Source organism: Pseudophryne corroboree, chromosome 6, assembly GCF_028390025.1.
Source record: "Pseudophryne corroboree isolate aPseCor3 chromosome 6, aPseCor3.hap2, whole genome shotgun sequence".
NCBI lineage: Eukaryota > Metazoa > Chordata > Amphibia > Anura > Myobatrachidae > Pseudophryne > Pseudophryne corroboree.
This window is the reverse complement of record NC_086449.1, coordinates 632,761,604-633,049,961: the sequence shown is the minus strand read 5'-3', so window position 1 is coordinate 633,049,961 and position 288,358 is coordinate 632,761,604. Positions and strand designations below refer to the sequence as shown.

The following is a 288,358-nucleotide window of genomic DNA, read 5'->3' as shown; positions in this document are numbered from 1 at the left end:
TGTGTCTTGGTGTGAATCCAAGAAGTTTCCTACGGTGGAGTTTCAACTTGGACGGTTTCTCCTCTTCCTGCAAGCAGGTGTAGATATAGGCCTGCGTTTGGGATCTATAAAGGTCCAGATTTCGGCTTTATCCATTTTCTTCCAGAAACAATTGGCTGCCCTCCCTGAGGTTCAGATTTTCTTGAAAGGGGTTCTGCACATCCAGCCTCCCTTTGTGTCACCGATGGTGCCCTGGATCTTAACGTGGTGTTGCATTTCCTGCAATCAGATTGGTTTGAGCCTTTACAGGAGGCTGAGGTCAAGTTTCTCACTTGGAAGGCAGTCACTTTGTTGGCCTTAGCTTCTGCTCGACGTTTGTCAGAATTGGGGGCTTTGTCCTGTAAGAGCCCCTACTTAATCTTCCATGAAGATAGAGCTGAGCTCCGGACGCGGCAGCAATTCCTTCCAAAGGTTGTGTTGGCTTTTCATATCAACCAACCTGTTGTGGTGCCAGTAGCTACTGACTCCTCAATTACATCAAAGTCCTTGGATGTTGTGAGGGCTTTGAAGATCTATGTGAAGAGGACTGCTCGTCACAGAAAATCGGACTCTGTTTGTCCTGTATGATCCCAAGCAAATTGGGTGTCCTGCAGACGATTTCTCGCTGGATCAGGTTCACTATTCAGCATGCATATTCTACGGCCAAAATCTGTTAAGGCCCACTCTACTCGTAAGGTGGGTTCTTCCTGGGCAGCTGCCCGGGGTGTATCGGCTTTACAGCTTTGCTGAGTGGCTACTTGGTCTGGATCGAACACGTTTGCTAAGTTCTACAAGTTCGATACTTTGGCCTCTGAGGACCTAAAGTTTGGTCAATCAGTTGTGCAGAGCCTCCGCGCTCTCCCTCCCGTTCTGGGAGCTTTGGTAAATCCCCATGGTACTAATGTGGACCCCAGCATCCTTTAGGACGTAAGCGAAAATAGGATTTTAATATACCTACCTGTAAATCCTTTTCTCGTAGTCCGTAGAGGATGCTGGGCGCCCAGCGCTTCGTAATCCTGCAGTGGTTACTTAGTTCAGTACTGCTGTGTTCTTGGTTAAGTACTGTTTTGTTACTTGTTCAGCCGTTGCTGAGTTTTCAAGCTAGTTAGCTTGGTTTGCCTTGTTTGTGTGAGCTGGTGCTAATCTCGCCACCATCTGTGTAAAATCCTTCTCTCGACATATGTCCGTCTCCTCGGGCACAGTTTCTAGACTGAGTCTGGTAGGAGGGACATAGAGGGAGGAGCCAGCCCACACTATTAAACTCTAATACTGCCAATGGCTCCTGGTGGAACCGTCTATACCCCATAGTACTAATGTGGACCCCAGCATCCTCTACGGACTACGAGAAAAGCATTTACCGGTAGGTATATTAAAATCCTATTTATCCATGTACAATGCCAAATTGTTTTCAATTAAATCAGGATAATTCAGATTTGATATTAAACTATTTTGCATTGTACATGAATAATACTGATATCCTGTTTGTAGTGTGTTCTACAGTGTATACGTAGGGAATGGGTTGGATTGTAAATGGGTTGGGCTTACATTCTAAAGGGTCTTTACTTACCTGGGCCCACACCAGAACTGCAGGAATTGGAGGGCAGCGCTTCCTGTCATCCCTGTGTTTTTGCGCCAGGGCTTGTCATGAGATTGTGATGTCAGATCCCCGGTTTTGGTTGCAAGAGCGGGACTGCTTCAGAGAGGAAGGGCCGGGGACTTGGATAAATGAGGGGAGGGCACCATATACGATAGCCAGCATTAGTGATGCCATATATTACATCCAGCATTAGTGATGCTATAAACTACAAACAACATTAATGACCGATAAATACTACAGACAGCATTAGTGACCAATATGTGTATACTACAGTCAGTATTAGTGATGCCACATACTACAGACAGCATTCGTGAACAGCATAGAAAACACACAGCATTAAATTTCTAATTACTTCCCTTAGTCTCATAACAAAATTAAAGCAGAGTATATGTTTGTGTATATATATGTGTGTGTGTGTGTGTGTGTATATATTACATATATATATATATATATATATAAACATAATCTGGCACTCCAAACACTTTAAAACAGCATGAATGCTAGTGCCCCTCTTAAAATGACAAACCCAACCTGTACGGAAGATGAAGAAGGCAGCACATCGCAAATAAACAAAGGGCCTGATAACTGCTATGCATTTTCACACAGCGGGTGATCAGGCATTTACTTTGCATGTGTATGCACCGCTATGCGCACACGTGTCGGCCAACAACAACGGGCATCCTCGGTCGGTAATTCACACGGGCGTTCACAAGGTGATTGACAGGAAGCGGACGTTCGTGGATGGTAACTGACCATTTACTGGGAGTGTCCGAAAAAACGCAGGCATTCCCAAGCATTTTCAGTGAGGGTGTCTGACGTCAGCACCGACCCTGACCAGCCTGTTCTGATTGCACTGAAGGAGTAAATCCTGGGCCTGCGCAGACTGCACGCACTGGATTTTCGCAGCTCGGCGTACACATGGGATCGCACACTTGCACAGAGAATTTACACTCCCCCTGGGGCAGCGACTATCTAAGTGCAGGACAGCAAAGTTAGCAGCCCAGTGATCAGGTCTGAATCACCCCCAAAGATTGTTACTCCAAGATAAATCCGGCGTATTAAAATGTCCTGAAACAATTACATTTATCTTGGAGTCTTTGCATGTTTAATAGTGCCATGAGTACCACCCCACTGCTATATATATTTGTATTTCAGTGACTGCAGGTAAAGGGAGGGAACCGGGCCAAGCAGCCAGATGTGTTCCCTGTGAGCTCCTTCAAACCCTCTTCATATTAGGGTTTTTTAGCCCTATCCCCAACTTTTCTGTACTCTCCCCCCTTCCTGCTTACCTCTGGGGACCCTTCCCTACAGCATTGATTACCCCCTGCTACTCCTGCAGCAGACCGAAGAGGCGCATACATTGCGGCCCTGTCCGCCTTCTGAGCCGGGGAGTGGAGTATTTACTGTGGCAGGCCCGGACCTTCGGAACTGCCACTTTGTCTACACGTCCCGCGGGAGAACTCTCGGGCTGCCGCAGCTCCCCCCAACCCCGCGGTACCTGTACCTCTGTGAAGGGAGACGGGCGTCCCACTCCTGCGGCTGAAGGGAGCATCTGATAGCTCCCGGTGGCAGTCATCGTGACTCCCGGCCCCCACGTCTCCACAACCAGATGGCCTCTTCTCACCTGTGAGCTCCATCCGCCTGGGACCCGGCTGACAGATCAGCGCCTCCTGACCTCCGTTCTGCACATTGACTGTGTCTGGGAGGGCAAGGTGGCGGCGCAGGAGTACCTGAGTTCAGGAGAGCCTGCCACAGATTGAGACTGACAGCAGCGGCCATCTTGTGAGGGGAGGTGAGAATCGCAGCACTGCTGCAAGCCTCCTTCTAAGCTATAGCTCGGCACCTCTCCCCCCTGCCTCAGCTCTCACCCTCCAGCATCACAACACCCTTTCCCCCACCCCTTCACAGCGGACCGCTTGCCTCCAAATCTGGGGCCCTTGCAAGGGGATATAGCTGCCTATTGTTTCCCCACATGCCAACACTGCCACCTGGCTGTTATGTTAAGTAGCTGAGGGGAATATCACCACCATTCTATCATTATCTACATTGTTCATTGTCCACAGCAGAGGAGGTAGATACTTCCTAGGCGGATATTTATACCATCACGGTTACCAGGTGTGCAGTCTGATGTATGTGTAATACGGTCCTGGGGGGTACCCTGAAGACGTCTGAGATATAATACCGCTGCATCCCTCGCCGTCGTTGTGGCCCAACGCTCCTGTCTTTCTCTAACTGTTGTTGATGCCAGTGTTTGAGGGTGCCAACATGCTCTTGGCACGTCTACTTCACATGTGAATGCTCATCCCCTCCACTCCAAGATTATGTATGCAGTAACACCCTGATGTGACGCCTCCTGGCTCTCTATATAATTGTTCTCACTTGCTGTATTATAACATACTTCAGTGCTTTTTGATATAATAACACACTGTATGCAACAATGCCGCCCAAACGGCAGGAGGAAATGGCAGGGGTCCCCCCTGTTAATTTATTTAAGACTCATTCTCATCCTCATCCTACCAAAAGTGCTTCCTCTGCTGAAAAAATCCACAAACAACTATCTGCTCTAAGCACCCCTTTTGAGCCTTCTGCTGCGGCTCCGATTACACAAGCCAACCTGGGATACGATGCTCCACTTGAACGATTGGTTCAATGAAGCAGTTGTTAGCCTCCTTTAAAGCGGATATCTCAGATCTGCTCTACAGGTTTGCCAGCTATCGATGAAGTGGGCCAATGCACTGACCGGTTGGAAACCAAATTGGAGGAAGTGGTTACCTCCCACAATGGGCTTATTACCCTTCATGACGATATGCAATCGGAAATTACTGAACTTCGCACCAAGCTTGTAGACCTTGAAGATAGGTCACGTAGGAACAATGTTAAAATACGGGGAATCCATGAATCTGTCTCAGCTGTAGACCTGCCTGGGTTCGTCACAGATCTATTTACTAAACTGATTCCAAAGGTTACGCTAACAGATTTTTTTACTGGATCGTATACACCGACTGCCTAAATCCAGAAAACGCCCCTAAGGATGCCCCAAGATAATGCGGTTTCATTACTTCCATGTTAAGGAAATGGTACTCCATGCAGCTCGTCCATCTGATTCCTCCAAGAATGTTCTTGGTGACTTACAAATATTTGGTGATCTCCCTGCTGCTGCGTTGGCGATCTGTCGCTCTTTTTACCCGGTAAACTCTGAGCAAGGCTGATATCCCCTATCGCTGGGGATTTCCCACCAAGTTGATCATGGTGATCAAAATGATCAAAATGGAGCTACGAGTGTAGTCTCCACACCTTCGGCCGGCTCCCAGCTTCTGTTGTCATGAAACTTGGCGGACGATTCTTCCATAATACCTGCAGGCCCCAGAGTCTCCCTTGATTGGGCTATTATGCACCATTCCCCCTGAATGTAATGTGTATTGCTTGTCGCTCTTCCTTAACATACCTTGCGGTCATATGTTATTTTCTCTTCATATGTTATATATTAATGTGTTTTTTTATGTATTTGATTTGGTGTGATGATCAGCTACATGACGTTATTTTATCTTTTGCGGCTGACCTCGTCATCTCAACCTGATAACTTTGTATACACTGGTGTTACCTATTTCTTATATTTTTTCCCTTTGCTGATTGTTCTCTGTTACTGACAAAACCACAATTGTTTCTGTTTGAGGCAGTAGTCTAATTGTACCTTGCTCAAGCGATATATCATTTTGCCCGACAGGAGCAGTGCACTACTGTTATAGCCCAATTTAGACTATAGCATTTATGTTTTGGAGTGTAGGGGTGGCCTATATGGCCGCTGACTTCTATGTGCCGACACGTTTGGCGGCCTCTTGTTGCGCCCTTGTGGTGCTCCACTTGTTTCTCCCTCTTTCCTTTTTTCACCATTTTTTCTCTCCCTGCCTATTCCTCTTATTGCAATGTATATGGTGTCTACTTAGCTACATGCGTGTTTTCTGGTTCGCAAACCCAATACAGTCTGACATCTCAGCCCTCTTTTCTTTTGCTTATGCTATGGTCAACGTAGTCTCCCATAACGTCAAAGGCCTTAACTCCCCGAATAAACGGAGGCTTGCTTTATGTCATTTTTCCAAAATTAAAGCTCATGTGATAGCCTTACAGGAAACCCACTGTTTGGCATCCTCTCCCCCACAGTTTTTGAATCATAATTTTCCATGTTGTTATGTCCGACGGTCCCAAGAAGAAGGCAGGAGTGGCTTTGTTATTTTCCCGTTCATGTAACTTTGTATTAGACAAACAATTCACTGATACAGAAGGTCGATATTTAATTCTTAATGGGAAATTGAATAACAATCCGGTCACGCTAGCGGTGGTTCATGTCCCTGATGTCAAGCAAATCTCCTTTATTAGAAAATGTTGTACTACCCCCCAGTCCTGTCTCAGTGGATCACTGTTACTCCTCTGGGATTTTAATCTGGTTTTAGTCCCCCGTTTAGATAAGTCAGCCGCCCAACGTCCTTTAAAAACTCTCCCAATCCGGGATCACTCCCAATCATTTAGATGCATTTTGTATGAATATGGCCTGTATGATGTATGGAGGGCGAGAATCCTAAAAGATTACACCTTTTATTCCCCAGTCCATGGATCATTTTCTAGGATAGACTTAGCACTGTTAGATAAATGAACATTACAACAAATACAGCGGGCCACCATACTGCCAGTCTCATGGTCGGACCATTCGGCCCTGAAAATACGATGGGACTTGACTTCTTTTCTGCCTTCCCCACGACCCTGGCGCCTTGGTGAGTACCTCCTGACAGATAAAGAGGTGAAAGCCTCTATCCCCAATCTTTATCCACCTATTTAGAATCTAATGATCCTACTGACACGTTCGTATTTAATAACTGGTGTGCCTTAAAGGCTGTGGTTAGGGGCTCCATCATCCAAGCTGCTGCCCGACATCGCACGTTATTGCGTAAACAGCAGGACGACATCGAGCCTCGCCTGACAGACTTGGAACGCAGACTTAAATCCTCCCCCTCTAATAAGTCTCTCTATAGGGAACTGCTTCGCACTAGGGAAGAATGGAACATCCCGACTCTGAAAGAGGTTCATATGAACCTTTTTAGGCTAAAGCACAAATTCTATACTCAAGGTGATATGGCGGGGAGAATGTTATCCAGGAAACTGAGAGGGAAAGTGAAGACTGAAAGAGTTAAAGAAGTCACTACTGCCAAAGGCCAGAGGGTGTCTGATCCCTTGGACATAGCCAATGCCTTCGCAGAGTATTATTCCGCTCTATATAACCTCCATATGGATCCCTCTACCCCTCAGTCATCTACTATTGAAATTGATGCTATTTTTGAGCAAACTAAACTTACCCAGCTTAGACCACCATTCCCTCCAATTATTGGAGCATCCCTGGACTTCCGATGAGATCAGACGGATTATTGATGGCCTTCCATCAGATAAGGTCACAGGCCCAGATGGCTTCACGAACGTGTTTTTAAAATGCTTTAGAGATGTCCTGGTCCCAGTTTTAAAACCTGTTTTTGACGAGGCTTCGTCATCTGGTTCGTTCCCGTCAGAAATGTTGGAAGCCAGAATAGTAGCTTTTCCTGGAATAAACCCAGCCATGTTATCTAATTATCGTCCTATAGCACTACTAAATTTTGATGTAAAGATATACGCAAAATTGATAGCTAATATACTAAGGGGGTCATTCCGAGTTGATCGCTCGCTAGCTATTTTTTGCAGTGCTGCGAACAGATCGCCGCCTATAGGGGAGTGTATTTTTGCTTTGCAAGTGTGCGATCACATGTGCAGCCGAGCGCTACAAAAAAGTTTTGTGCAGATTCTGAGTAGCTCAGAACTTACTCAGCCGCTACGATAACTTCAGCCTGTCAGGTCCCGGAACGGACGTCAGACACCCACCCTGCAAACGCTTGGACACGCCTGTGTTTTTCCAAACACTCCCAGAAAATGGTCAGTTGACACCCACAAACGCCCTCTTCCTGTCAATCTCCTTGAGATCGGCTGTGCGAACGGATTCTTCGTTAAATCCATCGCTCAGCAACAATCCGCTTTGTACCGATACGATGCGCCTGCGCATTGCGGTGCATACGCATGCGCAGTTCTGACCTGATCGCTGCGCAGTGAAAAATCCTAGCGTGCAATCAGGTTGGAATGACCCTCTAAATCCGCTGTTCCCTACCCTTATTAACCAGGACCAAGTTGGAATCGTTCGGAATCGACAGGCTCCTGACAACACTAGCAGGATTATTGATATTTTGGATGCCTTCTCTGCATCGGCGGAACCTCTCTTGCTGCTTTCGCTAGATGCAGAGAAGGCATTCGATAGATTACATTGGGGATATATGAAAGCTGTTCTGCTTAAATTCGGTATTTCGGGTAGGGCCCTATCCTCTGTTACTGCACTGTACTCTGTTCCATCGGCTAGAGTGTTCATAAATGGTATGCTCTCTTCCATAGTTACGATTTCCAATGGTACTCACCAAGGCTGCCCCTTATCTCCTCTGGTCTTTCTACTAGCTATAGAACCCCTGGCGGAATCTATTTGTGTCAATCCCAGAGTGAAAGGTCCGGCTCTGTTTGGCAATATGTTTATATGGTAATGGTGAGAAGAATGTCATCCGCCAAAAGACATACCTTATGGTATGTCTTTTTGCGGATGATGTTCTTCTCACCATTACTGAACCTCATACTTCCCTCCAGGCCCTTCTCGACATTTTGCAAACATATTCCTCTGTCTCGTATTACAAGCTTAATACCTCCAAAACAGAAGCTCTCCCGATCAATTTCCTTACTATCCTACTTAATGCTTTGAAATCTCAATATGATTATGCCTGGCAAGTAAACTGCCTGAAATACTTGGGCATCCATATCCCTCCCAAGGTCTCCGACCTTATTTGGTGTAACTATCCCCCCTTTTGACTAAAATAACGATGTTGACAAATAATTGGATATTATACAGTATATCGTGGATAGGCCGTACAGCATCCCTGAAGATAGTTTTGCTCCCTAAGTTGCTATATCTGTTTAGGACTATTCCTATTTTATTACCTAACTCCTTACTGACCAAATTCAACTCTTGTGTTAATCCAATATGTGTGGAAAGGCAAAAAACCTAAACTTGCCCGTAAAATATTATCCTTATCGAAATCAAAAGGGAGTTTGGCTTTTCCCGATTTACATCTATACCAGGCGGCATGTATACTGGCCCCGCTGGAAGCGTGGTATGAAGTGGATACCCCTAAATCGTGGGTACCCTTGGAGAAAGTCCTGCTCTTTCCTCTCCCTATAGCTAGTGTTTTAGGATGCCAATTTCAGAAGGTTCGATACTATTCTCAAAATAAGTTGTGGTTCAATCTGCTCATAAGTCCTGGCTGGCTCTGGTGGTTTTGTTACCGGAACCCTCATTCCGGATCTATAATTTCACTTGTGGATTTCCCAATGGGCTAGGACCCTTCAAAAGGTAACGGAAGAGGGCATTTTAATGTCATACAACCAACTACAATCTCGGTTCTCCCTCCCCAACGGAGACTTTTATAAATATCTCCAGCTCCGACACTGGCTTTGGAGTGTAATCCTGCCCCATAGCAGAGTGCTACCGATCCCTAAATACATTCATACTTTGATTATGAGAACAGACCGTAGAAGTACAATGTCCAGGTGGTATGCCCTCCTCAATTGGTCCCCACACCCAGTAAAACTCAGATCTCAAGTAAAATGTGAATCTGACCTGAATTGTACTCTGACGGATGAGGAATGGCACTCGGTATTTAACTCTTGCTTCCATGTGTCTAAATGTGTATCACACACAGAGCAGTTCTATAAACTAATACATCGCCAATACCTAACCCTAGCCCTTCTTCACTTTATCTGGCCAACTACCCCCAATGACTGCTGGCGATTGTGTGGTAAAGTAGGTACACTCATTCATGTGTTCTGGGTGTGTCCTATAATCTCTGCTCTCTGATGACAAGTTTTTAATCTCATTTCTAGGATTGTTGGTTTCCCAGTATTCCTTCAACCTACACTGGCCCTGTTACACTTGTTCCCCCTGAACATACCCATCAAGCTAGATATGTATTGGGCCACATCTTGGCTGCCACGAAGTTACTCCTGGCACGTAACTGGTGCTCCCCTGTGATTCCTACGATCTTTGCCATTGAAGCTGCTGTCCAATCTCATTTCGATTTCAAGATTGCAGGTGTGACTTTTGCCCCAGGGAATTCTAGGCAAGCCACGAAATGGGCGGTATGGAGTGAGTATAGGAAAGTGCACTTCCCTTGATAGCACCTCCTCTATGACTATAGTCTGCTTTCGGTCTGGATGTCTACAAGTTTCTGGTCCTATCCCTCTCTTTTTGTTATAAGGTTTCACTGTTTGCAGTTAAGTCTATTATCGAGTAAGGCTCGACATGGTTTAGGGAAGCGCCCGCATAGATCGTACCGCTCCCTTTATTGTCCGATACTCCGCCTCTTTCAGGAGTTAATTTCAAATTTCTGCTTCTACAAATTGACCTGCATAATGTGGACTGATATGATGTATTTGATTATTTCAGAGAACACTGTATGTACTATTATGCAATTTCTCCTCCCCCCTCCCTTTTTTACATTTCTGTAACTCCCCCCCCCCCCCCCCCCTTCCATTTTAATTTGAAAAATGAATCCTGATAAACATGACCCATCTTCATGATAAGAGTAATGGGAAATGTTCGGCTACACTAGAAAGTTGCATTATTTAAAGCAAGGACATACAGGGCCTGACTACTAATACGAGTGTGTCGAACCAGCTACTCTCTACACACACACATATGTATACATATATATCTATACATACGCAATGCATACACACATATACATACAAGGTGCATACACACATATATAGATCTACACACGTATACATATGCATACACATATATATAGGTCTACACACACGCATCTCCCCCACTTCTCCCTCATCATACTTTTCATGGCGACTGTCATGGCTGGCTCCCACGGTAAGGATATATTATAAGGCTCTTTGCAGGCTATTCTACTGCTCCAGTGCGTCCTGACTCCACAGCTCACATCCCTCCTCCCTCTTCTCCCAGCATTCAGTGCGTACCAGCAAGGAGAGAGGCAGCTGCTGTAGAGAGGGAAGGGCGGCCCCCTCCTCTCCCACTGGCTGGGACACTGACTGGAGGCGGGTGCAGCGCTGACGGTGACAATACAATGAGTCAGTGAGATTAATTGTAATGCTGGCGGCTATGGGCCCCTTCACAGCGGCGGGCCTCGGGTACAATGCACCATTGCTAGTTCCGCCGCTGGACAGCTGTCAAATCACAGCCTGCCAGTGAGGAAGTGTTAAGCCCAGAGCAATCACACATGCTGCTGTTGCTCCATTGTACAGCCCTGTTGTGGGGCCCCCTGCTACCCTCCGTGCCCTAAGCAGACGCCTGTTTTGCCTTGTGGCAAATCCATTGGGTGTGGGCAGCTAGCAAATGAGTGGACATGATCAACCCATGGAGAACATGGCTACCAGAGCCAGCTTAGTATATAAATAAATTATATACTATCCATCCTTGTTCAACAGTAATAATGGAACATTTTGTTCTTTGATAAATCTGCTTCTGTTACGTGGTGCTGGTCAACGTTGCATCTCCATCAGTGCCCTTATTGAAGGGGAAGTAAGGCAGCAATACCTCTAACTCACACAAAAAGAGATACTTTTGGCTTTAGACAGTCCTCTTTAAGCATGTTGACTGCATCTAACTCCCCTTACAGAATAGAGGGGCTCTTCCTGCTATACATAGATAGAGGCACTCATGCAATGCCGTCTTGGTATGGTACAGAATATGGAGACCCTCTCTTCTCTCTGTAAGATAACTGCAGCCTTTTGTTGCAGAGAGCAGCACTTTCCTTCTGATTCTTGGCATGTGGCCTGGATCGTATGCAGGGCTCTCCCTCCTGTCTGCAGTTTCATTGACTGCAGTCTTGCAGCACATGATTATGGAGTGGCTCCCCTTTGTCAGGAATCGGCGGTCAGCTGCGTCTCACCTACCAGCGCGCTGGTGTGCAGGCCTCTGGAGGTCATGGCCCCAGTCGCGGCTGCATGGATGCGCTGACCGCGAGCGTCATCTCCCGTGTCGCTGAGTACCCCTGAGTTTGGTCCTGCGTTTGTGTTCCGCTGTGTGCCGGCATCCGGTCTGTATGGATGCTGCTATGACACCTGCACTCAGCTAATCTCGGCATCTAATCCAGCCCTGTGTTTCCAGCCAGAACACTGCGACCAATCACTGCAGAGCAAGGGGCATAAATTCCTGTCCGGGGCTCACTCTCATCGCCTCGGACAACGAGTCACATACCCTGTGTCTAGTTCTCCCAGTTCCTGCGTTCCTGTTTCCAGCGTTCCCCTGTGGTTACCTCATTTGTTCCAGCTTCCATTTCTACAGCTCTCCTGTTACACCGGACTTCAGCTACATCCAGCTTCAAACCCATCAGCAGTAAGAGACTCTCCTCGGGTGTTCTTTCTCATTACTTACCTGTGCACTAATTGTCAGCATACCATCTGTGCAACTCAGCAGTATAACATCTACTTGCTTAGAGACTGTCTCCTGCTTTAGCCTAAGTGTGGCTATATGGACTTGTGCTTTACAGAGACTGTGAGTTACTTATATATTCCGGAGTTCTGCTTTCATAACCATTATCAGTTTGCCCTGTGTTATTCAGAGACTGTGTATTTCCAAATACTACTGGAGTTCTGTTATTTCACCTGCATTCATTATTAAGTTATTTTACATTCTGCTGCAAGAGACTTTTAAGTTGTTTGGATTCAGTAACCTGTCATAGTTTTCCACATTACCGGTTTCCATTGTATTCAGTATTATACCATCTGCTTTGCATTAATAAATATCAGCGCTTATGCGCAGGACTTTTATATTGCCTCCCCGCTTTGTACATCGCACCAACACTGACCCACTAGCGCCCCCGCCGGGGACAGACAAAACCAGAGACCTGACACCCTTATCTTTAAACAGATGTGGTTTCCATGACCCATTTCTTAGATGGCCTTTCATCTCTCTCATTCATCTCATTACATTTTTTTTATTTTCAAATATCCTCTTTAAATCTACATAGAAAAAGATCATGGTAGATCTTCAACTCTGCCACTTTTTGTTGTACTCAAGTTAAAGAAATAGCACTGGGATTAAATCTATAATCTATGGATTTCCTCTTGTCTACCACAAACATTGACTGGTGGGCAGAAGGACCAGCCTTATCCTATTTAATTAGTTAGCTTCTCAGGCTATGTTTCCTCTTGTGCATGAAACATATCTTCTATACCAATGTTAGGTTACAGTGGACAGAAGAACCCCATAACAGGCTGGTAAATTGATATCTGGTCCATCTGTTGATGGATCACTCTTTCTATGAAGTGTGCAGTTATGGGAGGCAAATGGGCAAAGACCATGCATCCTCACAGAACCAGTCCATCTTGTGTGAGTGTCGTGAGCATCTAGGCCAGCTTCTGTGGACGCAAATGTGATGCCTGATCTTCTGTGCCCTGCTTGTAGTGGATATAAGTGCCAAAACTAATGATGGTAGCTGTAGATGGAGAACCAGTGGCAGGTCAGTCATGCGCATGTAGACAAACTAATAATAAGCAAATATGTGCACAGCCCAACTACGTGGGATGTTGAGCGGCACATCTTCCCTAAGCCAATTGACCCCAATGAGTTTCATTTATTTATGTAGGAAAGATACTTGCCCAGAACACAGATGTATCGGATAACTCCCCTGGAACTAACAGTCATGTGATCGCTGGTACCCAGAAGAGGATGCAGGAGATGGCGCTAGCTGGCCGGGACACAGTAATACCAATTTCAGACAGCATTGCAGGTTCGCACCCAGGAGCCATATACGGGTGCTTCCCGGGTGCAACCCTGCAAGAGACCCCTTTGGTGGAGGATCTGAATTTATTTTATTGCAGATTTGAGGAGAGTAACAACTTATCCCAGTCACCGCTATGTCCTAGTATGGGTGATACCCACCTAGTACTTGACGAGGCCACTGTGGCTAAATGTCTGCGTCAAATAAATCCTGGTAAGGCAGCAGGGCCTGACGGCATTCAAGGGAAGGTTCTCCATGGTTGTGCGGAGCAATTGTGTGGAATATTGACAATTTTGTTTAATCTATCACTCACGCACTGTGTAGTACCGAGGTGCTTTAAGATGACTAGTATTGTCCCCGTCCCGAAGAAAGGGTTAGTAAAAGGCTTAAATGACTATCGGCCTATAGCATTAACACCTCTCATAACGAAATGTTTTGAGAGACTGGTACTGAATCATATTAAATCTTTTTTCTCTGCCGATTTTGACCCATTTCAGTTTGCCTACAGACAAAACCGATGCACTGATGATGCGATTATTTCACTGTTGCACTTTACTCTGTCCCATTTGGAAGTGAGTAATGCCTATGTTAGGATTTTATTTGTTGATTTTAGTTCGGCTTTTAACACAGTGATTCCAATCTCCCTAATTAATAAATTATCCGCATTAGGCCTTGATTGTTTCACTTGTAATTGGATTTTAGCATTTTTGACTAATCGTCCTCAAGTGGTTAAAATGGGCAGTATTAGGTCTGACGAGGCACAAATTAATACAGGTGTACCCCAGGGTTGTGTTCTTAGTCCTTTTTTATATTCATTGTTTACTTATGATTGTGTATCAGCAGACGCATCAGTTAAATTGATTAAATTTGCGGATGATATTGCCGTAGTTGGGTTAATTAGTGGTAATGATGAGCTGGCATACAGGACGGAAGTTGCAAAGTTAGTTAATTGGAGTAATGAAAATCATTTATTTTTAAATAGTGGGAAGACAAAAGAACTGATTATTGATTTTAGGAGAAGGCAGCTACCGAAGTTACCAGTGTTTGTTGGCGATCAGGAAGTGGAAATGGTTAACTCATTCCGGTTTTTAGGTATTCAGATCTCGTCATGCTTGACTTGGTCTGAGCACTTGCTATCGATAGGAAAAAAGGCTCAACAACGACTTTTCTTCCTGCGGCGTTTAAGGGCCGCAGGTGTTGGTGCTCAGACCATGTTAAATTTTTATAGGTGCTCGATAGAGAGCATTCTTAGTTATGGGATCGTGGCATGGTATGGCGGTTGTACTCTAAAAGATCGATGGGCATTAGAGAGGATAAGGAAATCGGCTAGTAAAATTATTGGTTCACCACTGCCTAGCTTTGATGATTTGTATAGGAGTAGGGTTTTAAGCAAAGCCAGGTGTATTTTACTAGATAGTGCTCATCCTTTTAATATGCTTTTTGTAAAACTTCCGTCACTAAAGAGATTTCGTTCTCTGATGGCTCGTACCAACCGGTTTAGGGTTAGTTTTATCCCATCTGCTGTACGTATGTTAAACGAATGATTTATTTTTATGTTTGTTTTATGTTCTCGCTTGCTACTATTTGATGCCTTGTACAATGTAATTTCGTCTGTCAATTTGTTTTGGCTGATGACAATAAACTTGAACTTGTTTAGACTGCATCCCCAACCCGGCAATATGCCAGGTTGGTGATTCATCCCGGAGGCGGCGCTTGGAGGCGTTGCCTGTTCCCATACAGTGAATAGGTAACGGGTCGCATCAACCTGGCTTACACAGTCACACCGCACAGCGATCCGAGATGAACACAAGTTCAACCCTGGTTGCTCACAGAATTGGAATCGCTTGACCTGGATTATTCCAACTGGGCCCTTTCAGACCGCACAGCAACCCAGGTTATACGCGCTCATGTGCAATAACCCGGGTTACAAGCTGGCAGTCTGAAAGGGGTATCAGTGATCGCTGGGCCACCAGGGACATTAGGTTGACTTTCTATCATGTTGACATAACATCCGTGTAGACATGAATGTCAACATGGTCACTGTCTATATGCTGCATGTCGACCTAACATATATCACACCCATGTGGAAGTGGGCAGTGCTAAGATTTATCTGTTTTTACTCCTGTAATTTGCTGGGGTAATGGTGAGACAATGCATACAGTATATTTGGGACACATGGGTAAATGTTTTACGGCCTTAATGTTATTGTCAGATATTTTGTTGCGCAGTATGATATTCTTATGGACTGCGTCAGTAAGGAAAAGTGTGTGCACATGATTTCCCTCCAACCGTTCTGTATGGGCTTTATCAGAAGACAATATTATATATGTTTCTTTGTCCTCACCATTCTTCTAACCTAGCCTTGCCTGCAGTGAGTAGTTGTCCATGCTGCATTATTGTCCCCGGAAAAGGCTTTAACCACTTGCCTGGTGTGGTTGCATCCTATGCGACAAGGCAGTACGCAAGCACAAACATTGCAACCGGTCAGAAACACAGAGCGGCCGACTGCTGATAGATACACTTCCAGCAGCTGCCAATCACAGAGGGATTATCCCCTCTGCATTCTTGCACTCTCCCCCAGTGTTTGCCGTGCTGCAGATGATTAGTCAGCAAAGCAGGACCCCCCACCCGGTGGCCGCACAGAAGAGCAGCCATCTGGGAAATGTAAATTAAACACACACACCCCACCCAGTGTGTACATGGGAAATCCGAGTTGCCATGGTGCCGATGTTTGGAACCCAATATTTTATTAAAAAGCGTACTTTTTTATAAAATAGTTTTTGGATACATTTTAAATATATGTTGCCTTCATTTAATCCCCTCTTCCCCTTCGATCACCGACAATTTACATTTATGAACAGTTTTAGGAAAATAATCCCCAGTTAAATGGTTAAAAATTCGGCAGACCATAAAATAGTCTCAGGGGAGAATATTTGAGGCAGTTTAATGTACTGTATCTTCAATGAGATATTCTGAAATTTTAAGAATTTTAAAATAGTTTAAATTCTCATATACTGTACTGTCACTATGGACCTTTCCCAGAGAACATGTAAGAATTAGAGGTGTATGGTCTGAAACACCTCTGGGCACTTACTGTACAGAGTGCAGAAACATTTCACTAAATTTGATTTAAACGCCATGTTTAATCTAGAGCCATAACTGACAGAGAGTGCAAGGGAATATATTTTGAACAAGCTTTCCAAGCTTCTATCATGTTCATGTTGTCTTCACATAGATTTTCAGATTCAATAAAATACAATCTAATTTTTTTTGTTCAGAATAGACCTAAAATAACAAATGCCCAAGTTTTTGATTGCTGAATCTTGTAGCGAAACCCCATTCACAATACAAAAAAGCATTACTCCGTCATATCCTAAGTGCTGCTAAAGCAATTATACCAGTCCACTGGAGATCGAGCTCTATTACCACTATGACTGAATGGTGTGCTCGCATACAGTAGAGGTATACGATGATGGATGATCTCACCACGTCATTGTCCTTAAACAGACATATCTTTACAGAGACCTGGTTTCCTTGGTTTCTATACAAGGAATCTGATCACTATACTGTAAGTCATTATTGGGACGCCTGGATCTTGGGTAGGTTGATCTGCAGGGCCAGCTGGGCTTCTATTTAAATATATATATCATGGTTCTCATTACGGGTAGTTTGAATGATGTACCTTAAGCTTGGTTGATCCTTTGGCTGTGAGGCTTCTTTCCTTTCTTTCTTCCCTCCTCTTTTCCGTCCTTCGCCTGTCGGCTCACCTCTGATCTCTTTATACGCTTTCTTAAATATATGCTGAGTTTTTCTAGAGTGTTCATTTTTTATATACTAAGGTCAATGCCAGATAGTGTCTGTTTTAGGTATAACGCTAGAGACATATTGTCATAGTCTTGACTTTTGAAACTACTGCTTTTTTGTTTCACAGGTGACTTTATGTAGTCCTATGCTGTAATCATTGTCTCCTGATTTGATATGTCCACTGTAACTTGTGTTAATGATTTATACTTAAAACATTATTTGCAAAAAAGAAAAAAAAATGAAATAAGAGGTATCGCCTGTATTTTTAAATCCATAATAATCTTTCCCCATGATCTAAATATACATGGGAAAAAAAACCTTATGTTCTAACCATCACAGAGAATTGGGGATTATGAAGTGAAACATCTGTAGTATATATTTTAATAATATCTTTGTATCAGCTCCAAAATATTTGCCTTGGTGACAGAGACTGCAATAATCATTCTTTCTTAAACTGGGAGTTACTCAGCTGAATATATTTTCCAGCTATTGGCGATTATTCAGTTAGCTGCCGATTTTCTATAGAACCTCACATCATCAGGTAATTATGGAATGAAATCCTCACTCATTCTTTACAGGGGTTGGAGGGGGTGCAGGGGATTTTGTGGGTGTTCATTAGTCGTGGTAATTCATTTTGAAATTGTTATTATGAGGTTCCGACAGAACACTGCAGTGAATTGAATCGCCCCCAGTATCTGCATTGTATAAACGATGGAATATATCCAGAAAAATGAGGTATAATATAGTCTACTGTAACATACGTTTCTGCTGAGAAGACAACATACAGTATGTATTTATTGATGTGTGTAATTAGTAATGGGTTATATAGTTTAACAGAAATGGCATGGTGTAGTAATAATCTCCAGAATGTTCTAAAATTGTACAATTTCAATACAGTATACAATTCTATTCAACACATAAAACATTATTTAATCCTATGTCCATCACTCACATACACATCTTGCTTTTTTTTTTTACATAGTCCACAGTCCGTACTTTGCTCTCGAGCTATAGCGTACAGCCTTGAACCATGCTATCTAGAGCAGTTGTTACAAGAACATCCACCTGTTTATGTATCTTTTAGAAATTATGCATTATTTGACTTTTACAGAAGCTTCATGAAGCCTGTTGCGTGTACAGGACTAGAGGTGCATACACACTGTGCAATGTATATAGTCAAAATCGTAAGGAAAGTTAGTGCAAATCGTACCATGTGTACACAGCTTGCAATACCGATGCGCACTCCTGCGGGGTCGGTATCGCAAGAAAATATAGACTGTGTAGGCAGGTCAATCTTGGCTAGAAACTGTACAATCTAGTGTATAGTATAGTCAATATTGGCATTTAAGAGCCCTACACACTGCCAGATTGGCCGACGGCTGACCCGGCAGTGCTTGGGTGATGGGGACGGTGAAGAGACTTCACTCCCCCCGTTACCCGGCCCCATAGCCCTGCATGCTAATATGGACAATATTGTCCATATTGGCTTGCAGGCATAAACGAGCCGGCAACAACGATGAACGAACGTGGGGCCGCGCATCGTACATCGTTGGTGCATACACACTGAAAGATATGAACGATATCTTGTTCATTAATGAACGAGATCGTTCATAGCTTTCAGTGTAATTGGCCACTGTGCAGTGCCCTTTATCAAAGTTTGAAGAGAGATAAAAAAACTTGTGAGATATAAACTACCAACCAATCAGCTCCTGTCATATTTCAAACACAACCTGTAAAATGTAAGGCAGAAGCTGATTGGCTGGTACTTTATCTCTCACAATTTTATCTCTCACCAAGCTTTGATAAAATCCTCCCTAAAAGTTGTCACAACAATTATATATGTACAGCCAGGGCCAGTTCTAGCCCTTTTGGCGCCTTGGGTGGAAAATAGGGGCGTGGCTTCATACAGGGGGCGTGGTCAGTTATGCCCCCTGTAGAGTTGTGCCCCCATTTGTGCCCCCTGTAGAATAGCGCCGGTTACACCAAAAAAATAATAATACTTACTATCCCCGCTCCTGATTCCCGACTGCTGCTGACCTCCGCCGGCGCCGCTCCTCTCCTCGGATCTATGGGAGAGACATCATGACGTCTCTCCCATAGCACAGCATAGATAGATACTAGAGGTCAATTATGACCCCTAGCGTCTGTGTCAGTCCCACAATGCTGTGCGGTGCGCGATGATGTCATCCCGCACCGCACAGCAAAGGCCCCCTCCACGAAGGGAAACTAGACTGGTAGCGTCTAGTTCCCTTCACAGCGGGGGGCACAGTAGCGGATCTTGCAATGGTGCGGAGGGTGGCGCCCCGGGCAAAAGTCCTGCTTGCCCGTGGCAAGATTTGCTACTGTGTACAGCATTGCTTCTTTGCATGCTTCATTTGCAAATATTAACAGGACTCTTCAAGGATTTAAAAATAAATATTGCAAATTATCATCTATTATTTAGATGGTGCCACCAAAGTTCCATTGTGCTATACAAGGAAAATGACAGTGATATAAACAATCCGAACAATATAAAAAAGGTTCAATCTAACAGTACAGTGGGGGGGAAATGAATTCTACAACTGAGTCAGTAGTACTCAATGACTGCAGGAGGCTAATTAGCTCTGGGGGACTACAGTCAGACCCCTATGTACTAAACTCCAAAAAGCATAGCTCTTAGGAGTTTGGCCCTGATGGCACCTAGGGGTGCTGCAAAAAAAGTTTGAGACACTAAAGGTGCCTTGAACGGAGAAAATTTGGGAATCATGCTCTATGTAATTGATGAATAAATAAATTGTCATTCTTGCACCTGCAGAAATGTTGGGATGTCCATGTGCCAAGGTGACGTGTACTTGCTTAGTTGCAGGTTTTAGCTTAACATTTCTTTATATTTTGTTAACTGTGTGGGCAATTTGTTTTACATGTGAAAGGCACCAAAGCACTGGTAACTATAGAACTTAAATAACATTGAGATGGAATCAGTATATGTACAGGTACTTGCTCTCTATTAGGATACATCCTATCTATATACTTATCACCATTGTAGGAAGAAGTAGTTTTCTACATTTACTTATTGACATTAATGACACCTGAAAATCTGTAGCAGAGTAAATCTGACCATTAAGCATACCTAAATGACTCTATTGGTGTTGTAAATGATCCATAGATCCCACTATGACATTAGATGTTCTTGTCTGGACAGTTTGGAAATATTATGCTGCCCAATTAACTGGAAAAGCTCTATTTTCACAGCTGCATGCAAGATGTTAACGGAGTGCAGATATGTAGCAGCGTGCTGCCACTCTACCCTGGTATGTCATGCATTCCCATGGAAAACATTAACATAGGATAAACAGTTAGCAGCTGTCATAGTCTGGGAAGAATCTATCAATGGTGGTAAAGATTATATGGCCATTCAAGTGCAAGGTTACCCAAGGCTACATTTCTTCATAGCTATGCTTTTCTTATTTCTCTATAAGAGGAGAGAATGCAATCTGCCAGTGTATAGAATTGGCTAAACCTCTATATAGTGCTTTACTAGGTTGTTTTCACACATGAAGAATTAATGTCTTCTATACAGTACTTGCCAATATTTCACTTTTGTAAGAAATTAGGGAATTGGTGGAGTACCTTTAAGAATAGCAGATGTAAAATAGTATGGGTGCAGTTATGGTCAGCCCTCTCTCTCTCTCCCATCATGTACACAGACATTCTCTCCCTCTATCTTTCTCACCCTGTACACTCTCTCTCTCCATCCCTTTATATATGTAATATACACTACCTGTCAAATGTTTTAGCACATGGCCATTTTTCCAGTTTTTATGGACATTTACTCAGTTTAGTGTCTCAGTGTACTCTGAAATTAGTGAGTAACATAAATAAACAATTGGAGATAATAAAATGCATCCTGTAATCATTTAACAATATAAAGTCTGACAGTAATATTTTTTCTAAAATGTAAATGAGATACACATGCAGAAGTTCCCACACATGTGTTTCGCCATACCTCCCAACGGTCCTGATTTTCACGGAACAGTCCTATTTTTTTGGGACTGTTCCACCCATGGCTGCAGTGTCCTGCAGTGGGGGGGTTGTTCGGAGGCTCCTATCAGTCGCTGCTCTGACTAGCAGGGCAGCGGTGAATAGATGCTGTGCGAAGTCAATAGGACTGGGGGTATGCCAGCAGCTCACAGAGCGTTGGGCATGCCCCCTCAATGACACAATCAGGAGGCATGGCTTGAGATCGCGGCATCCCCACGAAGCCATGCCTCCTTTCCCTGAAGCCATGCATCTTTCCGGGAGTGGGCGTGGCTATGCCGCGCAGAAGTCCCATCTCTCAAAGCAGCGATGTTGGGAGGTATGGTTACACTAGTATGCTGCTTTATTGTCACCCTCCTGTATAGGTCCCAAACCAGCTCAATGGGGTGAAAGTCTGGAGACAGTTCTGGTCATTCCATGATCTGAACCTACATTTTTTTGTTTTCCTCTAAAGCAATTCTGCCATAGCTGGAGGTATGTTTTGGGTCATTATCCTGTTGTATGATAAACCCATGACCATCTAGGCGTAGATCAGAGAGTATTGCATTGTGATGCAAAACTCTGTGGTAGCCCTTTTGTTTCAGGCTGCCAGTCACTTTGTGCAAGTCAGCTCCGGATCAGCAAAGGTGCCCCAGATCACACCACCTCCTCCATGTTTGGCAGTATCACACAGGGGTGTATTTGCTTCATGGCATAGTTTATTTTATTTTAAAACCAATGTTTATAATAACAAAACATGGAACTTTGCACTTGCACTGTACATAGTGAAGGTGTGTGCAAAAAAGGTTCTTTTCTGGTATTGCTGATAAAACTGCTATTTGTTATAGAAATATAAGAATGTGGCATGGGTAAAAAAAAAAGCAAAACAAAAAAAACTATCAAAAACAAACCAACCATACTGGGTGATACAGATAATCTACAGACATTGGGTCAGTTGTATTAAGCCTGGAGAAGTGATAAAGCAGTGATAAGTGCAAGGTGATAACGCACCAGCCAGTCAGCTCCTGTCAATTTACATACTGGAGCTGATTGGCTGGTGTGTTATCACCTTGCACTTATCGCTGCTTTATCACTTCTCCAGGCTTAATACATCTGCCCCCTTAACACAAAACTCCGACAAACTGATTAGCTGACATTATTAAATCCTATGCATTTGGGTTATTTTCCAAGCAGGAAATCATCATAAAGAGAACGCGTGACAAGATGGGCTACTTTATTTAGGCTCTCTTCAATTAATGGGATGTAAGAGGTAAAATTACATTACTAGCCAGAGCATACTTCCTAACTGTCCCAATTTTCACGGTCGCCTTTTTTTGGGGTGGTGTCCCGCCAGGGCTGTTTCTAGCCAATTTGGCTCCCAGTGCGAGATTTAAAAATGTGCCCCTCCATGACAAAATGTGCCTCCCCCCACACACCTAGATGAAAAAAAAAGAAAACTTGCGAGCGCACCCGACAAGGGGCGTGGCCTCATCTAAAGGGTGTGGCCTCATTTAAATGGGCATGGCCTCGTCTGAAAAGACTACCTCACAATCCAGTTTTTGATCCTGCTCCAACAGATCACGACCACCACAGGAAAAAAAAATTCTACCATATTAAGCCCCACACAGTAATGTCCCCTGCACCATAATATGCCACACACCGCAATGCCCTTGATACATTAAAACCCCACACTACGGCAGGCAAGAGTCCCCATTTCACACATTACGGCAGGTGTCCCCATTTTACACATTGAGAGAGAGAGAGCGAATACTTACAGAGGCGATTACCGCTCTTCGGCCCGCCTCACCAGTCGCTCCTCGCGCCGGCCTTTCCCTCTTCCTAACTTGGATCCCCCTCTGTACTCTGCTCGGGAGAGGGGAGTTTCGCGGAGTGACGGGGTTGCGTCGTGACGTAACGACGCAACTGCGTCATTCTGTGAAACTCCGCCCCCCGAGCGGGTTATTCGGGGAGAAATAGGAGGGGGAAGCAGGGAGCCACAGTTAGTGCCGCGGCGGGCGCCCAGTGCGGTTGCACTGCTCGCTTGCCCCAAGAAACGGCCCTGTGTCCCGCTGTCCCACCCACTGGCCACAGTGTCCCACAGTTGGGAGGCCCCCTGTCACTTGCTGCCCTGCTTAGAAGACCAGCGTGACTAGATGCTGTGCGCATGTTCTCTCTTGCTCCCCTCTTTCTCCCTCCCTCTCCCTGACACACTCTATCTCTCTCACTCCCTCTCGTTCCCCTCCCTCCCTTGCGCCTCTCCTTCTCTCTCTCTCTGACACAGTCTCTCTCCCTGATGCTCTCTCTTTTTCCCCTTTCTCCCTGACACCCTCTTTCTCTCATTCCCTCTTTTTCTATAAAAAGAACTCTCTCTCCCCGACCTGCCCCTCTCTCCTTGGTTCTCCTTTTTGTCTCTCACCTCACTCTCTCTCCCCTGCTACCCTAAGGGGCATCGTAACGACATCGGCATTCGCAGCACTAATCAATATCACATTTAGTTGCATTCAAGCCTTTGTTTGAACTGTGATGGAAAGCAAAGCATTGTCTATAGGTAACAAAATCCCCATGCTTTATTTGCTAGCTACACAGAGATTTGCAGTACTAGTGATTAGCGCCAACATCAGCTGTACTTCTGTTTCAGATCTCTGAGCACCCGCAACTAAGCCAGTAATGCAGCTACACGCTTTTGTCATATGGTCGGAACAGACTATGCGCAAATGCCCAGTTACCGCCCGGCTACACCCCTGAGCCACATGAGGGAATGCAGCTGAGGTGTGCGACTCTGAATTGCCCGGGACTACAGTACAAAAAGAACTTGCATGTAACTCTGATCAGTCCCATAGTGCTCAAGCAATAGTATAAGATAACGTGTCAGCTCACCAACACCTACATCGCTAATTTGGGTATATGATAGCTAACTAGTGTCCTGATATGAAAGGTGACATCTCTTATATAATAAACATAGGCATTTCTCTAACGTCCTAGAGGATGCTGGGGACTCCGTAAGGACCATGCTGGGGACTCCGTAAGGACCATGGGGAGAGACGGGCTCCGCAGGAGACATGGGCACTTTAAGAAAGAATTTAGTTCCTGGTGTGCACTGGCTCCTCCTTCTCTGCCCCTCCTCCAGACCTCAGTTTGATTCTGTGCCCAGAGGAGCTGGGTGCTTTTCAGTGAGCTCTCCTGAGTTTGCTGATAGAAAGTTTTTTGTTAGGTTTTTTATTTTCAGGGAGCTCTGCTGGCAACAGACTCCCTGCATCGTGGGACTGAGGGGAGAGAAGCAGCCCTACTCTCTGAAGCTAGGTCCTGCTTCTTAGGCTACTGGACACCATTAGCTCCAGAGGGATCGGTACGTAGGATCTCACCCTCGCCGTCCGTCCCAGAGCCGCGCCGCCGTCCCCCTCGCAGAGCCGGCAGACTGAAGCCGGGTGAGTATGAGAAGCAAGAAGACTTCACAGGCGGCAGAAGACTTCGTGATCTTCACTGGAGGTAACGCACAGCACTGCAGCTGTGTGCCATTGCTCCACACACCTACACATACTCCGGTCACTGTTAGGGTGCAGGGCGCAGGGGGGGCGCCCTGGGCAGCATTTGGGACCTCATTCTGGCAAATAAACACATATATACAGCTGGGCACTGTAAATATGTAGGAGCCCCCGCCAAAGAAATAAAATTTAAGCGGGACAGAAGCCCGCCGCCGAGGGGGCGGGGCTTCTCCCTCAGCACTCACCAGCGCCATTTTTTCTCCACAGCACGCTGAGAGGAAGCTCCCCAGGCTCTCCCCTGCTGATACACGGTAGAAGAGGGTTGAAAAGAGAGGGGGGGCACATAATTAGGCGCAAAAAAGTATATTAACAGCAGCTACTGGGTTAACATTAAGTTACTGTGTTATTCCTGGGTTATATAGCGCTGGGGTGTGTGCTGGCATACTCTCTCTCTGTCTCTCCAAAGGGCCTCGTGGGGGAACTGTCTTCAGAAAGGACATTCCCTGGGTGTGTGGTGTGTCGGTACGCTTGTGTCGACATGTCTGATGTGGAAGGCTATGTGGGAGAGGAGCGGGAGCAAATGAATGTGGTGTCTCCGCCGACGGCGCCGACACCTGATTGGATGGATATGTGGAAGGTTTTAAATGATAATGTTAATTCTTTGCATAAAAGATTAGGCAAGGCTGATGCATTGGGACAGTCAGGGTCTCAACCCGTGCCTGATCCTATGTCGCAGGGACCGTCGGGGTCTCATAAGCGCCCACTATCCCAAATTGTTGACACAGATACCGACATGGATTCTGACTCCAGTGTCGATTACGATGATGCAAAGTTACAGCCAAAGTTGGCTAAATCACTCCGATATATGATTATAGCAATTAAGGAGGTTTTGCACATCACAGAGGAAACCCCTGTCCCTGACACAAGGGTTTATATGTATAAGGGAAAGAAACCTGAGGTAACTTTTCCCCCCTCACACGAACTGAATGAGTTATGTGAAAAAGCTTGGGAATCTCCAGATAAAAAACTGCAGATTTCCAAACGGATTCTTATGGCGTATCCTTTCCCGCCAACGGACAGGTTACGATGGGAATCCTCCCCTAGGGTGGACAAAGCTTTAACTCGCTTATCCAAAAAGGTAGCCCTGCCGTCCCAGGATACGGCTACCCTCAAGGATGCTGCTGATCGCAAACAGGAGGGTACCCTGAAGTCCATTTATACACATTCAGGTACCTTGCTCAGACCGGCAATCGCGTCGGCCTGGGTCTGTAGTGCAGTAGCGGCATGGACTGATACGTTATCAGAGGAGTTTGATACCCTAGATAGGGATACTGTTTTATTGACCCTGGGGCATATTAAAGACGCTGTCCTTTATATGAGAGATGCTCAAAGAGACATTAGTCTGCTGGGTTCTAGAATAAACGCTATGTCGATTTCTGCCAGAAGGGTCCTGTGGACTCGGCAATGGACAGGTGATGCCGACTCAAAAAGGCATATGGAGGTTTTACCTTACAGGGGTGAGGAATTGTTCGGTGAAGGTCTATCGGACCTGGTCTCCACAGCTACGGCTGGAAAGTCAATTTTTTTGCCTTATGTTCCCTCACAGCCTAAGAGAGCACCGCATTATCATATACAGTCCTTTCGTTCACAAAGAAACAAGAAAGTCCGAGGTGCGTCCTTTCTTGCCAGAGGGAGGGGCAGAGGAAAAAAGCTGCACAATACAGCTAGTTCCCAGGAACAGAAGTCCTCCCCGGCCTCTGCAAAATCCACCGCATGACGCTGGGGCTCCACTGGCGGAGTCGGAGCCAGTGGGGGCGCATCTTCGGAATTTCAGCCACATGTGGGTTCACTCCCAGGTAGATCCCTGGGCAATAGAAATTGTGTCTCAGGGTTACAAGCTGGAATTCGAAGAGGTGCCTCCTCACCGGTTTTTCAAATCGGCCCTACCGTCTTCCCCCCTAGAGAGGGAGATAGTGTTAAATGCAATACAAAAATTGTATCTTCAGCAGGTGGTGGTCGAGGTTCCCCTCCTTCAACAGGGAAGGGGGTATTATTCGACCATGTTTGTGGTTCCGAAACCGGACGGTTCGGTAAGACCCATATTGAATTTAAAATCTCTGAACCTATACTTGAAGAGGTTCAAGATGGAATCGCTAAGAGCGGTCATCGCCAGCCTGGAAGGGGGGGGATTTTATGGTGTCACTGGACATAAAGGATGCGTACCTTCATGTCCCCATTTATCCACCTCATCAGGCGTACCTAAGATTTGCGGTACAGGACTGTCATTACCAATTTCAGACGTTGCCATTTGGTCTTTCAACGGCTCCGAGGATTTTCACCAAGGTAATGGCGGAAATGATGGTGCTCCTGCGCAAGCAGGGTGTCACAATTATCCCGTACTTGGACGATCTCCTCATAAAAGCGAGATCAAGAGAGCAGTTGCTGAACAGCGTATCGCTTTCACTGAAAGTGTTACAACAACACGGCTGGATTCTCAATATCCCAAAGTCGCAGTTGGTCCCTACGTCTCGTCTGCCCTTTTTGGGCATGATTCTGGACACGACCCAGAAAAGGGTTTATCTTCCGATAGAAAAAGCCCAGGAACTTATGACTCTGGTCAGGAACCTTTTGAAAACAAGACAGGTGTCCGTGCATCATTGCACTCGAGTCCTGGGAAAGATGGTGGCCTCATACGAGGTCATTCCCTTTGGCAGGTTACATGCGAGGACTTTCCAATGGGATCTGTTGGACAAGTGGTCTGGATCACATCTACAGATGCATCGGTTGATCACCCTGTCCCCCAGGGCCAGGGTGTCACTCCTGTGGTGGCTGCAGAGTGCTCACCTTCTTGAGGGCAGCAGATTCGCCATTCAGGATTGGATCCTGGTGACCACGGACGCAAGCCTCCACGGTTGGGGAGCAGTCACACAGGGAAGAAATTTCCAAGGTCTTTGGTCAAGTCAAGAGACTTGTCTGCACATCAACATCCTGGAACTAAGGGCCATATACAATGCCCTACGTCAAGCGGAGACCTTACTTCGCGACCAACCAGTTCTGATCCAGTCAGACAACATCACCGCAGTGGCTCATGTAAACCGCCATGGCGGCACAAGGAGCAGAGCAGCAATGGCGGAAGCCACCAGGATTCTTCGCTGGGCGGAGAATCATGTAAGTGCACTGTCAGCAGTGTTCATTCCGGGAGTGGACAACTGGGAAGCAGACTTCCTCAGCAGACACGACCTACACCCGGGAGAGTGGAGACTTCATCCAGAAGTCTTCGCACAGATTGTGAGTCGGTGGGAACTGCCACAGATTGACATGATGGTGTCCCGCCTCAACAAAAAGCTGCAGAGGTATTGCGCCAGGTCAAGAGACCCTCAGGCAGTAGCAGTAGACGCCCTCGTGACACAGTGGGTGTTCCGGTCCGTCTATGTATTTCCTCCTCTTCCTCTCATACCAAATGTGTTGAGAATAGTAAGAAGAAAAGGAGTGAGAACAATCCTCGTCGTTCCAGATTGGCCACGACGGACCTGGTATCCAGATCTACAGGAAATGCTCACGGACGATCTGTGGCCTCTTCCTCTAAGGCAGGACCTGTTGCAACAGGGTCCCTGTCTGTTCCAAGACTTACCGCGGCTTATTTTGACAGCATGGCGGTTGAACGCCGGATCCTAGCGGAAAAAGGTATTCTTGTAGGTTATCCCTACGCTGATAAAGGCTAGGAAGGAAGTAACAGCAAAACATTATCACCGTATATGGCTAAGATATGTTTCTTGGTGTGAGGCCAGGAATGCTCCTATGGAAGAATTCCATCTGGGCCGTTTCCTTCACTTCCTACAAACTGGAGTGGATTTGGGCCTTAAATTAGGCTCCATTAAGGTCCAGATTTCGGCCCTATCCATTTTCTTTCAAAAAGAATTGGCTTCTCTCCCAGAAGTTCAGACTTTTGTTAAGGGAGTACTGCATATTCAGCCTCCGTTTGTGCCTCCGGTGGCGCCTTGGGACCTTAATGTGGTCTTGGGCTTCCTAAAGTCACACTGGTTTGAACCACTGAAAATGGTGAAGTTGAAATATCTCACTTGGAAGGTGGTCATGTTATTAGCCCTGGGTTCGGCTAGGCGAGTGTCGGAATTAGCGGCTTTATCACATAAAAGCCCCTATCTGGTTTTCCATATGGATAGAGCGGAATTGCGGACACGTCCTCAGTTCCTGCCAAAAGTGGTTTAATCCTTTCATATGAACCAACCTATTGTGGTGCCTGTGGCTACACGGGACTTAGAGGATTCAGAGTCCATTGATGTGGTCAGGGCTTTTAAAATTTATGTAGCCAGGACGGCTAGAGTCCGAAAAACAGAAGCACTGTTTGTTCTGTATGCAGCCAACAAGCTTGGCGGCCCTGCTTCAAAGCAGACTCTTGCTCGCTGGATCTGTAACACGATTCAGCAGGCGCATTCTACGGCAGGATTGCCATTACCTAAATCGATCAAGGCCCATTCCACTAGGAAAGTGGGCTCTTCTTGGGCAGCTGCCCGAGGGGTCTCGGCACTACAGCTGTGTCGAGCTGCTACTTGGTCGGGTACAAACACCTTTGCAAAATTCTATAAGTTTGATACCCTGGCTGAGGAGGACCTCATGTTTGCTCAATCGGTGCTGCAGAGTCATCCGCACTCTCCCGCCCGTTTGGGAGCTTTGGTATAATCCCCATGGTCCTTACGGAGTCCCCAGCATCCTCTAGGATGTTAGAGAAAATAAGATTTTACTTACCGGTAAATCTATTTCTCGTAGTCCGTAGAGGATGCTGGGCGCCCGTCCCAAGTGCGGACTTCTTCTGCAATACTTGTGTATAGTTATTGCTTCAATAAGGGTTACATTATTGTTGCATCGGGCGTGAACTGATGCTATGTTATTGTCATACTGTTTACTGGATTGTTATCACAAGTTATACGGTGTGATTGGTGTGGCTGGTATGAATCTTGCCCTTGGATTAACAAAAATCCTTTCCTCGTACTGTCCATCTCCTCTGGGCACAGTTCTCTAACTGAGGTCTGGAGGAGGGGCAAAGAGGGAGGAGCCAGTGCACACCAGGAACTAAATTCTTTCTTAAAGTGCCCATGTCTCCTGCGGAGCCCGTCTCTCCCCATGGTCCTTACGGAGTCCCCAGCATGGTCCTTACGGAGTCCCCAGCATCCTCTACGGACTACGAGAAATAGATTTACCGGTAAGTAAAATCTTATTATTTCATTTCATGCATATTTATTTTTTCATGGGATGTTTGACTACAGAAATATAACTGTCGACCAACCATTTATTATTAATCTAACAAGTATTAAGTGTGTGTATGTCACCATCTATCCTGTAGGGTGCTAATTGTACCCATGAAGGAACTAAATTCAGATTTATTATTATTATTATTATTATTATTATTAATTTGCAACTGTGCATTAGCAAATTGCAGAGAACCTGTATGACGTGTTACTGGAGTGTACGCACACAGGCACTATTGCACACATCACATCTGGTATCCGAGTGCGCAAGGCAATGGGTGACACTGGGAGGTAGCCTGAAGGGAGCACAAAAGTTCCATCTGGTAGTCATTATGGGAGTGTGGTGGGCGTGTCACTGCGAGTGGGCTGCGTTCCCGTTGCACATAGCTGCTTTAAAGAAGCCATTTTCATGTAGAGTCATGGCCCCTGCCATATTAAAGGTGTGAGCATCGATGATGGACGTGAATGGTACCCCAGTGGTGGACTGTCTGGAACCACCAGTGCGGCTACTGAAGGGGGCATAAAATCGGCATCTTAGGGCTTGCACAATCAGGATCAGGAGGAAAGCTGAAGCTTGCATTTGCATATTATCACACCCACAATTCCAGCAATGGATGCTAGAGTAGATGCAGCAGCGGCTACTTCTGAATTAGGTCCATGAATTGATATGTTAAAAGCATTGTCCTACAATATGGTCATTTTTGGTAAGGGGAAATGTTTGGCCCTGTACTCGACATGGCCTAGAACTGGCCTTGGTTGTGGCCATCTGTGTATACCAGGGGGAGCCTGTATTAAAGTGCCCAGGCCAGGGCCGAAACTAGGATTTACGTCACCCGGGGCAAGGCAGTAATTTGCACCCCCCCCCCTTCCCCGCTCCCCCCACAAAACAAACAAACCCTATCAGACTAAAATAATCATATTATCAAACATTTTGAAAAAAGGGGATACTACTGGACAATATTCCCCTTTGTACCTCAAAGGCCCTATGCGTCACATGCCCCGCCAGCGTGTTAAATTACATGCTCCTCTGTGTGTCCCCATACAGTGCACTATATCATAACACTTCATCACTGCGCTACTCCCCTATCCACTGCACTACATCAGTATACTACATCCCCTACACACTGAACTACATCACTACACTACATGCCCCTATGCACTCCACTACATACCCTATATGCTGCACTACATCACTACACTACATCCCCTTATATGCTACACCACATCGGTGCACTACATGCCCCTATACACTGCAATACATGACCACACTACATAACCTATATGGTACACTACACCACTGCACTACACTCCCCTATAAGCTACACCAAATCCCCCCATCTGGGAGGCAAAGCGTAGGTTGATACTGCTAACTGGGTGCACAGTGCGCTTCTATAGTAGCTTGTATGGTGCACCGCATGCTAGTCGCAGCACTGCATGGCAAAGAAGAGAGTTTAAGACAGTGGCCAACATGGGAGAGATCCCAGGTACTGGAGCTCACCTGCACAGCATTGGAGCCAGCTGCGGGCAGACAGGTGAGTCAGATACATTGCCCTGGGAGCTGTCTGCTGGCTCACTGGAGCAGCACAGCACTGCCGGTAAAAAAATCTAAACAAAAAACCTTGCTCCTCTGTAACTCCTTGGCACCCCCTCAAATCCTGCACCCGGGGCGCATGCCCCCTTAGCCCCCCCTAGTTACGGCCCTGCCCAGGCTCCCCCTTTCCTGTTGTTGAGTAGGATGGCCAGGTCACCTATACTGTATGCCTCACTTGACTAGTCTCTTACGTACAGCGACCAACAGAAACATATCTCACAAGCTCTCAACTATAGCGTATGTAGAACTGTGTAACTGATTCCTCAATGAACCTATAGCTGCCATATTGTACACCCTTCAGTGTACATTTACTAAGGTGGGAGGTTTTTAGGACTGGAGATGTTGCCCATAGCAACCAGTCAGATTCTATCTATTATCTTCTAGAAGCAGCTAGATAAATGGTAAGTAGAATCTGATTGGTTGCTATAACAGTTCTAAAAAACTCCCACCTTAGTAAATTTACCCCTTCGTGTCCACCTTGATCCATAATTGTGCAGCAATAACCATCAAGCTGAAAGATTTCAACCTCTCTAAGGGAAATGTTATTTATTCGCTGCACATATCCTCATAAACGTGTGTAAATGTAAAATCTAAACTTGTTTGACACTCTAGTTTACATAAAATGAAAATGGAATGTAGCAGTAGCAGCTACACCATAAACAGCTGAATTTATAGTTTGTTTATGGAATAGTTTCCCCTAATTAAATGTGCATTTAGTGATTCAGCTCAACAATCAGATATGCATTCAATAAAAAGCACTTTAAATAAAAGCACATATTAAATAAAAGCACATTATTAGATTTACCAAAGATGTAGATACAATTTTGTTGCAAAAGTATTTTTACATTTTTGTAACCCCATTTGCTTCTCCCAAATTCTGTGCCTCAGATTGCCTTATATCCCAGAGTGTGGTGTCAACAGGCTGATTGATAATATACTTTTATATTGTTATACGGTGACAGTTTTGAAATGTTTATTATTCTGTTATTTATAATGAGGTTGACAGTTAAGGTATATACATAATTCTGACATGTTTATTAAATACTACAGCATTCAGAATAGGGGTCTGCCGATGGTACACTGTACAGTGCTTTAGTTAGACAATTTTTACTGCAGTTTTTATTGACTAGCTTCGGAGCTCTTAATCTGTTAAACTTGACTAGATGAGTTCTGCTCACCCCCCGGGGTACAGTATGAAAAGAAATCCGAGTAAACGAGTGCCACATTTTCTTTTTCTGCCTTGGTGTATGAGCAAACAGCATCGATGGCAGCACTTAAGTCGGAGAATGATTAAAGAGCCGGCTTTAGGCGCAGCAACCAGCATTTCCCAACCAAGTGCAGGGAGTGATTTGGAAAATTGAATAGCTCTGGGATCTCCTTCCTGGCACTGTTTATATCCTGCTGAATTGAATCGCCCCCTGTGTTTGCTGGACAACTTAATTAGGGATTTTAGCTCATTTTGATTAATAATATAATTATTAATTGAAGGCTTTATATTTGCTTGTGTACATTTGACTCTGTCAGATATATTGCATGTTGTTTAACGCTGGTGAAAAAGAATACATTTTTTGTTTTGTGCATACAGCAACACTTGGTAATTAGAGGGAACACCCCCCAGCCATCCATGGGGTTCAGGTTGTGAGTGCGTGACTGGCAGCATAACTTGGTGCAGGAGGAGGGCCCCATAGCAGCTGCACCCACTGCACTTACGATAGCTGCACCTATACTGTACTGGTATACTGGTAATCTGTAAGGCAATACAACTTCTGTAGTAATGTAATCGAATTGTATCCTATTGAATTGCAGTGGGTATCTTTTTAGTCACTATTCATTTTATCCTTTATTTGTCTTATTTACATTGTATTACACATTGTAACTGATGTAGTGCGTCCAAGATGGCCCAACATGGCTGTCTCGTCTCATACTCTGTTGTGTAGAATGAAGAAAGCATAAGTCTGATGATTTTGCAAGGATCTCGCCTGTTATTTTGATTGCTCCATTTATGTGAACCCTTCCAGGCATTGCCTATTCTGCCTAGTGTAATCCTAAGTAGTGTGTCTAAAATGGCTGCCTTATTTTGTTTGTAGGATGAATAGTACTTGGATTTAATACAAAGGCGCAGCAGCCATTTTGAGTCATCTTCATGGTTTCTGTATTTTATGAAAATGTAAAGCGTCCTAATAGAGTCCTATTGGAAAAAAGCACAACATAAATAAATTTATTTTTATAATTTGTTTCTACAGTATCCACCTGTTTACTCATTGAAATGTGCAATAGTGCTATGTTATACTAACAGAACGGGATGGTTCTGCGTGGCTAGTGGATGAAACAGTGCACCAAAGATGTGTGTTCATGAAGACTCCAGTGATTAAGCCAATTATCATATCCTGAAGTGATCTATGTCATTAATTTATATATTGTCATAAAAATTATAGCATTTTTCCTTACAATAGAAAGAATCCCGGGATTATTCCTGGACACACATGCTTTCCGTCTAGGCAACTACCTGTTCTGGCTAAAAATGCAGATGTACACTCTATAGTACCACGCACTGCTAATCAGAATAATTATAATGAACTCTGCAATCTATACAGCAAAATCGAGGTGCTTGGCATACACCCGTCCGAAGCAAGCATCTCCATGGAAATGGTGTGCCGCGAGTCCACGCCCACAGGGCCGGATTAACAATGGGGCGGATGGAGCTGCAGCTCCAGGCCCCCCATTGAAAATAGGCTCATAGAGTTCCCTGCAGCACAGCCAGTGTTGACAGGAAACAAAAATTCCTGTCACCACCAGCCCAGCTCACTCGAGCCCGACCACCCGAAATAACAACTCTGACCCCAGCCAGCCCACAGAAACACCTTTTATGCCAGAAGTACCGCCCCTTGTCCCGACCAAAGAATAACCTCAATAACATGATGCTTTGTCCCCGTGCTGTCAGGCATCTCCAGCTCCATGACCCATCTGAAGCTCTGCCTCCCAGACACATCTGAAGCCCTGCTTCACAGACCCATCTGAAGCCCCACCTCCTGGACCTGGCCGAAGCTGAACCCGCATGCTGTTTATATTTTTGCAGTGCACTTCTTCTCTCTTAGCAGCTGTTTCAGCAGGGCTTAGAGCTAGTGGCCAGTGGGGACTCCGGGGTGGGTTGAGGGGTGAGTAATAGAACGTTATGCAGCAGTTAGCACGGGGGCCACAGCTTTAGCCATGTGCCCCTGACCCCATTTCTGCTGCTTCCCTATCCCCTGCTGCTCTTCTCCCTGCCTGATGCTACCTTCCTGGGTACCTATCAGAGAAGCACTGTGACTGTACAAGGTGGTGGGGATTATGTAGTATCAAGTTAAGTTTTCCACTAAACGGCCATGGACATCAGCTATGGCTGCAGCTGCCTCTGTCAGACTGCATCATTTATGTCACTGCCCCTTAGAATATGTCCCACTACACCTTTTTATTACCTGTGTCTTTTACCCTTCCCCACCTATGTTTCTGCCTCTTCACAGCTGTGCAATTGCTTCTTTTACCACCTGTGTCTCCGCCTCCCTCCTCACTTGTGCCTCTGCCCCCTCCCCACCTGTATCTCTGCCCCCTCCCCATCTGTATCTCTGCCCCCTCCCTACCCATGTCTCTGCCCCCTCCCCACCCGTGTCTCTGCCCCCTCCCCACCTGTGTCTCTGCCCCCTCCCTACCCGTGTCTCTGCCCCCTCCCTACCCATGTCTCTGCCCCCACCCGTATCTCTGCCCCCTCCCTACCCATGTCTCTGCCCCCTCCCCACCAGTATCTCTGCACCCTCCCCACCCGTGTCTCTGCCCCCTTTCCATCCATATCTCTGCCTCCTCCCCACCCGTGTCTCTGCTCCCACCCGTATCTCTGCCCCCTCTTCACCTGTATCTCTGCCTTCACCCTACCCATGTCTCTGCCCCCTCCCCACCAGTATCTCTGCACCCTCCCCACCCGTGTCTCTGCCCCCTTTCCATCCATATCTCTGCCTCCTCCCCACCCGTGTCTCTGCTCCCACCCGTATCTCTGCCCCCTCTTCACCTGTATCTCTGCCTTCTCCCTACCCATGTCTCTGCCCCCTCCCCACCAGTATCTCTGCACCCTCCCCACCCGTGTCTCTGCCCCCTTTCCATCCATATCTCTGCCTCCTCCCCACCCGTGTCTCTGCTCCTTCCCCACCCATGTCTCTGCCTCCTCCCATCCATGTCTCTGCCTCCTCCGCACTCGTGTCTCTGCCCCCTCTCCACCTGTATCTCTTTCCCCTTCACCACATGTGCTTCTGCCAGCCTTTCCACCTGTGTCTCGGCCCCCCAGTGGCGGATTTTCCACTAGGCACGTACCTATGGGCGCCACATGCTGGGGGCGGCACCGAAGACTGCTCTCCACAGATAAATCCATCATTAACTGATCAGTATATGCCACAATGATTAAATCATTCCACAATTGCCTGCCTCCTACCTGCCCACCCATAAAGCCTGACACAGCGCTATATGGAGCATCCAGAATATGAAGTAGCGGCTTAAGGAGATTGCTGGCTATAATGAAAGAAGTGGTTCCCACCTCAAGATTCAGGAGAGAATGTGCAGAAATGTCGCCAAACCATCCACCAATACCAACTGACGCAGCGCTATATGGAGCATCAATTAGCGGCTAAAGGAGATCTCCGGCTTCAGTAAAGGAAGTCTTCCCACAGTGTTCCGCTGCTGGAGTGACTGTGCAGCATTGTCAGCAGGGAGAGGTAAGGAAAGGGCATACTATACTGGCAGTGTTAGTGAAGGAGATATAAGCATGTATCTGTGTCCCTGCACTTTTTCAGCTGGCTGTGTTTCCTGAGGGCCATGCTTTGTTTAATATACAGTATACTGTATCATTCATATTTATGTTTTTCCTTCTCATTTACACTGACGCACGTGTTTTGTCCACATAGAGGGCCTAATTCAATTTATTTTGCAAATCGTGATCCAACCAGAATTATTGCATTTGCCCATCCTGCGTATGCGCCCGCATTTTCTGTGGGTGCCCTGCAGAAAATGCAAACGCCTCTGGCCGTCAGTCAGGTGGAAGCATTCACGGGGCGGCAACACTTAATTTTCAAGGTAAAGACAGAGCGCTGCGGGAGCGTTGCGTGGACGTGATCGCGTGGTTGCGTGATGTCATACACAGCCGCCACGATCAAAAAGATGGCAGCGGCCTCCTGTGGGAGCGGCAGTTAGCATGCTGGCCAGCCTTGCCCTGTGATGGGTGCCCCCCCCCCAAGCATGTGATCAAAAGGATTGCAAATTCCTCTACTTTGCAGAATTTGCAATCCTTACTGAATCAAGTCCACAGTCTTAATCGCTGGTGGCAGGGCATGCACTGTACAATCTCAGGGGATTTTTTGTGAGAATTGTGGCAACTGGATTCGCAGGGACAGAGCTTTCTCGCAAGCTCTGTCCCTGTATGCGATAATTGATATATCATTGTGATGTATTCAATTATCGCAATGCGATTTAGGTCAAATGTATCACATACGCATCTCGGATGCGGATTCTGATAAATATGCCCCATAGTGTGGAGGTGTAGTGTAGTAATCATATAGTGAAGGGGAGGAAGTGCAGTGATGCAGTATGCGTCCTCACAGGGAAAAATTCTCTGTTACACTAATCACAACCACTGCGCGCTAACAATAGGCCATTCATAAATTTCAGCTCCAGGCCAATGTGAACCTTAATCTGGCACTGCACGCCCACCTGACACAGGGCACGCCCCCATGCATCGTGTCCATGCGCTCCCAGTGACGTGTGCGGTCACGCCTTCTCAAATGCTCGGCCCTGGACCCCACCAAGGCAACAAAGGCCAGCCACCCCAAGGCACCACACTAGTGAGAGGCTAAGGCGTTAGTGTTAATAAGCTATGTCTTATGTTACGTAGATGAAAAGTAGTAATTAGAATACTAAAAAGTTATATTTTCGTAAAAAAATTAAGGTGCAAAAAAGGGCTGAATTAAATGTTACAATGTCATGCCCCAAATTAGACAGGCATCGTTAGGGTGTATAGTCCAAGGTCGTGTCCCCCCTTCATATATTGAATATTGTACACTTGAGGGCAGAGAGTTTGGGGCACGGGCCCCTGAGTTGTTGTGGTCGGACTGCTTTGGGGCATCACATTGTAACATTTAATTCAGCACTTTTTTAACACTTTTTTTTTTAACCAATAAAACACTTTTTAGCCTCCTAATTAATACCTCTCATCTACAGATGGAGCCGCTCTCATCTATAGCCGCTCCATCGCACACGTGCACTCCCGGCGTGACTAGGTGATCCAGCATCTAGCCGCGCTACGGGAGTGCACTGAGATGCTACCATTACAGGTCCAGACGCTGCAATAGGCGAGCCTTGGCGGGCGCGCTGGCACAGACGGAGCCACAATTAGTGTGGCTCCATCTGTATGTAACACTCCTTAACACACAGCTTTTGTTTCTTTCTTATTAACACTTACTAACACCTTAGCCTCTCACTGGTATGGTGCCTTAGGGTGGCTGGCCTTTATTGACTTCGTGGGGTTCCACGCCCTGAACTTGAACCTTACTATTAGTATATGAAAACCAGCATATGAAGTCACATGGACACTGGTTGGTGGGCCCATGTTTTTTTTTGGGACAGAAAGTATGCCAAGCACCTTGTTTACATTGCAGAGTTCATTATAACTACTCTGATTACCAGTGCTTGGTACTATAGAGTGCATCTGCATTATTTTCTCTGTCTTTGTGGAACTACAAATATCAGTAGCACTTCTCATTATGTTTAGAATTAGGATGTACAGTCCAAGGTCTGTAGTACACACACACACACACACACACACACACACACAATACTTGCCTACCTGACCCTCTCCATGAGGGAGAAAATGCTCTGTTCCTGGACTTTCCTGGTAATGTATGATTGCCATCACTTGTGGTGAAACACCTTTCCTATCAATTAACTAGCTTACCACAGGTGATGGCAATCATACATTACCAGGAAAGTCCAGGAACAGAGCATTTTCTCCCTCATGGAGAGGGTCAGGTAGGCAAGTATGACACACACACACACACACACACACACACACACACACACACACACACACACACACACACACACACACACACACACACACACACACACACACACCACCACCACCACCACCACCACCACCACCACCCCCACACACACACACACCACCCCCCTTCCCCCTTCCTTATACTACCTGATCTATCTAGGCCCACTCCAAAGCAGCTAGAACTTCACCCTAAAATCCATAAGCTGCACTCCTTTCCATTGGTGTCTAATTATATCCTTGACACTTACTTGGCTGCTATCAATTATACAAATACGAATTGTAAACAAACTCACAAATGTAGAGAAAAGTGTTATGTAACAATTTTCAGAAAATTTGATTTTTAATGGGTGAAGGATTTTTGACATAAGGGTCATAGTAATAATGTTATTTTGAATGTTGGTAGTCTATTTACTGATATATTTTGTGGAAAGTGAAAATTAGTATACAGTAAGTAAAAAGTGTTAATAATTTTTCTTTTAACTGTAATTATCTGTTTCTTCTAAACCAGGGGTTCTCAAACTCGGTCCTCAGGACCCCACACAGTGCATGTTTTGCAGGTAACCCAGCAGGTGCACAGGTGTATTAATTACTCACTGACACATTTTTAAAGGTCCACAGGTGGAGCAAATTATTTCACTTGTGATTCTGTGAGGAGACCTGCAAAACATGCACTGTGTGGGGTAATGAGGACCGAGTTTGAGAACCTGTGTTCTAAACATAATGTAACACCTTCATCCACTTGCCTCTTCAATTGTTATATTTTCCCTTCATTGCATTAGAACTGCAGAAATAAAATAAAAAAATAAAGGGTTAACCAAATAAAATAAAAATGAAGTGGGGAAGTGGAAGTGGTGCTAGTAAGTGATAAAGCCTTACTAAATTCTTGTAGTGCTACCCAGCTAGGAACCTTTCATTACACTCAATTGTTCATTGACGATAATTGAACATAATACAAAGTTCATACCGTATATTACGATGAACAGCATTGCTGCCGTCCTAACGCATTAACGATTAATTAGTACAGATTGAAATACCAAATCAGCAGCAATCTGTTTTAATCAACTGATTATAATTATGAGAGGTTCCTACAATTTGCTGTTTTAATGCAAGTTGTAATTATAACAGCATTTTAACTTTAAAAGCCGTCACTTCAGGCTGATTTCTTACAAATGTATCTTTCTGCAGTTTTTAGAACCTTACTCATAAAGGGGAATATGGTTGTCCTACTCTATACGGTTTGTGCACTCATTACAGATGGCTGTATTCTTGCATTAATTTGACCTTAGATGTGGACTTATTTGCATGTGTTCTAATACAGAGGTTTTTCACCTTTTTATTTTCCCTCTCCTTTTCATCTTGAATACAAATGATGTTTCTGGACGAGACAAGTAAACATGGTTCGCATCAAACAATAAACAGGTATTTATTTAGTAAGTGGTGGTTATACAAATACATGGCATATACTAAGTATAGCCTTAAATGGCAAAAACTTAGTAAATAACCCCACCTTTTAGATTTTGTACAGGTTGAGTCTCCCATATCCAAAAATCCATTTACAAAAATATTCAGAAATCCCAAATATTTTTAGCGAGACTGAGATAATGGCACCTTTGCTTTCTGATAGTTTAATGTACTCAAACTTTGTTTCATGCATAAAATTATTAATGTATTGCATACAATTACATTCAGGGTATGTGTATAAGGTGTATGTGGAACATTAATGCATTTTGGGGGTCATTCTGACCCGATCGCACGCTGCAGTTTATCGCAGCGGTGCAATCGGGTCAGAACTGCGCATGCGCTGGTGCCGCAGTGCGCTGGCGCATGCCAGACGGCCGAGGGCCGTTGAGCTGCTATGATTGCCTCTGCCTGATTGACAGGCAGAGGCGGTCGCTGGGCGGGGGGGGGGGGTGGAACGGCGGCATTTGGCCGCCGTTTCGTGGGCGCTGTCCGGCCAGCGCAGGTGTGGCCGGACCAAACGGGGAGGCAGGCCACAGCGGCTGCGTGACGTCACACGCAGCCGCTTTGGGCCGGGAGCGGTGAATAGCTCCCAGCCAGCACGCTAAAGCTGCGCTGGTCGGGAGCTACTCTTGAAGTGGAAAGGCATCGCTGCTGTGCGATGCCTTTGCACTTCTGCAGGGGGGGGTGCGGCACTGACATGCGGGGCGGGATAGCCCTGTGCTGGGCGTCCCCCCGCATGTCAGTGTGAATGATCGGAGCTGTGCTAAATTTAGCACAGCTACGATTATCTCGGAATGATCCCCTTTGTGTTTACACTTAGGTCCTCTCCATTAGATATCTCATTAAGGTATGCCATTAAAAAATACTTCTGGTCCTAAACATTTTGGGTATGGAAGACTCAACCTATATTGGACATAGCCTCCTTCAGTAACTATGACTTGACCCAATGTTCTCCGTACCTGTTCATTTATCTTGTACTATACCCATTTCTCTTTATGGGGTCTATTCATGAAGCAGTGAAAAGAGTGGGGAAGTTGCCCATGGTAACCAATCCACATTGATGTAACATTTATCAAGTGCATTCTATAAAATTAGAAGTAACAGCTGATTGGTTACCATGCGCAACTTATCCACGAAAAAAAAGAGAATATACAAAAGTTTTATTTATTTGAACATCAAAACTTGATAAATATATTAGACCAGTGTGAATAAATACTGTAACCGATCTAAACCTCACTATACTGTGCCTACTCTCATGACCTGATTTGATAAGAAAGGCAGACAGACAGTTTATTAAGAAAAGCGGACTGCTAAAGTCATCACAATATATGGAAGACACAGAAGCTGTTACGATATGCAAAGCAGAACCATAGGCGTGCGCAGCACATTTTATTAGGGGGTGCACTGTTGGAGGGGTGTGTCTAGCACCGCCTTTTGGGCGTGTCTAGCACCATCTATTGACGGTCGACGCAATATAAAATATCCACCCTTGTACCAATCCTAATAAAGCAGATACATTGTCAGATGTTGCGGTGTGCACCAAATAAACACCCCTGATGGCACTCACTGCAATTACACTGCTCCTCCTCAGCCTGGTCTGGCTCCCCGTCTCTTTCCCCTGCAAGCTGCAGCAGCTTACTTACAAGTCAGTCACTCACTGGCACTGACAGTAGCAGACTAGTACTGCTGCTGCTGGAAAAACGAGTGACGTGTCAATGCTGCTGCCAACCGCCTGCCAGTATTGAATTTGTCTTCCTAAGAGGAACGCTGGCTGCATGCTGATCCTCATCAGTGGCTGGCGTTGGCATAGCTTAGAAGGAGAGAGGTGGCCATGTGACGGGTGGGCGTGTGAGCAGCATGACGTCATCACGTCACATCACGCTGTTTTTGTACATGTAGGTGGAGCCGGGAGTTTGAAAGCCGGTGGCAGTGGTACCCTTGATGAACCCAGGCGTCCGGTCAGTAATGCAGTCCTGCAGGGTGCAGCGCAGAGGGGACAGTAATCAGCCTGCTCGGCAATCGCTGCATCAGGCATGTGAGATCGGGGTGCCAGACATTAGGGGGTGCCTGTGCGCACCAGGCACCCCCCCCTGCGCACACCTATGAGCTGAACCCACACATTACAGACAGGAGTTGCAGAAACATTTAGCTGACACCGGATGTGTGGTCCGTAGGCCAACAGTGCTGCATCACTAACATGCTGCAAAGATGATGTGTTAGTAGGAAACCTGTCCTAACACCTCATCAGACAAGTCAACCTCTGAGCTATACTGTATATCAGTGCTTACATAAGCCAGAAGATTTTTGAATAAAGTGTTTTTTACTGGTAAAGTTCAATTTCACTTTTTGGTCACAACCACAAAAGAATATTTGTAGAAAATAACCCTTTGCCAGCCATACTTTCTGTGTGGATGCAAGAATAGCACCAAATTCTAAGACTAATGTACCAGGGTCAGTGATGGACTCTAAAACTGGATTGTTTCATAAATGCAATGGCCCGAGGCATAGAGCAAAATCTATAATGAAGTTGCTGTATTGCCTGTGGCAGGAACCTGTGGACGGAACCATGAGACAATAACATTATTATTTTATGAAGGTTATCAAGCTACTGTAATTCTAAAACTATTAAATCTGTTTCCGTTATAAATGAATGAAATGAATACTCCCTATTCTGTCTCAGATTTCAGTGTTAGAAACTAGATCTGGTAGGGCTGACATGGAGAATGGTGGGACTTTTTCTCAATGTGACACTTTATGTTTCAAATCATTCTTTAGTATTTTACACTCCCCAGATACTGCATGAATTACCTGGCAAAATAGGTTCCTGCACAAAGGACTTTGCTACCAGCTTACTCTGCATGTCCACTAGCTGGGCTGGCTAGTCACGCTATAAATATACTAATGATGTACTGGTTCTTGCAGCAGCTATTAGCATTTGAAGTGGTTTGTGATGTGGAAAAGTGTAGGAACCCGTTGCATGGAGATTCTGTAATGAGGAATAAACATAGTTCCCCCGGGTTTTTTTCCCCCCCTCCCAATTGCAACAAGTAAAAAAGTGAAATGAGTCTTCCTCAGTTCAACAAAAGCTGCTTTATATTTCCACGTGATCTCAGACCGTAGCATCTGTTTAGGTCCAATAAAATATGTGCAACGTCATTGGGCATAGCTTTCCCAGGATGCCACTAACTAGCTCAACTATTGACATACATCTCTTGCTTCTAATTGTAGGACATAAGTTGCCCTGTATAAACTGCAGCTTCCTAAACGTCCTAAGCCCTTTTGGATATTTTCAATGAAAGAAATGTCTAGGAACAAAAACTCAACATCTGTATTGTAATCACACAGTGACCACTGCAGTGCTGCTTCATCCTCTAATCCGAAACCCTTCTCCTGCTATAATGTAACCCTGTGTTTCCTCAGGGACTTCCGCCACACTGTATTTTCCATACTGGTGAATGCTACATTTATTGATACAATCCAGCTGCACCATTCTTCCTATCTGGCTGATCTTACCAGCAGTAATGCCCCCCTTATAAGGCACACACACTGCGCTGTGCAACAAAGTCTGCACTCTTCAGCACACAGTAAAATGAATGTCTCCAACAATGGCTGTCATTCAGGATTGATTACAGGACACAGCGTATGTATCAATCAAACATACAGCACACATGCGTGGTGTGGTGATAAGACACATACTTGTGGCCTTTAATTCTTAGCAGTCGTGTTATGCTTAACAAATGACTACTTGTGTATTGCTCTTTTACTGCTGTAAAGTGATGTGCGGCATATAGAACCCCCATCCCCACCCCACTCCCCCATCAACCAATAGCTATGTCAGCCCATAATGCATCAGATGCCACGACTGCTGCTCATAATGGAATCCTCCACCTCTGCCAATCAGAGAGCATTTCCTGGGTCCCAGCAACCTCCCAGGGAGGCCACGCACCACCTACAGTAACCTGTGACCTACTGGCAGTGGGACTCTCAGTGCTCATAGAAATGAATGATCCTGGTAGTAAGAGTCAGTAGCAGCAGAGGTGATGCCCAGTGTTTGCCGTCACCTGTTTGGCAATGGCATGGATTTAATGGACCACGCTTTCTGACACCAGTGGCCTCTCTGAGGACAGACGTTTGGGGGATGAAACGTCCAAAAAGGGGGTGTCTGAGTTAATGTTACAACATGTCCCCCTGTAAGTAGTAGTATGTCACCTGGCTGCACTGTAGTATGTAGTATGTCACTAGCTGCACCCCATGCTCTCTCTTCCTGTATGCATAACAATAAATGGGAACACATCTCACAATGTCGACATTTTTGAAATGCCGACAGCTAACATGTCAACCTCTGCAAAATGTCAGTATGTTCACAATGTAGACATCGTACATGCTGGCATGTCACTTGTCAACTGTAGGAGTAGGGATAGGGACATATGAACCATTGCGACTGCTTTTTTTCAACATTAGACTCAACCTGTGACTAAAGCCGCAGCCGATGGGTCAAGAATAAGATTGTGCCTATGATACTTCCAGCCATAAGTCATATCACGCACCACTGATTGCTGGCAATGGTAGCATGTTGACATTTCATCAGAGTCGACACGATGAATGTTGACATTCTAACCATTGACAAAATATACCGATCCCATCTGTAGGAAATTCTGGGCACAGTATGAATGGGGTGGGGGTGGGGGGGGGATTTATTAATGCTTGGTGAGAGTAAAAATAGATATAAAGTGCCAACCAATCAGCTCCCAACTGTCATCTTACAGGCTGTGTTTGAATAAAATGACTTGCTGATTTGCTGGTTCTTTGTCTCCAAGTTTTGATACATCTCCCCCACAGTCCGTATGCTGCACAGTGTGTGTAGTAGTCACTGCTGGTCACAACGTTGTGGTCACTGCTGAGTGAAATAGGCAGTCACTGCCGGGAGCATGGTGTGCACTCTATCAGCACATCAAATATACTGTAGTAAAATGTGATTATTTTTGGAGGAATATAGTATTTTTATGGTCAAAATGTTATTGTAATATTGATAATGTCGGTGTATAACAGTTACCCAAAGCGCAACATTGCAGTTTTTAAAGATATCCAAGCTTGAGTCCAGATGGTTAAATCAAACTGACTGAGGCACTAATTAAGGGCCTAATTCAGATCTGATTGCAGCAGCAAATTTGTTAGCTAATGGGAAAAACCATGTACCCTGCAGGGGGCAGATGTAACATGTGCAGAGAGTTAGATTTGGGTGGGGTGTGTTCAAACTGAAATCTAAGTTGCAGTGTAAAAATAAAGCAGCCAGTATTTACCCTGCACAGAAACGAAATAACCCACCCAAATCTAACTCTCTCTGCACATGTTATATCTGTCTCATCTGTTAGTGCAGATGGTTTTGCCCATCTGCTGACAAACTTGCTGCTGCGATCAGGTCTGAATTAGGCCCTTAGGCAGCTGAGTGCTCATTTCTGTGGCTAGAACATCACTGGAAATCCTGATGTCATAATTAAGTAACAATGTTGGACTGTAGCTACCACTAACCATGGAGTTGCTTTCTTCTTAAGATATCATTGACATGTTGGCCTCTAATAGAACCCATGAACACACCTCACAGCTCATGAAGGAGTTAAACAGTTTGGTTAGACAAGGCAAAAGGTTCTGTTATTTTTGTACAGTATGCTGGAAAGACCCTCAGGTCCTGGCGTTTTCACACCAGTATACCTCCACTTTGGTTCAATGGGGTCCCCTAGGTGCAGTGAGCTGCATCTGAGGTTTGGGTAATGGTTTCTAACAATCTACATTGCAGGTGGAAGACCAGGCCTGGAATCTAGGCTGTATAAATTGTCACTACAAAAATATGCTGCAAATCCATACCTCCCAGCATGACCCTCTCCATGAGGAACAACCTGCTCTGTTCCTGGACTTCCTTCTTAATTTAAGATTGCCATCACCTGTGTTGAAACATCTTTGTCAATTAACCTGTTCAACACAGGTGACGGAAATCCTAAATTATGAGGGAAGTCCAGGAACAAAGCAATTTGTCCCTCCTAGAATGGGTCATTTTGGGTGGTATGCACAATCTTCTATTCTGCATATAACCATCCCCCTTCATCCCACCAAACAGAGACAACTGACTATTCAGTGTATTAAGCTTGTAGGCACAGGGAGTCAGCTTGCTTTTCTCTTCGGGTAATAAGACTTCTGTTTTGTCCATCTTATTTGAGGTTCTAGTTTGTAACTTTAACTTCATCTCCAATGATGGAGTCCAGAAAATGTTTATGTTCAACATTAATTTAAGATTGAATTGTTATAATTTAGAATTTGCTCTGTTGACAGGTGGCTAATGCTGATCAATGTACCCCTGATTGCTTCGCCTTCCAAAAGTAAAAGGTAAGCATAAAGGCAATTACAGACCAGATTTATTAAAATGGCCATATAAAGGGTGTAAGGGGCTACAATGTGACATACTTCTATTGTTAATAGGTGATGACAATATATTCTCCTCCTGACTACAAAAGACACTTTAGTCTAATACCATATTATCAATGTGTATACGCAAATTACAGAGGCTTCAGTAAAAGGAAAAAGGTTACAATTCAGAAGATGCTAGACTGTTATTGCAATAGAAATGTTTGCAAGCTCTGGCATGAGCTGATTCCCTACGTGTAAGGGTGTTTGGGGTGTTATTCCATCTCTCTAGTACAGGTTATGAAAATCTTATTAACAACCACAAGGTGACATTTTTTTCAGTGATGTGACTCCTTCAGGTCCCTAGGTTAGTTAGTGGATGCTTGTAATATATGGAGGTGTTGTGTGTACTGAAAGATATGGATGTTCCAAAGAGTTAAGTGGGTTTCTGGTTAAAACAAAGAAATTAAAGAAAAAAAAAATCCATTTGCAGGTGACACACCCGCAAGAAACCGTGGCAGCAGTTGTGCTCTATGGCATCTCGGACTCACACAATTTTGATTTCAGCTCCACAGAGCTGCATACAAAATTGTGTGAATTCAGGGTGAGAGCGGGCCACGAGGAGTGCGAGATGCGGTGCTGATGTTTCAACAACGCTGTAACAGTAACATGCACCATGCGCCTGAAATTCTATTACCCCTAGTGTGCATTTCCTCCCATAAAAACATTAAAAGCTAAGGGGGAGATATACCAAAGCTTGGATAGAGATAAAGTTGACAGAGAAATAGTTTACAGGCTGTGTTTGAAAATTGATAGAGAAGCACCAACCAATCAGTTCCTATCTCTCTCTAATTTCTATCTCGCCAAGCTTTTATCTCCCCTAAGTAACATATAGAAAAATAACCTGGGAACAAGTGGTAATACAAGTTATTTGCTGTAACATATAACTAGGCTGACCATACTATCCCTTTAAACCTGGAAACTCAAGAATTACACAGGTTATGTGGCTGGCTGACTTCAAGCCTGCAATTCACCTGTGTAATTCATGAATGTCCCGGTTTAATGGAATAGTATGGCAAGCCTACATATAACCCAACTTTGGGTGAACCAATAAGAAACAGTGAGGTTTTGATTTGTAAAAAGTCACAAACCTGGACCGTGCTACCCAGCTCTGGGCTGACTCTGATTTGAAGGGAGAGCAGATCCAGGATCACAATGCTCAGTTACGACTAGCTTACAGGAGTGAAAGGAGTGCGTTATCATACCTCCCAACATGACCCTCTCCAGGAGGGACACAATGCTCTCATTCTGGAATTTTCGATTAATTTATGATTGCCAGCACTTGTGTTGAACAGGTTAATGAATAAGAAAGGTGTTTCAGCACAGGTGATGGCAATCATACGTTAAGAAGGAAGTCCAGGAGCAGAGCATTCTGTCCCTCCTGGAGAGGGTCATGTTGGGAGGTATGCGTTATAAAGCAACCAACTTGTTAAGTGTGTGAAACGAGTACAGTGCCTCTGGTCCTGCATCTCCTACTGTGGAGGTCTACAGTAGCTTTCATCAGAGGGTTTTGTCCATTCCCACATCGCAGATGAGCTGCTTGTATCTATGCAAGACGATAAGCCCTTACTTGTATTTGCTGCCAATGTTTCTGAGGCATTATATTTTCTACCCAAGGTCAAGTTGTTTAGCTAAAGTGGCAGACACCAGATCCTCATAGATCTGTACAGTGTTGTCCCTTTTGTAGGAGTGTGTAGCCTTCCTGCTGCCAGTACACTTTCTTTAGCAACATAGAAGGCATCTCTGGCTGCAATGGAATCAGATAAGCTGGGTGTTAGCAATCCGTGTGTATAGTCTAATAGAAGTTGTGCCTCTAGTATATCAGGTTCCATGTGGTGAAAGTAGCATAGTAGGTGGTGCAACAAAGGGACCTGTCTGCCTATCTTTGGACTGTCTTGGAGGTGGAAGATTCTGCCACTCCATATTCTCCAGCATTTGTAGCTCCTGATGCATTAAATTGAGCTCCTGGTTTGCATGGGTTTGGTACCATGGGAAATAGAAGAAATCTGTTTGAATTCCGGAACTGTGGTCTAATTTGGGTGTGCAAAAATAAGAATGGGATTTGGTAATCAATAGACTGATGGTTTGTAACTCATGGTCAATGGCTGTTCCTTAGATGGTGAGATAGTGATTTTACTCGTCACCAATGATTTGGCTCCAATTTTTTGTTACTGTATTTTGATTGGCTCCATCCAGTCCATCCAAGTCAGGTTTGGCAGGCACCAATGTATGTGTGTGTTTGTGTGTGAGACACGACTCGCTGCATTGTACGGTAACTCTAATGAGTCATAGGATGGTGAGTGTGATTGGTCAGGTGACAAGTCACGGCTCAAGCAAGAGGTATAGTTGAGTTGCGTCAGTCTCTGTGAGCTGAGCTTGATCTCATGAAATGGTGTGGTATTGGCTGCACTGACATGGGATTGATGTTTCACCTGTAGGAATAACTAGAGACCCCCTAATCAATCAGGGTATAAACTGTTTTAGTGGTGGTGTATTCCAGCGGAAAAATTCCTTGCAATAGTAAAAGAAAAATTTGACACCGTATTACATGTTTATTTGGAAGTTTGGCTATACAGTGTATAAAAATGTAAGGCAAAACAACATAGACACGAGGGGTACAAGGGGGGAAGGGAAGGAATGGGTAGTGGGAAGAGGGTGGTGTAAAATAAAAAATAAACATAAAAATAAATATAAATATAAAAATACCAGTCTTGGCAGATAATCCAATTAATCAGCTAAATGCTGTTCTGGTGTGACATTGATGGCGTTCAAAGTCAGTCTGTGGCAATTTTTATCCCATATTTCAATCTTGTATCCTTTTAGATATTTATATATGGTTGCAGATATGCAGAAAGTAGTTTTCAGGTAAAGGACTTGCCCTTTTGGTGGTGTGCAATTTTTTATTGTACGCTCCACAGATAGTTGGTCGAGAGGGTTGTTTTGCTGGCAAAACTGGGTGTCCAGGGATCCTGCAGGTGTCCTGGGTGCCCAAGCTCCTCTTAACTATGCGTTTTGCCTATGGCTTCTTATTTATTATTTATTACCAGTTATTTATATAGCGCACACACATATTCCGCAGCACTTTACAGAGAATATTTGGCTACATCAGTCCCTGCCCCAGTGGAGCTTACACTCTATATTCCATAGCACATTTATATGCACACACAGTCATGCTTGGGTTAAATTTATCAGAAGCCAATGAACCTACCAGTATATTTTTGGATTGTGGGAGGAAACCGGAGTGCCCGGAGGAAACCACGCAAGTGCGAGGAGAATATACAAACTCCATAATAGTTAGGGCCATGGTGGGAATTGAACCCACGACCTTAGTGCTGTGAGGCAGTAATGGTAATGCTAACCATTACACCATCCGTACGGCTTCTTCAGGGACTTTAGAGGTACTGCTTGCCCTCTCCTGGGCCAGCTATTTATGGTGCTGTGTGATTGTTGCACCAGTAGCGACTTTCTATGTGGTTCACTTCCGACCGGTGAACACCATGCGTCACTTCCGGTTAATGCGGTTTAGCCACATGGTGTCACTTCCCGCATCAGCATTACTCTGTTACTCTGATGTAATTCAAAGTATGCAGCTCTTTTTGGCTGGACTCCCATAGGTGAATGGACATTGTAAGTGGTAGTCTGCTACTGTTTTTGTATATCAAGGGGCGTATCACGTCTCATACTCACCGTCATCGGCCTTGATGTATCACTACGGCCTAGTGAGACGCAAAGCGTCTTTCTTCGGATTTCTATCTGCTTTGTCTCTACCAAGCATTAGTGTAGTAGTTCGTTTACTCCACTCGCGAGTTTGTGTTGTTTTAATAAAAAATTTTATAAAAAGACTCCATATGTGGAAAACCTCAGTGGTCATGTTGATACCTTATCCACGTAATTTTCGGTCATGTGGGATAGTGGATACATTAAGTATTGGGGTAGAGAATGTGCATCTTTCAGTACAAAGGTTAGTACTCATAAAAATAAGAAAATAAATAAAATCTAAATGTGACTTCTAGTCCTAAAAAGAAAAATGGGAAAGCAGAAAAGGGGGTACATGACTGTATGGGAAAATAGGATGGGAAACATAAATTTTAAGTATATATAAATATATCTCTATGTTAGTCATTGATTGTAACAGAAATTAATCAAGGATAAAAATTCAATGAAGATCTATGCTAATCTCTGTTACTAATTAATTGTAATAAAATTGGTCAAAGATAAAATTCTATAATAAGTACTAGATTAATTTCCCCACTAAAGAGTAAATATCTCCCACTAGATGTTATCTGGATACATTTATAAGGTAAAGAATTACAGTAGATTAGGGACATTTAAATGCTGGATATTTTGGTAAGTACGATTGAGTTTCTAAAAGACCAAAGGGATGTGTTCGAGATCTATGTCTGCTCGCATATTTGGGAAAGATCTGCAAAAAGGCTCTAAACTCAAAATCTACATTCAGACCCTTTGGGTTCAAAGTCTCTAAGGTATATATCATTTGTTTCTTCTCTTGAAAGGTGTTCTTCATGGTAACATAGTAACATAGTATCTGAGGTTGAAAAAAGACAATTGTCCATCGAGTTCAACCTATTTGTGGTCTCCTATGCATGATGATTTGACTAAAATTTCTGACTGATGCTGCTGTCAGCCGTTGCATTTTATCCCTATTTATAGTAACTATAATGCATGACTATGCACCATACCCCTGGATATCCTTATCCATTAGGAATTTATCTAACCCATTCTTAAAGGTGTTGACAGATTCCGCCATTACAACTCCCTCGGGCAGGGAATTCCAAACACGTATTGTCCTTACCATGAAAAAGCCTTTACGACGTATTGTGCGGAATCTCCTCTCCTCTAACCTGAGCGAGTGTCCACGAGTCCTCTGTGTTGATCTAACCAAAAACAGGTCCCGCGCAAGCTCTGTGTATTGTCCCCTTATATATTTGTAGATGTTGATTATATCCCCTCTTAGTCTCCGCTTTTCCAATGTAAACATGCCTAGTCTTTCAAGCATTTCCTTGTATTCCATCGTCTCCATGCCCTTAATTAGTTTGGTCGCCCTCCTCTGTACCTTTTCTAGCTCCAGGATATCCTTTTTGTAGTACGGTGCCCAGAATTGTACACAGTATTCAAGGTGTGGCCTCACTAGTGATTTATATAACGGGAGTATAATACTCTCGTCCCTAGCATCAATACCCCGTTTTATGCATGCTAATATCTTATTAGCCTTCTTTGCTGCAGTCCTACTTTGGGTACTACTGCTTAGCTTGCTATCTATGAGGACACCCAAGTCCTTTTCCAGTACAGAATCCCCTAATTTTACCCCATTTAGAAGGTAGGTGTAATATTTGTTCTTGTTACCACAGTGCATTACCTTACACTTGTCTGTGTTGAAGCGCATTCTCCATTTGGCTGCCCATGCTTCTAATTTAACTAAATCGTTCTGAAGAGACTCTGCATCCTCCTCTGTATTTATAGCCTTACACAATTTGGTATCATCTGCAAAAATTCACACCATGCTCTCTAGACCTTCTGTTAGGTCGTTAATGAAAATATTGAACAATAGCGGTCCTAATACTGAGCCTTGCGGCACACCACTTAGCACTTCAGTCCAAGTTGAAAAAGATCCATTAACCACAACGCGCTGCTCCCTATTATCTAACCAGTTTTTGACCCAAGTGCATATTGTGCTTCCTAGCCCTGATTCTTGTAGCTTGTAGATAAGTCTCATGTGTGGTACAGTATCGAACGCTTTGGCAAAGTCTAAAAAGATTACATCCACGTCTTTACCCTGATCTAGGTTTGCGCTTACTGTTTCATAAAAGCCAAGTAAGTTGGTTTGACAGGATCTGTCCTTCATAAACCCATGTTGATTCCTTTTAATGACCTTATTGACTTCAAGGAACTTCTGAATACTATCTCTTAGAATACCTTCCAATACTTTCCCCACTATAGATGTAAGACTAACTGGTCTATAATTACCTGGTTCAGCTTTACTTCCCTTTTTGAATATAGGCACTACTTCCGCTATACGCCAGTCTTTGGGAACCATCCCTGATATAACTGAATCCTTAAAGATCAAAGATAGCGGTTTTGCCAGTTCAGAGTGAAGCTCCATTAGAACCCTTGGGTGAATACCATCGGGCCCTGGTGATTTATTAATCTTTAAATGTTTTAATCGGTCACAGACTACTTCCTCGCTTAAATAAGTACCTATCAGTGGGATATTCTCATTATTGAGATTGTGTGTCAGTCCCTGAATTGGGTCCTTTCTAGTGAATACTGTTGAAAAAAACTAATTTAGTGTGTCCGCTATGTCATTATCATTTTTGCTTAAGACTCCCAACTCTCCTTCTTTAATCTCTTGCTATTAATGTATTTAAAGAATTTTTTGGGATTCGCTTTGCTTTCCTTTGCTACTAGTTTTTCAGTTTCTACTTTAGCCGCTCTTATTTCCTTCTGGCAAATTTTGTTACATTCCTTATAGTGCTGAAATGACTCTGCTTCCCCGTCAGATTTGTATTTTTTAAATGCTCGCCTTTTCTTGCCCATAAGTTCCTTAATCTTTTTGTTAAGCCACATCGGTTTATGATTTTTATTCCTTTTTTTGCTGCTCATAGGAATAAATTTGAGTGTATTTTTAGCTAGCAGGAATTTTAGTACTTCCCATTTCTCCGTAGTATTTTTTCCTAAAAACAAACCTTCCCATTCCCTGAAAAATACCCTCATCTTTTCAAAATTTGCTTTGCTAAAGTTTAGAGTCCTAGTTGAGCCAGTATAGGGCTGTTTATGGAAACTGATATTGAATGTGACCATATTGTGGTCGCTGTTTCCTATGGGTTCCCCTACTATAATACCTGATACCAAATCCCCATTGTTTGTTAATACCAGGTCTAAGATTGCATTGTACCTAGTTGGTTCCTCAATTAGTTGGACTAAGTAGTTATCATTAAGTGTGTTTAAAAACATATTGCCCCTAGCAGTATCACATGAATCGTTTTTCCAGTTTATCTCTGGACAGTTAAAATCGCCCATCACTACTCCTGCTGCTCTTTCAATTTGCTTTAGTAACAATTCCTCATCAGATGCGTTGATACCAGGCGGCCTATAGCATACACCCAATACTAACTTTTTTATTCCTTTTTCCCCGCATGCAATTTCTACCCATAATGTCTCGACAGTGTCTACAGTCCCCTCCTGAATATCTTCCCGTATATCATGTTTTAAAAACGGCTTTACGTAAAGACACACCCCTCCACCCTTTTTATTCTGTCTCTCCTAAACAGTGTATAGCCCTCTAGATTGACTGTCCAATCATGAGATTCATCCCACCAAGTTTCAGTAATGCCTATAATATCATACTGTTTGCTTGCTGCAAGTATTTCTAGTTCACCCTTTTTACCAGTAATGCTTCTGGCGTTTACATACAACTAAGATAAGTATTTTCCCTTGCGTTATGGACATCTTTCACCTTATGTAGCAATGATGACCTGTAATCGTCATTGGTTAGTGCTTTGGTAAAATCTCTTTTAGTACCCATGTTAGTAACCTTACCGCCTGCTCTTACCCTCCTCCCAACTTCTCCCCCATTTCGTTTACCACCGCCATCCCCACTGTTCTCACTGCATGACCCGTAGTTTCTAGCTAAACCCTCCCCCCAGGCTCCTAGTTTAAAACCTCCTCCAACCTTCTAACCATCCTTCCCCCCCAGCACCGCTGCCCCCTCCTCAGTCAGGTGCAATCCGTCACGACAAAAGAGATGGCGCCTGACTGAAAAGTCCGCCCAGTGTTCCAGGAACACAAACCCCTCTTTCCTGCACCAATCCCTAAGCCACACATTTACCTCCCTAATCTCCCTACTCTCCAATTTTTCTTGATGTTTCAGGCCTATAATTTGTAGGCACGATGGGTCACTGGTGTGGAATTCTTTAAAATGTGACGGAACACTATGATTTTCTTTACCATTTTAATATTGCAGAGATGTTCATTAAGTCTAGTTTTCAGTTTTCTCTTGGTTTTGCCAATATACAGGTGAAACTCAGAAAATTAGAATGTCGTGCAAAAGTTAATTTTTTTCATTAATTCAACTTAAAAGATGATACTTATATATTATATAGATTCATTACATGCAAAGTGAGATATTTCAAGTCTTTGTTATAATTTTGATGATTGTCTTACAGTTTAAGAAAACCCCAAATCCAAAATCTCAGAAACTTAGAATATTACATAAAATCAATTTAAAAAAAAGGATTTTAAATACAGAAATGTCGGCCCTCTGAAAAGTATAAATATGCATATGTACTCAGTGCTTGGTTTGGGCCCCTTTTGCATGAATTACTGCCTCATTGCGGTGTGGCATGGATTCCATCAGCCTTTGGTACTGCTGAGGTGTTATGGAAGACCAGGATGCTTTAATAGTGACCTTCAGCTCTTCTGCATTGTTCAATCTCATGTCTCTCATCTTTCTCTTGGCAATGCCCCATAGAGAATCTATGGGGTTCAGGTCAGGCGAGTGTGGGGAAGCTTCACAAGGAATGGACTGAGGCTGGAGTTAGTGCATGAAGAGCCAACACACACAGATGGATCCTGGACATGGGCTTCAAATGTCGTATTCCTCTAGTCAAGCTGCTCCTGAACAACAAACGTCAGAAGCGTCTTACCTGGGCTAAAGAAAAAAAGAACTAGTCTGTTGCTCGGTGGTCCAAAGTCCTCTTTTCTGAGGAGAGCAAATTTTGCATCTTATTTGGAAACCAAGGTCCCAGAATATGGATGAAGAATGGTGAGGCACACAATCCAAGATGCTTAAAGTCCAGTGTGAAGTTTCCACAGTCTGTGTTGATTTGGGGAGCCATGTCATCTGCTGGTGTTGATCCACTGTGCTTTATTAAGTCCAGGGTCAATGCAGCGGTCTACCAGGACATTTTAGAGCACTTCAGTCTTTCTTAAGCAGACAAGCTTTATGGAGATGCTGACTTCATTTTCCACCAGGACTTGGCACCTGCCCACACTGCCAAAAGTACCAAAACATGGTTCAATGACCGTGGGATGACTGTGCTGGATTTGCCAGCAAACTTGTCTGACCTGAACCCCATAGAGAATCTATGGGGCACTGCCAAGAGAAAGATGAGACATGAGACTGAACAATGCAGAAGAGCTGAAGGCCGCTATTGAAGCATCCTGGTCTTCCATAACACCTCAGCAGTGCCACAGGCTGATAGAATCCATGCCACGCTGCATTGAGGCAGTAATTCATGCAAAAGGGGCCCAAACCAAGTATGAGTACATATGCATTATTATACTTTTCAGAGGGCCGAGATTTCTGTATTTAAAATCATTTTTTTATTGATTTTATGTAATATTAAAATTTTCTGAGATTTGGGATTTTCTTAAGCTGTAAGAAACAATCATCAAAATTATAACAAATAGTGGCTTGAAATATATCACTTTGCATTTGATGAGTCTATATAATATATTAGTTTCACCTTTTAAGTTGAATTACTGAAATAAATGAATTTTTGCATGGTATTCTAATTTTCTGAGTTTCACCTGTATTGCATTCCACAGGGGCATTGGATTAAATAGTTTACCACTGTGTTGCAAGTGATTTTTCCTTCTGTTTTTTTTTTGCATGCTATAGACCGCAATAAATGTTTCCATCCATGCTGTAAAGTAAGAGAAAGGTTGTTTACAGTGCGTTAGGCTGAACTGTGGCTTCACAGATTTAATAAAGTTCTGTAAGGTTATGCGTCTGTGTTGTGTAATTGCTCCAAAGTGAGGTCATCACATTTAGCACCTTCCAATGCAGGAAATGGATGATTAGCTGTTTTGTTATTTTTGGGGCGGCTTAAGGTTCATAGCTTTCAACCTCTAGGATAGTTGATGCATGCTTTTGGGATACTTTAGGAGATTACGTAATATTCAGTGGACAAAAATTAATAAATTCAGGTCAAAACATTGATATATTGTGGGCGTTAAGTGATCTCTTTATGTTAACGTTACAAAGGCAGTTTCTATGCTAACTTCAATGTTGCAGGTTTGATGTCCGCTTTCTAGGCAGAAAGCTGCAAAGTTTATTTTTTTTTTAAGTTTCTATGTAGTCCGTGACCCCGATTGAAGGGTTATGGGTCTTCAAATGTGTGTAAGTAATTGGTAAAGCACTTAAGCTGGGTACACACTGGATGACTTTTTGAACCATATGGCTGATTCAGACTGATCGGAATGCAATATCGTGCAAGTCGTCCAGTGTGTACGCAGTACATAATTAGCAATGAGGGCTCCCACGGGTCGTTAACGACGTCACCATTCATCTGTACATGTTTGCCAATCTGGGGAAGTTATTAACGATGCTGCAGCATGGTCTCCTGCGCCATCATTCATCGCTGCCGGCATCGGCACTTGCCAATGCCAGCACCCCACCCATGACCCCACAGTATGGCTTCTAATTACTCTTAAATTACCTGCTTGTTGTTAAGGGTGTCATGCTAATTGCCAAGTGTGTAATGATTGTTACCAGGGGTTTTACGCTCTGGCTGTCATGTACGTTGCCAGGGGTGTGTAATGCTCGTTACCAGGGGTGATGCTTGCTGACACCAAAGGCCAGCGGCTCCCTGCTATTACCGGCTCCCCCTCCTCCCAGCCATAGTACTCTGCTTGCTGGGCGGACTTTCGTGAAATGACGCGGTTGCGTTGACATCACAACGCAACCTTGTAATTTCATGAAACTCCACCCACCGTTTTGCATACATTTTGTTGTAAACATTAATTTGTAAGGTTTCAGATTATTTAATCACAAATTTGTGAATTTGGAGGACGATATTAAATTATTGCTCCCGATCTCCTGTCTAAAGTGATGGAAGATCGTGGGGTGTGATTTGCAATTGTTTCCAGTTTTCTTGCTGATCTCGCCCATAGAGGTTGGGTTTAGCTGCCTAAAGCAGCTAAACCTGAACAAAGTGTTGGGCGCGATCGTAAAAAGTACCGTTTGGGTGCCCAAACAGGTCACTTTTTGCGAATTGAGAACCCCCTGGGGGGTGCGAGTTGAAATGCAGACGCCGGCAGCCATCATGTCGGAATTGAGCTACAATTGAATAGCTCCATTTGGGCGCCATCTAGTGGCTGCCATCGAGAAAACAATTGAATCTCGCCCGGAGTGCCTAAGAGTCAGCCAAAGTATAAGACTTTACATATCGTCTTGTGATTGGTATAATATGCCTATTAGACTGGTGCGACTTGTGGCCTTTTATCAAGAATGCTTTACTAATTATTGCAAATGATTGCACCATTTTTTTATTCCAGTTTTGCAGTGAAACAGGATATTTTGCAATGATGGAAAGTTAAGGCAATGCAATCCAATTCTAATTTTACTTCACCTTTCTGAACAAGTTTGTGAATGTACATTTTGTGAAATCTATAATCTACAAATAAAGCTGAGTTAATGATGGTCAGTTCTGCTCTATTGGTTGGGTTAGTACTGGGTATGTACAAGGCCACATTCAGCTGGGAAAATTGAGAAGTTTCATGTCCAAATAGTATTACCCAGAACGGGTTCCGTATGAATTACCGGCGGCCGGGATGCCAGCCGTCAGTATACCGAAATCGGCATCCCGGCCACCAGTATGCCGGCAGTGGGTCGAGCGCTAGAAAGCCCCATGCGGGCACGGTGGGTCGCTGCGCTTGCCTCAGGTTATATTCTCTCTCTATGGGTGTCTGTTGCCAATATTTCGGCAGCGGCATTGTGACCGCCGGGATCCCTACTAGGGGTATTTTAACAGTTTCCCCACAGGACGTAATGTTTGACCCTGAAATGAGGGGGTGGGTGTCTTTATTGCCAGCAACAAAGGCATTTTAGTTATGTGCTGATTAGATGGTAATATTGTGAGTTTTTCCTGTTCACATTTTAGAGTGGATTTTATATTGTCTTTTTCTAGATACCTACAATTCTACCCCCCCCCCCCTACATTCGACCAATGACCATCGCCTCTCCACCGCCCTGGTCAATGCTTCCTATGCTCGGGTTCAAGACTATGCCTGTGCTGCACCTCTTCAGTGGAACGCACTCCCCCGCTCCATTAGACTCTCCCCTACCTTGCAAAGCTTCAAACGGGCACTAAAAACCCACCTATTCTTCAAAGCATACCCTCCCGATGCATAACCTATTCCTGAGGCCGCTCCTCCATCCCCCTGCCTCATGACTTGAACATCTCGGCTTTGCTTGCATACTGCCATCAGGCTACTTCCTGCTTGCTTGCACCTCATGTCATCTGTTTGTCGACCCTTCCCACTAGATTGTTAGCTCTTCAGAGCAGGGCCCTCTTTCCTCTTGTTATCTAAGCCCTCTTCTCGACACATTTCACTCGCAGCTCTCCCCTACTCAGCGACCATCTTTACCCTGCTAGTAAAGGCTCATCTCCATCTATGGCCACCAGCCTCTAGCAGTATGATGATTACTCCCTCACCACTTACATCTTAGCTGTATTATGTCTTGAGAATGTGTGGTGCTCTTTGTTACCTGTACTCTATTTTTGTTATTTATTTACTGTAATGCTAAGTTTGTCTCCCTGTACTGTCCTTTGTACGGTGCTGCGAAACACTTGTGGCGCCTTATAAATAAAATGTAATTATATTGAAACAATTAATATACCCCTAGATATGTTCTTAAATGTGTTTCACCATTTCTTTGGGTTTATTTGCGTACCTTGTGCCCAATTTTGGATTACCATGGGTATGCATGCTCCCAATACCTGCGGTATCAAATTTTAAAAAGTTTTTTAAAAAAATTGGTTGCATACTCACTGCTGATGCAGTTGTCCATGGAGAGTTAAATCTGTGAGATTTGAGGATAGGTGTCTGTTGACACGTCTGTATAGCAGCCAACTCACATTGCGGTTACCATGGCCAAAAGTGGGGGGAGGGGCAAGTGGCTAAATTATGAGGGTAATTCAGACCTGATCGTAGCAGCAAATTTGTTAGCTGTTGGACAAAACCATGTGCAGTGCAGGGGGGGGCAAATATAAAATTTTCAGAGAGTTGTATTTGGGAGGGTTATTTTGTTTCTGTGCAGAGTAAATACTGCCTGATTTATTTTTACACTGGAATTTAGATTTCAGTTTGAACACACCCCACCCAAATCTAATTCTCTCTGCACATGTTACATCTCCTCCCCTGCAGTGCTAACAAATTTGCTGCTACGATCGGGTCTGAATTACCCCCTATGACAATAGCAATAGTATAGAATATGATTACTAGAGCTGCTGCCACATCATGCAGTTTAATGGACAGAGCAGAGATGCTGCAGCTTCTTCTACCACGTTTGCTGTGAGTGTAGATCTGAGTCCTCAATCAGTGCACTAGACCAGAGACTGGCTACCAAGAAGAAGAGAAAAGTGCAGTACTGGTTCGATTATGTTTGTGTATTTATTTATTACGGTATGTTTAACCTTTCCTGTCCACTTATCTTATATATTATTTAAATCAGTGGTCAGGAAACAGGGTTAAATTACCCCAAATGGGGTAAAAATGAAATTCCTGGGGGTAATGGACGGTTGTGCTGCTGAGACACAGCACCATCCAGCACTGGCCGGCTAGCGATGTGACATGCTGACGTCACACCGCACTCCCTCACGCCCGCCCTGCGCTGTCCTGTCCTCCCGCCCGCGGCCCGCCAACCCACATACAGAACTTGAAGTGTTCTGTGGCTGACTGCTGACGGAGTTCCGCAGGATCAGACAGTGGCCCACATAACAGTGGGAAATTTCCACTGGCATTACTGAGGTGAGGATGTGACCACCTGTCTCCTAAAAGTTGTGCCCCCCCCTCCCCCCTCATCCATCTTTCTTAAATTCATTCTGGTGTTTTGGGGAGAAAGTGTTAACCCATTCATTGCCAAAAAATAATTGGCGAAAATAATAATAATAAAAAAATATATAATGTATATACACAGTATCTCAGAAATGCCATATAAACAGTGATAACCAGTATATATGCACAATAATATATGATTTCCTTCCTTTCAAATCAAGGGGGTAACGTCTGCGTATCTAAATATATTTTGGGGTAAAAAAGTTCCCTGACCCCGGATTTAAATGTTTGATGTTGCCTATATTATACACCATCTATAGTGTTAAATATTCACACTGTATTCCATACAGTACCCAGTGTATAAAAGTTTTACATTAATGTTCCGGTTTGTTACTTGCTCCAATGTTCCGCAGGGTGGGAGATTGTGGATTGCATTTGGAAACTACTCTCTTGATCTCCTGCTTTTGGAATAGGTTACAATATACTTTTGTTGCTATTGTATACATACCATTATGTGCACAAATGACAGGATTTATTAATTTAATACCTGTTTCCGACATACGTCCTGGCAAATTCACGTCTCCTATTTGGGTTTTTCAACATGGGTGTAACCCAGGTTTCAGCTCGGAGAACCCCTTTCACGCTAATACCCCTTTCAGACCGCCAGCTATGAACACGGGTTATTGGCACATGAGCGCGCATAACCTGTGTTCATGTGCGGTCTCAAAGGTGCCAGGGGAAAAATACCGGGTTGAGCAACCCGGTATTTCAACCCTGGTAGTGAGCAGGTCTGTTGTCTCCCGGGTGCTCGGGTATGGCACATCGCGGACCGGGTAGATTGTTGGGAGGGGCTGGGAATGACCCGGTGGTCTTGGTGCACGTTGGCACCAAAGACAAAGTTAGTGGTAGGTGGGATTTCCTTAAAGATTATAGGGACTTAGGCCAGAAACTAAAAGATAGGACATCTAAGGTAATATTCTCAGAAATATTACCAGTGCCACGCGCTAGCCCAGGGAGGCAGAGAGAGATTAGGGAGGTAAATGCGTGGCTTAGAGACTGGTGTTGGAAGGAGGGGTTTGTGTTCCTGGAACACTGGGTGGACTTCTCAGTCAGGCGCTATCTTTTTTGTTGTTGCGATGGATAGCACCTGAATGAGGAGGGGGCTGCGGTGCTGGGGGAAAGGATGGTTAGTAGGTTGGAGGAGCTTTTAAACTAGGAGCCTGGGGGGGGAGGGTTTAGCTAGTAAATATGGGTCATGCAGTGAGAATAGTAAGGATGGTGGTAGTGAGATAAATGGGGGTGGAGAAGGGGGGAGGGAAAGAGCAGCCGGCAAGGGTATTTACATGGGTTCTAAAAAGGGTATTAACAAAGGTATTGCCAAAACATTAACTATCAACATTTATGTGTCATCATTACAGCATATAGAAAATAATGTACAGAGCATAAGGGAAAATACTTATGTCAGGGTGGGGAATTTAGATGGATGGGTTGATGAAAGAGAACAGTAAGGTGGGCAGTATTAAGTATGATGGGGTGGAGAGGGACCGAGAAGGACAGTCAGTAAGAGAAACTCTAGGGATGCACTAGTAAACTATGACAGGATTAATTTAAAAAAACAAAAACAAACAAACAAGGGAACCGCTAAACTAAAATGTATTCTTGCAAACGCAAGAAGCCTAGCAGGTAAAATGGGGGAATTGGAATTGTTAGCTTCAAAGGCTGAGTATGATATTATAGGTATTACAGAAACATGGTGGGACGACTCTCACGACTGGGTTGCAAACTTGGAGGGGTATTCTCTTTTCAGGAGGGACTGGGCAAGCAAAAGAGGAGGAGGTGTATGTCTTTATGTTAAACCATCTCTTAAACCATGCTTAAAGGAGGTTATTTATGAGGGGACTGGAAATAATGTGGAGTCACTATGGGTTGAAATCTCAAGTGGGGGTATTCATGCAAAAAACGTAGTCATAGGCACGTGCTACAAACATCCGGATATTAGCATACATGAGGAAGAACAATTCTTGCAGCACATCGAAAGGGCTGCGGGATTGGGGGACATCCTAGTGATTCAGGAGTTAATTATCATGTTATAAATTGGAGTAACGATTCATGTGTTAAAATTAAGGGCAATAGGTTCTTAAATATGTTAAAGGATCACTACTTGTCTCAATTAGTCTGTGACCCAACTAGGGGTAAAACTACTCTGGATCTAGTAATTACTAATAATGTGGACATTATATCGAACACTAAAGTTGGTGAGATTTTGGATAACGGTGATCACTATATGATCACATTCTACATCAGTTGCAGGAAACACAGCTACAGGGGTTCAACCAAAACATTTAACTTTAGGAAGGCTAATTTCAGTATGCGGAGATGTGCACTAAATGAAATTGACTGGGAAGTTTTGTTTCATAACAAGAACACTTCGGATATGTGGGATGCTTTTAAAAGGGTTGCTAGATAGCAATATTCACATTTATTCCCATGGGCAGTAAACGTTGGAGTAGCAAACTCAAACCGATGTGGCTTAACAAGAAGGTCAAGGCAGAAATGGATAAAAAGAAGCATGCTTTCAAAGCATTTAAATCTAATGGAAAGGAGGAGGAGTCATTCCAGTACTACAAGGAATGCAATAAAAGAAGCAAAAAAGCAATAAGAGCAGCTAAAATTGAAAATGAAAAGCAAATCGCTATAGAGAGTAAAACCAATCCTAAAAAGTTTTTTAAATACATAAATGGTAAAAGGTTAAAAAAGGAGAACATAAATCCAATAAAAGATGAATTTGGAGTATTGATAAATGATGATGAAATTAAAGTGGAAATACTGAGCACATTTTTTTCAGAAGTGTTCACCAGAGAAGAACTGACAGTAGGAGTAGTGCATAACAATAGTGACAGTAATGATTTGTGTTTAGATACTTGTTTAAGTGTAGAAGTAGTCCGGGAGAGACTAAGCAAAATTAAGATTAATAAATCACCTGGCCCTGATGGACTTCACCTGAGGGTTCTTATGGAGCTTGGGTCACAGCTAGCAAGACCCCTATACTTGATTTAAAATAGTCCAATTAGATCAGGCATGGTACCGAAGGATTGGCGTATAGTTGAAGTAGTGCCATTATTTAAAAAGGGATCCAAAAATCATCCGGGTAACTACAGACCGGTTAGTTTGACATCTATAGTGGGGAAAATATTGGAAAGAATTCTAAGGGATAGCATACAGGAGTATCTGCAGACCACTAGGATTATTAGCAAGAACCAGCATGGGTTTGTTAGGGACAGATCATGTCAAACTAACTTTGTTACTCACTTCCTCATAGAAGCTAAATATCTTGACCAGGGAGAAGCAGTGGATGTGGTCTACTTAGATTTTGCAAAAGCCTTCGATACACTGCCTCACAGGAGATTGATCATCAAATTAAAGGAGCTTGGCCTAGGAAAAACTGTTTGTACATGGATAAGTAACTGGCTGGATAACAGGGTCCAACGAGTAGTGGTCAACGGGAAGTTCTCAAGCTGGACACCAGTAGTCAGCGGAATACCACAGGGGTCCGTACTTGGGCCACTACTGTTCAACATATTTATCAATGACCTAGAACTAGGCCTAGAAAGCACAGTGTCAATCTTTGCAGATAATACCAAACTGTGTAGGGTAATTAATTCGGAAATAGATGTGGAGTCTCTACAGAATGACTTATCTAAACTAGAAATCTGGGCGTCTAAATGGAATGAGGTTCAATATAGAAAAATGCAAGGTTATGCATTTCGGGACTAAAAACAAATTTGCAAGCTACATACTAAATGGGGAAAGTCTGGGGGTAACGGTATTGGAAAAGGATTTGGGGGTACTCATTGATATGCTTAATAACCGTATACAATGTCAAAGCGCAGTAAAGAAGGCAAGTAAGGTGCTATCGTGCATAAAATGGGGAATTGAGACAAGGGATGAGAGTGTAATCATGCCACTGTACAGATCATTGGTACGTTCGTACCTGGAATATTGTGTTAAATTTTGGGCACCTTTGTATAAAAAAAAATTGGTGAACTCAAAAGGGTTCAAAGGTAAGCTACTAAATTGTTTAAAGGGCTAGAGGGACTGGGTGATGAGGAAATGCTTACTAGGTTGAATTTGTATACACTGGAAAAGAGGTGCCTAAGAGGAGACATTATTAATATCTGTAAAGGGACGTTCCAAAGAGTTATCAGAGGAATTATTTATTAAAAGAACTCTGCTTAGGACATGTGGGCACTCGCTTAGGCTAGAGGAGAAAAAATTCTGTACGCAGCGTAGGAAAGGGTTCTTCACTGTTGGGGCAATAAGGATTTGGAATTCCCTGCCAGGGAAGGTGGTAATGGCAGACTCTGTTATTGCATTTAAAAACGGATTTGATAAATTTCTGATTGAAAATGATTTCCAAGGTTATAACATTTAAAATATTGATGTTGATGATCCGGGTGGAACATGATTTATAGTTGTTAACTAGTCATAAAACATTACTTCAGAAGGTACATTATAATCAACTCAATACAAAATACAGGTTGAACGCGATGGGCATTTTGCCTCTATTTAACCTCAATTACTATGTGATCTCCAAGCACTGCCCCTGCCGCGTCACTGCTGATGTCACCAACCCAGCAATATGCCGGGTTGCAGGCAGCGGGGCGCCTGAGGCGGGTCGCACCCTGGGAGCTCCCGTGTCAGGCTCCTGGGTGCGACCCGCCTCAGGCGGTCTGAAAGGGGTATAATCTGCAGACCTGGATTTTTCTCAGGTCGATCCCCTTCACATATAAGCCGTGTCTGCCCCGGCATTCGGTGTGAAGTTATTTAAATGGGATGCTTTTTTGGCTCACAAAAATGAGGTAATGTAAACAGTGTTGTGTTATTTTGTATCTGCTATGGTAATTTCTCCCATGGTGCACAGCAGTAGGGAATATGTTGGTATATCACAATAATCCTAAATCACAAGCAGCAGAAAAAGAAAGAAAGCAATACTGAGCAAGGACCGGCTATAGAAATACTGAAATGTAAAAGCCTGTTTAGAGAGGAACGATCCTTTAGGAAAATCTCAATTTAGGTAACTGCTCATCTAACGATCTAAATGTTTGAGAGCAGATCCGCAGAATATGGTTATGTTGCTGTGAATTATAAATAAAGGCCAGACAGCCCATCTGGTCCTCCTCTGCGCAATTTGGGTCTAAAAACCCTGGTCGCATCATTCAGACATAAGTCGAGGCACTTACCTGGATTGCAAGTCGCAGGGAATAACCATGGTCAATTGAAAGGTCGCAAACCTTGGACTGTCTACCTGGGTCTGATCATTTCAGACATAAGCAGGACCTGGGCCTATTCTGCATAATTAAAGACACAGGCACATAGATTTTTACATTTGTTTAATTTATCTCTAGTGTTTACAAGCAATTTCTTTTCATAGACACACAGAATTTGAAGGCAGATAAGAACCAGTTGGCCCATCTAGTTTGCCCCCTTTTTAACCATATTGTTACTTCAAACCGTATTTAATCCTTATTTCTTTGTAAAGATATCATTATCTCCAATTTTAAACTTTTGCGCTATAAAAATATATATGATATGGCTGACAATAATAACAAACTCCTATTAAATTAAAAATATTTAATATTGCATGAATAATCACAAATAATAAAACAAGACCGGTCTTAATAATTTGAACATCTAAGATAACAAATATAAATGCTTTCCATTAAAAGGAGGTGGACTTGAGCATATTCTGTGCACAGAAGTGTATAAACTAGCTCTATAAGCAAATGACTCAATGTATATAAAAGTCAAACTAAATCAAGTGTAGCTGCTGGTGGAACCCGTATATTAGATGTTTCCAATAATCAGTCACTTAATAACAGACTTCCTTTAAACGTGACAATCCAACACAGGACAATAGTGAATGAGAGCCGCTCCAACCGGAATCTTACGGGAGGTATAAGCAAGTAATGTCAGCAGGAAGAAATCCCGACATCTGCCACGCTGGCTTCTGGCTGCGGGGAAACCGGCACCTGCACTGGCGCCTGCTGTAACCTGTCCTGCTCGATCTGAATGCTCCACAGATCTCCACCTCTACAGGCCGTTTGCAAGCACCGATGCGCGGCTCCTCTCCACTCTAATATAATTCAACCAGCAGATGGATTTTGCAGCTGGTGTATGTTACGGGTCTAACTCCAGCAGGGGTCCAACCGTAAAGCTTCTGACGCGTTTCGCTCCTCCTACAGGGGCTTCATCATTTCTTTGATAAAGCCCCTGTAGGAGGAGCGAAACGCGTCAGAAGCTTTACGGTTGGACCCCTGCTGGAGTTAGACCCGTAACATACACCAGCTGCAAGATCCATCTGCTGGTTGAATTATATTAGAGTGGAGAGGAGCCGCGCATCGGTGCTTGCAAACGGCACGTAGAGGTGGAGATCTGTGGAGCATTCAGATCGAGCAGGACAGGTTACAGCAGGCGCCAGTGCAGGTGCCGGTTTCCCCGCAGCCAGAAGCCAGCGTGGCAGATGTCTGGATTTCTTCCTGCTGACATTACTTGCTTATACCTCCCGTAAGATTCCGGTTGGAGCGGCTCTCATTCACTATTGTCCTGTGTTGGATTGTCACGTTTAAAGGAAGTCTGTTATTAAGTGACTGATTATTGGAAACATCTAATATACGGGTTCCACCAGCAGCTACACTTGATTTAGTTTGACTTTTATATACATTGAGTCATTTGCTTATAGAGCTAGTTTATACACTTCTGTGCACAGAATATGCTCAAGTCCACCTCATTTTAATGGAAAGCATTTATATTTGTTATCTTAGATGTTCAAATTATTAAGACCGGTCTTGTTTTATTATTTGTGATTATTCATGCAATATTAAATATTTTTAATTTAATAGGAGTTTGTTATTATTGTCAGCCATATCATATATATTTTTTATAGCGCAAAAGTTTAAAATTGGAGGTTTTGTGGATAGTTGCATTTGGGTGGTCCAGTGCAATGTGATTGACCTGCTAACCCCAGGTCATCTAACTTTTTGCAGCTGATTGTTATAATATCCAAAAGGTTTTTTTTGATAGTACTTGCTACTAGCACCTGGTAAAAAGGTTTTTTCTAAAGATATCATTATGTCTATCCCATGCATGTTTATATTGCTCTGCAATGGAAATAGGTAAATAAAACAAGAAAAACCTAAACGGGCGCCACCAGGGCTGATTCTCGCAGCAGCTGTGTAGGAGATAGTCAAACTCCTCAAACAAACATATAAAAAAATCAAACAAAAAACAGCGCTATAACCAATTCTAACTAATTGACGGCTGTGTCACAGGTGATCTAAAACAATTTTAATAGGAAATTTATACCAGTTATTCCAATAGAATTATCTCAATTAAAATCAATATATGTAAAACATGTATCTTATGGTGATATACCAATGCAGAAGATTAAAAACATCAGTAGATGCAAAACACAATTGCAATGCTTATTTACACCCCCTTTAGATGGTCGTGGTATTTGGGCTCACAGATAAAGTCCTGTATATACAGTCCGTGATGAACTTCACTGGGATCATAAATAATTGTCCAAGGTGATTATAGTTAGCGGTCCATGAGGTATTTGTATAGGGAAAAGTCCACTTAGTGTCAATCCTGTTCGCTGGTACAAAGGAAACGCATTTGTTGGGGTCCATTAACCTTCCAAACTTGGGCCGTGTACAATGAAGAATCCACCGTGGTAGCCCCGTGTTCAAACAAAGTCCTTTTAATGGCCCACTGACCAGGGGTATTGCAGATCCTGACTCGTTTCGCGGTCTATAGCTTTATACCCCTTTGATAAAGCTGTCTATAGACAGCGAAACGCGTCAGGATCTGCAATACCCCTGGTCAGTGGGCCATTAAAAGGACTTTGTTCGAACACGGGGCTACCACGGTGGATTCTTCATTGTACACGGCCCAAGTTTGGAAGGTTAATGGACCCCAACAAATGCGTTTCCTTTGTACCAGCGAACAGGATTGACACTAAGTGGACTTTTCCCTATACAAATACCTCATGGACCGCTAACTATAATCACCTTGGACAATTATTTATGATCCCAGTGAAGTTCATCACGGACTGTATATACAGGACTTTATCTGTGAGCCCAAATACCACGACCATCTAAAGGGGGTGTAAATAAGCATTGCAATTGTGTTTTGCATCTACTGATGTTTTTAATCTTCTGCATTGGTATATCACCATAAGATACATGTTTTACATATATTGATTTTAATTGAGATAATTCTATTGGAATTACTGGTATAAATTTCCTATTAAAATTGTTTTAGATCACCTGTGACACAGCCGTCAATTAGTTAGAATTGGTTATAGCGCTGTTTTTTTGCTTGATTTTTTGTTTATATTGCTCTACTGTCTTAGCCTCTACCACTCTTGATGGGAGGCTATTCCACTTGTCCACTACCCTGTGAATAATTTTTTCCTCAAATTTCCCCTGAACCCCCTTCCCCCCCCCTCTCCAATCTCAGTGCATGTCCTTGTGTCCTATTGTTTCTCTTCATACAGTATGGAGAATGTTTCCCTCCTGGACCTTGTTAAAACCTTTGATATATTTGAAAGTTTCTATCGTGTCCCCACTTTCCCTTCTCTGCCCTTAACTATACATATTGAGATTTTTGAGCTTTTCTGTTTTATTTTTTGTGATGTAGGCCATGCACCATTTACGTTGCCCTTCTTTGTACAGTCTCTAATGTATTAATATCCTTCTGTAGATATGGTCTTCAGTATTGAGCGGATTCCTCTCCCAATGCAGCCAAGCATCTGACTAGTCTTCCTCATTGCCTTGTTACATTGCTTACCTGCCTTTAAGTCACCTGCAATAGTGACTCCTAGATCCCTTTCCTCCCCAGTTTAGAATATAGTGCAATTAATACTATATTTAACCTTTTGGATTTTTGAGACCCAGGTGCATTATTTTTGGCATTAAACTGTAATTGCCATGCTCTTGACCATTCCTCTAGTCTACCTACAATAGATCCTCAATCATTTGTTTTACCCCTTCTGGTGTGTCAACCCTGTTACATGCCTTTTATGTCATCTGCAAAAAGGTATACTTTCCCTTTATTACCATTTGCAATGTCACCAATAAAGATATTAAAAAGCACTGGTCCAAGTACAGATCCCTGGGGTACTCCACTGGTAACATTTCCCTCCTGTGAATGCACTCCATTTACTGCAACTGTTTTCTCTCCTTCAACCAAGATCTTATCCATTCAACCACCTTAGTATCCAATCCCAAGCTTTCGAGTTTATTTATACAGTAACTAGTACAAGCAAAAGTCAAAACAAACACGTGAAAAATAGAAATAGTTTAATGAAAAAGCAGGGTTTTATTATGTGATTTCAATGTTTCTTTTTATTTAGAGCTGCAGCACATATCACATCTACTGCAACATCTATACAAATGTGACTATGATTTACCCCAACAGCAAATTAAGAGAAAATAAATGTAAAACATTTCTACACGGATAAAACAAACAACCCCCAACCCCCCTAATAGTCCAACATTTCACAAAATAAAGGGGAAAAAGGACATTATTACAGACTTAATTCAACATGTATAAAAACCCATACATTTTAAAACGGTTTTAAAGAATATGTTTTAATTTTATACAGAGTTTACAACTAATGCTTTGATAAAAAAAAATTGGCTTTTAATATTATTTTTTTTAATAAGGCCTTACATATTTATAGAATCAGATCTGTCTCCATTATAATGCATTTCTTATAATCCTATACAAAATAGAATATTGACATACTTTTCAATCTGTTAATTTAAGCAGCGTCCTCGCTGCAATAAAGGGTATTTTAGAAACACACTTTTGACATAAATCAAGAAACATCAAATTGTACTTAATTTTATTGTTTGCTATAACAATCTAAAAGTCATACTAAAAAAAAAACTTGTAAAAAAAACACACAAAACATTAAAAGAAATAAGAGAATAAAAAGACATTAAAGAAAAAAAACATAGGAAAAGAACATAAGTGACTCCATTTTGTTTCCATGATCAGATTAGTGACTATAGCCAAACAATGATGATGCTTGACAATGGCACCCACCTGCATTTTTAAAACTACAGCTGTTCTATAAGCACAGTTTACAAATAACATTTGCCTTTACATTGCTGTTGCAATTGTTTCACCCACATATGAAACTCAAAATTGCAATAACACACACAAATGTATAACGGCTATACTAAACTTTATATATAGCTTAGTACTCCTACACTGTCAATGTCCTACTATAAAGGAGAAGCATCTAAACTGTAATAATCGCCTGAAACTAATATAGATCTAATAGGAGAGTAGTTTTTTCAGTTATAATCAGAGACGTGTGACATCATATTTTAGAATGTATTAAAAACCTTTAGAACTCCTGTATAATATTCTAGAAAATCAAAGTGTTACAAGAAACATTTGGCAAGTGTCCCCAGTATTATATATATGGCTTCATAGTGACTGGTAATATTCTTCTACATATACAGTAGAGAGGATTGTCAGACAGGAGCCACAATCCAAGCAAAAGAAAAAAACAATGGGAAACAGACATGTGACAAATTGTGCTCCCAACAGCTCATTTACTAACATTACAATTAAGTGAAAAATATGTACTGAGATGAAAGCTACTGGTTGCTGTGGATGACTAAATTGCTATGTTACTAAATGAGTCCTAGGTGTATATTTACTAAAGGTCCCTATTTATTGATTTCAGAACGATCTAAATCGATGATGTGTTTAAGGGTCTGTACACACATTTACTAAATGACTATTTTATATCTTACTGTTATAAATGTTAGTACTGTACATGTGTGCTTTGGCCCCTGAAACATAACATCATTTTGGATTGATTTCAGTGATTTGAAATTGATAAAAATGACTGAAATCGACCTTTAATAAATATAGCCCCTGGTGTGTAAGAATAACCTTAGCACAGCATCCCTGTGGGAGTAAAGTGCATTAGAAATGGGGATAGACAAACTAACCTCAGGGTCATCTTAAAATATAGGCACACCGGGCACCCACCCAGGGCCACACAATTCTAGGGGTCTTTGAGCAGGTGCAGGCTCCCCCCTGGGCTGCTGCCTACGGAGTTTCTTGGAAGGTAGGTAGAGAATGCTGCTAGGCTGCTCTCCTTGTGAATTACACACAGAGCACCAAGCAGCATTCTCTACCTACCTCCCATCCTGCAGCCTGGCAGTGATTGGCTGACTGAAGGATGGCTGGAGGTATCCACCAGAGTGCTGACAGCCAATCACTGTATGGAGGCATGTGGAGAGAGCACAAGACTGCCTGAGAGGTGAGTTGTGAGTCCCCCCCCCCCCCATTTATTCCTGTGAATGGGTGAGTAGGGGCCTCAGTGCATTGCTTTGTCCATGGCCTTCGATGTTGTTAATACAGCCCTGACTAGCATTTATTCTAAATGAAATTTAATGTTATAAGGCTCATAGAGTTAGGAAAAATATAACTAAAATGTTGCAAATTTGCATCTGGACTCATTATGGTGTGATGCAAGTGGTGCAGATGCTATTTTATTGATGCATGCTGGGAAAATACTGCCTGGTCTTGAATGCATGATACAAATGAAAAGGCAGATTTATTCTTGCAGTGATAAAGAGCCAAATTAGGATGCACCCACCCAACTATAAAGTGGTCTGTATAATATTACCTGCCCCGTAGCATCCAGCCTGCTCCTAGCTCTAAAGAGGCTCTGCGCAAACAGATTGCTTCACAAGGCCCCATAGCAACATTAGGTCAGGAGTCCTGTGTGCTGCCCTTCTTCACTGCACAGGCAGCCATGCCCTTTCCAAAGCATAATGGTGGCCTCCAATGAGTGCACCCTTTTCTATAGACCCCTGCACAGATGCTTTACTCCTACTCAATTTTCATACAAAGTATTGGATTCTAATTGAAGACCCCGCTATCACCTTAGCTACACAGAACTGATTCTTATACATACATACACACACCCAATGGTTTTCCTATCGACAACTACATCTAGTCTTCTCTACACAATGCAGAATATCCCCCGGGCCTCCATAACTGCTTAAAGCCCCCAACACTCAGACATCATGCAGAGCGTGGCCAGTGCTCCCCTTTCCACATCTGTATTATTTAAAGTACCACTAGGTCTAGAATATGAGTTATGAAAGGTCTATATGTAACATGTCACATATTAGCCGTGGCTTCTGACAGCACATATTGTAGCTGAATGCAGCATCCTCTGTTGGGAATATTATTAATCTGTAACGCTTCCCCATAATCCCAATGTTCTCAAAAATGTTTACAATTTTGACACACTTCTGACATTTGTAATTGTTTTTTTCCCCTGTATAAAATATATATGTACAAATGTACTCCAGGTGTACTGGTATTTTAAGCAAATAACCTTATTTTTCAACACTTGTGACTTGATGGCCTGATAATCTTGTAATCATGTATCTAAGCGGTATCACTAGTTACCTCATCACCACTGCGTTCTATCACATAAAATTACACACTGTGTTACTTGGCATCCCCAGAAGAGAAGTTTGCTTTTTACAAACTTAGTGTATGACATTAGCAATCAATTAATTTCAGCTTTGGTAAAGAAACCTTTACACACCGCTGATGAACTAAGTGCAATGCATGCAGCTGGGCTTTTGATGCTGTAAAATTCATAGGGTCACACTGAAGTCACTTGTTAGCAGTATCACTATATTCCTTCAACAGACCTGATTACCAAGTATTATATGTGCCCTAACAAGAAATGGATCTGGTCTAGGTGGTTCTTGGCAGTGTCCTAATTTGTCCTGATTTTTCATTTAGGAGTATTGGGAGGTATAGCAAATGGCATTTTGCACTAGAGTGTACCCTACAACCTCATTATAAAACCAGACCAGGCAATGCTTAATCTAATCTCAGTAGATGATGGAGCACACACTGCTGCTGGTATGTGTGAATGCAATGTTAATGTTTTAGTGGCAGAAGCATTAGAATAGGGCATTGGGAAAGTAGCTGGAGACCTGTTCACCCTGATGTCTCTGCTTTCCACAGGCACTCCCCAGTTATTGTCTATGGGGTAGCTTCAATGTCTTGTTTTGCAAGCTATCCTTGGTATCTATCTGCATTCTAAGGGGTCAATCCAATTAGTCATGATGTTATTGCACCAACAGCCGTTCTTTGCGGCAGCACAAACTCGCTCAAACCTGCTACCAGCCCCTTATGGGCGCAACATGCTGTGCCATAGCTGGCGTTTTAATGCCACAACAACTTGCGCACTTCACGACTAACTGGATGTATAAGAAAAATAATTTACAAAACTGTAATATGGTACATTGGATTGCTTCATACTGATAAACTACATCTACCCACACCCAACGTACACCCATTCACCTGCCCAGGGTGATGTACTTTGAATTTTAGTTATAAAATGGCAAATGCTGTATGTTACCATCACAGATTTATAAAATGACTACATAGTAATAGAATGGAAAAAAAGTTACAGCACTCCAAATACGTGCGTCTACTTCAGATTGTCTGTTCTTGGCCTTACCTATAGTAGATAGAGGTTTATATAACAGTTATTGACTATACTCTAGGCTTGTTTTCAATACATTTATTAATACAATCTACTGTCACTGCAAATACTACATTTTTCTATGTGCTGGGATGCTACTGTACATACCGGCCAGTACAGACACGTGTGGAGGAGAGCAGGCAGATTAATATTACACCATGGTAGCTCATTTTACCCTAGGTCAGCTTCTTCAGTTAGAGTGCCAAAAATAATGAGGCAGGGTCTTGCAGAAAGCCTAATGGAATGGCAATGATTGGAGCAGCATGATATAGCTGTACAAGCCTGCACTGTGAACGTATGTATAATTAGTGTCATTTCCTTTCCAAAGCAAAATCTATGGGACTTGCATGAGGAGTCTGAAAATGACAACATCTGGGAATTTATGGACAGACAGAGAGTGGAAAACATTACCCAGCCAGTTACCTTATTTTTCTATTACACTCCCATTTGTCATACTTTCTTGGAAAATATATCTAAATCCAATAAACTGATTTAGTTAGTCTGTGCTAAAACTGCTGGTGTCGTTGCCACTAAAAGTGGAGTAAAGTAAATCCTTTGTTAACAAGGATTCCTTAGACATAAATTAAGAATTTTGAGAATTGTTCTTAATATACAGCTGGAGCAAGATTTACTTTGGCAAACTACAGTCCAGGGCTCCCTAAGTGATAACCGCAAGTGTTGGATTGTGTGGACAAGTGTAAAATCCAGTTAAATGACAGCAAAAACTTTTTTTCCCCCCAAATGTTATTTATAGGGATGTATGCTGTAGTCATCTGAAATGGGCAAATAGATTTTTGTTAATTGTGAAATACACATATAGAGCAGTAGCTATCAAAGGCTACATATGCAGTGGTGTCTTTTATGGCAAGCTATATTGTTATTTCTATAAATTTTATAAATTTAATGGTTTTAATATGTACTTTATGAGTTTACAAATGAATTTATTCTGTATTTCTCTAATGTGGTGTGCACATGATTGCAGTGACACTGAAAAATAAACGCATACGTTCTCTCATTTAGTGCAATGATTTTTGCTTTTACATCTATCGTGTGCTTAGCATGTGTTAGAACCCATGTTAAATAATAATTTAACACCATTGAGTGAAGGCAATAGAGAAAGGAGTGACCCCTATGTGATGCGAAGCTCGTGTAGAGATTCATAGCGCAATAATTTGTAGTACAACGGAAAAAAACATTAATATAACATTTTATTGTTATTTTATTGTAGTAATATTAACATTGGTTACAGAACACTAGCCTTTAGTGTACAGAAACGTTTTTTCATGATTACCCCTTTACATACTTACAGAATTGAAGAAACTAGATTAAAAATAAAAGAGCAAAGGGAAAAATATATATTTTGCTTAATTGTAAATTCTCCTGTTTCTCAAAATTTGTTGTCTTATTTTTACAGAAAGCTTTTTCTGTTATGCTATTTAAAGTTGTGATATTAACTTGATAAAGTAGAAGTCACACATCTCTTACCTCACTTGTGGGGAAATGCATCAAACTTTCTGAAAAGACTAGACAAGTGGAGAAGTTACAGCCAATCAGCTTACAGCTCATATTTTTAGAATGTACTTGACAAATGCTAAATTGAAGCCAATTTGTTCTTATGGGCAATTTCTCCACTCGATATGGTTTGATAAGTTACAGATAAGTCTAAAGCCGCATACACACGGTGCGATTTTCCTTGCGATATTGAAGGAAAATATAGTACATATCGCACCGTGTGTACACAGCTTGTGATGCCGATGCGCAGTCCCTCGACACTGCAAGAAAAAATAGACCGTGCAGGCAGCCCAACATTGACTATATCAGTGGTACCAGGCTCTGGCCACATCACATAGTCAGTGTTGGCTACTATGCACATCGCACCATGTGTACCCACCTTAAGATAATATTTCATTAGGGGAAACTGCACACACACTAATTAATTCTATCCCCACCCTCCAATGAGTTTGATCATAGGAGTCATTGGTAATCAATGCAGGTGATGCAATGCAAGCTCTCTTGTAGCTAGAATTTCAACACAATTTATCAAGTCAAAATTTCAAAGAACTGGTTACACTTTCACACCTAGGCCCCAATTTTCCACTCAGCGCCAACTTACTCATAATGAAAGACTTTGGCAGATTGCAGCTGTTACTACAGTAGTCAGACTACTTTCCAAGCTTAAATCTGCTGGCGTTTTAGCAAATAACTTAGTCGACTGCAATGCCATGTGACAAACTTTATAGCAATACAGACCTGAATGATACAACTCATTCGTGCAAGCTTCCAGCAATATCCATTACAACACCCCTTTTAAAAAGCCAAAAAAACAACTACACCAAAGCAACACTATAAAAAGGAACAAAAACTCTTATCTTACACTGTACAAGTCACTATGATACAATAATTAAATTGTATGGTTTATCCAGCTGCAGTAGCCCTCCATTCTCTCTCTCTCTCTCTCTCTCTCTCTCTATTTTGTCATAAAATTTAGAAAAAAAAATAGACTATATGAAATACTTCACATTTTATTTTAGTATTTTCTACTACTGTTTACTATGCATTTTTAGTTTACCAAAAATAAACAATCTTTTCATATTTATTTCTGTGCATCTAAAATTAATGATCTTTATATTTCTTGAATCTACAGGATATTTTAGACCTGAATACTGTATTTACCGTATTTGATTAAATAAAGTGATGTCTTTTGGTATATTTCAGAATGGCTGCTGCAGCTCTTCAGAGGGGGCGATAGGAAAGATTAAATTAGATTAAACACTCGTCCCTGCATCTCAAAGCAAACCTATATCCATTGGATACTGCCATTCATGTAATTATTATTACCGTCAGGTTAGTAATGCTTATAGCTCTTAATTAAACTTTAAATATGCCTCATAAGAATGTAGGATTACAGGATGCAGAATCACATCACACACTTAGAACAGACAAAACATAAGACATCCACCATCTGATAACGTGCACCAACAATCCCTTACACAGTATGTGCATGTATAAATCTTTATACTGTATATATGTACACACACATACACACACTAAACAAGACTTACACATAAAAATAAATCAAATAAAAGGAACATAAGAATCCACTTGAGCCAACTCATCAGACTGGCAATCAAGAAGTTGAATAAATTTAGGTAAGTTGGTCAATACATAGGTAAAACAAGATAAATGGACTTAAATCAACCAAGTTAAGCCACAACCAACATAAAAGGCACTCTCTTTTTTAGTTTTTAATGTACTTTTCTAATGGAGATAATTAGTGTATCATATGAATGTGCTTACCATAGGACTTTGCTTATAAGAAGTTTAATGATTTATGACATTGTTTCTTTCTTCTTCACTAGATTGGGGACATGGCATAATTTGGAGCAGAGTCTGAAAACCAAGCTATCTACATCTATGCACAGGCTGTAATAACAGGTATTACTAACCATAAAACAAATAAATGCTTTGAGATTAGAGCGCCATTAAAAAGTAAAGCTGAAGAGTTGGGTAAACTATGTTCTGATTACACACCACCTTCTTGATCAGTAACAGGGTAATGGCTTTGTCTTTCTAGCAACAAGTTCAGAATGTCTGAGATTGTTAGTAATGGAACAAGGGCCAAATAAATGCCAGTGACACTTCAATGGTAATGAAGATTATTCAAGTGTAAGTAAGGTCATAGTAAACAGATGTGAAAGCATGATTGGTGGTGGTTACATTAGGCAGTATCGTACTACTGCAAGCTCATCACCTTTCTATAACAAGGTAAACCTGAAAAAGGTGAGCCAAAGAACAAAGACGACAGTATGGAGCAGTTATGTTTGTATTCAATATTTTAGCACTAATTAAAGTATGAAAATATAGGTGTTCATATATATATAATTATGTAATTAAATATTTTATAGCATCTACCATCACTAGACTCTGTGACTTGTTTCTATTGGACAACTAAAGCTGAGTACAATCTAAGGGTGCATACACACGGTGCGATGTAAACTTACGATTTTGACTAGTTAAAATCATAAGGAAAGTTAGTGCAAATTGCACCGTGTGTACACAGCTTGCGATACCGATGCGTGCTCCTGTGGGGTCAGTATCGCAAGAAAAGATAGACTGTGCAGGCAGGTCAATCTTGACTATATTGTGTACAATCTAGTACATAGTATAGTCAAAATCTCACAGTGTCAAAATCTCAAATAAAGATAGTCAATATCGGTGGTTCAGGGCTCCGGGGAGTTCAAGGGAAATTGCAAAGTCAGAATTGGAGATAGTCAATATCTCACCGTGTGTATGCACCTTAAGACGACACACCTTTCATCTGGCTGATCCGTCGACCTATACGATGATTGGTAAGTGCATACACACTTGCCAATTGTCAGCCTGATGTCACAACTGGGCGGTCATTTACATGTGCCCCTCCCAGTTGTGATGTCAGTCACCAGCACCTCCTGCAGTTCGCCCGTACACACAGCATGAAGCACCGATATACCTGCAGATATATCGGCCATTGGCTGTGCAGCAGTGCCGACGCAATATGTTTGTGAGCGACATTGTTGCTGGTACACACCCGCCGTCACGCTCACAATAGATCAGCTGTTCACTTGAACGGCTGATGTATCAGTCAATGTGTACCCAGCATTAGATGTTTCTTGCACTGTATTTGTGGCTGGAAATGTATCCAGACACCTTTCATTTTAGGGTAATATTAATATTATGTATTTAATCTTGCAGCAGCAAGGGATTTGGTAGGGGCTGTATGTTCACACACTAGCAATAGTGTTGTTGATGTGTTATATAATGCACTCTAATGGTTATATAGTAACCCTGAACTAGGCACTTCCCATTTTTGTTAAAGATTTGTTAATGTAAAGTGCATATTTACAAAGCAAGCAAGGGCGAGCCAGGAACTTATCAGAGATGATCCAGGTTGAGCTGTAATTTTGTAAAAATTAAATGTCATGGTAGAACATGCAGTATTACAACATCTCCGTGATATAGGAGCGGCTGTATAGTATTAAACATTGGAGAGAGATAAAGTACCAATCAATCATCTTCTAATGGTCACTTTTCAAACACTGCCTGTAGCATGGCAGTTCAGGTGGGTACACACCGCACAATGTGCAAGCCAGCCGATGGCGCAGTGTGATGTAACGATATACTGCACATGCCATACACACTGCATGCCGTTGTTCATTGCATCGTCTGATCTGACATGTAGCCCTTCAGTTGGGAAGATGGACTGAAAGACTGCTGTGCACGCGCAACTGGGTGTGCACACTATACAATGCATATGATATATCATTCTGATCTGCAGTGTGTACCCAGCTTTAGGAGCCGATTGGTTGGTACTTTCTCTCTCTCCCTTAATTTTTTACTTTACCATTCTGCACTGCATTTGTAAATCCCACATGAACAGATGTTATAGTCTTTAACCCTCAGTCAGGCGCAGCTCGCCTGATAGGCACCGCAAAGCTGTTCTCGCTCCCCTCTCCGCCCCAAGGGGGCGCAGGGGCCTGTCCCTCCTAGTACCTTCCTATCTCTAGGTGCTGTTCGAAACCCCCCCCCCCCCCCCCAGTCCATTTTCCCGCCGCCTACGTGGAGTACAGTAGTGACCCTTCTGGCCTCTCAAACTTATACTCATGTTCGTGTTTTCTCTTTTTTTGCTTCCGGTTTTCTGCTGAAATGGCCCGTAAAACCTACGATTTCTTTCTTTTTTTCTTCACTGATCACTTTAAGAGCGTTAGAATTGAGTTAATTAGGTGCTAAAGACAATTTTCTAACAGGCGCCTGTCAGGTGTACTGCGCCTGAACCCGGGAGTCCCAGAGGTGCGCCTAACGGAGGGTTAAAATTAACTGAGATGACAATGTTGTAAATGCATCCTGCTCTCTGGGATCTTTATACATAGTAATAAGGAAAAATCCAGGAGGGACTACAATTACAGGAGAATTACAGGTGGAACAAAAAGCATAGAGCCAATAGAAACATGCACATTTCCATGAAATAAGGCAAATATTCCACCAAACAGCTTTGAAAATTTCACTCATCTCTTGTATTAATCAGTATGAACATGCATAGTTTCCAGAGGCCTCCGAAAGGATGGCTAATGGACTGAGACTGTACCATCCATCAAATTCTGGAAACCGTTGCACTAATAATGTCATACCTAACCCTTAAGGCATTAAACATTCCAAAAGAAACACTGAGAATCTTAAAGATAAAGTAAAACTTGCAACTTCAACACTACAGTAGCTCAATTATGCACTACAGGAATATGGGCATCACAATACATTAGGCAATTTACACTGTTTCTTACCAATAGTAATGAGATGTTAACCAGAAATTGATTTATATATAATATATAAAATGTATGTGTGGGTTGTTACATTTAACAGAAGAAGGACCATTTAGGACCTTGTTCATCTGTTTTTCCCTTTAATAAACACATTAAAATAAAATTTTAGAATGCATGGTAGGACCGGTGCCCTTGTCTTATCAATGGGTTTACAATGTCGTAATGAAGCGCTCAATATTTGGCATGGGTTAATGCATGCTACACTCACAGTAGATTGTAACGGCAAACTGCATCACTGAAGCAACTAAATAGTTTTCCACACGTGTGTGAACAAGTCCTCAGAGGGTGAAGGCTAGATCATATGAGCTCCTAAGAGTGCTATATTCTGCAATAATGATAGGTACCTGGCTCTGTATCTTGCAGTAATACTGCTTTTTAAGAGAAGTACAGGTAATTAAAAATAAAAAATGAAGTGCTTTCAATACTGTCTTCAATGTCCATTATTTATATTTAAGACTCGTGATTATCTTTAGGGTACATGCTTCACTACCAACAGTTTTAAACACATTTTAGCTACAGACCTAAGAGGTAGAGCAGTGGTAGGTGTTGGGACTATGCCAGAGATTTATTGTGAGAAAAGTCAATGATTTACTTTCCTAAAGATCCATAGCATATGTCTACATTGCACTTATACTTAAAAAATGTTTTTTTTTTTGTTTTCATTCTTGAAAAAAATATTAATAGATTTTCAGACTAATGAGTTCTGTAAAAAGTTGAAAAGTTTGTTTTAAAAACAAATATGAAAATTTACAATGTATTAAAACTGTAAAAAGTTGTAAAATATGAAGAGTTTGTGGAGCAAGAACATACGTGCCCTGGTTATTTCAATGAGCTTTGCGTAGACAAATGAGCACTTCTGACTCCACTCAATACCTCTACATGATGAGAGAGTAGAGTCTTTGTAGAGATTCCAGGCCTAAGCGGAATATGACCTGAATTATAGAATGACTATATATCATATTTGAAGAAGTAGGCAAATTAACAAATACATACTCAAAAAGCCTAAGTGCTTACAGTCCAGTTTTTTTTTTTTTTTGTGGAGAAACAAAAATCACACAATAAACCATCAGCACTATCAAGTTAATGCAATAAACATTGTATTTAGAGAATATATCTAACACCAAGTCTGTCAAGCTGGAATTTCAAAATAGCTGATGAACTAAGTTCTTGTCTAGACCAGCTCTCATTTGAAATAACCCAATTTAAAAGTGCTGAAGCCTTACCACAATAAACTTTCTTATACATTATATAAAGCATTTATAGATATTACAGACTGTTGTTTCAAGCTGCAGTAGCCCTTTCATTATCTTTTCAGATTCCAATTATACCAATGTGGCATACATTCTTAAGAAGTATAAATATAAAGTTAGTTTGAACAATTTATACACAGTAATGTAGCTTAACAAATGTTTTTACCAAGTCAAACGTTTTTTTTTTTTATTATATGACCCTGCAATAAAGTGGCTTTAATAAAAGTAAAAAAAAAAAAAATTGTATCAGATTTAAAAAATAAAATTTAATATGAACGACTATTAAAAGTATTTTTTTTTGTATTTTACTTTTTACTAATAAAAGCATACACATAGGCAAGCTTTGAAAAGGCTACAGCAGCTTCTAACATTGCATCTCTGAGCATTTTATGGCACATGTGTAACTAGTATCGTGGAAACATTTCATAAATCAAAATAGTATAGGGATTTTTAACCTAGAAAGCAGGAAAAATTCCTATGTTATACAAGAACCACTGGGGCATCAGCCTCCACCCCCCTCCTCCCCACCAAAAAAGAAAAACGAACCCCCCCCCCCCCCCCCCCCAAAGATTGGTACCTGATCCAGTAAATTACCGATACAAGGTAAATGTTTTGGCCATATAACTTTGCAATCTGTTTGGGTAAGTAGCTGAAAGTGCCAAGTAGCCAGACATGATTAGAGTAGTAATGAACAACAGACATTGAGAGAATATTTAGTTTGACTTGTGTTAGGAAAGCTGTGAGCTGCCCCAGTCTTAAAAAAGGAAACAAAGAAAAATCCAAATCTGTACAACAGGAGTCTTGCAAGAATAGGAAAAAATATATAATGTAAGAAAGAAAAACAACGGAGAGTCAATTCATTTTGTGAAAATGGAGAAAAATTGCTAGATCCAAACAATAGCATAAAAAGGCACAACTTCCCTTTTCTGATATACACTTGTAAACTTTCAGCAGGTTACATGCATAAATCAAACTCTTATTTTCATTTTTTTTCCCCCATGGGAGAGAAACAAAAAGAAGCTAAAACACCTGACAGGAAATAAAACAAAATAGAAAAAATTCTAGCAAACATATCCATCCAATGTGAAAATTAATACCAGAATGTTCACAATGCAGACTCTGGTTTAATTATCTGTTATGCTTCTCATTTCACTGAGTGAACTGAGGAATTTTCCATAGTCCAAATCTTGGCCCTCTGTAAACCACATGAACTGTAGTGCATAATTACGATAGGTACACCGTTGCAAGGACATTTACCACGTCTGATTTCTTTTTAATACAGTAAAAGCTATAATTTGACTTGTTTTTTCCTTAAGGCAACTTTTTGTGTGTGTAAGTATGTATATAATTTTAGTAAGGCAGTCATTTCTGATGAAATAAAAGTTTTCTGATATTTCCAGCTGAATATTTTGGTATCTGATTGCTGATAATTTCTGACAACATCTCCGGAAATTCAACACTCAACGATTTGTCGGTGAAGGAGTAGAAGCAAAAGGCTAGCAGATTTTCAACTACCTAAAAACAGAAGGACATAAATAATGTGAAACTAAGTATAACTTTATTTTAAGGAATAAAACACACAGAAATAGTGTACAGCTGGACTTTTCCTTCGCAAAATAATAAAAAATGTTTTATTTTCCCACAATAAAAATATGAAATCTATTTAATAATATATTGTAATCTGAACTGTTACACTACAACCATTTACAGTGTAAACCTGTGTACACACGGCACAATGTGGATTTAGCCTGACATTGATTATCCGACAGGGCCAGATCCCGGCCCCGCTGATATAGTCAATGTTGGGCTACCTGCACAGTCTATTTTTGCTTGCGATGCCGATCCTGCTGGACCACACATCGGCATCACAAGCTGTGTACACATGGTGCGATATGCACTTAACTTTCCTTAAGATTTTGACTATATAGTCAAAATCGTAAGAAAAGTTAAGTGCATATCGCACCGTGTGTAGCACCGTTAGGTGCCAAAGTGCTGACACAATGCAAATGAAAGACATACAAAAACAAAAAAAGTATATAACCTGGTTTTGTCTGTCATTAGAGCTATTTTCTTTTTTTTATTATGTCTTTCTACTACAAATTACCAAAGTATATGTAAACATATATTCAGGCAAATGGAAAGCAGTGAGTATCAGCCCCCCCCCCCCACTATAACATTTTTAGAAAAAAATCCAATCTGGCTGCTTAAATGAGACACCGGCCGCACAAAGGAATCTTCACAGTCCAGCCGGCTGGAAATTCAAAGCAAAACTACGCCGAACTAGTGACTATGTAAGTGGCATTATACTATCATTATTTTTAATAAGTGTATTTGATCTTTCAAATTCTCCATCTCTGTACCGCCATCCCCAGGGCCATACTGCCTCAGACACCAGTGGGTGATCCAGTCTAAGAAAGGGTGACAACACTTCTTCAACCATAACCAAGGGACACGCCTATATACAGTATCTGAATTCTGAATGGGCCTTTACCTTTATTTTAACTATTTCCTTATGCTGGCCATATACTGTGAAATCAAACTCACCATCGCTATTTTTTGGGGAGGGGAGCAGGGAACTTACCTCATGCATTGTATCCATTAGCTTTGTCAGTTGGTAAAATCGTTGCCAGTTTTGACTGGAATTTCCCTCCCGCTTTACTATGGCTTTTCCAAGTTCCTTAATATATGTCATACGAATTTCCTCAAACAGCACGTTGCTTTTAAGACCGTCCTTGGGAACTGACAATGAATATATAGAACATTATGAAATAGTTGCACACGGAGAGACTAACCGCTCTTCATAGCAGTTAAAACAACAAATAAAAGCCTACCATACGGCAGTGTTTCCCAACCTCGGTACTCAAAGCACACTAACATTCCAGGTTTTAAGCCATACTTGAGCACAGTTGACTAAATTAATACTTTGGTTATTTTAATTAAACAATCTGTGCTCAAGAATGCATTGAGAAAAACTGCCATATCGTACAATGTTATCATGTCTTTACTTGCAATGCTACTGTACATTGGAGCATTTGAACATGGAGATACATAGAAGGTCCGTGCTAAAAATCTGCAGTTCTATGCCATCCATCATGCTGATTGCAGTCAGTATATGTAACCAATAGCATTTACATATTTAAGGTCTCCATAGCAAATCATTAAGTGTACTGGAATGTTACCCACATGAATACCCTAAAATATAGCCCAGCATTCAACGTGGAAACAGGATAATTATATATTCCGCCATTCCGTGGAGAATATAAGCACAAACATATCAATTTACAATCGTGAAGAAACCAGCAGAACATACTCACTTGTACACAAGAGCAATAAGGTCTTCATGCAGAGATACTCATCATATGAAATCTGGAGGCGAGTCATTTCCTTGACAATTTTGAACATGTCTTGAAATCGCTCTTGCATGTATGGGAGGTGCATCCTCTCCCTGAGATGGGAAAGAGGGAGGAGAAAGACGTCTGTAAATACGGAGCTCTATATTGTGTGATAATGCCTCAGCTGACAAGCAGTAGCGTCTAGCCCTGGTCTGAAATATCTACACCCATGTCTCTGATATTTTATTTGAAGTTATATTTGTAGATAACCTATACATGGGGTAATGTACTAAGGTTTGTGAGTAGAAAAATGAAAGGTAACTTTTCTTGTGGTCCTAAAATCCTAATTAGCCTATTGGATAAAAATCAGAATAAAATAATTATTACTGTATACAGATATAATATATATATATATATATATATATATATACACAGATATAATATAATAGATATATATGGTGGCCCATTCACTGCACGCAAGATTGCTTTGGCTGAATAGTCTAGACCAGGCATGTCCAAACTGCGGCCCTCCAGCTGTTGAGAAACTACACATGCCAGCATGCCCTGACACAACTTTAGCATTCTCTGACAGCAAAACTGTGTCAGGGCATGCTGGGATATGTAGTTTCACAACAGCTGGAGGGCCGCAGTTTGGACATGCCTAGTCTAGACTGTGTCTACTGCACACATGGGTGTAGTTTGGATGGATTATGAACTCTTACTGGGGAAGTAAGTATAGAGGTGAGAGGTTCAGCTGCAGGTACAGACCTACATACAGCGCTGTGTACTTCCTGGAGTAAGAAATGTGCTTTGTGAGATTGCCAGTATATTCTTCTGCTGCTTATGTTTGCTAAAAAGAGATTTAGTGGCTTGCCTGTGTACCTTGGTTTGCTTCCAATCAAACAGCACAGGAAAACAATCTGCCTCAAACTTAATCCCACCAAACATACTATACAAACTGAGTGACGTCTGTTTGCACTCTACAGTGTGATGGCAGCTTGCTGGGAGTGTATGGTGCATAACGCATACTCTGGTACTCTCCTGTTTGGAGGCCACATACACAGACTACATTTTATTTGTATACCTGCATAGTGGGCAAATGCACTGTGCAAAAATGTATTATGCCACAGGTTCCAGACCCTCAGAAAGGTGTGGGCAAACAGTCATTAACATGAGAAAGCAACGAGATCAGTCTGTGGACATGGCAGGGCACCTGCTGATATCAGCTGAGAGGCCATTCTAGCTGATGTTTCTGTGCAGTAAGGGTGCCAGCAGTACTCTCAGGGCGAGAACACCCAGGTACTTCCCATACACTGGCAGTTGTATAAGAACATAATCAGTCCATACGAGGGAAGCAGCAACAGGTCCCCAGTGTTTCTACTGAATACAGGAATAAGCGTATGGAAACCGGTTCCTACTGCCTGGCTGTGTGGTCCGCTCGGTGTGCACAATGAATGCTCACTTATTCCTAGTCACACTGATTCCTGTTCCTGGTGCTTTGCATTTAGCAGTGGATCGGTAGTAGTAAAAGGGGGTTTGTTTCTGCAGTTTGCTTAATACAGGTGAAACTCAGAAAATTAGAATAATGTGCAAAAATGTATTTATTTCTGTAATTCAACTTAAAAGGTGAAACTAATATATTATATAGATTCATTACATGCAAAGTGAGATATTTCAAGCCTTTATTTGTTATAATTTTGATGATTGTGGCTTACAGCTTAAGAAAACCCCAATCCAAAATCTCAGAAAATTAGATTATTCCATAAAATCAATAAAAACTTGATTTGGGCCCCTTTCGCATGAATTACTGCCTCAATGCGGCGTGGCATGGATTCTATCAGCCTGTAGCACTGCTGAGGTGTTATGGAAGACCAGGATGCTTCAATAGCGGCCTTCAGCTCTTCGGCATTGTTCAGTCTCAGGTCTCTCATCTTTCTCTTGGCAGTGCCCCATAGATTCGGCAATGCCGGGGTTCAGGTCAGGCGAGTTTGCTGGCCAATCCAGAACAGTCATCCCACGGTCATTGAACCAGGTTTTGGTGCTTTTGGCAGTGTGGGCAGGTGCCAAGTCCTGCTGGAAAATTAAGTCCGCATCGCCATAAAACTTGTCTGCTGAAAGAAGCATGAAGTGCTCTAAAATGTCCTGGTAGACGGCTGCGTTGACATGGCTCCCCAAATCAACACAGACTGCGGAAACGTCACACTGAACTTCAAGAATCTTGGAATGTGTGCCTCTCCATTCTTCCTCAAATTTGCTCTCAGAAAAGAGGACTTTGGACCACTGAGCAACAGACCAGTTTTTTTTTTTTCTATAGTCCAGGTAAGACGCTTCTGACGTTTGCTGTTCAGGAGCTGTTTGACAAGAAAAATTACGACATTTGAAGCCCATGTATAGGATCCGTCTGTGTGTCACGCCACATTGAGGCAGTAATTCATGCAAAAGAGGCCCAAACCAAGTACTGAGTACATATGCATGATTATACTTTTCAGAGGACCGACATTTCTGTATTTAAAATCCTTTTTTTATCGATTTTATGTAATATTCTAATTTTCAGAGATTTTGTTTTTGGGGTTTTCTTAAGCTGTAAGCCACAGTCATCAAAATTATAACAAATAAAGGCTTGAAATATCTCACTTTGCATGCAGTGAGTCTATATAATATATTAGTTTCACCTTTTAAGTTGAATTACTGAAATAAATGAACTTTTGCATGGTATTCTAATTTTCTGCGTTTCACCTATAGTAGATGTAGTGCTAGGCTACATGGAAAGTTCTGTTTGCTGAGAAATATAACACAATTGGAATTGTCTCAGTTGCAGAGCGAATATGAAACTGTATAACATCCTTAACACCCACATGTTCCATCAGTAGACACACACAATGCCCCAGTTTTAGGGTCTTGCCAGCAGTATATTCAGCATATCTCCAGGAAGATGGCTGCTGCCTGTTTACTCTGTAGACACATAGAAAGGTGGCCTCTATCAGCATAACAAAAGTAACTACTTTCCTATATTTTTAAGCCTATTTATATAAAAGGACATTTATTCATATATATACTGTACAATGTATAATCTTTTCATGTGACGGCCATTCTCTACATTTCTGGAGCAAATGAATTCTTCACGGACAAGGAGGGTCTCCCTTATCAGAAATTATCCAAATTGCAAAATGTTGTGAGTGCTGACTGAGATAGTAACACCTTTACTTTGTAATGGTACAATGTACACAAGCGTTGTTTCATGCCCTTCAGGCTGTGTGTAGTGTATAAGGTGTACATGGAACATAAATGCCTTCTGTGTTTAGATTTGGGACCCATCCCTAAAATATCTCATTCTGCAAATATTCCAAAATACCGAATACTACTAAATACTTTGTGTCCAAAGCATCTCAGACATGGGAGACCTCACCGGTATGCTGTAAAACAACTGGACAACCCTGTTTACATTTCATTATTATGATAAAACCTAGTATAGTCACTGAGAATAGGGAACCAAGACGCACTCTCAGTCACATCTGAAGGTGTTATTATTTTATACTCTGCTGTTGGTGAGTTAGAGAATGACTAGTGATGTCAGTAAGACCACAGATACCTGCAGTGAGAGATGATGCTAATCGGTACCTGGATGGTTTAGGCTCTCTCTAACATGCAAGAGTGTATTATGTAGCACATGAGTGGGACAGGACATAATCTAAGCCAAGCAAACAGAAGGTGATATACAGGTAACCCTTCTGCGTCCTGACAGAAATGCAGTGACACGTGTGTGATCAAATCAAATAATGACAGATCTGTGTTTGGGTAGAGAGCATTACTGTGTAAGGGAGGTAACCGGGGATATGAAGTGAGAATTATGCACTTGAGAAGTAAGACATATTAAGCCTGAGGCCGTGGCTGGTGCACATGCTTTCCATTGAATTTACACGTGCCACAAGTTTTTTGTTTAATCACAAAGCATTGCAGAATAGAGAAGCTAATTCCTGGCGGTTGTCAAAACCCCCTATAATATACAGTATGTAGTGTATGCCTTAATCCATAGATTCATGTAACGCTGTTTGCTCAGCTACAACCATTCACTGTTGGTGACTATTTGGCCAGACACCACTCTATACAGATCTGGTAATTATTTTGGTCAGGACAAACAAATGGATTGCAAGATGCCCCAATTCTTACAATTACGCAGGATAATCTGGTCATTCATTTTACAGAACTGACAGTCTAAGCAGATCAGTGACTGCAGTTGGATATTCAGATGAACAAAATGAAGGGGATGGGGGTATATGGGATAGAGCAGAGGTTCTCAAACTCGGTCCTCAGGAGCCCACACAATGCATGTTTTGCAGGTAACCCAGCAGGTGCACAGGTGTATTAATTACTCACTATCACATTTTAAAAGGTCCACAGGTGGAGCTAATTATTTCACTTGTGATTCTGTGAGGAGACCTGCAAAACATGCACTGTGTGGGGTCCTGAGGACCGAGTTTGAGAACCTCTGGGATAGAGCAACTGGAAGGATTGTAACTCTGTGGCCAGGTCCTGGACTACAGTGCCAATGCCAATTCCTATGATCTCCATGGTCTCTGAATAGAAGATTACAGTAGCATGATGACACATTAGTTATCATTGCTGCCACACATGATATGGGGTTGATTCCAATCAGAGCACTATCTTTGTGCAGTTTGGATGTTCTACCATGGCTAACCCTGACTTTCCTCAAGTGCTCTGGTTTCCTCCCACAGTCCAAGCACTCTGCCTGCTGAGTGCATCCACTTGTGTTGTAGAGACAGTAAACTGGAAGTTCCATTGGGGGCAGGGGCTGATCTGAAAGATTAAATAGTCTCTGCACAGTACTTCCTACTATGGCGGCGCTTTATAAAGAATGACAATAACAGATCAAGCGCCCACAAGTCCAGCACTAAAGGATTCATTTAACTGCTGTCAAATACAGATGTACTACTTTTTAAAGCGCAGGTTTTGCATGTCTTGGTTGCCTATTCTCAATAACCATGCTAGGTATTATCGCAATAATGAAATGCAAACAGTGTTCCACTGTACAGCTGAAAAGGCATTTTTTATATATATATATATATATATATATATATATATATAGTCATCTGCATGTGCAAAGTTAAGGTGCACATTACCACTTAATGACATGCTTTATTTAGACCTTCTGCAGTAGGCTAGAGTTTTCCTTTCCTAATTTCTGTGTGAGCATCAGAAGACAGAGAATGAAATATAAAGAGCAATCCTTTATGGATCATCTTTTCTCTATGCGGATGTCAAGTTGGCTTCAGAGTGTAATTTCTGGCTTTCAAATCATTACATGTAAAATCATGACTTGTATACAGAAATAATAGGCCAGCAATGTGGTGTGTGGCTGGAAACTTGAAGGAGACACTGAGCTTTGTGTAGGCTGAGGCGAAGATGTTAAAAGGTTTCAGCATTTGAACGTCACTTTTGTGACTCACTGTATAGCCATGAACCTGTATGCCAGTACCTGAGGCTCTTCACATTTCACAATAACACACTAAGGTTCACTATCAGTTTATATAGAAAAGAAAAATCTTGGTTTGCCTGATATGTACATTTGGAGTAAAAATCAGTTCAACTAATGCACAGCCACCTCAAAGGGGAAGAGGAGGTATTGCTCCAATTAATGAGCAAAGTCAATTAAAATCTGCTGCTTCTGTACATAATTGTTATTGAATTCCTGTGAAAATGAGACAGTGAGTCAATAATATACGGAAAATAACCCCCCCAATGTAAAAGAAAACAGTCTACAGTATACCACTTTCTTTTTAGATATGAAATGATCGGCATTATTAAATAAAGCAAAGCTAGAAGAAGAAAAAAATCTAATATATTTTAAAGCAGGGGTGGCCAACCAGTCAGAGACAAAGAGCCCCAAAAAATGTGTTAGGTACGTCAAAGAGCCGACATCGAGCCGAAGGCGCACATGCAAAAATGGGGTGTGGCCTTGTGCCTTCTAGGCCACGCCCCTGGTATAAAATACATTGAAAAAGCCAGATCCAACATAAAATACTTTGAAAAAGCCACTTCCACATAAAATAATTGTAAAAGCCAGATCCACATAAAATAAATTGAAAAATTCAGATTCACATAATACACTTCAGCTCCCCTATGTGTTACTCCAACCAGCACCCTCTTGTCACTCCAGCCAGCACCCTCTTGTCACTCCAGCCAGTACCCTCCTGTCACTTCAGGCAGCACCCTCTTGTATCGCTTCAGCTTCCCCCAATTCATGCCACTGCAGCAGCCACTTATGTGTCCTCTGTTTGCTGGTGGGTGTCTCAACTCTAGTATCTGGCTCCCTCAGGTCTAAGTCCCCGTAGTGCTGCTGCGTGTTTTTCTAGAGAGCAGTGGTTACCAGATCTGTTGTGGTCATGTGACTTTTTGCGTTAGGAGCCACATTTGAAGAAAGAAAGAGCCGCATGTGGCTCAAGAGCCACAGGTTGGCCACCGCTGTTTTAAAGGTTTGTACTTGTTCAGTTGTTTTGTGCAACTTGCTGTACGTTTCTCATTTTCTCTCAGAATACTGTATATATAAAGATATTCTGTTGACATGCAAGCTTACAGTTGTACAGTTTCCAGGACTGAGCTATAGTTATGCAATACAAGCAATGAAAAAAGCAGCCATAAAAGGGATACAGTTGGAGAAAGGAATGTCTGATTCCAAGACACAGCGCTGAGTACGTGTCAGCAGACCTAAGCATCTTCAGCTGCATGGTCACTACAGAGAGAGACATCACTCAGTGTTACCAGATGTTTATCTTTTATAGACTCCAACCCTATGAATTGCAGTATCACACCAGTGTTTATGAATGCAAGTGTTCTATTTTCCTAACCAGGAGAATGCAGGGTTCAAAAAACTGATAATCATATGAAGGCGTTCTAGTGAAAACTCTGTGTGCATGGCCATTAAGAATCTCTATCTATCGTCGAAATACCGACACCAGAATCCAGACACTACTTGGAATGCCGGTGCTGGGATCATGATGATTACACAGGCTGCGAGTTTAGAAGGCTAGGTTTAAGCTGTGGGGGAAGGTTAGGGTTAGACTGTGGGTAGGGAGGGTTAGGTATAGTTGTGGGAAAGGAGGGTTAGGGATCATGGTTAGCTTAGTTAAAAAGTGTATGTCAGTAGTTTAAACAGCGGAATGCCGCTGTCAGTATTTTGACAGCTACCATTGCAACTGTCGGGCATCTTCTACATTAGAAGATTTTTCTCCATCGATTTGAGAGATAATGAAGAATTTGAACGATCTATCGTTCAAATCATTTAGTGTGTATGCAGTGAACGATGCGCGCACCCGTGGTCGTTGGAAGCAGGTTGTCAGTCGTCCATGCATGCAGATCAATCCCAGCAGAGCAGATCGTTTGTCATTCAGATTGTTTGTAAAATCGCTCAGTGTGTACTCAATATCGTTTGTCAGGGAGTTCAAGGGAAATCGCTCATCTTCCAAATTGTTCATCTTTTATATCTTTCAAGTCTTCTAGTGTGTATGGGCCTTTAGTTGCAACGCAATGCAAGTAGGATATTGTATATTTGTATATTGGGGGTAATTCCAAGTTGGTCGCAGCAGGAAATTTTTTAGTAGTTGGGCAAAACCATGTGCACTGCAGGGGAGGCAGATATAACATTTGCAGAGAGAGTTAGATTTGGGTGGGTTATTTTGTTTCTGTGCAGGGTAAATACAGGCTGCTTTATTTTTACACTGCAATTTAGATTGCAGATTGAACTCACCCCACCCAAATCTATCTCTCTCTGCAAATGTTATATCTGCCCCTCCTGCAGTGCACATGGTTTTGCCCAACTGCTAAAAAATTTCCTGCTGCGATCAACTTGGAATTACCCCCATTGTGTGTGTGTGCGACTGATTCTATACACGGAGCAGAACAGGACATGTACTGGAAAAAAAGCTGCAGCTGCTACAGCAACTCTTCGTATACAGAGTCAGAGACCCATACACACTAGATGAGAAAGTGAAAGATCTTGCTCAGAAGGGACAATCTGAGCGAGATCCTTCACAATCTCATCCAGTGTGTACACTCAATGTCATTAACTATGCGTTCTCATGCGCATCGTTAACGACCCCCACCCTTGTCTGAACATGTACAGACCACGGACGTCCTCGATAATGACAGCCATGCTGCAGATGAAGCATTGCCGTCGTTACCGCCATCCCCCCCCCCCCTGGCAGCTTCGGCAAGTGTTTATGAACTTGCCGGTGCCGACCGCCCCACCGGGTCCCCTCTGCCGCCAATATCGGCGGGAAACGGGCGGGTAGTGTGTATAAGGCTTTAGCCGTACACAGATATGCTAGTGTCATAAATCAAATTAAACAGAGTCTCCTGGTGTGTCCTAGCCGCATTGTGTTATGACATAAGAGACATAAAGGGGAATAGCCAAATGCCTGCATAATTGTGACCTTAACTTTATTAAGACCTTCATAATACAGTACAGTAAGTCATAAACATAACTAATGAATCCAATATAGGATAAAAGGAATACTTTTCATTTATTTATCATAATGATCCACCATTAAATTTGTTGGACATGGTATGTGACCCTCTAAGACTCAGTAACGTGTGTGACCACACAATCAAAATGACTTCAATCAAATGTTTATAGTAACTGTTGATCAGTCCCACACACCAGCTTGGAGGAATGTTGGCCAATTCCTACTTGCAGAACTGGTCCAACTTATGGCTATTGGGGGCTTTTTGTACGAACGCTACACTTCATGTCCGGCCCAATATATTTCTTGGACTACGGGGATTATTCAGAGATGAATGCAGACCTCCTATAATTACGAACGCATCGGATCTAAGGTTGACCCCTGGCTGCGCTGTCAGGCAGTCAGTGGCCTTTTTTTTATTTTTATTGGAGTGGCTAAGTACATTCACCCTGCAATGTGCGAGTCCATGCAGCAGCTTTGCTCCCACTTTGAATGCGCACCGGCAAACTGCGCTGCTCGCCACAATAGCGGCTGGGTCTGAATGACCCCCTACGTCTGGAATTTGACTCGGCCACTACAAAAAGCTAAACTTTGTCTGTTTTAACCTTGGTTTGTCCACGGATTTATGCATTTATGGTTGCTGTCTTGCTGCAAGGCAAACTTCTGTTCAGATTCAATTCATGATGGAAACCCTGACATTCTCCTGTAGAAATTGCTGGTACAATTCAGAATGAATTGTTTTATCAGTGATGGTTTCAGCCACGCAGTGTCTTATTAGTGAGCTCAGGTCATTAAACAATAGAACAGGAGTTCCCGTACACCCATGTGTACATCTGCCAATATGCAGCTTTGGATGCATCCTATGGGTTGTCCCTTTTGTGTAGGCTTGGTTGCTATTTAGTCATCATCATCATCATCAGTAGGCACATGCAACTGACCTATACTATAAGCAAACAGGCGTATGTACGCTTCCACCTAGACCCGCGGAAGTGTGAGCACTCCCTCACTGAACTGTGCCTATGTGAGAATGCCCCCAGTTATCTGGTATAGGACTCTACAGTACTTGTGTGTGCAGAATTCTGGAGCGGGCACAATGCAAAATACATGGTACATGCTCTGCCAACAGACAACGCTGCATCAGCCCATAAAGGACCTCAATGTGAGCATTTGTCTCTCTGTTCACCTGTAAAGTAAACGGAAAGACAAGGATCTATCAATGTTTGTGAGTACATAGCCTGGGGCTTTAACAAAAGAAATAAAACAGATAATGATACAGAAATACATATAAGTGCTGTGGGAGCTGGTAGTGCTGCAGACTTTCTTATGCTGACAGGATTAAGGATGAAAATACAGCTGGATTCTTCTGTGATATTTAATTGGTTTATCTGTTCCCATTCTCCGCTAACTTCTCATGTATATAATATAGTTTATACCTTTTCCCCCACACAGAGATCAATTCCCCCCATCCCACCCAATGGGGGGCTCAGAAGCCCAAAAATACATGTTGGGCCCTAAGCGTAAAGCCGAGCACATGACGTGAGCCAGGGAGGTGGAGTCTGCTACTGTGGATGGCCACATGCACGGGCTGATAGGGGTGACTTGCATTACAGGGGCATCTTGTTTAGCCAGTCCTGCATTTCTACAATTACCTACCAGGATGCTTCAACCACACAATATTAAGCAGAATAGTCTGCATAGTAAGTGTGTATATGGAGTGGGAGTCACACATGGAGCATCCAACCTCTACTCAACAACATGTCAGTGTTAGTAGCAATATGCCAATTGTAAATCCCATTGATAAACCAAATGTATCGGTGTGCCTAATAAAATGTCAGCTATAAAAGTACTACCAGGAGTAACAGTTATTTCAATAAATACGTGACCAGAAGTAGTGATGCTGACAAAATGTAATTAGAGCCTGGTAACAAGTAACACGGCTATTGATATAGATGGGAGGAGAGAAAGACAGGCCCTATACTGACTACTCATCTCTATTGCTGCCATCAGGCTAGATGCCATGCTGGCATATCGCTGTCACTGTCCCATTAGATACCACCAATGCATAATCTAACTCATATAAAGCGAGTGACATGAGACACCTAGCATGACACAATACCCAGGAAGCTCACGGCTCTTTCCCCTCACAGCTCACCACTTGACCTTCTTAACATACTTCCTGTGCAGCACTAAATACCCAACATCAATAGTACAGAAAACCTTTGTATTGTATAACTATTTACTAATAATATGCCTACTTTCAGCATTACTAATCAACTCCATGGTAAACTGCAACAATCATGTGGATGACCTACTTTACCTTGATAAGGAAGCCTCAAGATTCTAACTCTGTTCCATCCGTGACCCAGTATACTATCCCACACACATTACATTATGAATAGATGTGCACTGACTTATAATGATGTAGAGTTAAAACATATTGCCGTATTAAGATTGTTCTTTAGAGCTGTTACAGCGATGTGTTTGGACTGTGGGTTACTGGAAACAGTGACAGGTACAGAATAATTCCAGTCGCTAAACTGGTGTTAATACCTGTATCCGGGGCAAGGCTGTAGCTACATGTGTGCATGTGTGTCTGGCAGGTTAGCTCAGTACCAGGCTGCAGTGCCTTAACTAGACCCAACCCCCCAACCCCCCCCCTCCAAATTGAAATTAGAGACAGCGCGCGCTATGGCTTGATGGGGAAGGGGCATGGGCACAGAATAGTACCAATTCACAGGGTATGGGTCTTTAAGTCGACCGCTATTGGTCGACATGCATTATGTCGACATGAACAAAGTCGACATGGAAAAAGGTAGACATGAGTTTTTTCACTTTTTGTGGTGTCGTCTTCTTCGTAAAGTGATGGGGGAACCCCAATTAGTGCACCGCGTCCCCTCGCATGGCTCGCTTTGCTCGTTCCGCTACCGCTGCACTTGGCACAGGTTACCGTTCCCAGTCGTAGTCCACGTGGATCGTAAAGTATGGAAAAGAAAAAAAAAAAAGTGAAAAACTCATGTCGACCTTTTTCCATGTCAACCTTGTTCATGTCGACCTAATGACCATGTTGACCTTTTGACCATGTTGACCAATAGTGGTCGACCTAATGACTGTCGACCTAATGACGGTAAGCCAATTCACATTACACCACACAGTAGCATCCGTTATTCATGTTCCATCGCACAGTATTGCCCCTTATAAAATTCCCTTTCTGTATGTGCACCACCCTAGTTTCAGTGCTGACTGCTACCCAGGAAAAGGACAGGTATATGGGGGGTAGGTGGGGGTAATGCAAGAAATCATACACCAGTTACATAAGAGGTGACAGAAGTCACGCCAATATCAGAGATGCTTAATATGAAATGGTATTTTGCTGTAACCACAAACTGTAATAGCCCAAATTACTCTTTGCCTGCGGTTCATCAGACGGACTCGCACTGCCACCTTGACAGATGCCATGTCTCATGCCTGTGATGTGTGGGTTCTCTATGAACACTAATATCTTCAGCAACTTCCAAGTGAGCTCCTGTACACAGCACCAGGTCTGTGGAGCTGCCCTTGGTGATTGAGCATATAATAGTAAAAATAGGATTTTGGTACTTACCAGGTAAATCCTTTTCTTTGAATCCATAGGGGGCACTGGAGTACTCTTGGGATATGGACGGCGTAGCAGAACAAAGGCACTGAATATTTAAATTTAGAACTCTCCACCCCTCCATATCCCAGAGTACCTCAGTGTACGAACCCAGTGTTTTTACTGAGCGAACTACTATAGAGAGGTTGACAATGGAGAATTCCTATAACATAACGGACAACAACAAAGTTGACCCATAACGTTAATGTCAACTAAACAGTTGACAGCATAACCGATAGACCTTTATAGTTTGAACCAATCGGTGAAAATGTGTTACCATAAGCTCCTTTGAGCTTAATACAAACCAGGTAAAATGTGTTACCCTAAGCTCCTGTGAGCTTAACACAACCCAGGTAAAACTGCTCTGGGTGGGCGTCCAGTGCCCCCTATGGATTCAAAGAAAAGGATTTACCTGGTAAGTACCAAAATCCTATTTTCTTTTTCATCCACTAGGGGTCACTGGAGTACTCTTGGGACGTACCAAAGCTTCCCTCGTGGGCGGGAGAGCTGTTTGACACTTGTAACAGTAGGCAGCCAAAGCTAGATGCTGATGCGGCAACCATTCATAACGTGTAAACGTGCACAAACGTGGTGCACTGAAGGCTATGTAGCCGCGTTGTAGACGCTCCACGACCCGCTGGGTCTGACATTCCCACAGAACCTGTGGGATGAGCTATTACTGACGTAGGCGACTGTAACCTAGCCTTAAAGTAAGCCTGACCTGTAGTCATTATTATCCAACTGGATAATGTCTGCTGAGAAACTGGCTAACCCCAGTTGGCAGCATCATAGAGAACAAACAACATATCCGTATTACGTACTGTAGACGTTCGGGACATATAGACGCGTAATGCGTGTACCACATTCAGAATTCTAGAATGTGCTGTCAACACAGGAACCACTATTGGTATATTGATGTGAAGAATAAGAAAGCGGAATTCGTCCGAAGATCTGCTTTGTCATGAGAAAACTCAAATACGGTGGCTTGGAATACAAGGCACCCAAATATGAAAACAAAACCCTTGCCGAAGCTAAGGCTAGAAGAAAAATGTTTTCCCAAGTGAGAAACTTAATCCCCATTTGTTGTAAGGGTTCAAAATATGAAAACTGTAAGAAATCTGAACCCAACCTCAAGTCGCCTGGCGCTGTAGGTGGGATAAATGGAGGCTGCACTTTGATGACACCTTGTAGAAAGGTGTGTATCGACGCAATAGAGTCAAACGTCTTTGAAAATAAGTTGACCACACAGATACCTGCACCCTCAGTGCAGATAAACGCAGTTCTCCATCCCACCCCGTTTGTAAAATAACAGAATACGGGTAACTTGAAAGATGATGTCGGAAACTTCCGAGCTTTACCACCTATATAAGCACACCAAATTTTGTAATAATGAGCTGCCTTAAGCGGCTTACTAGCTCGTAACATGGTTGGTATAACCGATACTGTAATGCCCTATTTCTTTTCTTAAGAGGGCGGTCTGAACCCCCACCCCGTCAACCGCAGCTGCGGTACATAGGTAATAGGTACATAGGTAACTATGGGTAAAAGAACGTTCCCTGTTGTAACAGGTTGGACGTATTATGAGCTGGCCAAGATCGTGTGCAAGTATTCCTTGGAGATTCGAGAAGCAAGCTCTCCGAAACCCATGAGATATCACTAGTATGACTGTGACGAACTGTCTTATGATCCGTTTTGGCAACGGAGAGAGCAGCGGAAAATGGTGGAGCCAGATACACGATGCTGAATGACCACACGAATGTGAGAGACTCCACCGCCACTGCCCTTGTGATCTGTCGTTTTGTACACATACTGAGCTTTTGTAATTGTGGCGAGATGCCATCATGTATACCTGAGGGTAACCCCTTCTGTGGGCTCACATATGAAACACCTCTGGATTTAATGTCCAGTTTTCAGGATATAAATCCTGACGGGTGAGATCATCTGTCTAACAGATGTCCACTCGCGGAATGAACCCCGTTGACATCACATAATGGTGTTCTGGGCAATTGAGGATTCGAGTTACCTGCCGCATTGCCATGCGGCATCTTGGTTCTCCCTGGTTGTTGTGTATGCAACTCCCGTTGCGTTGTCTGACTGCCCTTGGTCAGACTGAAAGCGAAGCATGTAGTGCATTGTAAATTGCACGGAGTTCCAGGACATTTATCGACAGCAATCTGTCGTGATCCGTTTTAGAACCTCTGTCGCTGATCTTTTTTTTTTTTTTAACTACAACTCCTGAACTTCTGAGACTCTCGTCCAGAGTATATACACCCTCGCCCCTCTGTGGGAAACGCGAGTGAAGGGCGGCGAACTAAAGCGCTTTGAAAACACATCATTATTCTTAACAGGCGAATACACCAATGTACCGCTAGTGTGCGTGGCTTTTGCACTAATTACTAGATGTACATTTGTTCTTGCTGGTGTAGTAGGTAAATGTCTTTGATTTACCGTATTTATAATCTTACCTAGGAATTGACGTCGTTCAGACGGAATTCGATGCGATTGTTTTTGAACTTGACCTGCCACCGCAGTATACATTAGTAGCGCAAGTTAGAGGAACTCTGTTGAGACAGAGTTCTTATGAGCAGATCGTCTAAGTTAGAGGAACTCTGTTGAGACAGAGTTCTTATGAGCAGATCGTCTAAGTATGGAACGATTGTCACTGTCAGGACTCTGAGATGAGCTATCATCACCAACATCACTTTGGTAAATACCCGAGGCGTTGACAAGAAGCCAAACGGTAGACCTGAAATGGTTAATGGTTGTGGCGTTTTGCAAACGCTAGAACCTGTGATGACCAAACCGGAATGGGTAAATACGCATTGTGAAGATCAAGTGCAATTACGCAATTTTGTGGCTCCAATATGCAAATACTAACCGCAGAAAATCCATTTTCAAACTGCAGTAAGTGACTTGCTGATTGAGACTGCGACGGAGCTGTCTGGTTTTGTTACCCCAAACAGAGGGGAATAAGTAACCCTGACTCTGTTGGTGTACTACTGCCTGGTTATAAAGACAGCTGAAAACCAGCAGAGACTAAATGGCAACCTGCCAAACCGTTCGACAGAGGCAGTCTTGTCCTTTAATCTGTAAATAGCCGAGACATCCATGAGTTGATGTCTGGAAACGCAAATGTAACGTGTAAAGACGCGCTTCCACAATTGGAACATGGAGATGGCCTAAGAGGTCGTCAAGCCACTGGCTTGTTGACTGTAGCGTCCTGTCGTTACAAGGCGTGACTGTTTTGTACCACCGCCTTGAAAAAACGGAAGTCTAAAGGGATTAAACGCCGGCACAAGTATCTCCGTTTTGATACTGGATGCGGTAATGGCTGAATATCAAATTTAGGACCAAACAAGCTCTGGCCTGTCGCGCTTAAACTAGCGACGATGAAAAGTGAGAATCGAAGTAACCGGCGTTAGCAGAAGCTTTACAGATATACTCTGCAGCTTCTTTTAACAGTTCATTGTTTCCATACATAGTCTAGTGACCCAAATGTATCTTGGGTCTTTATAATGTTTGACACAGACGCATTTACCAATGGCGGATCGCGTCTTAAATAGTGGTTAGAGTCTACTCAGTCTCTGTAAAAATGGAGACATTGACTCACTGGGATTTAGCAATGTATGGTTGTCAAAAACCCCGCACTATCTGAGTGCTGGACTAATGTACCCTTCTCACTCGTAGTTATCGGTGTGAGATTTGACATAGAATCGTGCATTAAATTATAAGACCAGTTAAATAAACACCCTGGTACCCAAAGGGAAATTGGCCCTTTGGAAAGACTGTCCTTCGTTAGTGCTGGTGGAGTAACTTCCGAGACTCCGATTACCGCTCTTTTAATTTAATAAAATCTTCCATCCAAGTGTGGGAATCCCACAAGCCGATGTTAGTGCTTTGAGCACAGAAAAAACACTGGGTTCGTACACTGAGGTACTCTGGGATATGGAGGGGTGGAGAGTTCTAAATTTAAATATTCAGTGCCTTTGTTCTGCTACGCCGTCCATATCCCAAGAGTACTCCAGTGACCCCTAGTGGATGAAAAAGAAAGAGCAGCTAAGGGACCTGCTGAGTATACACAGCTACTAATCACCCATACCAATGCTTACTACTACCACTGAGGGGCTGGGGGCTCCAAGTTCTCACTTTAAATCCCTGCTGCCAGCCGGCATTAACAGTACTGTGGCACGCTGATGTTGTCATTACAGGCTGCAAGCCATATGCAATTGCCATGGGGGACAGGTGTGGCTTTGGAGGGTCACAGGATAATTTGGGCTGCCCAGCTGTCATACATGCAGGGCTTGTGGTTTAAGGGGGCTACGCTACCTTAAAAGATATGTTAAGTACGGAATTCAAAATGGAAGAACTGGCTTCTCATCATGTGACACCACTTGCCCACAGCTGTTTCTGAAACACTCTCTGGGAGTTGTAGTTTCCAGCCCGGGAGACGGGGAAGCCTGGAGAAAGCAGAGCTGCAGCGAGAGACAACTGGCAGCTGTAGCGCTGTCCGCTGTAATATATGTAGAGTTGCGCCCGGAAATAAAGGAGCTGGACGCACTGCTACATACTGTACATTACAGCGGGTAAAGATGCAGTTGTTGGTGGCGGCGGAGCAGGGACCAATGATTACCAAACCTAGCAATGTTGCCCAGTGTGTAAAACAGCGGCCAATTGTGAAACAATTCGCCATAGCGGCCGTCCATGAATCAGGCCCTAAATTCCTAATTTATACAACCATTTAGAGAAGCTGCAGATCCCATTCTCCATACCTCCCACAGCTGACTCAGTACACACTTTCTATTCCCCTCCCTTAGCCAGCAACACTGCTAGGTTTAGTACTCATTGGCCACTGCTCCCCTAAATCACAAAATAGGCAAGAAACCCCGCCTTGTGACTGGAAGATTGTCTGGTAGGGAAGGAAATTGTTAATAACTGGACTAAGTGGGAGACTCGGCAGGGAAATGGGTAAAGGGTGGACAAAGAATGGGGATTCAGTAAGAAATGATAACAGTGCAGCAATGAGCGGGTTAATGTGATGTTTTAGCCAGAATATCATTTTGACAATTTTATAGGCAAGGGCCCCATAAGCTTTAATTGTCTCTGATTAGGGTAATACAAGGCAACATATGAATTTTTTAGATTGAAACAACATGTTAAATGGATTGTATCAATGTTTTTCAAATAGTGTAGTTTTATATTCATAACGTTATTATGGAAAACCTTTTACAGACTAGCGTGGAAAAAGCACGCAAATTATTAAGTGAACAGGATTGAAAGCATTTTTATTTTCCGATCAGCATGAAAAATAATCATGTTTACTAGGTCCTAGTGCCAAAAAGAATTCCTGTCCTGACCTTGAGACAGTGAGCTTATACCTGGGGAGTCTCTGATTCCCATTATTGTAAAGGTATGTGCCAACCAGTGGTGCAGAAAGTGGGAAAGCTGGTATTACCTGAGCCCCATAGTGCAGTGGTGGAGTAACCATACCGCCCACCCATGATGACTGCTGGTATTACCTGAGCCCCATAGTGCAGTGGTGGAGTAACCATACCGCCCACCCATGATGACTGCTGGTATTACCTGAGCCCCATAGTGCAGTGGTGGAGTAACCATAGCGCCCACCCATGATGACTGCTGGTATTACCTGAGCCCCATAGTGCAGTGGTGGAGTAACCATACCGCCCACCCATGATGACTGCTGGTATTACCTGAGCCCCATAGTGCAGTGGTGGAGTAACTATACCGCCCACCCATGATGACTGCTGATATTACCAGAGACCTGGAGTGCACTGATGGAGTAACTATGATCCCTACCCATGATGCCTGCTGGTATAACCAGAGCCCTGGAGTGCACTGATGGAGTAACTATGATCCCTACCCATGATGCCTGCTGGTATTACCAGAGCCCTGGAGTGCACTGATGGAGTAACTATGATCCCTACCCATGACACCTGCTGGTATTACCAGAGCCCTGGAGTGCACTGATGGAGTAACCATGCCCCCCATCCACGATGTCTGCACTGCAAAATGTACACCAGCATCATTAATTGTACCAGTTGGGAAATGTAGTTGGCCTGCAGAAAGTTGTCAATGTGACTCTGTCCCCTTATTAGTACATTTTTTTCCCATTTGTTCAGTTCAGAGTAGCCAGCCAGTGGCAATACACTAAAATAAAATAAACACATATAACTTGGCTACTAATAAAAAAAATTCACAAGTACAAGGGTGGTTCAATAAGTAAGGTAACAAGACCTCTGTGTGTAATGTAATTTCTCTATCGTCCTAAGTGGATGCTGGGGTTCCTGAAAGGACCATGGGGAATAGCGGCTCCGCAGGAGACAGGGCACAAAAAAGTAAAGCTTTACTAGGTCAGGTGGTGTGCACTGGCTCCTCCCCCCATGACCCTCCTCCAGACTCCAGTTAGATTTTGTGCCCGAACGAGAAGGGTGCAATCTAGGTGGCTCTCCTAAAGAGCTGCTTAGAGAAAGTTTAGTTTAGGTTTTTTTCTTTACAGTGAGTCCTGCTGGCAACAGGATCACTGCAACGTGGGACTTAGGGGGAAAGTAGTAAACTCACCTGCATGCAGAGTGGATTTGCTGCTTGGCTACTGGACACCATTAGCTCCAGAGGGATCGAACACAGGCCCAGCCGTGGAGTCCGGTCCCGGAGCCGCGCCGCCGACCCCCTTGCAGATGCTGAAGCGTGAAGAGGTCCGGAAACCGGCGGCTGAAGACTCCTCAGTCTTCATAAGGTAGCGCACAGCACTGCAGCTGTGCGCCATTTTCCTCTCAGCACACTTCACTGGGCAGTCACTGAGGGTGCAGAGCGCTGGGGGGGGGCGCTCTGAGAGGCAAATATAAACCTTATACAAGGCTAAAAATACCTCACATATAGCCCATAGGGGCTATATGGAGATATTTAACCCCTGCCTGACTGGAAAAATAGCGGGAGAAGAACCCGCCGAAAAAGGGGCGGGGCCTATCTCCTCAGCACACGGCGCCATTTTCTGTCACAGCTCCGCTGGTCAGAACGGCTCCCAGGTCTCTCCCCTGCACTGCACTACAGAAACAGGGTAAAACAGAGAGGGGGGGCACATTAATGGCTATATATATATATATTAAAGCAGCTATAAGGGAGCACTTAATATAAGGATATCCCTTGTATATATAGCGCTTTGTGGTGTGTGCTGGCAGACTCTCCCTCTGTCTCCCCAAAAGGGCTAGTGGGTCCTGTCTTCATTAGAGCATTCCCTGTGAGTTTGCGGTGTGTGTCGGTACGTGGTGTCGACATGTATGAGGACGATATTGGTGTGAAGGCGGAGCAATTGCCAAATATGCAGATGTCACCCCCCAGGGGGTCGACACCAGAATGGATGCCTTTATTTGTGGAATTACGTGATGGTTTATCTTCCCTTAAACAGTCAGTTGAGGACATGAGGCGGCCGGACAATCAATTAATGCCTGTCCAGGCGCCTCAAACACCGTCAGGGGCTGTAAAACGCCCTTTGCCTCAGTCGGTCGACACAGACCCAGACACGGGCACTGATTCCAGTGACGACGGTAGAAATTCAAACGTATTTTCCAGTAGGGCCACACGTTATATGATTTTGGCAATGAAGGAGACGTTACATTTAGCTGATACTACAGATACCGTAAAACAGGGTATTATGTATGGTGTGAAAAAACTACAAACAGTTTTTCCTGAATCAGAAGAATTAAATGACGTGTGTGATGAAGCGTGGGTTGCTCCTGATAAAAAGTTGATAATTTCAAAAAAGTTATTGGCATTATACCCTTTCCCGCCAGAGGTTAGGGCGCGCTGGGAAACACCCCCTAAGGTGGACAAGGCGCTCACACGCTTATCCAAACAAGTGGCGTTACCCTCTCCTGAGACGGCCGCACTTACGGATCCATCAGATAGAAAGATGGAAGTTATTCAAAAGAATATATACACACATGCAGGTGTTATACTACGACCAGCTATAGCAACTGCCTGGATGTGCAGTGCTGGAGTAGTTTGGTCAGAATCCCTGATTGAAAATATTGATACCCTAGATAGGGACAATGTTTTACTGTCGTTAGAACAAATAAAGGATGCATTTATCTATATGCGTGATGCACAGAGGGATATTTGCACACTGGCATCTCGGGTGAGTGCTATGTCCATTTCAGCCAGAAGAGCCTTATGGACACGACAGTGGACAGGCGATGCGGATTCAAAACGTCACATGGAGGTTTTGCCGTATAAAGGGGAGGAGTTATTTGGAGTTGGTCTATCAGACTTGGTGGCCACGGCTACTGCCGGGAAATCCACTTTTTTACCTCAAGTCACTCCCCAACAGAGAAAGGCACCGACCTTTCAACCGCAGCCTTTTCGCTCCTACAAAAATAAGAGAGCAAAGGGCTTGTCGTACCTGCCACGAGGCAGAGGAAGAGGGAAGAGACACCAACAGGCAGCTCCTTCCCAGGAACAGAAGCCCTCCCCGGCTCCTGCAAAAACCTCAGCATGACGCTGGGGCCTCTCAAGCGGACTCGGGGACAGTGGGGGGCCGTCTCAAAAATTACAGCGCGCAGTGGGCTCACTCGCAGGTAGACCCCTGGATCCTGCAGATAATATCTCAGGGGTACAGGTTGGAATTAGAGACGGATCCTCCTCATCGTTTCCTGAAGTCTGCCTTACCAACCGTCTCTTCCGAAAGGGAGAGGGTGTTGGAAGCCATTCACAAGCTGTACGCTCAGCAGGTGATAGTCAAAGTACCCCTATTACAACAAGGAAAGGGGTATTATTCCACTCTATTTGTGGTACCGAAGCCGGATGGCTCGGTAAGGCCTATTCTAAATCTGAAGTCCTTGAACCTCTACATAAAAAAGTTCAAGTTCAAGATGGAGTCACTCAGAGCAGTGATAGCGAACCTGGAAGAAGGGGACTTTATGGTATCCTTGGACATCAAGGATGCGTATCTACACGTTCCGATTTACCCCGCACACCAGGGGTACCTCAGGTTCATTGTTCAAAACTGTCACTATCAGTTTCAGACGCTGCCGTTCGGATTGTCCACGGCGCCTCGGGTCTTTACCAAGGTAATGGCCGAGATGATGATTCTTCTTCGAAGAAAAGGCGTATTAGTTATCCCATACTTGGACGATCTCCTAATAAGGGCAAGGTCCAGAGAACAGCTGGAGACAGCTTTAGCACTATCTCAAGAGGTGCTAAGACAACACGGGTGGATTCGGAATATTCCAAAATCCCATTTAATCCCGACAACTCGTCTGCTGTTCCTAGGAATGATTCTGGACACGGTTCAGAAAAAGGTTTTCCTTCCAGAGGAAAAAGCCAAGGAGTTATCCGATCTGGTCAGGAACCTCCTAAAACCAGGAAAAGTGTCAGTACATCAATGCACAAGAGTCCTGGGAAAAATGGTGGCTTCTTACGAAGCAATTCCATTCGGCAGATTCCATGCAAGAATATTCCAAAGGGATCTGTTGGACAAATGGTCAGGGTCGCATCTGCAGATGCACCTGCGAATAACCCTGTCACCAAAGACAAGGGTGTCACTTCTGTGGTGGTTGCAGAAGGCTCACCTATTAGAAGGCCGCAGATTCGGCATTCAGGATTGGATCCTGGTGACCACGGACGCCAGCCTGAGAGGCTGGGGAGCAGTCACACAAGGAAGAAACTTCCAGGGAGTATGGACGAGTCTGGAAAAGTCTCTTCACATAAACATTCTGGAACTAAGAGCAATCTACAATGCTCTAAGCCAGGCGGAACTTCTCCTGCAAGGAAAGCCGGTGTTGATTCAGTCGGACAACATCACGGCGGTCGCCCATGTAAACAGGCAGGGCGGCACAAGAAGCAGGAGTGCAATGGCAGAAGCTGCCAAGATTCTTCGCTGGGCGGAGAATCACGTGATAGCACTGTCAGCAGTGTTCATCCCGGGCGTGGACAACTGGGAAGCAGACTTCCTCAGCAGACACGATCTTCATCCGGGAGAGTGGGGTCTACATCCAGAAGTCTTCAACATGTTAATAGACCGTTGGGAAAGACCAATTGTAGACATGATGGCGTCTCGCCTCAACAAGAAACTGGACAAATATTGCGCCAGGTCAAGAGATCCACAGGCAATAGCTGTGGACGCACTGGTAACTCCTTGGGTGTACCAGTCAGTGTATGTGTTTCCTCCTCTGCCGCTCATACCAAAGGTATTGAAGATCATACGGCAAAGAAGAGTAAGAACAATACTAGTGGTTCCGGATTGGCCGAGAAGGACTTGGTATCCGGAACTTCAAGAGATGCTCACGGACGAACCGTGGCCTCTACCTCTGAGAAGGGACCTGCTACAGCAGGGTCCCTGTCTTTTTCAAGACTTACCGCGGCTGCGTTTGACGGCATGGCGGTTGAACGCCAGATCCTAAAAGGGAAAGGCATTCCAGAAGAAGTCATTCCTACCTTGATTAAGGCACGGAAGGAAGTCACCGTGAAACATTATCACCGCATTTGGCGAAAATATGTAGCGTGGTGCGAGGATCGGAGGGTTCCGACGGAGGAATTCCAACTGGGTCGTTTCCTACATTTCCTGCAATCAGGATTATCTATGGGTCTCAAATTGGGATCCATTAAGGTTCAAATTTCGGCCCTGTCAATATTCTTCCAAAAAGAATTGGCCTCTGTCCCTGAGGTCCAGACTTTTGTCAAGGGAGTACTGCATATACAGCCTCCTGTGGTGCCTCCGGTGGCACCGTGGGATCTAAATGTAGTTTTAGATTTCCTCAAATCCCATTGGTTTGAACCATTGAAAAAGGTGGATTTGAAATATCTCACATTGAAAGTGACTATGTTACTAGCCCTGGCCTCTGCCAGGAGAGTATCTGAATTGGCGGCTTTATCTTATAAAAGTCCTTATCTAATCTTCCATTCGGATAGGGCAGAACTGCGGACTCGTCCGCATTTTCTCCCTAAAGTGGTATCAGCATTTCATCTGAACCAACCTATTGTGGTGCCTGCGGCCACTAGCGACTTGGAGGACTCCAAGTTGTTGGACGTTGTCAGAGCCTTAAAAATATACATTGCAAGGACGGCTGGAGTCAGAAAATCTGACTCGCTGTTTATATTGTATGCACCCAACAAGTTGGGCGCACCTGCTTCTAAGCAGTCGATTGCTCGTTGGATTTGTAACACAATTCAACTTGCACATTCTGTGGCAGGCCTGCCACAGCCTAAAACTGTAAAAGCCCACTCCACAAGGAAGGTGGGCTCATCTTGGGCGGCTGCCCGAGGGGTCTCGGCATTACAACTCTGCCGAGCAGCTACGTGGTCGGGGGAGAACACGTTTGTAAAATTTTACAAATTTGATACCCTGGCAAAGGAGGACCTGGAGTTCTCTCATTCGGTGCTGCAGAGTCATCCGCACTCTCCCGCCCGTTTGGGAGCTTTGGTATAATCCCCATGGTCCTTTCAGGAACCCCAGCATCCACTTAGGACGATAGAGAAAATAAGAATTTACTTACCGATAATTCTATTTCTCGGAGTCCGTAGTGGATGCTGGGCGCCCATCCCAAGTGCGGATTATCTGCAATACTTGTACATAGTTATTGTTAACTAATTCGGGTTATTGTTAAGGAGCCATCTTTAAGAGGCCCTTTCTGTTGTCATACTGTTAACTGGGTTTAGATCACAAGTTGTACGGTGTGATTGGTGTGGCTGGTATGAGTCTTACCCGGGATTCAAAATGCCTCCCTTATTGTGTATGCTCGTCCGGGCACAGTACCTAACTGGAGTCTGGAGGAGGGTCATGGGGGGAGGAGCCAGTGCACACCACCTGACCTAGTAAAGCTTTACTTTTTTGTGCCCTGTCTCCTGCGGAGCCGCTATTCCCCATGGTCCTTTCAGGAACCCCAGCATCCACTACGGACTCCGAGAAATAGAATTATCGGTAAGTAAATTCTTATTTTCATTCTAATGTGCCTCATATCAGTCATACTGTCCTAACATCAGGTGTAAGATGGTGGGGCTGGTGGAAACATGGTCACACAATGAGGTGCATAGTGTGATAGATTTCTGCATGTAAAGGGCACATCAGCAGCTGAAATTCATCACAAACTTGTCCAGGTGTACGGTGATAACGTCATGTCACAGGAGCGGATTTTGTGCACTGCCTGTGGTGGTTATGCTTGGCTGGCCAGATTGCTGCTCATCTTCACCGTCTTTTTTGCCTCTATGAAAGGTAGTGCACCAAACCTGTTATCACCGTACACCTGGACAAGTTGGTGATGGATTTCACCTTCTGATGTGCCCTTTAGCTGCAGAAATCTGATTGCACTATGCACCTCAATGTGTGACCGTTTTTTCGCCAGCTCCGCCATCTTACAGCTGATGGTGGGACAGTATGACTGATATGAGGCACATCTTATTCCCGTGAGTGGAAGCAGTGGCCTACCTGCTCTGGCCTGGTGGGAAATTAAAATGAAATAGAGAACATTACACACGTAAGAAGTCTTGTTACCCTACTGAACCACCCTCATATATAAGCAGAGGCCTAAGAGAATGGAAGATACTGTAGTAGACAGAGCACTGGGATCATAGGGGGAAAGCTTTTTGCACACAACAAACTCCCAGTCAGGAGAAGCCGTAACACAGCATATTTAAATACAATGTCAAACATCTTTCAAGGTACAGTATATGAACGTTTACATATAGAGCTATAATCTTAGTAGATCTTTTATAAATATCAGCATATTTGCAAGGATTTATTGCTATTTTGAAGTTGCTTTACTATGTTTTATTTCCATCAACAGGAAAAATAAAAAATGACTAACAATGTTTTGCAAATTATGTAATTACCAATTTTGGCGCACAGATCTTATTAATGTGCACATTGCCTCCCATATCTTAGTTCTGGTGTGAAGCAAGTTGCTAGTGAAGTAGAAGCTGTGCCTACTAAAATGGTACAGTTCTCATTCTCCAGCAGTGAATGACTGCCAGCCTGGAAATCTCTTCCACAGAGCACTGACCCCACCACTTCTTTCTATCCTCTCATTGGCAGCCTCAATACGATGAATAACGCTGGTATTGTAGTGTACAGCATGAGAACACCCTTTATAGTAACATAAAGCAGTCACAATTATTAACCCTACAACCGACTGGTTTTTTTTTAGCAAAGAAACAGGGTCTACATAATTAAAAAATAAAAAACAGATTACGCCAGGTTTCCCTACAGGTGATTCAAAGTAGATCAATTCTTACATAATGCCCTACTGATTTATGCCATCCTTGTAATCTATGGATTCCTGCGTTGTGTGGCAATTTGCCAATCAGCCCACAGCACATATTTTTCTGCACCAGCTTCACAAGCTGTCAGATATGTGCTCCTGAGATGTCTAGGATATAATTTGTAACTCTGTTCCAAACAAGCAGTTAGGAAATTACTGCTTAAGAACAACCAAAAATAACACAACTAAATAAATAAGTCAATGTTTCTATTGATGCGCATCTAGGCACGGAGTGTCATAACAGTTCTTTTTTTAATGTAGACCAGGCATGTCCAAACTGCGGCCCTTCAGCTGTTGTGAAACTACATATCCCAGCATGCCCTGACACAGTTATGCTGTCAGAGAATGCTAAAGCTGTGTCAGGGCATGCTGGGATGTGTAGTTTATCAACAGCTGGAGGGCCGTAGTTTGGACATGCCTGATGTAGACCCTTTTTTTCAGCAATTCTAATGAATATATTCTTAGCTTAGCAGCCTCATTCACGATAATGGATAATGGATTTCTAAATACAGTTTAAGGGAGTTCAAATAGTGTACTACTCACTCGTCAATGACAAGATCTGGAGCGAAAAACAGCACACTCCCATTGGATTGTTTGTAAGACCTCCATCCGAGGGCAAACACCATCAGAAACATCCAGGAGTACTGGAGAAGGGTCATTTGGTCATCCAGGTGCAGATTTCTGAAACCTGAGAACAATACAACAGTGAGAACTGTGTACTTCCAAGGACACCAGCCCACCTACATAACAAACACACAGAACCAATGTGTGGGTATAGAAATACACATAAGCTGTCACGGTCTTTAGCTTCCTGGAATCTAGTGTGTTTGTCACATGAAAAATAATACTCATCCTGCTTTCACATGACATGCTAACAGCAAATGAGCCCATTGATCTTTAGTTTCTTTCCCAACATTAGAATAGTAAGATTTTCTAGCCTATGAAATATATCAGTTTAATGGTGTTCATTGTTGGGAAACCTTTGTCTCTACAGATCTTCTCTAATTCATCTGTATTCAAGTTATGGACAATAAATGTATTATTATTAGTGTTATTTATTTATAAAAGCACCATACATTCTGTAGTGCTGTATAATACTGTAGATATCACACTGACACAGTTACAAATGTAACACATGGAAAGCACATTATCTCAATGCAATAAAGAACGCCTCTGCCAAGTATTCTGCAGTAAACAGAAAAATCCAATGCCTATACCGGAAGCTCCAAGATGACTTCTCTCCTAGCCATAATAGCACCATTCAATGAATGGAAGAGTTTGAAGCCTCTTTACAGTCTTGGGCAGGGGCTACAGTCACCAAACATCTTCATCTTGCATTGCCCATCAGTATAAGTGAGCAAGGTATTAAGAAATGTGTCAGGGACAGAATTAATTAGCACCAAAATGCTTCCAATAAGGCACTGTTCTACTGGAAAAGCTAGCATTATAGATAAATTGCTATTTAAATAAATAAATAAATATATATTATATATATATATATATATATAATTTAAATAAACTATTTATCGCTAACGATAGCTTTCCCAGGAGAATAGTACTTTAAATTTGTGAATACACCGTTGACATAGCTCACTTTTAGAATGGTAATGCCATATAATTCTAGAACTTATGATTCATTTGGAGTTAACAGCACCAAAACAACAGAAGTCATTTGTTACGTTTATAAATGTGGCTACATAGAAATATATATAAAAGTTCACTTAATTAGGTTGAATTGGACTTAAGAGGAGGACAGTAAGTTTATGTACAAACCACATTACCTGGTATTGCCTTTGCCCATTTCACAACAGATACCACTTGGCGTCCACCTAGCATATTCAGAGAGGACATGAGTCGCCAGGCAGTTTCTGGCAACGAGCTGTCATAACCCGAATACAAAACATCGGGTTCAATAGCCTCCAATAAGGAGATCAAGGTGGGTGTGAGTTGTGCTACTGATGCCGGAACAATAGTCTTATTCATTGAACTTTCTGGAAGTTCACGTACTGCTGTTGTGTTAGATTGTTGGATTCCCTTTATCTTCTTCTTTGTTTTGCGTGCTAGGAAATAAAATACAAATAGATTTTAGATTTTTTTTTTTTTTTTAAATCTGAAAAAAAAAAAGTTTTAACTTTTCAGGTCGTCTCATGGCACAATATTAGACAATGGTTAATGTTACATTATTGCCATTCACACACTATCCAAACTCACAGTAGATACTGTATAACATTATATCTCCGTCGTCCTTACCGCAGATATCAGTTTGGTATTACTGATCCGATCATTTAATGGCATAATCCATGAACCTCTGCAGGAAGCTAGAAGCTTTTCACAAATAGACAGTAGTGTTCCTGCTAGGCTGTTTTGGCAAGATGCAGCACCGTGCCCATTTTGAAACTGATGAGATGTGCCATGCCTGTTTTTGTAATGCTGAATTACGCCATGTACTTCTCATATTGGGAGCCAGCACATCGGAACATAGAGAGACGGGCGGAGAAAAGGTCCAGGCACCGACACAACCCAGCTCCCAGACATTGCACACATTAATCAAACAAGAGGTGGTAGAACACCGAATTTCTACTCAATGCTGCCACAGGCATTGAAACAGAGGCTTTGGGTCTACCCGGTCATGAACTTGTGCTGGGCTCTCCTATGTGTGTGGTTTCACGAACAGAGTATGCCCGTAGTTTCATGCCAAAGCCACCCACTGCCAAGAGTGCCCTTCCCAAGTGGCTGTCAGGGTCACTATCAGGCTGGATAAACACCTGACCGACATGTCAGCGGACCTGCTGCTGCGCCAGCCGATCAAAGTAAATGTACACACTTACTGATCGGACATTAGGCGTGTCGGTCAGGATCCCCAGCTGGGCAGACATTTGAATTTGCCCATGTGACATCAGCCTAACGACGCCATTCACAGACATATCAGGGGTATAGACCTGCTGACAGGCTCACAATATATCAGCTTGAATGGCCAATATATTGACCAGTGTGTACCCAACATAAGTGCCACGGCACACCTGAGAGGTTCAAGACCACTCATTATGAATTTGGGCAGCAGAGGTAGAGCTATGTCGGGTGCATGAAAAGTAGCTCAAAAGGCTGGTGGGTGTTCTTGATCTCATCTGAGGAGAGGCTCCTATTTGAAGTTTGGGGGGACACAGGCACTAAATTAATGGGATCTTGTCTGATATCTGATAATCTGTGGCTCTCACCTGAAGTGGGGCCTTGTTTGTACATTTTTTTGGGGGTGTGGGGAGGCAACTGGCTCTTATTGGAGCTTTAGCCTGAGATCTTGGGGCCACTGGCTATGACCAGGGAGAAGCATGGCTAATCTAAATGCCTTTTCCCAATATGGGATCAGTGCGTTATAGTACTCAGTTGCACTCTAGCCTGGAGACCAGCGTATGAATTAAACAACAGTTTCAGTACATCTGCTTTTATTTGCCCTGAGCCCTTGACAGGTTTAAGTTAACGTGACACAGGAACGGTCTATGATGTCATGTACTGAACTCAGCATTGCTATGTATGTGAGTTGGAAACACTACTGTTTCAATACTACTACTGTGTCAATTGCAGGCATTATATTATAGTACAGATAATGTAACATTACAATAACTATATACATTCGCTTTAGCAATGCATCGCATCAAAAAAATAAATTCACTCTTCATAGTAATAATGTAACCCCACTCACTGATCAGCACCCTGCCAAAACATCCTAGAATGAAAACTAGACCAGGTTATTCTGGAGAGAAAATGTGTTGTCCTGCGCACTGTCCTCACTTTTCACAGATGATATAATGGTGGTAAAGAATTTTTTCTCGCACAGAAATGAAGATTATGATTCCTTGTACACCCTTACCTGCATTCAGCGTATTATTTCTGGACAAGTAACACACTAATACAGAGAATGAATGCAGGCAGTCAGTTCCCAGATCTCTATCCTGACTTCTCTCCTACAGAACCAAACATCGCCAGACTCCTCTTCTCAGGAGAAGTGTCTTACAGTTAAATGCCAGTTTTGACAAACGCATACTACCAAAATACACATTGTAGAATTGTTAGGATGAACAATAATATGTGTGTGTGTTTGTAATACTATAGGTGCTAATATAGATTAGTTGCATGACACTCCATGAGGACATCTTACTTTCTTGTAGCCAAAGGATATTTCTTCCTATATAATAATTAGGTCTCTAAGCACACAATACAGCGAATGCAAACCTACTGCTTTGTTTTCCATGAAGTGAAGGGACGCTGATATTAAAGTTTGATTACCAACAATGTAGCTTCTAAATACCAGAAAAGGATTCACTTACTTCCAGTGTCGGACTGGGGCATGAAGGGCCCACCGGGGTAATGCATTTGTAGGGGCCCATGTTTAAGGGTGAGGCCAGTCTCCAGAGGTTTATCTAACCATTAGAGAGTGCAGTAAATGCTGCTAGTGCATATATGATAATGTACCAGATTAATAACAGCAATTCAGTATAACGTAACATGTATAATGTATAATTCAAGTGTACAGTGTGGAACCTGATCCCTAGAGGAGGGGGGGAGGGGGCAGTGGGGCCCACCGGGGATTGCCCCTGTGGGCCAGTCAAACACTGCTTACTACATGAGTCAGATCAGTTTAGGGTCAGATCTTTTTCCAATATCATTGCAAAACAGATTTTAAAAACTGAAATAAAAATGACAAAACTATCAGGTCCTACACACTGGGTAATTTTAATGACCAACAAAATTATCGTTGGTCGATTTTTCACCAACAATTTTTGTATACACACTGGACGATATCTATGGCCAATTTGGACGATAAGACAGTACATTACATCTATAGCGTCCAAATTGGCTTGCATGTAAAAACGAGGACACACCAAAGATGAACACACTGCGGGGACGTGCATCGCTCATCGTTGATACATCCACACTGGACGATATGAACGATTTATCGTTAATTTTTGAATGATATCGTTCATATCTACCATCCATGTGTGTAGGGGACTTAAGTGCAGAGGGAAAATGCCCTTTTTCGGTGTTAAAGGGACTATGGGGGTCATCCCGAGTTGATCGCAAGCTGCTGATTTTTGCTGTGCTGCGATCAGGTCTCTACTGCGCATGCACCACAATGCGCACGCGCGTCGTATGGGTGCAATGCGGATCGTTGCTGGGCGATGGATTTAACGAAGAATCCATTCGCACAGCCGGTCGCAAGAAGATTGACAGAAAGAGGGTGTTTATGGGTGTCAACTGAACGTTTTCTGGGAGTGGTAGGGAAAATGCAGGCGTGTCCGGGCGTTTGGAGGGATGGGGTGACGTCAATTCCAGCACCACAAAGACTGAAGTGATCGCAAGGGCTGAGTAAGTTCAGACCTACTCTGAAACTGCACAAAATGTTTTTGCTAAGCTCTTGCAAAGCGAAAATATACTCCCCCGTGGGCACCGACTATGCGATTGCACGGCTGCTAAAAACAGCTAGAGTGTGATCAACTCGGAATGACCCCATTAATCCTATTGTTAGTCTGTCTCCTTTGTATTTGCCTGTGATTAAGGAATGACTATATTAGTTTCTGTACTTTGCCTAGCTTTTATCACTGTGCTAGTAATATATGTGGCAGAACTCAACATTTAGTTTAGTTCCAAAATGTGATTTATTTCACCTGAAATTAAATGTATCCCCTCCTAGAACTCAGCTGTCAATCAACTGAAGTATGATAATTATCTCCCAATTCAACTGACTTGATACTCGTTCAATGAAATCCAACATAATGAGAAGGGGGGGGGGGGGGGGTTCTGTGGTCAAGACAGTGGGGCCGGAGCTAGAGCACGATCAGTTCCAGAACGCAACATGGTAGGAGAGATAAATGTATAAATTGACTTGTAACATGCAGAAAGCGTAACCATGTGTAGCATATACTTTCCCCAGTGCTGGACGCAAACAGAGAACATATGAAAGTTGGTGTCCCTTTGCCGCCACTTCAACAGCAATCGTATATCATTTCTAAAGCCTAAATCAGCACTGTGAAAGGAAAATTGGATTTGGCGTAAAACAGAAGTGTGCAACCTATCCATGTGCTGGTACTGGAAAGTTACCACTGGTCCCGGTCACTGGGGTCATCTAGAGTACCTCTCTGAGGAGGAAGGCAGAGCATCAGCCCAAGACCACTGCCTGACTACATCTGCTGTGAGCAATACAAGAACATGTGCTCCAGTGTGCATGCAGTATATGTATTTATCTGAATATACTGTGGAAGTTGTGTTTTGGTCAGGGTACAATATGCAGCTTAGCAAGTAGGATTTAGGATTTTTTTTTTTTTAAATCTAACAAAATTTCTTTTGTTACTTTATAACTCATGACCCAAAAATAACAAGAAAAAAAGCCGACTTCTTGATGATTTATTATTATATTGTAGGAGTATCTAAATTCCAAACAATTGTATTTTAACTTAACCAGTCGTAAACTTCTTACCTTCTCTCTGGCCTGAACTTCTGTGTGCAATATTTTGAAATAAAACCTTTCTTTACTCTGTTCTCAGTAAGTGTGCAGTCATTGTGCACCAGGAAACATTCTACAACCTGAGGCATCGCTGCTACTGCTCAGCGGTCTTTTATCAGATCCCTAAGGGTCTGCAATCCTGAGAAGTATTCTGCAGATCAATACTTCTAATTTACCAGAGGTCAATACTTAATTAATTTGTTTTGGTAGAAATATGAGTAAGGCTCTCTTTCCCTATGAAAGTATTTATTGCCATGCCATTTTATGTGACAAGGTTAGACAAATAAAAAGAAGTATGATTGCTTGTTTTACTGTTCAGTGTACAGTATACGCTATTTCTCATTGTGATAAAGCTTTACTGAAATAATAGAAAGGGCTAGGATGGATTTTTGGCTACTCTCCAGTGGCAATAACTTTTCTCAGAAATGTGGTCTGCATTCTAGTAATTGCAAGCAATGCTGTACCGGCTGGTCAAACAATATGAACCAATGCCATATAAGAGTTCCATCTATAGTCTGACCGTTTTACCTCTGCCAGGCTCTTCAGTGTAGGACAAGTGTTTTCTGCTCAAAGCACTGCCACCATCCTGAATACTATTTATTTATCGGGATGCGGTCATGTGACCAGTGGTTGGGAGACTGCCAGTCACAATAATGACACCGGGATCCAAAGCCCTGAATAGTCTACCAACAGGGGCTATTCCCACTCGTGGGTGTCCACGACACCCACAGAGTGGGAATAGAACCTGTGGCGAGCGCAGTGAGATACCAAGCCTGCTGCGTGGTGAGCGCAACAAGCTGCAAGGGGCTTCACTACACTACGCCCCCCCCCCTCTTGCCGGCCATCTAACAGCCAGGATCCCGGCATCGGTATGGTGAACGGCAGTCTCCCAACCGCCAGTCACCCAAACCCAACCCTATTTACCAGATGTGAGTAATTGCATGTTTTTACTAGGAAGCACCTTAAATTATTGATATTACTGTCTATATACAACTTCACATGCTGATCAGACTACACTAATTAAGTTCAAAAAGGGAAGAGAAGGCAATATCTCTGCACACAGGTGCAGTGCTGGCGCTTAGAGATGAGATCATCTCCAAACGCCAGCTATTACTATGCTGTAAACTGGTCCTGGGTTGAATCGACCCAGGTCACCCATTTACACTAATCCTTACCGGGGTCCTTGTGGTGGAAAACCGTGCTTGCTAGAAGGGTTGGATTCTTGGGTCACTGGACCCTGGTTGAGCCGTTTCCACTGATAAAAATCCCAGGTTCACATGCAATAACCTAGGATTTTCATGTCGGTAGTAGAAAAAGGGGTACAAGTCACCTCTGCTAAAGCATGGATAAACTTAAACCTGGACTGTAATGGCAGAGTTTGGGAAAATTTGTCATAAGTGATTGTAAAGAAAGTACAGGTTGAGTATCCCATATCCAAATATTCCGAAATACGGAATATTCCGAAATACGGACTTTTTTGAGTGAGAGTGAGATAGTGAAACCTTTGTTTTTTGATGACTCTATTAGGTCGATTCTATTCGGCAACTAATGAATAGCGCCGGGAATTAGCTCCCGACGCTATTCAATTCAGCAACTAGTTACGTCGGCGATGGCCCGTTCTCGCCGACAAAACAGGTAGTTTTGTCGGGAGAACGGGCATTCTCCGACTTAACTCCCCGGCGAGAGGCTGATTCCCGACAGAATCAGCCTCGCGCCGGCCGCGAGGCAGCACTTTTGTCGGGTTTCTCTTCTCATCCCCCGGGGATGAGAGAAGAATTCCCGACAATTGCAGGTAACTAGTTGCTGAATTGAATAGCGTCGGGAGCTAATTCCCGGCGCTATTCATTAGTTGCCGAATAGAATCGACCCCATAGTACACAAACTTTGTTTAATACACAAAGTTATTAAAAATATTGTATTAAATGACCTTCAGGCTGTGTGTATAAGGTGTATATGAAACATAAATGAATTGTGTGAATGTAGACACACTTTGTTTAATGTACAAAGTTATAAAAAATATTGGCTAAAATGACCTTCAGGCTGTGTGTATAAGGTGTATATGAAACATAAATGCATTTTGTGCTTAGATTTAGGCCCCATCGCCATGATATCTCATTATGGTATGCAATTATTCCAAAATACGGAAAAATCCGATATCCAAAATACCTCTGGTCCCAAGCATTTTGGATAAGGGATACTCAACCTGTATTTCATATATCATCCTCACTGCATAATTGTTTTTTGCCCATCACATCTAACCTTGTGAATATCTATATAATAAAACTCACCACTGCTAAAAACGAAATCATCCTGTCAGGACATGTACATCAGATCTACCAGGCACAGCAGGTGCCCAGCCATGTAACCAGCATACTCTGGTATTAAATAATGCCATCCAATGCAGGATATCTGCCCGAATATTTTACCGAAGTGCTCAGATAGTACATTTTACTGGAACCACCTACATATGCATAGAACATTTAAAATACTGCTGCCCCTTTACAAACAGCAATATAATTAAAAAAAGACAAATAATATGTTGCGTATATTGGTTTATTGGTTGCTCTATTATTTTATATATATATATATATATATATATATACATACATACACATACATACATACATACATACATACATATATAGTACAAGTCAAAAGTTTGGACACACCTTCTCATTCAATGGTTTTTAGTTATTTTAATTATTTTCTATTGTAGATTAATACTGAAAACATCAAGACAATGAAATAACACATATGGAATTATGTTGTAAACAAAAAGTGGTAAACAAATCTAAATATGTTTATATTTTAGATTCCTCAAAGTAGCCCCCTTTTGCTTTGATGACAGCTTTGCACACTCTTGGCATTCTCTCAATCAGCTTCGTGAGGTAGTCTCCTGGAATGGTTTTGAATTAACAGGTGTGCCTTGCCAAGAGTCAATTTGTGGAGTTACTTGCCTTCTTAATGTGTTTGAGACCATCAGTTGTGTTGTGGGGAGGTAGGGTTAGTACACAGTGGGCACCCCTATTTGACTACTGTTGTAATCCATATTATGGCACAAACCACTCAACTCAGCAAAGAGAAACGACAGTTCTTCATTACTTTAAGACATGAAGGTCAGTCGATACGGAAAATTTCAAGAACTTTGAATGTATCCTCAAGTGTAGTTGCAAAAACCATCAAACGCTATGATGAAACTGCCTCTCATGAGGACCGCCCCAGGAAAGGAAGACCAAGAGGATAAGTTCATTAGTTACCAGCCTCAGAAACCGCTACTTAACAGCACCTCAGATTAGAGCCCACATAAATTCTTCACAGAGTTTCAAGTTGCAGACAAATCTCAACATCAACTGTTCAGAGGAGACTGCGTGAATCAGGTCTTCATGGTCGAATTGCTACAAAGAAGCCACTACTGAGGATGAACAACAAGAAGATGATAATTGTTTGGGCCAAGAAACACAAGGAATGGACATTAGGCCAGTGGAAATCTGTACTTTGGTCTGATGAGTCCAAATTTGAGAACCGCTGTGTCTTTGTGAGACGCAGAGAAGGTGAGCAGATAGTTTCTGCATGTGTGGTTCCCACTGTGAAGCATGGAGGAGGAGATGTGATGGTGTGGGGGTGCTTTGCTGGTGACACTGTTGGTGATTTATTCAAAATTCATGGCATACTTAACCAGCATGGCTACCACAGCATTCTGCAGCGCCATGCTATCCCATCTGGTTTGTGCTTACTGGGACCATCATTTGTTTTTCAACAAGACAGAAACCCCAAACACACCTCCAGGCTATGTAAGGGCTACTTGAGCAAGAAGGAAAGTGATAGAGTGCTGTGTCAGGTGAACTGGCCTCCACAATCACTCGACCTAAACTCAAATGAGATGGTTTGGGATGAGTTGGACCGCAGAGTGAAGGAAAAGCAGCCAACAAGTGCTCAGTACTTCTGGGATCTCCTTCAAGACTGTTGGAAAACCACGTAAGAAGCATTTCAAGGTCCTGGAGTGGCCTAGCCAGTCTCCAGACTTCAACCCAATAGAAAATCCGTGGAGGGAGTTGAAAGTCCATGTTACCCAGCGACAGCCCCAAAACATGACAGATCTAGAGAAGATCTGCATGGAAGAGTGGGCCAAAATACCTGCTACAGTGTGTGCAAACCTGGTCAAGAACTACAGGATCTCTGTAATTGTCAATTACAAGTTCTGTTCTGCTCCATATACAGACTCAGTCACACACAATATACAAGTGTCATATATCAAATTAATCGGCACAGTCTCGAGTGTCCTAGTCAAATTATGTTGCATCTAAAACACATTTCCGCCAAAAAAGATGCCCAACGTTAGCAGAGTTGCAGGGCACCTGGCAGCTCACTCACACCAGGCATCTCACTTTGTATGGCGTATTGAGGCTGGATATATAAGGACGCATCTGTATACAGTACCCATGTGAGATGAAAGACCAGAAAATATCTAAATCTGAGAGATGACAGGTGTGTACCTATTTCTCAGGAAAAAAACAACCAAAAAAACACAACTTTAAGGATATTAGTATATCTATTTTTAGCAAAGCCGTCATTGAGGGGGAATTCAATTGTTTTGGGCATCTAATAATCCCGTCTAAACTGGACTTTAGAAGCCCAAACCTTTTGTCACAAGTCAATTGTTGTTTGGGCGCTTGTGCATATTGCACATGTTGCGCCTAAACAAACAGGGTTTAGTCACGTAAAATGGCTAAACCCGTCCTGCTTTGGGTGTCCAAACTCCCTTCGTGGAGTGAGTAATACTGTAAATCACGGATCAATAAGAATCTGGTAATTTTTGCCCCATTTTTTATTCTTAGACTGGCAATTCGCAAGATTATGTCGCAATGGGACTTCAGTAAAGTAGGCAAATACTGTATGCTTCCATATGACAATTAGAATTTATGTGAGGAAGATGGCTGTTTCTTGACTCGGTGACCAATGAATCTGAAGTTAGAAGGGTCCTGACAGTCAGAATATCTACAGCGGGATCCAAATGGTCAGGATCCTGGTGGATCACGGTAAGTATTTTTACCCTACCACACCCCTCCTATAACCTAACCTCCCACTAGTACCTGACCCTAACCCCAAGGCCAGTACTTACCTTTGAGATCAGTCAGGATTCTAACAATCAGGATCCCGCTATTGGCATTTTAACTGGCGGGATTCTGACTGCATACCGGATAGGAGGGCTCTTCCACTCAAAAGGAGTCAATTCAATCAGATTCACAAAGTTGCATCATGAAACTTGCATGAACATTACAAATGTTGTTTCGTGGCAAGATTGTGCAATTTTTCACAAAATTTGACCTGGATGAAGTGCATGAAAAAGTGAGGAAATCATTCAGGATCACAAAAAAAAAAAATGACAAATAAGACACTGTAACAGACAGAGAGAGGAGAAGGGGGGGGGGGGGGGAGCGCAAATCCCCTACCCTAAATTTCCCTTCAGCACACTAAAGATTACCCGTAACCATACCTGAACCATTCTGGTAATAGAAATTCAGAGAATTAGTCACACGTGTTTGCGAACACATGTTTAGCTGCTGAGTCACTCCACTAAGACACTGTAACGGGACAGTATAGAAAGCTTTTAGATCCATAAAGAAAGTACTAGAGCTTCTTATAGGTGTCAAATACAGAAACATGTCTGTAAATTGATTTTTCAGCGTTTTATACCAGTTTGTAAAATGTTTAGCTCCCATCTGCAAGTTCTAAAGCCCCTCGCCCATCAATACACCATCTCAACATACATGTCCAACATCATTTAACTAATTATGTTAAATAATTATGCATATTTTAAAGATACGCAACTGAAAAATGACACCTCTTTAAACCACTCCAAGTGCATGATTATTAACTGGTTGCAAGATTTTTACCCAAAAATATTTCCCCTGCAAAAAATAAAAAAGTGGAAAAGACCAAAATGAATGTCTGATGAAACTTTACATACTGCCCAAAAACGCAGAACTGAAAAAGGCTAGAAATTTCCAATGTGCTGCAAAGCAAGACAAAAGAAAGTACTACAATGATGAATGCAAAGAAGTAGAATCAGAAAATATTAATGGAAGAACAAGATCAGCCATCAAAAAGCTAAGAGCGCTAAAGAGCAAATTCCAACCTCTAATAGGTCTACTAAAAGATGCGTGAGGATCCATATTGAATGAACCCAGAGAAGATCAAGAGCAGATGGAAAGAATATACTAAGTCCTTGTACTGCAAAGAACAAACTGAGTAACAGCATTTACAATATATACCATATGATCAGGAACCATCAGTAATGAGGGAAGAAGTTGAAGCGGCATTTAAAGCTTTATCAACGAACAATACACCAGGCACTGATGGTATTCCTATTGAACTACTGCTGAACTCTGAATCAGCTATCACAGCACTTACAAAACTTTGCTAGCATATTTGGAAGACATCATCATGGCCTAAGGACTGGAAATGATCTGTGTTCATACCAATACTGAAGAAGGGTGAGCCAAGTGTCTGTGGAAATTACTGAACAATTGCTCTTATTCCACATGATAGTAAAATCCTGCTCAAGATCATCCAATGAAGACTACTATTGTATATGGAGCATGAATTGCATGAAATACAAGCAAGGTTCAGAAAAGGATGAATCAAAAGAAACATCATAGCGGATATAAGGTGGATGCTTGAAAAGACCAAAGAATATCAAAAATACATCTATATGTGCATCATTGACTACAGTAAGGCCTTTGTGTCAATCATGAAAATCTCTGGATGGATCTCCTACTTTGGACACATCGTGCAAAGAAAGAAATCCCCATAGAAAGATATTATGCTTGCAAAAGTTGAAGGCCAATGAAAAAGGGGAAGACCATGCGCGAGATGGTTGAATACAATCTCAACAACTAGGGACACCACACTATCAACACTGAACTGCTTGACTGAAGATCAAAATTTGCTCAGGGCAGCTATCCATAAATCACAATTTACAGGACGTCACTTAATGACAACAACCGTATCACCTACTAAGGGGGGTGTGCACAAAAAATTTGACTTTGAGTGTACCAAATAACATTCACGCCCAGCTTCACAAATGGTTTGTATCTTTTGTCTGGAGAAAACAGATCCCAAGAACTAGCTTTTTAAATCTACGGAGGGAAACTTCCAATGGCGGTAGTGGGTTCCCGGATATTCAATTATATTATTTGGCTGCGCACCTCAGTCAAGCCGTGGCTTGGTTTGCACCCAATACAATTCTGAGTTGGGTGGGCTTGGAAACCGCTGCTTGCAAGCTCATCTCTCTTCCCTCAATGTTAGGGATTTCTTCAAAACTCTGTCCATTGGCTGTCTCTTCTCGCCTAATTGTCTCCTTCACCTGCACTATATGGGACCAATGTGTATATAGGTTTAAGCTTCTCTCTACCCCTTCACCTCTCATCCTTCTCTGGGGCAACCCGCTATTCAGTCCTGGGCTCTCTAGGTCTCTTGCTACACCCTGGATTACTAGAGGTATCAGGTTCGTGGAGGGTAACGCCTGTATAACTCTTGGTGGTTTGCAGGATAAGTTTTCTTTCCCAGATATGAATGTTTTTACGTATCTCCAGCTGAGACACTTTGTCACCTCCCTGCGCTGCTCGGTACACCCCCATCTCATGTCCTCATTAGAACGGTTATGTCTGAATAATTCTCTTTCGAAGGGGTTGGTTTCGTCACTGTATGTTATATTGTTCCACTCTACAGAACCCTCCACTCCCAAATATGAGTTGCAATGGGAAATTGACCTTGGGGTTCCCCCAGAGGAGGAATCCTGGTCTGTGATTCGAGAAAGTCTCCAAATCATCTATCTCTACACATATCAGAGAAAATGCCCGTAAGGTATATTTTCGTTGGTATATGATACCTGCCAGATTGAATAAGATATTTCCCTCCATGTCTCCGTTATGTTGGAAAGGCTGTGGGGAGGCGGGCACTTTTATTCATGTTTGGTGGTTATGTCCGAAGATAGTGCCTTTTTGGGACGAGGCGATGGCCTTGATAAGTAAGATATCCAACTCTGCAATCACTAGAGATCCATGGTCCTGCCTTCTGGGGCTCACCATTGCATCTTTGGACACATTATTAAATAACCTAGTTTTGCAGATCCTTAATGCAGCCCAGTGCCTTATAGCCTCCCACTGGAAGTACCTTGATCCTCCCTCCCTTCAGGCGGTTATTAATAAGATCTGGCACATTGCTGCCATGGAAAAAATAACAGCCTGCCTCCATAATAAATACGCCAGTTTTATTCAAATATGGAGTCCTTGGTTTGCCCTTATTCAGACCCGCCCTGCCAGTTTTACCCCTAGAGATATTGGAGACCTGTTCAGAATTACAGACCAGTGATCGTGTGCGGAATCTTGGCGTTGTCCTGGGTGGTGGCTTGACACTTAAACATCAGATATCAGCCACAATCAAATCCTCATTCTTTCACCTGAGGAACATAGCCAGAATCAAGCACTTAATTCCCTCAGATGATCTGCCAAAAGTCATACATGTATTTGTATCATCTCGATTAGACAACTGTAATGCCCTCTACCGTGGTCTCCCAGCAAAATAATTGCAATGCTTACAGCTGGTGCAAAACACAGTTGCCAGACTGTTAACCAACCAGCCCCATTCTAGCCACATAACACCCATCCTCTACTCCCTTCACTGGCTGCCTGTAAGATGGCGAATCATCTCCAATATTGGCTTACTGAGTTTCAAAGCACTACATGACCAGGGCCCAAGGTACCTGAAGCAGCTTCTGACCCCATACTGTCCCACTTGATTACTGCGATCTGTAGATGAAGGACTTTTAGCAGTACCTAGAATCTACCGTAATTCATCTGGGGTCGAGCTTTTAGTCATGCAGCTCTGACTCTATGGAACTCACTTCCCCGCACAGTGCGAGAGGCCCCAACTATAGAATCCTTCAAAAGTAGACTCAAGACTTTCCTGTTTACTCAAGCATTTCCATAATGTCCCTTTTAGTATCTTCATGCGTCTGTATTTTATGAAAATGTACTTCATTATTTTCTGTACTATACTATGCTATGTATCTGTTAAGCGCCTTGAGCCCTATTGGAGAAAGAGCGCTATATAAATAAAATTATTATTATTATTGTTTTAATCACATGTGCCTTTGTAGACTGTTTTGGTTATTTATTTTCATGTACGACTTGAGCTCTGCAAATTCTCATGCCTCTTTGCTCTGTTAGTTTACCGCTCTTCATTTCTATTTCTGACCCCAGACAAGCTTTCACCCCTCTCCCCCTTTTATTGTTTATTCTAATGTATACATTGATATGCATGCTAGTTACCTTTATTCGCATATTCATGTGAAGTGTGTTTCTGCTGATTGTACTTTTGTGTATTATTAAATTGGAAATTGAAAATAAAAATATATCTTAAAAAAAATGTGACTTTGCTAGGGAAATACAATGTGAGTTTGGAATTGAACTGCAAATACAATTTGCAGCGCAAATTCGCCATAAAAGTAGCTTGCGGGACCCACCTCACTCCAAATGTAATTGCTCCCTAAGAGATGCTTCGAGGATTACTGATTGCAGTAATTGTAACTGAACCATACTTGAACTCCACAGTGCTTGGCACCTGTGCTGATAAAGACATGGGATGTTTTTCACAGATTTTCAGGCAGTTTGAGCCATTTTTCGCCAATGCCTTTTTACTAAGAAAAAAAGGTGAAAAGGCAATGGTGAAAATTTCCCCCCAAAAAATAGATGAAAACGACCTCAATTGAATAGGCGAAATCAATAGCTCCCAGATTACCAGAGCTAACTGCATACCACTTATAGTGAAACAGAATGAATCCAGGGTGTTGAAACTTTTTTTTTTAAATAAATAGGATAACACTGGTAATTTTTTTAGTCTGCATACACTTAGTGATGTAATGTATAACACAAACACATAGTGAAACAGAATGAACCCAGTGTTGAAACTTTTTTATTTTCTGGAAAATTTGTTGCAATTTAACTTTTATCCCATTCGGTTTACTATTTTACAGTATACTGTAAAATAATAATTGTCCTGTGGAACAGACTAAACTATACTGAGTGCTTGAGTACTGCTTACTAATTGGGGAATTCAATCAGCCCTTAAAATTAACAGGTGCAGAAAATAAGGTACTGTATATAATTTTTTGAGCCCGTAAAAATGTTTGTTTTCGGGTGTACACACATAGAATCCGTGATAAATTCCCAGACCTACAGTATGTGTTAAAACTGCCGGCATCGAGAAAACAGCTCAGTTGACGGGGATTTTTTTTTGGAGCCTACTGAAGAAGTCCCACAAAAAATCCCTGATAACAGCTGTGGGCAGGCTGCATTGGGGGCTAACTGGATAGCCCCGAGGGGTCAATTAGCCCACGGTAAATTACTGCGGCTAATTGAATCCACCCCTAAATCAAAAATCAAAAGTTGTGCAACTAAAGAAAAGTTTTTTTTTATTGTGTGAACTACAAAATAAAAATCAATACAGTAGGCTGCGTAGTCTGAAATATAACAGGAGTGAAACCTATTTCAAATTCAGCCTCCTTACACATGGGGAATAACTTAACCAAAACCAAATGTCTGCAGGAATCTGAATTTTGTTGCAAATAACAGATTAAAGTGGTTTATCAGATTTAATCTCTCTTGCTGTAAATGTCCCATACTATCCACAGACAGAAATAACTGCCTGAGCATACAGTATGTGCTCTTATACCTCCTGGAACTGGAAATACTGTACATATTTAATTTGGAAAACAGTACTGCTTTTCATCAGAGCCAATGTGGGATGATACAGTAAGACTGATATTTACTTTGGAAAGCAAGAGGAGAAGCAGTTTCCATGTGAAGGCTTTACCCTGAAATACTCATACCAGATAAAGCACATACACTGCTGTGGGGAACTTGTTTATGCCAATTTAAGGCCAATCCAACACATATTTAAAATGGGGGGGAAAAAAATTATGTAATGCTTTTGCATAAATTCTATTTTCTCCTACTCAAACCTTCAGAACTTGGCAGGGGTAAACCTCCCGAAGCAGAATTAAACAAGACCATACTTGCACTCCAGTTTTCAGTGCACCGCCCCTGTAAGAGGCACAGATTGGGTTAGACTGATTGCTGCCAGTACGTGTTATTATTTTAACTTTTTCATGCTATCAGAATCTATGCAGTGGGGGATCTCTACACAGCTGAACCTGTTAAGATTGTTCAGACTTTAAATTCAGATAAGAAAGTGTTTAGACACACAGATATTGGTGTAGTGGTGCAGATTGCATTGTACTTCTTTTCTATTCTATTTGTGAAGAAATGCAAATGATTTAGTATTTCACATAATAAATGAACATTTTGCATAGCATTATTATTATTTATGTATCAAGCACTGACATGTCGTGTAGTGCCAGGGCCGGATGGGGCTAAAAATAGCCCCCTGGCATGCAAAACACACAGGCTCGCCTGCTATGGGCTCCATGCACAATATTGGTGCAACATGAGGCATCAGCACAAAGGTATGTATCACACCTGTACTAATTATATGTGGTGTGTGAGTGTGATGCACAGAAACTCTGACGTTGTATTTTGTTGTTGGAGCTGCCAGGGTCTGAAAACTGTGAACACCTAGCTGTAGATTGCAGAGGTCCAACTATTCATCTTTAATGTATCGCACTTGGCCTTCAGCCCATGCTGGATTCCCTTGTTGTGCAAAGCCTTCCTTGTGACCGAACCCGGAGCGCCAGGAAAATGCATAAAACCACAGTCTTTATATACTGTATGGTTAAACCACAATGTATAATTATGTTTAGTCTTACACACCTAGGATTGTTTTATAGTTTTTATGGGCAACATGAAAGATAGTGTGCAAATAAATGGAAAATGTATAAACATAATGCTCCTGTGTTACAGCTTAACTCCACATAATGCTCCCATATCACAAAATAATTCCACATAACGCATCCATGTCACAGAATAATTCCACATTATGTACACGTCACAGAATTCCATATAATGACCCCATGTCACAGAATAATTCTCCATAATGCCTCAGAAAAATTCCGTACAATAACCCTTATGTCACAGAATAATTGCAACATAATGCCCTCATGTCAAAGCATATTTCCACATAATGCCCTCATGTCACAGCATATTTCCACATAATGCCCTCATGTCACAGCATATTTCCACATAATACCCCCATGTCACAGCATATTTCCACATAATACCCCCATGTCACAGCATATTTCCACATAATGCCCTCATGTCACAGCATATTTCCACATAATACCCCCATGTCACAGAATAATTCCACATAATGAGGTCTATTCATGAAGCCGTGAAAAGAGCGGAGAAGTGAGCCAGCTGAGAAGTTGCCCATGGCAACCAATTAGCTGTTACGCAGAATGGTAAATAGAATGGTAAATGTAACTTCAATGCTGATTGCCAACTTCTCTACTCTTTTCACTGCTTTATGAATAGACCCCAATGTCCCTATGACACAGCATAATTCCACATAATGCCCCCATGTAACAGAATAATTCCACATAATGGGGGTAATTCCAAGGTGATCGCAGCAGGATTTTGGTAGCAATTGGGCAAAACCATGTGCACTGCAGGGGAGGCAGATATAACATGTGCAGAGAGAGTTAGATTTGGGTGGGGTGTCTTCAGTCTGCAATCTAATTTGCAGTGTAAAAATAAAGCAGCCAGTATTTACCCTGCACAGAAACAAAATAACCCACCCAAATCTAACTCTTTCTGCACATGTTATATCTGCCTCCACTGCAGTGCACATGATTTTGCCCAATTGCTATCAAAAATCCTGCTGCGATCAACTTGGAATTATCCCCAATGTCCCTTTGTCACAGAATAATTACCACATAATGTTCCTATGTCACAGAATAATTCCACATAATGTCCCTTTTTCACAGAATAATTACCACATAATGTCCCTATGTCACAGAATGATTACCACATAGTGCCCTCATGTCACAAAAAATGCTATATATTCCAGTCAGTGCTCCATCATATACCCCCCCCCCCCTCCCTTTTTATGCAAGCCTCAGAACCCCTCATGCCCTTATGTGCCAGCCTCAGTGCCTGCTCCGGCTCTCTTAATATGCCAGTATCAGAGCCCTGTCATACACCTATCATATGCCAGTCGCAGAGCCCCATCATGACTCCTTAACAAGGCAGGCCTCAGAGCCCCATTTATATGCTAGCCTTTCGGCACCTTTAATATACCAGTTTCAGAGCCCCCCTGTCATGCCACCTTAATTTGCGAATCTCCGAGCCCCCCTTCACCAATCACTGAAGAGTCCAATTCATCTGCTGGCCTCCCGAGAGCTCTGATGCCATCCACGCACTACCGGAGAGCGCTCACTCTGCCTGTACCTGAAGACTCTATCACTTGATGTTACTATGCAGCCATGCCTTACTGAAAATCTGCCTGTAGTGGCGTTTCTGTGAGGCATCTGGACATCTGCTCTTCTGGCATTTGTCAGAGCTGCCAGATGGCCAGTCCGAACCCGTGTAGCACTGAACAATAATAACGGGATCATCACATAAAAAAAATGACTTCTAATGATATAAACTTAACTAGAAACATTTATTTATTTATTTTTTTCTAATCACAACCAAGAAATATCTTGTGGTGCTTAAAGTCAGACTTGCTGTAGTGTTTTGCCAGGAAGGGGTGTACCTTAATCACACCACTGTATTCCAGGTGAGATAACAAGTCCACCCAGTACCTCCCTCCTAAAAGAGGCGGACTTAGATAAATCGAACCCCACTATCCCCTTTGCCAGTGATGGCCAAACATTCAGCTTTCTTGATCTCCTTGAATAATGTTTGATATACAGTATTAATAACATTTTGATTTTAGTCCACACACTATTTAAGTTATAATTCTGTTAATTGATTGTATTTTTCTTATTTTCTTTTGGAAACTAGGCCCATGGGAACTGTATTGTTACAGTTCCACTGCAAAGCATTCTGGGTATCCCATTGAGGGCTAGAGTCAATCTGCTCCAAGATTAAAACTGCAGTCTTTAACGCTGTCGCTCAACTGAAGCAAGAACCAACAACAGTGGAATCACATTAAAATCTGTTCTGAATTAATTCTTTTTTAAACTCTGTAAAAAGCTTAGCGAAACTTGGGCAGTGATTCAATACAATTCCATATTTGCAGTGGATAGCGAACGGTACCATGTAGCTATACATTTGCCATTACGAATTAAAAAATATGACCTAACACTGCCAACCAGACCCATTAAAGATGTATTTGTAGACTGCAGGAAGGAAAGAGAGAAAATCCCTCTGTGAAGTGATAAAAGGTAATGTAAGGACATAGGAGTACACAGCCAGAGTCTTTGTGCTATGTAAAATATGTCTATAAATACTGTGGTGATCCGGTAAATGATGTTCTTTCATCTTGTGATGAGTCCCCCCCAACCCCCCCCCCCCCCCTTTGTCATAAACTTGCATCAACTTCTTAGCGTCTGGCCACTGGCTTGGGCTCCGAAATTCAATTCCTCAGTGGAATCTGTTGTACGTCAATCATTAAAATGCATTATGGTTAATGCTCATTCATATGCAAAAACATATTCTTCCTGTACAAAGTGGTACATGCTGCTCATTGCAAATCAGGCCACTTAGTTTTCTGTACATAATAAGAAACAATCTGTGAACAGGAAAGCGGCCACGGGAAGGATGAGAATAGGTAAAATGAAAGACTGCTCTTTAACCTTATTCCCTGTTGTGAGGATGACAGCGCATTAATGACTCCACAAATAGAATCACCTCAATTCCATAAGGATGATGCACTGCAGGATGTTTACCCATACTCTCCCACTAATATTTTTAAATGATCACCAAACTTAAAATATAACATGACTTATAGAACATAGCTAATAGTAGTCACCAATATGTATGGAAATATAGTGTACCAGAGCAAAAGAAATCTAACAAAACATGGTGGAATATATTTTTCCTATGCATAGCAGATTTCTGATGATGACGAAGACATGCCCCCTCCCCCTTCAATACCAAATCACCCAATGTATATAAAGCCATTTTCATGGACATTACCAATCTATTTTGTTTTACTCTACTAATAAAGAGCCACATTTTGATGAACTAAATGCAGCCCGCACAAGTGCCTTCTTCCTGAGGAGTAATGTTATATTAGGTGTTAAAGCATTTATTACACTGGGGGGTTGGTATTAGAGACTCCATATCCTAAATGCTACAAGATTACGGTAAATACTACTGGAGAAAGTAAAATGCTGTTCAGAATGTTGATCGATGATGACCAAACATTAGCTATGAGTAATGTATGTGGAAACAGTATATGGAAATTGAAATGTAGAATAAATACGGAAATTAACATTGTAATAACGCCTTACAATGTTTCTATAATGGAATACAGTCAATTTATGCTCCGATAAACTGGCTCCTGGCATTATTTACCTGCAGAAAACACTGCTCTAATGGACTCTTAAATTTATAATCAGTTTTGAGATTCTGAATGGTACAAATTTATGGGTCATTACATTCAGTTCCTGTAAGAAACGAAAAGGCAAACAATTCAAACAGTTCCTGATCGCCATCTATAGATGCTACATTTATTTATGTTAACCCCTAGATGATAGAGTTTAATTAGTGTTGTCTGAATAAGGTGGCTGTGTACTGGGTCCACAGGAGATGACTTCACAGTTCTGGCCTCAGGCCAAATCAGGAACCCTGATCCAGCTACTTGTCACAATCCACAATTCCGAGACGTAAACAACAACATTCTTATTATTTGTTTTATTATTATTTGCAATAGGATTTTCCAACCAATTTTAATAAATTACCGTAGTATAATTTGAAATGTAATTAAAAATGTTTAAGCTTGCTTAATAAAAGTACATACAGAAGTGGTCTAAATGAGAAACAAATGACTGAGGTGCTGTACTGAATAGTGCTCTCATATCAGCAGCCACCAGGGAAAGAGGTAAGCCAGCCTCTAAAAGCAGAAAAACAGGGATAGCCCGGCTAGCGCTTAACAATATACATAGAAGAATATATGTATAAAATAAAATATTTATTATAAAACCAATATTAATGTACCTCCCGTGGGAATACAAAATTATTGCAAAGTACAGATAGAAATAAAAAAATAAAAAATATTATATTATATATATATATATATATATATATATATATAATATCACACAATGGTTACTGACATATATATCGGCCTAATAGAATGCGGATTTAAAATTCAACCAGAACGATGAGAGTCCCGCAATTTATGCATGACCCTTCCCAGTAGTACAAATCAACCTGACTATAAATAGGAAGGGTATCCAGTGAGATGTAGTATTAGTATGCCAGAATATAATTCTGATAAGTTTTGACATATTTTCGTCACTTATCGTGTGTTTTTCGTGACTTTTTGGTAATTTTATCACATTTTTTATTGCATTTCGAAAAAATGAAACATTTTTGATACATCAGCCCCATAGTGTCAGCTGTCTGTATTTGAAGACATTCAATAGATTTTGGAACAGAACACAACTGAGTACATTTGCACAGGCTGCACGTGGTCTTCAGCACTGTTGGCAAATTATTGACCTCTTAAGCCTACAGAAGCTTTCAACACAAAATATCTGGTTTCCTAATTATGAACTTCTCCATGACCCCATAAGATAAACCTACACACTGAATGCTCTGTGGGCTAGAAAAATCAGCCCCTTAAAACACAAGTATTAAAATCATGTAAGGAAACGGGTGTACTATGTTATACCGGCGCAGGGATCCCGAGCGCTGGCATGCCGGCAGTGGGGCGAGTGCAAAAGAGCCCCTTACGGGCACGGTGGCGCTTATTTATTCTCCCTCCAGGGGGGTCGTGGACACCCAAAGAGGGAGAATAGTTGTCGGTATGGCAGCTGTCGGGATCACGGCGTCGGTATGCTGAGCGCCGGGATCCCGAAAGCCGGCATATCGAATGCCTCCCTAAGGAAACTGGCTACTTTCTGTGTCATTTTCCATTTGAAAAGGAATTAATCTACTTTGTCAATTACTAACGTGCCATTCCACATACAATGGAAGCTTAAACATTCTGGATGACTGAGGTCCAAGTACATAGGAAAATGACACCTCCATCACAATCACATCATTATACCTTATACATTAACATGGTCATAAATGTGTACATATATGAGCAGCTCTCCCATACAAAGCAACATTTCACTTGTAATGGTCATAATAAGTGCAACTTGATAGCACATATGGGTCAATTCAATTAGCTACGGGTCCCTGGCTACAGTATAAAGTGTATGTACAAGAATCATGATTCAGGGACGAGATATTCCCCCTTGCGGCTTATTGATTTGACCCCTTAGAGTTAGCTTGGGAAAAGTTTTCATACCTTCTAGATTCATTCCAGCTTGGAGACATTTCCGGTAGCGGCAGGCTGGGCAGTTCTTTCTTCTAATCTTGTCAATAATACAATCATTCCTCCCAGCGCAAAGGTAGTTGTGCTGACCTGTGACAAAGAAATGTATGAATCAGCAAAAATGTTTAATGAATGTTATTGGTAAAGCTGCTTAAAAAATACAAAATATACCACCTGCACAATCAATGATACCACATTCAGAATGTAAGAATACTAGCACAGTTCCTGGTGGAAGTTCCCCTATTTTGAGACTGACCAACTGAACCATACAATTCCCCCCAACCTCTCTCTATCACAGAGTAATTCACTAGGTTAGATTTAGCATAAGAGAAAAAAACACATTTATTACCTGTAGAATATCAATATATCTACAATAAGAACCCGGAGACATATTGGCCGGGAAAATGGTCAGCTTTATTTAATTATTTATTAAAAGGAGGGAAAATGTGTGGTGGCAAAGAAAGACCAGCCCTACATACAATATCACCATCTAGGCCAAATAATGAAATAAAAGTCTTAGATGTGGACCAACTTCTAGCCCATAAACCACAACTCAAGGCTTACATGTGATACAACTAAGGTAACTGGTCTGCCAACGAGTGGGAGGCCACCACTTACTGTAATAGTACTACATAAATCACACCTTTAAAAACGTCTTGCTCTTACATGTATTTTATACAGCCTAGTAGTTTCAATTCTGACAGGCATGCCTTCTGTTTTGCTTCTGAATAGCCGATTGCAGAGTGACCTCTTTAGCTTATAGGTGCTTTCTTCACCGAGCCTGCCTATATTACATGACTTCATTGTTGTATTCTACAACCCTATCTTACTGGTACCATGTGTTTTACCAATTCGACTTGGAGTTTCTCTTACATTCAGTAACCTGCCAGAAATCTCTCCTACTGTTGTTACTTGGTAACCAGTCTCTCACTAAGTATTGTACTAGTTACACAAGAGTAGTGATTGCCGTCACCTGGCTCCTTCACCGACATCTGGACCCACCTACGCCTGGGTGTTGTTTAGAATAACAGAAGGCTGACATAAGCCAAGAAAAGTTTAAACTAAAAGGCAAAGGGCTGGCTTGAGTGGTGGTCACCTGTTGCGCTCATAGCCAATAGTCACGGTTAGGGATGTGGTTTGTGGATTGTATGTAAGTCTTTAGCTTCAGGGATCAGGAAAATTTCCCTGAAAAAAATTATCCATGTTCCCTCCTCATTTCTTTACGGCTAGCAGTTGTTGCTATTTTGGTGGGAAAGTACGGGTGCAGTTGGTTTGTTGGGTGCACTCCACTTCATGAATATTATTTGGCAAGTTTGGATAACTCTATTGGGGCAGCAAATCCACTAGTGAATAGTTATGGTGGAATCTTTATTTGGATACCCCAGCTTTGGTCTAGGGCTCCCATTGGGTGGTCACCATCTGCAATGATCATATAGTTTTCTTTGTGATCATATAGTTTTCTAATGAATAAATAGTTTTCTTTGTGATCATATAGTTTTCTTATGAATAAATAGATTTCTTTGTGATCATATAGTTTTCTAATGAATAAATAGATAACCTTTTTAATTCCCAAGTCTTTCTCAGTGTGTTTATTCCTAATTATAAACATAGTTATAATTATATTTATAGGCGAGACACACAAATACACCTCAGCCGTTAGTAGGTTTGTAGATCTTGCGACAACTCTTTGGTAGTGACTGTGACTGGTTCCTCCTGGCAGATTACTTAGGACTCAGGACTGCACCCAGGATGCTGGCATCAACACAGGACAGTCCAGAAACAATAAGAAGTTACGTTTTTATTGGTAGATTACAGGAATCCATCCAACAGTAGACATGTTACTGAATCTTATGCCAAGAGAGGGGTTTCATTGCTTAAATATATCTCTTAAAAGAGCTATTACATTTTAATGTGAGGTAATGATGATACACAAATGGAATATAAGAAGGTTTACTGAGGATACAGAAATATTTTCCATCGCTGCCATAACTTCAAATAATTGAATCCTAGTTGATGATTTTATCTGTGTAGCCAGTTTGGGAGAGGTTGTAGCCTGCACTGAACTAACCAGTCAGGACAAGATATGACTGCGCTAATGGCTTTATGTTTAGTTCATTTCTCTCCTGAGTAGTCATGAATACAGGACTTCCCTATTCTATACAGGAGAACTTTCGACACAACAATATTACATATTAATTATTGACATCAGGCAACAGTGATGGTTGAAAAGATTAATGGGCTAAAGTCTAGTTCACACACACAACTCTGCCGCAGACAATCAGAGGAATGCAGTTGTCAAGGTGATGCCTTCCTTTAGCTGGGCTAATTAGCATGCAATATCCCTTCTCACAAGTCCAGTACTTTAACACACTTCCTACATTACTATAATAAACATCAGACACACTATATGGTGGGTGGAGCCACAAAAGCTGTTAATTCCTTGCTAAATTTCCTGTATTCATAAAGTCCCCTACTAGTAATGGATACAGTTATTACACTGTGGGGTCTATTCATGAAGCAGTGAAAAGTGTGGAGAAGTGAGCCAGTAGAGAAGTTGCCCATGGCAACCAATCAGAATTGAAGTAACATTTATAATTTGCTTACTATAAAATTATACAGAGCAGCTGATTGGTTGCCACAGGCAACTTCTCCACTGGTTCACTTCTCCACTCTTTTCACTGCTTCGTGAATAGACCCCTGTATACGGTATGTTGGTCTCATTATTACTGCAAATTACTAACTGGTGATCATTCTCACCCAAGGAGCGAATAGGAATATAATTACACACACTATAGTATATATCTCCTCTGGGTTTGGAGTGTACATAAAACGTTTTTTTGTTTGTTTTTTAACAGCTGACAGGTGTTTGGGGAGCAGAAGTGCACTTTTTGTTTTCGTAGCCACTATTCATATATACCAACCGGCATAACAGGAACAAGTACAGTATGGCTGCCCCCTCATTTACACACAGCTCTTGTAATCTGATCGTGTTTGGGAGGGGCTGGTATCTCATGGCCTGTTTGTTCTTTGCTTTGCAATACAACACAGAAACTCAACATATCTGTAAGGCCATGGACCTAGTGTATATTTCTCCATACATAGGTTTCCTGAACCTTGGCAGTTTCTCAGGCCTATATTTACATATTTTGCTCTCCTAAGATACTACAGTAACTCTTAAGGCCCTCCAGAAAACCCATCATACCAACTGTACTAAATCTACTATATATAAGCGAAAATCCGTCCTTCTGTCTTTCAATACAAATCCACAATTACAAGCGACGATCGTGAAATTTTACATACAAACGTATTAAAATACGGCGGAGGCAACTAAAACAATTAGAAATCCCTAGCACCCCTAGAGGGGCATACAGCAGCACAGAGTATATCAGGAGACAGCATAACTCCGGAATTGCTGGAGCAATGTACTCAAGACTTGGCACACATATGCCTTACAATCTGGGAACAAACACTGTGGGAGGAAGACACCCCTAGCACCCCTAGGGGTGAGGCTGCAGCACTGAGTATTTCAGCAGACAGCATAACTCTGGAATGCCTGCAGCAATTTACAACAAACTTGGTACACATATGACTTTCACTGTGGAAACAAACACTGTGGAGATCAGACACCTCTAGCACCCCTAGGGGTGGGACAGCAGCACAGAGTATGTCAGCAGACAGCATAACTGTGGAAGGCCTGGACCAATGTACAACAAACTTGGTACACATCTGACTTACAATCTTGGAACAAACTCTGCGGGGGTTAGACACTTCTAGCACCCCTTGGGGTGGGACAGCAGCACATCGTATTTCAGGAGACAGCATAACTCCCGAATGCCAGGACCAATGTACAACAAACTTGGTACACATATGACTTACAAGCTGGGAACAAACACTGTGGGGATAAGACACCCCTAGCACCCCTAGGGGTGAGGCAGCAGCATAGAGTTTTACAGCAGTCAGCATAACTTTGGAATGCCTGGAGCAATTTACACCAAACTTGCAACACATATGACTTACACTCTGGGAACAAACACTGTGAGGGTAACACACCACTATATCAGGACATGCATAATATGTCAGTGATGACAGGGCTGCATGTGACAGGGCCAGTGACATGATGTGAGGAGGGGAATGCAGGTAGTACAAACCCACACACTAATGGTGGGTGCACACGGCAAGATTTTTTTTCCAATTTTGACTATATAGTCAAAATCGTAAGAAAAGTTAGTGCAGATCGCAAGGTGAAAGTCACCTTGCGATCCCGATTCGATGCGCGATCGGCAACGCAAGAATAGATAGACTGTGCAGTCAAGTAAATTTTGACTATCTCTATAGAAGAGATAGTCAAAATTGACACTTAACCAAAATCGCACATAGTCAGTATCGCAAGCACAGTCATTATGTGCTTGCGATACTATGTGCCGACCTGGCCCCTGTCACATAGTGAGAATCGGGCATAGCTGAAATCTCACCTGGTGTATGGGCCAATAGAGTTATATCGTGGAAGTAGCATGGTCGCCCAGCAGCACAGAGTATATCAGGAGATACATAATGTTGGTCCAAAAAGGGTTCCGGCCACTACACAAAGTGCGTCAGGGAAGCAAGATATGCCTATATACTAGATCTTCAACCAATGTAAATTAATGAACTATCATTCTAATTAACCATCCTCATCCCGTACCAAAGCATGGGTATACAGCTATCTACAATGTTATTTATACTGTGTGTTTAATATTTATATTTATTTTTGTAAACAGACATTCTTAAAATCCCGGGCAACGCCGGGTACACCATCTAGTATTACATAGAAATAATTTAAAGCCCAAGGTTAAAGTAGTACATGCAAACAATACATTAATAACGCTTGCTAATAGGCGAACTGCCCCTCGTTTACCTGAAACTTGAAACTCCTTATGTTTATTTTCCATAATTTAGATATTTGATGAAAACAGATTAACAGGAAAACCAGAATATGATCATTTAACTGATTTATTATGTGTAAAACATAAAAAGGAAAACTCGCTAAAGTAGCATGTGCAAACCCCTTTGCCACATGGGCTTTTCCATAAATCCAAGCCTGCAATCTGTGGACAACTGCTCTCGTTAGTCACATGCAAGCTAACACAAACATCAATTTACCTACGGAGACCAATATAATCTTCCATTTCAAAGCACACATTTGGCTGCAATAAACTGATAGTAATTCACTGAACATTATTTTATTTTTACCTTAATTTACCCAAGCAGATGTCTCCTGTATATTTCTCAGAAATGTTCCATCTGACAACCTGAAAAGCACTTGCTGAATTAAATGAACCTGTCTACTTCCCAACAACTGAAACGTCTCATTAGATTCGTCAGATGTTTTTATTCAAACATCATGCTCAACCCACCTTTTAAATTCAGCCTAAATCCATAATCATGTGTAAAGTAATGCTGCTCTGCGTGTACTAAATTCCCCATTTGGGATTGTGTTTACAGTCAATAATTCATTTATACTAAATATGAAAATACTGAATGGACCAGCTATATAAAATCCATATCATCCACCAACTAAAAACAAATGGACATTAGCCGGCGCTACTGTAGTCTATACAGTTGGTTTATTCCGAGTGGACGGGGTAATAATGGCAGAGTATAAATGATGTGCAATGCACCAAATCAGTAACCCCCCCCCCCCACACACACAAAATAAATGAATGTAATCTCTAGATGATTTGAGAGAGCGGGAGTGGAGTGACATTACAGTATGTGGACGATTCAATTCCAGGTGATGTTGCATCACCTTGACTTTCCCTCAACTTCACCCCAGCTTCAACTTGCACACCAACAGGGTGCACTACAAAATATAATATATGAAGACCAGGCAAAGTCAGGGTTGAAGACAAGGTAATTTAACATCACCTGGAATTCAATTGTTTCCTATGTGCACTAGGACATCTGAATCACAGTTGTACAATCTACAATCCACCACAGAGGAAGAGATGTTACCCTTATATCTAACGTTTATTGTTTTGCTTGGCCAACCACAGGTAGTCCAGTAACTGCATTAAAGGATGTAAAAAATAAATAAAATAAATGTTGGTACTTTTACCCTACTCACAGCAAGGGAAGAGTTGACAATACTCACACGGTATACGTTAAATTTGCCAGCTGTCGGGATCCTGACGTTCAGGATACAGATGCCGGAATCCCAACAGGTGGCAATGCCGGCAGCTGGAATACCAGTGCAACAGGGCTATTCCACATCACTCACAGCAGGAATAGAACTGCGCTCGCCGAGGCCGCAACGTTGCAAGCGCAGCGAGTCCGCAAGGGGACTCTTAGTGCTCGTCCCACTGACGGCATAATGGCGGCTGGGATGCCGCTGTCGGTTTACTGACAGCAGGTATTCCGGCCTTCAGTAAATCATACTGAAGCCTCTCAGACGACAGGTTTGCTATTGGATATCTTTGGAATCTACTTTCCAAGTTATTGTTCCCAGGCCAACTACACATTACTTTTGCTATCACCCTAGCTCATGGCAAGCCTCCTGCACACTTATTCTGTTTCCACCTTCATCCTTCTTTGTTCTACAAGTAGCTTTCTGAAGATCAGAACATCCTACATAATAAAAGACTAATGCTGCTCCTTAACTCTATGGGGGGAATTCAAGTGTTTGCGCGTGGGCAGCTACTAAATGGCACCTGATGGAGCAAATCAATTGTTGCTCATTTCAGGCATGCACAGCCGCTAGCGCTGACATTACATTTATATTGTTCCTTCAATCTAATGGGCTGGTAACTAGTGCTAATATTCACGGTCTAGTCACATTATTATGACCACCAGCTAAAAGCCAGAGTGGCCGCTGTGTGCAGCACGGACAGCAGCTAGACGGCCTGAACTGTCGTTTTAGACACACGTCTGGATGCCCCCAGGTTAATTTTGATGGTGAGCTGCTCCACTCTCCGTCATTCACCTCTCACATCAATGGCGCGTGGTGCTCCACAGTTTCCACGTTGGTTATTAGTAATGGTGCCATTTGGCCAGTCACGATACAACTTCACCACAGCAGTACGCTAGCAGTTCACAAACTCTGATGTTTCGGTGAAATACTTCCACCTTTGGCCCTTTTTTACAAAAATTGCCCCATTTACCCATGATAGCAGATGGCCTATGGCACACCTGATATAACCACCCAGCCAGCGCACTACACGTGACGTACTTCATGGGCTACACGCTGCCGATGTCAAATGTAGGAGGTGTCATAATAATGTGTCTCAGGCAGCCAGCACGGGAACCCCACACACTGCATTTGCAATCGGAAGGCAGGGCCGGCCAGACAATTAGGCAAGGTATGCAGGCATGTACGGAGCCAAGCTGCAAGGGCACCATCTACCTCCACCGTGCTGAGCCTGACAGCGGCACCGGAGTTGTCAGCTTGTCAGACGTGTGGCTGCCTGCCACCTCCTCCCAGTGCCCAGTGAGTGATACAGTCTTGCTTCCCTCTTGGTTGTGTGCTCATAACACCAGCAGCTCCTGGAGGACACTGTTGCATGAGGGTGTGTGTTTGTGTGTCAAAGGGGGTTTTGATAGCAATTTTTGCATTGGGGCCCCCACATCTTCGTTGCCCTGAGCTGCACATAAAAATAACTCACTATCTGGTCTATTCATGAAGCAAAGAGTGGAGAAGGGAGCCAGTGGAGAAGTTGCCCATGGCAACCAATCAGCTGCTACGTATAATATTATAGAATGCACGTCATAAATGTTACCTGAACACTGATTGGTTACCATGGGCAACTTCTCCACTGGCTCACTTCTCCACTCCTTTCACTGCTTCATAAATAGACCCCTATGATTTTTGTTTTCCATTACATTTGCAGCATAGAGATCAGTGGGGGCATCCCATAAATATTAATATAGGAATTTATATTGGGTAGGAAGCGTATAGATGGCCATAATACTGGTGCAGGATCTTCTTTTTGTTTAAAGATCTTAACATGGTATAATAAAAAACAGTGGTACTAGTGATTTGTTAGCAATGTTAATAAAGTATGTAAATAATCAAGTAAATCATAGCCAGATTAAGGGAAGGTGGGGGGGGGGGGACGACGACGCAGGGCATGCTGTACCCCAGGACCCCTTCTGTCAGGTGGCCCCCTGGCCGAAGCACCGTGACATCACTAGTTCTCCTTCTTGTGCAGTAGCAGAACACGGCAGCAAGAATGTGAGCAGGACAGTATGCAGTGCAGGCAGAGACACAGGAGTATCAGGTTTCATGAGCTACCAACGGAGCTTCCCGACCAGAGGAGAGCTATTAGGGGGGAGAGAGCTGTAAGTGACCAAGGGATCCCAGCTTCTCCTCCTCCTCGCCTGGGTTCTTTGTAACCTGTTATGTAATGAGAGCATTTGGGTCTAGAGAGAGACACAGAAAGAATCCTCCTGATTCCTGTCCCAGTGTGTAAGTAGTACAGAGGCTGCTGCTATTCTACACGTGACACCATAGATAATAGATTTTATTTTTCTGTGTATTTTAAGGTTAAGTTGTCTTTGTTCCACTACAAAAAAACTTTATAAAGTAGTTGTCTCTCAATTAGGTTGAGCTATAAACAGTACTCAGGCATAATTAAACTATTAATTTAAATCTAATAAACACCATTGATTTCAATTCAATATAAACAATCAATACCTCCCAACAGCAACCATTCCATGAGGGACAAAATGCTCTCTACCTGGACTTTTCTCTTAATTTATGATTGCAATCACCTGTGTTGAAACACCTTTCTTATAAATTAAATAGTTCAACACAGGTGACACCAATCATATATTAAGAGGGAAGTCCAGGTAGAAAGCATTTTGTCCCTCCTGGATTGGGTCATGTTGGAAGGTATTATATACCCCCCTTTCCGCCACGGCCTCTCCGTCTTAAGTACCCCAGGCACCCCATTATACATTGCAGCTGTCTTTTAGAGACTACCAGCTGCATTTACTCCTCCTCAATGTAAGTAAATGGGGTCATCTGCAAGCACTGGTTACTACAGCACGTTATATGTGATTGTTTTTGGCATAAGGCATAATGTCATTCACTAATGACAGTGGGTAACCTGCCAAAGGTAAAAGGTAGCAATGCAGTAGGTTTATGTCATTCTTGTAGGGTATGGAGTTACAAGATAAAAATTTTAATGCAATACATATATATATATATATATATATATATATATATATATATATATATATATAATAACGACGTAAATAATAAATTATGACAACAACGTAAATAATGTCGACCCTGTTTTTATTAATGCTCTTGCAGTGCCCTATATATAAATGCCAGAATACATATTCTATTAAGCAATTACAGGATATTTTATACAACTTTTTTATAAATTTTACATTTTTTTGGTTCATCAAGATATATCTAAAAAGGAGTCTCTAGAGTTAATGTGCCCAACACAAATTTGCTAGATGCCCAAATCATTCTGAAGAACACAAAGCTTTTAGCCGTTAATGTGTCAGCATTACTAATTTGTACATTTACCCAGTTCAGGCTTTGCATTATTACGGGTTACTATGGTAACTAGGTAGTAGTTCCCCTCTCTATGCGAGTGTCTAAGCCACAGTGGTTAAAACATTTGCTGGTTATCTAATATTAGCCATGTTAAATTGTAGTTCAGGATCAAAAGTTTGGACTTTCAAAATGTTAAGGTTTATATAATATCTATGGCACATAGTTGGTCACAGTAGTGGTAATATAAATATGTTGTGTTTGCTTGGTTACTATGCTGATGCTAATACTTCATACTCAGTCTCTACTAGTGCTGTTAGTGCACCAAAGGGTTCTGTGTATGGACGAATCTTATTTAAAAGGAGTACTATATTATTGGGGAATCTAATTGTCATGGCTTTGAGTAAATTATTGATAATGCATTCTCCTATTCCCTAATTACTTATCTGTAAGAATGATATGATACAGGCACTCAGTCTTGTGATCTAACTTATTTGTATATGACTTAGAAAAAGGGATTGAAGACCAGGCTTTTCCGCAGACACCTCAAGATTAGAAAGTGGGGGTGGGATTGGGTTTGTGTGACCGGTTTTTGGGATCCTGACCTTTAGATTGCCAGGGTTGGGGGGTGGAGGGGGGGGCGAGGGGTACTGCGAGCGTTTTCGGGGGCCCTTTGCTGCTCTCGCCACAGGTTCAATTCCAACTCTATGAGTGTCATGGGCACCCAAAAGTGGGAAAAGTCCCTGTCAGTTGGCATGCCAACCGCGGCGGTATAGTGACCGCGACATCCCCTTAAGAATTTCATGGTGAATCTGCAATCAGCAGTGGCTGTTTAGTAATTGTGCCAATCATCAGTGTGTATTTGCACCTGTCACCAGGGCTATGCAAGTGAGATGGCTTTGAGAAGCGCATATACTTCTCTGTGCATATTTGCCCGTTAGCAGTTACATTGTGCTTTCCTCCCCCCAATGACTGTACTTTCCCCACTTACACAGTGCTTTTCTCCCCTCAATGACTTTCCTCCCCCACTTACACTGTACTTTCCCCTCTTACACGGTGCTTTCCTCCCCCCAATGACTGTACTTTCCCCACTTACACGGTGCTTTCCTCCCCCCAATGACTGTACTTCTTCCCTCACTTACACAGTGTTTTCCTCCCCCCAATGACTGTACTTCCCCCACTTACACGGTGCTTTCCTCCTCCCAATGACTGTACTTCCCCCACTTACATGGTGCTTTCCTCCCCCCAATGACTGTACTTCCCCCACTTAAAAAAAAAAAAAAAAAAAAAAAAAAAAAACACTCTTAGTGCAGCGCCTAACGATAGTATAGATAAAATAATAAACTGCTGAGACACTGCGCTTGCCTTGACCACTATGTGAAGAATGGAGAGAGTAGACTGAAACAACAAGAGAGGCTGCGCTGTGTGTCAGTAGTTAAGTACAAAAAGAGCAAACGTGTACTATAAAGGTATTAAATTTATTAAAAATGACATGTGGTTAATAAAACAAACTTAAAATAAAAGCACACCTGTATCTGTCTCAAAGGTATATGGAGTAGTGATAACTGGTATATGGTATATGGCAATAAAGGTCCAATAAAAAGTTCAGAAAAAAGAAACTCAATGCGGTGCAGTCCCAGAGAAATGGTTACCTCGTATATGTCAAGGATGGAAGCAAAGTCCGGTAATTTTCAAAGGTATGATCCTGCCTCCACATTTACCAGTATTTAAAATACTGGTAAATGTGGAGGCAGGATCATACCTTTGAAAAAGTCACGTGATCGTGACGAAACGCGTCAGGACTCCGCCTCCAAACTAGCACACCTGGTCCAAGGTGTTACACTGCCGTGCAAACCCTCCTTGGTTTCCAATTTCAGCCTATTACCGGCTCGTCACCGTACAGGCTGCCGTCCATCTCACCACTGCAACTGGTGAGCATTACCGGACTTTGCTTCCATCCAGCCGCAAGCTTATACCATCTCCTCACCGCGACGAGTGACTACTGACAGGCTGTCTACTAGATATCGTCCCTCCGCTGTGCAACAATTTGGGCAAAGCAGGATTGTTTTGGCCGGGGACGCTCGGCCGAAATTTATACCAGCCCAATCGGAGAGGTACTATACACACACATCACCATCTGCCGGGTGACATATACGAGGTAACCATTTCTCTGGGACTGCACCGCATTGAGTTTCTTTTTTCTGAACTTTTTATTGGACCTTTATTGCCATATACCATATACCAGTTATCACTACTCCATATACCTTTGAGACAGATACAGGTGTGCTTTTATTTTAAGTTTGTTTTATTAACCACATGTCATTTTTAATAAATTTAATACCTTTATAGTACACGTTTGCTCTTTTTGTACTTAACTACTGACACACAGCGCAGCCTCTCTTGTTGTTTCACTTCCCCCACTTACACTGTACTTTCCTCCCCCAATGACTGTACTTCCCACACTTACACAGTGCTTTCCTCCCCCCAATGACTGTACTTCCCCCACTTACACTGTACTTTCCTCCCTCCAATGACTGTACTTCTCTCACTTACACTGTGCTTTCCTCACCCAATGACTGTACTTCCCCCACTTACATGGTGCTTTCCTGCCCCCAATGACTGAACTTCCCCCACTAACACAGTCCTTTCCTCCCCCCACTTACACTGTACTTTCCTCCCCCCAATGATGACTGTACTTCTCCCCCATGACTGTACTTCCGCCACTTACACTGTGCTTTCCTCTCCCCAGTGACTGCACTTCCCCCACTTACACTGTACTTTCCTCCCCCAATGACTGTACTTCCCCCACTTACAAAGTGCTTTCCTCCCCTCAATGACTGTACTTCCCCAACTTACACTGTACTTTCCTCCTCCAATGACTGTACTTCCCCCACTTACACTGTACTTTCCTCCCCTCAATGACTACTTTCCTCACTTACACTGTGCTTTCCTCCCCAATGACTGTACTTCCCCAACTTACACTGTACTTTCTTCCCCCCAATGACTGTTCTTCCCTCACTTACACTGTGCTTTCCTCCCCAAATGACAGTACTTCCCCCACTTACACAGTGCTTTCCTCCCCCAATGACTGTACTTCCGCCACTTACACTGTGCTTTCCTCCCCCTCAATGACTGTACTTCCCTCCCACCAATGACTATACTGTCCCCACTTACACTATGCTTTCCTCCCCCAAGGACTGTACTTCCCCCACTTACACGGTGCTTTCTTCCCCCCAATGACTGTACTTCCCGCACTTACACTGTGCTTTCCTCCCCCCAATGACTGTAATTCCCCCCCAATGACTGTACTTCCCCCACTTACACGGCGCTTTCCTCCCCCAAGGACTGTACTTCCCCCACTTACACTGTACTTTCCTCCCCCAATGACTGTACTTTCCTCCTCCAATAACTGTACTTCCCACACTTACACTGTACTTTCCTCCCCTCAATGACTACTTTCCTCACTTACACTGTGCTTTCCTCCCCCAATGACCGTACTTCCCCAACTTACACTGTACTTTCTTCCCCCACTTACACTGTGCTTTCCTCCCCCAATGACTGTACTTCCCCCACTTACACGGTGCTTTCCTCCCCCCAATGACTGTACTTCCCCCACTTACACTGTACTTTCCTCCTCCAATAACTGTACTTCCCCGACTTACACTGTACTTTCCTCCCCTCAATGACTACTTTCCTCACTTACACTGTGCTTTCCTCCCCCAATGACCGTACTTCCCCAACTTACACTGTACTTTCTTCCCCCAATGACTGTACTTCCCTCACTTACACTGTGCTTTCCTCCCCCAATGACTGTACTTCCCCCACTTACAGTGCTTTCCTCCCCCCAATGACTGTACTTCCGCCACTTACACTGTGCTTTCCTCCCCCTCAATGACTGTACTTCCCTCCCACCAATGACTATACTGTCCCCACTTACACTATGCTTTCCTCCCCCAAGGACTGTACTTACCCCACTTACACAGTGCTTTCTTCCCCCCAATGATTGTACTTCCTCCACTTACATGGTGCTTTCCTCCCCCCAATGACTGTACTTCCCCAACTTACACTGTGCTTTCCTCCCCCCAATGACTGTACTTCCCCCCCAATGACTGTACTTCCGCCACTTACATAGTGCTTTCCTCCCCAATGACTGTACTTCCCCCACTTACACTGTATTTTCCTTCCCCCAATGACTGTACCCCCCCTTCAATGACTGTACTTCCGCACTTACACTGTACTTTCATCCCCTCAATGACTGTACTTCCCCCCCCAATGACTGTACTTCCGCACTTACACTGTACTTTCATCCCCTCAATGACTGTACTTCCCCCACTTGCACTGTACTTTCCTCACCCCAATGACTGTACTTCCCCCACTTACACTGTGCTTTTTTGAGACACAGATTTTACCATAGAAATGTACAGCAAATAACTGCTGAACTCTGACCAACCAGATGTTTAGCTTCACAGATACATATGGCCATTAGCGGACAAATACACATTAAGGAAGGTCTCAGCTGTCTGCTTATCCTTTGTTGGGAGGATAAATCATTGACAAATCAAAATTCCTTAATGTATTTCACAATGCTATTTGGATCTCTTATAAAATAGCTTTACCCAATATTGCTTACATGGCATATTTATAATTGTCAGAAAACATAATTAGCAATTAAAAATCAAACAAATAAACAATGGAATAAAATAAGATTTTACTCACCGGTAAATCTATTTCTCGTAGTCCGTAGTGGATGCTGGGGACTCCGTAAGGACCATGGGGAATAGACGGCTCAGCAGGAGACTGGGCACATCTAAAGAAAGCTTTAGGACTATCTGGTGTGCACTGGCTCCTCCCCCTATGACCCTCCTCCAAGCTTCAGTTAGGACACTGTGCCCGGAAGAGCTGACACAATAAGGAAGGATTTTGAATCCCGGGTAAGACTCATACCAGCCACACCAATCACACCATATAACTCGTGATAGGAACCCCGGTTAACAGTATGATAACAATGGAACCTCTGAATAGATGGTTCGCAATAACAACCCGATTTGTGTAACAATAACTATTTACAAGTATTGCAGACAATCCACACTAGGGATGGGCGCCCAGCATCCACTACGGACTACGAGAAATAGATTTACCGGTGAGTAAAATCTTATTTTCTCTGACGTCCTAGTGGATGCTGGGGACTCCGTAAGGACCATGGGGATTATACCAAAGCTCCCAAATGGGCGGGAGAGAGCGGATGACTCTGCAGCACCGAATGAGAGAACTCAAGGTCCTTCTCAGCCAGGGTATCAAATTTGTAGAATTTTGCAACGTGTTTTGCCCCTGACCAAGTAGCAGCTCGGCCAAGTTGTAAAGCCGAGACCCCACGGGCAGCCGCCCAAGATGAGCCCCCTTCCATGTGGAATGGGCTTTTACAGATTTAGACTGCGGTAGTCCCACCGCAGAATGCGCAAGCTGAATAGTGCTACAAATCCAGCGCGCTATAGTCTGCTTAGAAGCAGGAGCACCCAGCATGTTGGGTGCATCTAGGATAAACAGCGAGTCAGTTTTCCTGACTCCAGCCGTCCTGGAAATATAATTTTTCAGGGCCCTGACTACGTCCAGTAACTTGGAATACTCCAGGTCCCTAGTAGCCGCAGGCACCACAATAGGTTGGTACAAGTGAAAACCTGATACCACCTTCGGGAGAAAGTGAGGACGAGTCCTCAACTCTGCCCTATCCATATGGAAAGTCAGGTAAGGGCTTTTTTATGACAAAGCCGCCAATTCTGACACATGCCTGGCTGAAGCCAGAGCCAACACACAACCACTTTTCATGTGAGATATTTCAAATCCACGGTTTTAAGTGGCTCAAACCAATGTGATTCCAGGAACTTCAAAACCACATTGAGATCCCAAGGTGCCACTGGGGCACAAAAAAGGGGCTGAACATGCAGCACTCCCTTACAACGTCTGAACTTCAGGCTGACATCCTTCCTGGCTTTGATCAGGATAAGAATGACTTCCTCCGGAATGCCTTTTTCACTCAGGATCCGGTGTTCAACCGCCATGCCGTCAATGCAGCCGCGGTAAGTCTTTGAACAGACAGGGCCCCTGCTGCAGCAGATCCTGTCTGAGTGGCAGAGGCCATGGGTCCTCTGAGATCAACTCCTGAAGTTCCAGGTACCAAGCCCTTCTTGGCCAATCCGGAACAATGAGTATAGTTCTTACTCCTCTTTTCCTTATTATCCTCAGTACCTTGGGTATGAGAGGGAGAGGAGGGAACACATAAACCGACTGGTACACCCGCGGTGTCACTAGAGCGTCCACAGCGATCGCCTGAGGTTCTCTTGACCTGGAGCAATATCTTTTTTATTGAGGCGGGACGCCAGCATGTCCACCTGTGGTCTTTCCCAACGGTTTACCAGCATTTGGAAGACTTCTGGATGAAGTCCCTATTCTCCCGGGTGGAGTCTGCTGCGGAAGTCTGCTTCCCAGTTGTCCACTCCCAGAATGAACACTGCTGCCAGTGCTACCACGTGATTTTCCGCCCAACGGGGAATCCTTGTGGCTTCTGCCATTGCCCTCCTGCTTCTTGTGCCGCCCTGCCTGTTTACATGGACGAGCGCCGTGATGTTGTCTGATTGGATCAGTACGGCTGGTTTTGAAGCAGGGGCCTTGTTTGGCTTACGGCCTTGTAAAGGGCTCTTAGCTCCAGAAAATTTATGTGAAGTGAAATCTCCTGTTTGGACCACAGTCCTTGGAATTTTACTCCCTGTGTGACTGCACCCCAGCCCCGAAGGCTGGCATCCATGTTTACCAGGACCCAGTCCTGTATTCCGTATCTGCTGCCCTCTAGTAGATGAGCCCTCTGCAGCCACCACCGCAGCGACACCCTGGTTCTTGCCGACCGAGTTATCCGCTGCTGTATCTGGAGATGGGACCCGGACCATTTGTCCAACAGGTCCCACTGGAAAATCCTTGCGTGGAACTTTCCGAATGGAATTTCTTCGTACGAAGCTACCATTTTTCCCAGGACTCGTGTGCATTGATGTACCGACACCTGTCCCGGTCTTAGGAGGTTTCTGACTAGAGATGACAACTCCTCTGCTTTTTCCATTGGAAGAAACACTTTTTTCTGGTCTGTTTCCAGAATCATTCCCAGGAACAGAAGACGTGTCGTCGGGACCAGCTGTGACTTTGGAATTGAGAATCCAGTCCTGCTGTTGCAGCACTTCCCGAGAAAGTGCTACCCCCTTACCAACTGTTCCTTGGACCTCGCCTTTATCAGGAGATCGTTCAAGTACGGGATAATTAAAACTCCCTTCTTGCGAAGGAGTATCATCATTTCGGTCATTACCCATGGTAAAGACCCTCGGTGCCGTGGATAATCCAAACGGCAGCGTCTGGAACTGATAGTGACAGTCCGGTACCACAATCTTGAGGTACTCCTGGTGAGGAGGGTAAATGGGGACATGCAGGTAAGTATCCTTGATGTCCAGAGAGACCCTGTAATCCCCCTCGTCCAGGATCGCAATAATCGCCCTGAGCGATTCCATCTTGAACTTGAATCTTTTTTTATATGTGTTCAAGGATTTTAAATTTAAGATGGGTCTCACCGAACCGTCCGGTTTCGGTACCACAAACATTGTGGAAAAGTAACCCTTTTCCTGTTGAAGGAGGGGTACCTTGATAATCACTTGCTGTGAATACAGTTTTTTGGATAGCCAATAACACTGCCTCCCTGGCAGAGGGAGTTGCCGGTAAGGCAGATTTTAGGAAACGGCGGGGGGGAGACGTCTCGAATTCCAGCCTGTACCTCTGAGATACTGTTTGAAGAACCCAGGGATCCACCTGTGAGAGAGCCCACTGTGCGCTAAAAATTTCTGAGACGGGCCCCCACCATACCCGGGTCCGCCTGAGCAGCCCCAGCGTCATGCTGTGGACTTACCGGACGCAGGGGAGGACTTCTGCTCCCGGGAACTAGCTGTGTGCTGCAGATTTTTCCCTCTACCTTTTCCTCTTGGCAGAAAAGATGAGCCTCTAGCCCTCTACTTTTCTGGGGCCGAAGGGACTGTACCTGATAATACAGTGCTTACTTTTGCTGTGGGGTAGCTTGTGGCAAAAGTTTTGATTTCCCAGCTGTAGCTGTGGAAACGAGGTCTGAAAGACCATCCCCAAACAGTTCCACCCCCTTCTAGGGCAAACTTCCATGTGCCGTTTTGAATCGGCATCGCCCGACCATTGACGGAGTCCATAACCCCTGTCTGGCGGCAATGGTTTTACATAGCGCTTATTAGTGATGCCAGTCGGCAAATATCCCTCTGTGCATCATGCATGTATAAGACAGCGTCTTTTATATGCTCTATTTTCAGCAAAATATTGTCCCTATCTATAGTATAAATATTATCCGACAGGGAATCTGACCACGCAGCTGCCGCACTGCACATCCATGCCGAGGCAATAGCAGGTCTCAATATAATGCCCGTGTGTGTGTATATAGCTTTAAGGTAGTTTTCTGCTTTCTATCAGCAGGTCCTTCAGGGCGGCCGTATCCGTGACGGTAGTGCCACCTTTTTTAATAAGCGTGTAACCGCTTTATCTACCCTAGGGGTTACTTCCCAACGTGACCTATCCTCTGGCGGAAAAGGGTACGCTGCTTAGAAATTATCAATTTCTTATCGGGGGAAGTCCACGCTTCCTCACACACCTCATATCAATTCCTCAGATGCAGGAAAACTACTGGTAGTTTTCTGTCACCAAACATAATACCCTTTTTTGTGGTATCTGGGGTATTATCAGAAATGTGTAATACATTTTTCATTGCCTCAATCATGTAACGGGTGGCCCTATTGGAAGGTACACTAGTCTCATCGTCGTCGACACTGGAGTCGGTATCCGTGTCAACATCTGTGTCTGCCATCTGAGGTAGCGGGCGTTTTAGAGCCCCTGATGACATGTGAGACGCTTGGACAGGCACAAGCTGAGCAGCCGGCTGTCCTATGTCGTCAAACCTTTTATGTAAGGAGTTGACACTGTCACGTAATTCCTTCCATAAGTCCATCCACACCGGTGTCGACCCCGCAGGGGGTGACATCCCATTCACAGGCATTTGCTCCGCCTCCACATCATTATCCTCATCATACATGTCGACACAGCAGTACCGACACACAGCACACACACAGGGAATGCTCTAACAGAGGACAGGACCCCACAAAGCCCTTTGGGGAGACAGAGGGAGAGTATGCCAGCACACACCAGAGCGCTATATATCACAGGGATATCACCTATAGAGAGTGTTTTCCCTTATAGCTGCATAATATATATATATATATATATATATATATATATATATATATATATATATATATATACTGCGCCTAATTTGTGCCCCCCCCCTCTCTTTTTAACCCTTTTCTGTAGTGCAGGACTGCAGGGGAGAGTCAGGGAGCGATCCCTCCAGCAGAGCTGTGAGGGAAAATGGCGCCAGTGTGCTGAGGGAGATGGCTCCGCCCCTTTTTCGGCTGGCTTTCTCACGCTATTGTAAAAGTTCTGGCAGGGGTTAATAAACACCTATATAGCCCCTGGGGCTATATATGGTGTCAGTTCGCCAGCCAAGGTGTTAATATTGCTGCTCAGGGCGCCCCCCCCCCCCCCCAGCGCCCTGCACCCATCAGTGACCGCAGTGTGTGGTGTGCATGAGGAGCAATGGCGCACAGCTGCAGTGCTGTGCGCTACCTTGGAGAAGACAGAAGTCTTCAGCCGCCGATTTTCCGGACCACCTTCTTGCTTCTGGCTCTGTAAGGGGGACGGCGGCGCGGCTCCGGGAACGGACGACGAGGTCGGGTCCTGTGTTCGATCCCTCTGGAGCTAATGGTGTCCAGTAGCCTAAGAAGCCCAAGCTACCACCACTTAGGTAGGTTCGCTTCTTCTCCCCTTAGTCCCTCGGTGCAGTGAGCCTGTTGCCAGCAGGTCTCACTGAAAATAAAAAACCTAACATATACTTTCTTTCTAGGAGCTCAGGAGAGCCCCTAGTGTGCATCCAGCTCAGCCGGGCACAGAAATCTAACTGAGGCTTGGAGAAGGGTCATAGGGGGAGGAGCCAGTGCACACCAGATAGTCCTAAAGCTTTCTTTAGATGTGCCCAGTCTCCTGCGGAGCCGTCTATTCCCCATGGTCCTTACGGAGTCCCCAGCATCCACTAGGACGTCAGAGAAAATTAGATGAAAGTGGGTTGGTAATAACCTATCTTATGTAGTTGTTTACTTCTGCAAATCCCATTGTGTTTAAAACATTGTTCATTAATATTTTACCATTACCAGTATTCTACACTGTGTGCATGTTTTCCACCACTTACTATCTCCCATTTTTCTGCATATTAATCTTCAGTACAGAAATGTTTCTCTTTGTACTTTCTTGTAAGCTGTTGTCCACCATTTGTTTTGCCAGATATACCTACAGTAAGTGGTTGTTTTGACAGATATGCGCAAAATAAAGCATTACTATCACATGTTGATATGTGGGATAATCTACCATTTCTGTATATTACAGGGATATTAGAAGCCACATAGGAGCTCTGTGGCCATGTGAAGGCACAAAGCTGTGGAGAGAGCAAAGAGGTGCCTGAAGCACAGAGAGAGCAGAGAGGCCTGAAGCACAGAGAGAGCAGAGAGGCCGGAGCACAGAGAGAGCAGAGAGGCCGGAGCACAGAGAGAGCAGAGAGGCCGGAGCACAGAGAGAGCAGAGAGGCCGGAACACAGAGAGAGCAGAGAGGCCGGAACACAGAGAGAGCAGAGAGGCCGGAGCAGAGAGGGAGAGCAGAGAGGCCGGAGCAGAGAGAGAGAGAGAGCAGAGAGGCCGGAGCAGAGAGAGAGAGAGAGAGAGAGTGCAGAGGCTGAGCACAGACAGTGAGAGCAGAGAGGCCGGAGCACACAGAGAGAGAGAGCAGAGAGGCCGGAGCACAGAGAGAGAAGAGAGGCCGGAGCACAGAGAGAGCAGAGAGGCCGGAGCACAGAGAGAGCAGAGAGGCCGGAGCACAGAGAGAGCAGAGAGGCCGGAGCACAGAGAGAGCAGAGAGGCCGGAGCACAGAGAGAGCAGAGAGGCCGGAGCACAGAGAGAGCAGAGAGGCTGGAGCACAGAGAGAGCAGAGAGCAGAGGGCAGAGAGGCCGGAGCACAGAGAGAGCAGAGAGCAGAGGGCAGAGAGGCCGGAGCACAGAGAGAGCAGAGAGCAGAGGGCAGAGAGGCCGGAGCACAGAGAGAGCAGAGAGGCCGGAGCACAGAGAGAGCAGAGAGGCCGGAGCACAGAGAGGCCGGAGCACAGAGAGAGCAGAGAGGCCGGAGCACAGAGAGAGAAGAGAGGCCGGAGCACAGAGAGAGCAGAGAGGCCGGAGCACAGAGAGAGCAGAGAGGCCGGAGCACAGAGAGAGCAGAGAGGCCGGAGCACAGAGAGAGCAGAGAGGCCGGAGCACAGAGAGCGAGAAAAAAGAGTGGCCAGAGAGCAGAGAGGCTGGAGCAAAGAGAGAGAGAGCACAGGGAGGCTGGATAAGAGAGAGAGAGAGAGAGAGAGAGCAGAGAGGCCAGAGCACAGTGAGAGAGAGAAGAGAGGCCGGAGCACAGAGAGAGCAGAGAGGCCGGAGCACAGAGAGAGCAGAGAGCAGAGGGCAGAGAGAGCAGAGAGGCCGGAGCACAGAGAGAGCAGAGAAGCCGGAGCACAGAGAGAGCAGAGAAGCCGGAGCACAGAGAGAGCAGAGAGCAGAGGGCAGAGAGGTCAGAGCACAGAGAAAGCAGAGGCCAGAGCACAGAGAGCAGAGAGGCCGGAGCACAGAGAGAGCAGAGAGGCCGGAGCACAGAGAGAGCAGAGAGGCCGGAGCACAGAGAGAGCAGAGAGGCCGGAGCACAGAGAGAGAGAGAATTAAGGTGTGTACACAAGGTGAGATCCTTGCTATACCCGATTTTGACTATGCGATTTACCTTGAACTCCCCCAGAGCCCAGATAGTACACATTTTGACTATCTGTGCTTCAGATTTTGTGTATGTACGATTTTGACTAAGTGCCAATTTTTACTATACTTTGTACTAGATAGTACACTAGATAGTCAAGATTGACTTGCCTGCACAGTCTATCTAGCCTTACGATACCGACCCCACGGGAGCGCGCATCGGGATCAAATCTGTATCGCAAGCTGCCACACACCTTGAGATGTGCACTAACTTTTCATAAGATTTTGACTATACAGTCAAAATCTTACAGATTTATCTCACCATGTGTAGACACCTTTACACGGTGAGGTTCGGGTTAACCCCGATTCTCACTATGCGATAGGGGCTAGGTCGGTATTGCAAGCACATAATGACTGCGATACTGACTATGTGTGATTTTGGCTATGTCAATTTTGACTATCTTTTCTACGAGATAGTCAAAATTGACTTGCCTGAACAGTCTAATTAGGCTTGTGATGCCAACCACACATCGGCATCGCAAGGTGACTCTCACCTTGCGATCTGCACTAACTTTTCTTACGATTTTGACTATATAGTCAAAATCATAAGAAAAAAATCTCACCATGTGTACATACCATTAGACTGCAGAGGTGTGGGAGGGTTAGGCTGCGGGAGAGGTGGGTTTAGGGTAGAGTTAAAATACTTACCGGCATCTGTCAGGATTTTGACAGTCGATATCTTGACTGTCGGGATTGTGACTGCCAGGATTTCATACCCAACCCCTTAGGATTAGTATTTTTGTATGATATTGGTATAAAAAAATCACTGTTTAAGCATAACTATGCATTACGTGGGTCACTTGTATCAGCCCTGTCTTGTGCACTTCTCTCTCCATTCTGCTACTTTTTTCTAAATTTTGCATCTTAGTTCGCTTATAGTGTATTAGGCTACTAGGATTCGTGTTTTGATGCAGCAAAGTACGTATCAAGCTAAACAGGGGTTATCTGGAACGATCTGATGATTGGTGTATGTGTACACATCTGCAAACTAAATAAAAGCTTGAACATTTCCATGGTACAAATAAAACTATTAGATTTAAACTAATGGGCAAATAGGATCAAAGCACACATGGTGCAGAAATTGTGCTAAAGTATTTAATTGATGACAAAAAATAGCTTGAAATATTAACAAAAGTCACAAAAGGGGAATGTTTGCATACCTTCTACTGCTCTCTTAAAGAACACTTTGCAGCTTCCACAGGTCAGTACTCCATAGTGACACCCAGAGGCCTCATCTGAACACACCAAGCACAGTTTTGGAGGTGGTCCGGTGCTGGTAGAGGAACTGGACGGAGAAGGGCTCACATCAGGTCTCATTCCAGGGCTGGATTTAAAAAAAAATGAAAATATTTTAAAATAAGCTCAAAAAGGTACAAATTTCACAATCAAAGATATTTAACACAGTTAGAATTACAATAGCATCCCTAATATGATATATTTTGAGCGATGACCGAGATGTGACACCTTTGCTTTCGGATGGCTCAATGTTTACAAACTTTGTTTCATGCACAAATTTATTAAAAATATTGTATTAAACTACCTTCAGGCTATATGGTGTATTCAATTGGTGTCGGATCCTCTCCTATGGAGAGGATCTGACACAGCACTATTCAATCTGCGAGCGTTTGACAGGTTTAGCCCGTTTTCGACAATGCCGATCTAACTGTTTTTAAAGTTGAATCGGCATTGTTGAAAACAGGCCAAAAACCTGTTGAAAAATGCCCGCAAATCCGACAAAATACGTGGATCCGCATCTAAACTGCCGATTCATGTGTTTTCGGAAAATCGGCACTTGACTTGAATAGGTCGAATCCAGATTTGACCTAAAAAAGTCAGAAACTGACGTTTTCCGGACAAGTCGGGAATTCCGACAGTAACTGAATAGACGCCTATGTGTATAAGGTACATATGAAACATAAATCCAAAACACTTCTGGTCCCACACATTTCAGATAAAGGATAATCAACCTGCATAGATTAGTATGGGGTAGTAACATTATTGCCTCACAGCACTGAGATCATGTGTTCAGTTCCCCAACAATGGGGGTAATTCTGAGTTGATCGCAGCAGGAAATTTTATAGCAGTTGGGCAAAACCATGTGCACTGCAGGGGAGGCAGATATAACATGTGCAGAGAGAGATAGATTTGGGTGTGGTGTGTTCAATCTGCAATCTAAATTGCAGTGTAAAAGTAAAGCAGCCAGTATTTACCCTGCACAGAAACAAAATAACCCACCCAACTCTAACTCTCTCTGCAAATGTTATATCTGCTCCCCTGCAGTGCACATGGTTTTGCCCAAATGCTAAAAAATTTCCTGCTGCGATCAACTTAGATTACCCCCAATATACTGAAAAGTTAATTGGATCCAAACAAAAGTTGTGTGCGTGTACATGTGGCAGGGAATATAGACTGTAAGCTCAACAGGGGCAGGGATTGATGTGAATGGGCAAATATTTTCTATAAAGCGCTAAAGAAGATGTGTGCACTATATAAAAATAATAATAATAACTAGCAAACAAGCACATAGCAATACATGTGGACGCATCAGATGCAGAGGAGCACACCAAGTCAAGAAGGTGGAAGTTAAAACAAAAGCATATCTTTTCTAAAAGAAAAATTGTTTATCTCAGAAATACCTATAGAACGGCGATGAATGCGTGATCCCCGTGTCATTTATTTGTTTTGTCTTGTTACCTAGTTAATACAATAAGTTAGCACGACAGCTTTAATAAATTTCACAAACACTTATAGGAAAAGATACTTCGTACTAGATTCTGCAAGTCACCACCACAAAAATAAAATAAAAAATAAAACATTAAAAATACACATGGAAAACCCCCCAAAACTTGAGGTTGATATATACGGTTGTACAGTAAAAAGATAGAAAAAGTCAATAGGTCGACCCCAAATGATCTACAGGATTAAAGGGCAGACAGTGCTGAAGGCTGACAACTTCAAAAGGTCGCCATGAAAATGGTCGACAAGTTTATTTTGTATTATTTATTTCAAATTCTCATCATTTATCATCCACTTGGATCACTATTGGTAATACGTAGTAACCGTTGCTGACCAAGACTGGGAATAGTAGCCTTGCCCGAAGAGTGGCGAGCCCATGAGGATACACATTTTCACTAATTTGTCCCAAATATGGTGAAACATACAAAATGACTGACAGACACACACACACACACACACACACACACACACACACACACACACACACACCCCTTGTGTCTACAATTTTCATGTCTAGCTTTTGACCCTGTCAACAATTTGGGGTTAACCTATTGTCTGTCTATCTTTTTACTGTAGATCTATATCTATTGAACCACACCCAATTCAACGGTATGGAAGTTAGCGTAGATTAAAAATAGCACATACTTCAACCAGATATTGAAAAAGATGAGGTTTTTACGGTTTCATCTCCAAACATAAGTAGCATACACACACACACACACACACACACACACACACACACACACACACTACACAAAATAGAGAGACAAAATAATGTTTTCTGCAGGGTATAAACAAAATACCATGGTTTGTATCTCCATAGAAACACAGATGGTCTGACCAAGGCCAAAATTTTAGCAACCATCATTTATGATGAAATGACATCATTTGCAGCTGTGCTAGGTGGTTGTTGATTGTCCTTGCCTTCTAACAAACTTATTTACTATTGACTAAAAGCAATGCGTACATGTCTTAGAAGCCCCGCTATATTCACAAACTATCTGAAAATAAAAATAAACTTATTTACAAAGGATTAATGTAGGGAATAGCTGTTGAAAAATACAGGGACATGCTGTATGAAAAGCGATTCTGCTCTGGGAAACTCTCCCCAGATATAAATTTAATTCCTAAGCATTGCCACCTAGAGGTCATTTTATCATGAAATTTAAAATAAGAAATCCACTGGACTCTTATCCAGGGTCGGACTGGCCCACAGGGGTACCAGGGAAACCACCGGTAGGCCCCACTGCCTGAGGGCCCACTCCTTCCTCTAGGGATCAGGTTCCAGACTGTGCACTTGTATTATACATGGTAGATATGTTGCATTACACTGCACTAAACTGTTGTGTATTTCAAGCCTCTGTGGAGGCTGGCCACACCCCCTTTGTAGGCTGACCACACCCCTAAGTATGGGCCCCTATCACTGCATTCCCCCGGTGGGCCCTTCATGCCCCAGTCCGACACTGCTCTTATCTGTTACGGTGTGGTGCTGCAGGCGGATCCCTGGGCTACAATTCCACAGAAAAGCTTACATTACACTATATGAAATCTTTATTGATAGCTAACATGGCATAGTAGTATAGACCAAACATCAGAAATAATATCTTATGACAAGAACACTGAATAGTGTTTGAAGGCAGGCATATTTGCCCCAGGTTTCTTACGTATGTATTTTAAAATCCCAGGCACTGGCATATTTATAATGGGTACAGTGTGTGTGGTGATATATTATATATCAGCACAGGAGGAGGGGGAAGATGGGGGGGGGGGGCACTCCATGAATTTCACAAAACATACAAGTATATAGTAAATGGATTACATACATCATACTGGCGGATTCGATGGTAGCTGTCAATATACCGACAGTGGAATCCCACCCGCCAGAAAGCCGGCTGCGGGACGAGCGCTAAGAGTCCCCTTGCGGGCTTGCTGTGCTCGCCACTATATTGATGTCGTGGGAATAGCCCTGGTGTGTCGGGATTCCACATGGCAGTGCCTGTCACAATATATATATATATATACACATACACACACACACACACACTGCTCAAAAAAATAAAGGGAACACTAAAATAACACATTCTAGATCTGACAGCAAAATCACACAAAAATTATCAATGGAAATCAAATTTATTAACCCATGGAGGTCTAGATTTGGAGTCACACTCAAAATGAAAGTGGAAAAACACACTACAGGCTGATCCAACTTTGATGTAATGTCCTTAAAACAAGTCAAAATGAGGCTCAGTAGTGTGTGTGGCCTCCACGTGCCTCTATGACCTCCCTACAATGCCTGGGCATGCTCCTGATGAGGTGGCGGATGGTCTCCTGAGGGATCTCCTCCCAGACCTGGACTAAGGCATCCGCCAACTCCTGGACAGTCTGTGGTGCAACATTGGTTGATGGAGCGAGACATGATGTCCCATATGTGCTCAATTGGATTCAGGTCTGGGGAACGGGCGGGCCAGTCCATAGCATCAATGCCTTCGTCTTGCAGGAACTGCTGACACACTCCAGCCACATGAGGTCTAGCATTGTCTTGCATTAGGAGGAACCCAGGGCCAACCGCACCAGCTTATGGTCTCACAAGGGGTCTGAGGATCTCATCTCGGTACCTAATGGCAGTCAGGCTACCTCTGGCGAGCACATGGAGGGCTGTGCGGCCCCCCAAAGAAATGCCACCCCACACCATTACTGACCCACTGCCAAACCGGTCATGCTGGAGGATGTTGCAGGCAGCAGAACGTTCTCCTTGGCGTCTCCAGACTCTGTCACGTCTGTCACATGTGCTCAGTGTGAACCTGCTTTCATCTGTGAAGAGCACAGGGCGCCAGTGGCGAATTTGCCAATCTTGGTGTTCTCTGGCAAATGCCAAACGTCCCCTATAGTCTGGTAGCCTATGCCCTGAATCAATCCAAGTGTTTATTACAATGTATTGTTGTATATTTCTGTATATATACAATTACTGATAACACCCCTATAGATAACATTGTAAACCCAGACTATAGGGGACGAAAGTAGAGACTTAAACACCTAAGAGTGAGCTGTGCTTTATTAATTGTGCTTATAGTGAAAAGAGCATAACACTTAACATTGGCAAAAGAAAATGCACTTATAGTCATGACACACGGATAGTGATGAGTATGTCCAGTTTTTAATACACGGATTGCTATTTTAAATGTCTGTATTAAGTTTTCTATTTCACGTTGTCAGGTTGCTAGGCAACAGTAAATATGGGTGATCCGAGCTCGGCGCCGCCTGGTGACGTCGGGAGCCAGTGACGACAGTTGTGCGCGCGCGGACCCGGCTGCACCGAGCGGCGTGGAGCAGGTGAGTGAGCTTTTGCAATCTGTGCACGTTAGATAGGGTATAAATGTATGTGTTATAGTATGTTATTTTTGGTATGATTGACCCTGACGACGGGCGTGAGCCCGAAACGTAACATAGGATTAAAGGACGCTATTGAAACTTGAAAGTCTGGAGAGTGCCGCCCGTTTACTTGCATGCTATTACAGGGTTACTGACCCAGGGAGGGCACCAGAGCAAGTACCTTATGAGACCTTATAATACAGAGTGCTGGATCGAACCGAATACTTGTGTATGTATATATATATATATATATTATATATATATATATATATATATATACACCCAGTGCTCAGAGTGGGCCGGTATGCACTGATATGGCATACCGGCACTTTGAGCACTGATTATTCCCCCCGCCACTCCCCTGCCTGTCAAATCCGCGCTGCCAATCGGAGTGGTGGAGCCGGCCAATCAGGAGTGGCTGCCGGTCCACGGCAGATTTCAAATGGCGGCGGTTAGAGGGACCTCCTTCTCACTGCCACCCATGGTCTCCTTCTCACCGCTGCCGCCCATGGTTTCCCCAGACGCCGCCTAGGGCCTTCTCTGCACAGCCGCCGACCACAGCCCCTCCGCACCTCAGCTACTAAATTGGTAATGTTCCCCTGCTTCCCTATGTCCCTCTGTGGGATAATGTGAATTTGGGCTCATACTGTGTGGCATATTGTGAATTTTGTCTCATACTGTGTGGCATATTGTGAATTTTGGCTCATTCCGTGTGGCATTTTGTGAATTTTGGCTCATTCCGTGGGAATTTTGACTCATTCAGTGTGGGATAATGTGTAAGGGGCACCAGTACTATATATATATATATATTTAGATTTGAGTACCCACTTTTCATACCATTAAAGTCTATTGAAACTAGATTTAATCTTAAGTTTTTAAATTTATATTTTTTTCTGGTACCCTTTGAATATTAAACACCACATTTAAAAAATGACTAAATCAGAGACAATCACAGCATTTAATACCAGCACTGGCAGGGTGCACACACACAATACTGTAAGCATACAGAGAGTTGGGCTGGCAGCACCGTAAAGCCTATAGGCAGGATAGCGTGCAATGATAATTGTTCTTCATGATGAATGAACATTCTTTGTCTGTTTCCAGTCAATGAATAATAGTAAAATATAAGGGTAGGAGACACAACTGTATAACTACAGTAACTTTATATATCTGTAGCACTTGTTTGCTTAGTGGCAGAGTGTGGATATCTGCATGCATGGGCAAAGCTGGTTTTCCTGAGGCACTCTCAACAGACAAGCTTTCCTTCTATGAACTGAAATCACTTCAATGAGAGCTGTTATGACTTGAAAACTAGAGCCTGCTGCTAGAGTGTGTACCAGCTCCAGCATTATTCATGGATAGTCCCGCACTATATTTCCTGCATTAGTAACATGGAAAGATGTAGCTGGTGCCAAATGTCTATAAAGCGGCTCTTCAGCATTCCACACGTGTTGGATTATTTTCTGGCATACCTGAAGTGGGAGAGGAAGGTCATTAAATAATAATTTCAAGAGAGACCAGTATTGTAGCACTTCTCAGACAAGGTTATACAGTACGGGGTATTTTCAATTAGTGTCTAATTTTCCAACAGTCGGAAAATTGGCACTAATGCAATGTCAGTGTATTTAATAGCGGGCGTTTTTGCCCATTTATGCATCCATTTTTGCCCATGTCTTTTTGTCTGTTTGGTTTGTCCTAATGGCATGGGCGAAAACGGCCCCAAAAACTGTCAAACACCCACAAATTCTGCAAAACTCGCCGATCCACATGGTTTTCGACCGTGCGTATTTTTCGACCAGTTGAAAAAAACAACAACACGGGCACTGAACCTAAAAAAGGGTGAAAAGTGCAGTTTTTTCGACTGGTCAAGAGGGAGTAATGCGAGAAAGGTTGACAGATGTCCCCCCCTACCAAGTCCAACATGAGAAGTCTACTACAGTACGTGGTAGGGGATAAATGTGCAGAGGTTTCCCTAGTAATAGGGGTAGCCCCTACAGGGGGCCAAGAGAAGAAAGGGAGGAATGGAGGGGGGGGGGGGGGGGGGGGGAGGGGGAGAATGACAAAACTAGATTAGCCAAGAAGTAAATTCCCATTGAGACCCGTCCTAACTTAACATGGATTTTCTCATCAAATGGGCAGAAAGTGGTGGCTGTGGGTTTTTCAGCTGCATTAAGCAATTTTCAGTCAACTCACGGCTAACTGATTCAGCCCCCTAAATGAAAATGCCAAAGTGGAATGGTAATTTGAAATCAATGGTCGGGAGCCTGCATGCTGCCTAGGCTCCCAGAAGATTTGCAGGTTTATTTATTAACATTTTCTTTACTAAAATAAAATGAAAAAGGGGTGTTTTCACACTTTTTTCACATCATTTTAGTATCACCTGAATGTATGAAAGGGCTTTTGGAGCAGTTTTCGTAAAAAACTGCTCCAAACCCTTTAATTCAAAAACATTTTTAGTAACCAGATCGCATTTCCCATACTTATAATTGGAAATGCAATCTGGCCGAAATTTACAAATTCCCCTAGGCAGAGAAAGCTGTGAAGCTGTGTAGAGACCAGCCACAAGCTGATCACAGTAAAAATAAATAAATGAATCATTCTCACCTACCCAAAGTCCAGTAATTGGTGCTCCGGTGCAGGCTGCCAGTCATCAGGTCTCCCTGATGCTCCTGTGACACCCGATACAGTAAACATTATGCTGCTAAGCGGCAGCACACTTTACAGCACCAGAAGTCACAGCAGCAGGGAGCCATGAGGACTGCCAGCCCTGCAGGAACTCCGGTCCCCGGGTGTTGGGGAGTATTATCTGGGTTGGAGATGGGGTGCCGGCAGTGGTGGCGATATCAGGCTGTGGCACATACGCAGCACATAATTGGGTAATCTTCTCAAAAATTACACCAAACAATGCTGCGGAGGGCTTAGCAGGGACAGAGCTTTCTCGCAAGCTCTGTCCCATTGATACATCCGTTCAATGTAATTATCGCATTGCGGATTGGGCTGATATGATCACAGTAAATCTGCATCATCAGATGCAGATGGTGATAAATCGGCTCCTTAGTGACTCTGATATAGTGAAATACATTTTGTATGCTTTTTTAACACTCCTGTCACCAGCTGAAAATACAATGTGAAGCCACTTCAAAAGTTCACATTATATGCCACACTGTGCTTGCTGCCAAGCCACATTATATGCCCCACTGTGCATGATGCCAAGCCACAGTATATGCCACACTGTGCATGGTGCCAAGCCACAGTATATTCCACACTCTGCATGGTACCAAGCCACATTATATGTAGTGTCCCCCCCCCCAAGATTTTTTGGGGGGCAGGGCGCCGGTGCTGTGGGGAGGCTCGCACACGCATGTAAAGGGTACGTGACCGGCCCTGTAAGGGGGTGCGCCCCAGCTGGCGTCACTATTGAGGTTGGGCTGTCCCCCCCTAAACGTCACTAATGGGGGTGTGCCTGAACCATCGCAACACTTGTGGGGGCATGCCCAGCACCTATGGTGGTGCTGGGCTTCCCCGCAGCTCACCCTTGAATGTGAATAGATGCCGCATGCTGTGCGCGCAGCCTCTATTCACATGGTGGCATCAGCGAGGCTGTTTTAGCAGGGCGCCGCAAAAGGGGCTAAAACAGCCTAGTGTGAACACTAATATGCCACACTGTGCATGCGCCCAATTCACACTATCTGCCACATTGTGTATGCTGCCAAGTCACATTACATGCCACACTGTGCACGCTCCCAATTCACATTATATGCCACACTGTTAATGCTGCCAATCAGGGGTGGTCTCCTCTCTCTTTGCCCGATGTAGCACTTTGCTGTCCCCAGTTCACATTATATGCCACAATGCGAATGCCCCAATTCAAATTACATGCCATACTGCGTATTCCTTCAACTTGAATTAAAGGCCTTACTGAACATGCCACAATACACATTATATGCCCCTGGACTCTAGTAGCTGTAAACTGCATCTCCTGACTTAAGTGCTGGGTGTGATGTGGAAAACGGAGCATCTCTGGGCACTCATCGCTGGAGCAAACCAAAATCGCGTTCAACAGAATTCTCCCCCTATATTGTGTGTGTGTTTCACTAGATCGTATGTGTGTGACTGTCTGCTTACCCCATCAACCAACAGTCCCGCTTTATGGGAACTGCCTGACATGCGAGACAGGGGACGATCAGCAGCTGGGAAAGCATTGTGCATGCCCCAAGCATAATGTAAAACAGGGATGTGACACATGACCACAACCCTTGTTGTGTGCACTCTGAAGGCATGTGCACAAGGACCCAACCTTATTCCAGCTCTGCTGGCGAAATAGGAAGGACCTTAATGTTTGACTTTTTTCAACCACCTGATTGCAAGCTAATTTTTTCAGTTGGACAATGAGGTAAAGAGACGGGTAGTATTCATGTGACCGCCGGTCAGCTGACCGACAGTCACATGACCTCCTCCACCAGCCCGACGGGTCACTATCCCGATGGCCGGCATGCCGACCAACAGGGTCTATTTCCACTTGTGGGCGTCCACGACACCCATAGAGTGGGAATAGAACCCATGGCGACCGCAAATCACCACCCAGCCCGCAGCGTGGCGAGCGCAGCGAGCCCGCAAGGGGCTTGCTGCACTCGCCCCTCCCTGCCGGGATCCCGGCGTCGGTAAAATGACCGGCGGTCAGGAGACCGCCGGTCAGCAGTACTACACCCAGAGAGACTGGTGGCAGCATCCATCAGTAGAATTACTGACAGAAAGGTCCCCCATGATCATTAACTTAAATAATTTCAGCTTTGATATGGTCCTGAAACCTTTTTAAAAGCATTCAGAAATACATAGTGTATGTAAAGGAACGGCCAATATAGTTGTAGGGACTATTTGTATTTAGTTGTATTGTATTAATATTAATACTAGTTGTATTTTAAGTTCAGTGGATCATTAGAGCTTGTAATGTATGACTGGTTTGTGGTGACACAAAAAGGCTATACCGGAAAATGTAAATGTAACAGAAGGACTGGTTGCTTCTGACACATAAAATAGTGATCTGAAAGGGTTACTGCAGTGGATGCTTAAAGTGAAATTTCATAGATTACAGTCAGCGTGAAAACGCAGGTCTCGTCACAGCTCCATTTCAGATTTCCCTTCCCTATTTCATTACAACCACAATGCAATTTATACTTGCGAGAAAGCAGCAAACATTCAGCGAACCCGGTCATCTGGAACACATTGACACAATATGACAACATCTGCATAGCTAGTATACAATGGGTTGTTAGAGACACAAAGCAGATGTGCACCACAATATTGCCACAAAATCCAAAACAATGGACTTTCAAAATTCTTATTGGCAGAATCAGGAGAAGGAAGATAACTATTCTCATATATTTACTTCACAATAAATAATGTTTCTTAAATAAAATTCTACCCAGACTAAGGTTAGTTGTAGATCTATATAGCACACAAGGGATTCTGAAAAAAAAATGTAAAATGAAGCCAAAGTGAGTAGTGTATACTCTGAATTCTTCAAGGGGGATGAGGTCAATTTACCTACAATCACAATCCCGACGGTCCAAATCCCGACAACCAATGACCGACGGTCAAAATCCCGACATGGTCAAAATACAGACATTTAAAATACCGCCAAGGTCAAAATACCGATTTTTAAACTGTAGACAGGTCAAAAAGTCAACATGAGTTTTTCATGATTTTTTTTTATTGAAACCCGACTTGTTCATACTTTACCATCCCAGTGGACCTGGAGGGGCAATATAATAGTGTGCCGAGCACATTGCAAGGGGACGTGGCACACTTAAACGGTGCCCATGTCAACCTATGTTGACATACACACCAAAAAAACAATAAAAACCGCGTGTTGACTTTTTGACCTGTTGACATTTTAAAGGTCAGTATTTTGACCTTGTCGGTTTGTCAAATGTCAGTATTATGCCCTCGTCAGTATTTTAAATGTGGGTATTTTGGCCTTGTCGAGATTTTGACCGTCGGTCAATTGTTGTCGGGATTTTGACCATCGGGATTTTGATTGTAGGTATTTCATATTAATCCCCTTCAAGGTGATATTCGCCAAATTGTTTTGCAAATGTAATGGACTAGGAATGCTCAACACAACACACAGCAACCACTGCTGTAGGTAAGAATGCAGTTTGGTCATAGACTCCCCGCTAATCTCAGAACTGACCTTATAACCTCCATTGCACACACACATTTAAAAAGAACTAAAAAAAAAAAATATAGTAGAAATTAAGATCATAAAAACTCAGATATGAAGAAATTAAATTAGTTTAAAAATAAGTGGACTAGTGTATAGTGTGTAATAAAAAATAAATGAATGTGAAGCTTATACCGGAGGATGATATGCGATCATTGTAAAGGTGCATACACAAGGAGAGATTTTGACTATGAGAGATTTTGACTAACTTTTCCCTTGAACTGGCAGTAGGAGATTTTGACTAACTTTACCATAGATTTTGTCTAACTATGCAAGAGATTTTGGCTATGGGAGATTTTGGCTATGGGAGATTTTGACTATCTCATTTAAATAAGGGGATGAGTGTCATATATAGGACGATTTTACAGGGTGGCTGGTATTTAAATAGCTAAAAGTAAAAAAAAATTTTTTGCGTGGGGTCCCCCCTCCTATGTAAAACCAGCCTCGGGCTCTTTGAGCCAGTCCTGGTTGTTAAAATACAGAGGAAAAAATTAGTAGGGTTCCCCTATATTTAGACAACCAGCACCGGGCTCTGCGTCCGGTCCTGGTTTAAAAAATACGGGGGACAAAAGACATAGGGGTCCCCCGTATTTTTCAAACCAGCACCGGGCTCCACTAGCCAGGGAGATAATGCCACAGCCGGGGGACACTTTTATATTGGTCCCTGCGGCCGTGCCATTACCCCGCCAACTAGTCACCCCTGGCCGGGGTACACTGGAGTGAGGACCCCTTAAATCAAGGGGTCCCCCCCTCCAGCCACCCAAGGGCCAGGGGTGAAGCCCGAGGCTGTCCCCCCCATCCGTGGGCGGTGGATGGGAGGCTGATAGCCTTTCAATAGTAATATTGTTCTCTACAGGTGGCCTACAGGTCCCAGCAAGCCTGCCCCAGCATGCTGGCACTTGGAGAACCACAAGTGCCAGCATGCCCGGACATAAAGGGCCCGCTGGCACCTGTAGTCCACCTGTAAAGAAAATATTGAAAAAAAAACACGACACATTCTTTAAAAAATCCTTTATTAAACTGGGTCTTCACCTGGGGGCGGCGGCCTTTAAGCTCTTTTGCATGGCCGCCGCCTTCCCAGGGCTTCCGGCGTCTTCACCTGGGGGGGCGCCACCTCCCCAGGGCTTCTGGGGTCTTGCTCCGGCGTCTTCACCTGGTGGGCGGCGGCTGCTAAGCTCTTTTGCATAGCCGCCGCCCATCCAGGACTTCCACGGCATCTTCAGTCTTCAGGAGCTCTTCTCCGCTCCTCCTCCGCCGTCGGACTGAAAGCCGCTGCCTCGCGCTGACTTATATAAGTCAGCGGGAGGGGGCGGGGCGATGACGCGGCGAGCCGTGATTGGCTCGCGGCGGCCATCTTGAATTTCAAAAATGACGCTGAGGCGCCATTTTTGAAACTGGTACCGCTCTGCTGCCAAACTCTGCAAGATAAAGGTAAATTTCCCCCGCCCGCACCGCTGCCGCAACCCGCCGCCGCCCACACCGCCACCGCAACCCACCGCCGCCCATACCGCAACCCGCCGTCGCCCACACCGCCACCGCAACCCGCCGCCGCCCGCACCGCCGCCACAACCCGCCGCCGCCCGCACCACCGCTGCCTGCAACATCGCTATCGCTGGGAAAAATCGCTGGCCTCTTAAAGTATTAGCGATTTTGACTAACTTTTGCAGCGACATAGCCAAAATTGACTTGCCTGCACTGACTATTTTTCCCAGCGATAGCGACCTAGCGGGGACGCGCATCGCTATCGCTGCCTGTATACACACGGAGCGATCTGCACTAACTTTCTGAGCGATTTTGACTATATAGTCAAAATCGCTCAGTTATATCGCTCCGTGTGTATGCACCTTAAGAGATGGCTGAACTGTTCACACCGTTACAGATCAGAACTAGTAGGCAGATGGGTGCAGCAAGGCTTGGGACAGCAGTACCAGCACAAACTTTCTGGCAGATAAAATGGTGTCTATGCAGAATATGCAAAATATACTTAAAGTCATGTCTGCAAGGAAGGTATTTCGTACAGATCCAAGGATTACTATGCCATGTTGCCTCCATGTTGTCTGCTCAGACGACAATAATATATGTGACTTGGATGTTCTTGTGAAAACATTCCAGATGCATATATTACTGTTATCCATGTGGAGAGCAGAGGTGCCATGGCACAGACATTACAGCATCTCAATGCTGTGCTGCTTTCCCTGGCAGATTTCTTGGAAAGGGATATAAGAAAGCGTTCATAAACATGAGCCAAACACCATCAAACGTAATGACTGCAGTGGACCGAATTTTAGCTTGTTCGGTGGTAGTTCCTATAACGCAGGTCATGGTACCTGTTCCCCAAAATGCTTAGAACAGCGTCTGATAATTCATCACAATTGCAAATTCATATCAATATAGTAATATTATATATATATATATATATATATATATATATATCTATATCGCTGTTGCTTGAGAACACAGCATGACTTGAAAAGATAAAAGTAAATTATTAAATACCACAGTAACCTGGGGAGCCAAATCTAATTTGGGTTTTGGCATCTTCAGCAGGCAATCCATCTAGACAACATCAGATAAATGACAATATTTACTGGGCCATGTGGGAAGTTGCCAGATTCAATACTGTCTGTGGATATCTTGCCAAGGGTAAAAATAATGCAACACAAGTAGTTATTGCAATGGACAACCAAAGTACACAATCCAAGCTCCAGCAGGGATTCTGTGGGTAAGTGGGGGCGCGTAGGTTAAAAGAACTTAGAACATGAACAGGTTTCTTCAGAAACAGACAATTCTGTAATTATGGGGTTATCTGCTGCTGTAAAACGCGAGTGTAAATCATACTCTAAAGTGCAACTAAAACAAAAAATGGACACACTTTTGAAGTCTAATGTTGTTCTTACATGTGAGAAAATTGACTGGGGGCAGCCATAATAGCTATGACACAAAGTAGCATTATGCAGAGGTATATTTTATCACATTACTGATAACAGGACAGTTTATAATTTTTGTAACTTGTTTACGGATTATTTACAATTAGATTGGAGATGTAGAATGGGACGTCACAGCTATAAAAGCAAACTGTAAGCAACAGATAAATTGTATGAATGAGTCGTTCACGTAGTCATAGAAACAGAAAACAGCACAACTTAAAGGATTAATTTCTACAATTCTGTAGTAGAACTCCTAAAGTTCTCATCATTAGCTATGGGGCATCCTATTTTCATTGCTCCTCCTATTTTCCTGTCCCAGGCTGACTGCTGGCAAATTCTGCATGCTGATGCTTCACAGTACTGCTGTTAGAGGCAGATTTATGTCAGAGTGGTTACATATGCTCTTATTTAAAGGAAATCACTACAGTCGTTAGGAGAAGGCTGAGATGTATCAACAGGTATATGATGAGAACGGAGTAGGGCCTTATCAACAGCATAAAATGTCTACCTCCAGTTACATAGGGGCATATCCAATTAGTTGCGTTAACCCGAACTGCGAATTAACATGTCCAGCCGTGGGTATTTTTGCAATTGAACTAACTGCGCAAATGTAGCCAAGGGGTATATTCAATTAGTGTCGAAAGCTGCCGTCTGTTGAAAAGACGGCAGTTTTTGACTTTTTAAGGTCGAATCGTGATGATTCGACCTATTCAATCCCAAGCATTTTTATTCGACAAGTCGGGGAATTCGACTTGTCAAATAGTACGTGAATCGGTGGTATAGCTGCCGATTCACGTACTTTTGAAGGAAACGGGGCCAAATTCGACAGGATTTGGCCCCATTTCCGACCATCTCAGTCTGACATAAAAAAATGTTGGACTGAATTGAGGGACTGTGGAGGAGAGGGGGGAGAGCAGTGCCGGAGGAGATGTTGGGGGCACAGGGGGAGAGCAGCACCGGAGGAGACGGTGGGGGCACAGGGGGAGAGCAGCGCCGGAGGAGACGGGAGAGCCGCGGGCACAGGGTGAGAGCAGCGTCGGAGGAGACGGGGGAAGAGCTGGGAGCGCAGCAGTGAGCGGCGGCTGTGACATCCTCCGGCTTCGCTGCCAGCTACTGTAGCGCTGTGCTCCCGGCTCTCCCCGTCTCTGCTCTCACCCTATGCCCGCGGCTCTCCCGTCTCCTCTGGCGCTGCTCTCCCCCTGTGCCCCCACCGTCTCCTCCGGCGCTGCTTTCCCCCTGTGCCCCCACCATCTCCTCCGGTGCTGCTCTCCCCCTGTGCCCCCACCGTCTCCTCCGGCGCGGCTCTCCCCCTCTGCCTGCATCTCCATTCGACTTTTTTTTAAAGTCGAATTGAGATTGCTTTGAATAGCCCAGGTCGGATCCATTCCAACAAATGAATGTCGGAATGGATCCGACTTCAATTGAATATACCCCTTTAAAGTCGGGGAAAATCCCTATTTTTAAGGTAAAAATATTGGGACTTCAGAACCCCTGGGATACCTCCCATAATGGTTAATTAGGGAATTATATGTCTTCAATTCGCTTAATTTGGCTAAAAACTACAAATACATTTTGGGAGATATTCTGCAAAGTGCAGAAAACTGGGTTAAAAAATGGGTTAAAAAATGTAGAAAAGGAATATGGTGGTGTTGTATGCATGGGACAGGTGTTTCTAACACTGCAGGTTGTAGTTACATGTGTTTTTAACACATTTTTGAAAGTGACTTCAAATTATTCAAATAACCTTATATGCATTTTTATGCACCCCTAAATATATCTATTTGCTGGAAAAAAAACTTTCTAGTATTTTTCGAATTTGTTCAAAAATGGAAAAATCAGGCATTTTAAACCTTTTAAGAGCCTTAAATATTTTGAGTTCGACCAGTAATACAGATCTATAATGTTATCCAATATGTTTTTTCTGTTTTTTTTAGAGTACAGGCTGATTTCTCAATTTTTCAACATAATTAATGCGGCTATTAACAGCAAACATTACTGTGCAAGTATTTTTGTTTTTGTGTTTTTCAATCGGATGGTGCGTGAATCAGGAGAGGGCATAGCCGCGTTAATAAAAAATTGTGCGCAATTACTTAAATATTTTTCTCTGAATTTCTCAATAATGAACTTTTGTTCTAGGGGTGCCTTGAAAAATGCTGATACTCTAGGGCAAGAAAGTTTGGAAACCACTGCACTGTTCAATAAGTCTGGAAGTGTGATATATTGAAAAAAAATTAAAAGAAAAAACCTTGGTTTTAAAAAAAAAACCACTACTGTTTTTTTTTTAATTAACATCTGTCTACAGGCAAAGTGCTTTGGCTTCTTAAAAAAAGCCTACTATAAGGGAATTTTCCAGTATTATTTATCATTCTTCTTGTATGTGATCTTTATTTCAGTGTGCTGAACCAATGCAGTAAATTCACAAACACAACAGAGAAATAGGGTGAACCAGATCAGTGAGGTACAAAATCTGCCTGGCATCAGCTAAGACTCCACAAACTCCTCATCTAACAATCCTATAAGACAGGAGAAAATCACCACTTATATTCTTATTTTCAATTTCATCTATCTCTCAGTGTACTTTGTATGCTTTAATATGTTTAGTCTATATACATATATTCAGATGTAATAATAAAAATAATAATAATAATAATAATAATAAGTAAAAATTTGGTTTTATTGGAAGAGTAAAATAAATCATATCAAAGCATAATAACTTTAGATTGTTAATGTTAGAAAGCATTAAACCAATTTTTCTATTAAAACACTAATGCAAAAAAAGGTTTAAATACGGTTTAAACAAAAAATAGTTTTTTTTAATTAAAAAAAATATATATTTTTTCCCCCCCCAACCCTGATACGTTTATTTTGTCTGTTTACCCAAATGAAAAACATCATAAACAGATAAGATACTCTAAAACCAATGTAAATTTAAAATATAGTCACTGCTACTTGCATCCTTGTGGTCCCCGGCCAAAACACAGGATGAGCAGTCCAGAGTTTGCTGTTTGAGACTGGACCTCCCAGCTCACACCCATCCACTATTTACAGCTAATAAACAAAGTTGATTTATCACTTCTGAATTTAGTAGTGGGGCTTTTTGGTAAATAATTTTACATCTCTACTAGAGCAGCATTAAAGAATACCTTTGCCACGATATGTATGTATCTTACAGCTATGCAAAATAAATAGTAAGATTTTACAGATTTGGATCATGACACACTGGGGGTAATTCCAAGTTGATCGCAGCAGGAATTTTGTTAGCAGTTGGGCAAAACCATGTGCACTGCAGGGGAGGCAGATTTAACATGTGCAGAGAGAGTTAGATTTGGGTGTGGTGTGTTCAATCTGCAATCTAATTTGCAGTGTAAAAATAAAGCAGCCAGTATTTACCCTGCACAGAAATAAAATAACCCACCAAAATCTAACTCTTTCTGCACGTTATATCTGCCTCCCCTGCAGTGCACATGGTTTTGCCCAACTGCTAAAAAAATTCCTGCTGCGATCAACTTGGAATTACCCCCACTGATATAGTAACCTTTATGAGCAAGTCTACGGTTACTATGTAAATTAAATGAAATTACCCAATCTGCAACTTTATGCAAATGCTGTTACACAGACCTTCCCTGGTATACATCTATGTGTCAGCATGTGCAAGGACTGAGACACCCACAGTCAATGTCCATAGATGCTGAAATACCGAATGGTCTCTAGACGCACCATCGGTTGCATCATTGAAACCTACATCCGCAATATGGCAGGTGCAGTTTCTTCGTCCGAGTATGGCTTCCTTTGTGAGTGGTTAAGAGTACGCAACCACTTTCAGCAACACGCCTGTTTTCAACAAGTGTGAGACCACGCATCTCCCATGTGCCTCAATTGAAATTCAGACTCTGTGCACACGCCATCATAGATGCATGCAGAGAAAACAAAAGAAAAAAAGTGTCCACTGCATTAGACATTGGCAATGTGCCCCATATTGGTAGTCCACAGTCACCCATTATGTAACCCCTGGCGGCTTCTGAATGGTAATGTTTCCCTAGCAGGCATTACTTAGTTACAGAAACTTCATTTTGCATTGATAGACAATAACATACCTGAGTGACAAATGCCACTTTATTACGTAAGTGTTCTAAGCACTTGACAAAAATGAATTGAGTTCTATGCCTTGATCAAAAGAAGACCTCTAGAAATGCAAATGGGGAACACAAATTACCGTCAATTCCACGGACTCATGTTGAAAACGTCATATTAGTTACACTCCAATGGGCACAGATGGTGATATTCCATTTTTTTCTCATGTTTGCAGATTTGTATACTGTGCTGAAACTGCTGTATATATATAGTATATTCTGACACACTGATACATGGATTTCAGTTTAACCATCTAGTTATAAATACACAATACAGATTGAAAATAGAGTAGAAAGCATCACCAGTTTATACAAGCACCAGATGCATAACAAAACGCTTGGCTGCTTCAAAGGAACTGTGGCTCCTTTACTAACCATTTCCTTTTTATGACTTTTTCCAATATCTTTTACAGCTATTTAACAAGACTGCTGTTTTCCATCTATACAAATGATTCAGCTTAAACCCAGGACTTACAAGCGCCAATTTTCTTACATACATTTATAGCCGTACATTCTAGATCCTAATATCAATTATCGGGTTGGGTACGAAATGTCAACATTAATGTTAACCATGTTGGCATTCATCGTGTAGACAGTGATAAAATATTGACATGTTTGTATGTTGACATTTTGTCCTGATGGCCCAGCGGTGACTTACCTGCTCCTGGTGGCTCCAGCGGCTACTTCCAGGTAGTGGTGGTCCCGTGACTGTCACTTTCGGGTTCAAACCTCCGATCTTCCGTTGTTCTGGTATCTTTCCGCTATCCCTAATCCCTACCCCACTTTAACAACGTCGACATAACTGTTGGTATTGTGACGCTGACCTGGAATGGCGACATTGTTACTACATCCCCAATTATGTTATGCCAATCGATTTGTCAGGCTTGCAAAAAATAGCTATGAGCTTTAAAAAAACCAGATTGAGATGCCTAACATTAATACTAATAACATATCGTGCTTTATAATAAAATACCATGTCTATCTGAGACAAACGTACTGTAAATCTTCTTTTAAAAACCTATGATACTGCATTCAGAGATAAAAAATGATTACATGAAGCGTATGCCATATAGACTAATGTATGAATACCTAAAGTGAATGATTGAAGAGCTGTCAGTAATTCCAATATACAGATGTACAACAGCCACAGAATGAGAACCCCCTCCTCTTGCAACTCTTTATCTGCCCATTTGTTATACTAAGAGTCTCTTTTTTTTTGAGCTTTCTGCCTCACTGAACGCGTACTGTATAACCTTTAACAAATATATTTGTATCTATTACAAAAACAGCAAATTACATAAAGAGTGGTTTCTTTTGGATTCTATAAGCTGTAGTGAAATACATGATTAACACAAATTTGAATTGCAGACAGAAGTGCAACGTAGTGAGGAAAATAATAAATTAATACAATTATATCTTGTGTCTTTCAGATGTGCATGCAATTACAGTCGACACACTTTCCTGACTATTTGAGAAGAGCGGTTTTACTAAACAGCACTGGCTGAGCTGCAGAGCCAGGAGGAGGCCCAGCACTGTTATTCCAGTGCGTGCCTAGCCGCCATATGTGTCCTGTGCTTCACATACTCACAGAACAAAACTAGTCCCTGCCAACAGAAGTAACAGCGAGTGTCCTAGTAAACAAACTGAAGGCTGATGACATTATCTTTTAATATTATTACCTGCTGTTGAGCTTTATCTTTAAACTTGTATGTGTAGAAGCTTATATTCTGTAAAATTCAGCTTCTTATTGAGAATACATCTATTGATGATAGATTCAGTACCATGTTCACTGAAAAAACTTGTTATAGAAAAACCGTAAACCTGCCATTTTAATTCCTTTGCTCAATTATCCAAAGTCCACCCCAGGGTTGACTGGTTAAAACCAAATGGTTTATAAAAAACAAACAAACAAACCAAAAAAACACAGTTTTTTTTATTATGCTGTTATTAAAGGCACGGTGCCGTGACTTCTTAAAAAGATCCTATTATACAAAAAAAACTAGTGTTTTTATTAAAAATGTTTAATGCCAGTGGCATACCCAGTGTTAATGCTTAACTCCTCCTTTTGTGTGTGTGTTTGTTTCTCTGCAAAGTGCTTTTGCATTTTCCATTTTGTATAACTATACAGATGTATTTAATTATACTAAGTAATAAGTAGGACTACCGCTTAACATTAACTTGTTGTTCTTATCTTCAATTTCCTATCTCTGAGTGTACTTTGTATGTATTAATGTTTAGTCTGTCTACATATATTCAGATGTAATAGGAATAATACGCTGTAAAAAAATTGATTTTATTGAAAGATGTAAAATAAATCAAAGCATAATAACATTAATGCTAGAAAGTATTAAAACATGGTTGATCAAGGTTTCTAATATAGGATTCATTTTTTTTCATTAAAACATTAATGCAAGGAGAGAGAAAACGAAACCAAAAAAGTGTGTGTTTGTTTGTTTTTTAATTAAAACCTATTCCCCCCTTCCCCCCAACGCTGGTTTAGTGTATTACATGTAAACAGGTGTAATAACGTCATCACATCATCAGCATTTGGAAAGGTCACACAGAACCCTAATATTGGGACTCTTCCAACGAAAATAGGGTTAGTGTGTCTATGGTTCTCACACTACTTTGTGTCTTGTTCTCAGAGTAGTAAGCAGTCTTGACACATCTACTGTGACTGTTCAATCTGTACCATTGTCATGAACTTCAACCCTTTACTATTATACAACCTATAAAGAGCAAGAAAATGATCCCTAATTTTTGGAACTGGATAACCATCATCTAGCTACTGTTATAGAATAACAGACCTATTGAATAACACTGACCCAGATAAATATGTTGAGTTCAGTTGGATGCATATCTCTACAGTCGTTATTCATACCTCCCAAGTATCCCAATTTCTTATGGGCCCTACACACTGGCCGATACCAGTGAAACATATGAACGATCTCGTTCATTAATGAACGAGATACCGTTCATATCTTTCAGTGTGTAGGCACCAGCGATGAATGATGCGCGGCCCCACGCTCATTCATCGCTGGTGCCGGCTCGATTAAACATGCAGGCCAATATGGACAATCTCGTCCATATTAGCATGCAGTGCTACGGAGCCGGGTGACGGGGGAAATTAAGAAGCTTCACTCCCCCCGTCACCTCCCCCCGCCGCAGGGTCGCCCGTCTGCCGTATCGGCCGCCAGGCAGCTCGGCAGCGGGGCGCTAGGTGGGTAGGGCCCATTATGTATTCTCAAGCACCACTGTTATTCTTGTGTTGTTTTGGGAGAAGGACATGGGATTGATGTAGAGGTGTGTGTATGCCCCTCTGATCAACATAAACTATGCAAAAAAAACTGTGCGCATGGCCACACAAAAAATAAACAGATCATACACTTATGTCCCTCTGTAGCGCTGACACTTCCACTTCCTATAGAGAAGGAAGGGGCAGCACTACTATATTAACTGCCAGGACAGAGGTTTAATTCAACACATTGGGGTCTATTTATGAAGCAGTGAAAACAGTGAAGTGACCCTGTGGAGAAGTTGCCCATGGCAACCAATCAGCTGCTCCGTAAATTGTATAATATGCAAATTATAAATGTTACTTCAATGCTGATTGGTTGCCATGGGCAACTTCTCCACAGGCTCACTACTCCACACTTTTCACTGCTTCATGAATAGACCCCTTAATACACCTAAGGCAGGGCCCGGCAGTTTTTGTTTAAAGCAAGAGAAACAGCTAATGTGTTTTTGCAATCAAAACAAAGGTTAAATAAATCTATATCTTGTGCTTATGACCTGCTAGGATGCAAGGGGAGGCAATCACAATACTACTTGTCGGGAATCCCGACATGCAGTGAAATACCGGCGCCACAGGCTTTTCTCCCTCTGAGGGTGTCCTCGACACCCATAGAGGGAAAATACAACCGCGCCTGCGTGGCAAGCCCGCAAAGGGCTTTCCAGCGATTGCCCCACTGCCATCATACTGGTGGCCGGGATCCCGCTGTCGGGATCATGACAGCTGGGATCCCGGCCAGCCGGTCAATAGTATGTATTCCAATACAAGTGTATATGAGGTTTGCCTTACTAAACCTAGCATGTATACAGAATATACTACTAAAGGATGGACACGTGATTTTTGTTACATTTGAGCGATTCTTAAATTGTTATTGCTGCAAAGGAAATAATTATTAGGACCAATTCCCGCTAGTTGATAAATATGCCCCTAATACTGACAGCTGCTATAATGTTTAATCAGCAACGTTTCACCTAAAGCAGCTACACACAGCAATACTACTCCACAGGAGGTTACACACTGCTGAATTTTCTACACTATGGAACACAACAACAGGTACCAAGTTGTACTGATAAATATAATTTTGGGGCCTAATCCCAGGAAATAAGGAACACGTGTGTTTGGCCCAGATACAACAGTGATCATCCAAATCTGCCCTGCTTCTGCTCTAAAGCTATGTACACATTAAAAAGATGTGCTCTCGAAGCGACATTGTTTACGACGAGACCCCTGCATCAGCAAGTACATACACACTCGTCAACGTCAGGGGCGACGGGGACAGCCATGCTGCATTTGGCAGCATGGGCCTCGTCTGCGATATGGCCATGCGTGCAGGTCCAATGGGCAACGACGCAGACAACCCGCGATAGTGCGCATCGAGCAATATATCGTCTGTACACACTAGGCGATATTGTTATGAACCTGTTGATATCAGGCAGATCTAAACAATATCGTCCTAGTATGTACTCACCTTAAGAGGATTATAACTCCACTGCAAAACCACATAACTGGGGGTATTTGTGCAAAGTTAGGCATGCGATATCACAAAACATTGGCACTGCGGAGCACGCTTTTGTAGACCTATCGTTAAAAAACAAACAAACATCCTAATGAACGGAACTGCAGGCTTGCATTACCCGTAACAAAAAAGATTTATATAACAAATGCTTCAGGCTTCCCATTGTTTTAATAGTATCCTGATTGTCTCTTATTAAGAAGCTCTTTATCTCATATTCTGGATTGGCCTGGACCGTATTCAAAATACATAAATCAATATCCATAATCTCTTACTCAAACAATAACTAAGAGAGCGCTCCAGGATAAAGCACACATTTCTCCAGGAATTCTAAAAGGTGGAGACTTCACCGGATAACTCGCACAAACAGCTCTCTCATAGGGTATAATGCAGAAACGCCACATGTCGGGGCTTGTACATTATCAGTGCTAGTGACCATAAAATTCACTTTCTTTTCAATAATATCATTGTGTACATGGTCTATTTGGGCACCAATATTAAGCACTTTAATTGAGGGTTTTATTCCCCTTAATGATTAGATTAGTTCTTACACTTTGGTGATCTGACAGTTTTACCATGAATAACATTTCTACATAAAAAAAATGCTTATATTTGTTTCAGGAAAGATGGGATTTCTTTTAGTAGTAGTATTGGAAAATACACAGAGTGGATAAATTATTATGACCACCAGGCAGGTAAGGGTGACACAGGATGTCTGAAACTGTACAAGAATGCCCCTATTATGGCATCCTATGGGGATATTACACTTCAGCCATTTGATTTGAGGCTTCAAATAAGGAGGCTAGTTAGGGTCTTATAAATTATCTATATAAAAGCTTTACAGATTGTTTTAGGTTTTTTTGTGCAAAATCGGTTCACAAAGTAATTATTTGAAGATGCAGAATGCAGATTTCAGACTTGCTTTACATGTGACAGCAATGTGGGTGCAAAAACGCAGCAGCATCACACAGTTTACCCACAGGAGCACAGGTGGATGTATTGCACACTGTGGAGAGAAGCTCTTCATAGCCTTCACAGTAGAGTCAGAGGCTTATACTGCTCTAAGGATGGGTACACATTGGGATGACCAGCAATTGGGTGAATGGTTGGGGCGATTTCCCTTCATCCCATACCATGCCAGACTGCTGGTACATGCTTATGTAATGAACGACGGAATAAATCTCAGGCAGTGGGTGACAAGGTGAGGGAGAGGATAACAGAGAGGGTGTAGGTTACACCAGAGAGAGAGTGACTAAGAGATGCAGTGGGTGACAGGGAAAGACAGTGAGTGACCGGGAGTGGGTGACGGAGAAAGGCAGTGGGTGACTGGGAGAGGGCGACAGGGAGAGGTAGTGGGTGACGCCAGGAAAGGTTGACAGGGAGAGGATGTGAGAGACGCCAGGGAAAGGGTAAAAGACAGAGGCGCTGGGAAACAGGGATAGGGTGACAGAGACAAGTAGTGGATGACCTAGAGAGGGTGACGAATAGAGGCAGTGGGGGTCAGGGAGAGGGTGTCAGAGAGAGAGTGACAGAGACAAGTACGGGGTGACAGGCAGAGGGTGACAGAGACAAATAGTGGGTGATACTAGGTAAAGGGTGACAGAGAGTAGTAGTGGGTGACAGGGAGAAAGTGACGAAGAGAGGCAGTGGGTGACAGGGAGAGAATGACAGACAAGTAATGGGTGACAGGGGGAAGGTGACAGAGACAAATAGTGTGCGACGCCATGGAGAGGGTGACATATACAAGTAGAGGGTGAAAAATAGAAGCAGTGGGTGATGCCACAGAGAGGGTAACATGCAGTGTGTGACGGGATAACAGGTAATGTGTGACAAATACATTACAATTTACTTTCCTGGGCCCAGAACTGCAACACGTGGAAGGTGGCTCCTCCATGGCTTATAATGCCGGGGACAGTCACATGATCCCCGAAGCCAAGCACAGCCTCAGCCTGGCAGAGAGGAACCGGAGGAAACTGTGGTCGGAGCAACATGAGGAGAGTATAGGGGATTGTGGTTCCTCCTCTCCCTCTGGCCGGACCGTCACTGCACTGACAGCAGCGCTGTCTCAGCTACTGCTGATCATTACTGTATGCTACAGGCAGCCTGTGGAACAGGTTCATGGCAGCAGCATATAATGAGTCAGTGTGTCTTATTGCAACGCCAGCGGCTTATGGCCCCTTCACTGTGCCGAGCCCTGGTGCAATGTACCCAGCTGCACTGTCAATAGTTTCTCCTATGATTAAAAGCTATTCACAGCCAACATCAAGCCCAAGCTGTTGAATATAATGTTTGTAGTATGGTAACTGGACTACTGTATAAAGTAGAACTCTTCTCCTATTAACAAAGATATTAAAAGGTCAATCAGTAGTTGTAGAAATGTGAGCACATTTCTCCAGAATTCATTACAGTCAGACAAAAAGCACACTTTTTACAATTTAGCACGGCCCCTGGAAAAATACAAAGAAACATCAAATGCCAGAAAATGATTCAGTGTGCAAATATTTCATAACAGTGCTAAAGAGAAAATAAATACATCAACAAGCATACAATTAAATAATAAAATAAAATTAAAAGTTCTATGAGGTTCTAGACAGAACTGAACCAGGATTATGTTTGGTGAAATGCCAGTATTAATGGCATATTGCATTAATTGCATATTGTTCAGAAACAACACTAGTCGATCTACAACCTGGCTGACCCCACGGGTTGGCATGCCTGCTCATACATTATTCATAGGTTCCCTCTTCATATAAATACATGGACAGAACTACATGCATAAAACCTTTGCACTTTCTGAAGCAATACATTCATTGATGAGTGCATTGACAATCATGGCATGTATGTTCGTATGTCTGAAAGGGAGCAGAGCAATGAAGTGACATGAGGATGTGGTGCAAAAGAGAGAAGTTCCTTGGCACGCTACATACACATCACAGTGTAATGAAAGCAGGCCAGTTGTAGCGACATTTACATTTCTCAAGAGCTGTAAGGAAACAAGAGACTGCCATGAAAGAAGCATTTTGATAATGTCTGGCAATATGATGGGTCTAGATTAGTGATGTGGGCTATGGATCCCTATACCCCCCCTGCAGCATGCATTTGCAGTGCTATTAATTACCATCTCCTTGGGGACAATGAAATGTTAACAATGCAACAAAGGCATGTACAGTATTGCTCAGCTTGCAAAGACCTGTATCTCCTACATAACCTAGGACATGTAAATCTGGTTCAGGAAGATTCCATTTATTTGCTGAGTAAAAAGGAAAAAACTGCAGTAATATTAACATTGGTTTTAGACATATTTAGGTCATTTTTAACACATTTCCCACATTTCCCATGTGTTGCGCTTTTACTAATGCAACCAAAAATACTAGTGGCACGTACTACTACTACTACTACTAATAATAATTAGGATATAACCCCAAATAGCAACTATGTAAGTCTAATATATACAATTCCAAATGGTCCCGGATGCCCTCATTCAGAAGAACAGGTAACGGGGGCTGGTGGCTCTGGGCTGTGGCACCTGCGTTATTAGCTCACCTGGCTTGACATTCTTCTGGCACTATAATGCTGAAGGAACCAGGAATTTAAGGTCCTCCATCCATTTTGCTAACAAGGCACAATGAAAAGATAGAATCTTGATTACAAAATATTCTGATGACAAATTATAGCAAATATTAAAACAAAAAAATCTTCCTTGAAATGTTACAACACTGTTTAAATATACTATCATTTCTAAAGGCTTCTTATTTTAGGATGAACTTTTAGCCGCTGTGGAAATACTGTAGGAGCAGTGTGCTACATAGAACCACATGTATTTAGCAAATAAACCCAGGGAAGTCATGTATTTGGTAGACAGAACATATGTGTCTTGCCTGCAGTGCACCTCTACCCTACAGTCTGGTGCAGCTGAAAGCATGTCAGTGATCAACCAGAGCACACGTGAAGATCTACCTTATGAAGATAGGGTGGGTGGGTGTGTTGCTTGCTGGTTACTCTGGGAGGGAGAGGACGAGTCTAAGGTAGAAAAGGCTATCTGGGCAATTTATCTGCATGACCAATGCCGGGAGAGCTGGCCGGTGAACATTTACTGTGTTACTGGTCTGCGGTCATCCTGACAAAATAAACCGTAGTGGACATGTCCTGAGTCAGTGTGTGCTTTCACTACAAAGCTTCTTTGTCACATCGCTAAGATTAAATTTATAAATAAAAGCTCTACAATGAGGTGTCCCTATACAGTGCTATGTAATAATACTACCTTTACTAATACAGTTATGTACAATATGATGGTGCTATCTGCTGGTTTTAAATGATAACAGTACAAAAACATTTACAGCAGAATAAAACAAACTATAACATTTATTAAAAACTGTTTCACTATAAAAGACAAAAGGTATGTATGAATTAATGGAGTGAAAAAAGCAACAGTACACTGTAAAATACTGACTTTTTACTATTACAAGCAGCATTGTCTTTGAATTTCAGAAAGGAGACTACAGTATTTAGTTATCATGAGACTTTTCTTCACATGTGTGTTTCAGAGTATAGAGGTGAGGGGAAAACTGTGGGAGACCCTGAACAGCCCACGGAATTATGTCTGGAAGGCTCTGTAGTCTTAGAGACTTAAAAAAGACTACGGTGAAGCTACAGGCAATGAGTGGTATGGCCTGCAGCGACAAGTAAAGCTGTGTTCAAGCAGGGCAGGGGGAATTGAAGTCTGATTTATATTTGCCTGGTGCGCTTCATCATTAATACATGACTGGAAGAGGTTTAACAAACCTGATACAGCCTGAAAATACAAGTAGAATATACACTTCTCATTGCACAGATTTTTTCTCTATCTGTATTTCAACAGAGCGGATGGAATTGCAGTATGTCCAAAAGTTGTGCTTTCCTTGTACATAGCTGTAACTCACAAAAGAACTAAGTTAAGCTACATATTATGCAAGCGTAGGTTAGGAGCCAGAGGACATATCCATGGTGATGATATCTAGAAACCGTTTTATGCGCATGTTTTTCAAATGAAGCACCAATGATCCTGTTTTCACTTTATTTGAATAGCACAATTATGGATGTGCAAAGGGAGGGGGGGGGGGAATAATCATCAGAATGTCTTTTTCTATACTTGGAAGGACAACAAATCATGCAGGCAATTGCGAAGTTTGAAAATGTCCTGGCTTGTTTAAAGCTCTCTGTTATATGCAAGCACCAAGCAACAAGATAAGGGTCCAGTTTGACTACAAACATTGGGAGGAATTCACTTGAATGCAATGTGCTTTAGGTCCAGAAACGAGTGCCCAGAACTATTCAATTGTCCGCACCTCGCCCAGCACTTAAATCGGGAGATGCAGTTTACCAGATGTATTAAGCTTGGAGAAGGGATAAAGCAGTGATAAGCGCACTGTGATAACATACCAGCCAATCATTACAGGTTTGAAAAATTACAATTAGGAGCTGATTAACACCTTGCACTTATAACGGTTTTATCCCTTCTCCAGGCTTAATACATCTGCCCCATAATGTCCAGGTGTTTAGTGGCTGTTAACTTCACTTGACAACTTAAGTACCAGGCATGATGCTATTAGTGCACAGGGTAAGCCCACAACTAGCATTGTGGCACCAGGTAATCCAGATTTCTGCTTGCATCTCAGGAGGGTGCGAGCAGAAACCCTTTAGTCGTGGTGTCCAGACACTCATTCCCAGAGCTAAACATCATCACACTGATGGCCAAGACATGGGCAGTAAGTGCCTAAGCCTGTAGGGCCACCTCTAGCATACATGGGGCCTGTTTATTTGGCCGGAAGATGACTGTATACAGAAGGTTAAAAGCCGTCATCTCTTCATTGTACTTACATGTTTGCTAATAACATTGATGTCAGTTTGTGTATTATAGGGCAGTACACTCAATATTGAAGTTTGTGTGAGCAACTGCCTAAAATCACAGTACTTGTGGCCGGCTCGACTAGAAGGCTACCACTTGTGGTAAAGGTCATGTGTTAAATGATTAAAAAGTCCAATCAGCAGGATTAAAATGTTTATCAGTGTTTATCTGGAAGAACTGTACATGTGGGACTGAATATCAGTGTTGTGCGATCAGCTCACATTCATTAATATTATGCTCTCATTGGCCAGGCATGTCCCAGTAAGCAGGAGTTTCGTAACCAATTAATAAAAGTGTCAAGATTTAACTTATAGCTTTACACTCAGCAATTTGGTTTTTCAATGCAACCGTTGAATAAACCAGATCAGGGAGCAATAAGTATGAATATATTCACAGCCAAGGGCCCTCATTCCGAGTTGTTCGCTCGCAAGCTGCTTTTAGCAGCATTGCACACGCTAAGCCGCCGCCTACTGGGAGTGAATCTTAGCTTATCAAAATTGCGAACGAAAGGTTCTCAAAATTGCGGATAGAAATTTCTTTGCAGTTTCTGAGTAGCTCGAGACTTACTCTTCCAGTGTAATCAGTTCAGTGCTTGTCGTTCCTGGTTTGACGTCACAAACACACCCAGCGTTCGCCCAGACACTCCTCCGTTTCTCCAGCCACTCCCGCGTTTTTCCTAGAAACGGCAGCGTTTTTTCACACACTCCCATAAAACGGCCAGTTTCCGCCCAGAAACACCCACTTCCTGTCAATCACATTACGATCACCAGAACGAAGAAAAAACCTCGTAATGCCGTGAGTAAAATTCCTAACTGCATAGCAAATTTACTTGGCGCAGTCGCAGTGCGAACATTGCGCATGCGCAATAAGCGGAAAATCGCTGCGATGCGAAGAAAATTACCGAGCGAACAACTCGGAATGACCACCAAGATACACTAATCTGGTAACTGTACACAGTGAATGTCCTCCTGCTTCTTCCTGTGTGTGCCGGGCTGGAAAATGGTGGCTCTGTGTCAACCATACCAAGATATCCAATTCTATACTATCGAATTGTGATTCTGTATAACGGACCTCATGATGGGTAACAATTACCAACCAAAATCTTAAACTGCCCACACAAAGATAGATTTTTAGCTTTTCAATTAAGTAGGTTCCTAATTTAAGGTTGATTGCAAATCAACATGATCCTCTAATGGGCAAAACCATGTGCACTGCAGGGGGGGGGGGGGGGGGGGGCAGATATAACATGTGCAGAGAGAGTTAAATTTGGGTGGGGTGTGTTCAAACGGAAATCTAAATTGCAGTGTAAAAATAAAGCAGCCTCTATTTACCCTGGACAGAAACAATATAACCCACCCAAATCTACCTCTCTCTGCACATGTTATATCTGCCCCTCCTGCACTGCACATGGTTTTGCCCAGTAGAGGAAAATGTTCTTTTGCAATCAACCTTGAATTAGGCCCTAGGTGCAATCAAAATGACCAACAACTCTTCATAGTGTAGCAATGGAGTATTAAAATACAATCTTACTGGCTCTGACTTCAAAGGGTAGAAAATAAAAATAGTAGCGAAACATGTGGAACCCAATGTCTACTGCACTGAATATAATGTTAATGGCCAACACTGCACCAAGTGGTCGGAGTGGGCAGCTTTACAGAGCTTAATTGCAAATTATTATTAATACACAGATAATTAACACAAAGGAAGAGAGAACTATGGATAAGACTTTTTGTTATATTCGCTATTATAAAAAACAACAACAAATCTTATCATGCTAATTAGAATTAGCTTTTGTCTTGCCTTCTCTACACAATGCCCATAAAGCACACACCAATATATTGCTGCACATCTCCTGTATCCAATAGGGAAATTAAGCAATCGTTTTCTAGCTTAACCCATTTTGGCCTGGGTGGGTAGTTTTCTATATTTTTTTCATTATATTGAAACAAAAAATAATTCCACTAGATTTTTCCTAATTGGGACAAAATTAGCCATTACTCAAGAAATCTTGAAAAATGGGTAGAAAACTACCCATTTGGGACAAAACGGGTTAATCAGTTAAGAGACGAGCACTTTTCTGGGCTGTCTGCTTATCTCACATCTGTAGTATTCATTGGAACAGGAAGGGCAATGTACAGGCCAATGCACCTAGCTGCACATATTCAACAAGGTTATCTGTATTGGCCTCATTGGGGTTGAATCGAATTGCAATTTAATTCCAAGCCTGCATGGCTTTTTCTGAGGAAATTCTAATTTTTTTTGTGCTCACCCCCCTTGAGAAGGTGATAACATAGGGAAATCTTTATTTGAAGGTAAAACTATTGGGACACAGTACATATACTCTGATACACCCCTCCCAATGAATAATCAAACTATTGGAGGGGTTTAAATAGCATAATTTGGCCATTAAAAAGGCATGTCAGTTTTTAGGTGGATTTCTCTAAAAAGCTCCATAATGGGCTAAATTATGTGATACAGGTACTGTACGTGGAGGTGTCATATTCATGGGAGAGGAGTTTTAGAACTTGCAGATTGGAGTTAAAAAGCATTTTTTAACTTGCATTAAAACTTACTTTCCAGATATTTTTCTATACTGCAAAATGCTGGAAAAAACTTTTATTTCATGAAAAACACTTGCCGCCTAGCATTTTTCTACTATTAATTAAAAAAAGAGCAAAAAATCTGCCATTTTACATTTTTTAGTTTCCTTACGGCCATTAACAACCACTTTTTAATGCACTTCTCCCAGTTTACTTTCAGCAGAAAAGTCACGTAACCGCACAGTGGGTACGGAAAATTGGCATTTCCCCAGGTGCGCACATTCACCAAGTTTCATGATACAATCTCACTTTTGCAAACTTGCTCGTAATTGAAATAACCCCTTTGTGTGCTCTACATAGGAGAAACATAACTGCATTTTGTTGCGAACATTTATGTTTATGATAAAAAATTAATTCAATAACGATACATTGTATCACATAACTTAGGAAACATTATCGCTGGGGCAGGCTTGGGTTATGACTAGGCACTGTACCAGTAAGGCTTCCCCATCTCAGTGTGAAATGGCATGTCACCCTCATGCATGGTACTGAGAAGGCTTCTTTTTATTTATTGTCATTTGGATGTGTCACTGTTATAAGATCCCAGGTAATTGTGTGACTATTTACTAACTGATAGGAGACAGTGGGCAGTATTCTAATGTTCAACCCCCCTTCCGCCTGCGATTGCACCCACCTGCAGCTATTCAAATTTTGCTGCCGAAGGGAGAGACCTTCACTTCAACAAAACAATTGAATCCTCCCAAATGCATTTGCCCAGGCTAGCGATACCCAAGTGCTCCCAATATCTGAATGAAAGCTATGAACACAGTAATAGTAAAGCAAACTCTATAGTAAACAATTATATTATGGCAAATAACAGTAAAGCAAAACGGGTGATAACTTGGGCCCACTGAGTAAGCAACGTTTGATAGTTCGCACACAGCTGACCATCAGATTGTCAACTTTCCAATTATTTTTAATTTTTATGCTCCCATTTATACTTGGAATATACATTTAGACATTTCTTATCTCTATATTGTATTATTTTTAAAATAATCACTGTACTTTTACATTCTACCTTTGTCAGTTTATGATAAACGTCCTTTTTACACAACCTTTCCAACTTCACTATCTCATCCATTACAGATCACCTCATTGATCATTCCTACCTCTATGTCTGTTGTTACCCAGTTTTGTTCTATTACGGTTGTTCTAATTGTAAAGTGCAACGGAATATGCAGCGCTATATAAAAAACTGTTAATATATAAATGACTGAAAGTGCTACATAGACCGTGAACTCTAATCCGTAGTTCCTATCAGCATTTACTCCACCTTACTTTTTCCTCTTTTAGGATTTATTCCTGATATATCACTGCAAGCTTTCGGTCATATTGGAGGGTCTGGATGCAATCCCTTTTCCTGGAGTTGCTCATTAAGCTGCGTCAGCTGGCTGAACAAGAATGTCAGGGACGCCGTTTCTGTCACACCAGAACAACTGAAAGTGATGCGTGCATTGTTTTGACAGCAGAATCGCTTTGGTGTGATGGGAACAGCGTCCCGCACTGACTTTCAAGAAAAGCTGAAAATTATCCAGCACAGCTTAAGCTGTTCATTGTCAGGTTCAAAAACGCTCCAGACCGATAATGTAGCACGTGACTGCAAGTAGACAAAAGGCAACATAACAAGCAGCAAATAGTGTATATCTTACCAAGAAAAAATAAACAAAAACATTAGCAGGTCACTAGAGCTTTAAGGATGAAATCGCGATAAGGCTTTTACCTCCTTAACATGCCTCAATGGAGGAAACATGCTCCTCCCCCAACTTGTTATTTTAATAACTCTTATTCTTGTGAATGAAAATATACTAAAAACATTTTTGTATTTATTCCATTTATTATTATTTATTTTATTTTGCCTAGGTGAAAAATTTGTCAGGAGTGAAAAACATGTGGATCAAAGAATCCACGTTTTTTTGCACGTGCGCTGGTGAAAACATGGGCCGTTTTCACAGATTTTCTGGCATTTTTCGCTAAAAAAAAAAAGTAGTAAAAAGGCATTGGCGAAAATGCCTTAAAACAGGCAAAAAAATTCTCTCAATTGAATACGCAGGGGGGTGAATTCAATAACTCCAAATTTATCGGAGCTAATTAAATAAACCCCCCCCCTTTATTGTTAACCTAACAATTATTTTAAAAAAAAATCTATTTTTTTTATTTTTATTAATGCCATATCTATGCGTGTGTAATAAAATGAAAATTGCTTAAACACATTTATGCCTTTCTATGGCCACCAGACATTTATCTTGACAAATCTGCATTTAGCCACTTTTACAATCTGATAGCCTGTAATGAATATTCTGATGTGTAACAACAATACCTATACTGTATGATAAAATGAAATAATCCTCACCTAAAAGACATGGAAAAGGACTATGTAGTAAGACTTTTATACAGACAAACAACATAATAAGGGCCTAATTTAGATCTGATTGCAGCAGCAAAATTTTTCTCTAATGGGCAAAACAATGGGGGTAATTCAGACCTGATCATAGCAGCAAATTTGTTAGCAGTTGGGCAAAACCATGTGCACTGCAGGGGGGTGGGGGTGGCAGATATAACATGTGCAGAGAGAGTTAGATTTGGGTGGGGCGTGCTCAAACTGAAATCTAAATTGCAGTGTAAAAATAAAGCAGCCAGTATTTACCCTGCACAGAAACAAAATAACCCACCCAAATCTAACTCTCTCTACAAATGTTATATCTGCCACACCTGCAGTGCGGGTGTAGTATTGTATGCCAGCGGCCAGCATACCGGCGTCGGCATACCGACAGCATGGCGAGTGCAAATGACCCCCTTATGGGCTCGCTGCGCTCGCCACGCTGTGGGCACGGTGGCTTATTCTCCCTCCAGGGGGGTCGTGGACCCCCAAGAGGGAGATAAAGTGTCGGTATGCCGGCTGTCGGGATTCCGGCGCTGGTATACTGTGCGCCGGGATCCCGACAGCCGGCAAACTGAAGACCACCCCTGCAGTGCACATGGTTTTGCCCAACTGCTAACAAATTTGCTGCTACGATTAGGTCTGAATTACCCCCAATGTGCAGTGCAGGTCGGGCAGATGTAACATGTGCAGAGAGGGTTAGATCTGGGCGGGGTGTGTTCCAACTGAAATCAAAATTGCAGTGTAAAAATAAATCAGCAAGTATTTACCCTGCACATAAACAAAATAACCCACCCAAATCTAACTCTCTCTGCACATGTTATATCTGCCACACCTGCAGTGCGCATGGTTTTGCTCATTAGAGAAAAATTTTGCTGCTGCAATCAGGTCTGAATTAGGCCTGCTGCTCATTATGTATAAGAGCAGTTTTATAGATTTAGTTTTAAGAGATTATAACAACAACATCCGTTGAGACTAGATTGTTATAAGAAAATCTGCATGTTGACCAGTCCACTTTCTTTCATTATTATGTTGAATGGCTTATAAATAGAACATCAGAACGTACATGTATAAATAAAATAGTCGGAGCAGGGGCGTATCTACCTATTGGCCAGGATGGCACTCGCCAGGGGCGCCAGCCAAGGAGGGGCGCCGCCCAGCGGTGCCACCCGCGGCCAGTAGGTAGATTTAATATTAATGTCAGCAACTGTCCACTCCGGCCCCCCAAGGTGTGTCTCCCCCCACTCCCTGGTAGTTCGTCTCCCCGAACTGACACCTGGCAGGCTGGCCGCACTGAAGACCATAGCAGGAAGCCGCAGCAGTGGCAGTCACTGTAATTGGCGCCGGGGTCCGACACCGCACTACAATCAAGAAACTACAGCTCCCAGCAGCCCTTGCTGCCGGGAGGTCACTGCAGAAAGGGCTGCTGGTAAGGTGTAGTTTCTTGATTGTAGCGCGGTGTCGGACCCCGGCGCCAATTACAGTGACTGCCGGTGCTGCAGCTTCCTGCTATGGTCCAGGGCGTCAGTGCGGGTGAGGAACTAACGGGGGAGAGGAGGGGGGGAGGGGTATAATTATATTCTACAAAGTTGTGCCTTCACAATTAAACTGAACATGCACATTGTTCCAGAGTTGCCACGAAACATACAGATTGAGTATAATAAAGTCAGCATGTAATGCTCCCATACAGAGAACTGCCAGCAATACCTCACTTATTGAATGGAGCTATCCTTATCACCCTAGCACACATTTACCAGAGACTAAACAGATGTGTTAACATTTACAACTTTCTATATTGACAAAATATAATGGCTCCTCTTTGAGTACAAAACATTTTAATCAATATCAATCCAGGCAGCATGTATTTGTCCTCTTTAATAGTGCAAAAAAAGGGTTGTTTTTGTATGATTATTGAATTTAAACACATAAAAAGGTATGTGTGTATGTATATATATATATATATATATATGTATATATATATATATATATATATATATATATATATATAGATAGATAGATAGATAGATAGATAGATAGATAGATAGATAGATAGGATAGATAGATAGATAGGCAGGTGTGTGCGTCACTCACGGCGACTTTCAATAAGCAGACTTTAGACAGCAAGAAGTTAGCAACGTTTCAATGCTTAAAGCATTGAAACGTTGCTAACTTCTTGCTGTCTAAAGTCTGCTTATTGAAAGTCGCCGTGAGTGACGCACACACCTGCCTATCTATTGAAACCTTCACATGCGGGCACCCGGTGCGTTATTAGGAGCTTATGGGAGAGCCGGCACCTGCTGAGTTGTGTGTGTGTATATATATATATATATATATATATATATATATATTTCAAATGGTGATGCCATGGTCATAGAGACCGAAGACCATCTCCACAGAGCCGCTGCCCCGGGCTTCCTCCTCTTCACCGCTGCTGCCCATGTCCTCCGCCGCTGCCCATGTCATCCTCCGCTACACCACCCGGGGCCTTCTCCTGGTCACCACCACTGCCCAGGGCCTCCTCCTCACCACCGCTGACTTCAGCCTCTGCATCGCCGCTGACCACAGCCCTATCAGCTGCTCAGGTACTCACTCTTTCTGTCCCTGTCACTGCTGTCACTCTCTCTGTCCCTGCTGTCACTCTCTCTGTCCCTGCTGTCACTCTCTCTGTCCCTGCTGTCACTCTCCCTGTCTCTGCTGTCACTCTCCCTGTCCCTGCTGTCACTCTCTCTATCACTGTCCCTGCTGGCTCTCTGTCACTATCCCTGATGTCACTCTCCCTGTCCCTATGTCCCTGCTGTCACTGTCCCTGAATTTTGGCTCATACTTTGTGGGGTAATGTGAATTTTGGCTCATACTGTGTGGGGTAATGTGAATTTTGGCTCATACTGCGTGGGGTACTGTGGATTTTGGCTCATACTGTGTGGGGTAATGTGGGTGGGGTAATGTGAATTTTGGCTCATACGGTGTGCGGAAATGTGAATTTTGGCTCATACTGTGTGGGGTATTGTGAATTTTGGCTCATTCTGTGTGGAGTAATGTGAATTTTGGCTCATACTGTGTGGGGTAATGTGAATTTTGGCTTAATCTGTGTTGCATAATGGGAATTTTGGCTCATTCCATGTTGCATAATGTGAATTTTGGCTCATTCCGTGTTGCATAATGTGAATTTTGGTTCATGCAGTGTGGCATAATGTGTATGGGGCACCAGTACTAGATGGTATAAGGGGTCCTACTATTGTGGTGCATAATGTGTATAAGGGGTATATGATGTGGTACACTACACTTAAGGACAACAATGGGCATTACTGTGCTGTGTTATGTTAGTAAGGAATGCTACTGAGTGGTGTAATTCGTATTTGAGTATTATTGAGTGGCCACGCCCCCTTTTTGGCACATGCGTCTTCGATATTTCAAATATGGGTGGGTGTGGGGCGCCAGTCCTTTACTTTGCCAGGGGCGCTCAGACCCCTAGATACACCCCTGAGTCGGAGCCACAAAGAGAGGGCTGCAATAACTTGGTTACACTTGACAAAACTTACTGACACAAAGCAGGACTGATGATGTTGTCTGTATATACTCTAACCCTTGTAAATACACTCTCTCATACACATACTGTGCATAATTTACATACAACACAGACTCACTCAGTATCCATATTTAAAAGAAATCCTAAGAAACAGATCATGTGCAAGTTCTGATGATACTGGGCACCATCAGACAACTTATAGGTACCTACCCACTAGGGAGACTAAAGCTGGGTACACACTATCATAATTAGCTGATCGACCCGATAACTGGCTAGTGTCTTCAAACGCTCCTGCAATGGTCAGATTGGAACCTGGTGTGCTGTACACACTATCTTCATTCCCAACCTCCAGTATGGGGCACACTGATCTGGTAATCTCTCAGCCAGATTGGAGCGTTTATCAGATCGGCACACACACACACACACACACACACACACACACACACACACACACACACACACACACACACTATCTGATGGCATTTATATACAAGAGTCGGTAAGAAACTATCCACAATTACCAGCACAAATTACAGACTAATCCATATATTCAGGTGTACAGTAAACAAATGCTTTTGACCAATGTTATCCATATAAAGGGGGTATCCAGCTTTGTCCTTCAGATAACTAAGATGTAAGGTTTGTACACTAAAGGTGTGTACACACGGAGCGATATGGCTCAGCAAAAGCTAAGAAAGTTAGTCCCCGCCAGGTCGCTATCGTTGGGAAAAAAAAAGACCGTGCAGGCAAGTAAATTTTCACTATGTCGCTGGAAAAGTGAAAACATTGCCCTATTTAAAGGAGTTAGTCAAAATTGCCCAGCGCCAAAATCACTGGTACAGACAGCCAAAATCGCCTACTGCCAGTTCAAGGTAAATCGCTCAGTCAGAATTGCTCATAGTCAAACTCGCTCCATGTGTATGGACCTTTACACTCTGCAGTGGATATAATATTATCCAAACAGGACAATACAAACACAAACCAAGATAGCTAGAAAGGCATGGCTGAAAAACGTACAAGCAAACTAACAATTTGAATGCTGAAAATCCCCTTTGAGCAGCAGATACATGAGAGCACTCTGACTGCTCCCCCTTGCACAGTAACTCCCTGTGTAGAAGCAAGGTTAGATCATCCTGCCCCACTATACAGTACATAGTCTGTGATATTATACAAACATGACCTCAGTGAGGTGCATACAAGTGTCAGGTATGCCAATGAACGGACACTTACATTTCAACAGACAAGGGGTTTACTATAATATTACTATGTACCATTTGTTTATCATTTTGTAGAGCAGGGGTGGGGAACCTTTTTTCTACCGAGGGCCATTTGGATATTTATAAAATCCTTCGGGGGCCATACAAAAATTTTCAACTTAAAAAATGACCCTGCCCCCCAGTAGGTCTGCCCCTTAGAGTTACTGTGTGTGGGCGCCGGAGGCGCGCACGCGCCAAAAAAATGGGTGTGGCCAGTTAAAATGGGACGTGATACACATATGCCCCCAATAGTGCGGTGCCAGATCCACAATTGCCCCCACAGTGCCAGGTATACAAATGCCCCCCACAGTGCCAGGTATACAGATGCCCCCACAGTGCCAGGTATACAAATGCCCCTCACAGTGCCAGGTATACAAATACCCCCCACAGTGCCAGGTATACAAATGCCCCTCACAGTGCCAGGTATACAAATGCCCCTCACAGTGCCAGGTATACAAATGCCCCTCACAGTGCCAGGTATACAAATGCCCCCCACAGTGCCAGGTATACAAATGCCCCCCACAGTGCCAGGTATACAAATACCCCCCACAGTGCCAGGTATACAAATACCCCCCACAGTGCCAGGTATACAACCCCCACAGTGCCAGGTATACAGATTCCCCCACAGTGCCAGGTATACAAATGCCCCCCACAGTGCCAGGTATACAAATACCCCCCACAGTGCCAGGTATACAGATTCCCCCACAGTGCCAGGTATACAGATTCCCCCACAGTGCCAGGTATACAAATGCCCCCCACAGTGCCAGGTATACAGCCCCGACAGTGCCAAGTATACAAATACCCCCCACAGTGCCAGGTATACAGCCCCCACAGTGCCAGGTATACAAATGCCCTCCCCTCCGTGCTGCTTACCGTGGACGCGACGGAGGAGAGCGAGGCTGTCGGGTGAAAGCGGCGGTGTGTAGTACTTCAAATCAGCCGCCGGTTCGAGAGCCAATCAGAGCTCGCGGACCGGCAGCCGCGGCTCCTGATTGGCTGCCGGTCCGCGAGCTCTGATTGGCTCACGGACCGGCGGCTGGTTTGAAGTACTACACGCCGCTAGTCCCATTCTACAGCCACGCTCTCCTCCGTCTCCCTGCTCTGACAGCTGAGACACGCTGCCGCCCGACTGAGCGGCAGCGTGTCTCACTGACACAACCTGGTGGGCCGGACCAAACGGCTCCGAGGTTCCCCACCCCTGTTGTAGAGAAACCCTTTAAAAAGGGGCAAGATGGGACAGGGGTCCAAAATCAAGATAAGTTTATTCATATCTACAATATCACACCCTCTGACAATTGTTACCAAGGGGGTTATTTATCAAAAGCTCAAAGAGTGATAAAATTGTGAGATAAAATACCATCCAATCAGCTGCTGCCTTACACTATACAGGCGGTGTTTGAAAAATGGCAGTTAGGAGCTGATTGGTACTTTTACAGTAGCTCCTTTTTAATCCACACGTTTATTCACTTAAAACTTTTTTTTGGAGAAGCCCTTTTTAAAAAGTATTTACCAGTGAACTTTAAAATGCTAGTATCCTGGAATTCCATTCACGGTGGTTTCAGACACCACACTGTAACTGAGGTTGATCGCTAGCTGTAGTTGTTCGCAGCGCAGCGATCAGGCTACAAATCGGCATTTCTGCACATGCGTATGCACTGCAATGCGCAGGCACATCGTACAGGTACAATGAGCATCGTGGGTTTGCATTCCTGTCGCACGGCCGAACGCAGGAAGATTCACATGAAGTGGGCGTTTCTGGGTGGTAACTGACCGTTTTCAGGGAGTGTTTGAAAAAAACTGTATGGAGACAGCTATAACAAGAGACCAGATTCCAAACAGAACATTGATCAATGGAAAGGTAAGGCAAGGCGTTTTACAGACTGCGCCCTTATATATACCGGCCCATTCTCTACCTCTACAGTTATTATGGTGTTCTAAACACTGGTTTGTCAAAGCAAACAGCATGGCGGGCATACAATGTAAACACGATTATTCCCATTCTCTGGAAACAAGGTAGATTGATGAAGCCATTAATACGTTCGCTCAAAAAGGAGCGTTCAGTATAAAAAACAATTTGCTTCAACATAAAAAGACAGTTCTGGCAACTCGCCAGCCTTACAGCGAAATGGCTTTAACTAAAAAGGTTTCCATTTATAATATAACATAAAACAGCTTCAAGAGTTATTATGTAAACAAAATACACTACAGAAAACTGCAACAATACATGTAGCAGATATTAGTAGCAGTAATTCTAGGTAGCTCTGAGCTAGAGGACAGATATGTATTTGTTGAATTTACAGCATTTTGCAGAACATGCCTGATTTTTTCTACATGATTTCCCAAGTGCAGGAATAGCCGTGCCCCCTCCTTCTGGGATACACAGGACTGTAAGCAATTTTTTATGGTCCCAAAAAAATAAATTAATCATCTAAGATGAGTGACTAATTTGCTGTGTTAGTAGATTAGTATTGGGTGGTCAGTGCTACACTCAGTGGGGTGTATTTACGAACATGCGGGTTTATAGAAGTGGGGATGTTGCTTATAGCAACCAATCAGATTCTAGATATTTATCTAGCACCTCCTAAAAGATAGTAGCTAGAACCATATGCTGATTTAGCGGTCTGACCGCCCCCCCCCCCCCCCCCCCAAAAAAAAGTGCTTAATTTGGTGCCTTTTCACCCTCTCCATGGTATAGAATATAATTTGCCTTCTTATAGTATATAATATGTATATAGTACAGAGTATAATGTGCCCCCCCCACCCCCCTAGTTTAGAATACAATGAGCTCCCCTCTTCCTTGAGAATTTGAGTGAGAATAGCCAGGTATATGCAAAATAAATACACTGTAGCTAGAATTTCCACATAAGGACTTTGGACACAGCTATAGTGACATGAAAGCCTCCAGCAGCAGTTTATGGCCGGAGTTCGCCCTGAAGCTCTGGGTTTCCCCACTGCCTTTAAGCCCTGCTGTGTGTCCTACTGTCTCCCTCCAGCTCTCCCTGGACCGCTGCCTCTTTGATGCACCCTTGTGGCTCTGGGCATCCGGTCTGAGCAGCGAGTAGGACATCACCCTCTTACTGATGATGGAGGGAAGATCTTCTCTTCGATCGCTGGGAGCAGCAGGGAGCTGGACCTTACCCCCAGCCCAACTTTGCAGGATAGGAGCTTCACAGACAGAGCTTGAGGGGCCCTTGGAACTCTGCACTGCCTTTAGATCCCATTGACCAATTTCAGCTGCACTTCTCCCTGCATCATGCAGAAGGTGAACCTGCCGTGCCACCCCATCGCCACTTATAAAAACCTGCACTTTACTAAAGATACCCCAGTGAGTTGGGATATATGCGTCTATGTTTCGATTCAATTGTTTTGGGCGTCTAAAAAATCCAGTCTAAATGAGACTTTTTAGAAGCCCAAACATTTTACATTGCGCATACCACACCCAAACAGACAGGGTTTAGCCTTCTAAAACGGCTAAACCTGTCTAAACTCCCTGCTTTGGGCGCCCAAACCAGTTTCAACACATTTTTACTCGCACCTCTGGAGGCTTCGGGTAAAAGGTGTCCTCCATAGCCGCTGGGCACCCAAATGGCAGAACAACTGAATAGCTGCCACTGGGTGCCCTCTAGTGGCGACTGCGGCAATAACAATTGAATCAGCCCCAATAGGAACTACAGAGAGGAACAGGGAACATTTAACTCTCTAATAGTTAGAATCGGATGGTTGCTATGCCCATAGCAACCATCAGATTCTAACTATTAGAGAGTTAAATCACCATCATCACTTGTAAAAAATTTTTTAAGCTTTAGTAAATCCCCCATAAGGGTGGATACACAATAGGCGATGTGCTCTATGAGCGACGTCGCCTAGTGTGTTCCCTTCCCTGCTGGGGCGGTCGTCGGCAGTGCGTACACACTGAGCTGTATGCAAACGATATCGCTCAGTGACGTCACGCCGTGGCCGGGCATGCAGTTTTTGGACGACAGTCCAAAGTGAGCGGCATGCATGGTCGACAGCGAGGGTCCCAATCCGCGGGTTCAAGCATCGCACCTTGTTGGGCAGCGTACACACTAATCAATATGGTAAACACTACATGCAAGACATTTGTTTCACGTCTGACATGTTGCTTAACCAGCAGTTTCACTTCTAGTATAAGGGATGGTCTTCAACAGAGAATATTGAAAAAGCAACAGCGTTTTCACTTACAATAAACACAATTAAACAGTGGTAGAAAACAGCACCAATATATACCTTACAGCAAGCACAAATGCTAAAGACGGGGTTGGGATCGGGTGACTGGCGGTGGTGATCCCGGCAGTCAGCATACCGACGCGGGATCCTGTCCACTAGATTGCCGGGGAGGGAGGGAAGGGGGGGTCGGAGTGCGAGTGCTATGAAGCCCCTTGCAGGCTCGCTATGCTTACCACGCAGCGGGCTCTGTGGCTCGCTGCACACGCCACAGGTTCTATTCTCACAAATGGGAATAGTCCTTATAGGCTACTACTCCTGGGGCAAAGCGCGTCATTTGAAGTGTCCTGTTTTATACACTTTTCTTACAGTAAAAATTAAAATGGGTAAATGTTGTCTTATAATATATGCTGCATGGTTTGCAATGTGTTACACAGTAGGCCCAAGCATTAATAAACATAAAGAAGAAGAAAAAAAAAAAAAAAAAAGAGACAAAAGCCATATATATTAATTCAAATATAAAAAAATAATCCTCAGAATAGGCATATTAAAACCCCCCAAAAAAACCAAAAGGGTCCCTACTTCTAGTGGATCTGGTCATAATGGCTGAAAACTATTTATTCTGTACTTATACATTCACCTCTGACATTGTTTCTTGGGAGCTGAGGCTGGAAGTTGTGCCAAGTACATGCAATGCAATCTGGGGAATGTCATTTCTGATTAAGAGGTTTTTGGGATATGTGAAAACATACTGCAAGAAGCAGTGTACTTCAAATAGCAGAAAATTTGCTGTACACGTACTGTATTCCGCAATGTATTTATTTATTTATGGCCCACTGGATTAAGAGTTAACAAAGATACAGCTAAAAAAAAAGCATTTTAATTACCTACCGGCAAATCCTTTTCTCGTAGTCCGTAGAGGATACTGGGGTTCCATTTAGTACAATGGGGTATAGACAGGTCTACTAGGAGCCATGGGCACTTTAAGAATTTGTTAGTGTGGGCTGGCTCCTACCTCTATGCCCCTCCTACCAGACTCAGTCTAGGAAACTGCACCCGAGGAGACGGACATACTTTGAGAGAAGGATATAAAGGATAGTGGTGAGATTCCGAACCAGCACACACAAACAGAAAAGCTATGCTAACCCAATTTTGAAAAGGAACAGCAACAGCTGAACCAACAATACTTAACCAAGTAATAGTGCAGGAAGAACGAAGCACCGGGCGGGCGCCCAGTATCCTCTACGGACTACGAGAAAAGGATTTACCGGTAGATAATTAAAATCCTATTTTCTCTTACGTCCTAGAGGATACTGGGGTTCCATTTAGTACCATGGAGATGTACCAAATCTCCCAAACCGGGTGGTAGAGTGCTGAGGTTCCTGCAGATCTGATTGACCAAACTGAAGGTCCTCAGAGGCCAAAGTATCAAACTTATAGAACTTAGCAAACGTGTTCGAACCAGACCAAGTAGCTGCTCGGTAGAGCTGTAAAGCCGAGACACCCCGGGCAGCCGCCCAGGAAGAACCCACCGACCTAGTAGAGTGGGCCTGTACATATTTTGGAACCGACAAACCTGCCGTGGAATAAGCATGCTGGATAGTGAGCCTGATCCAGCGTGCAATTGTCTGCTTTGAAGCAGGACACCCAATTTTATTGGGATCATAGAGAACGAACAGAAAGTCGCATTTCCTGTGACGAGCTGTCCTCTTTACGTATACCTTCAAAGCCCTCACAACATCCAAAGACTTTGAAGTAGTAGAAGTGTCGTGATAACCGGAACCACAATAGGTTGGTTAATGTGAAACGCAGACACCACTTTAGGAAGAAATTGCTGACGAATTCTGAGTTCAGCTCTGTCCTCATGGAAAATTAAATAGGGGCTCTTGCGAGATAAAGCCCCCAGCTCAGACACATGTCTTGCTGACACCAAGACCAACAGTGTGACGGTCTTCCACGTAGGATATTTTACGTCCACGTCCTGTAACGGTTCGTACTGCAGCACCAAACTAAGATCCCAAGGTGCCGTGGGAGGCACAAACAGAGGATGGATGTGCAGAACACCTTTCAAGAATGTCTGGAACCTCAGGGAGAGAAGCCAATTGTTTTTGAAAGAAAATGGACAAGGCCGAAATCTGGACTTTTATGGAGCCCAGACATAGGCCAACATCCACACCTGCCTGCAGAAAAAGCAGGAAACGTCCCAGATGAAATTCCACCGCAGAAAAATTTCTGCTCTCACACCAAGAGACGTATTTCTTCCAAATACGGTGGTAATGCTTAGACCAGAGGTTCTCAAACTCGGTCCTCGGGGGCACACACAGTGCATGTTTTGCAGGTAACCCAGCAGATGCACAGGTGTATTAATTACTCACTGACACATTTTAAAAGGTCCACAGGTGGAGCTAATTATTTCACTTGCGATTCTGTGAGGAGACCTGCAAAACATGCACTGTGTGTGCCCCCGAGGACCGAGTTTGAGAACCTCTGGCTTAGACGCTACCCCCTTCCTGGCTTGGATCATAGTTGGGATAACTTTGTTAGGGATCCCTCTTCTGGCGAGAATCAGCCATTCAACTTCCATGCCGTCAAACGTAGCAGCGGTAAGTCCTGATAGACGAACAAGCCCTGTTGCAATAGATCCTCACGAAGATGTAGAGGCCACGGATTTTCGAGGAACATTTCCAGAAGGTCCACGTACCAGGCCCTTCTTGGCCAGTCCGGAGCAATGAGTATTGCTTTAACCTTTTGCCTTTTTATTCTTTTTAGAATTCTTGGGATCAGAGGAAGTGGAGGAAACACGTACACCCTCTGATAGACCCATGGAGTCGTCAGAGCATCTACCGCCACTGCCTGTGGGTCTCTCGACCTGGAACAATACTGCTTGAGCTTCTTGTTGAGACGAGAGGCCATCATGTCGATTTGTGGATATCTTCATCGACGTGTCAAGCACCTGAACACTTCCGGGTGAAGGCCCCACTCCCCCGGGTGCAGTTCGTGTTTGCTGAGGAAGTTTGCTTCTCAGTTGTCTACTCCTGGAATGAAGACCATTGACAGCGCCACAGCGTTTTTTCTGCCCAGAGGAGAATTCTTGACACCTCTCACATCGCTGCTCTGTTTTTCGTTCCGCCCTGTCGGTTTATGTACGTCACTGCCGTCACATTGTCCAACTGGGCCTGAATGGCCCGATCTTGAAGATGTGAGGCCTGCAGAAGGGCATTATATATGGCCCTGAGTTCCAGAATGTTGATCGGAAGGATGACTTCCTCACTTGACCATCTTCCTTGAAACTGCACCCCCTGGGTGACTGCTTCCGAACCTCTGAGGCTTGCGTCCGTGGTTAACAGGATCCAATCCTGACTTCCGAACCTCCAACCCTCGATGAGATGAGAAATCTGTAGCCACCACAGAAGGGAGATCCTGGCTTTTGGCGACAGACGGGATTCTCTGGTGCATGTGAAGATGCGATCAGGACCATTTGTCCAACAGATCGAGCTGGATGGGTCTTGCGTGAAACCTTCTGTATTGAAGCGCCTCGTAAGAGGCCACCATCTTCCCCAGAAGGTGAAAGCATAGATGCACCGATATACGGTTTGGCTTCAGGACATCCCGAACCATCGACTGGATTACTAGTGCCTTTTCCAACGGAAAGGAACACTTTCTGCGACTCCATGTCCAGTATCATTCCCAGGAATGGGAGCCTCCATGTTGGCTTTAGGTGAGATTTTGGAAGGTTCAGAATCCACCCATGATCCTGGAGAAGTTTGGTTGAGAGACCAATGCTGTCCAGCAACCTCTCTCTGGACGGCGCCTTTATCAGAAGATCATCCAGGTACGGAATCATATTCACTTCCTGTTTGCAGAGTATAAACATCATCTCTGCCATCACTTTGGTGAATACCCTCGGTGCCGTGGAGAGACCAAATGACAGGGCCTGGAACTGGTAGTGACAGTCCTGCAGTGCAAACCGAAGATAAGCCTGATGAGGCGGCCAGATCGGAATGTGACGGTACGCATCCTTGATATCCAGAGACACTAGGAATTCCCCTTCCTCCAAACCTGAGACCACTGCTCTCAGAGACTCCATCTTGAACTTGAACACTCTTAAGTACGGGTTCAAGGACTTGAGGTTCAGAATCGGTCGTACCGAACTGTCAGGTTGCGGTACTACAAATAAGTTGGAATAGTACCCCATGTTGTGCAGATGAGGAAGAACTGGAACAATGACTTGAGTCTGTACCAGTTTTTGGATGGCATGCTGTAAAGTTATACTTGCCTCTTGTGAAGCTGGTAAGCCTGATTTGAAGAATCTGTGAGGTGGGAGCTCTTGGAACTCCAGTCTGTAGCCCTGGGAAATAAGATCTATGACCCAGGGACCCCAGCACGAACTTGACCAGACGTGATTGAAGAATTTTAGTCGGGCTCCCACCTGACAGTCCTCCAGGCATCGCTGTCCACTGTCATGCTGAAGGCTTTGAGGAAGCAGAGCCTGAGCTCTGCTCCTGAGCACCTGCAGTTGCTGGTTTGCATGGTTTACCTCTTGCGCCTCTCGAGGCCGTAGAAGCACCTCTGGATTTACCCTTAAACTTGGCCATCCGAAAGGACTGTAAATTTGAAGCTGAATAAGCTTTCCTGGCTGGAGGAGCTGAGGAAGGAAGATACGTAGACTTATCCGCAGTAGCTTTGGAGATCCATTTGTCTAGTTCGTCTCCAAACAATGCCTCTCCTGTGAAGGGTAGGCCTTCCACGCCTTTCCTGGAGTTCCGTCGGCAGTCCACTGGCGTAGCCACAAGCCCCTGCGTGCTGACACTGCCATAGCGGTGGTGCGTGCATTAAGCAAACCTATCTTTTTTATGGCTTCCACCATAAAGTTTGCAGAGTCCTGTATATTCTGCAGAAGTAAAACAACATCCCCCCTTGACAAGGAATCTAACCCCTCAGTTAGGTTACCTGACCATTTAGCAATGGCTTTTGTGATCCATGCACATGCAATAGTGGGTCTCTGGGCCACCCCAGCAGCTGTATACAATGATTTCAGTGTAGTCTCAATGTTACGATCAGCCGTGTCTCTTAGGGAGGCTGCACCAGGGACAGGCAATACAGTTTTCCCTGACAGCCTAGAGACTGATGCGTTCACTATCGGTGGATTTTCCCATTTTTCCTATCAGCCAGAGGAAAAGGAAAAGATGAGGGCAACCTTTTAGGGATCTGAAATTTCTTATCAGGATTAACCCACGGTTCTTCAAACAAGGTATTCAATTCCTTTGACGCAGGAAAAATGACTTATTTTTTCATTAAAATAAGATTCCTCACACTCCTCTGACACCTTATCAGGAATTTGCAGAACATCTCTCATAGCCTCTATAAGAGCCTCTATTCCCTGTGACAGAGTAGCATCCCCCCCACCAAATCCACCTCGCCCTCTTCCATGTCTGACCCGTCAGAGTCAAACTGCAGTATATGGACAAATGGGAGGGGATTGAGACGCTGGTTTGGCGACTGAGTCTCTATTCATAAACTCATCCACAGTCTGTATTAAGTATTGTGTCTCTTTCTCATTGCGGGATAATTTCATAGAAATATTGGAGATCATTCCATTAATGGAATTTACCCACTCCGGTTCAACCCTGCTCTTCTGGGAAGGTGCACTGCCCTGAGTACCCAGTAGTGAGCCCCCTGGTGAAGAGGAACACTCCGCTGTACAAGAAACACACTCTTTGCCTGACATAATGTAAACGTGACAGCACACACACACACACACACACAGAGGAAAAGGTTAAGCACAAGTAACCCACAAAGAGCCCTTCAGGGAGACACAGAGTAATTTGAAGCCAGCCCCCACCTCGCCCTTATCGCTAATGCCAAGCTTAGCCGGGTCGCAGACTAAGTACCCTGAGAGGGGACTTAGTACACTAATAATCGCTCCCCCCTGCTATGACCCCCTGGTAGCGCTGAGGTAATCTGGAGTCACACCGGAGGAGCTGTGCATCCCTGTCAGTCAGTGTCTGTGTCCACTGCAGAGGCAAAATGGCGCTGGTGAGCTGAGGGATCCTCTCATAGTGAAGGCCCCGCCCCTTCAATGGCGCGCGGTCTTCCCTCTTTTTTTATACTGGCTGAGGTTATCTGGTGCTTAAAATGGGAGAGAAAACCATTTTAAGGCTGTTTTTGCCAGTGTGAGTACTGTGTACAGTGTACTGAGACGCAGCTGTGTACTGGGTCTGGAGACGCATTCCGCCCAGTTAGAAGCCGTGCGACACCATACCCTCATGCCGCCATAATGGCCGGCGCCCCTCTAACCAGGACGCCGGCTTAGTACTCCCCACTCTTCATTCTTCCGTCTCTGTTAGGGGTGGCGGTGTGCTGCGGGAATCTACGCTCGCCGTGGTGGGGCTTGCGAATAGTTCCCTCAGGAGCTCAGTGTCCTGTCAGCTGGGAACGGGTCCATCAACCCTTCAAGAGGCTGCCCCCCCCCCCCACCCAAGTCCCACGAAGCAGGCAGGTTAGTGCTATCCAGCCCTGCCTGAATATAACAAACATATAAAATAAATGCAGAAAGCTCCTCAGGAGCTTCCTTCAGTGTGACCGGCTCCTCCGGGCACATTTTCTAAACTGAGTCTGGTAGGAGGGGCATAGAGGGAGGAGCCAGCCCACACGATCAAATTCTTAAAGTGCCCATGGCTCCTACTGTACCCATCTATACCCCATGGTACTAAATGGAACCCCAGTATCCTCTAGGACATAAGAGAAAATGCTGGTTTGAGAACTTTTATCAGGCATCCAGCCCACAGGCAAAAAGTTACACATAGCACTTAACAATGAATCCCTAGGATTACATAGATAATTCCTTTAAATGTCTGGACAAATTATGCAAATATTTAATGCTGAATATTAATGGAGAAAAACCAAAACATTTGTGACCTGGCAATATTACAATATTGAAAAAAATGAATCGAAAATCACAACTTAAGTATTGTCAGATAATGGTCTAGTCATGAAGCAGTGAAAACAATGGAGAAGTGAGCCTGTGGAGAAGTTGCCATGGCAACCAATCAGCAGCTATGTATAATTTTATAGAATGCACTTTATAAATGTTACCTCAAAGATGATTGGTTGCTATGGGCAACTTCTCCAACCTTTTCACTGCGTCTCTGAACTGTAGCATCAAGGAGCAGTTACAGTTATGGTGCCCATACACTTGTGTGATGCCTGGCGCAATGAAATCGCACCTGAACTGCCAAAGTGATTACCATGCGATAGATTGCACGGTAATCACGTGATGGGCACATCACCGCCGAGTGGGATGCGGCCTCCGGACGCTCCTGGCGGGTGCCCATCGCAGTGCGATATATAGCATGTGTTTTTAAAAACACATGCAATCGCACTGCGATGCGATAAATATTAAATGCAGCACTTAATATCTTGTGACGCAACATTCGACCGGCGTGCCCGCGCATCGCGTCGCATGGTACCTAACATGTGCATACAATTCTTAGATTTATCTCACAGATGCGGTCAAAATCGAAGGATTGTACCGGATATCTCATAAGTATATGGGCTACATAAGTCTTTTATAAACAAAGGGATTTGTTTCCTTACTTCAGGTTGGTTACTCACTGGCCTTAGAAATCGTGCATGTCAAACATGATTGCATATAACATGCAGTATTCTGGAACAAATCAGTTCTGTCCGCACACCTGTTTATATGTTTTTAGTCTTTTTTGCTCTTAGCATTGTCTCTTATTTTGTTTTTCCTGCTATTATCACCACCTTATGGACTGTATTCCTGTTACCACAGCCAAAGCTGTCTTAACAACATTGTCGGCCCTGGGCAAAGAAATGCACTGGTGCCCTTACACACCCATTCACTGGAAACAACAACAAAAATTCTAACATGCCCCTCCCGTGGTCCTGCATCGTATCTTTACATGCGTCCATGCAGTGAGGGGCTGTCAGCACTCTGATCGGTGGATAGCTCCAGCCATCCACCAATCAGCACACTGATAGCCATTAACTGTCTGGCTGCGGGCTGGGTGGCAGGCAGAGAATGCTGCCTTGCGACTCTGATTGTGTGAGCACCACCAGCCCCTGCTAAGAGGTCCCTAGAACTGGGAGTCCCTAGGCAGCTGCCCAGTGCGCTTATATGTTAAAATGGCTCTGACTACATCCTTCCCACCCCTGAGCTGCCACTATATTGCCTCTTCTTTACAGGCATCCTTCCCCGCTGATGGTGCATTTGCTTTCCTGTCACTCTGACTTCACCTCTCTCTCACGTCGGTTCATGTCTTCTATTTGTATGTTCCCATGGATTATTATATCTCTGTGTATTACTTATCTTACCCACTGAAACTTATGTAATGTGCTCAAGACATCTGGTCGTTCCATGGGTAGGATGAGCAATCCATAGAATTTATGATTCCATGGGTAGCTTACGGTTAGTATACTGTATATCAAACATTGAGTTTCCTCAAAATGTAATCCTATCTGCACATACTGTTTATCACACCCAGTGTAACTGGTGCAGCACACTCAAGATGACTGCATCGTCTGGTCATTGTTTTTCATTCTGTGCAGACAATCCTTTAACCTGTTGCATACATCTCTAGTGACGTGGAAAAAGAGGTGTAGTGTACAAATTGTATCAACTGTTACAGATTATCGCACAGTGCACCATTATGTGAGCTGATCCACAGCCTATCAATGTGCTCAGAACAACCAACATCTCTACGGCACTGCCTGACTAAATATTCATAAACCCTTTATTCTACTCACTCACTGGCTACATTCTCATGAATATTACTTCAACAATATGGTAACATCAACCACATATAGGGAGACAAAGAATTTTTGTCCATCCTTGTCCTAAACGTATGCTTTCCCAACTGTACAAGCAAATGTACCCGTTTCTGTAATCATTACGCCTACAACCTAAGGCATCCCTGGGAGAGACTGATCTGGCATTTAGTAAATAAGCTACCTTTGCTTGTTTCAATTCCAAAAGTACATTTCTAAGTAGATAGGATTTTGGTCTTCTTAAATAACAAATATAAATAAAGATGTGACGGGATCCGGTTTGAAGATAGACAGTGTCTAGGTCGACAATGTTTAGGTCGACCACTATAGGTTGACAGTCACTAGGTCGACATGTTTTCAAGGACGACAGGGTTTCTAGGTCATGTTCTAGGTCGACAGGTCAAAAGGTCGACGAGAGTTTTGAAATTAATTTCCTTTTTTTTTCCTTTTTCATTCTTAACGATCCACGCGGACTTCGATTGGTAACAATAACCTGTGCCAGTGAGGCACCTTGCCCGAAGCATGGCGAGCGAAGCGAGCCATGCGAGGGGACACGGTGCACTAATTGGGCTTCCCGGTCACTGTACGGAGAAAACAACACAAAAACCCCCCATGAAAAACTCTTGTCGACATTTAACCTGTCGACATTTTGACCTGTCGACCTAGAATCCCTATTGACCTAGTGACTGTCGACCTAAACACTGTCGATCTAATGATCCACACCCGATGTGACAACCCATGATGACATTTTTTTTCCCTGAATTGTGAAATAGACAGATCATAATGAACAAACCATTAGACTACTAGTTCTCCAAGTGAATTTCATGTGAGACGGTACAGGGTGTAAGCACTTGCAATATAGTTCAATGATCTATGAAATTACTGTAGAGAACAAAGACATTTAAAATTAATGTGTTTTTAAGATGAATTTTAACCATTGCTGAAATAAAGCGGTGTTGCAATGAAAATGCTCCTAGGGGCCAAGTACAGCAACGTATACACAGGTTGAGCATCCCTAGTACATTACAAAATGCTCCAAAAGCCGAAACTTTTTGAGTGGCGAGTCAGACAGTAAGGACCATTCTTCCAGATGGTTCAATGTACACAAGCTTGGTTTCACAAACAAAATGACCTTCTGGCTGTGTGTATAAGGTGTATATGAAACATAAATGCATTTAATGTTTACACTTGGGTCCCATCCCCAAGATATCTCACTATGTGTGTGAAAATGTTCCAAAATTCAAAAGAAATCCAAAACTGAAAACAGGTATATCCAAAGTGACTAATAATAAACATCGGTACCATAACATTTGTGGCCACTGTCACAGTAAGTGTGGTCAAAACACAACTATATATAGTAATATTCCAAATGACTTTACCAACATGCTCAAAATAGATCATTACTATTAATGGGTCATTATGGAGTATACGGATTGCTGTGGGGGCCACAATAGACAAGTGTAGACTACTGTAGACTCTGCAGTGTGTATGGCCAACATTAAACACTTCTACTGCAATCATAAAGTAACTAGAACAGATTGCAGTATATTAAGCTCTTGGCAATTCAGACGCTGGCTGAGACTACCTAGCTTGAATGCAGAATGGCTTATGGAACCAAAGTATAGATGCAGCTGCAAAGTAGTTTCTGCAATATTTCGCTCTTTAGAAGGGCCTGAGAATTTCCTATGCACATTTCCTGTGCTTACTCATATGTAAAGACTATTAAAATCATACTTGAGACAAATTTTTATATATTTTTCCTTTTGCCTTTTGTACACTCATTTTAATGAGGTTTTTTTTGCTGTTTTTTTGTGTAGGTAATGTTGCCTTGTTCATTCTTTGCTAAGTTTTCTTATTTGTTACGGTTAGTTTTATTCTTTTAATAAAGGCCCTGGAACTGTGCTGACCAGTTTCCCTACTCTGCGACCAATGCACATTCCAAATACAGGACAGGTGACAGGGTTCTAGTAAAGAAACATGATATAATGTAACATCTCAGCTTTGCTAATACTTGGATGTTCACATAGCCCTTAAACTGGCTGCCGCCAGAAACGTAAATGAAAAGATGAAATCCATACATTACATACGCACAGCACCTATAAACTGATTATTATATTACAGATATAAAGCATTCTCTTTGCTTAAGTTCTGCATTTCTGGTGAGTGAAAACAGGCACAGAAATCTAAACACACGACACTGCGTACAGTATAGGCAGGAGACTAGTTTACTCAGTAAATGGTTGACTAGACAGTTGGCCTTGATCCCAAACCTGGATGTATATAGTTTGTGCTATCACCCACTTATGAAATGCATCTAAAGTTCAGAGGATCAAATTCCTCTGTTACAGCCATTTTTTAAGCATATAGTTACCTGCTGGATCAATGATCGACATAGGGCTTGGCATATTTTATTAGACTGGTGTGTATACATTACACTGCAATAAAGAAGATAGCAGTACAATTTCTTAGTTGCTTATATAGGAGTGTATACCTATCATTAAAGAAGTTCAAACAAAACTAAAAAAAAAAAAAAAAAAAAAAAAATATATATATATATATATATATATATATATATATATATATATATATATATATATATATATATATATATATATATATATATATATATATATATATATATATATCTATCTTCTAGAGGTAAATACCGCAAGCCAGTCTAGATGGAGGGATGGACGCAGTAGCCTTGGTCAGAAATGATGCATGGCCTTAGATAAGAATGCTTTAACAAATATTGGATTACGTGATAGAAGAGTTGAAAGCCAGAAGTGCAATAAAAGAGAACCGATTCAGTACTCTAGAAAATTAGGCCAAATTAAGGAGCCATTAAGCTTAATATGATTTAAGACATTTGCAATTGTCCTTGTGAATGGATTCAGGTAATAACTGCCAGAAAGGCCGGGGCGGTCAGTGAGAAAAGCAGTTCTGTGCCAGTTTTGAATGTAAGCAGAAAAAACTGACAAAGCACAGAAAATCATCTTTGATCCTAGATAATTAGCCCAAATGCATTTAAAGAGAAGAAAATTATTTTGTAAAGGTTCGAATTTAGGCACAAACACTAGTGCATTTTTATGTTCCAATGACTGTTAACAGGTTATTTCATTCTGAACTACTATATCAAGTTAGCTACTGTATATGTTATTACTGCCCTCACTTATAAAATATACAGGAAAAAGTGCAAGTACCGCTACATCAAAACTAAAAATAAACTAAAATAGAAAAAGTTCTTAAAAATGTGCAGTAAATATAAATAGGTAATCATATAAACAAACGTAGATCATTTAGTTGTCAACGGGTATATTATATTTTTGTACATGTGCAGTGTACAATTACATAAAAATATGCAATCATAAAAAAGGAACCAAAATACAGGGGCACAATTAGCCTCTCTGCCCTGAGCTATTCAATTAGTCTTGCTACCCCATGTGGTAAGCCCCAGAGAGTGCATTTTTCCTCAGTCTCATCAGCTGAAGGAAGGAAATCAGCGTTAAATGAACCCTCTGGGGCAGAGATTCCCAAACGTAGTCCTCAAGGCACCCCAACGGTCCAGGTTTTAAATGTATCCATGCTTTGACACAAGTGACTTAATTAGCACCTAAGTCAATTTGATTTAACCATCTGTGCTGAGCCATGGATGTACCTAAATCCTGGACTGTTGGGGTGCCTTGAGGACGACGTTTGGGAGCATCTGTTTTGGGGCTTACCATTTGTGGTAACTACTAGATTCTGTTCAACACAGAATCTTTGGGCTAACAAGTGTTAGTAGTGGTTTTATCATGCAGGTAAATTGCCTAATGATTGAATAGCTCTGGGCATTAAATTTAGAGCTTTAGCCGCATGGTAAATATCTTGGCTAAGTACGGTAAATCTGTTCCACAATGTAGTAGTATAGTGTATCCCAATGAAAGTGTGCATGCACAGGGCAAGGCAGGCCAGCATGTGTGGTGCCGCCCCGCAATGCTCTTGCAATTTAATTGCAAACACATCAAATAGAGGTCGCCCCCTGCCAGCGCAGCTTGGCTGCATAGGCAGTGGTCCCGTCGCCATGTCTTCATACGCAGGCGACATCATAGGCCAGCCCCCAAAAATGGCCATGACATGCCTGCGTTTCCCTATCGCTGACACCCCCCGCCCCCCCAAAGTCGCAGCCCCCCAGATTTTTGAGTGCTTTTCTAAAAGTCCATGAATTTAGTAGAACTGCTCATTATCATATTATTATAGAAGATTTTAGTTTAATATTGCTTAAGAACAGTGACCGTGAAAGTGTTAACAGCATCCTATCAATAAGAGGTTAATACACTTTCATATCGGTCTATTATTACATTTACAAGGTTTAATAAACCCAGGCAGTGAACAATAAATATGCATCATGCCACTAGAGCAGTATACATAAAAAAAAATAACAGAGGTATTTACTAGCACTACAGCATTAGACAAACCTTCTATACATTAACATGCTACCTTCTATGCTCTCCCACCACACCTAATGTGGTCATGTTTTCAGGGTATGTAAATAACGTAGTTGTATGATACATTGCATCCAGAACCATGGATTATACAATCCATGATTTTGGATGAAAGATTATCAGCAGCATACATACCCAGCATTTGCAACCATAAACTCATTTTACGCACTGCCACTTGCACAGACTTGACCGCATGCAGTATAAACCAATGAGTTTAGCAAAATGACTCAAAAATAGGTTCACTGAACTAGGGAAAAAAAAAATTTCTAAGCAAAAAGAATGCCCCATGTAGGCATCCAGCACAGCCCTCGCAGCTGACTGTAGGAGAAAGTGTAAGAGAGGGTTGCTATTGTGACAGCTGCTTGCTGAAGGCATTAGTCTATCAATGCTTGAGGACCTTTCAGCAATTCACTTGGTTCTTGCGCACATTTCACTTTCAAGAGCAGCAGAGACATCCCCAAGTGATACAGGCGCATCTTACACTATATCATTTGTCTTCCTAAAAATCCCACAACCCACAAAAGAGGAACGTGCTCAGCTTAAAATATAGACTTGATAGATGTAACAGGAAGTTAGAACAGCTGGCAGGATTACAACGCTGTGCATCAGCAGCACACACCCCTCAACCAACCAATCCAAAGCTTTCAGCCTTTCAGAAGCACATGCATGTAAATGGTTGCACAGGCACCTTCTAGATTACAGTTAGAACTGTCATTTTGTTATATTAAAGTACAGAAATACATGTCCATTGCTTTGCTGCAATATTACATTGAATCCTGTGACTGCAGCTGTTTCTGAACTACACGCAGGAGGCTCAGGGCATGTGGGGAGGTGTGAGGACTGCTTTATGGTTTCACTACCATATAGGAATGGCGACAGAATAAGCTAAAGGTCTTTGTCTATAGAAATATACAGTAATTCCAGATTTTTAAATAAGCCAAACATATTGTTGAAAGATTTGGCAGCACTTTTATCCACAATACAGCCATTGTACAGTCAGTGGTGAAAGAGAATACTGTATAGTTCCCCAATACAGCTTTACTAAAGATTGCAGCTCCAGCTCTGCATGTGGACTGCATAGGAATATGTAATAAGACATTTTTTTCAATCAAACATTACCATCATCTTGATTTGTTGGGAGCATGCTAGGCTTATCTATAACAACAAAATAAAATAATAACTATAACAACAACCACAGCAGCTGATTTGTTATTTTTAAACATAAATGTAATTTCTCACAGTACAGACTAAAAAATATAATAAACAATGAACATAAACATTGCCTTTGCGCCACTGCCCATTTATGACCTTTACACAGCACTGTCATTTTGTAATGATGCAGTTAGCTAATTTCCAAATGCTCTTTAATTATTCCTCACCCCAACACACACGCGCACACACAATTCAGGCGAGCGAGAGTCAGGGCCGTTTCTAGGGTAGGACAGCTGGTGCCTTGCACATAGCACAGTTTTACTGCAGGCACACTGTCTGCTCATTCCCCCGAATTGGGAGCTGGCGCTGGTCACTGCCTATGTGATAGTAGGCACTGGAAGCACGGTTTCGGTGTGTGGTGCACTCCCCCCCCCCCCCTCCTCCGGTTGTGATGCAATGTATGTGTTGGATGAGGAGCGGGTGAGTGCTGCCTGTGGAGGATACTGTAAGTTAAAAAGAAATCACACACTATCTCTCTCTCTAGGAATGACCTACCTGGCGTAATGTATATAAAGGGGCTCTACCTGGCATAATGTATATAAGGGGCTCTACCTGGCGTAATGCATATAACTGGCTCTACCTGGCGTAATATATATATAAGAGGCTCTACCTGGCGTAATGTATATAAAGGGGCTCTACCTGGCATAATGTATATAAGGGGCTCTACCTGGCGTAATGCATATAACTGGCTCTACCTGGCGTAATATATATAAGAGGCTCTACCTGGCGTAATGTATATAAGGGGCTCTACCTAGAGTAATATGTATAAGAGGCTTTACCTAGAGTAATATGTATAAGGGGCTTAAATTGTGTAAGGGGCACTACTGTGTGGTGTAATGTGAATAACAGACACTACTGTGCGGTGTCATGTGAATTGGTACTATTCTGCAACCATTCCCCTTCCCAATGAAGCTGTGCCCCTACATTTTTGAAACGATTGAAACGCACTGTCTCTATTTTAAAATTTATTTGACCAAAGTAAATGTTCCCTAAACAGTAATCTCCCATTCTCAGGGACTCTGATGTAATGTTACATTACGTCTTACATCAGCAGTGTCCATCCTGCTAGAGGAAAAATGCCTAGATATAAAATTGATTCATCATTTGTTTCTGTGGTTATAGAGAGCAGAGCAGGATGCGAAAATAATTTACTGCTTTCTAAGCCAACAAAAACTGCAAACTCCCTTGTGCAGATATGGTTAAAGGGATGGACAGGACAGTGTTTTTTTGTATTCACTTAAATAGAGGAAATGAAGTAAAGTCATTTTTCTAACCCTGAGTACAAGTCACAAAGCTCACTCTCTGCCTGATGCCAACTGGCACTGGTCCCATTTACAGTAACTTGTTTACGCCTCACCAACGATATCTGCAAAGGAAAATATGTCAGTCTTCTAAGCAGAATTCTTATTCCAATTTGGAAGGGAGAAAAATTTCAAGCCACAGGCATCTTCTTTAGAGGCGAAACAAGAAGGCACTGTCTTAACTATTCCTTTCATTTAAAATTGATGAATAAAATGAATTAAACACATCATTTTTCTAATACTGCTCCCCCATTTTAAAGAAATATGTGGTAGCATTAAAACTTCAATTAGCCAAACAAACTGTATGACTCTCTGCTACAGACAGCGTAATTCCAAAAACTCTATATTACTCTATGCAGCATTATTAACAAAGAATATGTAAAAGTTCTGATGCCCAGGAAGAGATGGAAATTTCCACTGTCTCCACTGGTGGAATAAGTGGACACTTAGACTGCATATCAATGCACAGTACCATTTAACATTTTGCTGCCCAAATGTCTCATGCTTTGCTAAATGAAGAACTATACTCTGTAAGGGAAATGCATGAAATCACACGGTTATTGGGCAAAAATAAACGCTGAACAAGACTGAAACTTTTCTTCCAAAGTAGGAAGTGGTAAATGGAAAATTAGAAATATCAGGAGCTATTATTTCTGGGCTAAATATGAAATCTGCATGGCAGACATGCTTCTGAGCAAAAGCGCTGTGTGAACAGACAGAGATACGCAGACAAGGAAGAGTCACACAGCAACGCAAATGTCTACACCAAGGGTTTACTAATGCCCGAGGGGCCCATGTGCAGTGATTCAGAAGGCATCGGTCACCCGTATAAACCCACAAAGCTCCCCTGTTGTCCGGTCTGGGCACTGAGAGCATGGAGTCAAAGAGGCAGCTGCCATCAGCGATTGAGCAGAAACTTCAGCCAGGACGGCCTGCTTCTCCCCCGAGAGATCAGGCCTCTTAACAGAGTCAGAACAAGTCCCAGCAATGGTCAGTGGGTGGGATAATTTCATGCATGGGAGCTGCAGTGGGTAGAGAGGCAGAGAAGGCCACGTGGTCCACTCTTGCCAGACCACACAAGATGGGACCATGCCACTGGGGTCAGCAACTCACTGGAAAGGTCCCAAATATGTTCCAGCAGCATGGGTACCCCTTTCGCCAGCCACCAGGAACCCAGAACAGGGTCTGCAAATGGTGGACCAAAGACAGGTAAATGGACTCAGATGTGGACCAGTATCAGGCTACGTCCACCATCTTAGGCAAACAGGCCACGCCCCTTCCAAAGTCCCCGGTATATGTCTGTGTGTTTGTTGGGGCTAATATCGAGAACCACTGGACAGATTTTAAATGTTCATACAACTAAATCCTTTTCGAGAAATGCTGTATACAACAGTAAGAAACGCATCAAAATCTGTTCAGTGGTTCTCAAGATTATCGCAAACAGACAGGGACTTTATTTTATGCTATATAGCGAGATGATATTATGTGTATATATATATATATATATATATATATATTATATATATATATACACACACACACACACACACACACACATGTAGACGATGTGTCCTCATACACCATTACTGCTATCTCTCCAAACAACCCAACTCCGCGCATAAGAATGGTCATTCCGAGTTGATCGCTTGCTGACGATTTTCGCAGTGCAGCGATTAAGTAAAAAAACTGCAAAAATGCGCATGCGCATGGTACGCAGCGCGCATGCGCTAAGTACTTTCACACAAAACTTTGTAGATTTACACAAGCTCGAGTGACGTTTTTTCATCGCTCGAGTGATTGTAGTGTGATTGACAGGAAGTGGGTGTTTCTGGGCAGAAACTGTCCGTTTTCAGGGAGTGTGCTAAAAAACGCAGGAGTGGCTGGAGAAACGGGGGAGTGGCTGGCTGAACGCAGGGCGTGTTTGTGACGGCAAACCAGGAACTAAACGGACTGAGGTGATCGCAGTCTAGGAGTAGGTCTGGAGCTACGCAGAAACTGCAGCAAATTATTTAGTAGCAGTTCTGCTAATCTTTCGTTTGCTATTCTGCTAAGCTAAAATACACTCCCAGAGGGCGGCGGCCTAGCGTGTGCAATGCTGCTAAAAGCAGCTAGCGAGCGATCAACTCGGAATGAGGGCCAAGGTCCCATAAGACTCTGCTAGCATCAGGCATCTTTTCTGTGTCTTTTTTTGCCAAAAATGCATCAAGGTGCGGCTAGGACACACCAGAAGACTGTGCTCATTAAGTTGATATGCAACACTTTCTGTGTGTGACGGAGTCTCTGAATCTTTATACGAATTGAATTGATTATGTCAAGTTCTGTTATGTGTGTGTATGTATATATAAAATCCCAACACACTCAGCAGTTCTTCTTAAAACATTACCTGCCCAGTGTCTTCTGTATGGTCTCTGGCTTGGTGTTCCTCCACATGTGCACTCCACACAGAGTCACTCAGGTCTCACAAATGAATCAGCTAGGCGTCCTTAAGCCAATGTTTCAGCGCTTTTAATAGAGCTTTTTTTCAAGAATAAAGTACCATACAATGTTGCTTTGTTCTTGAAAACAGCACAAAAAAAAATGTCTCCTGAGTGCTGTGTTCTTCCTCATTGGAGTGCCATCTGCATAGTTAAATGTTAGCTGTAGAACTGGGTGGTACTTACCGGTTAAGTGACAATCATGGCAGTCATAGGATGCCGCCTTTATGTTAAGGGTCTACACACGGAGTGATTCTGGCTATGAACTTTTTTTAGCTTAACGATTTCCCTTCAATCTCCCAGAGTCCAGAACCAACGATACGGACTATACACACTGAACGATTTTGGCTGTACAGTGGGCTGGAATGTCAGGAAGGGGGGGAGGGGGACACGACTTCTGGAGGGGATAACCATTATTGTTGGCTTATATCTTTAGTACCGTACACACACAAACGATATGCACTAAGCTAAAATAGACGGTGCATGCACAGTCTATTTTTTCCAGTGATGACAATATGCAGGAGCGCGCATCGTTCATCATTGGTTCTATACACATGGTACGATATGCACTATTTTTTCTAACAATACAGACTATATAGTCCATATCGTTAGCTACAATCGTACCGTGTGTATGCGGCGTTACTGTAAGTCAGCTCATATGATTTATGCCCTGCTAGAACTGCACCAGACAGCTATAAGCGATGTTATTATGAACAAGAAATGTGTAAAAGCAGCTCAGCCACAAAGCGGCAGTCCAACCTATCAGCACGGAACCACAGAGTGCAAAAGAGCGCAATCATCTATCTTTGGCTGCAACACTCACTAGCAAGTTATAAACTTGTTCTGGAAGCAACTTTAGCAGAAGAGCAGTTTGTCGGGAGCTTAATGGTTTGGATTTCCATGGCCAAGCAGCTGGGCACAAGCCTTAGATCCCCATGCACAATGCCAAATGTCAGCTAGAGCAGTAAAAACACAATGTCGGGAGTTAAAAATTTATTTTTCACTATTGGTTTTATGGATGGGGAATTATTGGGAATTGTTTGCTCTAACAATTTGCAGAAGGCCCTTTCCTGTTTCAGCATAACAGAGAGGTTCATCAAAAAAATGTCTGCCAAAGTTGGTGTGATAGACCGAAACTCAACCCCATTAAATACCTTTGGGATGTCCTAGAACACCCAACCTCAGTAATGCGGTTACAGTATCTCTAACTGGATGTGGATCCCCTCAGCCAGGTTCCAAAATCTAGCACAAACCAGAAGAGTGGAGGCTGTTAAAGCAGCAAAGGGTGGATCAACTCCATATTAATGTCCATGGTATTAAATATAGATGTTCAGCAAGTACATATGGGTGTGATGTTCGGGTGTGCACATACTTTTGGCCATGTAGTATATATAAAAGTTTAGAAGCAATATAATACAAGGATGACTGCAGACCTTCAGTGCTATCTCATATTTTCTTTTGGCTACCAGTCGAGGCTGATTGAATGCGATACATAATTTCCTAGAATCTCTTGTATGAAAAAAAAAAAAAAAAGAAAGTTGCAACTTGGTAATGAGAGTCTCTCCATTATCACATAGCTATGAACAGATGTGAGGTACGTTCCTGTTAAAAATCACTGTTCTAAGAAGCATTACAGAGCAGATGTCATGCAGGCAATGTATTCATTTTTTATTGCCATACATTTCTTACAAGGAACATGTGACTACTGACTATTAAAAGGTGGCTTGTTTGTTGTTTTTTCATTGTTGCAGGATTTGAATTACGCATTGATAAGTCTGATAAATGTCACTTTACAAGTGAGAGTCTTATTTCTGTCGATCACATAATAAAAGAACGAGTAAACTGTTCTGAAGCTTCTTTACAATAACTTCACACAATTCTAACAATCTTGTCAAGTCTGGACTAGTCTCAGGTCAGAAACAAGGAACATTCCAGTGAGGAACGTGATCCTATACTTATCTCTACTTCACTGTATACAAAAGTACTCTTTTACTGAAATGACGTTCTACTAATCTAAACATTAAAATATATAAAGTTTTGTATTTTGTACCAGATTATATTTCCTCTAATGTCATAATGGTTCTTATTAGCAGCTTATTATATTTACTCCCAAAGCTTCCTACAGTATCACTCTAATTGATGTGTAATGATCTACTCACAGTATAATGGCCTAATGGCATGGGATGTGTTTGACATCACTTGGGCAGACAATTTCTCATAATCACGCCCACCAGCGGGCGATGCCATGCCCACCATAACACGGTCATCGCACCAGCATGCTGCAGCCACATTGTCCCGATTCACTGTGCTCTGCCTATTCGCACCCCAATTCCAAATGACATACCACTGTGCACAGCACTTTCTGTGCATGAACAGTTTGAATTCACACAAGATACACTATGCAGGTGTATGTACATTGTAGTCTGCATCAGCCCCGCTCACTAGGGCACATTTCGTGAAAGGAAATATTTTTTAACAGCTATTTAGGAGGGATGCGTTTAAACATCCCGGCTGTCAGGATGCAGTCTGTCATACAACCGACGCAAGAATCCAGACACCACTCAAGACACCGGCGCAGATCATCAACAGCCAAAATCCAAGGGGTATTTGGGTACGGGTTAGGCACTTGGGGAGGGTTGCCCTAGCTGCCACCCCCTGAGGTTTAGGGTATGGGACGGGGGTAGAGAGTAGAAATACTTACCCCCTACGATGTGAGATCTTCAATGTCGGGATGCCGCAGTCGGTCATGTTACCGCCGGGGTACAGTATGTATTCCATTTAGGAAAGTGGAATTGTTGTTTCTAATATTATTTTGTGGAGCTGCAAATGTATAATCTTGATTGATGAGTGTACACTCGGCTAGTCAGCAGAAATACTTTCTATTGACTGCATAATGATACAGACAATACTAATGGGCCAATGATGGCACAACACGTTTGACTGGACCTGCAATGCTTTACTTCTGCTTTATTTCAGCTTTTTACTCTATAACAGCAATACTTTACACACAGATGTTGAGGGGATAAAAGTGTTTGGTATGGTGAGGTCACTGACTACTTAAACTTTAGCTGACAAACATAATGGCTTCATTAGCCATCGTGCTTCATATGCAGCTTAATTTTGCCTGTATCGCTGCCCTTTACATTTCCACTTTCCACACTTACAGTAACATGTCATGAACGCGCTGCTCCTCCTCCTCCTAGGGAGATTCATGGGATCTGCTCAGTTCAACACATTAAAATGGCACTTATGTGCAGCAGAATGGCTATACACTGTTCTCACACCAGGGGGCATATGTAATAGGGACCGAGTTTGCCGAAAGGCGCGGGATGACGGCCGTTCTTGGACATTATTTTTAAAGCAGCAACCATTTACAAGGCATAGTTTTGCCTTGTAAATGATTGCCGCCTTAAAAACCTGTCCAAGATCGCTGGCAAAGATCGTCCGGCATCCTGCACCTCAGGCGAATTCAATCCCTATTACATATGCCCTCAGAACTCAGGAATTTCCAGTGGAAGAGAATGTGGCAAAATGGAACAGTACAGGACTATGACTTAAACTCTGTTTAATATGCAACATGCAAATACAATAAAGCACAGCGCATCAATCTAGAAACCCAAGAACAACATTTATTGCTGATGAGATGACCTTCCCTTTAGTAGGCCAACGGATCTGATGGCATATGTAACACGGCCAACAAATAACAGCAGGTGATGCGCTCAATGCCCACATACTGTAGCTCATAACACATAACTTCTCAGAACTGTGAAAATACATCATGCATGACAAATGGCCTAAATCTTTGAGTAACTTTATTAAACATAAACATATTAAAAAAGGTCAAGCTTTAAAAGAGGACTCCATAATGATTTCTTTTCAAGGTGTAGAGGTTTTTCCAGAATAAGAGTGTAGAAGGGTAAATGGGACCTAATTTTACAATTACATATTGAAGTTTGATGAACCAGGCCAACAATCCTAAGCGTCTGAAAATAAATGCATTTGTGTTTTCAGACACCAATGTAATTATTAGGAAGACATGTAGGGCTACCTTTATTGGGGTATGGGTCATTAGGTCGACCACCATTGGTCGACATGGTTTTTTTTTTGTGTCGTTTTCGTCTTAAAGTGACGGGGAACCCCAACTAGTGCACCGTGTTTGCTCGCCATGCTTCGGGCAAGGTGCCTCACGCAGGTTACTATTCCCAATCATAGTCCAGGTGGATCGTAAAGTATAAAAAAGTTAAAAAATGAAGAAGAAAAAATGTGAAACTCATTTTGACCTTTTTCCTTGTCGACCTAATGACCATGTCGACCTAATGACCTAATGCATGTTGACCAATAGTGGTCGACCTAATAACCGCATCCCCTTTACTGTAAGTAATTCATCACCCAACAGTTCACACATTCTTCACAGCAGCCAGAAATTCAATATGCAAAGCAGAACAGTATAATATGGACACCTAGTCATGGGCCACTACATTCCAATAGCCTCAGTACTTCCTTCCTGCTTCTTCCTCCCTCACATCCAAATATGTTCTATAAACTGTCTCATCTTAGTATGGTGCGAGAAAAGTGCAGCACATTATCATACTCAAAGACAGAATTAGTAGCTAATTACCAGATAGGATTGGGAGGCTACAGAATTAAGCTATGTCAGTTTGCTTAAAATGTAATATTTTATGGGCTCAGTAGGGTGACTGTCACTAACCCTGCATCCCGTACAAAAGCCTATAAGAGTTGAGAAATGGGAAGCATGATTGTATTCTCTCTAAATGCCACTGGTAATATACACATACATACATGTAATTATACACATATACAGACACACACACAGATATGCAAATAGTTGCACCCACATACGCACAATACATTCTCTATCAAGCGCAGCAGATCACATGGATGATGCTGCACATGTGTGTGTGTGTGTGTGTGTATATATATATATATATATATATATATATAAAAAAAGAAAAGATGGTGTGTCCGGCACTCAATTCCTTAATGTTATAATTGCTGCGGTGCCCTCCTCGTGGAGCTCGCTGACTCCACCATGCAGGTACAAAGGTGGACAGGCGGCACACAGCAGGCTTGAAACAGAAGGTTTAAACGAATTTCATTTTATTAGCCACAAGGCTTGTGGCTAATAAAATGAAATTCGTTTAAACCTTCTGTTTCAAGCCTGCTGAGTGCCGCCTGTCCACCTTTGTACATATATATATATATATATATATATATATATATATATATATATATATATATAGATACAGTACTAACATATATATATATATATATACACACACACACACACACACACACACACATATATACATACATATACACACATATATACATACACACACGCGTGCATACTGTATATTATTTGGATATATCTATATCATGAAGTAGGTTTAAACCCCCAGACATTGCACCCCGCTTCTGGGGTGGCGAGTGCTGTGGTTTTATATTTGTTTGTATATCATGCAGTAGATATTTTGAGTTCTGACTTCTGATTTTTCTAAGGGAGTCGTATTTAAGGGACAGTGGTGGAAATGCAAAGTGGCCCCATCCCTCGCTCATTGTAGTATTAGCACTTGATCATCCTTAGGAATCACAGCCCTGTCTTCTCCTATGTGTACTCAGTCACATCACTGAAGCTTAGGCCATGGCATTTCAATCTCTTGGTGAAGTACAAAGAAGCTTTTGTGCTTATCCAATGCATGCTTATAATACCATACATAGCAAATGAAAAAAACAGTTATTACCTAACTAATGGCCAGCAGTTATATAAATAAAAGTTTAATTAGACCACTAACAACACAAAAGAGCACCCAAATTACGCACAATCTCATACTAACTTTCTATCTGCTAGAAAACAATATACAGTTAAAAAAATATTTGAATAAAAGCATATACTACAAAAAACTAAAATGACATAGAAATAGGTTATCAAATTCATGCAGAATATAAAAAATGTGAGCCAAAAGAAAAATTATAAAAACAATTTAAAATACAGAGAAAACATCAGACCTGCTAGTATTACCCAGCCTCTAAATATCTCCATGCTGATTATGTATCCTTCATAGGAACTATTAATAATGAAGCACAAACAAAATTCCCCCCAAAAATGGCAACAACAATATTGATACTGTACCACTTCAGAAAGTTGCATTTGCTCAAGTTGGAGAATGCCGGTTCTCCCAACAAAACACCCTGTTTAGTCCGGGAGAACGGGCATCGATTTACCACTATGCTGTATTAAACAGCCCCGGGAGCTAATTCCCGGCGGAATCGAGCCCAATGAGTTCTTAGAATTTACCGGATACAGATCTGGATTATGTTATGACACCAATATTAAGAAAGATTTAACAATATAAATGGATTTATAGCCTGTTCTTTGTTTTCCCTTGTATTGCCCTGTAATTGTTTATTTTAAAAAATCTTCATAGTTTGCAACCAAATGCTTTTCACACCGGCACAAAAATTTGGCAATATATTATGCGAACAAAGCCTATAAAATGTTCTTTGATGCCGGACCTCCAATAAGTAATGCACGCAAATAAGTGCCTGCATATACACTTTGTAAGCCACCTGCAGTGTTCACAATAGCTTATTCTCAGAAGAATACTGTATAATGGAGGTCTATGGTAACACTTACCCACCCTCTATACTGTATAAATTAAACAAAACACAAAGCTTAAACACAACTTTGAGAACACAGAAGTGCAGTGACCTGGCTTCTCCAGAACCTATGCGTATACAACCTGAACTGGTATTTGTTTACAACGGTATGCTTTCAAATATGTCCAAATGATGAAAGTACACCTACAGTACAGCAGTCTTTTAGGGTTAGTTAAGGAGAGACGCTCCTCTTCAGTGTATAGCTTAACCAGAAAAAAGACCCAGCATGATTGTTTAGGTAAATGATATATAGGATTTTCATTTTAAGCTCAAAGCATAAGGCTGTTAGAATGAGATTATACTTATTGTTTAACATAATAAGAGGCACAGGCCAACTCTCAGCCTTATTAGGCATCCCTTAATCTGTACTCTAAACAAACACTGAAATATTAGAATCGGTAGTTTATAATGTTACCTTCGTCGTGGCTGGGGAACCTGATATGCCCTTTGGTCGCTCTCCTTTGCCTGAATCAAAAGCTTTACATAATTAAGACCCGATGTTGGAGGAGAGGCATGCTGCTTTCCTAATGTTAATTGGGATTCAAAGAAAATCTTCCACTCAGCTGTTTCTTTAGTTTAAGGGAAAGAGGTCATAACTGCAAGATTGCAGGCGTCCATCCCTAGGTAATAAATGCAAAACGCTGCCTGTTCCTGCACTTTACTCCTCACCTGTGTCATAACTTAAGGTTGCTATGATGTATTGACCATATACAGAAGTTTATATCCTATACGTTCTTCCATAGTAAACATTGTATTTGTTTAATACGCACCTACAATACTTTCAATTAAAACACATGAAACGTCATATTGTCTGAAACGGTACAAAATGTAAAAGCTAGCCACAACCTGTAGGGATCCGGCCATTCAGACCCAGTAACAGAAAACTGGTTTCTAGTAAAAGTTCTCTGAGGGTCATGATAGACTACATGAGGAAAAGAGTGCCATCTACAGTATGTTAAGTCCGATTCACAGCTGTATACTGTACACCAGGGGTTCCCAGACTTTTATGAATCACGACACCTGGAGTATCAGAAGTTTTTTCACGGAACCCCTAGGTCAAAGGTTTCTTATTGAGATTTTAGAAAGAAATATTAAATGAAGTAAATTGTGTTTATATGTCATCCTTAGGTTTACTTGTGTGGTGAGGGACACGATTTGCATCTGGTTGTCCACATATTTTATGACTGACAGCCACCAGCACCGGTTTTGCCTATTACACTGACCATAAATACTTTTAATTGGTAATGGACTACCAATCCAGGGCACCCCTGCAAGTGTCCTGTGGCACCCCTGGGTGCCACGGCACACAGTTTGAGAACAAATACATACATCATTATTGGTACAATAATTCTACAATTATCCAATCTAGGTAATTTGAATACATTTCTTTATTCATCTATAAGAACAAGTGTAACATTGTTATCTTAAATCATATGCATAAATGGTAAAGATTTGACAGAATTAAACAGTTTTTCTTAGTCTTTTTCTAGTTGCTTCTTCTGTACAAGTGGGTTTTCACTTACAAAACAAAATGAAAACAGTTGCACGATCCTCATCACATAGAATAGAATGTATTACAACATCAAAGGTCACCATCAAAGCGCAATATGGTGAGAAGATGGATTTAAAGAAAAAAAAAATGTACATAAAATGCAAATATTTCCTGAATAGATGGTTTGCTAGGACGGTCCGATGATATTTATACACAAGTGTGTTTATGCACAGTAGAAAATAAAAACTCAAAGGGTGCAAGCCACTCTATACACCGTCTCCTATGGCCACTATTTTAATAACTGTATACTGTACATATTTTCTGCGTAGGTCAAACCCATTTGTGCGTACGATCCAAGCAACCGATTGTGTGCTTCTTGTACCAGAATGCGCAAAGCATAGAATAAAGCCAACATTCCACAACTGCAAATAATTAGGGGGATGTTTCTATGTAGGAGACCTCTTCTTCCCTTTAAATGCCATACATCTACTTCTCTAAATATAAAACTTCATTTATGAACAAAAAACTTTAAATTGACAACACATTTTTGGATTACAAATATATTGGCAAAAAGCTTGTAGACCAATTATATTCTGCTAGATATAGTAAATATTTGACTTCATAGGTATGGGAAATATCTTCTCCATTTTAAAAGGTTTCCATATGGACAATGTGCCAAATTTCTTTAAATACAGCAGGCAGAAGGACCCTGCTTGGGTTGCCAGTAGACATGCTGTCCTTCCCTATATGTCCTAATTAAAGGTTAGCTTTGTCTGAATTAACAAAGCTTCTTTGTGGTACCTAGAACAAGTGTGAGAGTGGTTGTTCTACTTGTTGAATTGTGTGATTTATTCATGATGGGGAAAACTTTGTATGTGCAATGGTCTTTCTGCTGGTGACACTACGGGCTTACTACAACGTATGTGGTTAGAACAAGCTCCGCTCTGGAAGCCAAAAGTGGAGCATGACTGCACTGCTAGCATGTACTAGCTATAGCGACATATGAAACATTGGCAGAGAATGGGAATATAATATATGCCATTGTATATGTGGCCTAATGAAAGGCTATATCTAATGTTTTATAGACTTAATATGCAGACATGGTAAGAGAACAACAAAATCCCGAAAAAAAACACGCAGTGCAGCTAACAGGGCATTTTATTTACTGCTCCAAGTTTTTTTGAGAGTTGTTCTCAGTCTTGATGTTTTGGTTTTTTTTTGTTTTGGCCCCAGTGCATGCTCTGTTCTCTTATGATTATATACAGATGTCAAAACAATGGCAGGCACTCACACCCCTGTGTAACCCTCATACAGTAACAAATAAGATTATGTCAGTTCATCATTAGGACTTTGATACAATGCAGGCTCTCTGTAAATACAGAAATGTAGAGTTTTGGTATTTGTCTCCTTTTCCAGCTCACAGAAATGCATGAACTCCATAAACTGATATCGCCATTCTTCATAGCAAATGCAGGAAATAATTAAACATGCCAATGGTTTAGATTGAGAACGCTATACTGAGGGTATAAAAAAAAAAGTAGGGAAATAAACGTTGGTCTTTAAAAAAACAAACAAAAAACAAACACCCTGCACGTTAATTTCCCTAAGTCTTATCCTGTAAACTGTTTCCTCTGCAAGTACAAATATGTAACGTTTAGGGATATCCATGCGCAGCCCCAGCTCTAAAACACAGTGTTTTGCTGCAAACGTGCAAAAAACACGGATAGTAAAACCACTGATGGTACTATATAAACTAGGTATCTAGTACTGTGAATGGTTTATACCGGAAATGCAGATGGCCATCCCTAGTTAAGTTTCCTACGGAATTATGTAACTTGTCAAATGTTTCAATGTGGCAAGGTCTATTTGCTACAGTGCCGGAAAAAGCAAAAGGGATACTAGTGACAGGCTGTCTGCACGGGATCCGGTCTGAAGATCGACAGTGTCTAGGTCGAGAATGTTTAGGTCGGCCACTAAAGGTCGACAGTCACTAGGTCAACGGGGTTTCTAGGTCGACAGGTCAAAAGGTGGATATGAGCTTTCAAAATATGGTTCTTTTTTTCAACTTTTTCATACTTATCGATCCATGTGGACTACGATTGTAACGGTAATCTGCCCGAAGCATGGAGAGCGAAAGCGAGCCATGCGAGGGGACACAGTGCACTAATTGGGGTTCCTGGTCACTCTACGAAGAAAATGACCCCCCCCCCAAAAAAAAAAACCCTCATGTCAACCTAGCACATGTTGACCTAGAAACCCTGTCGACCTAGTGACTGTCGACCTATAGTGGTCGACCTAAACATTGTCAGCCTAGACACTGTCGATCTAATGATCCACACCCGTCAGCACGGCTTCCTGTGCCTGCTGAATCTTTCCTGCTTTCCATGACCTTACTGAGCGGCAGTTGGGTTTCACACTTTCTGCAAATCATGTTATTTGTAATCTACAGGTAAACAAACTGCAAATTCGAAACACCCCCAAAATAATAAATGCCTAAACACTACTATTGAGGATAAATATCACTGAGGTATATATGAAATGATTTCAGTTTAAAATGTTCCAACAAAAGAAAAAAAATATATATAAATCTTTTTAAAAAAAGAAAATTATATATACTATGTTTTTTTAATGTTGAACATTTTAGGAAATTTGATTTGAGGTTATAACATCTGCCTACGCAAAGAATCCCTTTTACCGCCTTGATATTAGCAATTAGTGCAGAGCCATTTCCATGGATTCCTAATGCTTCTTTTGTTAGCAAGCAGCACAGAAAGCCTAGGTTACCACTGAAACGGAGCAGTTTTCAAGAAAAAAAAAAAAAATATATATATTAACTAATAAACTGATGTCTGTCAACGGCAAATGACTGCCACCTGCAATCTGCATCATTACAGCAAATGAAATTATTCGGTTTCCAAGAAGATGCTTACACATTTATTTTTTAGTATCATAGTTGCTATGCAAAACAAAATTGCAAGAAAACTTTGTAAGGGACAATTAAAGGCTGGGCTTCATCTAGGTTTTGTCTCTGTTATTATATGACTTTATATTAAACAGCGCTTACCCACTGGCGCTATTAAAAGTGACCTCGTAGATCAAATGCAATCATGTTTGACATGCAGTGTGTAACCGGTTCTTACGCCGGTGGTTGGGTGCAGTTGTCCGAGGAGGACACTCGCAGTGCCAGAGAGTAAATAGAGCAGGTAGCATCCAAAAGACCCAGCTGTGAAACTGTGAACACAAGTCGCTGTAAGGTCATTGGCACCAATAGGCTCCATCCCCATACACTTGAGTTCTTTAACTAGATTTAAATGCTTGAAACAAATAAACCGTAATATAAGCAGGTAACTAGCTTTAATGTGTCAGCACCCAGTCAGGTAGGCAGCAGGAATAGCATGGCACTGCAGCGGTTTGTAATGCAGTCATAAAGGGATTACCAAGCTCCGGAATGTGAAGAATTCTGGAGCTTGGCACTGGCAGCTAACGAAATCTTCAGATGGCGTTAGCACATGGTAGCCTATGGGCTACTCTACCACATATCTTTTCCATCAGCCCCCATTGACACATGTGCATCCATCACGCAAGTGCAGTATTCTCACCGGAGCCGAACCAGGAACTAAAGGATTCTAACCTTTCAAACTCTGTCCCGACACCCAAAGTATAAATAAAGCAAGCGGTACTGCATTGCAAGTTGTGGTGTTATTATCATCACATCACAACCACATCAGCAATGCAACTGGTTAGAAATATACCCCATCGTCTTTATTAAATGTTTAGTAAGACACATGATACAAATCTTATTAGTATCCCTTAAGCAGGTGTGGTAACAGCTATACTATACTTAGTCCATCTTGCTAAAATGAAGAGGGATACCCAAATCTCTATTTGCATCACCTTACCATGTTATCTGGCAGCACAGGAGAACTCAATCTCTCTAGAACCTCTTCAGAGCTAAAGAGGGCACTTTCATTAACTGAGGGCCTAATTCAGAGTTGATCGCAGCAGCAAATTTGTTAGCAGTTGGGCAAAACCATGTGCACTGCAGGGGGGTAGATATACTATGTGTAGAGAGAGCTAAGGCCCATACTCACGGGCAGATCTGGGGAGAGATGTCTGCTGAGAGAACCGCTCAGCACACATCTCTCCCGCCGCTCAGCACAGCGCGATGAAATGAGCGACCTGCTGGATTGAGCCTGCAAGCAGGCCAATCTAGCACCAGCGATAGCGATGCGCGGGGCTGCGCATCGCTATCGCTGTGGGGGGTACACAGAGAGATCATGCTTAAAATCTAGTCAGATTGCTTAGATTATCGCTCCGTGAGGTACCCCCTTTTAGATTTGGGTGGGATGTGTTCAAACTGAAATCTAAATTGCAGTGCAAAAATAAAACAGACAGTATTTACCCTGCACAGAAACAACATAACACACCCAAATCTACTCTCCCTGCACATGTTATATCTGTCCCCCCCCCCCCCCCCCCGCAGTGCACATGGTTTTGCCCAACTGCTAACAAATTTGCTGCTGCGATCAGCTCTGAATTACCCCCTACAGATGTCCTTTTAGTGGGGCTGATAACTATTCCCTTAGTGGAACTGATAAGATGTTTATTTGTCTGTGTGCATTAGATTTCATGGCACATTCGATAACTATGTAATTCCCTGTTATCCAGCTCCAGTTGTAGAATGTCACTGGGAAAGACTTGGCTGTTTAGGGTAATCTGTGTCTAAACATAGAACTCTGGAAGGCCGTTTGGTTAAGCACAATTTAAGTAGATAAATTCAACAACTTTAGCAGGTCAGTGGCCCCCAGTGACCGAAATAAACAACGGTAAACGGTTGACTGATTCGTGTTTGTTACTTGATAAAGCCAAAGGCAATGTAAGCTGCTTAGACCCCAAAAAACTGTTATAATACATTACTTTAAAAGGCAGTGAGCGGAAATCTACAAATGTTAGGTCATATGCTGTATATGTAAACAACAAGGAGTATGAATCCAATAATAAAGCCCTTCTCATAACAGTTACAATGTAGCTAATGAAATGTATGTGTTAAGGTCAGTGTTCGCAAAAACGCGCTATAGCGCGTATTTTACCCTGTTTTGATGATCAGGGACTCACATTTTAAAAGTGGGCGGGTACCTGAGGACGCGCTCTGCTACAGCCAATCGGATGCTCTCTGGTTATGTCCTGGCGTGGCAGCAGGGGTGAGTTTGTGTGCGTTGACTGTTAATTAACTGTTGGTGGAGCGCCGGCAGAACTTTGTGTGGCGGTGGCGGGGACTAAGTCCTCCAGCAGCAGGGAGCTTACTCAGCGGCAGGAGTCTGTGTGGTCTGTGTTACTGTGACTGGGAGGAGTCCAGATGCTCAGTGCTCCGGGGGGTGGGGGGGCTGTGTACATAGTTTTCCTGTGGGTGGAAGGGGGTAATCCGTATGGTCAGCGTCCCTGTGGCTTGAAGGGGGGGGGGGGCTGGAGTCTGCATCCAGGAGGTCAGTACCCCGGGCCCCCCTGTGTTAATGGGCACCCCGGCCAGAGCTCTGCAACGCCTTACAGGTTGCCGGGGCAGGAGGGATCCGCGCTGCCGGGGTAGGAGTTCGGCTGTGCATGCGGCTTCCTCCCCCCTCCTCTCAGGCAGCACGGTCAAGCAATCTCCAGCCTTCGCTGCTGCCAGGAGAGATGCTGCTGGCGGTAGACGCTGGAGATTGCTTGACTCAGTCCCCGCCGGTGCTGCCCGAGAGGAGGGGGAGGAAGCCGCATGCGCAGCGCGGCTCCCATTGCCTGTGATTGCGGGAGATGAGCAGTGCATGCAGCGGGGGCGGGGGGGACTGATAGTCGGCGGGGGGGGCCCTCCTGTCTTTGGTGCCCTGGGCCCCCCGAGGGCTTGATCCGTCCCTGTCTGGATGCTCAGCGCTATGTCAGGGGGTGGGGAGTCTGTGTCCATAGGTTTCCTGTGGGTGAGGTGTCTGGATGCGTCAGATCCAATATCACCCCCAAACCAAAGCTCATACTTTAATTGCCATCTGGCATCCAGCAACATTACAGTCATAGGCGTGCGCAGGCGCCGACATACAGGTGCCGCTCCGGACTTCTCCCCCTCCGCGGCATTATAGTTTTCTCTCACCTCCCCTGTCCTGGATATAGACTGCTTACCTGGGCGGCCCAGGTGAGCAGTCTTATGTCCCAGTGGAAGGGGTGGAGGACATAGTAAGTTACCTGGCGGGCGGGAGGGGGGGGGGGGTAGTCCGGAGCGGCACCCGTATGTCAGCGTCTGCACATGCCTACGATTACAGTAGTGCAGCCATTATGTAGTACACCCCTAGTGAGATGTACAATGTAAAAATACAAACAACAAACACAGTGATCTCTGCTCTATCACTGCTCTGTGGTTTTCTAGATGTTCTAGAATTACACGCCTCAGGGTGTCAGGGTGTTGTGTGACATGTAGTTCCACAACAGAGCCACAGAAGTCTGTTCAAGAGGGACAATTTTCAGCTCCATGTAGTGTAACACATGGCACCCCCTCTACTGACACCTGCGATGACTGTGGGCACCCCCTTCCCTGCTGACACCCGCGATCACTGTGTCTGGGGGGATCTGAGGTAGTGGCTGCAATGTGTATAACGCGCTCTGCCTGGTGCAATGTGTATAATGCGCTCTGCCTGGCGCAATGTGTATAACGCGCTCTGCCGGGCGCATTGTGTATAACGCGCTCTACCTGGCACATTGTGTATAACGCGCTCTACCTGGTGCAATGTGTATAATGCGCTCTAACTGGTGCATTGTGTATAACATGCTCTACCTGGCGCATTGTGTATAACGTGCTCTACCTGGCGCATTGTGTATAACATGCTCTACCTGGCGCATTGTGTATAACGTGCTCTACCTGGCGCATTGTGTATAACGTGCTCTACCTGGTGCAATGTGTATAATGTGCTGTACCTGGTGCAATGTGTATAATGCGCTCTACCTGGTGCAATGTGTATAATGCGCTCTACCTGGCGCATTGTGTATAACATGCTCTACCTGGTGCAATGTGTATAATGCGCTGTACCTGGTGCAATGTGTATAATGCAATGTACCTGGTGCAATGTGTATAATGTGCTGTACCTGGTGGAATGTGTATAATGCGCTCTACCTGGTGCAATGTGTATAATGCGCTCTACCTGGCGTATTGTGTATAACATGCTCTACCTGGTGCAATGTGTATAATGTGCTGTACCTGGTGCAATGTGTATAATGCGCTGTACCTGGCACAGTGTGTATAGGAGGTTCTACCTGGTTCAATGTGTATAAGCGACACTACTGTGTGGTGTAATATGAATTGCCACTATTATGTGGCCACGCCTCTTCCCCATAAAGCCATGCCCCTAAATTTTTGCAGCACGCACCGCCCATAGATTAGAGTTTGGGAGATGGAGCTCCAATTCACTTTCTGTCAAAGGGCACCAAAATGTCTAGTTACACAGCTCTGGTGCAGGGTGTCCTGCATGTTACACAGCCCAACACTTTTGTAGTGTCCAAACAAAATTAAGATGAATAAAAACCTTCATTCCGATGGGACCCAGAAAAGGACCGGTAGGACCCCAATTTTTAAAAGTGAGGGGTCCCTGGGACCCACTTTTTTGGGGGCTCAGCGCGATCACTGAAGGTCCATACACACTTGGCGTTTTTGCCCAGCGTGTATGCACAGCGATGATCACTGACATTGCTGGGCTGAAAAGCGCTCAGTGCATACACACTGAGCGCTTTTCCCCCCTGCCCAGCGATGTCAGCGGGGGTGAGTGGCTTTCCATAGCAAGACTAATACCAGTAGAGGACCGGCGGCCGCCGGCGATGAAGCAGGAGCGCACATCAGCGCTCACCGCTCATCGCTTGTGCATACACACTGGGCGGGTTTTGAGCTGAAAGCAGCTCAAAATCGCCCAGTGTGTATGGGCCTTTATACCAACAGCCTATGCTACTGATGCTTTATAACATCCACTCTGTTTCTGTGTTGCTTGCAACAATTGAAGTATGACTGGAGGACAGTAAAGGGGGTTTATATAACACCCAGAAGATGGTTGTACAACATTAAACAAAACACTGTAATTAGAAGTGGTGTATTATACCAGCAGTAACAGAGCAAAGTGGGTCACTACATAAACTCGCTATAAGCGGAGGTCAGCAAACATTTAGACAAGTAAAACTAACAACTCAGACATATTGGCGGGGAAGAGAGGCAGCTTTATTTATTGTAACAAGGGGGAGTAGGTATGCAAGCTCTGTCCCTGCATGAGATAATAGGTACATTCCTGAGATGTATTCAATTATCGCATTGTGGATTTGGGCAAACTTATCACACCCCATCAGTATCTAAGATGTGGATTGTGATACATATGCCCTTTACTGGGATGACGTCTAATAACCCTTTCACATCTCCAATGCCAGATCCCATCCGGGAACTGGAAATGGGTCCTTCCCGGGTGCGATCCGGCATTGGAGACTCTCCTACCCCTTTCGCTGGCTTCCAGACCTGGCAATATGCCGGGTCGGTTGCCATAGCGGCGGGGGCGGAGCTGGGAGATGAGCTCATCTCCGCGCCGCCTCTCCCTATCTAGTAAACGGGTCCTGGGTCGCATTGACACGGGAATCCGTTTACGCGGCCACTGACCCGGTATTTAACCGGGAATATCACTGCTTATAACCCGGGTTGAATTACAAAGTCAGGCGACCCGGGAATTTGGACTTGACGCTTTCACACCGCACACTGACACGTGTCAACCTGGCAATATGCCAGGTCGATAACGGGTTAATTGTGCGGTGTGAAAGGGGAATAACACATGCACAACTTTCCACAGAATTCCCATTATACCATAAGATTATGTCATGTGACATTGTAACTGGTCCTCTCCTTAGAACTCCCATTCCTCGTTTCTGCCTCCTGAGCACAAACACCATAATTACCAGATGCTGGACCTAGATGGCAGAGAATCATTCTGACAAAGCATTCCATGCAATGGGTAAGAGAATAAGGTATTACTAGAATTTGATAATTGCAATGACACAAACAATGTAAATCTGCAAGTCATGCTCAGGAATCTACTGGCTGTCTATTAAAGTAGCACATGACTGTAAAGCCATTTAGAAGAATGTAGCATAATTTGAATTGTGGCTTATTATACACAAATCATACTGTAATTGCATAATAGTAGTGACACATATGCTGAAGCAAATTCATTTATTGCCTTCTCGTTAGGAACTATATTAATTGTAGGGAATTATTTTAGCCAGTGTACACGTCACATGCAGTAAGTTGTATTTATTACTTTTAATTGTAGAGTTTGCCAACTACATATGGGTGGGACTGTTGCACAGTGTTTAGCATTGCTATTCACAGCATTTTTTGCCTGGGGTGCAAACCAAAGCAGAGTATTATCTGTGCTAAGGGTATACATTCAGCATGTAGACATTCCCATTGTTGACACCAAAAGAATGTTGACATTGTGAATGTCTAAAGCCAATGTTAGGGTTAGCTAAGGCTGCAGTTAGGGTTAGACACAGAATGAATGCCATGCCGACTGTCAATATTCACAGTGTAGACTTTCCAAATGTTGCCTTCCATATCACCCCCCATGATAAGAGTATGTTCCTCCAGTGTGTGTATGTCAACCTTTGCGAGTCGGTAGTTGGGAAAATGAGACAGTAAACACCATGGTGCAGAGGCCAAAGTGAATGAATAAACACTGCCTGCACAGTCCTGAGGAATATGATAGTGCTACTGTATGTATAAAATAAATAAAAGTCATAAAAATGTGTCATTTCTGGACCATACTGAATTTTTTAATCCTATCTAAAGCCAGTTAGCCAATTTCTGCTTATAGTCTATAATAAATAAATAAATAAATAAAACCAAAATAAAAAAGTTACTAGCAAATATTTGTTATTATGTAGTATTGAGAAAGTGTAAAGCTGCGTACACACGGTGCGACCAGTGTGGTGGCCGAGCCTCCAATATAGGGGTATATTCAATTAGTGACGAGTTTTCCGACAGTCAAAAAATCAGCACTTATTCGACATGGGTGTATTCAATAGCGGGCGTTTTCGCCCGTTCTTTTATCCATTTCACGCATGACTTTTCGTTTTTATGTCGACTCGGCATGGGCGAAGACGGACCCAAAAACTGTTGAAAACACCTGCAAATTCAACAAAACATGTGGATCGGCGGCAAATTTGCTGATCCATGTGATTTTTGGCAGTGTGCGGATTTTTTGACCAGTCGAAAAAGTGTCGCGGGCATTGAATAGATCGAATGTAAATTCGACCTAAAAACGGGCGAAAAGTGCAGTATTAAAAAAAAACTTTTTTGGTTGAAAAAACAGCACTAATTGAATACCCCCCATAGACAGTATTGGCCCTGCTGCACCCACTATATTTCATTGCGATGCCGATCCCACGGAACCGCGCATCGGCATTGCAAGGGGCATACACATGGTGCGATATGCAATATACAGTATAGTCCATATCGGAGGTAAAATCACACCATGTGCATGCACCTTAACACATATTATCCAGAGCAGAGGCACAGTCTTGGCTCTCTGATTGATAAGCTGGTTGACAGTGTAGTGGTTCGTAAAATTAATGGGGGAGTACAGGAAAAAAAAAAGCTAAAAATCAGTCTATGTAAGTTCCAAATGGAGCATGGCACTTAAAGGGGTATATGCAATTTACGGCGAATCGCGGCAAATTATCGCCGTTTTTAAATTCGACTCAATTCGACAGGTGAATTCCGGAAGGTGGCTTCCGGAATTCACCATATTCAATGAAAAACGGATTCGCCAGAATCGCGGGCGAAAATCGGCCGATTTGGCGGATTTTGCCGCGATTTTAAAAAACGGGAAAAAACAGGAAAAACCCGGAAAAAAAATGGCGTGGGGTCCCCCCTCCAAAGCATAACCAGCCTCGGGCTCTTCGAGCTGGTCCTGGTTCTAAAAATGCAGGGGAAAAATTGGGCAGGGATCCCCCGTATTTTTAAAACCAGCACCGGGCTCTGCGCCTGGTGCTGGTGCCAAAATTACGGGGGACAAAAAGAGTAGGGGTCCCCCGTATTTTTAACACCAGCATCGGGCTCCACTAGCTGGACAGATAATGCCACAGCCGGGGGTCACTTTTATGCCGTGCCCTGCGGCCGTGGCATTAAATATCCAACTAGTCACCCCTGGCCGGGGTACCCTGGGGGAGTGGGGACCCCTACAATCAAGGGGTCCCCCCCCCAGCCACCCAAGGGCCAGGGGTTAAGCCCGAGGCTGCCCCCCCCCCCATCCAATGGGCTGCGGATGGGGGGGCTGATAGCCTTTTGTGATAATAAAAAGATATTGTTTTTTCCAGTAGTACTACAAGTCCCAGCAAGCCTCCCCCGCAAGCTGGTACTTGGAGAACCACAAGTACCAGCATGCGGGAGAAAAACGGGCCCGCTGGTACCTGTAGTACTACTGGGAAAAAAATACCCAAATAAAAACAGTACACACACACCTTGATAGTAAAACTTTATTACACACTACCGACACACACATACTTACCTATGTTGACACGCCGACTGCCACGGTCTCCGACGATCCGAGGTACCTGTGAAAAAATTATACTCACCTTCCAGCGTCCAGAGGTACATCCAGGTCCAGAGATAATCCACGTACTTGGCAAAACAAAAAAACGAACACCGATCCATACCGGACTAAGAAAGGGGTCCCATGCTTTCACATCAGACCCCTTTCTCCCGAATCCCGGGACATCACGTGACTCCTGTCACTGAAGTCCCTTCAGCCAATCAGGAAGCGCTACTTCCGTGGCGCTCATCTGATTGGCTGTGCGCTGTCTGTGCTGTGACAGCGCATCGCAAAGCCGCTCCATTAGTTTCAATGGTGGGAACTTAGCGGCCAGCGGGGGGGGTCACCCGCCGGTCAGCCGCTGACCGGCGGGTGACCTCACCGCTAGCCGCTAAGTTCCCACCATTGAATATAATGGACTGGGCTGTGCGATGCGCTGTCTGCTCAGACGCGCAGAGCCAATCAGATGAGCGCAACGAAGTTGCGCTTCCTGATTGGCTTTAGAGACCTTTCTGTGACAGCTGTCACTGACAGGTCTCTCTGCATTCGGGGATAGGGGTCTCATGTGTCAGCATGGGACCGCTTTCAGTCCGTGTGGTCGGTTGTCCGGTTTGTTTTTTTCTCCAAGTACGTGGATTTATCTCTGGAGCCTGGTTGAGGTGAGTATATTGATCTTTTATTTTCAGGTACCCCTGGATTCTACATGGAGAAGAGGACCGATGTCGGCGTGTGAACATAGGTAAGTATGTGTGTGTCGACGTATGAAATAAAGTTTTACTTTCACGGTGTGTGTGTCCTGTTTTTATTTGGGTATTTTTTTTCCAGTAGTACTACAGGTACCAGCGGGCCCGTTTTTCTCCCGCATGCTGGTACTTGTGGTTCTCCAAGTACCAGCTTGCGGGGGAGGCTTGCAGCCCCCCCATCCGCAGCCCATTGGATGGGGGGGGGACAGCCTCGGGCTTCACCCCTGGCCCTTGGGTGGCTGGGGGGGGGGACCCCTTGATTGAAGGGGTCCCCACTCCCCCAGGGTACCCCGGCCAGGGGTGACTAGTTGGGTAGTTAATGCCACGGCTGCAGGGCACGGCATAAAAGTGACCCCCGGCTGTGGCATTATCTGTCCAGCTAGTGGAGCCCGATGCTGGCGTTAAAAATACGGGGGACCCCTACTCTTTTTGTCCCCCGTATTTTTGGCACCAGCACCAGGCGCAGAGCCCGGTGCTGGTTTTAAAAATACGGGGGATCCCCTGTCAATTTTTTCCCCGCATTTTTAGAACCAGGACCAGCTCGAAGAGCCCGAGGCTGGTTATGCTTTGGAAGGGGGACCCCACGCCATTTTTTTTTAGGATTTTACCGTTCCAGCAATAAAAAAAAATAAAAAATAATATTTTAAAAAATATATAAATAATATTTGTGCCTCCAAAAAAAAAAGTACCTAATCCCTTCTAATATAAATAGATCTGCTATTCCCAAAAAAAAAAACACCAAAAAAAAACATGTTTAAATTTTTTTTATTTGTTTTCACCCTCCAAAGTGTGGCGGATTGAAAATGACGAATTTGCAGGCTAAAAGCACTGCTGTCGAATTTCCAAACTTGAATTGAATATGCTTTGGTCGAATTGCAGCACTTGTATCATTGCAGAAAAGTCGAATTTGCAAAAATTCGAATTTCAAAAAGTCGAATTTTGAAAGTCCGTTTTTTGGTCGGAAAGCACTGAATTGCATAGGCGAATTTTTTTTTTGGTCGAAAATGACCCGAAATTCGACAATTTCGGGAATTCGACCGCAATTGCATATACCCCAAAGTATCTAGAAAAAAAGGATGATGTATGTGAAGCTAATGGTGCATACTGTGCAATATTTTAGTCAATATAACTCATTTTCACACTTCTGAGTGATACTGGCCAAAATATTGCACAATGTGTGTGCCACAAACACATTGTGACAATTGTTTGGGTATCTAAACAGTCCGATTTAGACTGGATTTTTAGACGCCCAAAACAATTGAATTTACCTCCATGTGTCTACTCTGGCCTACTGTACCCAATTTTACCTGGAAGCACATAGATACGCAGGCCAAGATTGTCTTATCTACAGATGGGTGCAAAACTTTGCACAATGTGGAGGGTGATCATGGATTTATAGGGGGCGTTCCTGTCAGAGTACAAAAATGGTGCATATTAGAGCACCTGCTTTTGTACCCCCATGCTTAAGACAAGATAAAGGAGCCTTGAAAGGGCACATTTCTGGGTGCATGCCATACATAGTGGGAGGAAAAATGACAATTATTCCTTCTGAAAATTAACTTTATTCTATTCTATTCCAATCAGATTTTGTTCCTATTCTTTCAATAGGATGATATATTATCCTTCCTGTTATACAGGTGTGGAAGAGCACGAGGTAATACTGCAAGCCTTGATTTCTTTCAAAATTACACTGAATGAGTAAAATTTTAGTACATGGTCACTTTACCACCAAATACAGAACTAGCTAATCTTTCATCATACATTGAGAAGCTCCATACCATGCATATCCAACTTGCGGAGAATAGATTAGGGGACATAGGAGGCGCTGCATTTTTCCACCATGATTAATTTTTTTAATTTAACTTTTGCACAAAGAAAATGGTACAGAAAGGGTAATAGGGGAGGATAGACACAACACAGCAGCATTTTATCACTTATTGGCAAAACTGGTCACAGGAACGTCTATATAAAACCACAGGGAAACCATGTTCCTGTACTTCTCTCAGAGGAATCTGACTTGTACATTTCTACTTATGGCCTATGGTTACTAGACCCAATAATAGCCAAGGACCAAATAATTAAAACATTTTGTAATTAACTTATCCATTAAAGATAGCTTTCTCCAGTGTTCTACAACTGAAATGCGGGGTTTCACAAGTTCCTGTGTGGAGAAGTTCTTTTATTGCTGTCACTTTCAGACTCTGGGCCTGATTTTGATTGGAAGTAAAGCAAACAAAGCAAGTACTGTAACTGTGCACCTGGGCAAACCCATGTTGCACTGCAGGGGAGGCAGACGTGCAGAGAGGGTTTGGGGTAAATTTACTAAAACTTCTAAAACAGAGAATTGGTCATGTTGCCCATAGCCAACCAATTCTCTATTGCCTTTTAAAAAATGATAGACAGAATCTTATTAGTTGCTATGGGCAACATCACAAATTCTCTGTTTTAGAAGCTTTAGTAAATTACCCATTAGATTTGGGAGGGATGTTTCCAAACAGAAATCTACACTGCAGTGTAAAAATAATACGTTCTAACATTCGTGGATGACATGGAAAAGCAGCCAGTATTTACCCTGCACAGAAACAATATAAATGTATTTGCTCCCCTTGCATTACAACATGTTTTGTTGGGTTTTTTTTTTTTGCTTTACTTCTCCAAATCAGAATCAGGTCCATTGTGTCCAAATATGAACTTGTTAAATAAGTTACTGAAAAAAACAACAACTACAAATGTATTTTTTTAAATGTTTTATAAGTTTTAATTTGAAAGAAAGAAAAAGGTAAATCCACTGATGACAGCACAGTCTCCCTCTGTACTGAATTTTGCCAAACCAGTTTAAGTTTCCACTTGTAATTAACATATCTGTGTCATAATGGCGTGCATAGCTTGTGGTTTCCTAAAGATTCCCGGTATTGTCGCCACACCCAATATTAGCATTTTGCCGATTCCTGTAGCTGGTCAATACTGCAGGGTCCCACTATGGCAAAGCAGCAGCTGGGAGATGGGGTAACAGTTTGCACTAATAATTACCCATGCTGCAAATATTCATAGAAAAATATACCTTTACTTGACCATTTCAATAACACAGTAAGATTTTTTTATTTTTTTTTAATTATGATTGTAACAATATAACAGTAAAAGTAAATTTCTAGAAAATAGAACAAGAAATAAGTACAAACCACACATAAAGTAACATTTGGAAATATCAAGAAAACACGGGAGCCTGAGAGGCAAACAAACCCAAGGGTGAGTAGACAGGAAGGACAAAAGAAGAGTTTGGGTACACACTAAAGGCACCCACGAGTTGGAGGCGATTGAAGTATGCCTATTGCCATAGGCCAGTGGTTCCCAAACTTTTTTGAATTACGGCGCCCTAGAGTATCAAAAAAAATTTCATGGCACCCCTTGGTCAAAAGTTTCTTATTGAGAAATTTAGAAAGAAATATTAAATTAAAATTAAGTATATTGTGTTTCTATTAGAGATGAAGGGGTTCGGTTTTACTTGGATTATCTCTGGTCTCAAAACGGTATCTTATTGGCTCACGGAGGTCACGTGTTTTGGAGCGCCAATAAGAAAAGTCTGGAAAACCAAACTTTAACCGAGTAAAACCTAACCCGCTCCTCTCTAGTTTTTATGTTATCCTTAGGTTCAATTGTGTGGTGAGGGACAACATTTGCTTATGCTTGTCCACACATTTCATGATTGGCAGCCATCAGCACTGTTTTTTCCTATTACATTGACCAAAAATAATTTGACTGGACCACCAATCCACAGCACCCCTGCCAGTGTCCCGACCTAGGCACAGTTTGAGAACCACTGCCATAGGCAATAATAGCAGGTTAACATAAGTAAAGAGAAGCAAGAAACCAGGTAATATGTAATAGTCAAGGGAAGGAAGAAAGAAGTATCATGGGCCTAATTCAGATCTGATCGCAGCAGCAAAGTTTTTCTTTAATGGACAAAACCATGTGCACTGCAGGGGGGACAGATATAACATGTGCAGAGAGAGTTAGATTTGGGTGGGGTGTGTTCAAACTGAAATCTAAATTGCAGTGCAAAAATAAAGCAGACAGTATTTACCCTGCACAGAAAAAATATAACCCACCCAAATCAAACTCTCTCTGCACGTTATATCTGCCCCACCTGCACTGCACATGGTTTTGACCATTAGAGATAGATTTTGCTGCTATCAGGTCTGAATTAGGCCCCATATAAGGTATCGGGAAACTGAAGGGGGTGAAAAGACAAACAAAGAAAGGGGGATAAATAGAGTAAGAGGGATGTGAATGGCCAATTATTCTCTGTAAAGCACGGAGGAATATGTAGGCGCTATATAAATAACTGGTAATAAATAAATAAGGGGAGAGGAGTAAAGGAGAACACAAGGAATAGAGGGAACAGAGTCAATGCAAATGGGAGATGTGATTCGGGAGCAGAGCAGTCTTAACAGCAGTGTAGGCCCCTGGGCACAGCAATGCACTGGGGCCCCTATCCACCCATCAGCGGAAGGGGTGAGGGGTGCTATCAGCGGCATCTTTGATGTTCCGCGGAGGGTAGGGGGGTTCTATCTTTTGCTCAGCATGTAGGACCTGGAGAAATAATTTCTGCTAATTACTCCTTTACTGCACAAATGGGGTGGGAAGGAGAACACTAAACTGTAGAAGGGGACATTGTGCTGAATGAAGGGGCCCTGGTACATGACTTTTAATAGACAGGGGAGGGGTGGATAGTGGAGTGGGCATAATATTCATAATTTTCCGGGGGTCAGGGCAGCTTGCTTTACTGCAGATACTAGGGACGTGGGGATCAGACTTCAGGAGCCAGAGCAATCCGCCAACAAATATATAAAACTGCATATTAGGCGTGTGGAGCTGAAGCAGAGACCAGCTGCTTGAAGGCTGATATCTCTGGTACTGGGCATAGTAGAGACAAGCTGCCAGTGTCCACTGAAAGGGGAGAGTCACAGCTTTTGAAGTGTACGCTCAGAAAAACTCTGTCAGACAAAACCCGAGATATCTGGCTGGGAAGAACAATTAACAGGCTTGGATGGGGACCACTGCTTTGAAGCCAGATACCTCCGGTTCCCCTGGGCCGATTTTAAAAAATCTGGTACCCCTGGAAAGAGGGGACCATCAGCTATCAGCCTAGGGCCCTTTTAATCCTGGGGCCCTTGGGCAAGAGCCCATTGAGCCCATACGAAAAGTCGGCCCTATTCGGGAGTGGAGGGTAGTTGGAAAAAGAGAAACAAGACTAAATTATGAGGCTGAGGTGGGGGGGGGGGGGGACGCAGCACCAGAAAAAGGGGAAGAGAGTTAATAATCAGGACAGACAAGGAAGGATCGCATTGTAAAACATATACCATGCGTGAAACGTATCCACGGTGTTATTTGAAGACTAGTGATGTATTCCACACAAACCATATCCTGTTGAGCTCCCGACAAGAAGGGGGATCAGATCACTTACAAACTTAGTCATGCTTAATTGTCTGGCAGACAGGAGCACACAAGAGCAACGTCGCCTGGGTGAGAGGAGAGCCAAGCACTGTGACAGAAAGAACAAGTGACTGAATCATTACTAAAAGTGATGCAATCCTTGGGTAATTCCATCATACCTGGAAAAAGGTGCCCACATGACCATATCGCCGCCAACACAAATCATCAGCACTGGGGAACCGTGGGTGGCGGCGCTCTGGGACAAAATACCAACGGGTGTACAACTATATATATTTTCCTTGATAGTTACACTGACACATTAGAATGGATACAGAAGTTCTAATGGCTTCCCAAGAGTCATCACTGAGTGGAAAACAGAGATCTTGTTCCCACACTAGTTAGTAGGAAGCTAGGGGCGGGGAGTCTGGAGTCAAGATGGAGCGATATAAGTAAGAGATGGTACCCCTGCCGGAGGGACAATAAACACAAAGCCGTTGCATTGACGTGTGGAGCGGTTGTTGTTTTTTTGTTTTTGTTTGTTTTTTAACTAAAATACTCCCCAAATTAAATGATGGCTGATCTTTGCTACCAAAGACTGGGGTTACTAAATTAGCCCTGTAATCCATTCTGTATGGTTCACTACAAAGTATGACGCATGCAATACTGCACAATGCTCAGAATCAGGTTGCGTCATGTACTGTATGTTATCTGGCCACTGTGGCAAATTAAGAGGTGATCTACACACCGGAAACACAGAAAGAGAAAATAGCTACAGACTTGTTTGATGTTTTTAGATCAACTGCAAAGAAAACAGCATTATGTTTAAGATTATAGTGATCGCTCGTCCCACTTCTTGTACGGACTATTTAGTCAACTATGGGAATGCATCCTTAGGAGCACATTTTATGTGTGGTATTGCATACAAGGGAAAAGTGGCAGGAAGCACGGTTGTTGTTTTTTTCCTATTTCTGATCATTTTTCCTTATGGTTCATATATAGCATTCTACTACGAAGTTTGTCACAAAAGAAGACCAGGACCTTCAGCTACAACGCAGGACCTGTATGACTAATTCGTAGTCACAGCAAAATGTCATAGTATAATGGGCAATTGATAACAATTTGGGTATATTCAATCTCACTCTGCAGATGTTTGATCAATACTACATAAAAGAGAGAAATCTCTCACTTAAAAGATCATAATTCAGAAGTCTCCTTAAAGGAACTACTTACAAAATGTATGAATTAAAAGACAATCATTTATGAAAACTGCTTTAGTGGCAGCATCCGTGGGGCCGCATCTTCTAAATGTGCCAACAAAGAATTAGCAGTAATCTAATCTGAATGTAACGAACATAAATAAAATATCTCCCAAAAAGGAAGTCCTTAATCCTGGTTATTGTACAGACTAGCAGTAACCAAAGCAAAGAAGATGTGCCCTTAGCTGACCTCCCGTACAGGACTGTCATATGGACGCCAATTATTACTGAAACACATGGTCACGTGGGAGGATCATTTATGGTTTTAAAGCATACACTTTGTATGTAACAACTATATGCAACAAAACAGAAATATACAAAGAGCAGGAACTTGTCAGAATGAATAAGGTGTACTGGCGGGGAACATCTTTTTTCTATACATGGTTGACTGCTATAACTCACCATTCACATGTAACTGACTGTGCAACACAACAGAGAATCACTCAGAGCTACAGTAATAATGAAATTAATGCATTTGCCACCACTGACGTGAAGAGCATGCACACAATTTCAATATCTTCCACTTGGCAGTAGCAATTAAACATGTGCATATAATATTAATAATATTATAATAACTTCAGACTTTTCACTCATTTCTGCTCGCCACTTTAGGAGACTACAAGCAGAAAGGTGTACCCCTCAGCACTCACACCAGAACGGACCAACAACTGAATTGCTCTGTCAGGAGCCCACTAGTTCCAGCCACCAAGGCAAACAGTTGAATCACCCCTTTTAAATGCTATATTGTTTTTACCATTTACAATTAGGACTATAGTATTATTTTAATAATGACATTAACATAACCATAGTTAATTTTCTACAAAGAGGAATATAGGGAGAGCAACATAGCGCATTAAAAGCGTAACAATTTATTAAAAGCAATTACGAACTGGCACTAAAAAAATTAATGCCTACCAACATTGGCGTTAATCCACCGCAAGTATAACAGTATTTTCTTTTAGAAGAGTTTCCAGCTGAACATAGACTATCTTGCTCTTATCCTGTACTGAGCATCAACACTCCAAACCACGACCCTACGCGTTTCGTCACCTGGACTTCATCAGAGGGCTGGCTTGGCATCCACTGAACAGTCATGTTATAGCTCCACCATACATGGCTAATAATCGTCTTGTTACTAATTGCGATTAGTTCCGCCCAAAATTATGCAACTTGAAAATTAAAAGAGCAAAACAGCATACCATACACATAAAAATTATATGGAATGGCATCACAAAAATACAATATAATTTATACAATTATGACTTTGTACATTATTAATGTATACATATATAGAGTATATATATATATATATATATATACACACATACATATATATATATATATATATATATATATATATATATACACACACACACACACACACACACACACACACACACACACATATATATAAAAACTCCATAAAACACTTACTTGTGTTCTCACCAGAGCTAACAAAGTATAATTTATACAAGAAGGTATAGATATCCAAAAAAAGGAGCAGGTGAAAGGAAAATCCATTAAGACAAACAGGGGGAGATATTAACCATAGTTTTAATTAACATGTTAAGCAGCACTTTTAAGAACTCTATATATAAATTTCCCTGGTTAAAGTACACAAAATTAACTAACTAAATAAACAAATAAATAATCCTATCTTCCTTATGGGAGGAAACTGGAAAAATCATAGGAAACCCACAGGGAGAACCCATAAAATGAATGGACAGTTCAGGCAGCTGTATAGTTCTGCATCCATAGAGGAGTCAGACAGACAGGTAGTGACAAGAGAGGGTCTCTATGGAATGGAATGAAACAAAACAAAACATGGCAGTAGTTAAACTAGTCACAACACAACACAAAATGCTAATCTTGTAAACTGATTTGACCTACCAGTCTACTTTGTGGACTTCTATACCATCGTCATACCAAATCAAAACGACAATCTGTCAGGAATGAGAGGCACAGTAGGACACCGAGAGCCAATGTTTGAGGTAAAGTTCAGACAACACATTTTGCGTTTTAGTTTCTCAGCACAATTTCAAAATGAACAAATCAGTGCAATAAAAAAAAAAAAAAAAAGTATTCACCTACTTTTTTTACGTTTTATTTTCTTACAACATACACAAGATACACTATACTATAAAAAAAACATGCTAAAGCATTTTCTTAATTACAAAATGTTAAAAAACACAAGATATTTGAAAATAATTACAGTACATATCTCCATGAGTGGTCCCACATCATGAAGGTCAAAGAACATTCAAAGCAAGTCCGATACAAAGTCATTGAGTAGCATGTATCAGGTGAATGATAAATAGATAGCGAAATAAATTCAATAACTATTAAAATCTGTGTGGGACTGTGCAGTCCGTTTATAGCAAAACAATGGGGTCGATTCAATTCGGCAACTTATGAATAGCGCCGGGAATTAGCTCCCGACGCTATTCAATTCAGCTAAAGTTAAGTCGGCGAATGCCCGTTCTCGCCGACTTAACAGGTAGTTTTGTCGGGAGAACAGGCATTTTCCGACTTAACTACCCGTGGCGATGCTGATTCCTGACAGAATCAGCCTCGCAGCAGCACTTTTGTCGGTTTTCTTCTCTCACCCCCCGGGGATGAGAGAAGAATTCCTGACAATTGCGGGTAACTAGCAGCTGAATTGAATAGCGTCGGGAGCTAATTCCCGGCTCTATTCATAAGTTGCCGAATTGAATCGACCCCAATGAACTTGTAATAAATATGACAAAGTGTTCATCTGAGAACAGATCCATCTAGAGAAACTAATCTAGGATATAGTCTTCTATGGAGGTATACAATCAGAATGTTGCATGGTCTGAATGAAGACATTCAGATTGCCAAAATGGACAGGATGTCGACATCCAACATGCTAACATGTTGGCAGGTTTTTTAAACAATTTTAGGGTTAGTGTTAGGCGCAAATAGCCACCTCCCATACATGGCGCCATGCAGAACAGTCTACATTCTTGTGTCAACGTCAATAAAACATCCTTCTATGGCAGATATCTGAATTACAATCTTCTATAGCAGATATGTGGTCCATGTGAGATCAACAGCCTTCACATTTTATGAATTAAGTTATTTACATAAGTCACATATATTATGCAGCGCTTTACAAAGAAGATTAATTTATCCACTTAAGCTGCTGAAATGGGATCAGTATGAATTACCTACAATCAAAATTCCAATAACAATTAACCGACGGTCAAAATACAGACATTTAAAATACAGACAAGGTCAAAATACCGACATTTAAAATGTTGACAGGTTAAAAAAAAATAAAAAAATCGACATGAGTTTTTCATTGTTTTTTGGTGTGTATGTCGAAACAGGTTGACATAGACACCGTATAAAGTGTACCGCGTCCTCTCGCCATGCTTCAGGCACTGTGCCGAGCGCATATTCCCCCTCCAGGTCCAATGGGATGGTAAAGTATAAAGAAGTCGGTTTCAATAAAAACAAATCATGAAAAACTCATGTAAACTTTTCGACCTGTCGACATTTTAAATGTCGGTATTTTGACCGTGGATGTATTTTAAATGTCGTATTTTGACAATGTCGGTATTTTGACCGTCGGTCAATGGTTGTCGGGATTTTGACAATAGGTAATTTGACCGCATCCTGCTGAAATGGTTTCCGACGGCTTCATACATTATTGGGAAGGGGGGGGTATTTATCAAACCCTGGAGACAGACAGAATAAAGAGATAAAGTATTACCAATCATCTCCTGTTATTTTTCAAACACAGACAGCAAAAGGGACAGAAGCTAATTGGTTGATACTATGTGGTCATGTACTAAACTTTGTTGAGTGATAAAGGGGAGAGAGATAGTACCAGCCAATAAGCTCCTAACTGCCATGTTACAGTGTTTGGAAAATGGCAGTTAGGAGCTTACTGGCTTGTACTTTACCTCTTTCCACTTTATCACTTTCCAATGCTTAGGATATCTGCCCCTTTATCTCACGGTATGCTGATTCCTGTTTGCAGCCTATGTAAGTAGATAAAGGAATACTGTAACCCAACCGCTGGTATAAGTGTAATAGAGCTGCCGAAGGCTAATATTTTCTAATAAGCTAATTAACCTACTAGCATACACATAATGGTAGTTGCTCAAATCAATTTATTGGTCCATCACGACGGGTGCATGTAAGGTGGGATTTATCTCAACTATTTGGACTGTATGCTGATCCAAGTAGTGTATGTTGGAGGATACTGGTGTGCCTCCGGGTGAGTTGGCTCTCAATTTGGAAATACATAAATGTATGACACAAAGTAGGTGTTATTATCATGTAGCGTAGTACAACCAGAACAGAGATGCTTTGCACTGGCTGGTAGCTTACCATGTTTGCAAATATGTGCAACGGAGATCACTGCATTACTATTATCATGTAGGATGTATGTTTCTTTTGCTGGTCCATTACGGTGTGCAGGGGAATATGTTTTTTTATAACCTACAAGTATTTTTTTGGCTTGTAAACTAGAACACCCGGTGAAAACGCAAACAAACGCAAAGAGAACATACAAACTCCACACACATAGGGCCCTGGAAGGTTCACAGCTGTACTTTCAGGTGGTTCTACGGAGCAGCAAAACAAGGGGCTGTAGTTACTACTTATGTCATGACAATTAATGTCAGTTATTTGCATTTATAAAAAGGAAACCCTAAAATTTACAGATAATTGAATCATCATTGGTAAGAAATCCAGAACAAATCAATTTTCAGTCAATAAAGCAAAACGCTCAACACTCCAAATGGTGGTGAATGCCAATGGTCATGCACACATATACAGTATGCGAGTGTTAGTGGTCATAATTAATAGGGCAGATTCCACCGTGTGTGGATGCCTTACATGTAAAATCATAAGCAATTCTTATGCCATAAACCAGATTTGTTTGAAATAAATAACTACCATATTCCGTTTGCAGTTACATTATTTTGTGTGGTAACAGGTAGGCAGGGGAATGCCCTTCCTCTATTAGGAGCACCATTCATATCAGGAAAGTCTGCATGCAGCATCTTTAGGGCATAACAGTAATACCCCTTTCACACTGAACAAATAACCCGGTATTGACCTGGTATATTGGCGGGTCAACGTGGGTCGCTGTGCGGTGTGAAAGGGGTCACTCCCAAATTCAATGCCGGGTCGCACCCTGGAAGGACCAGTTTCCAATTCCCGGGTGCGACACAGCATTGCGATGGTTATGCTTTAAATACAACACAAAATAATCACAGTTTGATTTTTGTAGTCAACAACATTCGAGTAAAGTTATAAAGTGCCCCGACAAGCAGACCCCAATTTTGTCCTGTAACCAGAGGGGAGTACTGTAATGAATACATGGTGATATTTAAGTTAATGCTTCACTGGTGTATGTCAGTGGCTTGGAAAAGAGTAGAGTAAAAGAAAGAAAAGAAACTCATGTCATTCAAAAGCTGGGGCATTTGTGAGTGTGATTCTAAAGGAAGCATGGAGCATCTGAGGACATCAGTAACAGAAACGATACATTCCAAGCCCCTAGAGATTATTAGTAGTGGGTGTGTTTCACAAGCATTGTTACACAACCACGCTGTCTCGGGCCCAGCTTAAGGTTAAACCTTTCTTTAAAAAGAAAAAAGGCAAACAAAACCAAAATTCACTTATTTGCAAGTATGTTGTGACAAGGAGCTAACAAGATAATATTCAAATCATTTTAAATGCTTAGGGGTATATGCAATTGAGGTCGAATTCCCGAAATTGTCGAATTTCGGGACTTTTTCGCCCAAAAAAAAAAAATCGTCAATGCAATTCAGTACTTTCCGTCCAAAAAACGGACTTTCAAAATTCGACTTTTTGAAATTCGACTTTTGTCAAATTCGACTTTTCTGCAATGATACAAGTGCTGCAATTCGACCAAAGTATATTCAATTGAAGTTTGGAAATTCGACAACAGTGCTTTTAGACAGTAAATTCGACTTTTTCAATCCGCCACACTTTGGTGGGTGAAACTAATAAAAAAAATTTAAAACATGTTTTTTTTTGTGTTTTTTTTTATTGATAATAGCATATCTATTTATATTAGAAGGGATTAGGTTCTTGGTTTGTCTTTTTTGGAGGCATAAGTATTATTTATATATTTTTTAAAATAATATTTAAAAAAAAAAATTTTTTTTTAGATGGAATGGTAAAATTCAGAAAAAAAATGGCGTGGGGTCCCCCCTCCAAAGCATAACCAGCCTCGGGCTCTTCGAGCTGGTCCTGGTTCTAAAAATGCGGGGGGGAAAAATTGACAGGGGATCCCCCGTATTTTTAAAACCAGCACCGGGCTCTGCGCCTGGTGCAAAAAATACGGGGGACAAAAAGAGTAGGGGTCCCCCGTATTTTATACACCAGCATCGGGCTCCACTAGCTGGACAGATAATGCCACAGCCGGGGGTCACTTTTATACAGTGCCTTGCGGCCGTGGCATTAAATATCCAACTAGTCACCCCTGGCCGGGGTACCCTGGGGGAGTGGGGACCCCTTCAATCAAGGGGTCCCCCCCCCAGCTACCCAAGGGCCAGGGGTGAAGCCCGAGGCTGTCCCCCCCATCCAAGGGCTGTGGATGGGGGGCTGATAGCCTTGTCAAAATTGAAAGAATATTGTTTTTTCCAGTAGTACTACAAGTCCCAGCAAGCCTCCTCCGCAAGTTGGTACTTGGAGAACCACAAGTACCAGCATGCGGGAGAAAAACGGGCCCGCTGGTACCTGTAGTACTACTGGGAAAAAATACCCAAATAAAAACAGGAGACACACACCGTGACAAGTACAACTTTATTACACACTGCCGACACACACATACTTGCCTATGTTGACACGCCGACTGCCACAGTCTCCGACGATCCGAGGGAACCTGTGAAAAAAATTATACTCACCTGCCAGTGTCCAGAGATGGGGGGGACAGCCTCGGGCTTCACCCCTGGCCCTTGGGTGGCTGGGGAGGGGGGACCCCTTGATTGAAGGGGTCCCCACTCCTCCAGGGTACCCCGGTCAGTGGTGACTAGTTGGATATTTAATGCCACGGCCGCAGGGCACTGTATAAAAGTGACCCCCGGCTGTGGCATTATCTGTCCAGCTAGTGGAGCCCGATGCTGGTGTAAAAAATACGGGGGACCCCTACTCTTTTTGTCCCCCGTATTTTTTGCACCAGCACCAGGCGCAGAGCCCGGTGCTGGTTTTAAAAATACAGGGGATCCCCTGTCAATTTCCCCCCCGCATTTTTAGAACCAGGACCAGCTCGAAGAGCCCAAGGCTGGTTATGCTTTGGAGGGGGGACCCCACGCCATTTTTTCCCGGGTTTTTCCCCGTTTTTTTAAATCGCGGCAAAATCCGGCAAATCGGCCGTTTTTCGCCCGCGGGACTGTCGAATCCGTTTTTCATTGAATATGGTGAATTCCGGAAGCCACCTGCCGGAATTCACCTGTCGAATTGTGTCGAATTAAAAAACGGCGATAATTTGCCGTGATTCGCCGCTAATTGCATATACCCCATAAAGTCTTCAGCTTAATTTATACAGCACCTGAAAACGAAATAAATAAAAAGCAGAAACTGAACGGTTTTCCTCCTTTATATGGAATTTATTGTTTGTTTTTTTACACCACATTACGGCTGTTTACCAAACATATTATTTCTTTGCCTCTATTCTGAGTGTTTCATTCGTGTATTTGTGAAAGCAGGCAGATTTTCTTTCATTTTCACTGGGTTACACATAGCTGAGCCAACCTTATGAAATGAACACATTAACCAGTTCATGGCAAGGCATATTCTATGATGTTTACTATATGTATGTAACATTGAAAATAAATGATTACATTTCAATAGCCAAGTCTTTTTTTATACTGTATTTATTGGAGACAGACAGGATTTTATTCTGGTAGTACTGTACTTTAGTATTTTTAATTTTCTCTGTTTCTGTCATTTTGTCACCTGTACTTTATTGCGGTATTAGGGGCGTATATTACACCTAAGGGTAGCTATAATATATTTTGTTAGCCTGTTTGTAGATGTATTGCAAGTTTCTACATGCTGCCACCAACAGCTATTTTGTCTTGTACATACTGTAAATGCCTTGTTTTTGCACTTGTACACCAATAAAGTGCAATAAAAGTGCACCAAGATTTTGCACTGTAGTAATGTGTAATCATCAAAGTCCAATTTTTTATCACCTTTTAATAAATTACAGTTTTCATGTTCTCTCCTAAAATACTTCCCCACTTAACCTCAGTTATGAGCGACAGAGCGTAGGAAATGCAGTGTTACATGTGGCACGTCACTGGGAAGCTGGATATTACACTGCTACTAGAAATGCTATTCTCTGCAGACGTGAAAGTGGAAGGTGTTAAATGAGACCGTCTGAAGGTAGGTCAAATCTTAAAGCTGGTAAAAAAATTCAAGTAGTTCTGTGGAGTTGAAATGGCTGTGTACCACTCAACACAGAACATAAATAGTACCCTTTTCAGCTCTCTTTCTCCCTTTACTATAATAATATCAAGACTTGTTTTTCCACAGTTTACCAAAACTACTGTATGGTTAGTTTTGCAGAAAGAGTTCTTGTGCATACTCTCACTCCCAGCTCCTCTCAAAGCCTCGGAAAACTCACTGATAAGACAGTTACCAACAATAAAACTTTGCACTGCACCTTGGGACACTTTGGGGGGAATTGCATTTTTTTTGGGGCAGCGCTAATTAAGGGGCACCTAATGGAGTAATTCAACTGTTGCTCTGTTTAGGCGTATCCGGACTCCAGGTCGACACCAAAAAGGTCGACACACCTTAGGTCGACATGGACAAAAGGTCAACATGAACAAGGTCGACATGGAAAAAGGTTGACATGAGTTTCACATTTTTTTAAACTTTTTCATACTTTACGATCCACGTGGACTACGATTGGGAACGGTAACCTGTGCCATGCGCAGCAGCAGCGGAGCGAGGCACCTTGCCCAATGCATGGCGAACGAAGCGAGCCATGCGAGGGGACGTGGTGCACCAACTGCGGTTCCTGGTCACTTTACGAAGAAAAAGACACCAAAAAAACATAAAAACTCGTCGACTTTTTTCCATGTCGACCTTGTGCATGTTGACCTTTTGTCCATGTCGACCTAAGGTGTGTCGACCAATTGGTTTGACCTTTTTGGTGTTGACCTGGAATCCCATACCCCATATCAGCGTGCAGCATCCTGAGGTGGTGAGCTGAAATGTGCGGCTGTGTGGGTGCCCAAACTGTGATTTTTGTGTTGTGCCTATTATTTTACATGGGTTTAGCCGCTTTACTTGGCTAAACATAGCCTCTTTGGGTGTGACGTGTGCGGGGAAAAAAGCATCTGAATATGACCCCACGATATCCCGTCACTTCAGATGGGAGAGCGGACACAGAAAACAACAACTGAATTGCCCCTTTCAGCTTTGTAAGTGAGACACATTAATATTTGTGGTCTAATATCTGATCAGCTGGATTAAAACAAAAAAATATCCAGCAGATGCACATAATTCTGTATCACAGGCAGGAATAATTAGGTGAGGGCATTTATAGATAAAGAAGCAGTATTTGGCCTATAAAAGTATACTGGAAAAATGCTGACTTGCAATGGTTGTGTTATTTGGCACTAGCATGTGTGTGATAGATACATCTTAGGATTCATCTACCGCAGATTGCTCACTAGGCATGTATACAGCAGCTCAATGAAACTATATGTCAAATGTAACATATTTATTGTGCAATTGGTTACTTGCCGATTTAATCCCGAAAATCAGTGACTTCAGTGCATTTACCAACTACACAGAGCAGGTGGTGCTCCGAAAACAACAAATATTATTCACTTTGTAAGCATTAAAAACACTGTCTTAAAAACTATCATTCAGGCCAACAACGACTGGCACCCCATCATTACCAAGTGACCAGGAGCATGCACTTAAAGCACAGCCAATTGGGGAGAAGTACAGCAGGAAAGAGTATACAGGGAAATCCTGAAACTGAAATCAGGGAAATGAGCCGGCTGACCTGACATTTATATACACACTACATAGTCATCATCTGCCTAAATAAATACCTGGCTAAAAACCACAGAAGGAAGATAGAAAGAAAAAACTAAATATTTAGTAAAACTTGTAAGATGTCAGGTTTCAAAGTCACTTAGACTACACTGTGGATGCAGGTAATGTGTGAGCTAGCACAGAGTCCAAGATGATATGGCATATAAATGGAGGTCACATGTCTCCATCATGCCAGTAGTTTTTAGTGAACAGAAAGGCTGCATCCTTATGAATAATGGTGGTCATTCAGAGTTGTTCGCTCGTTGACGTTTTTAGCAACGCTGCGATTAGGTGGAAAATGCGCATGCGCATGGTACGCAGCGCGCATGCGCTAAGTTATTTAACACAAAATTTTGTAGTTTTGCTGGTGTTCGTGTGATGCTTTTCAGTCGCACTGCTGATCGGTGAATGATTGACAGGAATGGGGCGTTTCTGGGAGGTAACTGAGCGTTTTCCAGGAGTGTGCTAAAAAACGCAGGCGTGCCAGGGAAAAACGCAGGAGTGTCTGGAGAAACGAGGGAGTGGCTGGCCGAACGCAGGGCATGTTTGTGACGTCAAACCAGGAACTAAACGGACTGAGGTGATCGCAATCTAGGAGTAGGTCTGGAGCTACTCAGAAACTGCATGAAAATTTTTAGTAGCAATTCTGCTAATCTTTTGTTTGCTATTCTGCTAAGCTAAGATACACTCCCAGAGGGCGGCGGCCTAGCGTTTGCAATGCTGCTAAAAGCAGCTAGCGAGCGAACAACTCGGAATGAGGGCCATTGTTCAGCCCACTAAGTGGGGCAAAGGCAGATAGAAATGGTATCCAGATGATAGTTTCTAAGTAAACAGTCAACAGATAGACACCATATGTTAGACAGACATTAGGTAGACAGGGCCAAAAGGTCAACAGGTTGACATGAAAAGAGTAGACAGTACAAAAGGTCGACATGAAAATGGTCGACATAAAAAGGTAGATAGGTTTTTTTTTTTTTTACATGTTTTTGGACTATTTTAAACCCTCTCTACCCATGTCGGCATTGAGTTGGATATAAACCTAGTGGCGAGCACAGCGAGCCACCGAGCCCGAAGCGTGGCGAGCGTATGCCTTTATACAATTGGGAGGTCCCAGATGACAAAACTATCCACATAAATCACAAAAATGCAAAAAAAAGGCTGTCTACCTTTTTTGTGTCGACATTTTAATGTCGACCTTTTGACCAGGTGGAGTCTATCTACTGACTGTCTAACTAGACACTATCATCCCACACCCAATAGCAATACACACATACAGCCATGGAGCAAGATCTAAAGCAGTGCCCCCTGAACTTATAGCAGGATCGATGCAACCAGTCATACCTGATGCATGCTGGATCACTAATAGCCTGGTTGTAGAGATTTGCTACCACTGTATTATATTATAATGGTTTCCTAGGCAAGCACAAACCACCTCGCAATTTAAATTGCCCAGGTGCACAACACAAGCAAGTGATACACATAAGTTACAAATAGAAAGTACTCAATGGAGACCTATTCAGACTTATCCTAAGGGAAGACTCAGCAGTGATATTTTGGAGAGTCCAACTCCTTTCTCAAGCTTAAGAAATGAGTTGGATTCTCCGAAACATGGCTGCTGCACCTTCACTTAAGATATGTGCATCTGTACTTGTGTTTGTATTGTATGGCTATGCTTTGCTGCAGTGTGTATTTGCTGTAACCTTGGGTGATGATGTAATCTGACTGAGCATACTGGCAGCTCCAGACGCCGGCTCCACACATGGTGTTTCTGCTGTTTTAAAGGTAAGCTCAAGTTTGTCTTTGTACACCTAAAGACGATGTTGCCAGACAATGAAATGTAGTATTTACAACCTGCCATCTCTATCATTTATTTAACCTTAATGCCGCCTGCTACATCTGTGGGATATAGATATATATATATATAGATATATATATATATATATATATATATATATACATACACATACATACACACACTTTATGCCATTTTAATAAAGCTATTGTATTGCCGCACGTTTACTGCGTTACATACTTTGTTGAGGCTCACTAAAGACTACACATGAAAGTCAGAGATCAAATAGAAGCTTGACTATAAAGCGTGTGACAGGTAAGGAATACCAGTAGGCAGCCTAGACATGCTGGGGTCAGTGAGGGAAGGCCTGTAGCACTGTGCTTGGGCAGATTCCCATTCTGCCCTGTTAGAAAGAAAAGTTGGCAAGTCTTTTCACCTCTCTACATCAGCACTGGGCTTCCATGAAGTGTGAGTGCGTGTTCCATGACTAATTTGTTCATGTGTCTGCGGTAATAAATCATTAGGTTGATATATATTTGGGAACAGGAGTACAAGGAGCCGGGATTATTTTACTGTAAGCAAACTACTCCGTGGGCAACTTGTAATTCTTTTTATAGAAAATGACAAAGTAAAGCAAGCTAGTTCAAGAAAAGACTCATCCCCCAAATAATGTGTACATAATAAAATCTCATTTCATTTTAATAAGGATCTCTGCCAGTATTACTTAGTGGGAAATGTTATATTACATTGTGCCTCTCACCTCCTGGCTTATTTTGTTTCCAACTGGTTTGTAGTCATATACATGCTCTTACATAATGTATGCTAGCCCAGTGGGGTTTTCATTTATTAAGGAAACAAATCTAAACTGGTGACAGACATTACCCTGAAACAGCCCTGAAAACACAGCCGATATGTATGCCCCTGCTCAACAAGAAAAACTGGTCCCAATGCTTTGTTTTGTGGTAATCGGACTCCTGAACTGTAATTAAAAGGTTAACTGTAATTAAAGGTTAAATTGTCATCATAGCAATTGTGATCTGTCAGTCTCCATTTATCAATCCCTTCTCAACCACTGTCAGCATATTTACATATAAGGCGGTTAAGGCTGTAGGCTAGGTGGACATTTAATGAAAGAGATAGCCTTGAGTCCAGAACGAATTACTTATGGTTCCTGGTCATCTAACTGATGTATAAAAAAATAAAAAAAACAACAACTCTGTTCATAGAAATATATGCTGTATCACTCATAATTACAGAAAAGTAGGCTACATTTTAATGTCATTTCATTTCTTTCCTCCCTACCAAACACAAGTGTGACTTGAAACAGTATCCTGCTTAACCAATCAGAAGTGACAAAGAATTACCTGAATACCTTGTGGCATGATCTGATGCCTAGCCACTTAGATACCGTTATAACCACTAAAACATTTTAGAGTTGCAGCCTTTAGCTCTCAGAGGTACTTAAAGCCACAAAAAGCAAAATAGACTGAAGGCTGGACCACCTTGCATTATACAAAAGCATATTCTAAAAGAAGATACAATTCCAGTTTATACCAATAAAAAAGATAGTGTTTCCCAACTCTGGTCCTCAGGCAGCCATGACCATGCATGTTTTACAGCTCTCCTCTGTATCAGAAGAGAAATAATCAGTGCCACCTGTGGATCTGTTAAATTGTGTCAGCTGGTACTATGAAAACACCAGTGCACCAATCAGGAGACCTGTAAAACATGCACTGTTAGGGGTCCCGCAGTACTGGAGTTGGGAAACATTGCAGGAGGAATTAATAAAATGCAGCAACATAAACAACCACAAAATGCATAAAATAAAAACCAACATTTAGTGTACAAATGCAATCTAAAGAAGTCAAAAGGGCACACAGTCAGTTCTTTACCATTCAATAAAAAGGGTCAGTTCCATTTGCTGAAATGTATATAGTCTTACTTTATTGCTATTATTCCCCATATTTATATTGTAAAACATTATTGTAGTGATGTGCAGTTACTCAGTGTTCTCTGTGCACTGTGGGTCTATAAGTTCTTACCAACCAACAATTCTTCTGAAATACAAACTGACATCTGCATTAAAAATCTGGAAATCTTGTCTTTTGCATATGGAAGGCAAGGTCATTTCTACACCAATAATGTAAAATATTACTCCTGACAATGAGTGTGCATTATTTCCGTGTTTTGTATTTCTCTCCTGGGGTGTTGAAGATCAATGAGAGACTAAAGAGACAGACACAACTGTGAATACTTTGTTGCATTAGCAACCCATGGTGTTATATTATCCAAGGCATGTATCATCCTTACACAAGACATGTGAGATTATTTGCATGATAACATCAGCGTTCTCACACTGTATGTAGTATACACATTCTTTTTATTTTTCTCTGTATTTATGGTATCCACATCGGAATTTTCCCAATGAGGATACTGATCCAATCCACACCAGGGACTAACACTTTAAGGATCTGAATACGACGCAACCTCACCCCCTTACCTGCAGAGACAGCATGCTCTCTGAAAGTAATGACTATTATCAGTGGATGTTCGACACTAGCATAGATTTAAAAGCTTAAGAGAAACCCTGATCCATGTTTGCGTGGCTTTTATTAGCTAGTGTAATGTATTAAATATATAATGGTGTCCTTCCCTGCCTACAGTTTCCTTGGAGAGTGCTATTCTAAGAGACTGCTTAAGGTATGCTGCGCTATACTCTCCTGAGACAGCTTTCTCCTTTTAGCTCACTTGCCTTACAAGTACTGCTATAGCAAGAGACCTGTGATTTATGAAGCAATCAGTCTTAAGCAGAAAACCAATTTGCCAATCTAGAATGAGCTTAAGCAATATCATTGTTTTTGTCTTAATTCATTTCCCAGACTCTTGTGAGCTGAAAGCTGTATTTTCTACATGAACGGGACATACAGTGACAATGTCTATTTCACCAAGCACCAGGAAGATGGGCAGTAATAGTGCTAGGACTGCACTGCATGCACATTGCACTAAGAATGCCATAAGGAGGATACAGTTACCATATTTCTTGTACAGTTCAGCTCTTGCCTAAACCAGGTCAACCGGTCCCTCAGCAATTTCTAATTATTGTTTTTTCTACTAGCTATTATTTATATGACAACATACTTGGCAAGGGATCGTATTGGAATAAAACAGGCACTTGTCACGAGGCGACCACGTTTTTGCTAAGAATATTTATTTATTTAATTTTACAAAAGACTACACCCTGTTTGCTCAATTTTGTATTAAGCATATTTAAACCAAGTCAATGAATGCTAGCGTGCCTTATTTGGTAATCAGGCTGATACTATCCTAGCACACTTACAAGAGGCAATTAATGTGGTGTTTTCCAGGTGTACCATCATAAGCACTGAAGACAGAAATCATTGACGACACAGTATCATCGTGGTTTATACGTAGTAGATTCTCATTACCTAATATACAGTGAAAGCAGTAGGCCTACAGCCTTGAGAAAGGGTATTTACTCAAAACACATCGGTACTTACGGAACCATCACCTTGACCATTAAGCCAGACTAGCATTTACCAGCTTTGGCAGGATTTTTCGAGGACTAAAGGAAGAAGGATCTAGAAACTACCAACCTGATATATAACATTGCCTCTCTGAGATACCGATTCTATCACTCTATTTCATTTTCTGACGCGGTGGATAGGGCTCACTCAATGATCAGCTACAACTGCTGTTCTGACTGCTCCATTTACAGCACACTGAAAACATCTTACAAGGACAGATGTGTCCTCATACGTCTAGCCTCAATACGCCACACAGTATGAGATGCCTGCCGTCAGTGAGCCGCTATGTCTTATGCAACTCTGCTACCACTAGGCGTCTTTTTTTGCCGAAAATGTGTCTCAGTCGTTCCGGTAGACTGTGCAAATGTAATATGCGATACTTGTATATTTGTACACAACTTTGTATAAGAAGCACCATGGAAGTTGGCATGGACAAAAGCGGACCTATGAAGCGTCATACTTCTATAAATATAAATAACTATGGGGGCAAAGTTACATTTAAAATATATTTAGTGATGAAAAGAAAACATTTCAGCTATAGATTTATATGAAAATTATCCACCTACAAATCTAAAGTTGTCCCCATTTTGTAATGCAACAAGGTAGTCATTGTAACGGACATTACTATTAATATTTGGGGTCAGGGGTATGGAAGCAAATGTCCAGATGTTGCAGCAGTTGTGGTCTGCCTGGCCTGCCCATACCTAGCTGCCTGGCCAGAACCCAAGCAGTAAAATTGTTGCGTATGGCCAACCTAAAGGGCCCTACACATTTAAAGATCCGCCGCCGATCTGCCCGACGGCGGATATGGCGGAAGGGCGACCCGGCGGCGGGGGGGCAGTGAAGTTACTTCACTCCCCCCGTCACACGGCTCCATAGAAGTGCAGGCAAATATGGACGAGATCGTCCATATTGGCCTGCATGCACAGCCGACGGGGCACCAGCGATGAACGAGCGCAGGACCGCGCATTGTTCATCGCTGGTGACTGCACGATATGAACGTTATCTCAGTCAAATCGCCCAGTGTGTAGGGCCTATTACTCACAATCCTACAGTCCATTTACTACCAAAGTCATTAACCAACTCTTACCATTAAAATACAAGATACACTGTACTAGTATTTTGGACACGTGATTCGCCAGGTTCCGGCACTGCAAGGTGTTTTTTTTTCTTTCATACTGCTGCACAACATGACAATAAATTCCTTCATCTTTGTCTGTTCTCAAAATATAAACATAAGTTGGGGACAAATAATGTACAAGACATAATAAAAGTCACTGCAAAAATGAGGTATATTGGGTGTTTCGATAACATGGCCCCTGGGAATGGTGTAGGAGCAGAAAAATACACACGTGTCATTACAATATTTTATAGGGATAGAATGTTGCAGAAGGCCCTTACACACTTATTGCAGTTATCAGTTTTCCTCACCAGAGTCATATAAAGCAAACAGAACTATAGCCCTTATTGCTCAACATGTCTGACTAATGAGTACATTTATCTTGGGGGAAAAAAAAAAAAAGATACCTGGTTTCATTATTTGTGAATCAGAAGGTCAACCATGTGGTCACTCAAACAGCCATATGTTGTTCCTCCTCCAAGACATGAATTCTAAGCTTCCTGAGACTGAGAGCTTATACACGTGCATTACTGAAAGGGCTACTCGCCAATTAAGACAAATACATACATATATTTTTAATTAATTGCTAGAAAGAAACCATTAGACCCTTCACTTCTTTTCACAGCTCCTTTATGGTTTGTCCAGGAGTGCTATTTCTGTGCTTAATTACATGTATGGGAAGAAGCGTATAAACTAATGTACGTGCCAGATTTGATTTATTTCCCCATTTCTTTATACACACACATTATATTATATCCTTTAATGCAGTTCTAATGGGCAGAGTCAATCAGTTGTGGGTTCTAAAGCTCAGAGTTTAACGGCCGGAGGTATTCAGTTATTACGCATTTATTCGGGATTGGGTTAATGGTTGTAAAATTAATTCTTCAATGTCCCCCCTTTCCCGCCGCCCAGCCCACACAACAACAACTCACCACCCTCTGAACGGGTGGGGGTCCACTTGCTGTGGGCGGTGAGGTCTGGGCGGCCCATGGGGCTGGCATCAATCAGGCTGTGCGTCACACTGCGCAGTGCGCAAAGGCGGGGGCAGTCCTGCATCAATAAATAAATAAAAGGTGGTGGCCACCCTAGTCATAAGCTCCAGATGGTATATTTAGTGCAGATCTTTAGTTGCAAGGAAAAATCTGCATTAAGTGTACCCTCTTGGGCTAAACACGTGGGGTATCGGCACTCAATTGGATGGGGTTCAGTATGGAATCCCGGCTGTCGGGATGCCGGTGGTCACATGATCGACACTGGCATCCTGGCATTGAGAATGCTGACAGGGTGTGGGGTAATTATTTTACCCCTCCCCTGTCCCCTAACCCACCTTTGGGGGCGTCTAGGGCTGAGACTCAGGTGGTGACGGCTAGGCCTAAGACCCTGCAGGTGACGGCTGGGGCCAAGACTAGAGGGGTGGCGGCTATAGCCAACCCCGCCCTCTAGTGCCTAACTCTAACCCCCCGGGCCCTAACAGTGACCCCAATACTTACCGTCAGTATGCCGGCGGTCTATATGACTGCGGTTAGTGTTCCGGCAGTGGCATTCCAAGTGGTGTTGGGATTCCAGTGTCGGTCACCCCGACTGCCAGGATGCTAAACGCATCCCAATTGGATAGCTCAGGGCACCTTAATTAGCAGCTAATCGAATCCACCCCTAAGATTGTAAAATACATGAATTCTTATTTACCTGTAAGAAAAGTGCACTAAAAATGAATGGAAGGGATAGCCAATCAGAAAGTACTAAGCAGCATTGTAAGAATGCCTGTCCCAGATAAGACTATACCTCGGGTTTAGTTATGTTCATTTATTGTACAGCTTTACAAGATATAGAAAAATTATTGTGGAAGTTTGAAGTTTAAATGAATAAAAATGGAAACCCACATCAAATATTTTCATCTTGTACACAGAATTTGGGGTGGTGAGGTGGCTGACTTCATTTTACCATCCAACAGCAGTGAGAATAAATACATCTGATGGGAAGATAAAAATGACTAAAGCTGGCGTTCCCTTTGTTCAGATTAATACAGTCCTGTGTATAAATAAATAACCCGTGTTATATTCTGGCGGTGTAAATAGGGGTATAATTCTAGGAGAGCCGTGTCTCAGACTCTTTGGTTTCAAAGTGTATTATTAGTAAAGACTGCCGATGGGTTGGAACTCAAACCAAGACCTATAAAAAAAATCTAAATAAAAAAAAACTATTTTAGTCAAGCCTGAAAAAAATGCAGTTGTTAAAAATGGTTATGTAACATTCTCCCTACATACACAGAACACATGGAGAATGCTGTTTAACATACCTCCCAACTGTCCCGATTTTCGCGGTACAGTCCCGTTTTTCAGTCCCGTTTTTTTGGGGGGACTGTCCCGCTGTCCCACCCGCAGGGGGGTGCAGTTGGGAGACTCATGCAGTCGCCGCGCTTAGCAGTGGTGAATAGATGCGCACAGCGTCTATTCACTGGAGTCAGAGGAAGAGGGGGCATGCCAGCGGCTCACAGAGCGCTGGGCATGCCCCCTTAGTGACGAAAACGGGGCATGGCTCGCGATCGGGGGCCCTCCGCGAAGTCATGCCCCCTTTTCTTAGACCATGCCCCTTTTTCGGCCGCGCGTGTGTCCCGCTTGTGACAAGTTCAAAGTTGGGAGGTATGTATTTAATACCATGGTACAATGTGCACAACTGTGTTGTAAGCCGTAAAAATTCGATTATAAAGTAACAGTAATTTGTCTTGAAGAGTTAAAAAAAAATGTATATAAATCTAAGTTAAAATCTAAACCATTATATTGTCCCATTATACGGAATACGCTCCATAAAAACATTTTCGAGTATCCTCTGCCGTACATAAGCAGAAATGTTTGACACACAGAAATAATAAAGAGCTAGAGACAAAGGTGGACATTTACTAAGCAGTGATAAGAGCGGAGAAGTGAGCCAGTGAAGAAGTTGCCCATGGCAACCAATCAGCAGCTCTGTATCATTTTATAGTATGCAAATTATAGATGTTACTTCAGTACTGACTGGTTGCCATGGGCAACTTCTCCGCTGGCTCACTTTTCCGCACTTATCACTGCTTAGTAAATGTCCCCATGAGACTGTGGGGCAGATGTACTAAGCATTGGCGAGAGATAAAGTTGAGAGAGCTAAAGTACCAGTCAACCAGCTCCTGCCATTTTTTACATAGCCTGTAAATGACAGTTAGGAGCTGATTGGTTGGTACTTTATCTCTCTCCACTTTATCACTGTAAAGGGTTTAGTATATGTTCTCCAAAGTGAAGAGAGAAAGTACCAACCAATCAACTCCTGTCATTTTTCAAACACAGACTGTATGGCAGTCAGGAGCTGATTGGCTGGTATTTTACGTCTCTCGACGGTTTAGTACATCTCCCCATTCACTCAAAAATAGAAACCATTTTGTGCTCAGACTCATGATATCAAAAGTGAGGCCAAAACAATACTAAAGTAAATGATTAAAGGATCTATTCATTGAAAAATGGATTATGCTCTCCAATTAGTTCTGGATTCTGAAATCACTTAGCCATAGGGTTACAGTAATAAGAACAGGGGGGCAGATGTATTAAGCATGGGGAAGTGATAAAGAAGTGATAAGTGGAAGGTGATAATACACCAGCCAATCATTACGGATTTGAAAAATGACAGTTAGGAGCCGATTGGCTGGTGTGTTATCACCTTCCACTTATCACTTCTTTATCACTTCTTCAGGCTTAATACATCTGCCCCAGGGTTGCTTATTGCCACTCCTGTAAAATTCTCATAACAGCTATCAGAAATGCTAGCCAGGTCTACATGCCTTAGGCACTGGGCAGTGTCAATTCTTTAGGTCTCAATTTTGGCAGCGCTGCCCAGCTGAAATAAACAAACAAAACACGTGCAAGCAAAAGTTTGTGGATACAGTCTGCACTGGATATTTATTTAGTAAGATACATATTTGCAAAACTCAAAGTATAAAAGTGACAAACCAAATAAACCTCACACTCGCTTTGTTGTGCATTTTTATGGTATAATCTGCATTTGTTGTCCGTTCGCAACCAAAACATTAAAATAGTGTAATAAAGTATGTACTGTTGTTGGTGTGCAGGCATGTGGTCTGCGTAGCACAAGACTACAAAACTGTTTATTCATTGCAGGCTATTGGAGTTCGGACAAAAGCCAACATTTGTGGCCTTTAGATCATGTGCTCAGTGAGAGTGCTGCGTGCATTTAGATCCATGCTCCTCCTGTGAGTTATGAGGAACTTGATCAGAGCAACAGAATCTATTTCCAGGTCAGTCTACTACATTGTGGTTGGGGGAAGAGTTAGATCTTGATATTAGTTTCAATTAGACAACAAAACAAGGCATTTGTGTATTTATAGATTGGAATAGGGAATTTGGTAGTAGCTGCCAAGTTTAAGATTAATAATTTATCATTAGCGTCACAAAATTAAGCAGAGAATAAACAGTGGAAATGGTGAGGCAATAGCAGTACTGTAATGAAACAGTTAAATCCAATAAATAAAGATTAATGAATGTAGCAGAAGTATAAATAGCATTTTATCTAAAACTGCCTTTTCGGACAGTTTTGAGAATGTCTCTTTTAAAATCCCTAATAACATGACCAATAAATATCTTCAATGAGATAAGACACAGCAGTCTCACACACAGGTGGATCTTCCAAATCACCCTGGATGCCAAATCAGTATCCACTTCAGCCACCTTGGACTAGATGTGTTCAAACAGAAACCGAGCAGCTGGATGCCTTCCGGCATCACAGTGAGAGAGCAGTGGGAAGATGACAACACAAAAGGGAGAGAGAAAGTGGTCTCTTTCAGGATGCCCTTACTACTAAACTTGCTGTTCTCATCAATTTCCCCAGGACAGTTTGCTGACACTGGACTTTATCAACATACCAAACAATCAGTAATGACAGACAGCTTGCTGAGCACTGACATTATAATGAAACATGCAAACGGAAAAAAATTACTGATTTCACAACTATTCAGGTTCTTATAGATTACTTTTGCATTTGTCATTGTCAATGACTTGTTACAGCATTACACTTATGTTAAATAAAAGGTTATAAATATTAGTTTAATCTAAGCTCTAAATATGTCTAAAGGTGCATCCATACGGTGAGGTTCAGGCTAACCCCGATTCTCACTGTACGATAGGGACTAGGTCGGTATCGCAAGAATATAATGACTGTGCGATACTGGCTTTGTACCATTTTGGCCAAGTGTCAATTTTGACTATCTTTTCTATGAGATACTCAAAACTGACTTGTCTGCCCAGCCTATCTAGGCCGATGCGTGGCCGACCACGCGGGGCCACGCATCGGCATCGCAAAGTGACTTTCACCTTGCGACCTGCACTAACTTTCCTTACAATTTTGACTATATAGTCAAAATTGTAAGAAAATATCTCACTGTGTGTACACACCTTAAGTGGTAGTGGTAGGCAAGGAATGCAAACACATAACTTACACACTGCATTTTCTAGTATTATGATTCCATTTTCCATACTAGTAAATTGTAATGTCATTTGGATCACTACAGGAAAGCAATGCTAGCTAGGGAGGCCAATCCCGGGCATCGGGATTGAAAAATGGTGAATCTTGGGATTGGCTTTTCCCTATCTGTCCGCCCCCCTCGCTTCGCCCCACCCAAATACATAACTCGCCATACAACAGGGGCGGGTGGGAAACATACAGTGCGTCTCTCTCTGCGGCTCTCAGCAGCAGGTGTCGGCGGACGGCGTGACCTGTGACTGCACGCCACGCTGCGCGGGGGAGCCGGGCAGTGTCTGAGCGTCTTGAGGACGCTCAATGCTGCCCGGCTTCAAAAAACTAAGGGCCGCCTGATCCCTCAATCCCCGGGATTGGAGCTTCCAATCCCGGGATTGAATCCTGAACGTTTTTGGGCCTAAATCCCGGGATCCCGCCAATCCCAATACCGGGGTCGGCCTCCCTAATGCCAGCGCATTCTGACAATGCACAAAATGTACTGTAGGTGTATCTTTTTACAATTTCCACCTTTCTCCAGCTATTACATTAGTTACAGACCTATGTCCCACAACACTGATCTGACAAAACTAAAAAATAAAAAGTCCTGCGGTTTTTCATACGAAGTTTAATCAGTGTGAAAATAAATTATCTATATACACGTGAACACAGAAGTCATACTGTAGTACAGAAATGGACAGAGCTTAAAAACGCAAGCTTACCTTTATAAACAAAGCAAAGGTTAATTTTCTTTTCTTTTTTTTTTTTTTAGCAAAGTGCACTCAATGTACTAAATGAATTCTGCCAAATGCTAGTAAACAAAGCTGCCTAGGAAAACAAACATTTTATATGCAATCTCCCCAGAGTTATATTAACCAATTTTGAAATTAAACCAAGCGACAACATCAATTTGCTTCTCTGAACATTACACTGGAAGTTTACCAGGTAGCAAATCAACTTTAGAAATTAACTCCGTCACTGCTTGAACGGGGTTACTTAACAAATCATAAAAAGGAAAGAAAACAATATACTTATAAGAAAAAAAAAAAATTACAAATAGCATGGCCTGCTTTGTCACTTTTGTTTGTTCAGCTGTTATGATCTTAAATGGTTTACGGTTGGTAACATTTCAGTAGAGCTGCAGGGATTTTCCACTGCTGCATTTTGTGAAAGTTTTCATCTTGTTAATTAACCTTATGCACCAGCAATTAAATCTCATAGGCCTTTCTGTTTTATCAAACTATATTTATAACATGTTTACAAAGCACCACAACACAAAGTAAGGAGTATAAAAAATGTAAGGTCTAGTATAAAATAAAAGCTTACCTTGAAAAACCATTTGAAAAAATGGGCCTTCCCGAATAGTTTCCATTCCCTGGCGAAGTAAGGCTCTCATCCCCAGTCCCGTGGATCCTATTCCATGATTCTGAAATGACAGACAGAGGCGTGCCCAACGCAAAAATAGGCTTCTGATCTGGCTGATGCCGAGAGAGGGGGGAAGTGTTCAAGTCATAGTGGTACATCTGACCCCCTGAAGTGCTGACGCCATGCACAGAGATGGCTGATGCTTTGTTTCCATAAAGGCTAGATCCGGAAAAATGGCCACCACAATAAACGGGACTAAATTTTTCCTGCTTTACCACTCCTGGGGTACATAACTCTATAAAGTCCTCTTTTTCAGTCTTCACTTGAGACATTGGTATTTCGGTGCTGGGCAGCAGGACATCCCCCACACATTCACCTGCTTTGGGTGTGCAATCCTGGAAAATGAGAGGTTTGCAGTCCTCATTTACTGCACCAGATCTCATAACAAAAGGGTCATCAGTGGTCAAAGGAGATAGCAAGTCAACAGCCTCATCATCAAAGAGAGGGTCCAGTGCCCATGGACTGCCCTTAATATCCCTGGGTGACTCTGGGGGCAGATCCAGATCCTGTAAAAGGTCAAAGGGGCTTTGGTCTCTGGACAACAACTTGGTAGTGCTGCTTCCAATGCTGCCCACCTGCCCTTGCACTGAAGAACTTGGCTGGGTGGACAGGTCACATTTCATACCTCCTTTGTCTTCAAGGCCTTCCTGCACCTTTTCTGGGAGAGAGGACTTTGCCTGAAGGCTGGCAATGCTCTCTTCCAGGAGCCTGAAATCTGTTTCTCCTGCTGGAACTCCAAGCTGCGCCTGCTGAGTGTAACCAAGTTCGTTGCCCATCACTTTTGTATCTGGCTCCCCCATGTAGAGTCCCATTGACAGGGAGACTGCCTTGGAGAGATCTGGCTGAGGTACATTACTCAAACCATTAGCTGGATCCGCAGGTACAGCCTGCTGCTGCTGCTGTGGCTGCCGTGTGTCTGGCAGTGAAGCAGGTGGGGTTGGACAAGATGTAGAAATGTTCACACAGGCTCCACCTCTGTAGCTTGTAAATAAATCAATTACATTCCCTGTCTTGTCCCTGTAATGTGCACTCTTCACTGCCTGAGATCCATTGGGTGGCTTTAATAGGTCTTTGGGATCCATTGGGTACTGATGCCTATATGAAAAAAAAAAAATACAATTATAAAAAAAAAACAACCTTTAATTACAGCTTTGCTATATTCACCTATCATCTACTTTTACTACACTCACTTACTACCTTATGTGACGCTTTCGTTTTCAAGAAATTAACCCTATATAATGAACCATAATGTATCATTCAATTTAATAAGAACAAATAATTTTCCCTGGAGATTAGAGCAATAACTGAATATTAGGTGTAAGCATGACATTCACCAGAGAAGATATACAATACATCCGTTTCTGGGGAGAGGAATGTTAAAAGGTAGAAGCTCGAAGACAGTATACCGGGCAGACGCTACATGCAATGCCTTATATAGAGGGATTCTACTCTTAAAGAAATTGATCATATACATTCTCCCACCAGTCACTTCACCGATGACTCAAACAATGGGGCTTTTATTTTTAAAAACATACTGTATATATGAATGTAAGCACAGAAAACAAATATATATTGTGTGGTATCTATCACTAATGAAAGATTTGCAATGCAAATCACAAGTTGCTAACCTCACATATCATGCCATTAATAAGAAATAATAAGGCATGCCATTAATTAAACAGAAGATGTTGCTATCTCATTGGGTCTAAGTAGTGGGATAGCCCCTGCTGTAGGCTGTCATTGTGGTTCTGTGTTTGGGGTAACAAATATTGATAGAATATACTTACGAGCTATGTTACATCTTACAGGTAACAAGGAAAAATTTTAATATTTACAATACACTACACATCTCAATATGTTCATGTTTATCAAAGACCATATCACTAAATACAGTATATAATAAATGACTCAAAGGCAGTCCAACTAGAATCCACTATTTTAGAAATAAAACAGGATCAATTCACCTTTAAACGTTATGGTGTATTTCCAAATACACATAGAACCAGCTAAGAAACAAATCTATGGATTTATGTGGCTACATAGTACAAGAGAAAGCAAAATATTATTTCATACGCCACCATGACAGGCTACAATAATAACCGAATGTACAGTCATTCAGGAGTATCTGCTCTGACAGCAATGTCTATGAATCTGTAGGTTATTTTTATTTTACAAACATAAAGCTTTCATAACCTTAAAAGTAAACAGCGACATATATTTTACTATTATTATCATCAGCATATTCTACAGATAAAACACAAACTGCAGTAATGAAGTAGGTGTCTGAACATCAGTTCCCCAGCTGGGGCTGTCAGCAGTGAAATTGTTAAACTGTTCATCCAAAACTATTAACAGTGAATCCCACGTGCCCAGGTTTCACTCACGTCAGATCACATTATTCCTCCCTCTCCCTACATGGGTGTTTTAAGATCCATTATAGAAAATCTTGTTGTCTTCTCATTTGAAGCTGAGCCATTACATTCAATGAAGAAACAAAATAAGAAACGTGTTTTGTTTTCCGCTCTCTCTCTCTACTCCCACATGTAACAATTTCATACACCTCCAACTTGTCAGCTAGAGTGGAAACCACAGCAAGCCCAGGGCCACACAGAGCTTTCTGCAACCATATACAAGAAGGGATGAGCCAAAACAGAAGAGGAGTGTGCAGAGACCTGTTGATCGGCATGGCACACCCACTCTTCTAAGTAACAAACAGCACCCACTACTAGTGTCCGTCCTCTCCGGGGGTCTCTGCAAGGGTTAACCGGGCAGAGAGGCAAGAGCAGAACTATCAATAAAACATAAAGAAATACTGAGTATATTACATGACGTAAAGCAAGTGGTTACAAACCCGCCTACCAAGCCCTGCTGTCATAGGAAAGGAAATAAACAGCTTCTCCTTCTTTATGGGGGGGGGGGAAGTAGTCCCCTCCACCCATGTACGTCATAGTCACTAGTGCTGTCACTACATGCTCCTCCATGCCTGTGAGTGTATTAGGACGGGGATGGGAATGCAGAAATGGGGGAATTAGGACAGGGCTGTGAGTGCAAAGAGGAGGGTATTAGGAAAGGGCTGTGAGAACAGAGACAGGGGTATTTGGAAGTACCTGTGAGAACAGAGACAGGGGTATTAGGAAGTGCCTGTGAGAACAGAGACAGGGGTATTAGGAAGTGCATGTGAATACAGAGACAGGGGTATTAGGAAGTGCCTGTGAGAACAGAGACAGGGGTATTAGGAAGTGCCTGTGAATACAGAGACACGGGTATTAGGAACTGCCTGTGAATACAGAGACAGGGGTATTAGGAAGTGCCTGTGAGAACAGAGACAGGGGTATTAGGAGGTGCCTGTGAATACAGAGACAGGGGTATTAAGAAGTGCCTGTGAATACAGAGACAGGGGTATTAGGAAGTGCCTGTGAGAACAGAGACAGGGGTATTAGGAAGTGCCTGTGAATACAGAGACACGGGTATTAGGAACTGCCTGTGAATACAGAGACAGGGGTATTAGGAAGTGCCTGTGAGAACAGAGACAGGGGTATTAGGAGGTGCCTGTGAATACAGAGACAGGGGTATTAAGAAGTGCCTGTGAATACAGAGACAGGGGTATTAGGAAGTGCCTGTGAGTGCAGCGAGAGGGGTATTAATAGCATGTGTCTCATGGTGCAAGGGAGGTATTTAAAATGTGTCTGATGGTGAAGGGAGACTATTAGAATGTGTCAGGTGGCAGGGGAGGTATTAGGATATGTTTGATGGTGCAGGGGGGAGTACTAGGATGATGTGCCTGATGGTGCAGGGTTGGGGGGGGGGGTATTAGGATGTCCCTGTTGTTGCAGGGTAAGGGGGTATTAGGATGTGCCTGATGGTGCAGGAGGGGGGGGGGGGGTATTAGGATGTTCCAGATGTTGGTGGCGGGGTAATAGGAAGCCCCTGATTGTGGAGGGGATGATATGATGTGCCTGATGGTGCGGGGTAGTAGGATGTGTCTGATGGTGGGGGGGGGGGAAGGAGGGGTATTTGGATGTGCCTGACGGTGCAGGGCGGTATTTGGATGTGTTAGATGGTGCAGGGGACAGGGTATTTGGATGTGCCTGTTGGTGTGTGTGGGGGGGGGGTGTATTTGGATGAGCCTGATGGTGCAGGGGGGGAAGGGGGGTATTTGGATTTGCCTGATGGTGCAGGGGGGGGGGGGGTATTTGGATATGCCTGATGGTGCAGGGTGGGGGTGCGTATTTGGATGTGCCTGATGGTGCAGGGGGGAGGGGGGGTATTTGGACGTTCCTGATGGTGGGGGGAGGGGGGTATATAAACGTGCAGGGGGGTGGGGGTATTTCGATGTGCCTGATGGTGGGGGGGGGGAAAGAGTATTGAGATGTGCCTGATGGTGCAGGGTGGGGGGTATTTCGATGTGCCTGATGGTGTGTGTGTGTGTGTGTGTGTGTGTGTGTGTGTGTGTGTGAGGGGGGGGGGTATTTGGAAGTGCCTAGATGGTGCAGGGTTGGGGGTGCCTGTATTAAGCTGTACCTGTGATTGCAGACAGTGGGCCTGTGAGTGCAGAATGGGTACGGGATACAGGAAGTGACAGTCATTAGTTTTATATAATACGAACTTGTATTTTTTGGAGAGAGAGCTAGGGAAAAAAGTTATGACTAGTCAGAGAACGATTCCCAGTGCAGCTGGCAGGGGACTGGCTGCTCTGTGCTGCGTGTATCAGGGCTCAGAAACCGACCCACACACGCAGCGCATGTCCAAGCTGTCAGGGGCACGGTAAACTAATTGCAAGCTCTCGTGTCCTGTAGTCCGCAATCCTAGGGACAGGAGGGAGTTGCCCCCCAGACCTTCCCGTGTAATACTCCCGTAATACTACGGGAGGGAGATACCCGCCCCTCCGACCGGGCCTCAGAGAAAGTTGCAGCAGCCCCATAAGTGGCTCCTGGAGGAGACAGCTGGGACGGATCAGCAGTAGCAGGGAGGGACAGGACAGCTGTGCATATACTCCCCGGGTCAGTGACACCTCTGGCGGGACAGACGCAGGCACCTAGCTGGGCCAACATGAAGCATTTGCCCTTCAGCCACCGTCCGTGCCCGGCCGCCCCCTTACCTACATGTGCAGAGCGCCCGCTGTACCCGCTCCCCGGGATCCAACTTCCACAGCGCCAGGCGGTCACACACACAGGCGGAGCTGCTGCCGGTGCCCCGGTACCATGGCACTGCCACCGGACACCTGCACTCCCCCTGGCGACACCCGGCTGCTGCCCTCCGATCTCCAGCAGCGACTCGCGTCCACTCTCCGGCTTCCTCCCTCTTCAGTCGCAGCCCTTCCTCCTCCTCCCCGTCCCTCCCTCTCCCTCTCCCCCACCAGCCCCGGGGGTTGACACTTACACCTCTCGGCTCTCAGGCTCCGGGCATGGCTCCTGGGTTCCTCTGGCTGGATGCCCCCTCGGCGTGTAGAGCTGACAGCGGCCCCTGTGCGCGGTGCACACAGCAGAGGCGCCCACGGGGTTGGGAGCCGCCTATCCCGGACATGCAGGGAGGAGAGAGCTGGCTGCTGCCGGCGGAGGGGGCTCTGTGCGTGCGGGCAGGGGAGGGAGGCTGCCGCGGCCGGGCGGGCGGGGAACGCTGCAACCTGTTGGCTGCTGTCGGCAACTACAACCCCGGTCCCCAGCCCTGTGCTCCCGCTCTGTGTGCCTGCCCAGGACAGGGGCACGGGCTGCGGCTGCACAGATACCTCTATAGCACACACATTAGTGGCAATAGCGTGGTGTCTGACTCTGTGCGTGCATGCATGCTGCAGCCCCTAACCTCTGTGCGTGGGCCATCCACTCGTGTCCCCGTGTGTGTGTGGGTGTATACTGCTGCAGGCGGCAGTCACTGAGGGGTTACCACGGTAGAAAACAGCTGCACCCCATCATGCCCATACCAATGTGTCTCAGTCTCTGTGTTATTAGTTTTTGTTGTTGTGGTTTGTTGTTTTTTGTTTTTTTTGCATTACAGGAAATTATGAATCATTACAGCAAATATGTGTTTGAGTCAGAAGTAAAGCTGCTAAGATTGTGATCATAATATCATTGCTTGTATAGGATGGATATGCAAAGGACAGGTGTGAGGATTTTTGTGGAACATCACTTTATATCCAGAATTTACGTAATTCATTATTCATCAAGCATATTTTTTTTCCTCAGAAAATTATGTAGAAACTTCAGCTTTTTGCATAATTTTATGAATTGTACAGAAAATTTCACCATCTCCTGCAGTTGGGCTATTCCTGTCACAGAGATTGTGATCTGACATTTACTGTAAGCACGACTACTGGGTTATTCAGAGTTGTTAGCAAACCAAAAAATCACAATAAAGAGCCATACTATGTTGCACTGCAGGTTGGGCAGAGAGAGTTAAGCAGCGATCAGGTTAAAGAACGTCAGTTCTTCGTATGTGGCACAATGCACGGGCACAACGAACGATGTAATTTTGCACAGGGTATAGCGATGCATTTCAGTCGCACTGCTTGCCGCAGAGTGATTGACATGAAGTGGGCGTTTCTGGGTGGCAACTGACCGTTTTCAGGGAGTGTGCGGAAAAACGCAGGCGTGGCTGGGCGAACGCTGGGCGGGTTTGTAACGTCAAATCCGGAACTGAATAGTCTGAAGTGATCGCAAGTGCTGAGTAGGTTTTGAGCTGCTCTGAAACTACACAAAAAAATTTCTCTTACGTTCTAGAGGATGCTGGGGACTCCGTAAGGACCATGGGGTATAGATGGGCTCAGCAGGAGACATGGGCACTATAAAGAACTTTAGATGGGTGTGCACTGGCTCCTCCCTCCATGTCCCTCCTCCAGACCTCTGTTAGATCCTGTGCCCAGAGGAGACTGGGTGCATTACAGGGGAGCTCTCCTGAGTTTCTCTGGAAAAGACTTTTGTTAGGTTTTTTTATTTTCAGGGAGCACTGCTGGCAACAGGCTCCCTGCATCGTGGGACTGAGGGGAGAGAAGCAGACCTACTTAAATGATAGGCTCTGCTTCTTAGGCTACTGGACACCATTAGCTCCAGAGGGTCGGAACGCAGGTCTCACCCTCGCCGTTCGTCCCGGAGCCGCGCCGCCGTCCTCCTCACAGAACCGAAAGATAAAAGCCGGGTGAGTATAAGAAGAAAGAAGACTTCAAAGGCGGCTGAAGATTTCAGATCTTCTCTGAGGTAACTCTGAGCGCCATTGCTCCCACACGCACACACACACAGCGGGCACTGAAGGGCGCAGGGGGGGCGCCCTGGGCAGCAATATTAAACCTCTTGGGACTGGCTAAAGTATATAGATACACTGCGGAGGCAGTATATTAAATAATCCCCCGCCAGTATTGTGAATTTGAGCGGGACTGAAGCCCGCCGCTGAGGGGGTGGGGCTTGATCCTCCAGCACTAACCAGTGCCATTTTCTCCACAGCACACTGCAGAGAAGCTGGCTCCCCGGACTCTCCCCTGCTGAACACGGTGACAGAGGGCAAAAAAGAGGGGGGGGGGGGCACATTTATTGGCGCAGTGAGTGTATATACATATATTTGTATAGAAGCGCTGTTTAACTGGGAATTCTGTTTCCAGAGTCAGGTGGCGCTGGGTCTGTGCTGGCATACTCTCTCTCTGTCTCTCCAAAGGGCCTTAGTGGGGAATTGTCTCCATATAAATATATCCCTGAGTGTGTGGGGGTGTCAGTACGTGTGTGTCGGCATGTCTGAAGCCGAAGGCTCATCTAAGGAGGAGGTGGAGCAAATGATTGTGGTGTCGCCGTCGGCAACGCCGACACCGGATTGGTTGCACATGTGGAATGTTTTAAATGCAAATGTGTCTTTATTACATAAGAGATTGGACAAAGCAGAGTCCAGGGATAGAACAGGGAGTCAATCCATGGCTTTGACTGTGTCACAGGGCCCTTCAGGGTCTCAGAAACGTCCCCTGTCCCAAGTAGCAAACACTGATACCGACACGGATTCTGACTCCAGTGTCAACTACGATGATGCGAGGTTACACCCAAGGATGGCCAAAAGTATTCATTACATGATTATTGCAATAAAGGATGTTTTACATATCACAGATGACCCCTCTGTCCCTGACACGAGGGTACACATGTTTAAGGAAAAGAAACCTGAGGTAACCTTTCCCTCATCTCATGAACTGAACGCGTTATTTGAAAAGGCTTGGGAAACTCCAGACAAGAAACTGTAGATTCCCAAAAGAATTCTTATGGCATATCCTTTCCCAGCGCAGGACAGGTTACGGGCGAATCCTCGCCCAGAGTGGACAAGGCGTTAACACGCTTGTCAAAAAAGGTGGCGCTGCCGTCTCCAGACACAGCAGCCCTCAAGGATCCTGCTGATCGTAGACCGGAAACTACCTTAAAATCAATTTATACACATACGGGTGCTTTGCTCAGACCGGCAATAGCATCGGCTTGGGTTTGTAGTGCGGTAGCAGCTTGGACAGATACCTTGTCAGCTGACATTGATACCCTAGATATGGATACCATTTTATTGACCTTAGGTCATATTAAAGACGCAGTCTTATACAGGTTGAGTATCCCATATCCAAATATTCCGAAATACGGAATATTCCGAAATACGGACTTTTCTGAGGGAGAGTGAGATAATGAAACCTTTGTTTTCTGATGGCTCAATGTACACAAACTTTGTTTAATACACAAAGTTATTAAAAATATTGTATTAAATGACCTTCAGACTGTGTATATAAGGTGTATATGAAACATAAATGAATTGTGTGAATGTAGACACACTTTGTTTAATGCACAAAGTTATAAAAAATATTGGCTAAAATTACCTTCAGGCTGTGTGTATAAGGTGTATATGTAACATAAATGCATTCTGTGCTTATATTTAGTTCCCATCACCATGATATCTCATTATGGTATGCAATTATTCCAAAATACGGAAAAATCCGATATCCAAAATACCTCTGGTCCCAAGCATTTTGGATAAGGGAGACTCAACCTGTATATGAGAGACGCTCAGAGAGGCGTTGGGCTACTAGGTTCAAGAGCCAACGCCATGGCGATTTCTGCTAGGCGAGCCCTGTGGACCCGCCAATGGACGGTTGATGCCTACTCAAAGAAGCATATGGAAGTTTTACCTTACAAAGGTGAGGATTTGTTTGGGGAAAGTCTCGCGGGGTTCACTACGGGTGGCCGGCGGTCGGGCTCCCGGCGACCAGCATCCCGGCGCCGGGAGCCCGACCGCCGGCTTACCGACAGCTTGGCGAGCGCAAATGAGCCCCTTGCGGGCTCGCTGCGCTCGCCACGCTACGGGCACGGTGGCGCGCTACGCGCGCCACACTATTTTATTCTCCCTCTATGGGGGTCGTGGACCCCCACGAGGGAAAATAAGTGTCGGTAAGCCGGCGGTCGGGCTCCCGGCGCCGGTATACTGAGCGCCGGGAGCCCGACCGCCGGCAAACAGAAGACCACCCGTCTCGCGGACCTGGTTTCCACAGCTACCGCGGGTAAATCTACTTTCTCTAACGTCCTAGTGGATGCTGGGGACTCCGTAAGGACCATGGTGAATAGGCGGGCTCCGCAAGAGACAGGGCACTTTAAGAAAGAATTTGGATACTGGTGTGCTCTGGCTCCTCCCTCTATGTCCCTCCTCCAGACCTCAGTTTGAATCTGTGCCCGGACGAGCTGGGTGCTACTTAGTGAGCTCTCCTGAGCTTGCTATAAAAGAAAGTATTTTGTTAGGTTTTTTTATTTTCAGAGAGATCTGCTGGCAACAGACTCTCTGCTATGTGGGACTGAGGGGAGAGAAGCAGCCCTAATCACTGAAGATAGGTCCTGCTTCTTAGGCTACTGGACACCATTAGCTCCAGAGGGATCGTACACAGGATCTCACCCTTTGTCGTCCGATCCCGGAGCCGCGCCGCCGTCCCCCTCGCAGAGCCGGAAGACAGAAGCCGGTGACAGAAGCAAGAAAATATCGAAATCGGCGGCAGAAGACTCCAGTCTTCATACTGAGGTAGCGCACAGCACTGCAGCTGTGCGCCATTGCTCCCACACTACACCCACATACTCCGGTCACTGTAGGGTGCGGGGCGCAGGGGGGGGCGCCCTGGGCAGCAATTAGATACCTCTTGCCAAAAGTGGGCATATATACAGTTGGGCACTGTATATATGCATGGGCCCCCGCCATATTTTTACACAGAAACGCGGGACAGAAGCCCGCCGCTGAGGGGGCGGGGCTACTTCCTCAGCACTCACCAGCGCCATTTTCTCTCCACAGCTCTGCTGAGAGGAAGCTCCCCAGGCTCTCCCCTGCAGAAACACGGTAGAAGAGGGTTAAAAGAGAGGGGGGGCACATAAATTATGCGCAAAAACAGTTTATACAGCAGCTACTGGGTTAACACTAAGTTACTGTGTGATTCCTGGGACATATAGCGCTGGGGTGTGTGCTGGCATACTCTCTCTCTGTCTCTCCAAAAGGCCTCGTGGGGGAACTGTCTTCAAAAAGAGCATCCCCTGTGTGTGTGGTGTGTCGGTACGCTTGTGTCGGCATGTTTGACGAGGAAGGCTTTGTGGAAGCAGAGCGGGAACAAATGAATGTGGGGTCGCCGCCGACACCCGATTGGATGGATATGTGGAAGGTTTTAAATAATAATGTTACTTCCTTGCATAAAAGGTTGAATAAAGCTGAAGCCTTAGGACAGCCGGGGTCTCAGCCCATGCCTGATCCTATGTCGCAGAGGCCGTCAGGGTCTCAGAAGCGCCCACTATCCCAAATTGTTGACACAGATATCGACACGGATTCTGACTCCAGTGTCGATTGCGATGATGCAAAGTTACAGCCTAAATTGGCTAAAGCCATCCGTTATATGATTATAGCAATGAAGGATGTGTTGCACATCACAGAGGAAACCCCAGTCCCTGACAAGAGGGTTTATATGTATGGGGAAAAAAGGCAAGAAATAACCTTTCCACCTTCACATGAGCTAAATGAGTTATGTGAAAAGGCTTGGGAATCTCCAGATAAAAAACTGCACATTTCCAAACGGATGCGTATGGCGTACCCTTTCCCGCCAACGGACAGGTTACGGTGGGAATCCTCCCCTAGGGTTGACAAAGCTTTAACACGCTTATCCAAGAGGGTAGCCCTGCCGTCACAGGATACGGCCACCCTAAAAGATGCTGCGGATAGAAAGCAGGAGGGTACCCTGAAGTCCATTTATACACATTCAGGTACCTTACTAAGGCCGGCGATTGCGTCGGCCTGGATGTGTAGTGCTGTAGCAGCATGGACAGATACCTTATCTGAGGAACTTGATACCTTGGACAAGGATACTATATTGCTGACCCTGGGGCATATAAAAGACGCTGTCCTGTATATGAGAGATGCTCAAAGAGACATTAGCCTACTAGGCTCTAGAATAAATGCAATGTCGATTTCTGCCAGAAGGGTCCTGTGGACTTGGCAATGGACAGGCGATGCCGACTCAAAAAGGCACATGGAGGTTTTACCTTACAAGGGTGAGGAGTTGTTTGGGGAGGGTCTCTCGGACCTGGTCTCCACAGCTACGGCTGGAAAGTCAAATTTTTTGCCATATGTTCCCTGACAACCTAAGAAAGCACTGTATTACCAGATGCAGTCCTTTCGATCACAAAAAGGCAAGAAAGTCCGAGGTGCGTCCTTTCTTGCCAGAGGCAGGGGTAGAGGAAAGAAGCTGCACAATACAGCTAGTTCCCAGGAACAGAAGTCCTCCATGGCTTCCACTAAATCCACCGCATGACGCTGGGGCTCCACAGGCGGAGCTAGGCCCGGTGGGGGCGCGTCTCCGAAATTTCAGCCACAAGTGGGTTCACTCCCAGGTGGATCCCTGGGCTATAGAGATTGTGTCTCAGGGATACAAGCTGGAATTCGAAGAGATGCCCCCTCACCGTTACCTCAAATCGGCCCTGCCAGCTTCCCCCTTAGAGAGGGAAATAGTGTTAGCTGCAATTCACAAATTGTATCTTCAGCAGGAGGTGGTCAAGGTTCCCCTCCTTCAACAAGGAAGGGGTTACTATTCGACCATGTTTGTGGTACCGAAACCGGACGGTTCGGTCAGACCCATATTGAATTTAAAATCCCTGAACATATATCTGAAAAGGTTCAAGTTCATGATGGAATCGCTCAGAGCGGTCATCGCAAGCCTGGAAGGGGTGGATTTTATGGTGTCTGGGGACATAAAGGATGCTTACCTTCATGTCCCCATTTATCCACCTCATCAGGAGTACCTCAGATTTGTGGTACAGGATTGTCATTACCAATTCCAGACGTTGCCGTTTGGTCTCTCCACGGCACCGAGAATATTTACCAAGGTAATGGCGGAAATGATGGTGCTCCTGCGACAGCAAGGAGTCACAATTATCCCATACTTGGACGATCTCCTCATAAAAGCGAGGTCAAGGGAGCAGTTGCTGATCAGCGTAGCACGCTCTCGGGAAGTGTTACAACAGCACGGCTGGATTCTAAATATTCCAAAGTCGCAGTTGATTCCTACGACTCGTCTGCCCTTCCTGGGCATGATTCTGGACACAGGCCAGAAGAGGGTTTATCTCCCGATGGAGAAGGCTCGGGAGCTCATGACACTGGTCAGAGACCTATTAAAACCAAAACAGGTGTCGGTGCATCACTGCACGCGAGTCCTGGGAAAGATGGTGGCATCATACGAGGCCATTCCCTTCGGCAGGTTCCATGCGAGGACCTTTCAATGGGATCTGTTGGACAAGTGGTCCGGATCACATCTACAAATGCATCGGCTGATCACCCTATCCCCCAGGGCCAGGGTTCCTCTCCTGTGGTGGCTGCAGAGTGCTCACCTTCTCGAGGGCCGCAGATTCGGCATACAGGACTGGGTCCTGGTGACCACGGACGCAAGCCTCCGCGGGTGGGGAGCAGTCACGCAGGGAAGAAATTTCCAAGGTCTGTGGTCAAGTCAGGAGACTTGCCTTCACATCAATATCCTGGAACTAAGGGCCATATACAACGCCCTACATCAAGCGGAGACCCTGCTTCGCGACGAATCGGTGCTGATTCAGTCAGACAACATCACCGCAGTGGCTCATGTAAACAGACAAGGCGGCACAAGGAGCAGGGTGGCGATGGCGGAAGCCACCAGAATTCTTCGCTGGGCGGAGAATCACGTCAGAGCACTGTCGGCAGTGTTCATTCCGGGAGTGGACAACTGGGAAGCAGACTTCCTAAGCAGGCACGACCTCCACCCGGGAGAGTGGGGACTTCATCAAGAAGTCTTCACGCAGATTGCAAATCGGTGGGAACTGCCACAAGTAGACATGATGGCATCCCGCCTCAACAAAAAGCTAAAGAGGTATTGCGCCAGGTCAAGAGACCCTCAGGCGATAGCTGTAGACGCACTAGTGACACCGTGGGTGTTTCAGTCGGTCTATGTGTTTCCTCCTCTTCCTCTCATACCCAAGGTGCTGAGAATCATAAGAAGAAGAGGAGTGAGAACAATACTCATTGTTCCGGATTGGCCAAGAAGGACTTGGTATCCAGAGCTGCAAGAAATGCTCACAGAGGACCCATGGCCTCTGCCTCTAAGACAGGACTTGTTGCAACAGGGGCCCTGTCTGTTCCAAGACTTACCGCGGCTGCGTTTGACGGCATGGCGGTTGAACGCCGGATCCTAGCAGAAAAAGGCATTCCGGATGAGGTTATTCCTACGCTGATAAAGGCTAGGAAGGACGTGACGGCTAAACATTATCACCGTATATGGCGAAAATATGTTGCTTGGTGTGAGGCCAGGAATGCCCCTACAGAGGAATTCCAACTGGGCCGTTTCCTTCACTTCCTACAGTCGGGAGTGACTTTGGGCTTAAAATTGGGTTCCATTAGGGTCCAGATTTCGGCCCTATCCATTTTCTTTCAAAAAGAACTGGCTTCTCTTCCTGAAGTTCAGACGTTTGTAAAGGGAGTGCTGCATATTCAGCCCCCTTTTGTGCCTCCAGTGGCACCTTGGGATCTTAACGTGGTGTTGAGTTTCCTGAAGTCACACTGGTTTGAGCCACTTAAAACCGTGGAATTAAAATTTCTCACGTGAAAGGTGGTCATGCTATTAGCCTTGGCTTCAGCTAGGCGTGTGTCAGAATTAGCGGCTTTGTCACATAAAAGCCCCTATCTGGTTTTCCATATGGACAGGGCAGAATTGCGGACCCGTCCGCAATTTCTGCCAAAAGTGGTGTCATCTTTTCATATGAACCAACCTATTGTGGTGCCTGTGGCTACTCGTGACTTGGCGGATTCCGAGTTACTAGATGTGGTCGGGGCTTTGAAGGTTTATGTAGCCAGAACGGCTAGAGTCAGGAAAACTGAGTCGCTGTTTATCCTGTATGTGTCAGCGTCCGGGGTCTTACCGGAACGCTGGGGCCGCGGGGCGGGCTTCACGGGCGGCCGGGCAGCGGCGGTGGAGGGCTGCGGCGCTGGGTTCGAGGGTACAGGTAGCGGTAAGGGCGTTGAGGGGGTCCGCTCGTGGCGGTGGGACGCCGCTGCAGCAGCTCGCTCTCGCTAAGCCGTTGCCTAGGAAACCAGGGGCAGTGAGCAGCATGTTGTCAGAAAAGGTCTGCATTACTGGGCGCCGCCATGTTGGAGACCAAGTTTCTGACATAATTCCTGTTCCTAGTTTTCCAGCCAATCCAGGGAGACTTCTTCCTATAAAAGGGGGCTGGTTTAGGACAGGGATGCCAGTGCTTCAAGTTACAACCCTGTCTGTAGGTGCTTTAGCCTGTGCTCCCAGGATTCCTGCTGTATTCTGGTACTTCTAACCCTGCTTTGCCAGTTCTCAGTTGCTGCTGCAGTTTTCCCGTTCCTAGCCTGCTGCTGCCAGTGGAGACGCTCTTGGAAAACCCGGTTCAGTAAGACCCTTTGGGCACGGACGACCCCGGGTCTCTTGCCTCATCCTCCAAGCCACAGTCCGCAGATTCTTGCTTCCAGCCAAGTCCTCGAACCACCATTCACAGTCCTCAGCTCGTTATCTCCAGCTTCATCTTTCAAGCCACAGTCTACAGTTCTCAGTCTCCAGTCACGACCCAAACTACCGTCCACAGTTCTCAGCTCCTCTACCGCAGTTTCATCTCATAAGTCGCAGTCCACGGTTCTTGTCTTCAGCCTCGTTTTACTCTCACCCACAGTTCCACAGTTCTTTGTCTACGACTACGTTCTCAAGTCACCGTTCATCAACCTCAGTATTCTACCTCTGCTCTGTACATAATAAATACTTTCCATTGACTCTCAAACTCCGCCTACATCCTTCATTGCTCTGTATCCCATGCAAAGGAACTATATCCAACCCCCTCATTTTGTTCTTCCCCAGCCTGCTACCTCCTTGGGCAAGTCTCAACTGCCGGATCCCCAAACTTTGCTAGACGTGACAGTATGCACCCAACAAGCTGGGTGCTCCTGCTTCAAAGCAAACTATTGCTCGCTGGATCTGTAACACGATTCAGCAGGCTCATGCTGCGGCTGGATTGCCGTTGCCAAAATCAGTAAAAGCCCATTCCACTAGGAAGGTGGGCTCTTCTTGGGCGGCTGCCCGAGGGGTCTCGGCATTACAGCTTTGCCGAGCAGCTACTTGGTCGGGTTCAAATACTTTTGCAAAGTTCTACAAGTTTGATACCCTGGCTGAGGAGGACCTTGTGTTTGCTCATTCGGTGCTGCAGAGTCATCCGCACTCTCCCGCCCGTTTGGGAGCTTTGGTATAATCCCCATGGTCCTTACAAAGTCCCCAGCATCCACTAGGACGTTAAAGAAAATAAGATTTTACTTACCGGTAAATCTATTTCTCGTAGTCCGTAGTGGATGCTGGGCGCCCGTCCCAAGTGCGGACTTCTTCTGCAATGCTTGTATATAGTTTTCTCTAACGTCCTAGTGGATGCTGGGGACTCCGTAAGGACCATGGGGAATAGACGGGCTCCGCAGGAGACAGGGCACTTTAAGAAAGAATTTGGATACTGGTGTGCTCTGGCTCCTCCCTCTATGTCCCTCCTCCAGACCTCAGTTTGAATCTGTGCCCGGACGAGCTGGGTGCTACTTAGTGAGCTCTCCTGAGCTTGCTATAAGAAAGTATTTTGTTAGGTTTTTTTATTTTCAGAGAGATCTGCTGGCAAAAGACTCTCTGCTACGTGGGACTGAGGGGAGAGAAGCAGCCCTACTCACTGAAGATAGGTCCTGCTTCTTAGGCTACTGGACACCATTAGCTCCAGAGGGATCGTACACAGGATCGCACCCTTTGTCGTCCGATCCCGGAGCCGCGCCGCCGTCCCCCTCGCAGAGCCGGAAGACAGAAGCCGGTGACAGAAGCAAGAAGACTTCGAAATCGGCGGCAGAAGACTCCAGTCTTCACATGAGGTAGCGCACAGCACTGCAGCTGTGCGCCATTGCTCCCACACTAAACCCACATACTCCGGTCACTGTAAGGGTGCAGGGCGCAGGGGGGAGCGCCCTGGGCAGCAATTAGAGACCTCTTTGGCAAAAGTTTGCATAATATACAGTTGGGCACTGTATATATGTATGAGCCCCCGCCAAAATTGTACATGAAAGCGGGACAGAAGCCCGCCGTCGAGGGGGCAGGGCTTCTTCCTCAGCACTCACCAGCGCCATGTTTTTTCTCCACAGCACCGCTGAGAGGAAGCTCCCCAGTCTCTCCCCTGCAGTTACACGGTAGAAGAGGGTAAAAAGAGGGGGGGGGGGGGGGCACATAATTAGGCGCAAAAATCAATCTAGACAGCAGCTACTGGGTTAACATTAAGTTACTGTGTTATTCCTGGGTTAATAGCGCTGGGGTGTGTGCTGGCATACTCTCTCTCTGTCTCTCCAAAGGGCCTTGTGGGGGAATGGTCTTCAGATAAGCATTCCCTGAGTGTGGTGTGTCGGTACGTGTGTGTCAACATGTCTGAGGTAAAAGGCTCCCCTAAGAAGGAGATGGAGCAAATATGTGTGTGAGAGGTTGTCTCCGTCGACGACGCCGACACCTGTTTGGATATGTGTAATTAAGTGCTAAGGTGAATTTATTGGACAAAAGATTAGAGAACAGACAGGAAATCTACCCATGTCGCAGAGACCTTTAGAGTCTCTCAATGCTCACTATCCAAAATAATAGACCCTGATATCGACACGGAGTTTGACTCCAGTGTCGACTACGATATTGCAAAGTTACAGCCAAAATGGCAGAAAAGTATTCAATATATGATTATTGTAAAAAAAGATGATTTGCATATCACTGATGACTCATCTGTCCCTGACACAAGGGTACACATGTTTAAGGGGAAGAAAGCTGAGGTAAATTTCCCTCCTCTCATGATGAAAAAGAGCGGGAATCTCCAGACAAGAGACTGCAGTTTCCCACAAAGAATTCTCAGGCAGTATCCTTTCCCCACTAGGGCCAGGATATGATGGGAATCTTCCCCTAGGGTGTCACGTTTGCCCAAAAGGTAGCCCTGACGTAACAGCTATTCTCAGGGATCCTGCAGATAGCGTGCACTTTCTGGTACACTACTCAGACCGGCTATTGTGTCGGCATGGGTTTATAGCGCTGTGGCAGCGTGGACAGGTACCTTATCGGCAGAGATTGAGACCCTAGTATGCATATAGATATATATATATATATATGTATATATAGAGATATATATATATATATATATATATATATATTAAAGATGCTGTCTTAAGAGATATGTATATATAAAACATGCCCAAAGAGACATGAGTATACTGGGTCCTAGAGTCAAAGCTATGTCGATTTTTTCTTGACGTGTCCTGTAGAATATGCAATGGACAGATGATGCAGACTTAAGAGGCATATGGAAGGCTGAGGATTGTGTGGAGAAGGGTTCTCGGACCTGGTCTCCACAGCTATAGCTGGTAATTCTGATATTTTGCCTTATATTCCTGCACAGCCTAGGAAAGCACGACATTATCAAATGCAACCTTTAGAATAAAGAAACAAGAAAGTCCGAGGTGCGTCCTTTCTTGCCAGAGGCGGGAGCAGAGGAAAGAAGCTGCACAACACAGCTAGTTCCCAGGAACAGAGTCCTCCCCGGCCTCTACAAAAATCCACTGCATGTCGCTGGGGCTCCACAGGCGGAGCTAGGCCCGGTGGGGGCACGCCTTCGTAAGTTCAGCCACAAGTGGGTTCACTCCCTGTTAGATCCCTGGGCAATAGATATTGTGTCTCAGGGATACAAGCTGGATTTTGAGAAGATGCCCCCTCACCGACGGCCCTGCCGGCTTCCCCCCACGAGAGGGAAACAGTGTTAACTGCAATTCACAAATTGTATCTTCAACAGGTGGTGGTCAAGGTTCCACTCCTTCAACAAGGAGGGGGGTATTATTCGACCATGTTGCAGTCCCGAAACCAGACGGTTCGGTCAGACCCATATTGAATTTAAAATCCCTGAACATATACCTGAAAAGGTTCAAGTTCAAGATGGAATCGCTAAGAGCGGTCATTGCAAGCCTGAAAGGCGAAGATTTTATGGTGACTCGGGACATAAAGGAGGCATACCTTCATGTCCCCATTTATCCACCTCATCAGGCGTACCTCAGAATTGCGGTACGGGATTGTCATTACCAATTTCAGACGTTGCCGTTTGGTCTCTCCACGGCCTTGAGAATATTCACCAAGGTAATGGCGGAAATGATGGTGCTCCTGCGGAAGCAAGGTGTCACTATTATCACGTACTTGGACGATCTCCTCATAAAAGCGAGATCAAGAGAGCAGTTGCTGAACAGCGTATCACTTTCTCTGGAAGTGTAACGGCAACACGGCTGGATTCTATATATTCCAAAGTCGCAGTTGGTTCTTACAGCTCATCTACCTCTCCTAGGCATGATCCTAGACACAGACCAGAAAAGAGTTCGGGAGCTCGTGACACTGGTCAGGAATCTATTAAAACCTAAACAGGTATCATTGCATCACTGCACTCGAGTCCTGGGAAAGAGGGTGGCATCATACGAGGCCATTCCCTTCGGCAGGTTCCATGCGAGGACCTTCCAATGGGACTTACTGGACACGTGGTCCGGATCACATCTTCAGATGCATCGGTTAATCACCCTATCCCCCAGGGCCAGGGTGTCTCTCCTGTGGTGGCTGCAGAGTGCTCACCTTCTCGAAGGTCGCAGATTCGGCATTCAGGACTGGGTCCTGGTGACTACGGATGCAAGCCTCCGAGGGTGGGGGGCAGTCACACAGGGAAGAAATTTCCAAAGGCTGTGGTCAAGGCAGGAGACTTGCCTTCACATCAATATCCTGGAACTAAGGGCCATATACAACGCCCTAAGTCAAGCGGAGACCCTGCTTCGCGACCAACCGGTTCTGATTCAGTCAGACAATACCACCGCAGTGGCTCATGTAAACCGCCAAGGCGGCACAAGGAGCAGGGTGGCGATGGTAGAAGCCATCAGAATTCTTCGCTGGGCGGAGAATCACGTAAGTGCATTGTCAGCAGTGTTCATTCCGGGAGTGGACAACTGGGAAGCAGACTTCCTCAGCAGGCACGACCTCCACCCGGGAGAGTGGGGACTTCATCAAGAAGTCTTCATGCAGATGGCAAGTCGGTGGGAACTGCCACAGGTGGACATGATAGCATCCCGCCTCAACAAAAAGCTGCAGAGATATTGCGCCAGGTCAAGAGACCCTCAGGCGATAGCTGTGGACGCACTGGTGACACCGTGGGTGTTCCCGACGGACTATGT

At 43.3% G+C, this 288,358-nt stretch overlaps 1 protein-coding gene across 6 annotated transcripts; it reads right to left on the bottom strand.

The window, feature by feature from the left end:
- Positions 1-82,180: 82,180 nt before the first annotated feature.
- NR3C1 (nuclear receptor subfamily 3 group C member 1) lies at positions 82,181-274,472 on the bottom strand. Of its 6 annotated transcripts, none has more exons than XM_063928123.1 (9): positions 274,010-274,472; positions 268,532-269,725; positions 156,903-157,066; positions 134,246-134,362; positions 112,104-112,382; positions 110,866-111,010; positions 84,932-85,062; positions 84,199-84,356; positions 82,181-83,132 (listed from the first exon to the last, which is right to left on the bottom strand). In XM_063928123.1, the coding sequence occupies exons 2-9, from the start codon at positions 269,710-269,712 to the stop codon at positions 82,980-82,982; spliced, it is 2,328 nt and encodes a 775-aa protein (XP_063784193.1). In that variant the 5' UTR covers positions 269,713-269,725; positions 274,010-274,472; the 3' UTR covers positions 82,181-82,979. The 6 variants fall into 6 exon arrangements, with proteins under 6 accessions (XP_063784193.1, XP_063784194.1, XP_063784192.1 ...); XM_063928124.1 differs by lacking the exon at positions 274,010-274,472 and adding an exon at positions 273,729-273,947; XM_063928122.1 differs by lacking the exon at positions 274,010-274,472 and adding an exon at positions 273,733-273,947.
- Between the last annotated feature and the right edge of the window lie 13,886 nt (positions 274,473-288,358).

Bases quoted from the DNA above. Each gene is read 5' to 3' on its own strand.
- NR3C1 (XM_063928122.1), bottom strand. The intron at 134,363-156,902 runs GTATGCAAACAT...TCTTTGTCACAG, and splicing joins CTTTAAGAGAGCAGTAGAAG to GTCAGCACAACTACCTTTGC. The intron at 112,383-134,245 runs GTATGAAAACTT...TTTATTTCCTAG, and splicing joins AGCTGGAATGAATCTAGAAG to CACGCAAAACAAAGAAGAAG.